The following is a 288,358-nucleotide window of genomic DNA, read 5'->3' on the forward strand; positions in this document are numbered from 1 at the left end:
GTTGTGCTCAGGCTTTCTCTAGTTGCGGCGAGCAGGGGCTACTCTTCGTTGCAGTGTGTAGGCTTCTCATTGCGGTGGCTTCTCTTGTTGTGGAGCACGGGCTCTAGGCACGTGGACTTCAGTAGTTGCAACACGTGGGCTCAGTAGTTGTGGCTCACGGGCTCTAGAGAGCAGGCTCAGTAGTTGTGGTGCACAGGCTTTGTTGTTGGCAGAATGTGGGATCTTCCTGGACCAGGGCTTGAACCTGTGTCTCCTTCATTGGCAGGCAGATTCTTAACCACTGCACCACCATGGAAGCCCTATACTCTTTTTCCTATTCTTTTCCATTATGGTTTGTCACAGGATATTGAATATAGTTCCCTGTGCTATACAATAGGACCTTGTTGTTTATCCAGTCTATATGTAATAGTTTGCCTCTGCTAACCCCAAACTCCCACTCCATCCCTCTCCCACCCTCCCTCCCCCTTGGCAACCACAAGTCTATTCTCTATGTCACACATTACTTTTAATTTTTCTAACAGTAATATTGACTTGTAAAACAGTAAAGGGTCCTGGTTAAAGTGGCTATAAATGATGAATATTGATAGTGACCATTTATTAAACACATACTAATCCTCACTATGGGCCAGGTAGTAATTATGCAATTGGCACACGCATAATCTCAACAGCCCTCAAAGAAGAGTTAAAGAGGTTAGATAAAAAGCAATACAATAAAACTCAGTCCCATATATGACTCACTCCAGATTGTGATTCTAAACCACTGAACTGTGCAGTGTCTCCAAAGTGAAGCCAGAAAACAAAGGGTGACCTCTTTCCTCCTTCCCTTCTCCAAAAATACTATTTACAATCCTCTCACAAGGCAAGAGAAGATAGGAGCTTGATACAGTCATATTTTATCCTACAGTGACTTTGAGTGAAGAGTAATGAAACTTACTTCAGCCCCTGGCAAAATGCTTGCACATACCAAGCATATTGCTTGTTGTCTTTTGATCTTATCTGATAGATAGTTAGATGGATAGATAAATAAATACACACATATATTACAAATTATGTATAACATATAAAGTATATATGAAAAAGTATACAAAAAATTTCTATAATGAACATTACATAAACATTTATGGAGAAGATACAAAAATGTTTTCAATGGAGGAAATTATATTTATTAAGGGAACCCTGCCAAGGACATTCATGTTCTATCAATAGTTGAAAGGTCTATATTTTGATTTCATTTTATAAATGAGTCACCTGAGGATAAAGTTTGTGGCACAAGGTCACATGGATATTAAAGCTAATCATCTAAACTAAAGCACCCTCTCAAATTCTCAAATTGTCAACTTTCTTACCGTAATAACCTCACCATTTCCGGCTGATTTCCAACAGCTGTTTCTGTTATTGTTCTCGATGTTGTTTTCATTTCCTGCTCCCCTTTTTCGTAGGGATATTTTCAGAATAAATCTGCCTTTCAGCCAACATCAATTTGTCCTACTTTAATTCTCACCAAATGATGTAATATAAGGTTGACTCTATTGTAGTAGTTGCCAAATTTTGCTGACATTGAAATCATCTAGGAATCTGGAAAGACACACTCATATTGTATGCCTATCCACAGACATTCTGATTTAACTAGTATGGTTTGCCGTTGGGGAATCTGGGCATTTTAAAGCAGTGGTCCCCAACCTTTTTGTCACCAGGGACAGGTCTCGTGGAAGACAATTTTTCCACGGACAGGGGTGTGGGTGGGGGGATGGTTCAGGCAGTAATGCGAGTGATGGGGAGCGATGGGGAGCGACGGGGAGCGATGGGGAGCGACAGGGAGCGGCAGATGAAGCTTCGTTTGCTTGCCCACCTCTCACTTCCTGCTTTGTGGCCCGGTTCCTAACAGGCTGTGGACTGGTCCCAGTCCATGGCCCGGGGATTGGGGACCCCTGTTTTAAAGCTCCCCAATGTAATTGGTGCAGCCGCTATGGAAAACAGTATGGAGCTTCCTCAAATAACTAAAAATAGAGTTGCCATATGATCCAGCAATCCCACTCCTGGGCATATATTCGGACAAAACTATAATTCGAAAAGATACATGCACCCCAATGCTCATAGCAGCACTATTTACGATAGTTTAAGACATGGAAGCAACCTAAATCTCTATCAAAAGATGAATGGATAAAGAAGCTATGTTACATATATACAATGGGGTATTACTCAGCCATAAAAAAGAATGAAATGAAATAATGCCATTTGCAGCAACATGAATGGACCTAGAGATTATCATACTAAGTGAAGTAAGTCAAAAAGAGAAAGACAAATATCATACGGTATCTAAAATATGACACAAATGAACATATCTATGAAACAGAAGCAGACTCACGACATAGAGAACAGATTCGTGGTTGCCAAGAGGGAGGAGGGTGGAGGAGGGATGGATTGGGAGTTTGGGATTAGCAGATGCAAACTATTATATTTAGAATGGGTAAACAACAAGGTCCTCCTGTATAGCACAGGGAATTACATTCAATATCCTGTAGTAAACCGTAACAGAAAGGAAAAAAAATGGCATAGGGAATTTTCACTATATATTGTAAAGCAAACAAAGTTTACAAAATAATATGTTAAAAATATTCAGCTTAATCCTAAAAAATAAAGCTCCCCAGGTGATTATAATGTGCAGCAAAATTTGAGAACCTTGTTCTTTGAGTTATTTTAGTCTTCTCGGGCTGAATCGCCAAAACTCCCAGCTAATGCCATTGAGCTATATTACTCGCTCTCCCTGTGTATTCCAGTCATCTGTGGACCTCCAGGAACCTCCCCTTATTCCTTGAAGATATTAGTAGTGGTCACTCCAAAACAATTACTGCCATAATTTTTGGTGGTTTCCATACCCAGGTAGACCATCCTTCCACTATCTTGTCCTTTCAGATTCTTGCCTCCTTCCTTGAACTCTGGTTGTCCTTAACACTGCCTAAGTCACCTCTGGCACAATCATACCCTCCTTATGCTTTACTGATGATTGCATCATTCACCAAGCTCAATTTCAAACCACCACACTCTACCTTTCAGCGTTTGAGACAATACATCACTCCTTCCATCTTCAACCATCTCCTCCACTCGGCTTCCAGAACTCCCCATTCTTTTGGTTCCCTTCCTACCTTTCCAGTTGCACCTTCTCAGTATCATTATTGCTTCCTCATCACCATCTTACACATGAAATTTTGGAATCCTTGGATTTCTACACTATTTTTCTTTCTCTTCATACACATTCCCAGGTCATCTCAATCAGTCTCATGGTTTATAATCTCTGTGGCAAAATGATTTGCAAAGATTTTGTCTCCAGCTTGGGCTACTTCCCTGAACTCATCTCAGATATCTCACTGCTGATTCAACACAATCACTTGGATGCTCACAGCTGGATGCTAATAGCCATCTCAGAATTTGTGTTTTCAAAAACAAACTCTTGGGGCTTCCCTGGTGGCGCAGTGGTTGAGAGTCCGACTACCGATGCATGGGACATGGATTTGTGCCCCGGTCCGGGAAGATCCCACATGCCGTGCAGCAGCTGGGCCTGTGAGCCATGGCCACTGAGCCTGCGCGTCCCGAGCCTGTGCTCCGCAACAGGAGAGGCCGCGACAGTGAGAGGCCCGCGTACCACAAAAAACAAAACAAAACAAAAAAAACTCTTGGCAGCTGTGGGTGTATGTCCATGAGGCCCACCTTGCTGCACCTGGACTCAGAAGGGGAAGGGACAGAAGAAGTGGATGCATTGGGCTAAAATAAAAGAGAAAAAGGATGAGCTAGAGATGCAAGTAAAGTGTCTCAATACTGACTAGAAACCATGGAGTGAGATATGAGTTAATTGTCAGCCTCTGCTCTAGGAATTGCTTCTGATATCTTTACCTATTCAAAGCGTTTTTTCCCTCTTTTTTTTTTTTCTGGTAAATCTCTATTCTTGATTTACTAAACTAAAAATAAAAGCGATGAAAAGATAATCAACCAATCAATCAATCTTGATTCCTTCCAACACCACCTACTCTTCCTCTAGTCCCGTCTCAGTAACTTGCATCTTATTTCTTTTGGTTGCTTGGAACGAAAACCTTAGAGTCATTCTTGGCTATCTTTTTCTCCCATGCATCACATACAGTCCATCAGCGAGTTCTGTGGGCTACTCTTTTAATCTGTATTTTAAATCCAAATGCTTATTACTTTCCTCTATCACCCCCAGCCTGGTCTAAGCTGCCATGGAGTGCTGCCATTAGCCTCCTAACTGAGCTTACTGCTCCCACCACTTTCCCCTTCCAGTTTAGTCTCCTCCCGTGTATGGAGGTCTCCTTTAAAAATAGAAGACACATCATGTCACTCCTCAGCGCTGCATCACCTAGTGATTCAGTCTCACTTAGAATCATGCTGGGTGAGCTAAGATATGGCACAAATGAACTTATCTATGCAACAGAGGCAGACTTGCAGATATGGAGAGCGGACTTGTGGTTACCAGCGGGGAGTAGGGGTTGGAGGACGGATGGACTGGGAGTTTGGGATTAGCAGATGCAAACGTGATATATAGGATGGATGGACAACAATGTCCTGCTGTATAGCACAGGGAACTATATTCTTTATCCTGTGATGGGCCATGGTGGAAAAGAATATGAAGAAGAATATGTATATATATGTGTGTGTATGGCTGACTCACTTTGCTGTACAGCAGAAATTGATACAACATTGTGAATCAACTATACTTCAATAAAATTTTTAAAAATGAAAAAATACAAAAGCAAGGTCACTCTAGGGATGGACAGGCCCTCTATTATCTGCCCCTTTGTGATCTCTGACACCCCTCTTATCACTCTCCCCCTCCCCCAATACACTCCAGCCTCCCTGGCCTCCTTGCTGTTCCTCAGATGTGACAAGTACTCTCTCACTTCGCTTCACTTCCCCTTCTCTTTCTCTGGATTCTTTTCTCTCAAACCTGCAGGGCTTTCTTCCTCACTGTCCTCAGGTCTACTCAGATGTTACCTCCTCGGAAAACACTTCCATGATTATTCTACATGAAAATGTACCCTGCCTTTTTAAAATCACTTATGGCCACCAACACATGACACCAGAAGTCAACCAATTCTTCTGTAAGAGCCAGCTTGTAAATACTTTAGGCTTTGGGGACCAAAGTTCTCACGTCTGCCATAACTACTTAACTTTGTTATTGTGGTGGAAAAGCAGCCATAGATCATATGCAAAGGAATGGGCATTGCTGTGTTGCAATGAAACGATAATTACACAAATAGGCGGTGGGCCAAATTTGGTCTATGAGCCATAACTTGTCAACACCTGCCTTATATAGTACCTGTTTCTTACCTACACTCACCTTGTAGAATGTAAACTCTTTGTTGGCAAGACTTCTCCATTTAATATTTTAAAATAAATATTGAATGTTGCATAAATCTACTTTTTTTTGTAATTGTTGCATCTCTTTCTGTGCTATTCTGCCATAGGTTGATCAGTACCAAAGGACAATATTTTCATCATTCAAGAAGTAACTGTGTATGTTTGGGCAGAAATTTTCACAGTTTCTATCATGGAAATGTACTGTTAAAAAAAGAAAAATCCAGTTAGTGTTCATTGGTAGATTTTTTTTTTTAAACATCTTCACTGGAGTAAAATTGCTTTACAATGTTGTGTTAGTTTCTGCTGTGTAACAAGGTGAATCAGCTATATGTATACATATATCCCCTCCCTCTTGCGCCTCCCTCCCACCCTCCCTATCCCACCCCTCTAGGTGGTCACAAAGCAATTGGTAGATTTTGTAATGAAAATATAAAATCAATTCTTTGCATGTTCTGTGGTTAAGCACACTATTATTGTTTGGCATCTTTGAACTGCATTTTCTTAAAAAACAAAAATTGAATTGAATCTGAATCAAATCAGATAAAGACTTAATCTATGTTTAAGGTTTTAAAATAATGTAAAATTATAATTAAATATTTGCAATAGAATCTTTTCTTCTGAGAAAAGTTTTCCCTCTAAGGAAAATGGTCATTATTTTCAGTTTCACAAACCACAGAAGACATACAACCTCAGACTGTCAAATATACATTGTGCCTGGAAATCCACTTCAATCCTTATGTAGATGTTTCCAATGGAAGATTGCTCCAAATACCATCAGAATCCCACTGCCATGAAATACCAAGTTTTTAATTCAAAAACAGTAAAAGCTTATGATTCTCAGCAATCCATCCTACTGGCTTGTTTCTGTGGTAACTGTTTGATGGTCAGGATTGCTTCCAAAGTTATGTTCAGACTAAAGTATCAGTGTCTATAATTTACTCAAGTTGAATTTTTCACTAACATAAAATTTTTCAATTTTGCACCTTGTCCTGAAACAAAAGCAAAATGTTTCCTTCCTCCAGTTATTTAATCTTATCTCCTATGTGTTCCTAAATAATGTCTTAAAAGCATCCTCCTGGTGTTCCTGACAGAAGCTGTTATGAGAAAATGTCAAGATTTCTTATTTTCCTAATTGTCATAGAAAATGTGAGAAATTTTCAGGCTATGAGTTCCCGAAACACAAAATGCTTCTGCACTTAATACTTTCCCAGTATCCGCAGCTATCAGTTAGATATTTTTGATTTGCTACTAGATCATTATTCTGATAAGAACATAAAATAAGAATTAAGAAAAAGTATCCTTTTTGACAATAAGCTGTCTTTGCTTCAAAATTGTTGCTCAAAAGTGAAATAAATAAATACACAGAAGTATCCAAACTAATTGAATTGCTTTCTCATCTCAAGATCTTGTCCCCTACAGTCAGTTTTGGAAGGTAAGGCAACTCCTCTGGCACTGACTCTGAGCCTTAAAATTTTCTATCTAGGCCTTGAATTATCACCTTATACTTTTCTAAAAACAGAAGTCCACTCACTCAGTTTATAATACATATTTCTAAAGGAAAATAAACACATTTCATTCAGATGTTTGTGAAAGCAAACACAGACACTGTCATCCAAAGAGCAGAATTTATGGGAAAAAAAAAGAGAAAAGATGGTCCTGGGATCATTCAAATCCCAAAGGAAGAGAAAGACACATATCACTTAGCAAAAATTCCCACCAGATACAAGGACACATGTATTTGAGACAACGAAAAGCTGAATGGAACCCAAAAACAATAGACAGATAAGGAGGTTTAGATGAGTGAAAACTATTTTTTGTTGTTTATATTACAGTGTTACAACTAGATCCTGGGGTAATATTCCAGTGATAAATTTTTAAACCTTATTCAAATATGAAAGTTGTTTAAGATATTTACTTTAATATTTTAGTAAATGTTGGCTTAATGGGGGCCACCAATGTGTTAAAAAGTCTCAGGATTAAAATATTTGCTGGAGGTTTTCTTGTTGTTTTGGGGGGGGTTTTGCTTGAGATTTATTGATGCGAAAAAACTCATGTAAGTATTCTAAGGAAAGATAGCAGATGAATAAAATAGGGGCTGGGAGAGCTACTTTGGAAAGACTCTTGTTAAAGTGTTCTTTGTAAATGTAAGTCACCACCAGTTAGACAACCAACTTCTTGCACCCTTGGACTAGGGTACAGCCTGGCAGTCCAGCAGGCGAGGAGTGTTAGTCTAGCTGGAAAGAAAGAACATACCGAATGCTATAAACATTTTGTTGGTGCATCTCAAATAAACTTAAAGCTTAGTGCAATTCTATGCAAAATTCTAAACAAATATTTTTAACTTGGCAAATAATTCTAAACTTCTGTAAAGCTGAAATGGGCCAAAAAAAAAAAATGACTTTTTGTAAAGAACAAAATAGTAACATGAGGAATTTATCTTAGCAAGTGTTAAAATTTACTATAAAGCTATACAATCAAAACTGTGGAGCTAGAACAAGGATGGACAGATCAGTGAAATACAATAGAGAGCCCAAGAATACACATAGTTATATAAAAAATTGGTGTATGATATACGTGTGATGAGTAAGAAAATATGTGATCAGTAAAACAAAAATGCAATAAATAAGAAAACGTAGGACAAGTAGGAAAAAAGATTATTCAATAAATGATTCTGGAAAATTGATCAATGATTTGAGAGAAAAAAACAAATAATTCTAAGTGCATTATAAAGTTAAATAATAAAAATCCAAAGCATAAAAATCAAAGTTAGGAGAAAATGTAAATAAATATTTTTAATGCTTTATATGGAAAAGCTCACAAAGAAAAAATTATTAAATTCAGTTATTGACAAGTATCAATACTATCAAAAATGTACAAGTATGGATTCAGGCAATGACCTTAATATATAATGGGCTCTTATGAAACTGACAGCAACACATCACACACCAAATTAAGTTGGAGAAGAATCACAAATGGGCAGTTTACAAAAGAAAGAATTTAAATGTCTATTAAATATAGGAAATCGATATTCTCTCTAATAAGCAAATAATGTAATTAAAAATAATAAGAAAACCTTTGCCTATAAAAATTTTTAAATATGTATGTATACTCAGTGACAATACCCAGAGCTGCAAAAATGGAGTGAAAGAGCACTGGTAAGTTGTTGGAATTATAAGTTGGTAAATATTTTCTGAAAGAAGGATACACAGATAAAATATTTTTTAAAATAAAATCAAAACTGAAATAAATGTCCAGCAAAAGGTAAATGGTTAAATAAACAATGGTTAGCAAGACTGTGCATTTGAATAATATTTCATAACAGAATATTCATGATGGGTTATTAAAAAAACAAGTATCAAAATCATATATAATATGATCCCAATTTGTTAACACACATTTTCACAGAAAAAAAACAGAAAAATAGATAAATATATTACTTACAATTTTTTGATCATTTCAGATTTGCCTTATTATCTTGATATTTCCTAGAATACCCCAAAGGGGTATGTATTGTTATTTTTAGAAATTATTATGTAAAGTAACATGTGTTTGCAGCCACTGGGTATCTGTCTGAAATTTAGGTGAATTATATGAGATGGTCCCTGTCCTTAAGGTGCTTACAGTTTCACTCCACACAAGCTCATTCATAAAAGAAAATTCAAGTATATATGACAGGGTATGTTCAAATATCAAAATAGGAGAAATTCAGAGGCCTTTTGGATTTCAGTGGGCATGGAAGGGTGTCAGGGCTGGGTCTTAAAGGAAGATAATAATTTGTCGAATGAGAAAAGATAGGTGATAAAGACTTGAGAAGGGACAGTCAGTACAGGATGTGACTTTTCTAAGGGACAATGTTAGGACATGCCTGACAATACACCGTACTTCGTATTCTCTATCTTTTCCACAGTCATTTAAAAGTTGTAAGGTATCTGGAAAACTAACGTAAATATACTACTAACATATCAAATACAGCATTTGAAAACTTTCATTTTTTAACAGAGATTCTAGAGTAGCCTGTCTTTTTTGAGAAAGAGGAAAAACTCACGTTAAAAATTGACAATAACAGAAAGAGGAAGACAAATACCGTATGATATCACTTATATGTGGAATCTAAAATATGGCACAAATGAACTTATCTACAGAGACAGAAGACAGACTCACAGACATAGAGAACAGACTTGTGGTTATCAATGGGGGAGTGGGAAGGGATGGATTAGGAGTTTGGGGTTAGCAGATGCAAACTGGTGTATATAAAATGGATAAACAGCAAGGTCTTACTGTATAGCACAGGGAACTATATTCAATATCCTGTGACAAACCATCATGGAAAAGAATATAAAAAAGAATTTAAAAAACAACAAATGAAATATTTAAATGTACGAGCGTTCTTAAATTTTTTTCACAATTACAGATAGGCAACAAGTTAGGCATTGTGACTCCGTCTAAATTCCTTAGAGACACATGGAGCTATCCATTACTAACAAGTGGCTGTGGTGAGCAAGACTCGTATATGTGCCGTGTAGGAAAGAGAGAACTTTCCCATGACCTAAAGAGACTCTGCAAAGTGACCACAGATAGTTTATACCAGAAAAGTTGGAAAAATTATATGAAGTCCTGTGAAAAATCTTAGCTTGGAAAAAAAATAAGAGGGAACAAATAAATAAGAGGTCACCAGCAACCTCCAAATTAAAGGAGGTCTCTCTGAATCCGCCTCTCTGAGATTTTAACATATGGACTTTCTAAATCACAAAGGTCTGGAGAGACGAGGACCAAAGTGAGTTCCAAATCCCTGAGTTTTATTATCCCATTGTTACACACTAGGGAGATGTATGGAAACGTCTTCCATACATGTTTTGACTGTGGTAAAATGACTCGTTCTCACTAGACCTTTTTATAAAGAAGAGATGCATTATGCCAGGAAGAGTGCTGAGTAAATGGTGGGTGACCAGAACTCTAGCTGTCCTGATATTTATCACAGGGAAATGCCGTCGAATACTTGACCTCACAGGGTTTTCACTTTCAGAACCTGCAGTTTGAAGACAGTGTTCGAAACTAGAATAACGCAACCAGTCCTAAGCAGGCTGTGAAGATCTTGTTCAGTAGTATAGGTCAGAATGTTCAAAAATAGGAGATTCCAGTTGAATTCATAAAAATCTGGATAGTGGGAAATACCCTAAAGACCACCAGGAAAAGCCTAATGGTCTCTGGGGTCATAGAAACCTCCTGGCCTGCCCCCTTTATTTTATAATAACAATACCAGCCTTGGATCGAATGCAATCTAAGGTCATGCTTGAGGTAAAGAGTAGTTTATTTATAAGGTAAATAATAATTTGAGGTAAATGATATCTCTATGAGATATATAATATTTTACAGATGAAAAAACTTGAGGCATAAGAGAAACTAAAAGTCGCTCGTCAGAGATGAGACATCTATGTGTCAGAGCTGGGAGCCTTGTCCCGAGCCGGAGCCTTGCTCTTAGGAGACTGTGCCCCGCCTCCTCCTATCAGAAAGAGCTGGGACCCAGCTGGGGCAAAGAACAGGTAAGCACTTTCAAAATAAGTGCTGGAAAAATCTATCCAATGTCATAAAAATAAAGAATAAGTACACTGAATTGCCCCTCAGAAAGTATGGAAACTGAGACATAACCAAGTAACAACTTACTAGAAAAATCCACATTTTGAAATTACTTTAGAATTCCATGGAGATGTTTCGTGTAATTCAAGATACAACCTCAAGATATCAATGTTTATTTCTTTTATGCTAAATGTTGGTGTGGAAACAATGCCACAATTTTCATCACTCCCTGTTGATGAAAAAACAATTTAAAAAATGTTTTGCATACAGGAAGATTTTAAGAGGTTGTGATTGAGAGCATACTCTGCAGTGAGCTGGGCTGAGTTGAATCTTGGTCTCAAGACTTACTGTCTATTACAAGTTATCTTAGTCATTGCTGTGTCCTGAATGCCTAGAAAAAGGACTGACACCTAATAAACTGGTAATAAAGATTTATTGAAGTTTTAGCATTTAATTCATTTTTTCCAGAAAATGGGAACTTGGTCTCTCTCTCTCTCTCTCTGTGTCTCTCGCTCTCTCTGTCTCTCTCTCTCTGTCTCTCTCTCACAGACACACACACACACACACACACACACACACACACACACACACACACAATCAAGACTTTCTTTTAAGTATAGTGCAGCATACAATTTCTGTTCTTTTCTTTCTCTTTCTTGGTCATTTTTGAGAATAACCGCTTCTCCTGGAACAGTGGTATTTGTAGAACAGCATTAAAACTATGTTGTGAATATTTTAACCATAGATTCAATGGGCACAAATGAGAAATTCATATTTTGAAGTCTAAAGTAGCTGCTTTGTCTACTTTGATCACATTAAATGAAACACATATTTCACTCCTGTCTGATTAAAAGATCTTTAACTAACATTTATTTTTCTGAGTAAAAGCAAAAGAAGTTGAGGGACTATTTGGATGACATCTCAGACTACCTAAGAAACTCACAGTCCCTTAGCCAAGCTCTAATATTGCTCCTCTGAGAACTTGCAGCAATCAATAAAAATTTTAAAATCATACAAAGAAACTAAATATTTCAAAGTATCCATAACCACCAAAATGAATAACTAATATAATGCCCGAGTGGTATGGAAGACAGGAAATGGAGAACAAAGTGGAAAGTTCTATTTAGTGGAACATACATTACCCTTAAGTCGTTTGACTGCTTATTTAAATTTGCATTTTCTTTTGATTGTAATTCCAACTGTAATTAGACTCGTCAATTCGCCTTAGACAACAAGACTGAGACTTTGCTTCTATCCTCACTTTATTACTAACGAGCTGAACAATTTAGCACAAATAATTTGACCTTTCTCAACCTTACTTTCTTCATATTTAACTAAGACAGTTGGGATAGAAAATTCTTAAAGGCCTTTTTAGTTCTAAAACACTGAGTTTTCAGGCTAATGACAAAAATGAGATCTAGAAGATGAACTGTGTTATAAATACTCATTCAATGTTTTGTTTATTCAATAATGACTGTCAATATGTACTGAGCCAAGCACTTTTCTACACCTCATGTGTATAAACACTTTTAATCCTTCCAGCACCCCCATGAGATAAGCACTGTTATTATTCCAATTTTATAAATGAAAAAAGAAAAGCACAGTGATCACAATGCTAGTTAGTGGTCAGGCAATGTAGCTGGGATTCAAACCCAGGCCATCTGGCTCAGACCCCATGTGTTGAAGCACTCTGCAATTCTGCTAGAGCAAATTTCAAAACACTCATCCTGACCCGGGGAGGGGGGAAGGCCCCACCCCTGGCCATCCCAGCAGTTGGTAAGGCTTCCATTAATGCAGAATATCATGTCTTCTGAGAAAAGTTGTTCTTGGTAGAGAAAAGTAGTTTGAAGGTTAAACTTGGTTTTTCCCCCAGAGAGTATGTACATATCTCTAGCCCCTCCTACCTTTTAAATATTTTTCTCTATTTTTTAAATTACATAGTCTGATTGCTGGGATTGAAAAGTAATGCTGAGATAACAATAATTTGTTGTGTCAAGACGTGTAGAAATGAGCGTCACATAATTACCTCAATACTATAAAGACACCTTTAGGAGATGCATTTGAAAATATGAGTATTGGGTTTCTCAGAATGTAATTGCTATTTGTTCTGGCCAAGGCTATTATAAAATATGGAATAGATGAAGGAGAAAAATTGTGCAAACAGTAACTTGTGTATGCCTGTAAGTGTTGTATGATTGTGTACATGTGCATGTTTATAAATATGAATCACTAAAGATAGCAGAAGTCAGCTAAAGTTACAGCCTATTATTAGTAAGTCCTAAAGAAAAAATAGATAAGTAAGATTTTAGGTATATATGTATGTTGGTAAACTTGTATGTACTTACTAAGGCAGGTTCATAAGGTCTAATTAAGACTAAGTCAAAAATATATGTTGAACTTACAAGGTTAATAAACTCATTCTATTTGGGAATAAAACTTAATATAAAGATAAGGTAACTCATACTGAATATTGGTGCAGTCCTAAATAAATAGGCCAGTAGAACAGTACAGTAAGATCTCACATATACAAACGAATTATGAGACAATGTGATTGCATATCAGAGGAGAAAGTGTAGACTTTCAATAAATGACATAAGGACAATAAATTTGTGTCATTACTAGTCAGATAACCAAAGGATAGACAAAATTACTTTGTAAAAGAAGAACAAAGTTAGAGGACTAAACCACCTGACCTCAAGACTTACTTAAAGCTACAATAATCAAGAGCGTGTTGTATTGGTGTCGAGATAGACAAATAAATCAATGGAACAAAATGGAGTTCAGAAATAGATGCAAACACACCTATGGTCAATTGATTTATAACAAAGATGCAAAGGCATTTAATGGAGAAAGGACAAAGGGTCTTTTCAACAAAGGGTGCAGGAACAATAGGATTTCCATATGTAAAAAAAGGATGAACTTCCATCCATAATTTTGCATCAGAAACAAAAATTAACTCAAAATGGATAATAGACCTAAATTTAAAACCTACTTAAAACTATAAATCTTCTAGAAAAAAAATTGTAGCACAGAACATTTGTGACCTTGGGTTAGGCTACAATTTATTAGCTATGACACCAAATGCACAGTACATAAGACAAAATGACACACTGGACTTCATCAAAATTAAAAATGCCTATACTTTGAAAGAGTCTCTTAACAGAATGAAAAGACAAGCCATGGACTAAGAGAAAATAGTTGCAAATCACATAAAATACTTGTATCCAGACATTTACAATTCTCAAAACTCGATAATAAGAATATAAATATCCCAATTAAAAATGTGAACAGAAATTTGAACAGACACTTTATGAAATAAGATATACAGATGACACATTGAAGGATGCTCAACATTACTGTCCATTAGGGATGTGGAGATTAGAGACATGTAGCGATACCAATACACATCTATTAAAATATTTAAAAAATCTTAAAACTATGTCAAGTGTTGGCAAAGTTGTGGAGCAACTGGAACTCTCATATACTACTGCTGTGAATGTAAAGTGACATAACCATTTAGGAAAAGAGTTTAGCATTTTTTTTTAAGTTAAACACATATCTATCATATGATCAAGGCATTCCACTCCTAGGTATTTATCCAAGAGAAATAAAAGCATATATCCAAACAAAAATGTATACACAAATGTTCATAGCATCTTTATATGTAATAGCTAAAAACAGAAACAACTCAAAAGTGCATCAACCGTTGAATGAATGAATAAATTGTAGTAAATACATACAATTGAATATTACTCTGCCAAAGAAAGGAATGAACTTGTTATACACCATAACATAGATAAATCTCAAAATAATTATGCTAGGGGCTTCCCTGGTGGCGCAGTGATTGAGAGTCCACCTGCCAATGCAGGGGACGCGGGCTTGTGCCCCAGTCTGGGAAGATCCCACATGCCATAGAGCGGTTGGGTCATGAGCCATGGCCACGAGCCATGGCCACTGAGCCTGCGTGTCCAGAGCCTGTGCTCCGCAACGGGAGAGGCCACAAGAGTGAGAAATACGCATACTGCAAAAAATAATAATTATTATTATTATGCTAAATGACACAAGCTAAACATGAAAGAGTATATGGTGTGTGGTTCCATCTTTATAAAAGCCTAGAAAATACAAACTGATCTACACTGACAGAAAGCAGTTTGGTGTTTGCCTAGGAATAGGGGAGGCTGGGATGGGATGGGAGGGGTAGAATAAAAAAGGGCATAAGGGAATTTAAGGGAGTTCTAAGTATGTTTATTATCTTGATCTTGTTTATGATTTCCCACTTGTGCATATGTTAAAACTTATCAAATTGTATTCTGTGTTAGTTTTCTATTGCTGCATAACAAATTATCGCAAACTTAGTGGCTTAAAACAACATAAATTTATTATACCACTATTTCCATGGGTCAGGAGTCCTTGTCAAATTATGGGTTACCTGGGTCAGGATCTCATCAGGTTGAAATCAAGTTGTCAGCCATGGCTGTTATCTCACTGGAAAATCGAGGTCTCAGAATTCAGTGCTTTGTGGTTGCAGGATTAAGATCCCTGTTTTCCTAGATGTCAACCAGGGATTCTCTTAACTCCTAGAAGCTGAGGGTTCTAGTCATATGGCCCTTTCACAACATAGAAGCTTACTTCTTCAAAGAAATCAGGAGAATCTCCCTCCAGTCTTTCCTGATGTTTTCTTCCATAACATAACCTAATCACAGAGTTATGATCTCATGGTTTTCACAGGTCCAACCCAAACTCGAGGGAGGGTATCCTAGTCAGCTAGGCTGCCATAACTAAATGTCATGGATAGGATGGCTTAAACCACAGAAATTTATCTTCTCATAGTTCCAGAGGCTGGGAAGTCCAAGATCAAGGCTGATTTGGTTCCTGGTGAGCTTTCTTCCTGGCTTGCTGATAGCTTTTTCACTATGTCCTCACTTAGCCTTCCTTCTCTCTCTCTCTCTCTCTCTCTCTCTCTCTCTCTCTCTCTCTCTGTCTGTGTGTGTGTCTCTCTGTCTCTCTTCCTTTTCTTATAAGGCCACTAACCCCATCATGAGTGGCCCATCCTTATGACCTAATTGAATCTTAATTACTCCCAAAGGCCCCATCTCCAATTTAGGGGTTAAAACTTCAACATATGAATTTTGTGGGGACATGTTCAGGCCATAATGGAGGCGATTATATAGGGTGTGTACAACAAAAGGTGGAAATCTTGAAGCCATCAGAGAGGGCTGCCTACCACCTGTACTTTAAACATGTGCAGTTTATTTTATGTTAACAGAAAACATCAACATAAAAAAAGAGGAAATGATAAAAGGGAAAGAAATTAGATTATTGTCAGACTTTTTGAAGTAATTTTTTATGTTAAAAAATAGAGTAATATTTTAGATACTGAAAGAAAGATTATGTGAGCCATTGATTTTATATCCAATAAAACTCATTTTTAAATATAAAGGGCACAGGAAAATTCAGGAAATGTTGTTTCTATTTTCTTCATTAGGAATCTACTACAGAATGTACTTTAGACAACCAAAATGAGTAGAGAATTATCAACATGAGAACAGATGATGAATATTAAACATACAGTTACTTGTAGAACTGACACTAAATGAGGAATAAAGGAAGACAGTAAAATATATAATGTCTTTATTTTTAAGCAAAGCAGTGAAATTATAAAAGTTGGGTTTAATGTACAGAACATATTCAAAAAATAGTTTTAAAGTCCTCAGAAATTTTTAATTGTGGTGGTTTTAGCACGATTATTTTAAGACTATCCTGTTTGTAACATGGGATAAAGTAATAGAGCGATTATGGGAAATTCTAATTATACTCTCTCCTGTATTCATGAGAACTGGGATTCTTGATGTGGAAGAAAGTGGTTACAGTTAAGTAAAAACAAACATAACCCACACTTATACGGTCAATCAATTTATGATAAAGGGGCCAAGAATATGCAATGGGGAAAAATACTCTCTTCAATAAATGGTGTTGGGAAAACTGGACATCCACATGCAAAACAATGAAAGTAGATCACTATCTTACACCATACACAAAAATCAACTAAAATGGATTAAAGACTTGAACATAAGACCTGTAATCATAAGACTCCTAGAAGAAAATGTGGTGGGTAAGCTCTTTGACATAGGTCTTGGCAATAATTTTTTCAATCTGATTTTGATACCAAAAACAAAGGTAACAAAAGAACAAATAGACAAATGGCACTACATGAAGCTAAAAAGCTTCTGCACAGCAAAAAAACCCGTCAACATGAAAGTGAACCTACAGAATGGGAGAAAATATTTGCAAATCACATATCTGACAAGGGGTTAATATCTAAAACATCAAAAGAACTCATACAACTCTATAGAAAAATTTAAAAACTAATTCAAAAATGAGCAGAGGATCTGAATAGACATTTTCCCAAAGAAGACATACAGATGGACAAATGTACATGAAAGTATGCTCAAAATCACCACTTGTCAGGGAAATGCAAAAAAGCAATGATAAATCACCTCGCAACTGTTATTAAAAAAGACAAGAAATAACCAGTGTTGGCGAAGATGTGGAGAAAAGGGAGCAAATCCTTGCACACTGTTGGTGGGAATGTAAGGTACAGCCACTATGGAAAAGAGTATGGAGCTTCCTCAAAAAATTAAAAATAAAAACTATATATGATCCAGCAATTACACTTTTGGGTATGTATTGGAAGGAAATGGAAACACTAACTTGAAAAGATATCTGCATTCCCATGTTCACTGCAGCATAATTTACAATAGCCAAGACATGGAGACAACCTAAGTGTCTATCTTTGAATGAATGGATTTTTTTTTTAAGTGTGGTGTATACATACAATGTAATGTTACTCAGCCATATAAAAAGAAGGAAATCCTTCCATTTGCAACAATATGATTTGAACTTGAGGACATTATGCTAAGTGAAATAAATCAGAGAAAGACAAACACTGCATGATGTCACTTACATTGGAATTTAAAAAACAAAACCAAATAAAAAAAGAAAAAAAAAACCTCAACTCAGATACTGAAAACAGATTGGTGGTTGCCAGAGAAGGGGTGTGGTGGGTGTGTGAAATGTGTGAAGATGGTCAAAAGGTACAAACTTCCAGTTATAAAATAAATAAGTCCTGGGGATGTAATATACAGGATGGTATTATTAACTAGTTAATAATATTGTAGTGTATATTTGAAAGTTGATAAGAGAGTAAATCTTAAAAGTCTTCATCACAAGAAGAAAAATTTTTGGTAACTATTTATGAAAAAAGATGCTCCCTAGACTTATTACAGCGATCATTTCACGGTATATACAAATATTGAATCATTACATTTTATACCTGAAACTCATATAATATTATGTCAATTATATCTCCATAAAAATACATTTAAAAGGTAAATATAAATAAATCCATTGTGTCAGTTAGTGTATGGGCTAAGCTGCTATAACAAGAAGATCCCCAAATGCAAAGTCCTAAACAAGAGAGAAGGTTATTTCTTTTTCATGGTAATAGTGGAGGTAGGGAGTCAAAGGCTATTGCAGTAGTTCTGCCACCCCCAAGCATCTGGTTTCTGTTTCTAGGTCTAAGGACATTGCTCCAATTTTCCTAACCTCCTAGCCTGGAGGAAAGGAAAGGACCAGAGGAGGGCATGTACATTTTTTTAAAGGCATGGTCTGGAATAGGATTTCTCAACCTTGACACTGTTGACATTTGGGACCAGATAATTCTTTGTTGGGGGCAAGGGGCTGTTTCATGCATTGTAGTATATTTAGTAGCATCCCTGGCCTCTACCCACTAGATGCCAGTAGTACCCCCAAGTTCTGACAACCAGAAATTTCTAAAGGGAGGGGAGAGGCAAAAATCACTCCCATTGAAGAGCCACTGATCTAGAAAAAGCACACATTACTTCTTATGTTTTCCTATTGCCTAGAACTTAGCTATATGGTCATAACGAGCTGGGCAGCCATACCTATCTAAAACTTGGGGGTTCTATTATTTAAAAAAGAGAGAGAGAGAGAGAAAATGAATGTTTGGGTATGACTAGTAGTCTTTGCATCCATTTCAGGCATGTGGACTGCCAAATTTCTGAAGTTCCACCTCAAGTCTGAGATACCTGCCCAGAATACACAATGAGGCTGGCTGTGGAGGGGAGGGAACAAAGGTGGTTAACAGGAGGAACTTCTAGGGTCCTTGACAAGAACTCAAAATATATATATAATGTATGGTTTAAAGAAAAAAGAGAAAGCTGGTTACAGATCTGAGGGAATCTAGGAAGAGGGGAAAATCCCAGTTTCCCACCAATAGCCCAACACTTGGAGTGAAGAATTAGATCAGTTTCATACAAGAATTTGTAAAAAACTCAAACTGCAGCAAAGCTGGCCTGGCTTCTCTTTGAGCCTCCAGGAACAAAAAAGAAACAAAAACAGAAACAGCACACCCTCACACCCCCTAACACTAGAATTTTAATTGGAAATATATTGATATGATCTTACAAGCTATTATATGTGTGTGTGCATGCACACATGTGTATATGCATATATCTGTGTATATGCATATGTGTATATACACTCATATACAAAGATTTCCTCCCTTTTCCACTCCTTTCCACAAGGGGTCTTCTGGCTACATGGTCCTGTCAAGACAATCACAAGAGTCAATTGTACATAATTCCTTGTGAAGGACAGTTATTCAGGTCCCTTTCCACTAAGCTCAGTTATCTCCTCATATGAAGTGAAAATTAGGCTCTACATCCCTCAGTGATCACACAGTCTTGGTTTCACATCTCCTGTAAGGAAATTCTTGGGGGAAAAAGCATCTATATATCTCCTTAAAACAGTATTTCTCAAGCTTGAGGCAGTCTAAATCTAAATTTAGACAGAATAGAATTCTAACTTTGCAAAGACAGAATTCAGCCAATACATACAATTTCTATTACTAAAGAAAATGCTTAACGCCTCAATCTGAAAAGTACTGCATTTTGGATCCCTCACTGGATTTCAGAGCTTCTCTAAGAGTAAAGGTAGGTGATCGATCATCCTTTACCTGCATGGAGAAGAGCTGCCACAAAGGCAAATTCCTGCATCATCCCTGGGAGATGAACAAGAATCACTACTCCCCAAATAGAAAGTTTTCCTACCACCATGTTGAGGTCCAGAAGCTATCGAACACTCAACATTTTAGAATAAGGCAACAAAGTCTTCTATCGAACAAATACAGTTTGGTCTCATAGGTTTGCCAAAATGCCATGTGGTTTTTTATTTCCTAATACCTCAAATGTCCCCAAGCAAATTTTTAAACACACAAGTTATTCCTTCAAAATGCCAAGATTCCATGGGAACATTATACTCTGTTTTAAAAATAAAGTTTAAGGCTATTTGAAAATAAAGTATTAATCAGTCAATGCTGAGTAGCCAGATTCACAGCACACAGAAATATGTGATATGGTTTGAAGCTCTTCAGTGGAGACAAATATTAGAGACCCCTTGAAGACATAGGCTTTTAGAAAACCTTCTATATTAAAGCATGCTCTTAAGTCTCTTTGTCCTTTTAACAGAACAGAACATTTCAAAGCACTGAATTACCTTATTTAGTCATCACTAAATTGTTCCAATTGTAACCAAGCAAGATACTATGGGGCATTCATGGACAGACCCCTCCCCCCATGTCCTCTGCCTGCCTCTTGTTTGTAGAAAAGCTGTAGTCTTTCAGCCCTCCCTTGAGTCACAAAAACCTGGCTCAAGAATTAATGATTAAAAGGAGGTGAACATGTAATGACAAAAAAAAGAGTTGGGACAGGAGAACTAGTAACAATTTAAACAGTAAATCAGCCATATGGCAGTCACAGAATCTTTAGTTCCTCCCTGAAATACATAGATAACAGTATCTGGTGCACATTTCTGAGTTGTTTTACAGATACTAAAGCCTCCACCAAGTGGAAGAAGTTGACTACATGATGACCATGGACACATAGTCCCAGACCTACTGGAGTCTGAGAATTAATAATGTTAACCCTTGTGACACTGTCCAGTTACCTCACCATCAACAAGTCAAAGAATTGTGCATGAGCTGATCACATACCCTGCAACTCCCCTCCTTCTCCTTGCCTTTAAAAATGCTACCTTGAAACCTATCAGAGAGAGTTCGGGCTTTATGAGCATTAGCTGCCCCTTACTCCTTGTATGGTACCTGCAATAAATGCTGCACTTTCTTTCACCACAACCTGGTGTCAGTAGATTGGCTTTACTACTTCCAGCCCGTGGACCCAAGTTTGGTTGGGTAATGACGAAATTATTCCATTGAGTATCATTGTTTTTTGTTCAAGGGAAAAAAATATAATTTCTTTAGTCCTGTCTGATTCTCCTTTTCCCTCCTCCTGCTTCACAAATTCAGGCCATTTCTGGCACTCATGGAGGTATTTCAAAATGCTGCGATAAGCATAAGAACTACATGCAGCTGTCCAATTTTCCCAGCACCACTTATTGAAGAGCCTGTCTTTTCTCCATTGTATATTCTTATCTCCTTTGTCAAAGATAAGGAGACCATATGTGTGTGGGTTTATTTCTGGGCTTTCTATTCTGTTCCATTGATCTATATTTCTGTTTTTGTGCCAGTACCATACTGTCTTGATTACTGTAGCTTTGTAGTATAGTCTGAAGTCAGGGAGCCTGATTCCTCCAGCTACATGTAAAAGAATGAAATTAAAACACTTCCTAGCATGATACACAAAAATAAACTCAAAATAGATTAAAGACTGAAATGTAAGGCCAGACACTGTAAAACTCTTAGAGGAAAACATAGGCAGAACACTCTATGGCATAAATCACAGCAAGATCCTTTTTGACCCACCTCCTAGATTAATGAAGAAAACCAAAAATGAACAAATGAGACCTACTGAAACATAAAATCTTTTGCACAGCAAAGGAAACCATAAACAAGAAGAAAAGACAACCCTCAGAATGAGAGAAAATATTTGCAAATGAAGCAACTGACAAAGGATTAATCTCCAAAATATACAAGCAGCTCATGAGCTTAATATCAAAAAAAAAAAACCCAATCCAAAAATGGGAGAAGACTTAAATAGACATTTCTCCAAAGAAAACATACAGATGGCCAACAAACACATGAAAAGATGCTCAACATTGCTAATCATTAGAGAACTGAAAATCAAAACCACAATAAGGTATCACCTCACACTGGTCAGAATGGCCATCATTAAAAAATCTAGAAACAATAAATGCTGGAGAGAGTGTGGAGAAAAGGGAACCTTCCTGCACTGTTGGTGGGAATGTAAATTGATAGAGCCACTATGGAAAACAGTATGGAGAGTCCTTAAAAAACTAAAAATAAAACTACCATATGACCCAGCAATTTCACTACTGGGCATATACCCAGAAAAAAACATAATTCAAAAAGAGTCATGAGGGCTTCCCTGGTGACGCAGTGGTTGAGAATACACCTGCTGAGGCAGGGGACACGGGTTTGTGCCCCGGTCTGGGAAGATCCCACATGCCACAGAGTGGATAGGCCCGTGAGCCACGGCCGCTGAGTCTGTGCATCCAGAGCCTATGCTCCACAACGGGAGAGGCCACAACAGTGAAAGGCCCGCGTACCGCAAAAAAAAAAAAAAAAAAGTCATGGGGACTGAGTTCTGAGGAGAGCTGCTATTTCACTTCCACTCTGAAGTCATGTGGCTGACAGCGTTTTGGTGCTCTACCCGGATGTCAGGCCTGTGCCTCTGAGGTGGGAGAGCTGAGTTCAGGACACTGGTCCACCAGAGATCTCCTGGCTCCACGTAATATCAAATGGCAAAACCTCTCCCAGAGATCTCCATCTCAATGCTGAGACCCAGCTCCACTAAACGACCAGCAAGCTACAGTGCTGGACACCCTATGCCAAACAACTAGCAAGACAAGAACACAAACCTACCCATTAGCAGAGAAGCTGCCTAAAATCATAATAAGGTCACAGACAACCCAGAACACACCACCAGACACAGTCTTGCCCCCCAGAAAGACAAGATCCAGGCTCATCCACCAGAACACAGGCACGAGTCCCATCAACCAGGAAGCCTACACAACACACTGAACCTACCTTAGCCACTGGGGGCAGACACCAAAAGAAACCAGGAACTGCGAACCTGCAGCCTACAAAAAGGAGACCCCAAACACAGTAAGTTAAGCAAAATAAGAAGACAGAAAAACACACAGCAGATGGAGGAGCAAGGTAAAAACCCACCAGACCAAACAAATGAAGAGGAAATAGGCAGGCTACCTGAAAAAGAATTCAGAGTAATGATAGTAAAGATGATCCAAAATCTTGGAAATTGAACGGAGAAAATACAAGAAATGTTTAACAAGGACCTAGGAGAACTAAAGAGCAAACAAACAATGATGAACAACACAATAAATGAAATTTAAAATTCCCTAGAAGGAATCAATAGCAGAATAACTGAGTCAGAAGAATGGATAAGTGACCTGGAAGATAAAATAGTGGAATTAACTACCACAGAGCAGAATAAAGAAAAAAGAATGAAAAGAATTGAGGGCAGTCATAGAGAACTCTGGGACAACATTAAATGCACCAACATTCGAATTATAAGGGTCCCAGAAGAAAAAGAGAAAGAGACTGAGAATATATTTGAAGAGACTATAGATGAAAACTTCCCTAACGTGGGAAAGGAAATAGTCAGGCAAGTCCAGGAAGCTCAGAGAGTCCCATAAGGATAAATCCAAGGAGAAACATGCCAAGACACATATTAATCAAACTATCAAAAATTAAACACAGGGGTTCCCTGGTGGCGCAGTGGTTAAGAAACTGCCTGCCAGTGCAAGGGACACTTCCCTGGCTCGGGAAGATCCCACATGCCGAGGAGCAACTAAGCCTGTGTGCCACAACTACTGAGCCTGTGGTCTAGAGCCCACAAGCCACAACTACTGAGCCCACGTGCCACAACAACTGAAGCCTGTGTGCCTAGAGCCCATGCTCCACAACAAGAGAAACCACAAAAATGAGAAGCCCGCACGCCAAAACAAAGAGTAGCCCCCACTCGCCGCAACTAGAGAAAGCCCATACGCAGCAAAAAAAGACCCAACAAGCCAAAAATAAATAAATTTTAAAAATAATTAAATACAAAGAAAAAATATTCAAAGCAGCAAGGGAAAACAACAAATAACATACAAGGGAATCCCCATAAGTTTAACAGCTGATCTTTCAGCAGAAACTCTGCAAGCCAGAAGGGAGTGGCAGGACATATTTAAAGTGATGAAAGGGAAAAACCTACAACCAAGATTACTCTACCCAGCAAGGGTCTCATTCAGATTAAACGGAGAAATTAAAAACTTTACAGACAAGCAAAAGCTAAGGGAATTCAGTTCCACCAAACCAGCTTTACAACAAATGCTAAAGGAACTTCTCTAGGCAGGAAAAAGAAGAGGAGGAAAAGACCTACAATAACAAACCCAAAACAATTAAGAAAATGGTAATAGGAACATACATATAGATAATTACCTTAGCTCCCACCAAAAGACATAGATTGGCTGAATGGATGCAAAAACAAGACCCGCATATATGCTGTCTATGAGAGACCCATTCCAGACCTAGGGACACATACAGACTGAAAGTAAGAGGATGGAAAAAGATATTCTATGAAAGTGGAAATCAAAAGAAAGCTGGAATAGCAATTCTCATATCAGACAAAATAGACTTTAAAATAAAGACTATTACAAGAGACAAAGAAGGACATTACATAATGATCAAGGGATCAATCCAAGAAGAAGATATAACAATTGTAATTATTTATGCACCCAACATAGGAGCACTTCAGTACATAAGGCAAGTGCTAACAGCCATAAAAGGGGAAATTGACAGTAACACAATCATAGTAGGGGACTTTAACACCCCACTTTCACCAATGGACGGATCATCCAAAATGAAAATAAAGAAACACAAGCTTTAAATGATACATTATACAAGATGGACTTAATTGATATTTATAGGACATTCCATCCAAAAACAACAGAATACACATTCTTCTCAAGTGCTCGTGGACCATTCTCCAGGATAGATCATATTTGTGTCACAAATCAAGCCTTAGTAAATTTAAGAAAATTGAAATCATATCAAGTATCTTTTCCGAACACAATGCTATGAGACTAGATATCAATTACACGAAAAAACCTGTAAAAAATACAAACACATGGAGGCTAAACAATACAATACTTAATAACCAAGAGATCACTGAAGAAATCAAAGAGGAAATCAAAAATTACCTAGAAATAAATGACAATGAAAACACAATGACCCAAACCCTATGGGATGCAGCAAAAGCAGTTCTAAGAGGGAAGTTTATAGCATACAATCCTACCTCAACAAACAAGAAATACCTCAAGTAAACAACCTAACCTTACACCTAAAGCAATTAGAGAAAGAGGAACAAAAAAAACCCCAAAGTTAGCAGAAGGAAAGAAATCATAAACATCAGATCAGAAATAAATGAAAAAGAAATGAAAGAAATAGTAGCAAAGGTTAATAAAACTAAAAGCTGGTTCTTTGAGAAGATAAACAAAATTGATAAACGATTAGCCAGACTCATCAAGAAAAAAAGAGAGAAGACTCAAATTAATAGAATTAGAAATGAAAAAGGAGAGGTAACAACTGACACTGCAGAAATACAAAGGATCATGAGAAATTTCTACAAGCAATTATAGGCCAATAAAATGGACAACCTGGAAGAAATGGACAAATGCTTAGAAAAGCATAACTTTCTGAGACTAAATCAGGAAGAAATAGAAAATATAAACAGACAAATCACAAGTACTGAAATTGAGACTATGATTAAAAATCTTCCAACAAAAAAAAGCCCAGGACCAGATGGCTTCACAGCGAATTCTATCAAACATTTAGAGAAGAGTTAACACCTATCCTTCTCAAACTCTTCCAAAACATATCAGAGGGAGGAATACTCTCAAAGTCATTCTACAAGGCCACCATCACCCTGATATCAAAACCAGGCAAAGATGTCACAAAGAAAGAAAACTACAGGCCAATATCACAGATGAATATAGATGCAAAAATCCTCAACAAAATACCAGCAAAGAGAACCAAACAGCACATTAAAAGGATCATACACCATGATCAGTGGGGTTTATCCCAGGAATGCAAGGATTCTTCAATATATGCAAATCCATCGATGTGATACACCATATTAACAAACTGAAGGATAAAAACCATATTATAATATCAATAGATGCAGAAAAAGCTTTCAACAATATTCAACACCCATTTATGATAAAAACTCTCCAGAAAAGAGGCATAGAAGGAACTTACCTCAACATAATAAAGGCCATACATGACAAACCCACAGCAAACATTGTTCTCAATGGTGAAAAATTGAAACCATTTCCAGTAAGATCAGGAACAAGACAAGGTTGTCCACTCTCACCACTATTATTCAACATAGTTTTGGAAGTTTTAATCACAGCAATCAAAGAAGAAAAAGAAATAAAAGGAATCCAAATTGGAAAAGAAGAAGTAAAGCTGTCACTCTTTGCGAATGACATTATACTATACATAGAGAATCCTAAAGATGCTACCAGAAAACTACTAGAGCTAATCAATGAATTAGGTAAAGTAGCTAGATACAAAACTAATGCACACAAATCTCTTGCATTCCTATACACTAATGATGAAAAATCTGAAAGAGAAATTAAAGAAACACTCCCATTTACCATGGCAACAAAAAGAATAAAATACCCAGGAATAAACCTACCTAAGGAGACAAAAGACCTGTATGCAGAAAATTATAAGACACTGATGAAAGAAATTAAAGATGATACAAACAGATGGAGAGATATACCATGTTCTTGGATTGGAAGAATCAACATTGTGAAAATGACTATACTACCCAAAGCAATCTACAGATTCAGTGGAGTGCCTATCAAACTACCGATGGCATTTTTCACAGAACTAGAACAAAAAACTTCACAATTTGTATGGAAACACAAAAGACCCCACACGGTCAAAGCAATCTTGAGAAAGAAAAACAAAGCTGGAGGAATCAGGCTCCCTGACTTCAGACTATACTACAAAGCTATAGTAATCAAGACACTATGGTATTGGCACAAAAACAGAAATATAGATCAATGGAACAGGATAGAAAGCCCAGAGATAAACCCACACATATATGGTCACCTTATTTTTGATAAAGGAGGCAAAAATATACAATGGAGAAAACATAGCCTCTTCAATAAGTGGTGCTGGGATAACTGGACAGCTACATGTAAAAGGATGAAAGTAGAACACTCCCAACACCATATACAAAAATAAACTCAAAATAGATTAAAGACCTAAATGTAAGGCCAGACATTGTAAAACTCTTAGGAAAACATAGGCAGAACACTCTATGACATAAATCACAGCAAGATCCTTTTTAACCCACCTCTTAGAGAAATAGAAATAAAAACAAAAATAAACAAATGAGACCTAATGAAACTTAAAAGCGTTTGCACAGCAAAGGAAACCATAAACAAGATGAAAAGATAGCCCTCAGGATGAGAGAAAATATTTGCAAGTGAAGCAACTGACAAAGAATTAATCTCCAAAATTTACAAGCAGGTCATGCAGCTCAATATCAAAAAAACAAACAACCCAATCCAAAAACAGGCAGAAGACCTAAATAGACATTTATCCAAATAAGATATACAGATTGCCAACAAACACATGAAAGGATGCTCAACATCATTAATCATTAGAGAAATGCAAATCAAAACTACAATGAGGTATCACCTCACACAGGTCAGAATGGCCATCATCAAAAAATCTACAAACAATAAATGCTGGAGAGGGTGTGGAGAAAAGGGAACCCTCTTGCACTATTGGTGGGAATGTAACTTGATACAGCTACTATGGGGAACAGTATGGAGATTCCTTAAAAAACTAAAAATAGAACTACCATACGACCCAGCAATCCCACTCCTGGGCATATACCCTGAGAAAACCATAATTCAAAAAGAGTCATGTACCACAATGTTCATTGCAGCTCTATTTACAATAGCCAGGACATGGAAGCAACCTAAGTGTCCATCGACAGATGAATGGATAAAGAAGATGTGGCACATATATACAATGGAATATTACTCAGCCATAAAAAGAAATGAAATTGAGTTATTTGTAGTGACGTGGATGGACCTAGAGTCTGTCATACAGAGTGAAGTAAGTCAAAAAGAGAAAAACAGATACCGTATGCTAACACATATATATGGAATCTAGGAAATTGGTACTGATGAACCTAGTGGTAGGGTAGAGAACGGACTTGAGGACAAGGTGGGTGGGGATGGGGAGATGGGAAGTTGGGAAGAAGTGAGAGAGTGGCACGGACATATATACACTGCCAAATGTGAAATAGATAGCTAGTGGGAAGCAGCCGCATAGCACAGGGAGATCAGATGGGTGCTTTGTGACCACCTACAGGAGTGGGATAGGGAGGGTGGGAGGGAGACACAAGAGGGAGGGGATATGGGGATATATGTATATGTATAGCTGATTCACTTTGTTATACAGCAGAAACTAACACAACATTGTAAAGCAATTATACTCCAATGAAGATGTATATTTAAAAAAATAACTAAAAATTCTTTTCCCCAGTAGATGCCATTAGGAAAATTCCAAACCAAAGGGAGACAGGGAAGTGAATGTTTATAGAGTGCGACCAGTGTGGAAGATAGAGCTTTGCTCCTTTGTGAATTAAGTTAGAATCAGCCTACTTTTCTCCTCGGCATAGGTTGAGAAAGAGAGAAAGTGAACTCCCCTTTGTTTGAATATCGCCTGCATGGCCGCACTTCCTAGGCTGTGTCTCAGTGAATCCCCATGTGGGCATCATTATCCCGATTTTATATACGAGGATAGAAACATGCTCACATCTGTGTATCTGGCATGCGAAAGTGCACAAATCTCACCCAGACCTATGGATTGTAATTGTAGAGATAATTGTATCTGACTGATAAAACTTGTGTTCCCTGGTCTGTAGCCACATCCTCGGTAGCAGAAGAAGCCCTGAAAATTACCCTTCTCTGCTGCAGCTAAAATCAGATCAACTCATCACTCCAAGCTATTGAAAATGGTCCAGGTAAACCTCATAATCTAAAAATACAATGGACTAAAAACCCCACCGATTTCTAGCTCTTTTTCCATATCTCTTGAATTTTAGTGTGAATGTTTGGTTTAAAAATACCTCATCAAGCCAAGTTTAAAGAAGAATGTCCAAGCAGCCTTTTGGTTCAACACAATTATAGGGTGTTTTTGTTCAATCTTTAGAAGGTTTTCATAGATATTTTTAAGAAATGGGAAAAAAACCAAGTTACACACAAAAAGTTTGCTTCCCAAGATGAAACATTGACTTTGAATCCAGGATAGTTGAACAAGAAAATTATTCTTGGAGGAAATATCTGGGAAAGAAAATATGCCATATTAAGGCAAACTGAGTAAGGAAGGTGATGATTAACTGCAATAGAGACCAGGGTCATGGCAGGTCCCACTTCACCTTTGGATAACTTCACTCCCTCATCCTTAAGGGAGTCGAACCTAGGATGACAAGGATTGCTTATGACAGGTAATTCTTTTTTTTTTTTCTTCACATCTTTATTGGAGTATAATTGCTTTACAATATTGTGTTAGTTTCTGCTGTATAACAAAGTGAATCAGCTATACGTATCCATATATCCCCATATCCCCTCCCTCTTGCGTCTCCCTCCTACCCTCCCTATCCCACCCCTCTAGGTCATCACAAAGCATCGAGGTGATCTCCCTGTGCTAAGTAGCCGCTTCCCACTAGCTATCTATTTTACATTTGGTAGTGTATATATGTCCAGGTCACTCTCTCACTACATCCCATCTTACCCTTCTCCCGCTGTGTCCTCAAGTCCGTTCTTTACGTCTGCGTCTTTATTTCTGCCCTGCCACTAGGTTCATCAGTACCGTTTTTTTTAGATTCCATATATATGAATTAGCATGCGGTATTTGTTTTTCTCTTTCTGTCTTACTTCACTCCACAGGTGATTCTTGAAGTCACATATATGCAACCACAAACCCAAAAGAGACTTCCCCCACGCCCAATACGTGGTTTTACATACACTTTCATGCATAGAATCCAAGATAATCTTTTATTGTTTATTAAAGGCATTTCTTACTTAAGGGCATTCCAACTCCCACATAAGGTCTCCTTATTCCCTGCGCTTGCCTCAATGCACATTTTTCCACACTTTTTTTTTTTGCACCGGGAAACTGACTCTAGCATGCTGACTTGTCATAGGAAACCCAGTGGGAATTTTTAGCCATCAGTTTTAACTGAGAGCCATTGATTCCTTCGTAGAATAATATCAAGCAGGAGAACAGTAACAAAGTTCCCCGGGGGGGCGGGGGGAGGGAGTGGGTCGAAATGGATGGATGGGTTATTACTGCCATCTGGTGGCAAGGATGCAAAACTACAGGCAATACATTGGCGAGTTCAGAATGACCCGTTCATTTGGGAAATGCATTGTTTTACAAACTGTTAAGAAAATGTTTAATTCCAAGATGATTACCAGATGTTTTGTTTCACTTACTTGATCCAGACCAGTTGGAATTTCAACTGTTCTAACTCACTTTTTTTCTCAATATCCAGGAACATAAAGGTGTTGTGAGTTTTCTGGCCTCAAGACCACAGAAAAGATTTAATGATCGTTGCATCCATTTCACCTTCCTGTGGAACTCAGCCTCCAAAGCTTTTAATCTAAAACCGAAAGTTGATAGACATTCTATTAAGGGGGTGCAGCTTTCAAAGGGGGACACCTCATCATTTGTTTGCATCTATCAGGTTCTTATGGTATGTTTCCTAGGCAGTTGTCAACATGATAAAATCAGGTAAAATTCAGGATACCATTGCTTCAACAGGGCACATTTGTAAAGTGTCTGATTATGACTGTGCAGAGGAATTCCACTCCTACGATATCTAGATGTCCTTTTATGCCAAAGCCTCTATCATACGCTAAGCAATATCATCCCCAACTACACATCATGTAATTTCTGTACAGGAAACCAAGCCTTCTTTCACTGCACACTTGCACAATTTGTTTGTTTCTGCCTTCAAGTCTTCACACTTTCTTTTTCTTTCCACCTCTATTTCCTTCCACACTCTCCTAGACAACTACCTGGGTCTTGGCCAAACTTCAAAATGGATCAAAGATCAAAAATGCTTCAAGGATTATGTGCATGTAGTTCTGATCACTACAATTATCATTGGGGAGGTTGCTTGCTATGGGTTAGGCACTCTTTTAAACATGTTATAAATATATTATTTAAAAATTGTCAGAGAAACTTGAGGAATTACTATCCCTATTTAAGAGTTGACGAATCTTGGCTCAGAGCACTCAAGAACTGACCCACACCTACGTAGGGGGTGGGTTAGAGAAAGAGTAGAGAAACCAGGCTTGGAAGCAAAGCTCAGTCTAGTTTAGAGATTAAACTCATGCCTTCCCTCATAATCACACTATCAGCTCTTCAGCATGCATACACGTGCACACACACAGAGTTTGGTATAACTGCTACAATATACATTCGCATATAATACTAACAGTACATATATATTCTCATTATCACTTGCCTGTGCAATTGCATCCATTTAGCCCCACAGAGTGGGAATGATTTGAAATTAGAAATAATACCTGACGTTTCCTTTTAGCAGCTCTAGAGAGGCCGCATTAGCAAGTCATATGGTCTTTCGATTCAGAGCGTGGATTCTGAAGTCAGACTACATTCTACCACCATCTGTACCATCTGGATGGGATTGAAAACGTGCTTTCAGGGAACTCTACTCAATACTCTGTAATGGCCTATATGGGGAAAGAATCTAAAAAAGAGTGGATATATGTATATGTGTAACTGATTCACTTCACTGTACACCAGAAACTAACACAACATTGTAAACCAACTATACTCCAATAAAATTTTTTTTTAAAAAAAGAAAAAGGTGCTTGACATCAAACACTCGGTTTGGTAACTTTGAAATGTTCATAAGGCTTTTTGAAAATTAGATGAGATAATCCAGGAAAAGAGTTTAACTAACATCATGTGTGTTACATATCTCTCATGTATGAAGGGTGAGTTTTTATTTTTGCCCCTTCTACGCACTGGCTATTCCATTCATATGGTTGATTAACTGTTTTTAGTGATACAGCCAGGCTTTCACAACAGAAAATGAAAAGAGCTCTTATACAATATTGGATGACTCGAATGGTAACGCTAGAATAACAAGACAAGGCTCCTTGTACGGGCTGTAAATACTGTAAGGTCTGGATAGAGCATCTTTAGATATTGGAAAAAGCAGAGGGTACCAGACTCCTGAATTATCTAGCCTGGCAATGGCCTTATGGAAAGTTCTAAATGTGAAAATGGTAGCTTTGTCAGTTTTCTCCTAGAGGCATTCCAAAGACTGTCATCCTCCCTGTTCATCTCCAGTAAAACATAGTAACTAACACAGCTCCTCTAAGTTTTGCCTTTTTCTAGGACTTTTCCCTAACATACAAACAGAAAAAGGAATTGCAGCACAAAAATGGTTAAACTACGTAAATCCCAGAAATTATATTTGAAATAAACTTTATACTTTCTGCTTTCTAGTTTTGTAAGGGAAGTAAAATAGTAATCACTGGGAGAGAATTTTTATATTCCTGGGAAAATAATTTAAAGTGTTATTTTTAAGGAGAAGAGTAATCATCTCTCATCCTAGAAAATGAGAAGAATTTTTTCAAATTACTGTTTAAAGGGTGGTAGTTTTATAAAAGTTGTATGTAGTGGCGTGTGTGTGTGAACATGTATATATCATGTATTTATATTCTAAGTTGATATCATTTCTTAAACCACTGTCCCACTGCCATGGGCACTAATGCCTTAAGAATCCCCATTTCTGTCATGATCATCAAGTGTTACACACCTCATGGACTATCCATTAAGATTAGGAAAGAAGTACAAAATCCTTTAGCCTTTATCCAGCAAACCTACTTCTAAGAGTCAATCCCAACCATACACTAGCAAGATCAAAAAATACATTTGCTCAAGATTATTCATTGCAAAAACAAAGAGAACAAGCAAAAAGAGAAAGAAAGGGACTTCCTTGGTTGCCCAGTGGTTAAGAATCTGCCTTCCAACGCAGGGGACTCGGGTTCAATCCCTGGTGGGGGAACTAAGATCCCACGTGCCGTGGGGCCACTAAGTCCTCATGCCGCAACTACTGAGCTTGCCAGCCACAACTAGAGAGAAAAGCTGGCGCGCTGCAAGGAAGAGCCCTCGTGCTGCAACTAAGACTGGACACAGCCAAAAATATAAATATAAAAATAAATAAATAAATAGAAAGAAAGAAAAAAGATTATTCATTGCAGCATTATTTACCATATCAAAAGACTAAAAACAACTCAGATGCCCATCAAAATGGGACTAGTTAGTTAAATAATATATCTATGCAATCAAGTACTCTGCAGAGTTTAAAAAAGGATGAGAACTCTCTCCGTGCTCCATGCATTTCTGTGGATTATGAGGGATATTTTATTAAGTAAGAACAATCAAAGTAGAGAAAAACTTTTATAGTATCCTGCTATTTATCAAAAAACAGGAGCTATTGTGTTTATTTACACACATACATATTTTTAAATTTTTTTTATTGACGTATAGTTGATTGACAATGTTGTGTTAGTTTCAGGTGTACAGTAAAGTGATTCAGTTATACATATATATGTATGTATTCTTCTTCAGATTCTTTTCCTTATAGGTTATTACAAAATATTGAATATAGTTCCCTGTGCTGTACAGTAGGCCCTTGTTGGTTAGCTATTTTATATATAATAGTGCATATATATTACACACTTCTATATATACACATATAAAATATCAATAGGACAAATCAAAGAAATTTTTAAATACTTACCAGTAGGCTAAGAGGGAATATAGAGTGGAAGAAAAGAGATAGAAGCTAGTCTTCTTTAAATATAGCTTGTTTTATAAATTTGAGTTGGAAACCATGTGAATTTTTAAATTTGAATATGTTATCATACGTAAAAAGTTTCTATATTAGTTATGTACAAGTAACTCTCAGTCATCTTTCTGCACATCCTTAATGGCATATGGTCTAAGGACAAAAAAAAAAAAAACCTTTAAAAAAACACTTTGTGGGGGCTTCCCTGGTGGCGCAGTGGTTGAGAGTCCGCCTGACGATGCAGGGGACACGGGTTCGTGCCCCGGTCCGGGAAGATCCCACATACTGCGGAGCGGCTGGGCCCGTGAGTCATGGCCGCTGAGCCTGCGCGTCCGGAGCCTGTGCTCCGCAACGGGAGAGGCCACAACAGTGAGAGGCCTGCGTACTGCAAAAACAAACAAACAAAAAAACACTTTGTTTCAGTAATTTGTATTGTTGGTGATAGTGATGCTATTGTCATTCTGGTACTGTTGAGTGAGTCACGTAGGATAAAGTAAATGAATAAGTATGTCTGTATCACTGACAAACAGTAATTTTAGCGTGAAAGAGGGAACATACAATGGTAAGGTTAAAGAAATGAAATTGAAGTCTGTATTCTTGAGTATTAATTGAAAATATCAGTGTGAACTCACGAGGAATTTTATCTTTAAAAAAAAAAAAAAGGATTTGAAGGATTGCCTAACTCTGCCCTCTGAAAAGATCTAGAAATAATGACTAGCCCAGTAGTAAGAGTACCCTGAGTGCCTAAATTGTGGTCTCTAAATATTTTTTATTTTCCACTTAGATGGAACCCGGGCTTCTTGAAGAAATGGCTGATTCCAGATCTGGAGCAAGAAATTTACAGGATAAACTTGAACTTTCTTGTTGGGTCAAAAAGCAAGAAACACTGACCAGATCATTTCCAAAGGACTCATGGTTCAACCCGAAAAGATTCCCACCATCCCAAAGTTAGACAATTAGAACACCAATAAGAGTAATAAATGCAATCACATAAAATATGTATAGCCCATGGCTTGTAATAATTTCAAGCAAGCAAAGAAGCAAACTCATTGGCCATCCTTGGAAAATGATAGGGAACATAGTCATTTTGAAAACTAGTAAATAACAGGAAAGAATCAAACTTTATCCTGCTTTTTCTATATAAATTATACTTCAGAGTAATTCAGTGGTTAATGAGGCTAGAGTTCTCTATATAGAAATACTCCAGCTAATAAAAAAGGAAATTGTAGAATAGTAATATTCTAATGCATATTGCTCTTTTGCAAACTCTAATGAGTTAATAGATTTAGACAATGATCGTTAACAACTTCAAAAATCACAAAAAGAGAATCAACTAGGCAATAGGTGCCTCTTGATATAAGTTCACTATCAACTATTCTTGCCCAAAAAATTAAACCTAACTTGATTCATCAAGACTCAATCTAACTACCATTTTACTGAAATTACAGAAACATATATAATAATACCACAGATGCAGTCGACAGAACCCAGTTTCTTCAACAAATAAATGACAAATGGGAAAAATAAAATGATGGAGAGAGGCCCTCTGGACTAAAAGAGATTTGAGAGACAGATTAGCCAATTGCAGTTCATGAGTCTTATTTAGAACCTGATTTAAACAAAAACGAACTTGGAATAAATTGAGACAATGGGGAAAATTTGAACACTGACAGGATACTTCATGATATTAAGGAATAATTGTTAATATTTTTGTTGTGACAACGGTACTGTGGTTATGCTCAAAAGAGTTCCTATCTTTCAGTGATACAGAAATATTTATAAATAAAACTGTGTCTGGATGTTGCTATAAAATGATCTGGTGTATCAGGGGAGGTAAGTAGGGGCATAAAGAGAAAGCATTTGAGCTTGAATTGGTAATTGTTTGAAACAAGCAATGAGTATATGGGAGATAGTTACACAGTTCTCTCTAGTTTTGTATATACTTGAAATTGTCCGTAATAGAAAGTAAAAATAAAAACTGGATTCTTACCATTAGCCAACAAGGACTTGCATAACCTGATCCATGCCCACCTCTCCAATCCCCTCTCGCTCATTTTGTGTCAGCGACTCCGACCTTATTTCTTTTCTGTGACTACATCCAGCTCTTTGTCTAGAGAGAATGGAGAAGTATTTGAAAAGATAACAACAGCAAATTTCCCCCAAATTACGAAAGACATTAAACATACACACAAGAAACTAAAGGAAGCAATAAGTTTATATCTACTTGTCCTTTTTCTACTAATTCTAGTATTCTTAGCCGGTTAACAGACTTTCTATTCTATGGATATCTTGCACCCCAAGGCCATCCTAAATCCACCATTGACCACCTAGGTGGGTTTCAACTGAGAAGATCTCCTCGGTTCCATCCTTACTGATATCTGCATCCTCTGAATGACCCAGATACCAATATTAACAAGCCTCGGGGTTGAGGTTTACAGCGATTATAGATTCCATACATGCCTTTAAAGCCAAGGTGTACCAGGAGGGAGGAAGAAGAATAGCTCTTTCTCATTTAATTTGATGCAGGAATGAAAAGGGAATAGAGTGCTATCAACACAGTTTTTGAGGTCTTCTGAAAGCACTGTCTTCCCTGACAGTTTTTAGGGCAAGGAAACTGATCTAAGGTAGATTGAAGGAGGAGGCTGGCTTCAGAAACAGGGACTAAACAGTGGGAGATCTGAGATAAATCAGGACAAAGGACTAGAAAATGGGGTTGGAGAAGAAAGCAACTGCAAATGTGGGATGTTGTTTGTCCCCGAGGATGTCTTTAGAATGACACAAAACAAATTCTGCTTTCGTGTTTAGGGCCAGTTGTAGAAATCTGGTCAACAAATAAACAGGAGAAGACAAAGGGCATATTGCAGCAGGAAGATGGATGAATGCAGATGGTTATGTAATTTCGCAGCAGCTCCACACCCCTTGGCAAGAGGTGATGGTTCCAAACCCCAAGAATAGCTCCCCATGTGATCTCAGACTAACTGGGAACGAGGATGTACCTGGCATGGCAAGGGGAGAGCTCGCCCAGAAAAGTGATGAGTGAGAAAATCATTTTCCCTGATAGACTTAGGCCAGCAACCTCAGAGAGAAGAGATTCGACGATTCAGAAGCCAACGATGGCCACCACTGTGCTGTTTTTAAAGAGGCAGGAGGCTGTTAACACCATATGCCATTCATCTCATTTATCCCCCAAATGGCCTTCTTTGAACATACGCTGTTTGCCAAGCCCTGAGCTAGACCTGGGGAATGCAACGCTGAGCAAAGCAGGCCTGGTGTCTGAAGGTAGATTGAGTATCACGTCCTTGTGTATCAGGAAGTCAGTGGTCCAGGGACATTCAGTGAGAAGCCAGGCAAAGGGCTTTCCTAGGCTCACCTCTCTTGGCTTCTTTTGCCAATAATCCTTCCCGTCAAACCCCCGTGAGCTCCATTTTAAAGTTGACAGAGTCCGTAAGAGATTAGTACATGGAACAAAGGATAGGAGATAAAGACCTCCAGAGGCCAGAACTCTTTGCAGAATTTTTGATGCACAGCAATGAAAAAAACAAAATCCTCAAAAATTTAGTTGTCTACAAAGGACAAAATAGCTCAATAAAACTACACCCACTTCACCATCACTACTGTAGGCACTTTGTATAGACAAGTCAAGGTTGGCCTTGTCTGTTTCTATTTTGTCTGGTGTAGAAGATAATTCATATTATGACAAATGGCAGCATCTAAGAAGAATTGAATGAAGTCTGTTTTATTCCATACATAGAAATTAATGCATCTAAAGTAAGTTGGCTGGGCTTCCCTGGTGGCGCAATGGTTGAGAGTCTGCCTGCCGATGCAGGGGACACGGGTTCGTGCCCCGGTCCGGGAAGATCCCACATGCCGTGGAGCGGCTAGGCCCGTGAGCCATGGCCGCTGAGCCTGCGTGTCCGGAGCCTGTGCTCCGCAACGGGAGAGGCCACAACAGTGAGAGGCCCGCGTACCGCAAAAAAAAATAAAAATCAGAAAATAAAGTAAGTTGGCTTATAAAAACTGAAAAATTTTGGTCTGTGCAAAACTGGCATCAAAATTAAAGGAACTTAGGGGCTTCTCTGGTGGTGCAGTGGATAAGAATCCCTGCTCGCAATGCAGGGGGCCCGGGTTCGATCCCTGGTCAGGGAAGTGGATCCCACATGTATGCTGCAACTAAGAGTTCACATGCCACAACTAAGGAGCCCGCCTGCCGCAACTAAGACCTGGTGTAACCAAATGAATAAATAAATATTTTAAAAGATGAAAGGAACTTAGACAAAATGGCCCCACTTAACAGAAAAGGAACATATACAGTTGCCATAAAATGATCAGATTAGGAATATTATATCAGAACAGTTATAAAACTCATCTTTTTCAAATTCATGAGTAATTAAAATACTAAAATAAATAGAAAAGAGACTTAAAATATCATTCTAATTCTTCTGTTATAAAACCACTTTCTTGTATAAGGTAACTATTTTAATTCCTTTTTGAATAGGTAACAAATGTGTTTGGTTAAAAAACAGTAAACAGTAAGAAAGGGGGTCTCCTTTCCGCTCCTTGTCACCTAGGTCTCACTCCCAGAGGAAACCACTGGAACCAGCTGCTTGAGTGTCCTTGGGAAATAAGCAGTGCACGGACAGGTATCGGACAGGTAGCGCTGGTATCAGCGTATGTATTCATATTCCTGCTCTATTGGCTGTTTAAGGTCAACCCCTGTTCTGATTGGTCAGTCAGCATCCCCCTGAGTACAAACATGTGCAGTACGTGTATAACCTTGTTCTACAAATGTAACACACTCTTGTATCAATTGCTCTGTTTATTTAATTTATGTGTGATTAAATGAACATATATGCATTTATGTGCACATATGTGTATATAATGCCTTCATATACAGAGTTATTGATACCTTGTCCTTTCAATGTATTAGCTCTAATCTTCAGAATGTTCTAATTTATAGATGAGTAAACCGAAGTTTAGAAAGATTACGCAATTTACCTAAAACCACAAAATTGGCAAGTGGTAGAGTCCTGGTTGAACCCAGATCTCTCTCAGTCCAAAAACTCTTACAATTTTAAATTCACTAAGAACAATAATAAAGAAAACATAAGTTAACAGAAAAATACAAATTGTCAGCAGTACTGCTGCATTTTCCTGTTCCCTTAGCTTCTAATTATGATTGACTTGATGAGAATGACAGAAAGAGATGACTGAGGTCAGACTGCAATATACAAAATGTTGTGAATTCACGCAGCAGTTCTAGCAATCTTCCACTAGGTGGCAGTATTTTTAAAATATTACTGAAAGCCACAATGACTGCAGCTAATTGCTGCAATGAGATTGGATGTCAAACAAAAGTCTTTAAACTTTGGCCCACACTTGGATTTCCAGTTTTGTTTCGTTTTTTTTTTTTTCGTTGTCCTTGGAAAAGTTCAGGAGCTAAAGCTTTACCATTTCCAGCAAAACTGTCTAATTTGGGGTTCACCCTTCAACTTGCTAATATAGAACTTCAGATTTAATAAATTACAGTAAATTTGTTTAACCTTATTTTGGAAATTCTGTGTAAGGTCCTTGAAATTGTTCCAAATACCAATTCCACCTCTGGAATTTTGTGGGCTATGCTACAGAGTGGTATTTAAATGGCTGTTAATCTTTATCGCGTCTCAAATGTCTGGGCCATGTGTGAAGTACAAGGTCAGGAACTGCTGACATGGCATAGGAATCGGTAGGAACTCTGCCTGGAAATAAGAGTAATATTTCCCTAACAGTTAACGTGTTTTACAAACCACTCCACATTTGCCATTTCTCATCACTTTGCAACGCTGGACCTTCAATCCAGTCTAACAAACCATTTGCCTTCCTGTGTACATCTCTCTTGCTCCCACCTCCATACTTTACACACACTCTCCCTGTTAAAAAAAATTCCTTGCTGGGACTTCCCTGGCAGTCCAGTGGTTAAGACTCCACGCTTCCATTGCCGGGGGCGCGGGTTTGATCCCTGGTGAGGGAACTAAGATCCTGCAAGCCGCATGGCGCGGCCAAAAAAAAAAAAAATTTCTTGCTTCATTCTTTCTCAATCCAGGTACCCACCGAGGGGGGAAAAAAAATGTTGTCTGCCATCAAGCCATGAGGCTCTGTAGCCCCCGCCCCCACTCCGTGCACCCTGAGGGGAATTCATGTTGGAGAAAAGAAGGTTACTGGCCATAGGTAGTTAAGATGCATATCTAAGGAATCATTTCAATGAGCCCAGAATTTTGTCTCTTCCCATACACAGTAAAGCACTAAGATTATTAATTTGAGATTTCTGGGTTTTGCAATTAGCAGTAATCTTTTGAGTCAACTACATGTTTTTGTTTTGTTTTTTCAGCAAAAAACTCCTGTGTATCGTGGCTCTTCTGTTACCTCTTCAGAACAGTTCCTCAGAGCTATAGGAGAGGCTGTCAACCAGGTTATAGCCCTCAGGAAGGTCCCCAAATAAAGCATAACTCACAACTTTTAGGTTGTGCATTTTTCTTCAGTCAACACTACCTTGCTTCAAAAAGTCTCTTCAAGGGGCTTCCCTGGTGGCACAGTAGTTGAGAGTGCAGATGCAGGGGACACGGGTTCGTGCCCTGGTCCGGGAAGATCCCACATGCCGCGGAGCGGCTGGGCCTGTGAGCCATGGCTGCTGAACCTGCGCGTCCAGAGCCTGTGCTCTGCAACGGGAGAGGCCACAACAGTGAGAGGCCTGCATACCGCCAAGTCTCTTCAAAAAACACACTCTAGGGCTTCCCTGGTGGCGCAGTGGTTGAGAGTCCGCCTGCTGATGCAGGGGACGCGGATTCGTGCCCTGGTCCGGGAAGATTCCACATGCCGTGGAGCGGCTGGGCCCGTGAGCCATGGCCGCTGAGCCTGCGCGTCCGGAGCCTGTGCTCCGCAACGGGAGAGGCCACAACAGTGAGAGGCCCGCGTACCGCCAAAAAAAAAAAAAAAAAAAAAAAAAAAAACACACCCTAGGCGTTTTCTTGACTAAGTTTATGTTCCTCTTTTGCATCTCCGCTCAGAACTTATGAAACCAATTTTCCATAATAACTTACATTTTCATATATGTTTATCCTACAATTTTTCAAGTCAACATTTATTCCATATACATTAAAAACTGTTCTGAGGTTTTTATACTTCCAAAGAGTCATCTGTGGCCAATTTGATTTCTCATATTAAATATTTTTAGAATACACATTCCTTCAGAGTTGGGGTTTCTTCCAAAGAGAGGAATTTATGTTTGCAAGGCACTTTGAATCAAATGTCCATAATATTCACATTTTCCTTTTTTCTTCCTTTGCTATTTTTTGTGCAAATTATTACTGCGGTATAATATACATACAGAAACATGTGTAAATCACAGGCATACAGATGATAAGTTCTCAAAGTAAACATACCTACATAGCAAAATTTAAATCTAGAGACTGAACGTTCTCAGAACCCGAAGCCCCATCAAGGCCTGGTGGACAAAACATGTCACCTGCCCATCAGTAAACAGAGAGTGTTGCAGCCATCAAGCTATCAGCCACTGCAGCCATTCCGACCGTGCGCCTCGAGGGGACTCAGGAAGGAGAAAAGCAGGATACTGGCCCTAAATAGTTAAGGTGCACGTCAAAGGAATGACTTCACGGAGCCCAGACTCTTGCATCTTCCTATACATAGAAAAGGGCTAAATTCGTTAACTTGAGATGTCTGATTTTCTTTAATTAACAATAATCTTTTGATGTTTGAGTACCTGGGCTTTTTTGCAAAAACACTTGTATGTCCTGGCTCCTCTCTTACCTCGTTGAAACAGTCCCTCAGAGGTGTCTGAGAGGCTGTCTCCTGGGTTTAAGTCCTCAGTATGTCCACCAAATAAAGCATAATTTTCAACTTTTAAGTTGTGCATTTTTTTTCCAGTCGACAGCATCTTACAGTCACAACTCTCTCTAACCATTATTCTGACTTCTAACATCATAAATTCACATCTAACTTTAAGAAGCATAAATAGTCTGGCACACTGGTAATAGGTGGAAACATAAATATATGTAGAATAAATATAACTAACTAGTGGTTGTACTTCATCTCCATTTATTTATGTTATCCTCACAATAACCCTATGAGTTACGTCCTCCCTTTTTTATAATTTTCAGATAAAGAAACTAAATATTAGAGCAAAAACAGCATTTTCTTAAGGTTTCCCAGCCAGTTAATGGCAAAATTGTGATTCAAAATGTGCTTTTTCCTACTCCAGAGATCCCATTCTTAATCACTGTACTCTACTTTCCACGTATAAGAAAATACATTTCAAAAACAAATATAATCAATGAAATGATCATTTACTCTTGGAGTGTTTCAGAAGAGGAAAGAAAAATAAATTGATAATAAGGTACCTGTCATAAATACAGGCAAGCAGGGAGGGAAAGAAGTTTCTACCAAAGAGAAAGTGTTGATTCATTAAGATAAAGTCCATTATATTCTCCCTTACTTATGGTATCTTTTAAAATTAAACCCATCCGTTGTATTATTTCCTTTCTGTCAGTTTCATTGCAGGATAAGTAGAGTCATGGTAAACCTGAAGTGCTCAGACATGATTAATTAACTGAGTAAAGGGAAAAAAAAGTAAGAATTAATTAATTTAGGAAATGACCATGCTTACTATTTCTCTCCCATAATGCATTTGTATCTCATACACGTTCTTCTTTGTCCTTCCCTCTAGGTGCACCATCACCATGTCAGGCAGAAAAATCCAATCTTCTGTTAGAAAGAGTCAGTAACTATTTTCAAACAAACAAAATGACGTTTTAAAAACATATCATTGAAAGAAACTGAGTGTGATCTAGGCAGGAAAAAATACATTTCTGACCTAATTCATATAGCACAGTTTTCCCCAAGATCATCTGTTTACTCTTAAATACATGCTAACAGGCTGAGTGTGTACAGCGCACATATAACAAGGCATGAAATAGTTACATAGGAAACTCCCAGGCAGCTGGGAAGACTTGTGACCCAGTAAACATGAAAGAGGTGCTCCATGGAACCGTATAGTTCTACACCCTAAACACCTTTAGGTTTAAGAGTTTACATGCATTTGTGTAGTGGCTGCTAGGTACAAACATAGAATAGTCTGTGCCCCCTGGAAGTCCTAATCACCCAATATGGAGCCACCAGAAATTTACTTGGCTGGAGACTTCAGATGAGTGAAGTGGTTTTCACTCATTGACAGTGGGTCTCCCGATGTTTGGGAATTGCTGGAATAAATTTCCCAGAGATCCTTTAACCCTTTCAGAGTTATCTACATTTTAAAAGTTTATAGCTAAAGAAGTATGCATCCACGTTTTAAGTACTGAGAGAGAGAGAGAGAGAGAGAGGGAGAGAGAGAGAGAGAGATAACTTTTTGGAAACTGCTGATAAGATATCTGGATTGCCTCCCTTAGAAAAATGCACATGTGCTTATATAGACAATTTTATATAAAAATTCAAAGCTCCGATGCTTTTACTGAAAGGTTAGGAAGAATTCCATCTATAGATATGATTTTAGGCAGTGTAAAAAGGTAAACTAAAACTTTTCAGGAAATATGGAACTTTAAGAACAGATGACATTCCCTGGTTTAAACACACATGCAGCCTGGGTTTCTGGGTTAAAGAAGATGTGTCTTGAGTTTTCATCGGCTCCCTTGCACTTCATGCTCCAGCAACTCAAAATCTCCGGTCACCCCCCAGCTTACAGTCCCTCTGTCCTCTGCTCATGTCTCAGTGTCTCTGCGCTTGCTTGCCCCTCCTTCTCTCCTCTCTCTTCTTCTCCTCTCCTAAGGTTGAGCTGAAGTTTACTTCTCCTCTCCTAAGGTTGAGCTGAAGTTTAGGAGTGAGTACGAACCTCCATTTTCCAGGAAGGCTTCCCTGATTTGCCTAAACCCTCTGTGCTCACAGGCTAAGCCAGATGCCCCAAGGATCCCCTGCTCGTGAACGCATCATTTCATACCATCCCTAGAATCTAAGCAGTTTGAGTGCAGGAACTGTGAGTGATTTAACTTTGTGTCCTCAGGTCTTAACACAGTGCCTGGAACTTAGAAATATTTCTGAATGAACGAATAAGTGCATATATACAGATGATACATACATTCAGTGTTTGAATCCAGGTGGCTGAAAGTTCAGACTCCTTTGAACCTATTTTCAGAACTTGAAACAATATCACTGCCTTTGAATGGGCTTGATTAAAAGGAGCATGTACTCATTAATAAATAAGCCCATCTTCTCTCTCGAGGTCAACAAAGCAGCTCCTTCTGACGAGTTCCTGAGTAATCAGTGTTTGATAAATAAATTCTTACAGCAAACATTTCCCATTTCCTTTTCTTACACTTTTCATTATTATTGTTTAAATCGATATACATGTGTATGGTATAAAATGTAAAAAGCTACCAAAAGATATACAGTGAAATGTGAATTTCTTCCCAACACAGTCCCAGTTCCTCAATTCCCACCCCCAAAGCAACCACCATTAGCAGTATTCATAGTCTAGGCATATAACAATATTTTTCATTACATTATTGGATGTACATTCAAGAGAAAGAATTTGCTGATGGCCCAAATATTCTCAATCTTGGACAGCCGCTAAAAGGACCAGCATGCTCTGGTCTTTTATCCTTCCTCATAGACAGGCTGTAAGGGTTCCAGGCAAATATATCCAGGTAATAGCTAGAAATATAGGTCTGAGGCTTAGAGAGAGTTCTGAGCAGGAGGTAGAAATCATTAGTAAGAAATTGTTGATACCATTGGGATGATGCAACATCCCAAGAAGCATAGAGGAAGGTGAGAGCCTGGCATCACACCAGAATCAAGGACAGGTCCAATACTGAGGACAGATGCAAGAAGAGCTAATAGCCAGACCCAGGCAGGATCAGATAAGGATTGTCTTAGTTTGAGCTGCTACACCAGAATGCCATAGACTGGGTGGCTAAAGTTTTTTTCTCACAGTTCTGGAGTCTGGGATGTCCAAGGTCAGAGTGCCAGTGGATCCAATGCCTGGCGAGAGCCCACTTTCTGGTTAATACATGGCTGCCACCTTCTCTCTGAGTCCCCACAGAGCAGAAGGGGCAGGGAGCTCTCTGGGGTGTCTCTTATAAGACACAAATCCCATTCATGAGGGGCTCCACACTCAGGCTCATCATTTTTCAATGGCCCTCCTTCCAAATACCATCACACTGGGGATTAAGTTTCAACATGAATTTTGGAGGGACTCAAACATTCAGTCTATAACAGGGATGAATTTATAATGATAGTTTTTGAGACATTAAAGTAAGAGCAAATTTTGTACTCTGGACACTTTAAATTACACTGGGAGGCACTGTCGGATACTGAAAGGTCAGCACTGTAGGATACTGAAAACAGAGGGAGTCAAGAAAGTGGTAATAGCACAGGGAGAGATGCGAACAAATTTTATCCATCAAATATTTATTGAATGGTTACCATGCACCAGGAATGTGGGAATGCAACAACGAACAATACAGGTTTTTGTTCTGTCCTCTTACAGGTTCGTATCTTGGTGCAACTGTAACTCTAAGAGAATGCCCTAAGATAACCTTCCCTCCTCACGCTGGTGGAATATTCAAAGTAGAGACACTAGTCTCAGGTTGCCCTGATACACATAAATCATCCACTTGAGTTTAAGAGGATTTTGAAAGCCTGGTAAACATTCATCACCCAACCTGCTCAGAACCTGTGCCTAGAAAGAGAAGTTAGGACTACAGTAGGGGAGGTATGTTAAAGTACATCAAAGAAAAAGACAAAGATGAAAATGAAGGAGGTCAAGGTAGAGGAGAAAAATAGTAGTAGCAAGAACAGCAAAAGGGTCTGAGGCTTCCATGTTTTCATATAATCTTCATTCATCCAACCATTTAAAAGTAAAAATAAACCATTAAATGATTTTTTACCATATGCCTTACATTGTTTTAGCACTGAAAATGCAGAGATGGAAGATAGGCTTCTAGAAGTTTGCATTCACAGATAAATTAACAGACTCTGAATGTTGGTGAGTCACTGTAGAGCACCACACCTTTTCAGAAAGACTTTCCACAGGCTCAGGTACACCCGTGTTGCGGCCATATGGATATATGTACAAGGTGCAAAGGAAGCAGTAAGAGAGATGCTTCCCCCCTGTTGGGGTTAAGAAAAGATTCCAGGAATTTCAGACGAGGAATTATTAGTTCTCTCTCAGTTGCAGTTTTAGGGCATATCCTGCACATATTTTATCTAATTTGAGCTTCACCAACAAGCCAATGCCATTCTTGTGCCCATTTTACAGATGAGAAGTGTTCAGAAAGATTACATTGCCCACGCACTTTGACATAGCTAACAGTGGGAGAGCCTGGATTCAAGCCCAGAGTGTCTAGCTGAGAATGTACATATGTGATCACCACCCTCCGTGCCTCCTTTATTTGCCTATCACCTTGATCCAAACATTTGGCATGGAACTATAAATGCCTTCTTTCAGGAGTGGGGTAAAGGAGAAAAGATTAGGGAGTCAAAGGTAAGTGTTCAGACTCTTTGGAGGTTTAGAACAGTTTTCCACAAAATGTGTGTTTTGGAAACTTGTATCAGAGTCACATGGGTATTTATGAAATACACAGACTCTTGAACTCTACCCCTTACACACTGAAATGGAATTTTTCTGTATGCGATGTTTGAAAAACATTGGCTTCAAGTGTGACACTGGAATGCTTTAAAAAATCCCACTACTATAATTCCAAAATGATGAATGTGATACAGTTTTAAAGGAAAATTCAAAATCCTCCAAAATCCTTCTAACTATATGATGCCAGGAATGTCAGCCTGGATCTTAACCATTTAAAGCACCTATTTTATTCTGACATAGTAGACAATTGAGAATTTTCCTCAATGCTTGCTTATGAAAAGAGGATCTCAAGCCACAGTAGAGTAAATGATACTGGCAGGACTTGCAAATGTAAACAACTGGAAACTAACCAAAATAGGGGAAACAACAGTTTTTAGACATTGGAAAGCAGGCATGACAAGACCATGATCCTTGGGAAAAAAAAGAAAAAAAAAAAAAGAAAAGAAGAAAAGAAGATGAGCCTTATAGTTGACCTTACTTTCTTCCTGGAAGCATTTTTTGGATCACAGCGTTAGTAGAAGGAGTCCAAGCGGAGCACTAACATCTCACTGGGTTGAAGAGACAGGGATTGGTATTCCAGAAAGTCAAGGTAGCTGGAATAGGTGGGACACATATAAGATATGAAGTCAGCAAAGAACTACTGCCAAGAAATGTAACTGGGTGACTCCCAGAACCCAAATGAGATTTGGTGATGTGCAAATTCTGATCGGCCATTGTGTAGAAATCTTGTTGAAGACCCAGGGTCTCAGTACATACCCTAGAAGTCTAGCACCTTGTTAAGACATGTAAACCAGCCATAGAGTAAAACTACTCTAGAATTGCTCTAACAGAGCTTAAAACAAGCCTCAGTAGGATCAAGTTGATACACAAGTAACTTAAACGCCCTCTAAACAGACTTCAACACCCTTTGTAGAATGCAGCAAAATCTAGAGACTTTAACGTGGTAGCATTCACAATGACAACATCCAGCATCCAACAAAAAATTGCTTGATATGGGAAGAAGCAGGGAAAAACTCAGTCAGTACAAACGGAAAACATAAATGACAAAATGGTTGAACTTTACCCACACATACACACACAGGCACACACTCAAAGACATAAAGGAAAATATGAATATAAATAAAAGGGCAAATGGAAAAGAACCAAATGGACTTTCCAAAGATGAATATATAATTTCTAAAATTTAAAATATACTGGATGGACTTGAAGCAGATTAGAAACTACAGAAGAAAATTTCAGTGAACTGGAAAAAGTAACTATACAACTATCCAAACTGAGGCATAAAGAGAACAAAAAAGCTGACTCGTGGGACTGTATCAAGCAGACTAACACAGATGATTTCATGACCTCCTGGGCTTAATTCTTACCATCACCATAAGTACATTTGGGACCAATTGATTTGACCTCTCTGTGCCCCAAATTCCCCAACTTTCAAACAGGGAGAGTAATAGCACCTGGATTAAAGGGTTTTCATGAGGATTAAACATGCTTATATATGTTAATATAGGTAAGGTAATCACACAGTAATCGATGAATTTTAACAATTTTTATTAAATTCCAAAATAAGAAGAGAAAAAAATTGATCATGAGAAGTTATTCTTAAATGGTGATCTAAGATTAGATCTTAATAAGATCTTAAGATCTTATTAAGTTTTAAGATCTTAATAAGATCTTAATAAGTTTTAACTATTGTTTAATTTTAAGATGTGGAAACAGAAAGGATGCCCAATAAATGGTTAACAGTGATTACTTCTAAGGAGAAGAATTGGGAGATGGGGAAGCTGAGGACCTTTGCTTTCTACTTTGTATATTTTTTCAAATTTTCAATTCTTTTTAAAATCATGGAGTATTTATAGAATAAAGTTAGGAGAATTGAAATGAGATGACCTGATAGTATGTTATCAATTAGCCAGAAATTGGCTAATGTTTTCTTCCACCTCTGGCTTTACTATGATTCCGTTGCCTAAGATTGTCACCCTTCTTCATTAAATACTATTAGACAATTGTCTCAAGGTCAATAGCATCAGTACACTATTGACTATATTGCCAAGATTATATTGGGCCATTCAAAGCACTCAGTATTGCCTCTAACACATAGCAAGTCTCAATAAATACTAGTTCTCTTATGTCGCACTCCCAAATCAGACCCATTTTTTCATTTAATGAACAGCATCAAGATTCTGAATTTTAGAGATTGCTTTTGGTGCACCTGTTTTTCTGGAATCTTTTTTATTTCAGTTGAGTTTTGTTTGTTGTTGTTGTTTTCCTTCTTTTCTTTCTTTTTTTCCCTATCTGCTAAGGTCAGAGAAAACAAAATGAGACAATTTTTTTAAAGACTTTTTAATTTAAAGGCAGATGAGAAAAGTATTTCTTATCCTACTTTTGCTAAAGAAGTACCAATGAGCATTTGGAGTGGAGGGTAAACACAGCTGCAGGGAAATTGCTTTCAGAAACCCATTAAGCTAAACGATTTCAGCCACTAGGGATGGATGAGTGGTAGAAATAAATTCCTTTGTGGTGCACAAGAGCACTGCAGGAAGTTGCATTTTAACCTGCCTTAAATAATCAGTAAGACATAATACCTAACTTAAATACACAGTCTACAGCCCAAATGCCTGAGGCATATGTTCTTTGCAACATTTCTACTGGAAAAGTGAAAGAATATTCATTGAGTCTATCGATGCTGCCTAAAAACCTGGGTAATGCTTGATATATTTTAAAGTATTTATGTTTATTTTCTAGTTAAATTATCTGTGGACATTGCACAAATTGTTCAATATAAATAAATGTATATTTTGTAAAAGCACTCAGATGCATATAAAAACCGGAGAAACCTGAATGAGGTCCATAGTTTAATTTATAGTAGTGTATCAATCTCAATGTCTTGGTTTAAATAATATACAAAGGATAAATAAGATGTTACATTGGAGGAAGCTGAGTGCTGGATACATGGGAACTTTCCAAATGGTTTTGCAACTTTCTGTGAGTCTAAAATAATTTCAAAATAAGAAGGTTTTAAAAATCACCTATACTTTTAATATTTTGGTGTTGAAACAAATAAGGTCAGCATGATTTTAAAATGGACAAAAGAATGTGTCAGTGAGAACCCTGCCTTTGGTCAGTGATTTGTTTTACCTGAAAAATTCCAGGGGAGGGGTTCAAATGCCATCACCTGGCTTTTCTCTTGTCTGCTGTCCCCCAATTCTTATTTCTCTTAGTTGGTTCCAGTTTCAGACAGTCTCTTCTCTTAAGAAGCTCCAGTGCATCGTAGGGGAGGAAGGGATGAGAACAGGACAGAAGACTCTGGGCTGGTTTCACAAGGTGAATAGTTGCTAAGTGGAAAAAAACAAAACAAATTTCCACTGCAGCAGATGAGCAGAGATATGGAAAGTTTAAAAACAAAATAAAACAGAAAACAAACAAAACCCTAAAGAAACCATGTGTTCTGTAAATATTCAAAAGATATATATCTTTACCAATAATCAAAATTACATAAATTTAGAACAAAATTCCATTTTCATCTGACAAACTGGAAAAACTAAAACATTAAGTAAGACATACAGAGGCTGGGAAGCGTAAAAGGGTACAAGCCTTCTAGAAAACAATTTATTCATATCCTTTGGCCCAGTAATTTCACTTTCAGTGATTCTAAGGAAGGAATTAAAAATACAGATAATGACTATGTACAGGGATATTTATGCAATGTTTTTTTATCATAGTGAAAAGCATAATGTCTCAAAATTTGGGGAAAATTGAATAAACATAGTGTTTCTGAATGAATATTTGTAAGCTTCCAAATTTCTTGTAATATTTAAAGTAATATTTTAAAAAAGGAAACAGATATGTATAAATCTATATTTTAAGAATTATCCTCAAATTTTAAAACAGTTTTCTTACTAGCTGTGTGACCTTGGGCAGAATATTAACCTTCTGTGTCTCAGTTTCCTCATCTGTAGAATGCAGATAATTAGAGCGACTTATAGGCTTGAAATGAGGATTAAATGAGTTACTACAAGAAAAATAAATATTGCATGTTGTTAATTCATGTAATTGCATATATTACATGCTTTTTGATGTATTATATGCCTGGCACATAGTATTACTTTTTACAATAAATGAAAGCTTTCTTATTATATAAAACAAATTCTTTGGTGCGTATTGCTTTATAGAACTCTTAGAAAACTTTAGTGAAGTAGATCCCAGGATTTTCCAGTTAAAAATCTCAGTGATAACTCTTTCCACATTACAAATAGACATGCTTTAAAGGACTACATACTCATTCATAGTTTAAATGAGTACAAGGAAAGAAGGGAAAGAGCAGGTAAGCTTCAGAAGAATTCAAGAATTGAGGAAGAAGACGCAATTGCATCCAGACAGTGTGTGAGAGGGAAGGGGCAGGGGGCCATCTATTTTATTATAAGCCTTTTCATTCCATTTAATTCTTTATTTTTATTTGTTAAAAATAAAAAAATAGTATTTTGAAATGTGTAGGGCCAGAACACAGAAAAACTACTCATCTTCTTCAGGGTCTCTAAAATAAGAAAAGAAGTACTAAACTAAGAAAAGAAGCTATAGAAGAAAACCCTTGGCAGCACAAAGAGTAAGAGGCCATGATTCCAGGAATGGGAAATGTCGATGGAGGACTTCACACAGTGAAGACCTTGGCAATGCCCTGAGGGGGTGTAGGATGAACTCTTCCCAGAAAGCATCATCCAGGGAACTCAAGGGCACCTCCTTGTAAGCAGTAGGAGAGTTCTGCTTTCTGACTGGCTCTGCTGGAGCTGGCCAGCCTGAAAGATCACCTTCAGGCAAAAATTGTGAGCTCTAATCTGGTGTATAATTCACTCTGTGTGAATATTTTCTTCTCAATATCACCTTAACTGGAGCAAACTCTTACCAAGGCAAGAGTTACCAGAGGTGCTTTTCAAAGATTTATCCCCTCTCGCAGCAAAGGAGCATTTTTCCATGAGTGGGACATGGTTAGTCAAAGAGTTATCCACTGATATTTTTCAGACACCCAGAGAAAACAACCTCCAAGGACAAGAGAAGTAAAAATGCATGCATGCTCTCTGGTTGGAACCCAGGAGTCTGTTACCAACAACATCACTTCTAAACATCTGTCATTCAGGGACTTCCCTGGTGGCATAGTGGTTAACAATCTGCCTGCCAATGCAGGGGACACAGGTTCGATCCCTGGCCCCGGAAGATCCCACATGCCGTGGAGCCACTAAGCCCGTGCACCACAACCCCTGAAGCCTGCGCACCCTAGAGCCTGCGCTCCACAACTACTGAGCCCACGCGCCGCAACTACTGAAGCCCGTGTGCTCTAGGGCCCGTGTATCACAATTACTGAGCCTGCATACCACAACTACTGAAGCCCGCACACCTAGAGCCCGTGCTCCGCAACAAGAGAAGCCACCGCAATGAGAAGCCCGCGCACCACAACGAAAAGGAACCCCTGCTCACCGCAACTAGAGAAAGCCTGCGTGCAGCAATGAAGACCCAACGCAGGCAAAAATAAATAATAAAAATAAAATTAAACATCTATCATTCAGGTACACTAAGGGGCCCCATGCTTCTTAGGACAAACTACTCCATACCCAACTAGATTCCAACATAGGTCATTTCAAAACTACTTGTATAACTCAGCATACCATTACCTCCCTTTGAAAACGAACAGCTAATATGTACACAGAAAAGGCACTCCGAGTTACAACTATCCAGTGAATGGCTGGACAATTAAACCTTCAATTTTCTTCTTTCCCCAGTGTCATGATGTCTCTCCCTGGCCACATTTGTTTCTTGTAGTTAGAGATACCCACCAACATCGGTTCTTCATTTTATAAGCAAATATAGCTATTATAGTAACAACTTGAGCGACAACCCACCCAGCAGAAACTCAGCTTCAAGGAGCCTGACTATCTGAAACATGCGTAAGAATTTGGAAATAAAGAAAAATGGCAAAAATCATATATATACATATATATGCCTGTGTGTGTGTGTAAAAGAGTCTGAATCCAGGGATGCTTCTTAAATCCTCGCTCATATTGTGCCCCAAGGTTAATAAATATCCAGCTCGGAGAAACACAAGTATCTTGTCAGATACTATGTTACTTGGAGATAAAAAGATGAATAAAGGGCTTCCCTGGTGGCGCAGTGGTTTGGAGTCCGCCTGCCGATGCAGGCGACGCGGGTTCGTGCCCCGGTCTGGGAAGATCCCACATGCCGCGGAGCGGCTGGGCCCGTGAGCCATGGACGCTGAGCCTGCGTGTCCGGAGCCTGTGCTCCGCAACGGGAGAGGCCACAACAGTGAGAGGCCCGCATATCGAAAAAAAAAAAAAAAAAAAAAAAAAAAAATTAAAAAGATGAATAAAATACTCTAAAGGAATTTATAGTTCTAATAAGATTAATCTGGTTTCATGAACACAGAAGAACAAAAGCAGAACAATAGGATTAAAAGAATTCCCGCAGGCAGACGCACAGATAGCGGCAAGACCGAAGCTGTTTCTGGTTCTATTCTTAACTCACAGAGTAACTTGAGGCCAGTCACTCAAACTCTGGGTGTTCATTTGGGTTAGATTACGTCAAAACTCCTATTCCATTCTAAAAGTCTATGCATTTGGTTTTTAAAATAGTTGATAGTCTGACAACAGGAGTGTTGTTTTTTTTTTTTTTTAAGGCACAAGGTGTGAACAAAACAAAACAGAACAGCAGTTTGGGGTGATTTACTATAGAAGCAAAGCACTCTACCCTCAGAAGTAGGCTTTATCATGGCACATAAATCATTCACAAAGGCCCACAGGCAGGAAAAGTCCAGATAAAGCAATTGTGTATTAATGGGCTTTTATATTCTTCATCCTATTATTTTTTATTAACTTGTTTATTATCTATGATCTTGTCCATGCCTGTCATATATTTGTTTCAATAAATATTTTTTGAAAGAAATAATCATATTTTTTGAATCATATATGTTTCAATAAATATTTTTTGAAAGAAATAATCTCTTTTGATGATTTTTGACTCACAGTCAGTTTTGTAACCAGATTTCTGGCAATTTTTAAGCTGTATCTCTAAATGACTGGTTTAGCATTCACTACCTGTAAGGCTTTTTCCATGACACCAAGCAGTTCTTCAATTTTCAGGCCGCAGTGACTGGGTGGCCCACAAATTTAACACAGTTCTCAGACTGTCTACCTGGAGATAGCATCGGATCCCATGGGTTAAGGGCTCAGTCCCACAAGACTAACGCACTTCAGACACCAACCCCCAAGTCCAGGTTGCTACTGTGCTTCTGACTGACTGGCTATAGATCAGAGGTTTCTACAACCCCCTTCTTGGGTGGGATTAATTTGCGAGAGCAGCTCACAGAACTCAGAGAAAACACTTACACATTTTCCAGTTTATTATAAAGGATATTATGAACAATACAGATGAATGGGGGAGGTTTGGAAGGGTCCTGAGCACACGAGCTTCTGTTCTAGTGGAACTGGGGCGTCCCACCCTCCAAGGCATATTTACCAACCCAGAATGATTTCTTAAAGAATGGAATGCTATAGGGTGTAAGGGAGAAAAAACTTTTTCTTCATCCTTTAAGGGTCCCTGGCTGGGTCCGAAAAGCAAACTGACAAAGACAGATTAACAAAAGAAAAGTGTACAAATTTTATTAAACTTTTATATGTATATGGGAGCCCTCACAAAAGAATGAAGCCCTAAAGAAGTGACCAGAGGAGGGAACTTTTATATCTTTTAGACAAAGAAACAATAAATTTGTGAAGAATTTGACAAAACAGGGGGGTTTGGGCTAGGGGTAGTAAATGGTAAAGAAGTAGCTGGAAAGATAAAGGTTAGTTTTAACAAAGTTTGTTTATACAGACTTCCCTTCCTCCTGGTACAGGGAGGGTACATTTCACATGGGAAATTTATCTCCTGCTCTCAGGGAAGACGGGTGAAGTAGGCGGAGGGGAGATCAGAATAAGCTTCCTGCTTCTGCTGTTTCCTCAAACCCCTTCAGCTTAAGATATTCAATATGCCAAGGTACCATATTTTGGGGTAGCATGTCATGAACCCCATCAGGGGAGTATATTGTATGAATCGTATATAAAATTGTCTTTCACACTTCATACTGAAAAAAATAACTCCCCTGGTTATACAATTCTCAAAAATCTTTGCGGCAGGTGGTACGTGCTGTCCTGGCATTCAGAGCTGCAGTTGGAGAACTCAGTTCGATCAATCAGATTAGTAACTGATTGTGGAGGGGATGGAAATGAGGGTGGAGGAAAGAAATATTTTTTCTTCTTTTTTTTTTCCTGTCCCCTCTCCCTCCCAAAGATACACAGCAGCAGGGGTGGCAAGAAAGAAAAACTGCAGAGATATTTAGAAGTCTACAGGAGATGTAGAGTGACTGTTTTGGAAAGATCTAGGGTGGCTTCTACATTTCTTGCTAGAGTGACTTGCTCATCTTGCTTCAAACTTGGATTCAAGATGAATGTAATAATACATTTGAGGTTATCCGCCAAGCCCTTCCTCTCCGTGATCATCATGTTTCAATTTGTAACTAGACTGTGCCTTTGGGGTCATTGAAGTCCCCACTAACTGGCCTCTGTAATTCTGGAGTTTGAGGTTTATCAATTCCTCTAGACACCCCTTTTCTCAGTGGCTGTCCCCCCCCCTTTTTCTTTTTGGCTGTGTTGGGTCTTCTTTGCTCCACGTGGGCTTTCTCTTGCTGTGGTGAGCGGGGGCTACTCTTTGTTGCAGTGCGTGGGCTTCTCATTGCAGTGGCTTCTCTTGTTGCAGAGTACAGGCTGTAGGCGTGCGGGCTTCAGTAGTTGTGGCGCACGGGCTTAGTTGCTTCGGCATGTGGGATCTTCCTGGACCAGGGATCAAACCATGTCCCCTGCATTGGCAGGCGGATTCTTAACCATTGCACCACCAGGGAAGTCCAGTGGCTGTTCTCTTTGAATTTTTATTGTATTTTAGCCAAATCTCTGTTACCACATCACATTGTATTGTAATTGAAAGAGTTTGCCTGCTTGTCTATCTCCTAGGGACCGGGAGCATCTCAATAGGCATAGTGATATATCCATTTGTGTACCTTCCATGCTTGACACTGAGATGAAATTAAGGCATAGGATTGATGGCCATTTACCAAAAATAAATAAATAAATACACTAGCAAAAAAATCCCTTTCAAATACAGGGCGTTTGTGAGATTGCTGTACCTGAAAGCATTTTAATAAAGACACACACAACTGAAGCCGAATCTTTAAGATACCTTCACCTGCTTAGTCATTCATTCATCATTCATTTATTCATTCACTCATTCACCGACACCGTACTGAGGTACGAGGCACTGGGCTGGGTGCTGGAGACACAGAGACGAATGGCAACACGCAGCTTCAGAGTCGCTCAGGGACTAAAAGAGAAACTGCATTTTACTGGTGGCCCCATTATCTGCCCCTGAGACCGTACAGATTGGTAGAGAACTTCAGAAGGCAGGCCCTAGGCCTCACTGGTTTCGCAGGCAACTAGTAGGTAGTTGTTGCATATTTGCTGAGTTAAGGTGGGAAAAACCCTTGCATCAAATAAACGTTATATCGAAGATGACGAGAAATAAACATCTAATTTTATTTTTAGAAAACATCCAGAAGCAGCAGTTTTATTCCAAGAGAACGAACACACACCACCAACATCTCAGCTCAGAACAGTGGTCCCCTGAAGTTGATGTGGAATGCAAAACAGAAATTTACTTCTATTGGGACTAAACTTATCCAAACAAGAGCGTGAGAGTCCGAAAGGGTCAAAGGTGGTCAGGGTTTAGAAATAACGCAGCCTCTGTGTGGAAAAGTCTGTAAGCCGCCATGAGACTGGCTGAGAGGGAGCCCGCCTTAGCCGCCAGAAGGTGACCCTCTCAACGGGGCCGAGGGAGGGCGCGGGCACATTTGAGCCCTTGTCCTTGAAGGGCACTGAGCGAGCCAAGGGGAGGGGTGGGCGGGGCTCGGATTTCCAATCACAATAGAGGAAGCTCAGAGGCGGCCGAGGGGCGGGCCCCGCCTCCTCCTCCCTCCTTGCGGATCCTGCGCTGAAGGAGACGCACGCTGCTGACTTTGTCTTCTCCGTGCGACCCTTACCGCCGTCTCGAGAACTTTCTCTCCCCGGTAGGTTTCTGCTCGGGACCCTGAATCCTGGCTCTCGAGCAGACTGGGTGGGACGTGGAAGGGAATCCTTGTGTAGCAAGACTGGGGGAAGGACCAGGAAGGACATCTGCGCTCCCGGGCCTGTAGCCCTGAGCATCCGGACTCGGGTTGGGGCGGGGGCCGTGCCCTGGGCTGGGGGGCGGGGCGGAGGGGCTGCGACCGAGCCCCGGGCTTTGTCCGCCACGCTTCGGGGCTCGCCACCAGCCCGTGCTCCCTCGGGGGACAGACTTGTTGCATTTGCAGGTAATCCCGGGCCCTGCGTGTCCTTGATGTGTTCATGGCGGCCGCATCACCCGCGGTGCCTGCTGGCGGGAGCCCGGACACGTGCTTGAGGAGCTGGGGGAGGGAGAAGGGGCCAGTTGACCCGTTAGGCTGGCGGATCGTGAGCCTGGGGATTGGCGTCCATTACCACGGGAATGGAGAAGTGCCCGGCTTTTCGGGGTTGAGGGTGAAGGACGATCTTGGCCCTGCCCTCTAGCCTCTCCCAGGCTGCGGCACACGCAGCCCTTCCCGGAGCGATGGGCCGGCTCGTTTCTGGCCTCTTTTCTTGGTGCTTTATTTGCCAGCTTTGGGTGTTGAGCGTGAGGAAGGCCTAGACTTTTTCGCCCTAGAGACCTTGTCCGGGGAGATCCGTAGTTGCTGCCTCCCCTTGTGACCTGCGCTCTGCTCTGCGGGCGACAAGAGGAAGAGGTGGCCCGTGGGTGGCCTGCACAGCCGCTGCAGCTGGGGCCTGCGGGGATAGGAGGAGGGGAAGAGCCGGCGCTTACTAGTGAAGGTATCGCACGGCAAAACTGGGCTCTTTAAAAGGTTAGTCTGGGGGCTTCCCTGGTGGCGCAGTGGTTGAGAGTCCGCCTGCCGATGCAGGGGACGTGGGTTCGTGCCCCGGTCCGGGAGGATCCCACATAACGCGGAGCGGCTGGGCCCGTGAGCCGTGGCCGCTGAGCCTATTTTAAAAAAGAAAGGTTAGTCGGCAAAGTGGAGCTTTGTTGCTGAACTTAAAGCCCGGGTTCATTTCTAATGATTTATATCCACAGAAGGGGCAGGAGGGTGGGAATGTAAAGGACCAAACAGGAGGTAATTTTTACCCTGTTTAGCATTCTTTTCCCTTACAAGCCACCACTCTGGTCTGGAGGCAGTCCTGTGTATAACATAAAACATTTTCTTCTAATTTCTTACAACTCCTGTTAGAACCCCTGTTAAGAGGGGAAAAAACAAAATTAAATTGCTTTTTCTCTAGAAAGATCTGAGAGAAAATCTGTACTTCCTCAAGCTTCTACACTGTCATTTCTGAAATTCCCCAAATAGTTCAAAAGGTCTATCTGGACAACTAATCTGTATTTCTATAGCAGTCTTTCTGGATTTTTGTTTTCTACTGCTTTACTGGATCCTCTGTATACCTAAAGGATCTTAAACAAACCAGCTAGTGAAAATAACATAATAAAGAAAATCTGTGCGTATCTGTTCACCAAGAGAGGCTGCATCCTTCTGATTATGCGTAATATGCAGGACATGTGAATTTCATTGTTAAGGTCATCTATTTGTGGAGACAGTTGTACACCATTGTATATTTCTTTTTTCTCTAGCACCCAGGAGAAAACTGCAAATAGGCTTTGTAAAGGCAAAATAATCTTTGAGTTTAGTCCCTCACGTTTGGGGGAAGACAGTTTTTTGGGAAAAAAATAGCTATAGAATGAAATAGTTGTTAAAGTTATCTCCAAATCAAGTACTTTATTCCAACTTGGAGCCTTACCAACTCTTACTTAACATATACAATTACTAAACTAGGTTTTGTTACTTAGTCCTTTGCAGATGAGAAACAAAAAACGAGAGGGAAACAGGGGTACAGTTTGAAACAGGGACATTGTCCTCTAAGTTAACAGTTTAGCATTAAAAGTAAAAGGCAAACACAAATACTATATAACGGGTTACAATTATAAATGATACTTAATTCTGAAGAAAGGACTTTTTTTATGATCTGTACCCTCTTTGTTTAAGAAAGCAGGTTGATACAATAAATTTTGCCTTTTTTAGTTATCCAGAACACTCAGCTGGTGGCACAGATGAAATTGGTGTTACTGTATAAATGTTTTCTAACAGTTTACATTTTTTTAACTTTTCTTTTTTGGCTTTTTCTTAATGGCTGGAAAGAAACTCACTCAAAGGCTGATATTCTCCTAATGTGACCCCCTGAAAAAAAAATTTAATGAGTACCCACCGTCCAATAAGCTCCCAAGGTGCACTAAAAGGAATTCAGAGTGATATTTTCTGCAGATTTTGCATAAACATTATTCGTGACTATTGTCACTGTATTTAAGCACACATAGTATGTCCAGTACACTGTGACAAATTTTAAGTGAGACTTCAATAGAAGAAGAAAATAGAAGACCCAATTGGTCCCTATCTTCTAAGAGTGACAATAACCACTGGTAGTAGAAATTATATTCATAACTGGCCATTCTTTTAGCCCAAGCTTAAATATGGGTTAATACTGGGCTCTAACTTAAATAGTTACAAATAAATACTTTATAGGGGTCATAGAAACAAATCCACTAATCTAAATATAAATATTATTCATGTTGTTTAGCCAGTAAATGAATGGCCACAAGACAAAATTGTTACAACTTTGTTAAATACTATTAGAAAAGCAAGCACAGGCTGAAGAGACGGACCCAAATTTAACGGGCTTCAAGGAGGTTTTTGTCTTGTTTTTTGTTAATGGGTTAACATGGTTGTTTTTTTTTTTTTAAACATCTTTATTGGAGTATAATTGCTTTACAACATTGTGTTAGTTTCTGTTGTATAACAAAGTGAATCAGCTATATGTATACATATATCCCCATATCGCCTCTCTCTTGCATCTCCCTCCCACCCTTCCTATCCCACCCCTTTAGGTCCTCACAAAGCACCGGAGCTGATCTCCCTGTGCTATGCGGCTGCTTCCCACTAGCTATCTATTTTACATTTGGTAGTGTATATATGTCCATGCCACTCTCTCATTTCGTCCCAGCTTACCCTTCCCCCTTCCTGTGTCCTCAAGTCCATTCTCTACATCTATGTCTTTATTCCTGTCCTGCCCCTAGGTTCTTCAGAATCTGTTTGGGTTTTTTTTTGTTTGTTTTGTTTTTAGATTTCCATATATATATGTTAGCATATGGTATTTGTTTTTCTCTTTCTGACTTAACTTCACTCTGTATGACAGACTCTAGGTCCATCCACCTAACTACAAATAACGCAATTTTGTTTCCTTTTATGGCTAAGTAATATTCCGTTGTATATATGTGCCACATCTTCTTTATCCATTCATCTGTCGATGGACACTTAGGTTGCTTCCATGTCCTGGCTATTGTAAATAGAGCTGCAATGAACATTGTGGTACATGACTCTTCTTGAATTATGGTTTTCTCTGGGTATATGCCCAGGAGTGGGATTGCTGGGTTGTATGCTATTTTTAGTTTCTTAAGGAACCTCCATACTGTTCCCCATAGTGGCTGTATCAAATTACATTCCCACCTACAGTGCAAGAGGGTTCCCTTTTCTCCACACCCTCTCCGGCATTTATTGTTTGTAGATTTTTTGATGATGGCCATTCTGCCTGGTGTGAGGTGATACCTCATTGTAGTTTTGATTTGCATTTCTCTGATGATTAATGATGTTGAGCATCCTTTCATGTGTTTGTTGGCAATCTGTATATCTTCTTTGGGGAAATGTCTGTTTAGGTCTTCTGCCCATTTTTCGATTGGGTTGTTTGGGTTTTTTTTAATATTGACCTGCTTGTAAATTTTGGAGATTAATCCTTTGTCAGTTGCTTCATTTGCAAATCTTTTCTCCCATTCTGAGGGTTGTCTTTTCGTCTTGTTTATGGTTTCCTTTGCTGTGCAAAACCTTTGAAGTTTCATTAGGTGCCATTTGTTTATTTTTGTTTTTATTTCCATTTCTCTAGGAGGTGGGTAAAAAAGGATCTTGCTGTGATTTATGTCATAGAGTGTTCTGCCTATGTTTTCCTCTAAGAGTTTTATAGTGTCTGGCCTTACATTTATGTCTTTAATCCATTTTGAGTTTATTTTTGTGTATGTTGTTACAGAGTGTTCTAATTTCATCCTTTTACATGTGGCTGTCCAGTTTTCCCAGCACCGCTTATTGAAGAGGCTATCTCTTCTCCATTGTATATTCTTGCCTCCTTTATCAAAAATAAGGTGACCATATGTGTGTGGGCTTATCTCTGGGCTTTGTATCCTGTTCCATTGATCTATATTTCTGTTTTTGTTCCAGTACCTTACTGTAGCTTTGTAGTATAGTCTGAAGTCCGGGAGCCTGATTCCTCCAGCTCCGTTTTTCTTTCTCAAGATCGCTTTGGCTATTTGGGGTCTTTTGTGTTTCCATACAAAGTGTGAATTTTTTTTTTTTTTTTCAAAGTGTGAATTTTTTTTGTGCTAGTTCTGTGAAAAATGCCATTGGTAGTTTGATAGGGATTGCATTGAATCTGTAGATTGCTTTGGGTAGTAGAGTCATTTTCACAATGTTGATTCTTCCAATCCAAGAACATGGTATGTCTCTCCATCTGTTTGTATCATCTTTAATTTCTTTCATCAGTGTCTTATAGTTTTCTGCGTACAGGTCTTTTGTCTCCCTAGGTAGGTTTATTCCTAGGTATTTTATTCTTTTTGTTGCAATGGTAAATGGGAGTGTTCCCTTAATTTCTCTTTCAGTTTTTTCATCATCAGTGTATAGGTATGCAAGAAATTTCTGTGCATTAATTTTGTATCTTGCTACTTTCCCAAATTCATTGATTAGCTCTAGTAGTTTTCTTGTAGCATCTTTAGGATTCTCTATGTAGAGTATCATGTCATCTGCAAACAGTGACAGCTTTATTTCTTCTTTTCCGATTTGGATTCCTTTTATTTTGTTTTCTTCTCTGATTGCTATGACTAAAACTTCCAAAACTATGTTGAATAATAGTGGTGAGAGTGGACAACCTTGTCTTGTTCCTGATCTTAGAGGAAATGGTTTCAGTTTTTCACCATTGAGAATGATTTTGGCTGTGGGTTTGTCTTATATGGCCTTTATTATGTTGAGGTAAGTTCTATGCCTAGTTTCTTGAGGGTTTTTTATCATAAATGGGTGTTGAATTTTGTTGAAACCTTTTTCTTCATCTATTGAGATGATCACGTTTTTTCTCCTTCAATTTGTTAATATGGTTGATCACATTGTTTTTTAAAAATATATTCTGTGCTCTAGAATACCATTATGCTCCTTTTAAAATGTATTTTAGTTCAAACTTGCAATAGTAACATTACAAATTCCCACACAGTTTTCTCATGTGGACACATGTATAATATTTTGATTATTTTCTTTCAGGGCACAATGGCAACTCTTAAGGAAAAACTGATCGCACCAGTTGCAGAAGAAGAGGCAACGGTCCCAAACAATAAGATCACTGTAGTGGGTGTTGGACAAGTTGGTATGGCGTGTGCCATTAGCATTCTGGGAAAGGTACGTACTTTCAAGAACACCATACATACTAATGAGAAACTACTGTATAGCACAGGGAACTCTACTCAGTGCTCTGTGATGACCTAAATGGGAAGGAAATCCAAAAAAGAGGGTATATATGTATACGTATAGCTGATGCACTTTGCTGTACAACAGAAACTAACACAACATTGTAAAGCAACTATACTCCAATAAAAATTAATTAAAAAACAAAAACAAAACAACACCATATGTGATAGATAATTTCAGCATGTGTATACAGTCTCTTTAGGTATCTGAGAATTTGATTGTATCTTCAAAAGATAAGTTGTAGGCATCGTGATACTTCACCTTTAAACACATTAGCATGTATTTCCTGAGAGAATGACATTCTTCCTATCTGACACAATAGAGTTACTGTGCTCAGGAAATTTAATACTGATAAAATGCTATTATCTAATATATAGTACCCACATTAAACGTTCTCCAACTATCAAAATCCTGCCTTTTCTCCCCTAATCCAAGATCATATTTTTATATACTTGTCATGTCTCTTTCTTCTTCTTTAATCTGGAACGGAGCCATTCTTTGTCTGTCATGTCATTGATATGTTTGTAGAGTCCCCATCGGTTCTGTAGAATGCCCCTCAATTTATGTTGGTCTGATGTTTCCTTGTAATTGGGTTCAGGTTAGGTTTGGGAGGTGGGGTGGTGGCACGTCCTTCACAATGCATCACAATTTTGTCTCATGACTGGTGGTGCCCAAGAGTCCTCTGGTTGAAGTGGTAACTGTCAGATTTCTCCACTGCAAAGGTCCCTTAACCCTCTATAGTTAATAAATAATCTGCACAGTCGCTTTTTGAGGTCATGGAAAGATCCTGTTACTCCCCTCAGACCCCCACCCAGTCATTTTATTTTGAAATGATTTCAAATTTACAGAAAAATTTGCAAGACTATAAAAAAAAATAAAACTTCCATATTCACTTCTCCCATGTTTACCAATTCTTAACATATTTGTGTGTGTGTGTGTAGGTGTGGGTGCACACACGTGTGCACACACGCACACACACATGTATGGACTTTTTTCTGAACCATTAGAGAATAAATGCAAATGTGCCCTTTCCTTCTGTCTGTCAGAGTACATTTCCTCAAGGTAGGACATTCTCACATAGTTCAATTATCAACATCAGATTTCACACTGACAACATGCTACGAGCACCCTCTATTCCTCCAGATTATATTTTCCCCAGACACCTCCATAGACTTTTAGTTTGCTTCCTGTATTCTTACTTACCTCGTTGAATTGATCCTTGTTCTTTCTGAAGGCTGTCTTAAATGTTTTTTAGGGGAACCCCTCCCCTAAATGCTGCCTGGCCTTCAGTAGAGCACACTGTCCATTTGTATTGTATGTAAAGACTGCTTGAATAACTCCTAGCCAATCGTATTTCTATTTACAAAATTTAACTTCTAAAGCAACAAATGCTGAATCTTCACTGAGGAAAAAGTCATCAAAGAAATCAACTAAAATATGTAGTGCACACCAATGAAAGTTTTATTCTGTGGCATTTTTTTTTGCTAGTTTTCATTGGCTGGGTTGCCCTGATTTAGGAGAGCTGCTTTCCAAATTACAGGGAATTTAAATAATCACAATTTAGTGTTCATCCTTCATACCAGTAAAAATGAAAAGTATTCCAGCTTACCTTTCTTTTAAAATACGTACCATGTTTGAAGTGCTTTGACTAAAATGCTTCATTTTAAACAACAATCTCAAGAAACGGGAACTGTTCATATCCTGTTTCCAGAGGAGGTAGCTGTGGCTTCATTACATTAAGTGGCCTGCCTATTGTCACACAGCTGGTAATGGTAGAGCTGTATTTTGAGCCCAGGACTCTGAACGCTTAACCGTAGTGACTCTGCAGTTTCTTTTCATTCTATGCTAGTATTGGGGCAATTAAAGACGTGTATTTTCATTTTAATTGAAGTATAGTTGATTTACAGTTTGTGTTAGTTTCAAGTGTACAGCAAAGTGATTATTCAGATATATCTTTTTCAGATTCTTTTCCATTATAGGTTATTACAAAGTATTGAGTATAGTTCCCTGTATAATACAGTAGGTCCTTGTTTACCTATTTTATGTATAGTAGTGTGTATATGTAAATCCCAAGCTCCTATTTTATCTCTCCCATCCCCCCAGACATAAATGTATTACTAAAACACTAGCTAAAGATTTTTCATTCCTCCTGCTAATCTCAGAATTTGGATTTTCAGGAAACTATATCTGAGCTGTCATGATTCTATAAGGAGTACCTCACTGATTGTTTTAAGTGTAAATCTAAAATCCTCTTGGGTGAATAATTTAGTTGAGACTCTCCTCTTTGCAGTTATATAATACTTTGGCCCAATTCTAGTGATCAAGAGAACAGACTGGGCCCCTAACACCAGTAGGAATCTTCCCATTGAGCTGCTGTGAAGGAAGGACTGCCTTGTTGAAAGACCATTTTATTACTCAGAAGTGTTTAAATCTTCTTTTAATGGGGAAGAATTAGAGTCAAAGTTGTTATGACTCTTTGGTAAGGATTATAAACCCCACTGGTTCAATAAGAAAGGGAACTAACAGTGCTATTGTGTCAGGTGTCTGCATGTTACCTTATTCCTCTAGAAAAGTTCTAGGGGATATTGTCATCTCTATATTACTATTGGAAAAGGACAAACTCAGAAAGATTAAGCCCCTTGATTAAGACCTCAGAGATCCTAAGTGCCGGATCCAGTCTCTGAGTCTATCACCAGTGTGCTTTGCAGAGGACACACACTGCTTTGGCCCAGAAAGTGAACAAAGCTGGGGCACCAGGGACAGAGGTTGAGAAGGCCCACGCCTTAACCGGGCCCGTGGAGGCAGCTGAGGCTCCCGAGTACAACGTCCACCATCACAAAGACACCGGCATTCTCTGCTTCTCTTGCACACTCTCCCCAGCCTCATTGCCAACATGGAAACCATCGTGAGCTTTTATAAAAATAGCTTCCCTGCTTGGAACTTTCTGATAGTGTAACAGTGCACGTCAGCTACACGCATACATAATACACAATGAGGCGTCAAGGCTCTTTCCCTGCCTGTCTCTCAGAGCAAGGCGGGGTGCACACCTCTGGGGGGCGCCATTCAGAGGGTCAGGAGCGCCTTTCCGGTGCAGTGTGGTGGTGCTGTCTCTGACTTTTCATCTCTTACCTTCTGCCCTCTTTCTTCAAAACACCAAGCTCATGGCTGCTTAAACCCTTTCAGTACTTGATTTCCCTTCCCCTGGAATGACTGCTCTAGACCATCAGAGTTCACTCCCTCCCATCATTCATGTCACGCTTTTGTGGGCGGGCCTTCCCTGACTGTCCAATACCAAGTAAGCGTCCTTCCCTTCCCTTTAACTTCACCCTGCCTTGCCCTGTTTATAGCACTTCCATTATCAGAGTCATCTTAAACTGTATGCTTCACTCCTGTTCCCTTCCTGGTACATTCCATGAGGGCAAGCACTCTGCCAGATTTGTTCATGACTGTATTCCTCATTCGTAGAATAATGCCTGGCACATTCAGTAGTAAATATGTATTAAATAAATGGATATTCCCGCTATTACGAAGAAACTGCACTTACAGCTGGTCAGATTTTGATCATAGCTTTTCCTTTTTCATGGCTTCTTCTGCCACCCCTACCAATCACAAGCTCTGTGTTTTGGCTGCGAAGATCCCATCATGTTGTCAAGGTCATACAGAGGTTCCATGCAGTTATTCCACCCTTAGCCTCTGTGCAGCTGTTTTTGGTTTGAGTGTCTGTTCTTGATTCAGTCAACTGTAGCCACATTCTTGTGGTACAAACCCAGCATAAGGAGTCTCTTAGAAGGAGCAATGTAATTACATACTGCAAAGTAGTTTTTGCCGTGCAAGACTTGGCCTAAAAGTGAGACTTAATTAGAATTTGGTGTCTGTACAAGAATAGACAGGTTAATGTAACAGACTCAAAGCCCAGAAACAGGACCAAAGAGTATTTAATGAAAAGTGGCAATTCCAGAGCAGAAGAAAAACAAATTATTGAATAAATGGTGTTTGTCCATTTAGCTAATTATTTGGGAAAAGTTATACCTTTTCCTCCCACAAAATGTCATGCAAGCTAAACACTTGAATATAAAAATGCAGCCATCAAATATTAAGCCACTGGCAGCAGTAATTTACCAGCTAAGAGGGCCAAGAGGTAGATGATGGCTGTGTCTTGTCCACATGGAGCTTTAGATTAAGAGACAATTTTTGTAGTATGTTAAACAAGGTTCCAGCAGCAATGTTCTTGGCTTCTAACTGATCTCGTTCCTTAATAAGGTACTGCTTTTGCGATGAATCTAACCCTTGATGTATCAAACATTTTGAAGTATATTTGCAGCGTAAGTGGAATATGCGTATGGCTGATACACACTATGTGAATGCAGAAGGAGATTTCTTTAAGCCAAAGTGTCAGTACTTAGTCACACATCTTCTATTTGCCTGCCTCCCACTGGGAGGATATTTAGTCCCAGATGCAGCCAAATTCAGCGCTGCAATTATTTTCTCAAAGTGTTGGATCTCTTCCTGCCTTGCCAGCTGACTATGTACTTCGCAGACAGTTCTCTACCCACAGAAACAAAACACAGGATCTGAGATCCTGTGACATCCTTTTCCACTTAAGCCCCAAATTGTTGTGCCCTGTTGACTTTCACAGCACCCATGTGATGCTCCCAAAATAAGAGTGGCATTCCTGGTGCTCAGGACCTTGACGGGACGGTTACTACATGCTCTTGTATGGTTTTAGGGCTTCCAAAACACAAATGAGGGTTTTGCGTGGTCTCGTCAGAGGCTGCAGAGGAACGAAACCATTTTTAAAGTGTTGAAACATGAGTTGAAGTGAAAATGGGTGAACATTAATGCCAGTCTTTGACATACATGGAAATGAGAAAATATTTGCCAAGTAACCCCCACCCAGCTCATAAAAGGGTCATTTCAGAAGCTTGCAAGCGAATCACTTGCTTGGAACTAAGAACACATTCAGTCACAGGGAGGCTTGAGTCTCAGGGAAACCCTCAGAAGCAGGCCTACTGCGGCTCACTGCTTGAGGCCAGCTGCCGCTGGACGTCTAGAAACGGGACAGTGTTCATTCCTTGGCTCCTGTGGAGAGCGGAACCTGCTTTGTTGGCATCTTAGCCTGGTCAAGTTTTCTTAATGGCTGCCTCACCTCTCTTTGCTTCTCCCTCTGCTGCTCAATGCCTTACTGACCCCTCCAGTTCCACCCTGGATTATTCTATCGTAGCCTTCAAAGTGCTTCCTGAACCCCAGTTACTTAACGCTTTTTTCCCATCAACACCCTTTACCCTTTACCTAGCTGATCTCACTATCCTTCAAAGAGGTATTTGCACTGTTAAGGGTCATATATCATATTAAGCTAATTATTTTGCTAACACCCCGGTTTTTTGCTAAAACCAGTAAAGGCCACGACTCCGGTGATGTTTCAATGGGAAGGATAACTACTTTTTAAGGAGTTTGTAAATTATGAGTTTTCACAAGACAGCCAACTTTAAAAGCTGAAAGGTTATTGAGATGCAATTAGATTGACACCCTCCCCCCTTCATTTTTCTGAGAAGAAAAGGTTGACTTGCTGAAGAATGGACATGATTATTGATTTACGGTTTTTCTTGGGTTGGGTGGCACAGGTGAAGGTTGGAATAGAAAACAAGAGAACTCTGAGACTGGGCAAGTTTGGGTTGGTCATGCATCGAGAACTTACTAGCCCTGGACCCCTGTGTCCATGACTCCTTCCTTTCCCCACCAGGATATTCGAGTTGGTCAGAGCCAACCTGAGGATTCCCAGCTTCAACCAGGGCTTCAAAGCCAGCTCTAAAGTGAACTCAACCTCTTGATGGTTTGAAACTAAATCTGCCCTCTCAAAAACCCCTCCAAACTGGGGGGTGACCTTTGGGATGGACACACTGCCCAAGGCTGTTTCTAGGTCTTTGTCTCTTTTCCACCACCATCCCCCATGAATATGAAAACTTGTGTACCCTGAGGCCACTGTTGAGCCCCGCTGGTTTCATGTCTGCAGATTCTTTTTTTTTTTTTTACATCTTTATTGGGGTATAATTGCTTTACAATGGTGTGTTAGTTTCTGCTTTATAACAAAGTGAATCAGTTACACATGTACATATGTTCCCCTATCTCTTCCCTCTTGCGTCTCCCTCCCCCCCACCCCTCCAGGCGGTCACAAAGCACCGAGCTGATCTCCCTGTGCTATGCTGCTGCTTCCCACTAGCTATCTACCTTATGTTTGGTAGTGTATATATGTCCATGCCTCTCTCTCGCTTTGTCACAGCTTACCCTTCTCCCGTGCCATATCCTCAAGTCCGTTCTGTAGTAGGTCTGTGTCTTTATTCCTGTCTTACCCCTAAAAACAAAAATAAACAAATGGGACCTAATGAAACCTCAAAGCTTTTGCACAGCAAAGGAAACCATAAACAAGACCAAAAGATAACTCTCAGAATGGGAGAAAATATTTGCAAATGAAGCAACTGACAGAGGATTAATCTCCAAAATTTATAAGCAGCTCATGCAGCTCAATAACAAAAAAACAAACAACCCAATCCAAACATGTCTGCAGATTCTTAAAGCAATTTGTTTCATGCTCATCGAATGCCAGTTGGGTACCAGAAGGTGAAATTCTGAAAAATTGGAATCTTAATTATTAATAGTTTGTTATTTAAGACATTTTGTCATGAAATTGTTTAAAGAGCACACCTAACTCCATGGTAAAATTCTTGTCTAGGTTTTTAGACATTGGTTACTTTGCCATTTCAACAGTCTCTGGCTTGTACCGGCAGCTGAGGTATCCTAGAGCGGCTTCCCGTCCTAACAGCTGTTTTTGTGTTTGTAGTCTCTGACTGATGAGCTTGCTCTTGTGGATGTTTTGGAAGATAAACTCAAAGGAGAAATGATGGACCTGCAGCATGGGAGCTTATTCCTTCAGACACCAAAAATTGTGGCAGACAAAGGTAGTCTCATTTCATGCCCAAAGTGATCAAATAATAAATTGATATCCTCACTCCTTTATAGAAGATCTGTTTTCCCATCCTGGTGAATCTAGTGTTGGTAGTTTCTCCTTTCCTTCTGGGTCCAATTCATCCTCAAAAACAAACATAATTGTTACCTCTGTAGTCCCTCTCCCACTGCCTTCCACACATTTGGTACATATAACATTTTAGGAAATTGGATCCTAATGCTTGTTTACACATACCTGAGAACGGGGATGTTTTAAATCTGAAACAAATACTGCACAAGGTAATTTGAGGGCCTTGAAGAAACTAACTAAATTCATATTCTAGCCATCTTTGTCCTGGATTAATGGATTTATGCTGTGACACTGTCACCACAACACAGCTGTGCCTACAGATGTAGAAATGTGGGCCCAAAATAATTCCTAACAATACTACTAATAATAGCTGTTATTCATTGAAGTATTAGCATTTTGGGTATGCTAATGTGAAACTTTGCATATCTCATCTTCACAGCAACCCTATGAGAGATGGATAGTATTACCTCCATTTTATGGAAGAGGAAGCTGATAAAGTATTAGTAACTGAAAAGTCACATAGGGACATGGTTTGAATCATCCATAGCTATTGAGTCTAATGACCACATCAAATCAAAATGTCTATAATTTGGGAAAGGGTGCACTTGCTTGAGGAAAAAATAAAATATTTTCTAGAGAAACTCACTGCTAAAAATGAACAAGCTTCTTGGGCTTCCCTGGTGGCACAGTGGTTGGGAGTCCACCTGCCGATGCGGGGGACACGGGTTTGTGCCCCGGTCCGGGAGGATACCGCGTGCCGCGGAGCGGCTGGGCCCGTGAGCCATGACCGCTGAGCCTGTGTGTCCGGAGCCTGTGCTCCGCAGCGGGAGAGGCCACCACAGTGAGAGGCCCGCGTACCGCAAAAAAAAAATGAATAAGCTTCTTTAAAATATTGAGTGTTAGAAATTAAATTCTAGCCAAGAACACTGGAGTGCCGTCCTTCCCTTCATAGATTGAATTAACATTACAAGTCTGCAGTTACCTTTAAATTGTTTTTTTGTTGGAGGGCTGCCTGTTGAACTTTGGACTTACTGTGTTTATGCTTTGTATTATTACTGACAGTATAATCTTCTCTAAAGCCAATAGCATTTTGCATTTGTTAGCCAGAAACATAATTTAGGGCCATGCTTACTTCCCGGGTCCATTTCCTGAGCCAGTGTTACGGTTGGAATGTTTCCACATCACTCAAGGAGGAAGAAGCCACAGAACATTGGTGTTGCAACTCAACACCTTATACAGAAAATGTAATTCTCACGTACGTTCTGGGAGCTTATGTATAGATTCCTAGAGCATATTATACAACATGTTTTGATGAAGATTTGTATGTAAAGTACTTTTTTCCCTCTCCTTCAAGATTACTCTGTGACCGCCAATTCCAAGATCGTGGTGGTAACTGCAGGAGTTCGCCAGCAAGAGGGAGAAAGTCGTCTGAATCTGGTGCAGAGGAATGTTAATGTCTTCAAGTTTATCATTCCTCAGATCGTCAAGTACAGTCCTGACTGCATCATAATTGTGGTTTCTAACCCAGGTATTACTATAATGCCTTAAGGTTCAGTTCTGTTAAATTCAATATTTTGGATTTTTTTTTTTTAACTTAAAGTCTCTTCTGGCGTCTGCTGGCAGGAACAATTCACGTGTCTTCTGTTTTTGGCCACAAAAGAGTGGTGTTTGCAAAACCAATGACACCGTCCCAGGCCACATGCTTAATAATGTGAGAAGAGTTTTATATAAAGCAATTTCATCTGCTTGTTTTATCTGGCTTTTAAACTTTCCTATCAGGATTATCCTGGGATGCATAATGAAGCGTTTGAATGTGACTCCAATTTGGGTGAAATATTTTAGCATATTTGACCTTCTGTTTTCCAGAAAATACTTTCTAGTCTTCTTATTTATTTCTAAAATTCTTGAAAATTGAGTTGATTGAATTTGAAGAGTTTAAGAAAGCCATTAATTAGTCTAGGTTTAAAGATAGAAATAGACTGTATTGATGGACAAATACATGCTTAACATCAAATGTTGTAACTTGAAAACTTCTGGTTAGAAAGAATTGCATTTTTTCAACCCAAACAGTCAAAATTCACTCTCTGTTTCACACTTCTTTTGCCTACACTTTGCCATCAAGCTTACTATTTACTGGTGAGCACAGCAGATACAGTGATAAAATGGTAAAGCTACTAATTATCTCTGACTCTTCACATTGAGAAAAATTGTGAATAAGAGCCAAGAAAATCCTTATAATTTATGGGGGGTTTGTTGTTGTTTGTTTGCTTGTTTTAGCCGCACCGTGTGGCTGATGGGATCTTGGTCCCAGACCAGGGATTGAACCCCAGCCCTCAGCAATGAAAGCACAGAGTCCTAACCATTGGACCGCCATGGAATTCCCTAATTTATGGGATATTGAGAGCTGGGAGCCAGCAAGACCAGATATTATTTTAGTATTATTCTCTGTAATCCTGGATTAAGAGTTTCCTAAATAGTTCAACCTTGCCTCTAAAACTTCTCATAAATGGAGGGTGGCGGATAGATGTGGAACATGAATGACAAACAGGAGACACAGATGAACTTGTGCCACATCCTGTGCTTAAGGCAGACAGTACTAACTGGTTATACAGCTTTTCCAGGTATAGCTTCAAAGTCTTAACCCTCCAGGGAGTCACTCCTACTGAGTCAAAGTTGCCAAGGAAGAGTTTACAGTATCCAGGCCAAAATGACCTTAAAATATCTCAGCCGGTGTCTATATGTGAGAGTGGAGGTGGAGACTTGCCTTCCTTGTAAGTGCTGTGATCTCCTGTAGCCCAGCAGGTTTTAGCTTTGCAGTCTCTGTGCCACACAAGAATAAAGGCTGTGTCATAGAATTCCTTTCAATAAATAGTAGAAAATGTTAATACCCTGTATTATCACAGCTGTTTTCTGAATAGTATCTTGTTCCCAGGGAAATTTATAGCAGCATGCCTTGGTAGTGTAGTAACTGATAGCTTTTGGTTTCCGATGACAGTTGTTATAATCATGGAATGTTAGCATTGGAAGAAACTTAAGTGATGAACTAACTCAACCCTTTTTCTTTCCATATATAGTAAATTAATCTGCAAGGCTCTTATTATTCTTGTTTCAAGTAATAATGTAAATAAAAACCGCAATATTGCATTTCCCATGTTTTACAATCTCTCTTACTATAAAACTTAAGTTTTTTCCCTGTCTTTCTAACTCCCATTATCTCTCATAATGAAAAGTCAAGTATTTACATCTTTCTGGCCACATCTTATTTGGAGGATGGGGCAGTGTGAAAGGAGTAAACCAGGGAACCCATTAATTGACATAGCAGTTGAAATCAGTTTTGATGTACTTACATGTATTATTTTTTAAATTGTTAGTGGACATTCTCACATATGTTACCTGGAAACTAAGTGGATTACCCAAGCACCGTGTGATTGGAAGTGGGTGTAATCTGGATTCTGCTAGATTTCGCTATCTTATGGCTGAAAAACTTGGCATTCATCCCAGCAGCTGCCACGGATGGATTTTGGGAGAACATGGCGACTCAAGTGGTAAAAAAAAAAGGACAATATTTACTGTGTACTTATGTGGTGTTCTTGCCATTCTGACTGTTTTGTTTGTTTTTACATTATATTTTCACGTACTTCACATTACTAATAAGTAATTGTGGGAGGTTACTTTGATACTGACTAGGTAAATATCTGATTCCTCATCAACTTTTTGCCTGCTAAGTTTAGTATCCACTTATGATTCTTGCCTAAATAAATTATGATGGTTGTCAAACATGATATTCTAATTCCATCATTTCATCTTAAACATTGAATTTTATACATTGAATAGGCTTATGGTGTAAAACTGTCATAATCCAAAACATAATGATAATCTTTGTTTTACTAAATTCAGTTTTGCCCAATATGCAAGGGGCTATTTTCTCCCTAAAAGGTTAAGGTGTAAATTTTCCTTTGAATTTAGTGAGAGTTAGTACTGTGATTTTGGTAGAGTTTACTTTGGTACTGAAAGAATTTGGTCTTAAAATTATTGCATTGGTGCTTTCTTATATGATGATGCTGACTTTTTTTTTTCTGACACATTGTACCACTTCATTCAAGAGTTTCTCATGTCCAACGATTTTCCTGAATTTATATGCTATATAAAGTAGTACAATGTCTGGTGTACAGTAAAAACTCAGTGCTAGTTATCACAGTTGCTAGAAACACAGATCTGGAAGTGACCTTACATGTTGAAGATCCTTTAGCTGGCTAGTGGCATAACTGTAGCTAGAATCATGTCTTCTGATTCCTGTCCAATGTTTTATTTACTCATTACTGTGTCATTTTTTCCAAAACATCTCCCCCCCCATTTCCGTATTGATCCATACTGTGTACATAAAATGAAAGAGAATTAAACTATGCTCACTTAGGCATGATTATGTAGATTTCATAGTCTTCAACAAAAACCAGGAAAATGCTGTAGTTTTCTCAACAGTTACCCTGAATTAGCAAACGTTGTGGACTGAAATATGGTCTTGTTTGGCCATGGGCAGCTTTGCCCTTCACAGTTGGTTCTGGCCTTTACCCCAGGGCTCTGCTCTTATTTTCTGAATCTAAGTGTTTTCCTTCAAAGGTTCCTAAGGAACACATGCTTATTTTTCAAGGTCCGGTTCAAACGCATATTTTTTGTAGCGCTTTCTGACATTTGATTTTCCCCTACATTAAGTAGACCCTTATTTATGTTTTATTACACTTTCTTCATCCCTCCGTAAGAACATATCCCATTGCTTTAGTGTCCTTTACTAACTGTTTCTCCTAGTAAATTCTCAACTTGTCCATGGTACAGAGCATATTTTAATCCATCTTTATATGCCTTTTGGCTGGGCAAGAGGTGTTCAGAATAGGTAACGGGGTGTTTTGGTGCGTCAAAGCCTCCAAAAGATATAGTCAATGATAACACCTTTGTCTGCTCTGCCTTTGGGGGCATTCTTGGAAGGAAATATTTGGTGCAGTTAAGACCAGAGCAATTCATTGTGGTTACATGGAGTTTCTTCCCAGAAATGGACTGAACTTAGAGCATGATAAGAGAAAATTAGATGATACTTGGGTTTTTTCCAAGAATTCTTTTGTTTTTTACTTCACTCTAGGAATAAAGGAGGCTTATATTTGAAAAATACGCAGGCAAAAAGTTAAGAATTCCTCAAACCCAAAGTTTAGACTAGTCCCAAACTAGAATCCCTTAGGAGTTCACAAACCTAGGGAAAGGCAAGAATTTCATAATGTCTGTAAGCTTTACCCAGCAATTCTGTTTGCGCCAAAACGGTTGAAAGTTAAAAGGTCAGATTTGAGGGCAAATGTCAGCCTTTGCAGGGAAGTATATTGGAGTCAGTTGTCACTGGAGCAGTAAGTGGGTAACTTGCAACCGGGGTGAAATCTGAACTAAGAGAAGAAAAGATTTTTTAAAAATAAGGTCAGAGATAGATAAAATGTTTGTGTATTTATTTTTTCCCCTGCAGTGGCTGTGTGGAGTGGGGTGAATGTGGCAGGTGTTTCTCTCCAGGAACTGAATCCAGAAATGGGAACGGACGATGATAGTGAAAATTGGAAGGAAGTGCACAAGATGGTGGTTGAAAGGTACGTAGGAGGGAGCTTGATTTAAGACAATTAGTATCATGTTAGACAAAATTGTGAACGCTTCCCATGGCTGCCTGTTCAGATAAACTTAAAAGTTTTTTGTTTGTTTGTTTTTTGTTCTTGCTTTTTTTCCTGTTTTTCTTTTTTAAATTACTCTTTGTTTTGGGGGGGTGGTTTTTTCTTTTTATTATTTTTTCTTTCTTTCTATTTTTTCTGTTATATTTTTCTTTCTATTTTTTCTTATCTTTTAGATAAACTCAATATATAATAGTAACTGTGCAGCTATTATCTTCTGAAACAGGCAAGACTAACTTATACTGGCCAAATTTGCTATGCTGGTCCCCCTAGGGAAAGCAAATATTTTTCTAGAGAAACTCTATTGTAGAAGTAACAGGAGTGGGACATGGAATTAACAAGTGAGAAAGGCTTTCAAAATACCTACTGTTGACACATAAGTTTGGCTTATTTAGAAAAGTAAACCTAGACACTATTAGTGTCATAATTGCGTTAAATAATACTTACTGATTGATTGCTGATAGTGTTTAAGCTGTGCTGTATTAATCTTTCCACACCCAACCAAGGATGTCCTCCTCTCCCTCTTTGAAACCGCCTTTTGTTACTAACTGTCTTCTCTTTCTATGACCTTCATGTTTATCCTAAAATAAGGTGTCATTTTGGACCAGAGTAAAGAATGTGGGCTTAGATTGAAATTCTAGCACTGACACTAACTAACTGTATAGTCTTGGGAAGCCATTTAACCCTTAAGCTGAATCTCAGTTTCTCCTCTGTAAAGTCATAAGGTATTTAAGTTATTGTAAAAATTGAGTTAAATCACACATACTTATCATTGATAAGCATTCAAGAAACATTAGCTTCTATTTTCAGAGAATTGTTGTTGTAAGACTAACTGATATCTCAAATATGGAATCATTTTGTTTAGTTCAACTTTATTTATTTTATTTTTGGCTGTGTTGGGTCTTCGTTGCTGTGCGCAGGCTTTCTCTGGTTGCGGCGAGCGGGGGCTACTCTTCGTTGCAGTGTGCAGGCTTCTCACTGTGGTGGCTTCTCTTGTTGCGGACCTCGGGCTCTAGGCTCGCGGGCTTCAGTAGCTGTGGCTTGTGGGCTGTAGAACGCAGGCTCAGTAGTTGCGGCACACGGGCTTAGTTGCTCCGCAGCATATGGGATCTTCCTGGACCAGGGCTTGAACCCTTGTCCCCTGCATTGGCAAGTGGATTCTTAACCACTGCGCCACCAGGGAAGTCCAACCCTTTATTTTATAAACGAGAAAACTAGGGCTCACCCAGGTAATATAACTTGCCCGAGTTCTTTTAATCGGTGATAGATTGCATTAAATCCCAATTTTTTAATACCCAGTTAACTCCTCCTAACTAATTCTCAAGTACAAGTGCCTTTGTGGGTTTCAAAGGGTATAATTTGTGCTCAGAAAGTTGCCGGGCAAGGTGTTGCCGATACTTTTCTCTTAAGTTAGTTGGTCATGGTATTTTAGGTGACAATGGTTAGTGGCCTCAAATGGACCTGAAAATCAAAGTATATTTTGTCCTTTGAATGTGAAGGTTCTTTTACTTTCATTGTTCCCTGATTTCATTAATATCTTTGGAAATATTGATGTTAATAAGAAGATTGGTTGGAAAATGTACATTTTACCTCTGTGACTTTATAGTCATTTATACAATAAACTACTTAAATTTGTCAAAGCATTTACATAGCACCTACCATGAAGTTTTAAAATTTTAAACATTTTACATATATATTAACCAATTTAACAAACTTATGAAGTAGATACCATTGTTATCCTTATTTTAGAGAAGCAGACACTGAGACAGGTAGATTAAATAATTTACTCAAGATTACACAGTTAAGAGACAGCAGGAGTCAAACCCAAAGAGTCAATTATCTCTTTTATGAATTTTTTTTTTCCTTAGTGCCTATGAAGTCATCAAGCTAAAAGGATACACCAACTGGGCTATTGGATTAAGTGTGGCTGATCTTATTGAATCTATGTTGAAAAATCTATCCAGGATTCACCCAGTGTCAACAATGGTGAAGGTAAACTGTTATAAAATATTATGATTTCTAGTCGCATATTCTATATGTAGATTCATTTTAAGAAGGATGAGATAATGTCTCAGTCCACAGTTATTTTTTCATCTCAAAGTTTTATGGAAACCTTTCTCCTTTCCAACAGAAGTTTAGGACAATAAGAGCAAAAATTTATACAGATATTGAATGCATTTTTACATTTCTCCCTTGTATGATGTGGCAAATTCAATATTAACTCTGAATCTTATTCAGCATATTCTCAGATGATCATATGAATAAGTTTAATAGTTTCATTTCAAGTTGGTGTATTAAACTATAGATTGGCTTTGATGTATGTAGCATTTGATACCTTAACAAATTTAGTTTAATTCAAAAGCTATGGAACAGTTAAGTAGAAATTGATTATTTTTAAATGAAACTAAAATTGTATTAAAACATTGTCTAAGATAGTGGACTCATTTTCTACAAGTCAACAGCAGGGGTGAAAATGTAAGGGGGGAACTGCAGTAGATTCAAAGAAACTAAGAGGTAAATGTAGAACTGTTGGGGGGATAGAACACAGTGTCAGATGTTTTGGGGGTTTTGTTGTTGTTTGGGGGTTTTTTTTTATACTATGTCAAAAAAAATTAAAAGCAAGTATGGCAAGAATTGGATAATTGCTGAGTCTTAGAGTGCATATATATAGGAGTTTGTTTATTCCCTACACTTTGGTGTATATACAAAAACTTTCGAAGTTAATTTAAAAAAATATTAAACTGACTTGATTAATATACTAAAGTAATTTAATTAATTATGTAGTTAAATTGACCCTCTGAGTAATTGACTTAATACAAACCGGTAAAGTGTTTTGGGAATTGTATGATTTTTTTTCAGCAACTCTTGGGTGTTGCAAGGATCTTGCCTTTGAGTGGCATCCAGCTACTTTCCTGGACCTTGTAGGTTGGCTACTACCTGAAATTCTCTCCTTAACTAAAGAATTTTAAGAAACTTAAAATTTCATGAAAAGAAGCCCAGTGAGAACCACATTTGAATGTGATTTGAATTTGAAGACATAATCAAATTCTATTAAAGTGTATTGAAGCAGAGAGGTATCAGTAAGTTCAATAAAGTACATAAAATTCTAGTTTTATCATAGTGTGTATTTGTATATTCTATGTATAAAATCTAATTAGAAACACAAGTATTAGGGATATATAGGCCTGTAAGTGATAAAAACTAAAGAATGAGTTTATGCTTATCAAATTTCCTGCAGTTCTTCCTGTTCGAACTCAGTACCTGTGATCATTCTTACCTGTGGTTTCATTTCCTCGTCTCATTGCTTTTCTTGTTGTGGCAGGGGATGTATGGCATTGAGAATGAGGTCTTCTTGAGCCTTCCGTGTATCCTGAATGCTCGGGGGTTAACCAGTGTTATCAGCCAGAAGCTGAAGGATGATGAGGTCGCGCAACTCAAGAAAAGTGCAGACACCCTCTGGGACATCCAGAAGGACCTAAAGGACCTGTGACTTGTGGCTGCTAGGCTGTAGAAACTTAAAACTACAGTGTGATTAACCACGAGCCTTTAGTTTTCATCCCTGTACATGGAGCACAGTCTGCTCTTATCTTCCAAAGTATGTGAATCTGGGCTCCCAGAATCAAAGCCCAAGCTTGGTTTAATGCTTGCAAGATGAGTCCTTGAACAAATAAAATTAACTATCGTAGTGTGCTTCTGTCTCTGGAATTCCTTCTTTAATGGTTTCTGAAAGATTTCAGTCTGTTTTTTCAAATAATTCTTCCCCCCCCACATAATAAATTTCCCTAAATTCTGTCATCTACATTCCATCTTCTTCTTTTGCCAAACAGCACTACAATTCTTTGTCACAACATGTACTATGATTTTGTTGTTGTCCTGAGAATGTGGTTACCATTTTTTTTTGAGGACTTTATTTTTTGGGGAGCAGGTTTAGTTTCACGGCCAAATTGAGAGGAAGATACAGAGATTTCCCATAACACTTGCTTCCATACATGCATAGTCTCCCGTTACTGACATCACTCACTGGAGTGGTATGTTTGTTACAGTAAGTGAACCAGCATTGACACGACATCATCCAAAGCCCGTCATCTGCTTTACAGTTCACTGTTGTGTTGTGCATTCTATGGGCTTGTGCATTCTATGGGCCTTACCATTTTAAGGTTACCCCCACTGAAGAAAGAACTAGAACCAATGGATGACATTTACAAGGAAGTCCATTTTATTTCTCTAAAAGGAAGAACCTCTAAAACAGCTTACTAAAGTAGGGATTAACTTTGTTAGAGTGGTTCTATTTGATAATGAAGAAAAATGAAAGTTTGGACTGAATTATCCAGATCCAGACTACTGGGAGACAGCATAATGGGAGGTTAAGAGGGGGACTTATAGCCGACTTACTTTAACAAAGAGTTTCTACTTTACATGTAATATCTGAGGGTCAGTTTTTTAGGTAGTGTTAAAAACATGGACTTTGTTATCACGTAAACCTGGGTTTCATTGATTAACTGCAATTTGGGGCAAGTTACGTACTTAACCACTCCTAAGCCTCAATTTTCTTAACCTATGAAGTAGTGGTAATAATGGTACCTCTTCAATATGGTGTATGAATTAAATGAGAAAATGTAAAACTCAGCACAATGCTTGGTTCTAATAGTAAGCAAGTAGTGCTTACTGTTCTAAGTGATTTACATATATATTAACTCATCTAAGTCATCCTAACTATAAGGAAGTGTTTCTCCACCTTGGCAGTATTATTTGGGGCTGGAATATTCTGTACTGTGGGGACTGCATGGTGCATCATGGGATGTTTGGTAGCATCCCTAACATCTACCCACTAGATGCCTGTCACACCCCTCTCCCCAGTTGTGTCAACCCCAAAATGCGTCCTGGGGAGCAAAATCACCCCTGGTTGAGAATCACTGCTCTAAAGTATTTGAATCCTCACTTTACAGATGAAACTGAAACACAGAGGTCACACAGCTACTAAGTAGCAGATTTGGGGTTCAACCCAAGCATTGTAGCTCCTTAACCTGTGCTCTGAAGCACAGTGTGCTGCTATTGCTGTAAATATTAGTTATCGTTACATTTCTGTATCTTTAGCCTTTATAAAATAATATCAAAATCATTCTCTATGTAATGCTCCAGCATACTATGAGGATATTATTATTGTATTACAGAAAGGCAGACTGAACCAGAGGTCATAAATACGTTTCTCAGGTCACATTTCCAAAATGACTCACTCTTACCTACTGCACAGCACAGAGAACTATACTCAATATTTTGTAATACCCTATAAGGGAAAGAATCTGAAAAAGAATATATATCTGAATCACTGGTGCTATATATTGGGTTGGCCAAAAAGTTCGTTCGGGTTTTTCCATAAGATCTTATGGAAAACCCAAACGAAGTTTTTGGCCAACCCAATACATGAAACTAACAATATTGTAAATCAACTATACTTCAATTTAAAAATATGACAATCTTTTGGGATGATAATCATACATCTAGCTAGATGTAAGGAGAAAGGTTATTTTAATTTATGTCTGTAATTCATTGTTCTAATTTATTTGTGAATACTGAATTTACAACAAGCCAGTGATTTCCAAGCTTGAATTTCATAGACCAGTTTAAAATTTTTTAAACTTTGTCAGGGATAGGGAATGAGTCCTTGTGTGGAAAGAGATAGGGGGCCTCAGCATAGCCTTGCCATCTTTTAATATTGCCAAATAAAGACATGGAGGGGAAAAGAACGTATATTCTTACCATTATACAGAAGAACAGATTTTTTTTTTTTTTTTTTTTTTGCGGTACGCAGCCCTCTCACTGTTGTGGCCTCTCCCGTTGCGGAGCACAGGCTCCGGACGTGCAGGTTCAGCGGCCATGGCTCACGGGCCCAGCCGCTCCGCGGCATGTGGGATCTTCCCGGACCGGGGCACGAACCCGTGTCCCCTGCATCGGCAGGCGGACTCTCAACCACTGCGCCACCAGGGAAGCCCAGAAGAACAGATATTTTAATGCCAAAAGAAGGAGAATACCATAATCTCAAATTTATCATCCGTCCTGGACCAAGAGCAGAAAAGCAAAACCCTTGTCTGGAAGAGCCAAGAGCTGGAAGAAGTCTGGGCTCTTGGTTTTCATGGAGCTGCTCTACCAGCTACACAGACTGCCTACGTTCAAGCTGCTTTTGCCTTAGGAGGAAATAAACGCCTATTGATGTTATTATGGGTATGTGTCTCAGCAGCCCAATTTAGTAACATATTCTGTAAGACTTTATTGGGAAAACCATAAGGCAAAACACCTGTTAGCAAATAACTTTTCATCTAATCAAGGAGACAGACATGAATGATAAATCGCAAAATAAGGTGCTGTGAAATCACCTTAGAAAAAAAACCCTGAGTCTTCACATACTCAGTTGCGGCACTGCAGTTGTCTTTTTGTTCTCTGGGGAAACATGAAAAATGGAACGCTAAGATTCCCTAGGAATAGAGGAGATGACCGGTAACACCTAACTAGTTAATTCATGGGTTCAGGTATTCCATAGATCAGTATCCAAAATACAACACTCATGGACTGTTTGGGACTGACATAGATCGTTTATCCATAAAGCTAATTTTGTCTCATATAATTTTAACATTGGAAATGACCTTGGCTCAAGCTATTCTGCAGAAGAGCCACTAAGTGCTAATCTGATTTACCTAAATGCAACCAAGCTAGTTTATAGAGCTGATCTATTGGTTAGTAGTCCTTCAAATTAGCTAAAACAAAACAAAAAGGAGGGAGGATTTATTGATGCACCTAACTGAAAAGCCTAGAAGTGGAAATGACATTAAGCAAGATTGTATTCAGGAACAAAAAAAATGTTACCAGAATTATCAAGATTTTCTCCAACTCTCTAACTTTTCTCTCCTTAGTATATTTATTTGATTTTCAGGTTCTGTGTGGTGGTAAAACTCCAGTCTCACATCCTCTCATACTCAGGTCTAGTAGAAAACTACCTACTGCTTTCCTAGAAACTCCAGAAAATATCTCATTGCATCCTATGGGCTCTCACTGAGTTAAAGGCATATCCATGGACAATGTAATATGGCAGATACAAGAGAACCGTAAACATCAACCACTTTCCTTTATACTAGAAGAAATTTAAACTTGAAATGGAAAACCTATCTCATTTCACATATCACACTAATGATAAAGGATTTAAAATACCTTGAATAAATTAAAGTAAAATGAAGTAAAATCTTACATGAAGAAAATTACAAAACGACTAATGATAAATCATAATAAAATAATTTTATATATTATGAAATTTACTAACTAAAGCATTTATATACAGAGATATTTTAATTTCTGGGTGGGAAAACAATATCATAAAGATATACATCCTTCCCAATATAAAATTACTTGAATTCCAAGCAGAATCCGAATGAATTGATGCTTTTGTTTTTGACTGTTTTGGTGGTGGTGGATTTATCCAAGTGCAATGGAATCAGATATTTAAAGTATGATAGTAATATGGTCGTAGTTTTATATTTAAATGCTCACTCTAACTGCTGCATGGAAAATGGACTATTTGTGTCTGTGGCAGGAAGGAGAGCTAAGGAAATGTGGGGAGTCTAGTTAGGAGGAGTAAGGAGGCTACGGCAGTTAAAGGGTTACAGCTGAGGGCGACCTGGACCATGGTGGTGGCAGAGGCAGAGGAGAGAAATAGACTCCTTTGAGATATAGTTAAGAGAAAAATAAGTGATAGGACTCAGGGCTTAAACTATGAACATTTCCAGATGCAGAATGAAAAATTTGGAAGTATTACTACGGACCCTGACACAAGATAGTGATTTCTAGTAGGGAGTGACATGAAACAGACAGATTGCTAGGAAGTATTAGGGAAAGCTTCAAGAAACCCCGGACACCTCAAAAAGATTCAGAAATGATGAGAAGGAAGACTTTGCTCTCATGCACATCTAGCTAAAAGCTTTCAGCAGCTCCTTGCAAAGAAGAAACTAGAAGTTAGCATCGGAATTTTCATTTGTATTTTGCTGCATAGATTACACTTAAGTGTTTAAATATTGTTCCTGTTACAAATGGCATAATGTGAATTCAGTCATGCTTACCTAACCCTATGTGTTCATAAAATCCTAAATAATGAAATCCTCCAGAAACTGATATGCATTAAATATCTCAACCAGGAGAATGCTACGTGAATTGCACTTAAGCTTCTGCTATCCAGAGTAAGGAAACTAGGTGAGCAGTATTTCTCATAGAGTTTTATTTTACCAGGTCCAATTTCTGTATGCTGTATTGACTCCAGAGAAGTAATTATTTGCCCCAGAGGAAGTATGGGAAGCCCACCAGGGAAGGCTTAAAGCTACTCTTTTTAAAATAAAGCCAGGGAAGAGAGCAGAGCAAAACAAAATCGCTATTCCAAAAACAAGTTCTGGGTGTCTGAGCAAGACTCCATTTATGCTGCCACTAAAATAATCTCAATGGTCAAGGTTGGATAGGACAGATTCCCTGGCTCACCTAACTACCCAGAGCATTGACTTAGAAGGTAAAATAGGCAATTACCGACAGCCACTCCCCGTGGCAGAAATCACTTTAGTACAACGGCCATACTAATGTCATTTTTTTTTTTTTTTTTTGCGGTACGCGGGCCTCTCACTGCTGTGGCCTCTCCCGTTGCGGAGCACAGGCTCCGGAAGCGCAGGCTCAGCGGCCATGGCTCACGGGCCCAGCCACTCCGCGGCATGTGGGATCTTCCCGGACCAGGGCACGAACCCGTGTCCCCTGCATCGGCAGGCGAACTCCCAACCACTGCGCCACCAGGGAAGCCCAACGAATGTCATTTTATTCAACAAAGAAATAAATATTACTACAGTGACTATTTTCATAACACTGTTTTGGAAGAAAATTAGTTTAACATCACATATGTAACTTGTTCTCCTTGTCATATATTTGTATTTTATAAGTGTCTGCATATATATATAAATATACATATATATATATATTTAGTATAAAATCCCTGTGTAAAAAGATTTGGCCACATTTTACATCCTGATTTTGGTGGAGAATGTCAGAAAAGTAAGCCTGTAACTTGATATTTCTAACCTCCACACCACTGTCCCTTCATCCAAGTAGAGCTCAGAGAAAACAGAGTCTCAGTGGCAACGAGCCAATGGTTTCCTGAGTGGAGACCGGGCAGAGGCGGCTTCGTAGCTCGAGCAGGCCGGCCATGAGTCAACTTCATGCATCCTGATTGCAATCCCTGGAGTCTGAGCCAAAGCAGGATTTGGCAGACACTGTACCAGGGACGTGCATTCACTCTCTTAACTAATCCTTGCAACAACCTCATGAGGTCAGTGCTATCACCCCCATGTCACAGGCTAGTGCGTAGTTCAGTTCTAACTGAGACTAGCCTGACTCCAAAGCCCTTTTCTGAAGCCATTTCACTATGCTACCTCTCCAGCAGTCTGGTAAACACACGGTATCATCAGGCTTTGGCTTCTGCTCTTGGCAGATTTTGTTCTCAACTCCACACACCTTTGCTCTGGACTCTGATTATTTTAACTGATACGTTTTTAAAAAGTGGTCCTATTGATTCTATTGAAGTTTTAATGGGAAAAAGGAGGAGGGGTATACATTGACAAAAGCATCATAAAATTTGATTGAACTTCTCAGAGTGACTTACTCGCTCCCCAGAGAGATATCATCTCTCTGCCTTCTCTCTTCCCCCAAATCCTATTCTTTCAGCTCTTCATCCACAGGGGCTAAAGGTACTCTTTGACACGCAGGCTCAGCGGCCATGGCTCACGGGCCCAGCCGCTCCGCGGCATGTGGGATCTTCCCGGACCGGGGCACGAACACGTGTCCCCTGAATCGGCAGGTGGACTCTCAACCACTGCGCCACCAGGGAAGCCCTAAAGCTACTCTTTTTAAAATAAAGCCAGGGAAGAGAGCACAGCAAAACAAAATCTCTATTCCAAAAACAAGTTCTGGGTGTCTGAACAAGACTCCATTTATGCTGCCACTAAAATAATCTCAATGGTCAAAGTCAAAAATCTTTCTCATTATCATCAATGCCATGGGTGGGAATTGTCAACTTCGATTACAAGGTTAATTTTAGAATAGCTACTTCTTTCTTTGGCCATTTCCCGATCAGCAAATGTGCACAGTAAAAAATTAAATCAGAAGCTTAAGATTCCTGTGTTTTTAGGGAGTCATTTACAGTTAACCTAAATGAGTAAAATAGCCCTGCAGAGACTAAGGTAACTATGGTGACTGTTAGGAAGACAGATTTCTCCAGCTCCAGCTGACTGTTATTGTGAAGGTATGCAAATAGGATCTAGATTTTTCAGGAGAAAATAGAAACCCAAAGTTTTATATGAAATCTCCCTTTTTTGAGAAATCATTGCACCTTTTGTAAATATTAAGCACTATATGTACCAAGTAAAATTCAGGTGACCATATTGTGACCTCTGCTATAAAAGCTGAATTTTCTGGAGCTCTGTTTCTGCACCCTGCACTCCCTCTTCCTGGGATCTTACTACTCCTGTGGCCTCAGTTACCAGCTATGTCCCAGATCTCTCCTCTGAGGTTCTGAATAGGGAGAATATCTAACCTTCTACTGGACATCTGGCTGGTATCTCAAACTCGCCATGTCTAAAATTGAAGTTATTACCTAATCTTTCAAGTAAATCTATTCTTTCACGCAGTGTTTCTGATTTTAGTACACTGCATGACCATCTGCCTAGGTGCCCAAACTAGGTACCAAAACTACTCTTCTCCACACCCAATAAACTTCAAGTTCTCCACTCCCAATCAACTCCAGGTCCTGTGAAGTCTTTTTTTTTTGCCAATTGTATTTATTTATTTTTATTGAAGTATAGTTGATTTGCAATGTTGTGTTAGTTTCTGGTATACAACACAGTGATTCAGTTATATATATATATGTATATATTCTTTCCCAGATTCTTTTCCCCTATATATTATTACAAAATATTAAGTATACAATACAATAGGTCCTTGGTGGTTATCTATTTTATATATAGTAGTATGTATATATTAATCCCAAACTCCCAGTTTATCCCTCCCCCCACTTTCCCCTTTGGTAACGGTAAATTTGTTTTCTATGTCTGTGGGTCTCTTTCTGTTTTGTAAATAAGTTCATTTGTATCTTTTTTTTGTTTTTAGATTCCATATATAAGCCATATCATATGATATTTGTCTCTCTCTCTGGCTTACTTCACTTAGTATGATAATCTCCAGGTTTATCCATGTTGCCGTAAACGGCATTATTTCATTCTTTTTTATGGCTGAGTAATACTCCATTGTATATATGTACCACATCTTCTTTGTCAACTCTTAAACACATCTCACTACCCACTTCTCTCTAATCCCATTGCTATCACTCTAATGCAAATTGCCACCATCTCTTGCATAGATTACATCGGAGTCGCTTTTTTTTTTAAACTGAGGTTGGGTTTTATAGCCAGCATATAAGTGGAAAATCTTGGTCAAAATGTATGTGTCAACCCTCATGCACATTCACAGTGAGATACTCAGACTATGGAAAGACCAATTGTAGGAAATACAGTCCTCTAGTTCCTTCTCATTCTAAGGCATCCTCTCTTCTCACTGAGTAGATCCTCTCAAGCTATTTAAATTTTTCTCTCTTGTTCTAGCTTCTCTTTGTCTAGCAGATATAATTTAATTTTCAGAACTTAAATGTTCATATGATGCATATCCAAAAACTGTAAACACATCATCTTTAGTCTCATCCCTTCTTTCTCATGATTGGGTAATATTCCATTGGACATATGTATACCACATTTTCTTTATCTATTCATCCATCAGTGGATACTAAGGTTGTTTCCACAACTTGGCTATTATAAATAATGCTCCAATGAACATGGAAGTACAGTTATTTTTTCCAGTTAGCATTTCTATTTCCTTCAGATAAATACCCAGAAGTGCAATTGCTGAATCATATGATAGTTTTATTTTTTATTTTTTGGATTGTTTTCCATAGTGACTACATCAATTTAGTGTTCAAAGATTCTCTTTTCTCCACATCCTCACCAACACTGGTTATTTTTTGTCTTTTTGATAATAGCCATTCTAACAGGTGTGATGTGATATCTTTTGGTGGTTTTGATTTGCATTTCCCCGATGATTAGTAATGTTAAATACCTTTTCATGTACCTGTTGGCCACCTGTGTGTCTTCTTTGGAAAAATGTCTATTCCAATCCTCTGCCAATTTTTAAATCAGATTGTTTTGTTTTGTTTTTTTTTGCTATTGAGTTATATGTTTCTTATATATTATCACATATATGATTTGCAAATATTTTCTCCCATTCATAGGTTGCCTTTTTATTTTGTTGATGGTTTCCATTTCTGTGCAGGAGCTCTTTAGTTTGAAGTAGTCCAACTTGTTTATTTTTGCTTTTGCTGCTTTTGCTTTTGTTGTTAAATCCAAAAAAAACGTTGTCAAGACTGATGTCAAGAAGTTTGTTTCCTATGTTTTCTTCTAGGAGTTTTATGGTTTCAGGTCTTATGTTTAATCTTTAATCCATTTTGAGTTAATTTTTGTGTATGATATGAGAGAGTGTTTCATTTCATTCTTTTGCATGTGGTCGTCCAGTTTTCTCAACACAATTCATTAACAAGACTGTCCTATCCCCATTGTATATTCTTGGCTCCTTTGTCATAAATTAATTGACCATATCAGTATGCATGTATTTCTGGGCTCTCTATTCTGTTCCATTGATCTATGTGTCTGTTTTTATGCCAATACCATACGTTTTGATTACTATAGCTTTGTAACATAGTTTGAAATCAAAATGTGTGAGTCCCCTGCTTTGCTCTTTCTCAAGATTTCTTTGGCTGTTTGGGGTCTTTTGTTGTTCCATTCAAATTTTAGGATTGTTTGTTCTATTTCTGTGAAAATGCCATTAGAGTTGTGATAGGGATTACATTGAATCTGTAGAATCCTTTGGATAGTATGGACATTTTAACAATATTAATTCTTCCAATCCATGAACACAGACTATCTTTCCATTTCTTTGTGTCTTCTTCAATTTCTTTCATTAATATCTTACAGTTTTCAGTGTATATGTCTCTTACCTCCTTGGTTAAATTGATTCCTAGTATTTTATTCTTTATATTGATTTTTTCATCCTTTAGCTTTACTGAATTCATTTATTAGTTCTAACAGTTTTTTGGTGGAGTTTTTAGGATTTTCTATATATAATGTCATGTCATCTGAAAATAGTGACAGTTTTACTTCTTCCTTTCTGATTTCCTCTTATTTCTTTTTCTTGGGAGATCATTCTCTATATCTAGTTGTATTAATTCTATCATTACACGTATTTAATTCATCACTCTCAAAGTCCTTCAATTACTTGTTTCATAGTGACTTTCCCTGCTAGAATGTAAACTTCACAAAGTCAAGAATTCTGATCACAGTACCTGACATACTGCATTTAATTCTCCATTTTAATCCTGTTTCTGTAGTCACAACAACCCATGCATAATACACTACAGACAATGGACAAGTGAGAGCATAGAAATGAACTATATAGGGAAAGGCATTCTCTTTACCTTAAGAAGAAAAAGATCAAATGTTAATAACATGTTCATTGCTGCTCTAATAGCATTGAGAAGAAAACCGGAGATTATCTATGGAAGGGATAAAGTCTTACATTCTAGAATTTGTGACTGATAGGCAGGCTTCAAAATCTCAGTTTCCATTCCTCCTCTCTTGCCCTTCTCAATATTCCATTTTTCATAGAGCAAACTGAGAAATCTTTTCAGAGCATAAATAAGATCACATTACTACCCTGCATAAAATCATTCAATGACTTTCCAATGTAACCAGGATAAAATGCAAGTTCTCAACCAGCTTTTCTATGATTTGTTCTCTGCTTTTGTCTCTGACTTTCTCCCCTCCAGACTTCTTATTAGTTGTGCTCTGGGCCCTAAGCACATTGGTCTTTCTGTTCCTGTGTGAGTTAAAGGCATTTCTCTCTTTTCTCCCAGATCTTCAAGTGTTGCCTCTTTTTCATTATTTCTGTCTCAATTCAAATAATACTTCCTCAGAGTCATCTTTCTTGCCCTCCCCAGCTAAAGCACCCATTTCTATCAAGTAGCATTCTCTACCACTGTGTTTTTTCTTCTTCAGAAACTTAGCTGCCCCGGAAATAATATAATTTGTTTATTGGCTTACATGGTTAATGTCTATCTGTTCACACAAGGGCAGCAACTTGTCTACTGATTATTGAAAATCACTTCAGCTCCTATGATAGCAGTACACAGTAGGTGCTCCCTATATATGTTAACAGAATCTTTCTGGATATGCAGGTGCAGGCTAAACAAGCCTTCGAAATCCTAAAGACCTCCAAGAAGATTGCCAAATAGCAAAGCAAATATGTGGTTTTCTAAATGTATCTGGTGACCTCTGCTGGAATATTTACCAAGGAAACCAAATACGAATTTCCATTTTTTTCTTAATTGCCCTCTCACTATTTTTTTGTTATTCTCACAGTTATGGTTTATTACAGGGAAAAGATAGAGATTAAAATCAGCCAAGAAGGGTTTCCCTGGTGGCACAGTGGTTGAGAGTCTGCCTGCTGATGCAGGGGACACGGGTTCGTGCCCCGGTCCAGGAAGATCCCACATGCCGCGGAGCGGCTGGGCTTGTGAGCCATGGCCATTGAGCCTGCACGTCCGGAGCCTGTGCTCTGCAACGGGAGAGGCCACAACAGTGAGAGGCCTGCGTACCGCAAAAAAAAAAAAAAAAAAAAAAAATTCAAGAAAAGTAAGCTTCCTTTTTACTCCTCTTCTCTCCAATAGTAACCACTGCTCTTAGGGGAAGCTTTTAGGTGACCACTATATGTCTTATAAATAAGGCTGGAAGTTATTAAAGAGGTCAGTATAGTGCCAGGCACTGTACTAAGTCCCTTACACAAATGATCTCATCCTCACTTTAGTAAGAATATCAAAACTTAGTTAAGCAATTGGCTTGAGGTTCCATAGCTGATAAGTGGCAGATTGGACTTGCCCTCACAAGTGATGACCTTACAACAAAGCACGTGATACCTGGCACATACTGTGAATGAATAAAGTCTCACAGTGTAATTTGGATAATGCGGACCAGCTATCCTGGGGCTTGTTCAATCCTGGAGGAACCACTCTCAGGGTTGCTGAGACTAGACACTGCAGACTTCAAGCTCTATCACAACCCTGTCACCCTGTTCTCACTTCCTGTCAACATGTCCTTCTGTTTGGTTTTATTGGAATTTTTATTTGCAGGACTCACAGGGCTTATGTCAACACAAGCAAGTCATTTTGTGAAGCAAGAAGTCATTTTCGATCATTTGGGCTCCTATTTTTATTATTCTAGTACTTGAATTTTTTGATTAGCCATTTAACTTTTTTCCCACCACTTGAATGAATGGATAATAAACTATATACTTAAATTTACAAAGATAAGAATCAAATACGTCACTGAATCATGGAAGAGATTTTTAATCTACTTGATTCACATTGATTTATTAATATCAGATAATGAAATATGGTTTTCTCTATCTCGAGTCATTAAAATATGCCTAAGTAGGTAAGGCCCCCTGTACAGAAAATGGCTAAAGACCTTATTAAAGATTCTAACCTTTCTAACTCTAAAATGTTAGAATCTTTCATTAAGTTTTAGTACTAAGAAGTAACAGATAAGATTAGTTACAATAAATAGTAAAAAATTAAAATAGTAAAAGTACTAACAAGTAACAAAGTATTCTATGAGAATTCTGCTCATGTTCTAACGTGAAGGATATTTTGCGTGAATTTCAATTCTGCCGCTATATGGAATAATAATGTAAACGTATCGATTGTAGGCTAAAACTGTAAAGTAAGAGGTTTCAAAACATTCATTTTGTGAATGTCTTTACTCCCTTTAGGAGCAATATAGAGTGTAGCTGTGTGTGTAAATAAATTAGCACATACATGCTTATATACATACAAACACATGGGAAAAAATATATATTTATAGCATTTATTGACAGGCAGATCCTGGTCATATTTCAGAACTTAATGTCTTTTGCAATTTTCTTCCCATATTTAAACACTTTTACATCCATTGAATTATTTTTTATCAATTTGATAATATTTGAGGTAATTATACAAATATGACTAAAATTAATTTCTACAACCTCGTTAAAATGATGGTCTGATGATAATGGGTCAGTCAAAATTACATTCTTTGTATGTTATACTCAAAGACATCCTGGCATTTTCATAGGGAAATTTTTAAGAAAAGTAATTAAGGAAAGGGGAACCAAGATCGATGCCTCTCATCAAAATTAGATTTGTCAATGTAGAATAAAATAAGTAGAAATAATTTTTCTTAGTGATCTAGAAATGGGAATCAAGAGAAAAAATAATACTTACTTAGGAAATCTAAAGAGATTTAGAGCTTAGAAATACATCCCAGTCAATTCTACGTGTAACGTACAACGGTCTGCAAAATTTATAAGGGGAACTGCTACTCCTGGATCACATTGGAAGTGATGAAATAAGTACTGATGACTGTGTGAGTCTAGGAGTTTGGTCAAGAGGACAAGGGCTAAATGTCCGGACTCGCGTCATGATCGGCCTGTGAAGATTCCATTATCCCAGGGGGTGCTTACCTAAGCTCCAAACTGGAGGGTTTTACTTGTGATTGCTCTGGGTTGTTTGGGTAGATATTGATCAGAGATAGTGTCCTCACTGGACCGTCCCAGAAAGACTGTAAAAGGAGCCGAGAATTCTGCCTTCCATTGGAAATTCTCTGGGAAGGCCATGAGATTTCTTTCTGCTGGTTTATTCCTCTGAGAAGCTACCAAAGCCTGTGATCTACTAGCTCTGAACCTCTGAGTCCCCAACGTGCACCGCTCCTAGGATTACAGTTCATTGAAAGAGGGATTCAAAAGTGCCAGAGAACTGAAGGAAGAATGCTCCGAGGCCGATCCCTATCTGTGACATCCCTGGGTGGGCTTCCCCGGTGGGAAGCCGGACTCCCTGTGGAGGATTTACTGCTCTTTGAAGTCGCTTGGGAAGTGACCAATAAAGGTTGGTACTGCCCCTGAGGTGGTTATTTGACAGATTGCTGAAGAATGTAGATTAGGATTTCACAGAATGCTCTCTAGTAAGGATGAATTGCCAGTGAGTGAGGAAAGTATTCAAACCGAGTATGTTTAGATCATGTGTAACCTTGTCTATTTCGACAAGGTTGAAATGAAAGGCAATGAAACCTTAAACTGGTGTATGTGTGGAAGGAAGAGAAAATTGAAAATATTAGTCATGGCCAGAGAATGTGTATTTAAATTAAAATTTGAAATCCGTGTTATGACAAGACAGGAATATAGAGTTAATATTTACCTTTCTGGTCTTATGATTTTTCTCAGCAAAGAAAAGCACACTTTTGTACTTTATTTGAGGAAGAACTGTGCCTGATCAGGACCAATTAGAAACTTTAACCCCACACTCCGTTAGCGATTATATGAAATATTTAACAATATTTCTAATAATTCAAGATTAGCTTGGAATTAAAGTTTTAACTTAGAACCAGTTCAGAAGGCATAATATTGAGCTCCTATTAAGAAGAATGCATGTAATTTTTTCTTCAATACTATATAAACATAGAAATTATAAAATAAGAAAGGAAATCAAATTGCCAAATCTAAAACAATTTCCTAATAAGGTATAGTATCACTTACACTGGATTGGAGATGGCAAGGCAGAGAACTGTGACCTAAATGATTTTTATGATAAAGGTATCTGTAAAATTATTAAAAAACAGTTCCTCGTGGATTGATATTGTCTAGTTTAAAAGTGTCAAGACTATTACCACTAATACTGAAGGAATATTGGTAAAGAAAAAGGAACCGTTCTGAAGGTTGAGTTCTTCAAGGTCATGAAAAACCAGGCCAAAAGATTGATGGGTAAGGCAGTGATAACTTGTGGAATTTAAAGGATCTGAAATGATAACATGTGATGTGATCTATTACATGTTCATCTTTTTGAAATTTATTTTTTTGTTTTTTTTTTATGACATGTTTATTGCAGTAGTCTAAAGGATCTGAATAAACATGAATGTGATACATTACTTCTTCCTTTTAGCTAATCAGAGCCAGCAAAACCTCAAAATCAGAGAAATTGTATTTAGAATCTGATTTTTACCTTATGCTCAAAGCTCTCATGTGTATGCATTCATAAAATTCATAAAATCATAAACTAAAAATTAAAAATGAATTCTTCTTATTTAGAAATGCACGGAATGAATGTCAGAGAACAAATCACAGTCTTCCTCTTTGCAGTTTACTGAGGAAGAAGGGGACAGAAACCTTAATATGGAAGCATGAAGTATTATACCAATAGCTGTTCCTACTGTTCTTTTTCCAGTCCAAGGTTTTTAAATATGCCCAAAGCTCCTGGGAACAGAGCCATCTCTACTACATATAAATCCCAGACTGTGCCTTGAAATAGAGGTTGTTTTCTTCAGAGTAAGCAGGAACTCAAGGATATAGCTTATTGGTGGAAAAAACTGGTGGATACTCTTTTGCACCAAGAATCAGTTCAGAAGACCTCTGTGTGGGTTCTCCTGAGCAGAGCCCCTCTCCTTCCTTCTAGCAAACATTGCTGGGGCATTGTCTCCCGGTGCTGGGCACACACGGGTGAAACTGTCTATCCCACAGATCTTGTATCCTGACTACATGTATACAGCTCTCAGGGCCTAGAACAGTGCCTGGCGCATAGAAAATGCTCAATGGGTTTTTTCTTTTGCATGAAGGAATGAATACATTTATTTTTCAACCTCCAAGTTGCCTTCGATACTTATTTTCTTTCATTTCCCATGCAAGAGGAAGGGAATTTTCTTGTCAAGATGGGACCCACAGAGTGACTTACCCAAATTGATATCATTTCCAACATACCTTTAATATTTATCATGGTCATTTTTTTTTTTCGGTACGCGGGCCTCTCACTGTTGTGGCCTCTCCCGTTGCAGAGCACAGGCTCCGGACGTGCAGGCTCAGCGGCCATGGCTCACGGGCCCAGCCCCTCCGCGGCATGTGGGATCTTCCCAGACCGGGACACGAACCCGTGTCCCCTGCATCGGCAGGCGGACTCTCAACCACTGCACCACCAGGGAAGCCCCCATGGTCATATTTTTAAGAAATTTTTATATAAATGGACAATTATTGTGTCCATCCCTGACAAGACATTGACACTACAGTTTCTTTGAAAAACTTTACTTTGAACTTTTACTTCCCTGCAGTTCATGGCAGTGATAGGAAGCATCTCTGAGATCATGACTCCAACTCCCCCACTTCATAGATGAAAAGGATGCCTACAAGGTATTAAATGATCAAGCAAATGGCAGGGTTGGGACTAGCATTTAGGTCTCCTCCGGGTCCACTTCTCTTTTTTATTACCACACAAGCATTAAAAATTAAAATGTCCAGTTTCTAAGGAAGTGCCCTGTAGGTGAAAGGACACAGGACTTTAGTCAAAAAGGTCAGGGTTTTCTAAGACTTAGAAAAAAATCCCTTAAACTGTCTGAATATCAGTTTATTCATGATAAAATGAATGTAGTATGCTCCAGCCATCTTACAATGTTTTGTGGAAACAACAAAATGTATTCATATCCAAGAAGACAAAAGATTTCTTAGGGGAAAAAGATTCCTAACTGCCAGAATTTTGCCCATGAACAATGGAAATGTGTAAAATATAACAAACAGGAGAGTCATAGTTAAATTATTGGGTGTTAATTCTCAGACCTCAAAATAACCTTTTCTACTTGTTCACATTAACCTTGAAATTTATTGCTCTCATTCAGTAAAGATTCATCAAGTGTCTACTGGGTATCAGACACTGGAAAACAAGGGGCTTAGAATTTGACAATACAGAATTGATTCCCAATCTTCCAGAATTTATGAACTTGTAGGAAGATGGACACTGAACATGCAATTGTAGTCAAATGTAATGAGTGTAAGAGTGAGAACAAGGTGCTCTAGGACTATAAAGGCAGACCTCATTTTACTGTTTCGCTTTCTTGTACTTAGCCAATGTTGCATTTTTCTTACAAATTGAAGGTTTGTGGCACCCCTGCATCAAATTTCGTGTCTCTGTGTCACAGTCTAGTAATCCTCACAATATATCAAATTTTTCATTATTAATGTATTTGTTATGGTGATCAGTGATCTTTGATGTTACTACTGCAAAAAGATTACCACTCACTGAAGGCTCAGATGATGGGCAGTCTTTTTTAGTAATAAGGTATTTTTAAATTAAGGTATGTACATTATTTTTTTTAGACAAATGCTATTGCACGCTTAACAGATTGTGGTATAGTGTAAACATACCTTTTATAGGCACAGGGAAACCAAAAAATTCATGATTCTCTTTATTGCAACACTCTCTCTATTGAGCTGGCCTGGAGCACAGCCTACAATTACCTCTGAGGTCTGCCTGTAATTTATTGGGGATGGGGGAGATTTTTACCTAGTTGGAGGCTTGGGAAGAACCTTTGATGAAAAGACATTTGAGCTGACACCTGAAGGATGAATAGCTGTTGGGTAGAGATGAGGTAGTGATAAAGAGGGGACAGAGTTCTATGCGTGGGAACTGTACATGCCAAGGTGCAGAGGTGAGGAAGTGTACTCTGTTCAATGATCTGAGGGAAGCTCAGAGGCGGAAAAGGAGTGGAGCATGAGAGGAGACAAGAGACACCAGCAAGGGCTGGACTGTGGAGTGTATGGTGAGTTAAGAGCCTTAAGGAGTTACATTTCCAATCCATGAAGGATGGGAAGCCATTGAAGTTCTAGATAATGGAAAGTGTTAAGGAGTCAGATGTGGTTTTTTAAAAATTATTTTTAACTGAGTGAAAAATTATTTAAATTCTATAGTGCTTTACAGTTTGCAACTTTCACACACATGATTTCATATAATCCCATAATAACTTTTCCCCCCACCCCTACATTGCTCCTCCCCCCTTCCATCTCCCCACTGGTAACCACTCATTTGTTCTCTATGTCTTTGTGTCTGCTTCCTTTTGGTTTTATTCACTAATTTGTTGTATCTTTTAGATTCCACACATAAGCGATATCATACAGGATTTGTCTTTCTCTCTCTCACGAATTTCACTTAACATAATGCCTTCCAAGTCCATCCATGTTGCTGCAAATGGCACAATTTCATTCTTTTTTCATGGTTGAGTAGCATTCCATTGTATATATACACCACAAAAAGCACTATTACTCGTTGCGGGACAGGCTAGCAGGAAAGTAACTGTGCCATGGTCTAGGATGGAGAGTTTTGCCCCAATATTGGAGATAAGCTTTACTCTCAACTTCTTTGCTACAATCATTTCTTCTATACAAACTTGCCCAAATCACTGTAGATTGTGGACCAATGACCATGTGGAGGATATTTAGGGTCATTAAAAAGAGTTTAATGAATGTTGTCAAAAATAACGCATGCTAATCTAATAAATGTGAACACTTCTGAAATTTAGTCACCAAATGGATGCTTCCCTCTAAAAGTTGCCTAAAAACAATTTGTTTTAGCACCAAGCCAGTGTCAACTGAAAAAAAGATTGCACAACCTAAAAGTTGAGAACTGTGTTTTATTCAGCAGACTTTCTGAGGACTATAGCCTCTCAGTTCACTCTGAGGGAGTGTTCCAAAGAGGTAAGGCAAGAGCCAGGATGTATAGCAAGTTTTGCTAAAAAAAAAAAAAAAAAAAACAAAAACCTGAACATGTAGTCAGACATCAGAAAGTTACTGCTATGGGCTTCCCTGGTGGTGCAGTGGTTGAGAGTCCGCCTGCTGATGCAGGGGACATGGGTTTGTGTCCCAGTCCGGGAAGATCCCACTATGCCACGGAGTGGCTAGGCCCGTGAGCCATGGCCACTGAGCCTGCGTGTCTGGAGCCTCTGCTCAGCAACGGGAGAGGCCACAACAGTGAGAGGCCCACGTACTGCAAAAAAAAAAAAAAAAAAAAAAAAAGTTTACTGCTAATTACAAAGACAGACATCTCAAGTTAATGACTTTAAGTATTTTCTATGTTTGGAAAGATGCAAGAGACTGGGCTTGCAGAAATCATTGAAATCATTGATTTCAATGATTGAAATATTCCTTTGATATGCTTCTTAACTATCTAGGGCCAGTATCCTGTTTTTCTCCATCCTGAATTCCCCTCAGGGTATACCATCGGGGCAGGTGCGTGGCTGATGACTTCATGCACAAAACATCCTTTGTTTACTGAAATGGCAGGTGACATTCTTTGTCCACACCAGCTTATTGCCAGACATAATATTTCTCCCTGCTCCCTCCTCAAACTGGACACCATAGTTCTGGGTTACATGGTACAAAAGGCACATGGAATAATTCAGAAAACTACAGTCAAAAAGATGTGGTAGAAACTGATTATGATCAAGTCCACTACTGCAATCTGAGGCAGGAGTTCTAAAGGTGGAGACCTTGATGAAAGTGAATTTCCAGGAGTTTGCAAACCTTCCAAAATTGTATGTGAATATTGTGTGCTCATACGTGTACGTGCTTTGTCAGAGAAAAGGACTGAATGATTTCATCAGATTTCCAAAGACTCCTGTGATTGATGTGAGAACCACTGCTCTAAAGTTCCCTTAACCTTGGGTTCCCTTTTATTAACTCAGAATGTTTAGAGCCAAAATAAAAAAGCTATTTCCCCTAAGTGCTGTTTTCCAAATGGCCTTTCTCGAGAGCAGAGTAGAAAGGATTCCACCCTCCCCAAGACTTAAAGATGTGTGATACTGCTCACTTTCTCCCTCTGCCCCTCCCACCACCATTTTCAAAGATTCATCAGTATGTTGTTCAATAGAGTTACAGTCGGCCGTCCGTATCCACGGTTCCACATCTGCGGATTCAACCAACTCTGGATCAAAAATAGTTGAAATAAAACTCCAGAAAGCTCCAAAAAGCAAATCTTGAATTTACCACGTACCAGCAAACTAGTTACACTCCCGTTTACATTGTGTTAGGTGTTATAAGTAACCTAGAGATGATTTAAAGTATATAGGAGGATAGGCATAGGTTATATGCAAATACTGTGCCATTTTATATAAGGGACTTGAGCGTCCTTGGATTTTGGTATCCACAGTGGTGGTTGGGGAGTGGTGTCCCCAAAACCAACCTGCTGTGGGTACCAAGGGACAATTACACTTACAATCCTGCTATCTAAAACTTGTGGGCTCTGGAGTCAGACTGCCTGGATTGTAATCCCAACTCCATCATTACCTTTGTAATATTGGATCCATCTCATAGCCTCTCTGTGTCTCAGTTTCCCCATCTAAAAATAAAGATAATAATAGCATCTTCCTTAATAGTGTTGTGAAAACTAAAAGAAACACCAACTGTAAATCACTTAGAACTGTGCTTAGCATCTATTAACACTCTGTTACCTTATTGTTATCTCTTATAAAGTTTATTCATAAAATGGGGACATTCATTTTCACACTAGCTCTCACTTTGAGCAATTGCATGTTTCTATTTTTAAATGCAGAAGAAGAAAGAGAAAAAAAATACATGGATCAAAGTTACTACAATCATGGGCAACGCTGTAATTAGAGGTTGGGGTTTCTTTGCCTGGTGTGGATATGCAGTGGCCATGTCATGTCAAAAGCATCCTGAACCACACCACATGAAACACACAGTCTCTGTAAGAACCATGCTTATCACACACATACGTTCAAGATGAGTACTGGTCTCTCCACTTCCCTTTCATCCAGATTGCCATGACTAAGCCCTTCCTGTATAAAATATTCAGAGCTGCCGCTGTGGATGTAATCAGGGTGGGGCGTGCTTGTGGGCGTGTTCTTAGTGTATCATCTCCCACTGCCCAGGACTGCGGCTGCTTTGATTTGAACCACAGACCCAGCTGATTTCTAGGCACACGAACATTTGGTGGCCATCATCACCAGTAGCATTTAATCTCTTTCCTACCAAGACCTGCTGCCTCAGAGAATGATGTCTAACTGTGTAATGACTATGCCTGCTTCTGTAACTGTGTCTTGGGACAGGAGGGTCAGATTAGTAGCTATGCACACTGAAATCATAGACTTCTAAATTCTCTGACTTTCAACCATTTAAATATAGTGAAGAGTCTATATATATATATACTTACATTTATATATTATAACATATATCTCCTTTTTATGGCTGGTGCCCACCTTCCATACTGCCTTGGAATTCTGCTTTTAACAATATCAGCAGTGTTGCTAGATAAAAACTTGAGGTTTTAGCTACTTCATTGACATATATGCTATGATAGCTCATCTTTTCTTTCTGATGAAAGGCTTGATACTTTGCCCTCACACTACAGACAGCTTCCATGTTGTTTCAGGAAAGTATAGATCAATAAAAGACAAAGTACATGTTTGAAAGTGAAGGGTAAGTCCAAATTCAATGACCTACACTGTGGTAAAACAATAATTCATTAAAAAGTATGTGTTGGTGAACCTTTGGTTTGTACTCCAGATTTGAAAATAGGAATGACCCTATTTCTCAGCTATCATATTCATCTTTTTTTTTTTTTTTTTTGCGGTACGCGGGCCTCTTACTGTTGTGGCCTCTCCCGTTGCGGAGCACAGGCTCCGGACGCGCAGACCCAGCGGCCATGGCTCACGGGCCCAGCCGCTCCGCGGCATGTGGAATCCTCCTGGACTGGGGCATGAACCCATGTTCCCTGCATCAGCAGGCGGACTCTCAACCACTGCGCCACCAGGGAAGCCCTATCATATTCATCTTTAATGAGCATGCCGAGAGAGGAGTTTCGGGTATAAGGTGTTAAATAGAGTGAAAATTAAGGAAAGTCGTTGGCGTATAAATCTGGGAAGGACAGGGAGGGCCTGAAATGGAGCTTGAACCTGTGAAATAGCAGTAAGAGGACCTCCCCACAGAAAGACTGTACGGGGAGAAGCCTGGGAGGAGGGAAGTTTTATTTACAATCAAGCCTCAACCAATATGGGATGAAATTTTTTAAAATTTTATGTTTTTATTCCTGATAGACTGAAAGAACATAGCCATAGTATTTGTAAACACTCTAAGGCTAGTTGGGGACTGTTTATCTCAAGGTTGAAGTCCTCAAATGGGAAAAAGAAGCAGCAGATTAATTGTGTCTATCTTTGCATTTCAATTCTCAAATCTAACCATGTATTTTTTTTTGAAATAAAAAATTTCTCTTCTCCCTTACATCCTTTAGTAAATAAAAATATGTTTGCATTAACCCGAGTGTATTTTAATTTGCAACACATAATCTAACAAACAAGGATGTTCAAAGGTCCCTGGGCAAGGTACACAGTTGCAAATAAAAGAGAGTTTTCAAGACCTGAAACGTGAATAAGACATTTAATAAGTGTATGCCATCAGAACCCGATAACATAGTCCCCTGGATAATATAAACATGAAGGAAAATAGTCTACAAAGAGGAGGAATTATTTGGAGATTTTCAATTTTTATTGACAGTGGGCTTGAATAAAGCTTATATAAATATATATACCTTTAAATATGCTGCTAAGATGTGACTCCAAGACGTTAGAGAAAAGTTCTTCTTTTTAGTTGCTCTTGTGAACTATTTCTCTAATTTTTTTTTTCCTCAACAAGTGGTTTTGACGGTTCCTAAATTTTTCTGGAATTTGGGGAAATATTTAGGCATCCTTGAGGTTGGCATCAATTTATGTAGACTCAGATTCGTGGTTGAATGGTGAAGTGAATCCTGTCTGTTCTGGTGCAGTCTGAAAGGCTCTGCTTGCAGGTTTGCAGAGCCTCTTTCTGGTCCCACGCGGTCCTCATCTGAGGACACGCTGTCCCCACCTGAGCTGAGATTGATAGTGTCCTTATTATCAGATTCTGCTCAAGTGACAGTTTAAGTTTCTTTTAGGTATGGTCAAAAAGTTTTTTCTTAAAGATCAAGTTTCTAAGGACAATACATTTATGTAGGCTTATATGAAAATTACATGTAATATTTATATGTTGGGAGTTACATTAGCTCTTTTCTTTTATAAATTAATGAACCCGGTTGTATCATGTAATACTATTAACATTTGCCTTTTGTGTCTCACCTCTCAAAAGGCAATTTACCAACGTGTGTATTTTGAGTGATTCAGACTTTTAAAAAAATAGGCAAATGGCAATTCTACCTTTTGGCTCTCAGTTATGACTATCAGTAAGATTTATTATTAAAGGTCTACTTTATTGAAATAAGAAATTTAAGAGATGCAGTAGCTATCAAACCCTACATCCTGAAGAATTGAAATACCTTATGAAAAACCATGATGAAAAATAAGACTTTTTCTTCTTAATATACAAGTAACAAAATTGTCCTTGGAAGTGGGGTTGATGATTGGTGCCAGAATCTGTACTGGCTTGGGAATTTTATACAGGATTTCTTGAGTCGTTCCTTTGCCTGTGGTTCATGGACAAAGTATCGCTCAAGAAAGTGATTCACATTGTTTTCATATTCTCATAAGAGGTGATTGCTTTGAGCTGGCACGGGAAATATCCTGTCCAGTTTACTGAAGTTCTTTTTCCCCTCGGTCCTCTCTATTCCACCCACCTGTTTACTGAAACCCTCCTTTTGAATGCCTAGGACTCTCTGCTCCCAAAATAGAGCCTTGCCTCTGACTGTTCTCTCTGCCTAAAAATTTCTTCCCCATGATATCCACTTGCCTGATTTCCTTACCCTTTTAAGTACTCACTCCAAATATCACCTTTTCAATGAGGCCTAATTTTTTTTTTTTTTTTTTTTTTTTTTTTGCGGTACGCGGGCCTCTCACTGCTGCGGCCTCTCCCGCTGCGGAGCACAAGCTCCGGACGCGCAGGCCCAGCGGCCATGGCTCACGGGCCCAGCCGCTCCGCGGCACGTGGGATCCTCCCGGACCGGGGCACGAACCCGCGTCCCCTGCACCGGCAGGCGGACTCTCAACCACTGCGCCACCAGGGAAGCCCGAGGCCTAATTTTTAATACTGCTGCTCCAACCTGCCCTTCCTCCCCAAGTGATGTACTGTTTTAGCCCCCTTGAACAGGTGAGCTAATTGAGCCTTAGACAGGTTATGTGAGTTAACTAGTTCAATTAAAGTTGGTTACAATTTTTCACCACCATAATTCTTTAATAAATAACCTTATACACACATCTTCTTATTTTTCCCCCAGGACAGTTTTCCAGAGGTAAACATGCTGGGTATAACAGTCTGCATATTTTCCAAGAGTATACATATTTTTTGGCTTTGTGTTTTAATAGTGGTAGCAGCAATGCCAGAGAGGCAAAATGAAATACCATATGAAAACTTGTATTTGTTTCATTGGGTTTGACATGAGGATTGGGCCAAGCATCCCCCCCCCTCAAAATCCATCAGCTTCTCCTTGTCAAAAGGTACTTGCTTGGTCCCTAGAAGGGAAGAGGCTCTTTATCCTGGGAGACTTATAATTTGAGCAGTGGCTGTTACTTGGTCGTATTTTATCCCTTGGACCACGGTTGGAGAAGGGGTGAAATGTGATTACTGCTGCTGAGGGCATGTGTCATGACAATAGCTGTTTGTCTCACCTTTGACACTTCCATGTGGATAGAGGTTTAAGCCAAGTACTGCTTTATTCCAATTGTCTCTTCAGGTTTCCTTGAAATATTTGTACTTCTCTGCTGCTGCCAACCTGTTGCTTTCTGACAAGCACCCAGCATGAAATTGAACAAAATAGTAACTCTTTGATTATGTCCCTTAAAAATTTTCTTTTAGAAAGTTAAATAAACCCTTGCGTTTGATGGATCCCAAATGCTAACTTAAAAATGAGTACTAACCCAATATTATATATCAACTATACTTCAATAAAAAAATGTTGGCTTAAGTAATATAGAAAAAAATGAAGACTCGTGTCCATCCCTTCATCACTTAAAATGAACTACTAACCTGAATGATAATGGGACCTTTTCTTTTTAACAGTTGGTGGCATCTATACTGTGATTCAGACAAAGGCCAAAACAACAGCAGATGAATGGGGAGACAATTACTTTCTGCTTGGTCCATATTTTGAGCATAATATGAAGACTCAGGTGGAACAATGTGAACCTGTAAATGATGCTGTGAGAAGAGCAGTGGACGTGATGAACAAACATGGCTGCCAGGTAAAGGATACTGTCTGACACTTCATTAAGCAAGCCTTAGTAAACTGTTGTGGGAAAACACCACAATGTACACAAACTCACAAGAAAAGGCCACTCATCTTCTTAGGGGAAAGGAGTTGGTTTAGAAAAAGATGATGAACTTGATTTTAAATAGGTTACATTTGAGGTACTTTGTGAAAACCATAATATATCCATCTAGAAGTATACTAGGTTTGGAACTCAGCAGAGACTATAGAATAGAGATGTTTGGGGAAAAGTGATTTGTGTCTAAATTGTAGTTGACAATATGGGTATTGATAGCATTATTCAGTGGAAGATTATAGACTAAGAGCAAAGGTTTTGAGCCAAATCTTGGGCAATGTGAACATGTTAGAATATCTACACAAAAAGAAGTCAGAGACTGCAAAAGTAGAAGTTCAGCTGGTGATTAGAACCAAGGATGTCTAAGTGCTAATCCTCAGAACCTGTGAATAAGTTACCTTATAAAGCAGAAGAACTTTGTAGTTGTGACTATGTTAAGGTTCTTGAGATGGGAAGATTATCCTGGATTATCTGGGTGGGTCCAATGTAATTACAAGGGTCCTTATAAGAAGGAGGCAGTAGGGCTTCCCTGGTGGCGCAGTGGTTGAGAGTCTGCCTGCTGATGCAGGGCACACGGGTTCGTGCCCCGGTCCAGGAAGATCCCACATGCCGCGGAGCAGCTGGGCCCGTGAGCCATGGCCACTGAGCCTGCATGTCCGGAGCCTGTGCTCCGCAACGGGAGAGGCCACAACAGTGAGAGGCCTGCGTACCGAAAAAAAAAAAAAAAAGGAGGCAGTAGAATTAGAATCAGAGATGAGATATGACAATGGAAGCAGAAATTGGAGTGATGAGAGCTTTGAGATGGAGGAAGGAAGGGGCCACAAGCCAAGGAATGCAGGTGGCCTCTAGAAGCTGGGAAAGGCTAAAGAACAGATTCTCCCCTAGGGACTGCAAGTGGAATGCAACTCTGCTGACATGTCGGTTTTAACCCATAAGACCCATTTCAGAGGATTTGCTCCCAAATCTTACAGATAACAGATTTGCATTGTTTTAAACTACTAGGAAGGCAGTAATTTGCTGCCATCACAACAGGAATAGAGATGTCAAGACAAGGAAGGAAAGAGTTTCAAGTATAGAGGAGGGACTGAATCAACAAAGGATTGAACCAGGGTCAGCTTGGTTTAGCAATATTCAGGCCATTTGTGGTCAGCCTGCTAACTACAGCTTCAGGGGAAAAAGGAGGGTTAAATCAGATTGCAGTAGCTTGAGGAATGAATGAGTGGTGAGATGAAGGATACAGAAGTGTGGCTATGAGATTTTTCTGTGAAGAGGAAAGATAATTAAGTTGTTTCAGAGTGACATGGTTTTGAGAGTTGGTATTTTCTTAAATATGAGTGAGCACATTTATATGACAAAAGGAAATATCTAGGGGGAGCAGAGAGAAGCTGAAAGTTCAGAAGGAATGGATGATTGAAGAGACTAAGATCACTGAGGACAGGAGAAGGAACGAGATCCAAATCACTACTAAAAGGATCGTTCTTCACTCCTCACTCAAACCGGAAACAAAGGATGAATGCAAACAGAGATAAGCTGATGAAGAATTCAGGATGGTCTCACTCAGTGTTTCTGATGATCTTAAGAGCTAAAGGTCGTCTTCTGAGAGTCAGGAGGCAAGTGTTAAAATAAGAGAATATGACAAAAAACGTTCAGAAAGTGTTCAAGGAATAGGGAAAAGAATTTCTAGACATTTTTAAGGTACAGTCGTGACTTTTTTGTTGTTGTTTTTTTGCGGTACGCGGGCCTCTCACCGCTGTGGCCTCTCCCGTTGCGGAGCACAGGCTCCGGACGCGCAGGCTCAGCGGCCACGGCTCACGGGCCCAGCCTCTCCTCAGCATGTGGGATCCTCCCGGACCGGGGCAAGCATCCGCATCCCCCGCATCGGCAGGCGGACTCTCAACCACGGCGCCACCAGGGAAGCCCAGTCGTGACGTTTTAATGGCACAAATATACACGACTGTGACTTTCTCCAGCAGCTAGAGTGGAAGTGAAGGAAGTAAATAGTTGGAGATTTGGTGTCGTTTAATTCCAGCATTTGTGCAGCGGGGCCAGGTGGCACAAGTCTTAGCGGTAACTGTATGATTGACTGAATTAATTGTTGTGTTGATGAATTGTTAGGTCTGAAATGGATAGGAAAGGAAGGATGAAAGGAAAAAGATGGGGATGATGCAGGAGAAAATGGGAGGTTCCAGAAACTGGAGGTCTTGAAGGGAGGCATACACTGGGAGAAATATAGTGAGAGAAGTGGAAGTATGGTAGTTGTGGTCAAGGGATACAAAGCTAAGGTTGAACATTTCAGAGGAGGAACAGTTTGGAGTTTGACAAGGGTAAGATTGCCATGAAGTTCTTTGAAGTCAGTAACGTCCAATAGCTATGATGTAAGTGTGTAGGATATAATCCTGGATTTTAAAGTTGCCCAGAATAAGGTAGAAAAGTAACCAAGAGATTTGTCGGACAAGGAAAGTAACATATTTGCATAAGGAAAATTTCACAGGTGTCTTTATATACGAATAAAGAATAAGGTTTTAAAAGTTTCAGTGTAATTTAAAAACTCCTAACTTTCCTTCCTACTCACCCCAGGAATATAGTTTCTGGGGGTGAAAAAATGAGAAGTTCTTACTGAGATGTCCATGTGAGTGGTGATGTCTAGGAGATATATACAAGGTTTAAGGTGCAGAATATTTAGTTTAAAAGGGAACTTGAGGTCCCAGAGGGCACCATGGAAGCATATCACCGTGAGAGTAACATGGAGAATTAGGAGAGTAGGGAAGGTTGCATGTTGTGCTGTTGGGATGAAATGAGTGAGATGTTAGAAGGGGTTCGCATTTGAAGCACTTGCGATAAAAGAGGGAGGTGAAAACCATGGTGGAACTGACTGGTCTCAAGATTCTAAATGGATTTCTGATGTAAGGATGTTTCCATGTCAGGGCTGAGAATGCACTGCACGTCAAGACAAGCTAGCTTACGTTCTCTGTTCAGCACTTCACTGTGTCTTAGCTCACTGTATCATATGTCACATATTAGGCAGCCAGTAGCTACTTGTTAACTGAATACATAAAGCAATGAGTGTCCCAAAGAGAAAACGATTGAAAGGTTGTTTGGGGCTCAGGAAAACTCAATCTGAAAGAGCAATAAATACTGAATTACAGTGGAAGCGACTGACACATAATGAGGGTCTTTCAATGTTGACTGAGGCATGGCTGGGAAAGAGACATCACCATACATTCCTGAGTCCCAGGCAAGGGAATGATGATCAAACGGGCTTTCATGTTCTGTAAAATTCAGCCTTGGGTGGAGTCATAACATCAATGTAAGCAGTGTAGACACATTCAGTTTACTAGAGAGGTCTGGATACCCAAAGAGAGAAGCTCTTAGCTTCTGCCAACTTCAAGAAGGGTTTGAAGTGATTTATGGTATTGCCTTGCATGTAATCTGAGAATAAACATAAAACAAAGAGCATGAGTAAATTACTATAGAAAAATAGAGACCAAAGGGGAAGTTAAAACTTGGATATACAAGTGACTAAATAATTACAATTGGAAAAAATTTGAAATAGCTACTGCATTAAAACATGCACAAGGTAAAACATTTAGGAATAAAAGAATCAATTTGATGAAGGTAATAGAATTAGACCTTGAGCTGCTAGATTAAAGAGAAAATGCATCTTGGGCAATACATTTAGTTACAACCTCTGACAGCAACCACATTGGGAAACACTTGGTGTCACATTTTCCTTGATAGGAGGAATAAGGGAAATTATACACATTTGTCTAGAGAAACAACTTTTTTTCTGGCAGGAAATGTTGTAAGTCCTGTTGCATAAAGGAAAATAAGTGACACGGTAGACATATCCAACTCCAGGTTGTTAAAGACAGAGCAGTTCACCTTATGACTCTATCATAAAAACGTAGACCATAATATTAAATCCTAAAACCATGGGCTCAAGGTCACAGGAGGATAATGAAGGACAGAAGAACAGAGATGACATGAGCTAAATACTTCATTTTAAAATAACCAAATTTAATGAAGTGCAGGAACTTGGAGATTCTAGATGAATGGATGCTGGCCCATTCCCTCTTCGGGCTCAAACATCAGATGCTCTGTTATCACTATGGTTTCCTATACGGCTTGTGTAATCTGCTTTTGAGTTCTAAATACAGTTTATAGCTTCTAAACCCAAATGCATTGTTCTCCCTTGCGTTGCCTAGTATTACTCCATGGCTGTGTGTTCTTTCATGGCAGGTGCACTTTGGAAGGTGGCTGATAGAAGGGAGTCCTTACGTGGTGCTCTTTGACATAAGCTATTCGGCTCGGAACCTGGACGCGTGGAAAGGTGACCTCTGGGAAGCATGCAATGTTGGTATCCCTTATCACGACCAGGAAGCCAACGATATGCTGATATTTGGATCGCTAACTGCCTGGTTCTTGAAAGAGGTACTGTTTACTGTAGAGTCGTACAACAGAGGAGAAGCCCAGTTGCTCTCCACGGCCAGCAACGATCCTCTAAACTTTAAGCCAATTTTGAGATGATGCCATTATTAATTGTCCTAAAACATTTCAAAGGAATCTGAGAAAACATTCAGCCTTCCCGTAACTAAATACCAGCTGTTGGAACAGGGTGATGATAATGCTTATTTGTATTTACCTCATGTCAGGTTCAACTAGAATGATGTGGATAAAACACCCAATTATATTCCCTGTTACCTAGATAATATTCAACATATATGCAAGAAAAAACAGTATACATCATGCACTATGTACTTGATTTCTAGCGTCATGGGAGTAGAAAATGGCCTGAAATCTTTGATTTTGTTTATGTGTGAGTGCTTGTGCGACTTCAGTGGCTCTTAGATCTTTTAATCATTTGCTAAAGGCTGAAGTGGTCTCAGAAGTTGCTAAGGAGTCTACAGCAGTGAAATAGTCCATAGATGTAAAAAAAAAACCCAAAAGCGTTGGAAATCAGTCCTTGTTGAATGAGCCAAGGCTGTACTCAATTCCTGAAAGCATGGCAGTAGGATTTCTTCCTCTTCCTTTCATTACCTCAAGATGATTATGCCTCACTTAAAAATCGGAGAATGAAGAGCATCCCTAGAAAAGTGGGACTGTGGTCCAAGGACAAATCACAGAACTCTATGTTGGAAGTGTGTCCCCCTGACCAGTATAACTTCTTTCTGATGAATTAACTCCAACAGCCATAAAGGGCTGCTTTGCGGTGAAGGGGAAGTGAAGGGGTGGTCCTATTGCTTTGTCTTGGTGACACCGTAGGAGAAGAGTGAGGCTGCTGACAGGATCTGGCCTAATGACAGATAGATGCAGGCTTAGCATCAGTTGCTGAAACCAACTCTTCCTCTGCCAACTGCCCCAGGGCTGAGGCCAGCCTCCACGAGCACCCACACATGCCACACATGCGTGCATGTCAAGCCTTCCAGGTGATTCTGATGTACCCTAGGTATGAGAACCGCTGTCTTAGGTTAACTCTCCAGACTTCCCAATTCTCTGGGCAGGCTCCTTGAACACAGGTGTTTTTCATTATCGATGCTACTCCCCCACTAGGGAAACAGTCATTAAGGGGAGTGGAATGTAAATATTAATTTTTTGTAAGGGTGAAACAAAGTAACATTTTCTATTGAAGTGCAGTTGATTTAAATATTGTGTTAGTTTTAGGTGTACAGCGAAGTGATTCAGTTATATATATATATATATATTTTCCATTATAGGTTATTATAAGATGCTAGTATAGTTCCCTGTGCTACACAGTAAATCCTTATTGTTTATCTATTTTATATATGGTGGTGTGTATCTGTTAATTCCATATTCCTAATTTATCCCTCCTTCCAACCCTTTGGTAACCATAACTTTGTTTTCTATGTCTGTGAGTCTGTTTCTGTTTTGGAAATAAATTCATTTGTATTATTTTCCATATTCCACCTATAAGTGATATCATATAATATTTGTCTTTCTCTCTTTGACTTACTTCACTTAGTATGATATTCTCTAGGTCAATCCATGTTGCTGCAAATGGAAATATTTCATTCTTTTTTATAGCTGAGTATTATTCCATTGTATATGTATACCACATCTTCTTTATCCATTCCTCTGTCGATGGACGTTTAGGTTGCTTCCATTCCTTGGCTACTGTAAATAGTGCTGCAATGAACATTGGGGTGCGTGTATCTTTTCGAATTATGGTTTTCTCTGGATATATGCCCAGGAGTGGGATTGCTGGATCATATGGTAGCTATATTTTTAGTGAAACAAAGTAACTTTTAGGTTAAGAAACTGGTGCCCTGACTAGTGTTAGAATGAGACCTGGAATTAGACCTGGGTCCTCAGCGTGTTATTAAATTTCTATTTGATTCTAAGCAAGTTATTAATCTCTTTCCCTAGTTCCAAATTCTTAAAATAATAGTATATCATTTAAAATGTTTTTGGCTTCAAGGAACAGAAAGTCCAAATGAGACTGACTTAAAACATGAAGTCATTTATTGTTTATTAAATAGACGCTTGTAAGTGGGTGGTCCCAACTAATTCAGCAGCTCAGTGAACCTTCAAGGATAATATTGCTATTATCCATTCATCCATTTAATGAATAGTTATTGAGTGCCTACTGTGCATTTATTCAGGAGTCCCCTCTGTGGATACAAAAATAAATTTGATCCATATTGAAAGAGAGGATTATGCCATAAACATATATGGGCTTTATGAACATGCAGCTAAATTCTATAAAACCGTTATATTTGCTAAATCTGCCTGCTTTGTCTTTAGATCCCTTTAAATTATGCTAAAATTTACAGGCATGATAACGTTCCTTATGCTGTGGGCCACGAGCAAGATCCAACTACACCACCAACTTTTCTAAAAGCTTCTTTTCCGGTGTAGGTGACAGATCATGCCGATGGGAAACACGTCATTGTCCAATTCCATGAATGGCAGGCTGGGACTGGACTGATTCTTTCTCGAGCTCGGAAACTTCCGATTGCTACAGTCTTTACCACTCACGCCACACTGCTTGGGAGGTATCTCTGTGCAGCAAACATCGATTTCTACAACCACCTCGATAAGGTAATTAGTCCTTCCACCTTCCCCCCTCATCACCTTTCTTTCTGATCCTTGAAGCTGAAGGATGGGAAATATTGACCTTCGTCTTTCATCTGTCATCCAGATGGCAGAAATGCCCTTTCAACCAATCAGTATTCATGACAAAGCCTCCCCTGAGTGACTGAGAGCTCATATAGTTTAACTTTGTTCAGAGTGCAGTAGAGTGTAGCAGGGAGGGGCCAGATGACTGTCCACTTTGGAGCAATAGACCCAAGGTCCAAAGGCATCTGGTGGGAGTCAGACACTGAGGATGTGAGGTCGGGCTGCTGTCTACTCTGAAGCTTGGGAAATGCTGTGAGGACTCTGGATCCACACACAGATCTGAGTGGCAGGTGCATGGCAGGGAATCTAGCCATCAACTTGTTCTATGAGCCTTACTTCCTCCATCCTTCAAGTGAGCAAAGGTCAGATTTCTGCTGTGACTCTGCAGTGAGTTATAGGTGGAGCTTTGTGGGGGTCTAGTAAAACAGAGTTATCAAAGACAGGGATGTGGGGCTTCCCTGGTGGCACCATGGTTAAGAATCCACCTGCCAATGCAGGGGACACGGGTTCGCGCCCTGGTCCGGGAAAATCCCACAGGCCGCGGAGCAACTAAGCCCGTGCACCACAACTACTGAGCCTGCGCTCTAGAGCCCGCGAGCCACAACTGCTGAGCCTGCGTGCTACAACTACTGAAGCCCGCTGGCCTAGAGCCCGTGCTCCGCAACAAGAGAAGCCACCGCAATGAGAAGCCCGCACACCGCAACGAAGAGTAGCCCCCGCTTGCCGCAACTAGAGAAAGCCCGTGCGCAGCAACGAAGACCCAGCACAGCCAAAAATAAATTAATTAAAAAAAAATTTCTTAAATGAAAATAAAAGAATAAATGAAACAAAATAAATTCGGAGAGTATTAAGATGAAATTAGTACAAGATAATGAAAAAAAGATGAATGAAAAGATCTACGAGTAAGAAATACATCTCTGAAGAAAAGAAAAAACAGGGATGTGGATCCTTGGTGACTAAACAGTTGGGTTTGCCTATCTTAGAAGACTGCCTTATGCTATGACCCAAAGTCATTCAGTTTTGACTTCTTCTATTTTCCATCAGTTCAATCAGATTAATAAAAGTATGTTTCTCACATCATCCTGTCAGTAATAGTGATCAAGCATTTGAGTAACATAAAGCCAGGAGTTTTGCAGATTTGGTATCTATGTTGCCAATTAAGTCAATTTAGTATTTTAGGGTTCTGTTCCACTATCAGGAACATTAGGAAGTTGGAAAGTTGATTTCTAAAGACTCCCCCAGTTTAAAAAATCTCTAGAATTCTATGAAACAGAATGCATGCTTGTGTGAGTGTGTGTATGTTTGTGTGTGTTTGTAACATATGAATAATACTACTCAGGTAATGAGGGCAGAAAATTATACTATCATCTCAGAGACATTTTGAGCACAGGAAAGTTCTTTCAGACAAACTTTAACATTTGCAAAGCAATGAATGGTCCTAAGGAGAGCTTGCCTATAAAAAGGTCAGCTAAACCTGAAGGTCAATTTGTAAACATTAGATGTATATTTAAAATAAAGTCACCAAGGAATTCAAAAAGTCAGGAGATCAGGGAGATTTCCTAATGGTAGACTAATGAGGGCAAACCAGCGATCTGTGATAAACTCAACCACCATATTTCCTGGAGAAGAGCGGACTTTGATTTTTGTGAAAGAGAAAATATTACAGAGGCATATCAAATATTTCACAGCAGAATACTTAAGAGCATTGGATAAACAATTACTGAAAACAACTAATAATATTCATCAGATTTTATTAATCGTTTTTAAGGAACAAAACTATTATAATATATAGTTATATATTATACTGTATCTGTTCAGTAAAAGGTCAGTGTTTATATCACACTGTTTTCAAATATGAGTATATATCTCCCTAGCTTAACCCCCTCACTTGTTGAAATATGGAAGCTTAGCCAGACCCTAGCCCATCTCTCTAGTAAAAAGTCCTGCTCAGCAGAGTGACTAGTAAATCAATAACAAGTAATTAAGAACTAGGTTTTAAGTTAAAAACTCATAATCATTATTCACAGGAAAGGCCCCCATATCAATTTCTACAGCAGACCTTCCAATGCTCACAGTAGGTTTAGAAATTCAGTGAAACAGCAAAACACCAAATTATATATATGAAAAGTTTTTAAAAGTTCAACATAAGAAATGAGTCATAAATTAGTCTTTGGTACAGGATCCAGTCAGTTTCAGTGAGCTCTGACTCAGGCAAGTAGACGTCGGGGGAAAATGAGAACAAGGATAAAAGCATTTAACTTTGATAAAAGCAGAAAGATTAGAACTATTTTACTCAAAGACATTAACTGAAAACATTTCTGGTTAATAGCCGATTCATAAGGACCTTGATGTTTGTTTATGTTTTGGCTTAAATGTATTAGTTAAAATAGCATTGCAACTATTTTCAGCCAGCCTATGAATTTTCTGAGACTCTCCATGAAAGATGTTTCATTCTTATCGGTCCTGCCATTGGTCAATCGTCTCCTCAATGATAATGACTAGATACCTAATGCTTTAAATAAAAAGGGGATGGGCATTAGTTTTCTTATGTTTAGGCCTCTCTTTTCTTGATAGCAATGGGATTTCCTAGATGGGAAAGTGAGGACAGGGCTGTTTGGGATTAGAAAATGGTGAAGAAAGCCATAGAGAATTGTTTGGTGGATTTTAACTCTTTCCTCTAACCAAGTGTTGAGCTGGTCAAGTTCAATTATAGGGAATCGCAAGGCCTCTGCTATCCTCTCCCTGTATTTTTGCATACTTGGTTTCCTCATTTAGGAATCCTATCTTCTCACCTCTAAATAGTATTCAAATGTTAAGTGCTACCCCTATGTGAAATCTTACTATTCTCTACAATAACAACAACACTACTACTAAATAATAACAATAGCTGAAATTATCAAGCCCTTTCCATATGCCAGACACCTTTCTAAACATTTGATATGTGTTAACTCATTTAATTTCCCCCAAACTTAATGAAATAGGAAACATTTCATTCCAGAGTTATTTTTCTCAAACACAGACTATGTCTTTACCATACCTCTAGCTGAGCCCTTTCAGTGCTTGCCATTGTATTCAGGACAAAGGCTGAATTTCTAGCCTTGTCTTCAGGGACTTCTGGGATCTGGTCCTATTACCAGGATGTTTCTCTATTACGTGTCCTACATTCTACACCCAATGCTATAGTCACATCAGATGTCTTGCTATTTTCTGCACATACAGTTTGACTTTATATATTTGTTCTTTGGGGCAACTAAATTTCTCAGTCCAAAATAACCTTTCCCCAAATTAAACTTTCATGCCTCAGTCCAAATGTCATTTTATTTATCTAATCAACTTAGAAATACAAAGATTAATAAGTCATGTTCCTTGCCCTTGAAAACCGTACATTCTAGAGGTGATATTGACAATATGAACAATTGCATAAATATGACATACTTCTCTCTCTCCTCAGCCAGGATGAATCAGACCCTCTCTGATCCTGCACTTTACTCAGACACTTACTCATTTCTGCCCAACTTTTACCTGCTTTCTCATTCATAAGCTCTTTGAAAGCAACAAAAGTATGTAAATTACTAAACAAATGTAGGCTGAATGAGAGATTTGGTTGAATGAGACCAGCCATACAGAGCTGATCTAAGCATGCCATATAGAGCCTTGATTCAGACATTTTCAGAGAGATGGTTGCAAATATTACAGTCAAGAAAGAATGCTCTAGGTATGTCCCTGTTGCAATCTCTAGAATCATGTAATGAGACTCTTTTAGTACGTTCCTCTACATGGTGCAGTCGTTATTGGGATTGCCATGTTGATTGAGCTGGAATCTACTTGATATAAAAGCAGGCAGGAGCCCAGGTGTGGAGCCAAACTGATTTGGGATAAATTTAGGGCTCTGCTAAGATACTTACTAGGAATGTGACCTTGGGCCAGTTTCTTAACCCCTAAAAGTTTCAATTTCCCCCTACGTAAGATGAAGACAAAAAATGTGTCTCTGGTTTATGAGGATTAAATATGATATCGCTCTTAGAAGGGTCTGATACATAGACTTCAGCTTCTAATAATCTTTATTGCAAAAAGCACCCCACTAATACAATGCCAGAAACTTTATATACTTTTTTGTCTTAAACACTGCTAGTTTCATATGCAGCTATAGAGACATAACATTCAGTAACTAAGCAAAATGGCAAAAGCCCGCAACGGTTGCTAACTGTGTTAAGTAACTGTTGGGAGTTTGGCTTTTTTTTTTAAAGTTAAGATGCCCAGAATAATGGATGATTACACAATCTAACACACCATCTAATTAAAGTAACTGTACACTCCTTGAAGTTTCACGGTGTTGGGAGTTATATAGCATGGAAAAGCATTTGTCTTTTCTCTTTGTCAGGTTTCTTTCCTTTAGTGAATAGGAAGGATAATACTTATCCTTACTTTCAGTATCAAGTTTAATGTCAGCTTTGTTTCATTGCTTATGGAAAAAATACGATAAAGACCTTGGGGAAAGGAATTAGCTCAACATTTATAAAATAAGTAAAAGGATAATGAAAATGCCAAAAAAATCAAGAATTCTCTATGATTATAGCCAAGGGGAAATATCGTTTACATAGGGGGTTAAATGACAGTTTAGAAGCACAGATGAACTAAACAGCACTTTTGGTAAGCATTAAGTAGCTATGGACTTTAGTAATGGGTTTAACAGAAATTTATCATTATTTCTTTTGTGGTCATAAAATTTCACACAGCCTTAAAGAAAAACAATATGAGAAATATGTGATTTTGTTTTGCTTGTGTAGAAGAATCGGTGTAAGCAAATGTGTATGTGCGTGTGTTTTGTTTTGTGTTCACAGTTTAACATAGACAAAGAGGCTGGGGAAAGGCAGATTTATCACCGGTATTGCATGGAGCGTGCCTCAGTCCATTGTGCTCATGTATTCACCACTGTTTCTGAAATAACAGCAATAGAGGCAGAACACATGCTGAAGAGAAAGCCTGGTAATTATTATCCCTGAGTTTGTCACCGACCTATGAGAATTTTGTTTGAAACAAAAATGCGTAAAATAATAATAAGAGGAAAAATTGCATTCACTATTACCACTCAAATCTTTACACATATTTTCAGTAGCTTTGTTGAACACTAAGCTATATCTGGAACATACTAGTGTACAATCTGTGCTTGTCGTATAGTCTATGCTTAAAATGACCTAGTTCTGAACTGGGTTGTCATAATGACTTCCTGTGCGTAAGCAAGCTGAGTTGATTTTTCTATTTTAAGAAAATGAAAGTCCAAAAAATATCAGAAATGTGAGTGATACTACCCTAGTCCTACATCCTAGAACGTCGCCTTATTGGTCCTGTTTAGTAGAAACCTGTTGTTTTACTTCTCCCAAGATTTTCTTGTAAGTTTTTCTGGGAACTATCCCCAGACCCATCCAGAGGTTGCAATGCCAAGAGGCATGTTCCTAAAACATGACACTGTCACCTGACCACAGCTGATTGGTCCAGAGGTAGACATCTGACATAAGCTGGACCAATCAGAATGCTCTCATAAGAAGGAGTCTAAACAAATGAGTCTGTTTGAATGCATTCTTGTATAACAGAAATGTCACCTTGGAAGCTGTTAGCAGTGCCCATTTTCCCATTATGTTGCATGAGATGCAAAGGAAGTTAAACTACAGTGAAGTACAATAAGAAGCAGAAACAGTTTGAGAGAGAGAGAACTCTATACTTTCCACAGTGATTTAGACCATGGTTTAAACTAATTCCTGAGGCCCAGCTAAGTCTTTGCTATGAGACACTCCAGCATCTTATTAATAAATCCCTCCTTATTATACTTAGTGTTAATAGGTTTCTGTTACTTGCAACCAAACAGTCCTAATTAATACATCCTCCTTGCTTGATTGCTGTGGTCTTGTCTCTAGTTGTCTTTCTTTCAGATACCAGTTGAATATCAGAGAAAGCATTTCAAAGCGCTAGATAATTAAAAAAGAAGAATCCAAGTAATTTGAGTAGTGACAGCCTCAAGACCCTATGCTATTCTTTTTTCTTTCCAAGGGTTCTCTTGGATTCACTTGGGTTCTCACTCTCATGTCTCTTACAGGAGTTTGCTACATCAATATGCTCACTTGTTTCTTGGATTCCTTTTTTCCCCTATCTTCAGTATCCTTTTCTGTGCTTACGAAAATGCTTTATTTTTTCCTATTCTAAAATAAAAATTTTTCTTGAAGCCACTACTCTGTCAGATGTCTATACAATCCCATCCTCCCTCCTTTTGTTAAATATTTTAGAAAAATAATCCATAGTTCTTCCACTTACTCACAGCCCCTTCAACTCTAATTTCCAACCTCCAACACTTGGTCTAAAATTGCTTTTTCAAAAGTCACCAAGTTCAGATTTCTGTAATTTTCTTTATGTTCCTTGACATTCTTTAGAAGTTAAAGGTGGCAGATACCTCTATCATCCCTTACTTTTCATGACATTACATATTCTAAGTTTTCTCAAATATGATTCTTTTCTAGTGTCTCTCATAGTTCCTCTTCTATCTTCCATCTTTTAAAAGCAGACATTCTCCGTGATCAGATTCTGGATCCTGCTTTCTCTATATACTATTTTCTTAACTTCCTGTTTTCTTAAGGAGATTGCTGTAGGATAGGGGTGAAAACTGTGGACTTGTTGCCAAACTGCCTGAATTCAGTATCAAAAATGACTTTGTGTTGAATATATGTCACTAGCTGTACGACACTGTGAAAGTTGCTTAAGCTCCTTTTGCCCTAATTGCGTCATGGAGATGATAATACTATCTCTTCTAGAATTGTTGCAATGATTAAATAAGTTACTACACGGGAAGAATGCAGATCAGTGCCTGGTTCATTGTAAAGGTTCAGAAAATGACAACGATTATTATTTTGTGTGGATCAGACTTTTCCCAAGCTCTCATCTCTTCTTCTGCTCACTTCACTTGGAGGTTCTACTAGAACTATGAACCCCATAAGCTGCTCCATTTCTGACTAGTAAAAGAATCACGTGGTGGCTCTGATAGAAATTGTGAGATCCCTGATGCTTTGTGATTCAAGAAGGTCCACAGACTTCCAATGGATTATTAAGCACAAAATTTTTCCCAAGAGCATTCTGAGAAAAAGCATCATATAGCACATCATTACTTTGTATTTTTTCGTTTTCCTTGAAGTCTTCCCCAGTTAAAAGTATAACCACAGCTAAAAGGTGTGGGTGTAGCTCCAGAGCAAGAGGGAAATGGTGGCTGGATCAAAAGCTTATATAGGGCCAGATATTTTTAATAATATTATCATATGCTAATTGGCAAAGCCTTATTTATTACTGCATTATTATATATTTTTTTTTTTTTTGCGGTACTCGGGCCTCTCACTGTTGTGGCCTCTCCCGTTGCGGAGCACAGGCTCCGGACGCGCAGGCTCACGGGCCCAGCTGCTCCGCGGCATGTGGGATCTTCCTGGACTGGGGCACGAACCCGTGTCGCCTGCATCGGCAGGCGGACTCTCAACCACTGCGCCACCAGGGAAGCCCCATTATTATACTTTGACCATAAATTCCATTAAAAGTAACATCTGATGTTGAAAAGATGATTTTTTAAAAATATTGGAGAGAGGGCAACATTATAAATTTACTAATTACAAATATGCAATTGAATACATCTGCTTTGAAACTTGAAAATAATGTACATCAAAATGATTGCCCTCGGGCTTCCCTGGTGGCTCAGTGGTTGAGAGCCACCAATATTCATCCAACAATTAATTATTAAACACTGCTTCAAGCAATAGGAAAGGGTAAGTGGATAAACGCACGTACCTACCTTCATAGAGCTTACATTCTGAAGGGAGGAGACAGGCAATAGACCAGATTATCAAATAAATGCACGATATGTTTGGGTTAATAAATGCCGTGGAGAAAAGTAAATCAGGTAAGGGAATAGGGAGTGGAGGTGGAGGTGGTGGGCATGTTTTGTTTTTGATTTTTTTCTTTATGTAGCATTTCAGAGAAGTCCTCTTTGATTAGGTAAAATTTAAGGGAACAACAGATAAGACTCAAGGCTTCATCTATACAGGAGATGCCTATATACCCAAGAGGGCAAAAAAGGAATGAAATAAGAAGTTACTTTCTTGGACTGTTACAACAATTCTGTGAGCTCTGTGCATAGCCAAGATAAGTTGCTTGCAATCTAATATTTTGCCTGCTCCAAAAACCAAGCAAGATATTTTATTTATTTTTATTCTTTTAATATTTTTTAAAAAATTATACAATTTTTAAAGGTTACTTTCCACTTACAGTTATTACAAAATATTAGCTATATTCCTCATATTGTATAACACATTGTTGAGCCTCTCTTACACCCAAGAGCTTGTACCTCCCAATCATCCACCCCTATATTGCCCTCCCACCTCCCCACTGGTAAACACTAATTTGTTCTCTACATCTGTGAGTCCAAGCAAGAGATTTTAGACTAAAGTAGTTCTGGTTTCCACAATACAGTTGTTCTTCAGTTTCTACAATGTTTTTCATTTACAAAATCCTATTTTTACTCAGTTGCTTTACTACCTAGAGAAAAAATAGAGGATCCAGGGAGCTGGATTAGCTATATGTAATTAAGAATATTAAATTTCTTTTCATTTTCCTTATTTCAAAGGCATCCATGTGGTAAGAGACTTTTTGTCCATCCAAATTCTGAATTTATTCTGTTTTGTTTTGTATTTTTTTTAAAAAAAACAATAAATTCAGAATTTGGGTGAGAAGATATACTTAAAGTGATGAAAGGGAAGAACTTACAACCAAGATTACTCTACCAAGCAAGGATTTCATTCAGATTTGATGGAGAAATCAAAAGCTTTACAGACAAGCAAAAGCTAAGAGAATTCAGCACCACCAAACCAGCTCTACAACAAATGCTAAAGGAACTTCTCTAAGTGGGAAACACAAGAGAAGAAAAGGACCTACAAAAACAAACACAAAACAATTAAGAAAATGTCATAGGAACATACATATTGATAATTACCTTAAACATGAATGGATTAAATGCTTCAACCAAAAGACGTAGACTGGCTGAATGGATACAAAAACAAGATCCATATATATGCTGTCTACAAGAGACCAGTTCAGACCTAGACTGAAAGTGAGGGGATGGAAAAAGATATTCCATGCAAATGGAAATCAAAAGAAACCTGGAGTAGCAATTCTCATATCAGATAAAATAGACTTTAAAATAAAGAATGTTACAAGAGACAAGGAAGGACACTACATAATGATCAAGGGATCAATCCAAGAAGAAGATATAACAATTATAAATATATATGCACCCAACATAGGAGCACCTCAATACATAAGGCAGCTGCTAACAGCTATAAAAGAGGAAATCGACAGTAACACAATAATAGTGGGGGGCTTTAACACCTCACTTTCACCAATGGACAAATCATCCAAACAGAAAATTAATAAGGAAACACAAGCTTTAAATGAAACAATAGACCAGATAGATTTAATTGATATTTATAGGACATTCCATCCAAAAACAGCAGATTACACTTTCTTCTCAAGTGTGAACAGAACATTCTCCAGGATAGATCACATCTTGGGTCACAAATCAAGCCTCAGTAAATTTAAGAAAAACTGAAATCATATCAAGCATCTTTTCTGACCACAATGCTATGAGATTAGAAGTCAATTACAGGGAAAAAAACGTAAAAAACAGAAACACATGGAGGCTAAACAGTACCTTACTCAATAACCAAGAAATCACTGAAGAAATCAAAGAGGAAATCAAAACATACCTAGAGACAAATGACAATGAAAACACAATCATCCAAAACCTACAGGGTGTAGCAAAAGCAGTTCTAAGAGGGAAGTTTATAGGTATACAAGCCTACCTCAAGAAACAAGAAAAATCTCAAATAAACAATCTAACCTTACACCTAAAGGAACTAGAGAAAGAAGAAAAAACAAAACCCAAAGTTATCAGAAGGAAAGAAATCATAAAGATCAGAGCAGAATAAATGAAATAGAAACAAAAAAACAAGAGCAAAGATCAATAAAACAAAAAGCTGGTTCTTTGAGAAGATAAACAAAATTGATAAATCATTAGCCAGATTCATCAAGAAAAAGAGGGAGAGGACTCAAATCAATAAAATTAGAAATGAAAAAGGAGAAGTTACAACAGACACCTCAGAAATACACAGCATCCTAAGAGACTACTACAAGAAACTCTATGCCAATAAATTGGACAACCTGGAAGAAATGGACAAATTCTTAGAAAGGTATAACCTTCCAAGACTGAACCAGGAAGAAATAGAAAATATGAACAGACCAATCACAAGTAATGAAATTGGAACTGTGATTAAAAAATCTTCCAACAAGCAAAAGCCCAAGACCAGATGGCTTCACAGGTGGATTCTATCAAACATTTAGAGAAGAGCTAACACCCACCCTTCTCAAACTCCTGCAAAAAATTGCAGAGGAAGGACCACTCCCAAACCCATTCTATGAGGTCACCATCACCCTGATACCAAAACCAGACAAAGATACTACAAAAAAAGAAAATTACTGACCAACATCACTCGTGAATATAGATGCAAACATCCTCAACAAAATACTAGCAAACAGAATCCAACAAAACATTAAAAGATTCGTACACCATGATCAAGTGGGATTTATCCCAGGGATGGAAGGATTCTTCAATATACGCTAATCAATCAATGTGATATACCATATTAACAAATTGAAGAATAAAAACCATATGATCATCTCAGTAGATGCAGGAAAAGCTTTTGACAAAATTCAACACCCATTTATGATAAAACTCTCCAGAAAGTGGGCATAGAGGGAACCTACCTCAACATAATAAAGGTCATATATGACAAACCCACAGCAAACATCATTCTCAATGGTGAAGAACTGAAAGCATTTCCTCTAAGATCAGGAACAAGACAAGGATGTCCATTCTCTCTACTATTATTCAACCTAGTTTTGGAAGTCCTAGCCACGGCAATCAGAGAAGAAAAAGAAATACAAATTGGAAAAGAAGAAGTAAAACTGTTGCTCTTTGCAGATGTCATGATACTATACATAGAGAATCCTAAAGATGCCACCAGAAAACTACTAGAGCTAATCAATGAATTTGGTAAAGATGCAGGATACAAAATTAATGCACAGAAATCTCTTGCATTCCTATACACTAATGATGAAAAATCTGAAAGAGAAATTAAGGAAACACTACCATTTACCATTGCAAGAAAAAGAATAAAATACCTAGGAATAAACCTACCTAGGGAGAAAAAAGACCTTTATGCAGAAAACTATAAGACACTGATGAAAGAAATTAAAGATGATACCAACAGATGGAGAGATATACTATGATCTTGGATTGGAATAATCAGTATTGTGAAAATGACTATACTACTCAAAGCAATCTACAGATTCAATGCAATCCTATCAAATTACCAAAGGCATTTTTTACAGAAGTAGAACAAAAAATCTTAAAATTTGTATGGAGACACAAAAGACCCTGAATAGCCAAAGCAGTCTTGAAGGAAAAAAATGGAGCTGGAGGAATCAGACTCCCTGGCTTAAGACTATATTACAAAGCTACAGTAATCAAGACAATATGGTACTGGCACAAAACCAGAAATATAGATCAATGGAACAAGATAGAAGGCCCAGAGATAACCCATGCACCTATGGCCAACTAATCTATGACAAAGGATGCAAGGATATACAGTGGAGAAAAGACAGTCTCTTCAATAAGTGGTGCTGGGAAAACTGGATAGCTACATGTAAAAGAATGAAATTGGAACACTCCCTAACACCAAACACAAAAATAAACTCAAAATGGATTAGAGACCTAAATGTAAGACTGGACACTATAAAACTCTTAGAGGAAAATATAGGAAGAACATTCTTTGAAATAAATCACAGCAAGGTCTTTTTTGATCCACCTCCTAGAGTAATGGAAATAAAAACAAAAATAAACAAATGGGACCTAATGAAACTCAAAAGCTTTTGCAAAGCAAAGGAAACTACAAACAAGATGAAAAGACAATCTTCAGAATGGGAGAAAATATTTGCAAACAAATCAACGGACAAAAGATTAATCTCCAAAATATATAAACAGCTCATGCAGCTCAATATTAAAAAAACAAAAACCTAATCCAAAAATGGGCAGAAGACGTAAATAGACTTTTCTCCAAAGAAGACGTACAGATGGCCAAGAAGCACATGAAAAGCTGTTCAACATCACTAATCATTAGAGAAAGGCAAATCAAAACTACAATGAGGTATCACCTCACACCAGTCCAAATGGGCATCATCAGAAAATCTACAAACAACAAATGCTGGAGAGGCTGTGGAGAAAAGGGAACCCTCTTGCACTGTTGGTAGGAATGTAAATTGATACAGCCACTATGGAGAACAGTATGGAGGTTCCTTAAGAAAACGAAAAATAGAATTAGCATATGACCCAGCAATCCCACTACTGGGCATATACCCAGAGAAAACCATAACTCAAAAAGACACATGCACCCCAATGTTCATTGCAGCACTATTTACAATAGCCAGGTCATGGAAGCAACCTAAATGCCCATTGACAGACGAATGGATAAAGGAGATGTGGTACATATATATAATGGAATATTACTCAGCCATAAAAAGGAACGAAATTATGTCATTTGTAGATACGTGGATGGATCCAAAGAGTGTCATGCAGAGTGAAGTAAGTGAGAAAGAGAAAAACAAATATCGTATATTAACGCATATATGTGGAACCTAGAAAAACGGTACAGATGAACCGGTTTGCAGGGCAGAAATAGAGGCACAGATGTAGAGAACAAATGTATGGACACCAAGGGGGGAAAGTGGCGGGGGGGCTGCTGGTGGTGGTGGGATGAATTGGGAGATTGGGATTGAATGTATCCACTGATGTAGATAAAATGGTTGACTAGCAAGACCTGATGTATAAAAAAATAAATAAAAGAAAAAAATTAAATTATGTAAACTTACAATTAAATATTATACTAAAAGCAAAATTAGTACTCAAAAAACATCAATTCCTAGTTATTTTAGTACATTTTACCGTGATCAATACTCTCGTTTATGTCTATTGCATTTGTACAGTGGAAATAGTATGTAATGGTGTTACTTTGTATCTCTTTCCGATTCTGTATTCACATTAGTAGCTTGAAATCAGTCATGGTGGGAGTATTTACGCCATGGAGATGGGCAAATACTACTAATAAAACATCTTTCTCTCTCTCTCTCTCTCTTTTTCCTGGAGTGCTGGATACCACTGCATGTAGGCCTCTATGTGGGAGGTTATTCTTCACTAGAAATACGGATGTTAAAAGACCTCATTGACCTAATTCTTTAGGCTAATAAACTGAGACAATTAATTTCAAGACACATCCTTTTTTTTAAACTTATTTTCTTGAAGTATTGTTGTTAGTTTCTGCTGTATGGCGAAGTTATTCATATATATATATATATATATATATATATATATATATATATATATATATATATATATATATATATCTCTTCTTTTTCACAGTCTTTTCCATTGTGGTGTATTATAGGATATTGAATATAGTTCCTGTGCTTCACAGTAGGACCTTGTTGTTTATCCATTCTGTATATAATAGTTTGCGTCTGCTAATCCCAAACTCCCAATCCATCCTTCCCCCACCCTCCACTCCCTTGGCAACCACAATTCTGTTCTCTATGTCTGTGAGTCTGTTTCTGTTTCGTGGATGAGTTCATTTATGTCATATTTTACATTCTACATATAAGTGATATCACACAATATTTGTCAAGACACATCTTTTATTTTTAATTGTTTGTGAAGCAGTGAGAAAATTCCAGAGGAATTAAAGTCATAATAATGTGGTATTCATATACAGTCTTGCCTTCTCCATCTTTGTGGACAGTACAGCTGCCTGACATAGAGAATAAGGATGTAGACACCGGAGCTAGGCTGCCTTGGCTTTATATCCTACTTCTGTTACTCTGTACTTACGTGACCTTAGCAGATAACCTCTCCACAGTTTCTTCATCTGCAAAATGGGGACAGTGAAAAGAACTTACTTCATATGGTTTAATGAAAATTAAATTAATAGGGTCTACAAAAAAGTCTGGCTCAAAGTAAGCCTGAGATAAATGTTATAGAAAGAGATACATTGTAAGAGGGGTCTGTCCGCTATCCTGATCAGTAGCGAATGTCCAATTACTTAGTAAACAATCATAAGAACAGCAGTTCTTTTTAAATTTTTTTTTCACAACAAATGACCGAGAAGCCTGGGTTGATTTTGTGGAAGCATTTCAAGGGAATAGCCTGTTAACTGTAAAATATCCTTCAAAATGATAGCATACTTATACTTCTAGCTCAAATCTCCACTGCCCAAATCTTCACTGCCATGTGCTAATTTTTTTATTCCTTTTGTTTTAACTGCTACTAAATACAATAACCCATGAATTCAACTCAGTAGGTGGTTTCCACCATATACTCTGAGCAGTGTCTCTCTTTCTTACCACAGACCAATATTCTGGAAAACCAAAAATGTCTCCCTGCCCAAGCAACAGAATCTTCTAGGTAGAAAGACTCAGTTATGTATTAGATCTAAAGGGCTACTTTTCCAATGTTCCATATGGACAGAACACTTCCCACACATTTGACCAAAATAAAATGACAAGAGGTAGTTTAGTGCACAGCACAGTTAAAGCTACAACAGGTGGAAGCAGACCGCACGGACACTACTGGTCCTCCTGACACGTGTGCTCTGGAACAGATTCTATTGACAACGCTGTGCCTCAGTTTCTGCCTCTGAAAATGCAGATAGGCACCCTGGCTTTATTGGTTGTTGCAGGGATTAGATGAGTTACTTGCAAGGTGTTTAGAGCGGTGCCTGGTACACAGCAAGTGATCAATAAATGAAAACTCTAACAATGACTATTTTTGCTATTCGTGTATTTCATAATACCCATCACTCAATGTTATTTCAGTCAGATAGTCCTGATTTTCTATGTCAGCAATTTATTATAAACTTTTATGAATTTTCAATTCTTTGGTAGTCAGAGACTAGAAATGTTAATAGACACCTAACTTGATAGATTTAAAACTACTGTTTTTTTTTTTTTTTTACAATGCTACCCTCTCTCAAAAGAGCTTTTTCATGATGATTTTACTTTGCTTTTCCAGATGTAATTACTCCAAATGGATTGAATGTTAAGAAATTTTCAGCAGTACATGAGTTTCAAAATCTCCATGCCACGTACAAGGCCAGGATCCAAGATTTTGTTCGAGGTCATTTTTATGGGTATGCTTATTTTTCTTCACTGAAATAAAATTAGCGTGTGATGTTAGGGATCTGGGGTATAGAGAAAACAGGGTTACTAAAGTAAATGTTTATCTTTCCTAGTCCCCTTTGTACTTTAACAGAACTCGTGTGTACATTTTGTTGCTGTTGCTTTATTTCATTGGAATCTGTTTTGTTTTGTTTTAGTCATCTGGACTTTGATCTCGAAAAAACGTTGTTCCTCTTCATTGCTGGGAGGTATGAGTTTTCAAACAAAGGAGCTGACATCTTCCTAGAATCCTTATCCAGGCTAAATTTCCTGCTGAGGGTAAGAATGATCTAGAACGCCATACAGTATATTTTTATAGGAGAACTTTATTCTGTGGGAAGTAAAGAACTTTCTGGCTTCTTAAATAGATTTCAAAAGAATATATGATTTTGAAGACTTAAAATGACAGCCTTACTCTAAAAGTGACTTTGGTCTTTCAATTAACATATTAGGATTGCCACACTGTTCGCTTGTGTATTTGTCTATGATATCAGGTATATTTTAAAGAGAGCCACAAACTTATCACATATGTGCTATTTTGTTTTCAAGAATCATAGGAGCAAAATCTTATTAGAAATGCTTCTAAAAGAATATTTTTATGTTAATTTTAACTTTTTCCATTTTTATTGAAATATAGTTGATTACCATGTTTCAGTTATACAGCAAAGTGATTCAGTTATACACATATATAAATATATATATTCTTTTTTTTACATTCTCTTCCATTATAGGTTATATATGTGCTATTTTTTTCTTTCTTTTTTTTTTTTTTTTGCGGTACGCGGGCCTCTCACTGTTGTGGCCTCTCCCGCTGCGGAGCACAGGCTCTGGACGCGCAGGCTCAGCGGCCATGGCTCACGGGCCCAGCCGCTCCGCGGCATGTGGGATCCTCCCGGACTGGGGCACGAACCCGTGTCCCCTGCATCGGCAGGCGGACTCTCAACCACTGCGCCACCAGGGAAGCCCCTATATGTGCTATTTTTAAGATGACCATATAGCATCCCTTTTCCCACCTGTCCCCAAAGAATTTGTAAACAATTGAAAGATAAATATAGAGAAATCAAGTAAACAGAGAACAAAGAGAACAAAACCTCACCTTTTTTAAAACCAATAAAAACTATAATGGAAGATATGGCTTGGGTGTATGGCATCAATAGGCTTCCTAATATTGGACCTTGGTATTAAACTTCTGGGTATTAGACATCCAATCACAGGCAGCTCTGGCTATTGCCATCCTCCCCAACCAGAGCATGTCTTCAGAAGAACATGTGCAACACGGCTGACAGCCAAGCAGTTTTCCTCTGTAGAACGGGGAAGACACTTACAAAATCTATTCCTATCCCAACTCACTTGCCATGCCTCTTCCTTGAGATTGAAAGTCTTGAACTGTGAAACTGGGAGAGGTCCCACCACAAAGAAACATGAAGTAGGGAAAGGAGATTCCCATCCCAGCAAGGTGGAATCATTTTTTGCTCAGGAGGATGGGGCTTTATAGGTTCCAAACTAATCCAGCAATAAAATCTGTGCAAATAGAAGTACCGTGTCATAGCTACTGATGAAAGCTATTGGCTTATATTCAAATCCCATCACATAAAAATATAGAATAAGTAACAGGAAAATAGGGGAGACTAGTGTAGAATTCCAATCTTATTGAGATACTGAGACAACATAAACTTTCCTGAGCTCCGTACTGCTCTCCAGTTCAGTTTTTATTTCTTGGACATAGATTTAGCCTTGCCTTAGAGCAGACATTGTACCAAGTATGCTAAAAGATTTACTAAAACCACATTAATAAAAACCCAAGCCTGTAAAATAGGATTGAAGGTCAGAAAGATTATTCAAGAATAAACTGCAATAATCTTATTTCACAGTATTTCCTGATACGTATCTATTCAACAAGCTTTACAGATGGACTCACAGCTATATCAAATAGGTATTGTGCTTAGAGACATTATTAATCAATTTATCCATACCTTTATTAATTATTCACTTTATTCTTAGATGTCAAGAAAAAGCCAGTTTCTCTTTTTCTAGACATCAAAGACAATTACAGTCTTTGGAGAAATTAAAAGAAGGCATTCTCTTTCCATATAGTACATTTATTCTTTAATGGCACATTGGCTACTTGTGGGATGTTTCCTATTCTATTCTATTCTATTCCTGTAAATGTTCAAATAGGATATCAGGTCCTAGAGGACAGAGACCACAGATTAGATGGTGAAGTGTCCCACATTCAGGAGTGAGTCATTTCAGAATACAAAAGCATTCATCTGTTCACAGTTTTAAGTCTATGCTTTCATTCCCACAGCTGTTTGGCATGTCATTTCCTCCTGAGAAATTCCAGGTCAATGGTATTTATTGGAATAGGAAAAGTAAGCAGATTGTAGAGTCAAAAAAACACCGGTTGACCCCAGTTTTGCCAATAACCTCTGATAGGAGCTCAGACAACATTTTGAAACTCTTGTGCCTCTCTCTTTTTTTTTTTTTAACATCTTTATTGGGGTATAATTGCTTTACAATGGTGTGTTAGTTTCTGCTTTATAACAAAGTGAATCAGTCATACATAAACATATGTTCCCATATGTCTTCCCTCTTGCGTCTCCCTCCCTCCCACCCTCCCTATCCCACCCCTCCAGGCTGTCACAAAGCACCAAGCCAATATCCCTGTGCCATGCGGCTGCTTCCCACTAGCTATCTACCTTACTACGTTTGTTAGTGTGTATATGCCCATGACTCTCTCTCACCCTGTCACAGCCTCTCTTTTGAAATTAATGAGGAGAGTGATAGCTATTGTGCAGGTATTACCAGGCTAGGGTTAAGTTATGCATTTAAAGCACCCAACACAGTGCCCGCCACACCAAAAGTTCTGGGCATATGCTCGTTCCCTTACTTTAGGGCTAAAAAAACCAAAATGCAGCATCATGAGAATGAAGACATTTAACAGAAAATTGTAAATAATCTATTTGTGCAAATCCATGTAAATTAGCTGTAAGAAATAGAATAAACCCAAACGAAATCCTCATTAACTTTCCAACCTGAAATTTTAAAGAATATTAGCTCATATTTATGTTATTTTTTTAACCACAGAAAAGCACAGTGATATCAATAGCAATTGCTCTATATTTTAGATGATCGATGTCATGAAAATATTCTGTGTGGATTTTTAAATTGTTAATTGACAAATCTTGATTGAATGCCATATTTAAATTAAAATTTCTGAAAAAGCCTCAAGACAGTGGGTGTAATTTTTTTGTCAATCATAAATAAGTATTCTTTTTATCTCAAGATATTCAAAGCACTCTTTTTCACAGTTTAAGGTCCATCTGTCACATGGTTTATTTTATCTTTGATAGTTGATCTGTTGTGTTTTCTAATCCTTCATTAGATGCATAAAAGTGACGTCACCGTGGTGGTGTTTTTCATTATGCCTGCCAAGACAAATAATTTCAACGTGGAAACCCTGAAAGGCCAGGCAGTGCGAAAACAGCTATGGTAACCTCACATCTTGTACATGTTCTCAAGCAATAGACCTAAAGGGATTTTTTTAAGTGCATGATTTCTGATCTATTTCCTTAACCTGTTATTTTTCATTAAGATTATTATAGCACACATACTACTTGGTTCTCTTCTCATTGGGCTACTAAATGTTAGATTATGTCATGCCTATAAAACTGTGTTAATATAGAAACATTGGAATGAGCTACCATGGAAGGATAAGGGCTCTATAGCTATTTTTAAAGATGGGTTGAATTTAAAACAAAATTTTATTATGGAAATGCTAAAACATATGTCAAAGTAATGAAATTAGTATAATGCTCCCCTACCTGCCCACAGCCCAGATTCAACAATTATCAGCGTATTCCTGATATTACATCGATGCCTCCATCCACTCCCCTTCCCTTCCCCCCACCCTCTCCTGATTATCATTAAGCAAAAAAATGTTACATTCTCTGCACTGGTCAGGGCGTTCAGCTGCCTCAGCTCTGGAGGTTTTAACTCAGGCTAAACTGGCCAATAGGAAAAGAACAGAAGAGGTGATACAAAAGGGACCTGTAATTTCAAAGTCTGCACTGACAGAACAACAGCACTGTCACGGCAAAGAAAGACTTAAAATGGTGACATTGTTTAAGTTGTGAATCTTTCTGCTCATACAGGGACACTGCACATTCTGTGAAGGAAAAGTTTGGAAAGAAACTGTATGATGCATTATTAAGGTAGGTGCTTGGAACACCGAACACTTCAAACGTTTAGGGCTTCACTATTCACACTTAACCATTTAGACATTGTATTTATTTTGTTCCAACCATAAAGGAATTAATAGCCTTTGAAGATGTTTTACATCATGTGAGCAGATTTTGTTTCATCCTTCGTCTGACAAATATTTGTAAACAGTTTGCACAAATGAGAACATATTTATATATACAGATAGGTTCTAGTTCAATGGAAATCTGATTAAGGGTTAGTATGTCAGTCTGAAGCTGAGGGAAATTTCATGAGGGTTTTTTAAAATTATTTATTTATTTATGTTTGGCTGCATTGGGTCTTCATTGCTGAGTCAGGGCTTTCTCTAGTTGCAGCGAGTGGGGACTACTCTTCTTTGTGGTGCACGGGTTTCTCATTGCGGTGGCTTCTCTTGTTGCGGAGCACGGGCTCTAAGCGTGTGGGCTCAGTAGTTGTGGCTCGTGGGCTCTAGAGCACAGGCTCAGTAGTTGTGGCACACGAACTTAGTTGCTCCGTGGTATGTGGGATCTTCCCGGACCAGGGCTAGAACCTGTGTCCCCTGCATTTGCAGGTGGATTCTTAAACACAGAGCCACCAGGGAAGTCCTTCATGAGATTTTAAGTCAAAATATATACTGACTTCATGTATATTAAATATATATTTACTTATATATTAGATTGACATATACTTATTAATTAACATATTAATTAATGTTAACTAACACATTTACTTAATAAGTAATATATAGTATTTAAATAAATAATAAATAAAATATATAAAATGTATAAGTAAAATAAAATCTAAATAAAATTAAAATGTATTATAAAATAATAATATGTACAAAATATATGGATTTTGTTACAATATGAAGAGAAAGCTGTGTTGTCTCCTGATGCATGGTGGCAGGTGTGCATCATTTCTTGTTACCGGTAAAAATATCAACTTATAGGTGGACAAGTTATGGCCACTGTAGAACACAGTACTTAAGGGTGGGCAAAATACAATGAGAATGTCCTCCTGATCATCAACATGAATGCTTTAAAAATTAATTTCAATTTTCTTTTATGCTAGCAAAGGTGTTCTTTTATCAAACTTCCTCAAACTTTAGGAATTTATGAGCTTCATCAGGAACATTTGTTTACTTAACATTTCTTTTCAAATTGCTTGAAACGGTGTCTAACACATAGGAAGCACTCAATTAGTGCCAGCTGTTTTCATTTTTATTATTAAAACTGTTTTCCCCACAGAGGAGAAATTCCTGACATGAACAATATTTTGGATCGAGACGATCTGACAATTATGAAAAGAGCCATCTTTTCAACTCAGGTAATAAAGGAAAAAGTGCCCATCACTTCCCATAGTTGTTAAAGTCCAGTTAGATCAATATCTTAATGCATTGGAGTGGGCTGATTTGGGAAATTTTTAAACCTGAGAGCTAGAAAAGTCATTCTTAGGTATTTACCTAAATGACACCTTTGTAAGTTCTCTTTCTTCAGTGTATTTTCAGTGCTCCTTCAAAAAAAATCTCATGGAACTTGTCTTTGTATCTATTTAAAAAATTCATTTGGAACCAATATGTCCAATTGAAAAACGATGTATATTGCAATGACACCAAAAATACCTCCTAAAGTTTTCAAAAAGCATAGAATTCGGAGTCACTATAGAGAAAAGGTGAATGTTTCTCAGTCGAGTGGAATTATTATTAAAAAGGAGAGATAAATGTGTTAGGCTTGCACGGGAATCTTGTCAATAACAGCGAGGGATCAGAGGACAGCCCCCTAGTGGGAACCAGCAGAGTAGCTTATCTGGAGTCAAGCTTCCAGGACACTTACTCCAATGAAGTCCCAGGAGCGCTCAAGAATTCTAGGCTTTTCATAGAGTGCCTGCAGGTGAAAAACACAAGTACCATGTGTTCACAGTATGGGAAGGAAGTTCTTTACCCTGTAATCCTCCCCTCAGTGGCATGAAAGACTTTAGTGGCATCTCAGACCAGAAGGCATAAAGGTTAGATATCATGTCGCCAATGACTTATTGTTGAAATTAGTCACACTTGTTAATTCTTTTCACAAACTGACATTTTCTTCTCTCTGTTCCTTCAGCGGCAATCTCTGCCCCCGGTGACGACTCACAACATGATTGATGACTCCACCGATCCCATCCTCAGCACCATTAGAAGGATCGGGCTTTTCAACAGCCGTACAGACAGAGTCAAGGTACAACTAATTGTTTACGTGGAGCACTTCAAAATCATACAGAATAGATTTTTGAGAATTTATTAGAAGCATCCCTTTTTGGTTGTAACGTCTATCAGAAATATTGTAAATATTATTTTGTTTCCTGTCTTGAGCAATTAATGAATGACTATTTTGGTATCATTCTTAAAAAACGAAGACTATTTATGGCTTTGAGCTGTAATTTAGCTTTCATTTTCATTGTACAATACTGTCAGTAAGCATCAGGAAATGGCCTCATTTTTAATGAAACACATATAGTCTAAGAATTGCTTTAATTAATGAATCTCTGAGATTAACATGAACTGCCTTTGTTTCTTCTTGATAAAGTTCAACTTAAAAGCAGAGTTATGAGGAGCTTCCAGTTTCAGAGAATGTGGCTAATGATGGTTTTATGCAGTTTTCTACTGACCGATTCATTCTTTTGACTCTTGGGTTTCTATGATGACGAGGGACAGGGTTGGGTACATGAATAAGACTTGGTTTCTGCCACCGTGGAGTTTAATCTCTGTGATGTTTACTGAGGGCATGTCATGTTCTAGGCATGGTGCTAGACATGGGAGACATGGGTGAACGTGGCAATAGATAATTGCTTATCCTTACTCACTTCCATTCACCAGCATTCAAGATCAAGTTGTCACAAGTTTTACCAATCTTTTCAAAGGGAAAGGTCTCACTGTCCCTTCTTTCTTTCACCTTTAGCAGATCATATGAGTCCCTTCATACTGGCCTTGAATATAGATTTTGACCCATTCTTACTTCTTTTCCTTCAGATTCTAAGTGTTTTTCTGGGACCTTATTTCCTCCCACATTCTGAGAAAATGTGCCCTGTTTACCCTTCTTCATACTGTAGGCTTACTAGCTCCTTCCCTTGCTGTCTACAAATATTTCTTAAATTTTTCCACATGAAAAAACAAACTTTGCCTTAACCCTGCCTCCTCTTGATGTTTCTAATGTTTTTCTACTCTTCTCTGCAAAGTTTCTTGGGAAAATATAGTCTATTCTTAAATGTATTTCTCATCCTGCACTCACTTGTTAATGTAGGTATAAGTGGATATAATGGAGACAAATTAAGAACCTGCTGCAACAGTACAGGTGAGGGATGCTGAGGGCCTCTTCCAAAGGCCTTATCAGAAGTGCTGGAGAGAATGGAATGATGGGAGAAATGGTTGCCTGCAGAACGGACCATACTTCAGTGACCAGTGGACACTGAGAGTGAGAAAGAGGGAGAAGGCAGGGCTTCAGTATGTAACCCACACTTTCTAAAAACTAAGGAAAGCCTTCAAAAGAAGTTGGTTTGAGGGTCATGTCACGAATGGAGTTCAGTTTTTGATAGATTGAGTTATGTGTGAGATATTCAAGTTGAGATGCTTAATATGTACTCAGAAATCATAGGTCTGGGGTTTATAAGGACAGTTGTGAGGGGAGCTATTGGCGTGTGGGCAGTAGTGGAGACCAAGGAATGATGACCCTGCCATGCTAGAAGACCAGGTGGAATGAATGAAGAAAAGTGTTGACCCAAGGGAACCTCAAGAATTAAGAGGGGGGACTTCCCTGGTAGCGCAGTGGTTAAGAATCCACCTGCCAATGCAGGGGACACGAGTTCGATCCCACGTGCTGCGGGGCAACTAAGCCCGTGTGCCACAACCACTGAGCCTGCTCTCTAGAGCCCGTGAGCCACAACTACTGAGCCCGCGAGCCACAACTACTGAAGCCCGTGCACCTAGGGCCCGTGTTCCGCAACAAGAGAAGCCACCGCAATAAGAAGCCCACGCACCACAACGAAGAGAAGCCCCCGCTCGCTGCAACTAGAGAAAGTCCGTGTGCAGCAACGAAGACCCAACACAGCCAAAAATAAATAAAATTAAAAATTAAAGAAAAAAGAGTTAAGAGGGAATTAAAAAAATGAAAGTTCAGGAAAAGAAAGGGAAATAAATACAGATTGATGTTTAAAAAAGTGTGATAACAGTGAGGCAATTTCCTAGGAATGGACGAGTAACTTATTTCCTAAACATATTAAACACTTTCATACTTCTGTGTACTTGCTGATATTACTTTCTCCTGAAATAACCTTGTCTCTGTTATTTTAACAATTCTTTTGGGATCCAACCTAAAAGTCATCTCTTCCTTACACTTTTCCTCAATATACATTTGTCTGCTCCAGACAGAACAATTGTTGCCTTACCTGTATTCTCAAGACACTTTCTATTTTCTGCAATTATAGGAATTACCACATTGAATTCTATATATTTTAATTTATGTGTCCCTTTCGCCAGAGACTGTGGGTTCTTCGAGGCAGTGATCATGTCTCACCTATTTTCTAAGATTTTTTCCTCTGAGAAGCAGACGCGGAGACAGGAGTAGATATGAAAACACTTATTGGCAGAAATGCTTGTGAAGGATAAAGAGGTTGAAAGCAAGAACAGGCAGGGAGGTGCAGCCAGACACAAGGAAGAGAGAGCAAAAAGGAAGGATGAGAGAGGAAGAGCCTTAGATTGCAGCCCAGTTTTTAAAAAGTCTCAGCCTTATTATCTTTTTTTTTTTTTGGCAGAAAGAAAAGTCAACTGTAATTAACAAAACACTAGAATTCATAAAAATTAGCAACTACACAAAAACTGTACGCACATAACCACACTATATATAGTGACTCATAAAGGGGAAAAGCAATGGTCCAAAACCACCTAATATGGCTTGTCAGTTAATGGAAGGAAACACACACACACACACACACACACACACACACACCCCACACACGTGCGTGCTTATGCACCCACAAAAACAGTTTTCAACAGTACACTCAAACTAGAGCTAACACAATTTCACAATTATTATACAGTGCTTCCTTTCTTTTTTTTTAAGATTTTTTTTTGCTGTGGGTCATTTTTAGAGTCTTTATTGAATTTGTTACAATATTGCTTCTGCTTTTTATGTTTTGGTTTTTTGGCCATGAGGCATGTGGGATCGTAGCTCCCCAACCAGGGATTGAACCCGCACCGCCTGCATTGGAAAGCGAAGTCTTAACCACTGGACCGCCAGGGAAGTCCCTACAGTGCTTCCTTTCTTAATACTAAAGATTCTTATTTGGGTGTGTGTGTGTTTTGGTTTACTGTTGACTTATTTTAAGTATCTTAGTGTTCTTACATACATTTTCCTTTATTGAACAACCTTTTCTTTGTGTTTCATCTTCATGTGTCCTTTCTACCTACCAGAAGTTTCAGGTTGGCAGGCAGATGGGTGCCTTACTCTGTGAACAATTCAATGCAACGGTTTTAATAGGGATTTCCATTAATAGGGATAGGGATTCCCCAAGGAAAAGTTGCCCATTAAAGGAATCACCCAGTGGGCAGAAATGGGTTGGCGCTAGTACCCATCCCGGCTGGTCTTACAGGCTAGGAGCCGCCACTGGGATGGATGCACAGGTGAGGCACTTAGGGCCGTCAGTCAAGATCCCCGGGCCAGGATCTCTTGAAGGAAATCCAAGTGGCAAGTTCAGGGCTGCCACACACATCTATAAAGGTATGTGAAGTCCTTTACGACTGTACTCACACTGCCTGGTTTTAAGTCTCTGCCACTTATTCAATGTGTAAGTTTACTTAATCTACCTGTACCTCAGCCTTCTCTGTAAAGTGGTGATCATATAGCCCCACTCATAGAATTGTTGGGAGGATTAAATAAACCATAGGTACCATGTTTAACACAGTCCTTGGCACAGAGTAAATGCATAATAAATGTTAGCTTTTATTAGTACTTGTCCAGTCCCTGGCACATCATACTCCATATATTTTTAGAAGTGTGAACGGAGTTTGATTAGAGTAGAAGACAGGATTGATTTTTACCTGCAGGGTTTGATAAAATGTTTTATAAAAGAGATGATATGTCAGCTACATCTTGATAGATGAGCACAAGTTCATCAGCAAATAACAGAGGGGTGGGCTTATCAGGCCAAAGAAGTAGATGAAAAGGCACAGAAATATAAAAAAGTCCATGACTTATGTAGAATGAATGGAGAAAAAAGTTGGTCTCACATAAATTGTGTTTATGCAGTTAAACTCATGAACATTTTCAGATATTCACTGATTAATGTCATAAAGCAAACACACACAAAAGAAATAAAAGAATAGCCCCTTTCTAACAATATACACTCAAAAGCACTGAGATAGACTTTGGTCGATTCAGAATTAGGTATTTCATTTTATTAATAGCATCCTTTAAAAGCTTGACAGTAATTCAGGGCCTGTGTTAATATAAGTACCTATTTGATCATCTGCGTATTTATATGGCTACAGAGTGGTTCTTAACTCTCCGACTGGATTGACAAGTGTTTTATGTGAATGTGACCATTTGATTCAGGTTTAAACTTGAATTTATCATCCATCCTGCCTCAGTTGCAAGGTATAGTGAGAAAAGTCTAGACGGCAGATTTCAGGTCTGGACCCTGTGCTGCCGTGCTGTGAAAGTAAACTAACTTCCTGGGACCTTACTTCCCTCCCAGGATAAATACAGTCCAACAAGTTTTGTTTATTTGTTTTATCCCCACTGATCCAGGTACTGCTGTGAACCAGGTGCTCTGCTGGGGGGCTTTGCATACAGGATCTCATTTAATCCTCCCTGGGCTGACCTCTGGCATCCTTTCCTCTGCCCTGAGCTTCTGCCGTTGGCTGTTCTAGGACCCAGGGCAGCTGTTTTCTTATTTTACTCGTGCTGTCATTCTCTTTGGCTGGGAACAAAACGAATGAGCCATGATGTTTTCATGTTCCAAAATGGGCTTTTGAGAGTACAAATTTTCCTAAGTTTGGAAATACCAAAGTAGGCACAATGTCTTTTAAATCCCCCTTTGCTGATATATTTACCAACAGAGTACAATGGGCTTCTGACTTGTTGGTTGCCCAGACTCCGTCAACTGTCTATGTCTTTGGTCTCTTTTCCTAGTGCAATATTTTATATGTAATAGGAATTAAAATTATGTTTTGTGGAGGAAAATATTTTATCCATTTTTGCTTTGCCAATTTGTGATTCTTGTGATTGAATAAACCATCATTTGTAAGTACTGGTTTTGGACATTTTTACCATTTTATTCCTTCTTGAGTTTAACATGTCTGCTATTTATGGATCTGCTGAGATATAACCAATGCTTCTAAAGTCTTAGCTTCCTTATTTCTAAAATTAGGACAATGAGAATGTCTACAGTCCCCATCACACAATGTTGCTAAGATTAAATCAGGTAATATGCATGAAAGTGACTTATATAAAGTATTAGACAACTGTTGTTGTCTAATACTTTTGTTGTTGTTGTTAAAAAAAAAAGTTTCTTTTTCCTCTTCCTTTTCCTCTCCCTGTTTCTCTTTCTCCTTCCCAAACAGTTCAGTTCTAAAGCCATTAGGTGGGTCAGTACAAGGTAGGCGTCTACACTGGAAGGGGGGGCATGCTGGGGTAGTCCATAGAAAGGAGTCAGAGCCCAGGCAAGGTGGGGAAGGTCCACGCAGTGGGGAGAGACACTCACAGAAGGTGTCAGAGCCAGAGTGGAGTGAGAGAGAGGCTGTGGAGAGACTAGTTAAGGAGGGGGATTGTCCGAGTCTGTTCCGGCTGCTGTAACAAAATACCACAGACTGGTTGTCTTCTAAACAACAGACATTTATTTCTCACAGTTCTAGGGGCTGGGAAGTCCAAGATCAAGTTGCCAGCCTGGTCATGCTCTGGTGAGGGCCCTCTTCCTGGTTCATAGATGGCAGCTTCTCACTATGTCCTCACATGGTTGAAGGGGCCAGAGAATTTCCTGGAGCCTCTTTCATAAGAGCACTAATCCCATTCATGAGGGCTCCATCCTCATGACCTAAGTACCTCTTGAAGGCCCCACCTCCAAATACCATCCGTCTTTGGGGGTTTATGATTTCAGTATATGAACTTTGGAGGGAACATAACATTCAGATCATATCAGGGATTGACCCAATAAGTATGAAAGATAATGAAACTAAGTATAGACGTGTGTGTGTGTGTGTGTGTGTGTGTGTGTGTGTGTGTTGTATATTGTGTCTCTCTGACTGCTGAGAGGACCTGTAACACCCCAATAACAATGAGCACATCTAACACCCAGGTCTTTATATCATTCTACACTAAAAGGAACCAGGACTCACTGAAGAAATTGTTACTTCTAGGACTGTGGCAGGAAAAGTAAAAGATGAGTCTAGAACTTCTTCTTGTGTCAAAAGAGCAAAGAAATGCTCAAAGAATGATGGAGATCTGTCAAAAGTTTACAGAAACCAGTCTGAAGGGGCTCCCACTGGCCAAATTAGGCACAATTTAAGTATCAAAATAAATAAAGATAGCAATGAATTAGAATCCATTGAATAACACAAGGAACCATGAATCCAATACAAGTTTATTGAGGAATGGGGTATTTATATAGTTTCAAAATAACTCCCCCCCATATACTTACTAATAACAAAGGAGAAACAGAAGAAGATTTTACAGTGGAGAAGCCAAAAAGACATGACTTTAATCAAGAGATCAAAGTAAACATCAGAAGTAATGAATAAAGTGTAAATCCCTTGCCACCTGATGCAATGCAGTGAGAAGAACAGAGTGTCACCTCTGTGCTATATCTACCAAAGATGCATAACTTACTCTAACCATGAGGAAGCATACGACAAGCCCAAACTGAAGATCAAATTTCAAAATAACTAGACTGTAGTCTTCAAAAGTGTTAAGGTCATGAAAGCCCAAGAAAGTCCTCAAACTCTTCCAAACTAAAGGAGACTAGAGAGAAGTGACAACTAAATGTGACATGTGACTGTGAACTGGGTTGTTTGGTTTAAAGGACAGTATTTGAACCACTGGAGAAAGTTGAATGGGATTTAAGGATTAGATGGTAGTGATGTATCAGTGTTAATTTTCTGATTTTGATGCTTATAGTGTGGTTATGTAAGAGACTGTTCTTTTTTTAATTGAAGTATAGTTAATTTACAATGTTGTGTTAGTTTCCTCTGTATAGCAAAGTGATTCAGTTTTATATATATATATATATATATATATATATATTCTTTTTGGATTCTTTTCCATTATAGGTTATTACAAGATATTGAGTCTAGTTCCCTGTGCTATACAGTAGGTCCTTTTTGTTTATCTATTTTCTATATAGTAGTGTGTATATGTTAATCCAAAACTCCTAATTTATCTTTCTTCCCCCCACCACTATCTCCTTTAGTAACCATAAATTTGCTTTCTATGTCTATGAGTCTATTTCTATTTTGTATATAAGGTGATTTGTATCATTTTTTTAGATTCCACACATAAGTGATATCATGTTTGCCTTTATCTGACTTACTTCACTTAATACAATAATCTCTAGGTCCACTCATGTTGCTGCAAATGGCATTATTTCATTCTTTTTTATGGCTGAGTAATATTCCATTATATGTGAGTATGTATGTACATATATATTAATATATATATGGTATGTATATATATATATCTTCTTTATCCATTCACCTGTTGATGAACATTTAGGTTGCTTCCATGTCTTGTCTATTGTAAATAGTGCTGCTATGAACATTGGGGTGCTTTTCAAATTATCTTTTCAAATTAGAGTTTTCTCCAGATATATGCCCAGGAGTGGAATTGCATGATCATATAGTAACTCTATTTTTAGTTTTTTAAGGGAGAATGTTCTTGTTTGTAGAAAATACATGTTAAGTATTTGTAGATGATGGGCATCCAGTCAGCAATTTATACACAAATGGTTCTTGAAAAAATATTAATTCTCTTTACATTGTACTTGCAAATTTTCTGTAAATTTGGGATTTTTTCCAATTATATATATATATACATATATACATGTATTTATATATAATTATATCTATAATTCATATAAAATTAAATTTTAATAGAATTTTAAAAATATATCATTTATACATAAACATATATATAATTCTCCTATTTCCCCACTTTATGAAAGTTCTCACCAAACCAGTTTTCTGTTATCTGTCAGCCTCCCCCCATAGCTAAGTAAGTTATTAAAAATAATTTCTAATAAATTTTTAAAATCAGATTTTAAAGTACTGGGCTAATAATATAATTTATACATTATAATTATATTATAATTTATAATTTTAATAAATAGGAGATATAGAACTCATTCATCTAGGTGACCAGTTAAGTAGCTATTCTATTCACAACTTTCCAAGTATAGCTGGCTGTATCTGGGCTCCACCTTTGCAGAAAATTACAGGCTGTGCATTCCAAGAAAGGACTCATACCAGTGCACGAGAGCCAATTGCTGAATTTTCAGAAATGCTGTAGGCCAGTTTTAAACACAACCAGTGTGTAAAATTAAATTACATAAACTTAAAAAAAATCAATTATGCTAAAAAGAAAGGTAAAGCTCAAAACTCACTGCATCCTAGTTGTTTACTGCATTTTCCTATTAACCTCTTGAGGTTATTTATGACTATTGTACTCACATGGTGGAAATATTCTATAAGGAGGTACTGCTGCTCTTCCCATCTCCAGTTCAGTGACATCACATTGGTGGCTTGCAATTAGCCCTTAGTTCCATTTCACTTGGCTAACTTATGCCTGGGGCATATAAGGGTAGCTCCCCTTTTTTCCTGCTCAAGGTGTGAATAAATTGAGAAACAAGACAAGGGCCAGCAGTCAGAGAACCGAGTAAAATCTTTATTGTCAGTAAAGTCTGGGTTGGAGGAGTTTAGCATGAGAACAAAAATGGATACAATAACTCCCTATCCTCTGATCTAGGCCTGGGAACCTGAGGGAAAGTTAGTACTCAGAATAGATATTTACAGAGAATGGAGAGAGGAGAAAAAAACACCCGGACGTTTTCCTTTTTCTTTTCTCTTATCTCTTTCTTTCCCCAGAATCTAGAACACAAGAATTCTACAGTATTGGAATATTGAAATAACAAAACTGTAGGAGATTTTTTGCTTCAACTTCTTCTTTCTTTTCTCTTTTTTCTCATTAGAATTTTTCTTTTTCAGGTGATTTTGCACCCAGAGTTCCTATCCTCCACCAGCCCCTTGTTACCCATGGATTATGAAGAGTTTGTCCGAGGTTGTCATCTCGGAGTATTTCCATCATACTATGAACCCTGGGGTTATACTCCAGGTATGTGACATGTATAGATTGTGAAGTGTTTTAGATTTTATTAGTATATTATTTTATGCACATGTATGTGATATTCAATATGTCATTTCTAAATGATATGTCATTTAAAACTACAAAACAAAAACCTTAGTAGAAATGGTTGGATCTATCCCAGGGGTCCATTTTATGTTTTGTAGCTCCTGACCTAAGAGCAAGGACATAATACATAATCTTTTATGTAAGTATAGGAGGTTGTGGTTGGGCATATTTTAGGGGGTATCTGAATTGTTGACTCATTGCATTCCAAAGAAAAAGAATGTTTTATAAAGATTATATCTTCACCAGTCTTACCCATTAGTATGAAGGCGAAATTAACGGCAAGGAGGTTAATATGAGAAACAATTTTTGTTTCTAAAATTGTTCTAAAATTTATTTCAGAATTCTTTTTTAAGTGAAAGGATATATGTATCTTTTAATTAGATAACACATTCATATAGTTTTAGACACAAATAGTACAGAGATGAACAGTGAGAAGTCATCTTCACCCAGCTACCTCTCTTGTAGTTCTAAAAATTGTTCTCGGCACAAATTCCACTTTTGTGAAGGCAGTGTCTTCTTTTTTTTTATTTTATAATTGTTTTTATTTTTCTAATGAAATGTTTCACTTAGTGTGCATATATATATAGATGTATATATCCGTATATATGTTTTTTTAACATCTTTATTGGGGTATAATTGCTTTACAATGGTGTGTTAGTTTCTGCTTTATAACAAAGTGAATCAGTTATACATATACATATGTTCCCATATCTCTTCCCTCTTGCGTCTCCCTCAAGGCAGTGTCTTCTTACCTATGAAATGCCCGCATAGTTATCTTAAATTGCTTATAATAGAGTATCTATCTTTTGAGATACACGAAAACAATTCACTTGATGAACTTAAAACTTTGTTATAGGCTCTTATTCCTATTATTTCTAGGAAGTAACATAATTTACGATTGGAAATATTGAGAGCAAAGAAGTACAAAACCAAAGCATGAGTGACCAAGGGAATGTGGGCAGTCATTTATATTAAAAAAGAATATATCTAACTTACAGCAGTCTTTCTGCCAGAATATCATTTTATAGGACAAAGTTAAACTTAACATGAAATGACAGAGGAAATATATTTAGTGTGTTAAGATAAAGGCCAGCAAATGTGTTGTGAAAAATAAGTAGATGGAAAAAAGGATGTGAGAAATATGTACCCTATAGTGAATGAGTCATTCTCTGTTTTATATTAACCAAAGGGGAATTCCCTGGTTGTCCAGTGGTTAGGGCTCCATGCTCTCACTGCCGAGGGCCCAGGTTTGATCCCTGGTTGGGGAACTAAAATCCCACAAGCCTCATGGTGTGGCCAAAATAAATAAATAAATAATAAATTAACCAAAAGAAGTTGGTCCCTCCTTATTTATAGAAACAGCAAAACCTCTGGTGGTATACATTTGGCATTAGCATATTAGATACGTCTCTAACTTTTTTTACATAATTGTTTTATGCTGTACTAACTCTCACTCCAGAAAGTGTTAAAATCTGTGTTTCGTGTTTTGAGAAAACCCAGTGAAGATAAATGCTGACTTCATTAAATTCACTCAGTGAACATATACTGAGCTTACATGGGTCCCTGGCATTTTATTATATGGGTGTCAATGAGTATTTAATAGAAATAAGGATCTGTGAATTTCCATAGAATTGTAGGCAAAATTTTTCTGGGGAGGAGTTCCAGAGTTTTCATCTGATTCTCAAATGGGTCAATAATCCCCGTCCCACCTTCCTCTCCTCTAACGTCTTCCCCCAAATTCGGAAACCACTGTTCTCTAGAGCTAAACCAAGAGGCAATACTTGCAGAACAGGAGTACATGGGTCATGAGGAAATCTCTTTTTATCCACCCATCCCCACTAGCCAACCAAGAGAAATTCCATAATAAAATATAAATTTCATGTTAACAATTCAAACATCCTTCAGTGTGTTAACATGTCTTAAGACACATCTGATATTGTCTAAAAAAAGGGTTTTGACTAAAAGGTGGTAGAGGATTGAAAGAAACCGTGGGTTGGCTGAGCACCCGAGAAAGTGGAAGGGGTTGGTGGCAAGAGAGGTGAAAATGTTGGAGGAGCTGGTTCTTTTCAAAACATATTTACTTACCCCGTAAACTTGCCAAATACTTAGTGACACAAGCTTAGAACAGAGCAAAAAACAAAGCCAGCTGGAATGAGAGAGGCAGTGTAGGGTAGCAGTTTTGAGCAAGGGCTCTGGAGCTGGGCACCTGGCTTCAAATCCCAGCTCTACCACGTTGCCTGGCTTGGTGAAGTTGAGGAAGCTAGTTAATCTCTCTGTGCCTCAATGTCTTCGTGTGTAAGATGGGGATAACGGTAGCCTCACTTCATAGGGTGGTTGAGAAGATTAAATTAGTTCAGGCATGTAAGGAGCTTAGTACCATGCCTGGCATAAAATAAATGTTGCTATTTAGGTGGACTGGGGCTTTTCCTTCTCTGCGTGTGTAAGAGGATGTTGTTGCTGGTTTGAAGCCAAGCCTTTGTCTATTTCCCCTGGCAGCCGAATGCACTGTGATGGGTATCCCCAGTGTGACCACCAACCTCTCTGGCTTTGGCTGTTTCATGGAGGAGCACGTGGCTGATCCCACTGCATATGGTGAGGATGTTCATCATGAACCCAACTGGGGGAGAAGGGACCTCTAACCAAACAAAGCACGGGGTCTTCACAGAGCCCGACTCTAACGCTATCTTGAGGATTAAACTTTTTATACTTCTTGTTTAATTAAAAGTAGATTTCATTAATGATCCATAGAAAAGATTAGAATGATATTAATATTGAACATATTACTCAAACGACAAACTACAAAAGGAGTGCTAAACTTGGACAAACATTGCCTTTTCACCTTTTTATTTTTCTGGACTGATTCGGTCCTCTATTACCTAGAAGTGACAAGCACAATAACCATGGCTTTAGAGTACAGGTATCGATCAGCATAATTATTTTATAAGTTCCATGCCAAGTCATCAAAATTCACATATAAGATGGCAGATGGTATCACCGTCTATATGTCCAGGCTGCCTAGCAGCAAGAAAAGTTAGAATGGGCTGGGTGCTCTGCCTGGACGTTGCCGATTCTCTGGTCTTTTAGAATTGCATTGTCACTGTTGTCTTTCCTTGGCTGACAGCTCTGGTCCTCACCCGTGGCTGCACGGTGGGGACACTGGGGAAACCTAAAAAGCACTGAGGCCCAGGTCTCACCCCGGGGATTCTGGTCAGTGAGCAGCGCCAAGGATGATCACTGATCCGAGGTATCCCTGTACTGCCAGATTTTCTTTAGCAAGATGTGTTTTGTTGGCTGTGTGTTGGTGACAGTTTTGAGCCATTGGAAGGAAATCACAGGAGAAATACAGTCTCAGAAGGGAAAAGATAAAGCAGAGGCAGTAGGGGAGTCAGGGAGTGGATAATCACGCAGTTCGCGATAGACCCTAAGGAACAGTAGAAGTGCTTTAAGGTTAGCCTTATCTTGACTTGTGTTCTGGCTTTTGTGTGCCTCAGGTATTTACATCGTTGACAGGCGATTCCGCTCACTGGATGATTCTTGCAATCAGCTGACTCAGTTTCTCTATGGATTTTGCAAACAGTCACGCCGCCAGAGGATTATTCAGAGGAACCGAACCGAGAGGCTTTCAGACCTTCTGGATTGGAGATACTTAGGCAGAGTAAGTACGTTTATGATAACACACAGAGGACCCCTTTAAAAATCCCACTGGACGATAAAAGAATTGATTCGAGGTGTAATCTGCAAGGTCAAGTCTGTATCATCGTTAAGATCTCAGTGATGTTTTCACGTACTTAATATGAATACCTTTGAGCTTCATGTGAATTCGCAAAGTCCCAACCCCAATTTTTCATATTTAGTTTGAGACCAGAACAGCCAGTCTAGCAGCATCTAGCCATGATCTTACTAATTATTCCATCACCTGGGCTTAACTTGATGCTTTACAGGTTTCATGAAGATGAGGAAATCAAGAGAAAAGTCCCTAGTTTGTTACACTCTAAGAGATAATATGATCACATTCCTCAACTACAGTGGGGAGTGGAAATAATCTTGTTTCTCAAAATGACAGGTACAGGAAATACCTCCTTTCAATCCTGCCGTTAGTTTATAAATACTCAGACGTTCATATGTCTTAGCAGTGGATGATTTAATAAAAACTAAATTGACTTTGCCTTCACATAATGTATCTGCTTAGATACTGCTCAACTCTGGCTGACAAATGACAGATACGGCCATCAGCTGAGTATCTACACACACTAATGCCAGTAGTCACGCTCATTGCCACCCAGGAAGATTAATTTTGCTGTCTTCATTTTATAATGAAAGCAGGATGATAAGCCCCTTAGAAGCTATGTTTCTTACGTAATGTCGGAAGCAGGATTTAAAACCAGTGTGTCTGATTATTCAGGGCCCGTTTTTTTTCTCCGTGCCACACTGCTTCTCTATAGAGTAAAACCAGTGTTTTCAGTCGCCTTAGTGCTCAATTCAGAGTTCAGTAAAGCCAGTATGTCCTTCCCCTCCAATTTTTGATAGTATTTCTTTACTTATTCCCTGAAAAATGATAAAGCTATAAACTGTCATATTTTTTTCTGATTCTTAAATTTAGGATGAATAAAATCTGCCACTTTAAAAAATATATATTTATAAGTAGGAGAAAAAGATTTTATATAACAACTTGGTTATTGAGATATAAATATATAAATATACATCTTTTTTAACCCATGGGTTGGTTTTCTATCATAGTATTACCAGCATGCCAGACATCTGACATTAAGCAGAGCTTTTCCAGATAAATTCCACACGGAAACCACATCACCACCAATGGTAAATATTTTATGTATTGTTTATTTGTTTTGAAAGCTAAATGTCTTACATATGGTAAGTCCTAACAATACCTTTTATTTTGAAGTAGCTAAATTCACAAACTACTGTACTTTTTCATAGTGTTGCTACAAAGCAAATAGAGAAACTGACAAATCAGACCAGCTCTAAGCCCTCAGTTCAGAGTTAGCTTATATACACAGGCTGAGCAGTCAGCCAATTCATGTCACTGGAGAAGCACTTTCATATGAAACCTCTCCTTGCCCGAGTGCCTAAAACCTCTGTTAGACATCCATTCTTTTGAGAGTTGTCAAAAAATAAACTGGCCTGCTCTCATTGGAAGTGAATTTGCTATCCAAGGAGATGTTGAAATGTAGGGTGACGACTTGGCAAGGGTAATAGTGAATTCGAACACCACAGGAGAAATTGGACTAGATGAACATTTATGCATGGAAATTCAGCAGTGCCCACCAGGGAGTCTTCCTCTAATATTCCCTTAGACATTTATATTCTTGAGGCTAGAGCAGATTACTTGTCATCACATTCACTTAGAAGGAAACACAGCTTGAAGTAGGGCAGTATCAGGCATTTCTCTTCAGTGGAATTAGTCCTTACAGGAGTCTACACAGCGGTCCAAGAGCTAAACTTCTCTGTTCCCGACCCACCAGGTGAAAATTTAGGTGTAAAAGATGAAACCCATATCATTTACTATGAGATCCATTTTAGCTTAGCAGTTCCACACCCCACAGGACCCAACATCTCATGTAAATCCTCACAGATAAGCTTCTATGGTCTCCACAAGGAATGTGAGCAATTACAAGAGTCATCAAATTCAAGGATTTCCAAATACTAGAGACCTTCATCAAGTATATATAGATCCTCCAAAAGCAGATGTAATTTTCCAATCAGGAGTCACTTTCACTATAAACAGTTTTGCCTAATACCTTATATTCCACCTCTATTTGGTGTCTGGGGACCAGATCTAGAAGGTTAACCCAAGGGAAAATTTGCTCATAGAGAAAGTGAAAGAGTTTTGTAAATCCCTCAGTATACAAATTCCACTTCCCATGTCCATGATTGTAACAGAGTGACTTGCTTAGCTTATTTAGAGGTGTTCACTGCTCTTGATGATAATTCAGCTATATTCATTCATTTATTCAACTAATTCAAATAATAAGTATTGAGCTTCTATGCTTCCTAAGTGTAGGACTCAGCTCTTTTTTTTTTTTTTTTTGGTATTGCTTTCAGGTAAAGTATCTGAGCCTTGAAATGAGCGTATGTGTATGACATAATAATGTCTAAAAATAGTTGAAATCCAGAGCGATAAGTGCTGTAACAATTTTACACATTTGTCTTCCTGATTGATGAAGCGTCTGCACTCCTAGAGAGCAGGGATATTTTTCATCTTTGTTTCCTCCTGCCCCATAGGTGGTGCTTAGTATGTGTTTATCAAATGAGTTATCTCAGAGCATCTTAGGTAGAAGGGCAATTGATTAAAACCTAGTGATGTTTGCTCATTAGCTGAAATAAAAGGAACGGGTGAAATTTTAAGGTCAGTGAAGTGGCCTGACTTCCAGGAACCTTTCTAGTGGGTGTTGTCCATGGAATATCCAGGCTGCTCATGTTCTGGAATTGGATTGAGCAAATCTGAAGGATGACATAGACACTGATAATCTCAACAGTGTATCATGGCAGTTGATATTAAAGGCTCTGGGACGATCACAGCCCTGGAACCACTCTTTGCTCTACCACTTACATGCCGTTTGACCTTGGGCAAATCATTGGCCTCTTGGACCCTCAATTTTCTTCTGTCAGCAGAAAGAACAAATTGGTCAGAGATTAAATAAGATCACATGGGGCTTCCCTGGTGGCGCAGTGGTTGAGAGTCCGCCTGCCGATGCAGGGGACACGGGTTCGTGCCCCGGTCTGGGAGGATCCCACATGCCGCGGAGCGGCTAGTCCCGTGAGCCATGGCTGCTGAGCCTGCGCGTCCGGAGCCTGTGCTCTGCAACAGGAGAGGCCACAACAGTGAGAGGCCCGCGTACCGCAAAAAATATAAAAATTAAAAAAAAAAAAAATAAGGTCGTATGTATATAGCCCCTGGCACATTTCAGTGCTTGATAAAAGAAAGCTATTTATTTAAGGAGTTTCTCTTGAGCGTGGTTGGACCAGAATCAAGATAAATCAAAGTTAATAGCCCCTGAACAGACCAAAAAATCCAACTGTGTTTTTTATTAAATGCACATGCCAAGTGTGTACATCATTGAAAAATCAAAAAGCCATTCTAATGTTTTGTGTCTTATTTTTGTCTTTGGCAGACAGAAGGGTTTAAATATCCCAGGCCTTCCTCAGTACCACCTTCTCCTTCAGGATCTCAGGTCTCTAGTCCTCAGAGCAGCGATGTGGAGGATGAGAATGAGGATGAAAGATACGATGAGGAAGAGGAGGCTGAAAGGGATCGGTTAAATATCAAGTCGCCATTGTCTCTGAATCACGTTCCTCGCGGGAAGAAGAAGCTGCACGGTGAATACAAGAACTGAATTCCACTCTGGTCGAACAGGCTAATTCAGTGAGAACATAGTAAGAACGATTATTGAAAGAAATGAAAATGTCACATGGTTCATTCTCTTCTTCTCAGTATAACAATGGGATTTATTCTCTGCCTAAAAAGTGGAGGAGATTAAGTGAATGGCAATTTTGTAATTTATAATAAAATCCAACTCCTCCTACCCCTGTCAGTTCAGGCTCTAGGAAGAGTGTTAATTAAAGGAGGAAGACTGGAAGTGTTTTTTAAATGGTTATTTTAAGCAATAAGAATTTTCATTTCCTAATGCTGATTTTTTAGTTATCATCACCATGATCCTTGGCTTAGTGTTTTTTTTTTTGTTTGTTTGTTTTTTGCGGTACGCGGGCCTTTCACTGTTGTGGGCTCTCCCGTTGCGGAGCAACAGGCTCCGGGCGCGCAGGCCCAGCGGCCATGGCTCAAGGGCACAGCCGCTCCGCGGCATGTGGTATCCTCCCGGGCCGGGGCACGAACCCGTGTCCCCTGCATCGGCAGGCGGATTCTCAACCACTGCGCCACCAGGGAAGCCCAAGTTTTTTTTTTTTTAAATGAAAGAATAGTTCTTTGATTAGAAATGAGTACCAATGGTATAGGACACATGGAAATGACTGATTTGCAAACACCTGGCTTCGAGTGGCATGTGTAAGAATCAGTTTCTACCCTGCACTTGGTCCTCTGTTCAGACAGCTGCTGCCACCTGACTCCAAGCCCTTGCTCCAGTCACTTAGTTGTCCTTTCCCCAAGACTGACAAAGCCTGGTGTCTAGTTGCTCTTTCCCCAATATTGACAAAGCTCGGGGAGGAACTACCAATAGGATTGTTAGGTGACTGTGTGTCTAGTACAGCACCTCATACACAGTAGTTGCATAAATGAATGGTCTTACTGGGAGAAACATAGATACAAAAAATTGATGCTCTTAAAGTATGTATAAAAAAAGAAAAAATAATAAATAATGTATGTATCCATAAATTGGAGGACAGGAAATATGGAAAATTGTGTGTGCCTGACCAGCTGACAGCAAGACTTTTTTTATGCATTGTACCACCCTTCCTTCCATGGTAAGGGCTAGAGTGAACAGAGCTGGCTTTACATATACAGATGGGAATATAAAATATGACAAGTGCTATACTAGTAGCTTTCCTGGACACAAGGAGGTCTCAGAAGAGGGATTGGTTAAGTGTACTTGAGGAGATTGAAAGCGACTTCCTAGAATGATCCTAAATTTCTGTGAAGTAATGTGGGAGATACAACTGCCCACCTCACATTGTGGTTGTAAGGATAAAATCAAATTAGACGTGAACATTTCCTTAAGGGATTTATAGTCCAGTAGGAGGAGACCAACAGGTTACATTCCCAACTCCTCTTTCTCCTGAGGTCAAGGTAAAATAATGTAACTCAGGGTTGGTAGGATATAGACTTTTATTTCTCATCAGCAGGTAAAGAAGAAATGCTAGTTGGAGGCTGATTTTAACCCTTCACCTTCTCTCCTTGCTTAGGATCACTATGGTGGGGGAGAGGAGTCATCCACTGGGGAAAACCAGGGGAATAGAGAGTAATTGAGAGCCCACCCTGGAGGCCACGTAGCCACAGGGGAAGAAGGCTATAGAGGCAAAGAGGGGAAGAGCAACTGGAACGGGGTGAAAGTGGCTGCAAGTCCTATCTGGAGGTGGGGTATTCTAGTACATGGACGTGCACAGGAGGCATATATTTTCCAATTTTAAAAGACAAGCCATACAACGTGAAAAGTTTTGAGCACTGATCACTTATTCATTTCAGTTTTGAACAAGATAGAAACAAAGAGAATTGCAAAGACACCCCCGGAGAGATAGAAAGTTACAGCAAACCGGGCATATGCAACTACTGGGTTAATGTGCACATCTGTACGGCAGAACAATGTTCAGGAAATTCAAGTACTTGTAATATTGTAGTTGATATTATAACAGCCGTTGGTCATTTAGACAGCTTTTACAAACTCTGTTTTAGTGGGAAATACTTGAGATTGTTCTAGTTGTAGAAGAATTACTTTGTAAGATAGACTTTGAATGTATTCTGGGACTAGACATAGTATTTAAGTAGTCCATATGTACAAGTCTATGTCAGGTGAGTACATAATTCTCAATAAACTGGACATATACACTGTCTAGAAAATCCACTTTAAAATCAAACAATAATTAATGACAGGCACCTATTATAATGCCACATAGATTTTTTTTTATTGCTAGCCTATTATTTTTTTGGCAGACATCAAAGTTACATTAACTTGAATACAGTTTCATTATTCAATTATGAAATGAGATACAGACAAATCTTATAAGCAGGGTTTTGATTACTTAACACAGTAAAATTGTAATTCCAAGTTACAGAGACATTCACATAATGATATTCTTTAGCTACTGACTAATAGCTATATACTGATGACAATAAGAATGGACAATACTTTCTACTTGTGACATTTATCAATAACAACTCTCAAGTAATTAAGTCAAAAATAATGAACATGGTGGTCGTATTGTAGTTCCAAATAAATATACTATATGCTTGCTGTAGGTATGTGTGTATTTTATTTTTCAGATAGTACTGAACCCTAGTTGAGTTAAAAAATGAATAAATTAGGCATATTACCATGCACTTTGTATCAGGGTGCCTTTATGTTATGTTTTTATGTCAAATAAAGCCTAGCGTTCTAGTCAATTAGAGTAAGTAGTGTTTGAGTCTGTTTAGCCATGGAAAATGGGTTACCTCTAAAAAACTGGTTTGTTTCTTTTGTACAAGAGCAGTGTGTGTTTCCATCTGCTTATTTCCCAGTAACTTTTAGATCCTTGTTTCTAAACTGAATTTGGGGAGATCCCCAGAGAGCACAAGGGGGAGCTTCCAGCTGTAGAACCTTCCACTGGCTCCAGTCTCACCAAGGGTCCCCTCTCTCAGCAACCACACTGCAGTGTCTGATCACAGGGCTTCTTCCCAGTCATCCCTTCCCTCTTCCCTTCCTGACAACTTACCTCTCCTGGATACTAAAAGAATCACACTCTACTCTTTCCCATCTTGCCATACTTCCCTGCCTCACCCTCCTTGGAGGTGAGAAAAGGGGGAAAAGGAGAGGAGATTCTCTGCTGAGTGATAAGACAGTGCAAGTGGGTAACAGAATGAAAAAAAGCAACTAAGAATGATTAGATCAAGATGGGTATTTGTTGTCACAAAACGAAAGAACACTCTAAAGAGTCTTCAACCTAATAATTATAAATGGGCTAAAAAATTCAAGAGTAAGACACAAGGCGATCTAAACAGGACCTGAAGCAACGGAAGAAAGCAACGATGTTCTCACTAAGAACTCAACATCACTTTAGCTTCTGAAAGAATAAAACTGGCTGCACATGTTCCTAAGATTACAAATGAAGATAAAAAGGGTCCACAGGCTTTATTCACATGGTTCATGTTTTCAACAAGAACAGAACTATAATTGAATGGAATCTGGTATATTTTCACCAGTTTAGCAGACTATCTTCTAGGAATCTGGTTTGATCAAAGTTTTCTTCTCCAGCTGTAAGGATAAAAAAATACATAACATAAACACGTACCCTGTGTTTTATAAGAAGAAAATATAAGATGAAGAGAACCTCAGGAGATAAACATTTGCCCCCCTACATTATGTCAACTCAGGCACTCTGCTATGGAAACCAACTCCAAATTGGATTTTGATTGATTTTATTTCAAAAATTTCCCCCTCAGCTTGGTATGCATTGAGGAATTCACATCTGACATGTGAATCTCTACAGGGAATTTAACTATTACATGGTGTGTTTGGTAGAAATCTGAAAAGGCCACATGTCTTGCTCTAAATATGCCTCATGTCTAAAATACCCACCAGTAGAACCATTCACTTGCATCAAGGTACTGTTTCTGTATTTCCTGTTAAAATGCATTTTAGCTGGGAAAGATGACAGAGGAACACATTTGCACATATTCTCTTACAAGTTGAACTAGATGTCTGGGGTGGAAGTAAGACAAAAAGAAGGGACACTTGTTAGCTGGGCAGGACTGCACAACTTCAGAGCAGGAAGAATCACCTCTGGGGTGGGGACAGCGGACTGAGATGACAGCAGATTCCTGGGACTAAAAATGGGTTGAAGGGCTGAAACTGAGGATGCGGAAGGGAGAGGAAGCTGCCAGAGGCAAAATTCCGTTCCTCATTTTATGTAAGGTCATCTCTAGAGAAAACCACTTTCCCCTAGTTAGTTACAATATGGTTGGAATATCTGAGTTATAGTTTAACCTGAACTGGTAGCAAATTTCAAAATACTGCAGATTATCAGCTACTCTATTGTTTTCAAAAATTTTTATTTTTCTATTTTTAAAAATTTTTATTGGAGTATAGTTGATTTACAGTGTTGTGTTAGTTTCTACTGTACAGCAAAGTGAATCAGTTATACATATACAAATATCCACTCTTTTTAGATTCTTTTCACATATAGGTCATTTCAGAGTATTGAGTAGAGTTCCCTGTGCTATACAGTAGCTCCTTATTAGTTATCTATTTTAAATATACTAGTATGTATTTAAAGGAAAGGAAAAAAATAAAAAAGAAAGGAATCATCCCTGTATATCCTCCATTAAGGTAACAATCCACTACTTAAAATAATAATCCACTACATAAAATAAGTCCAAATAATACCTAGGGACTTCAGAATAAAAATATTAAAGGTGACTAGTGATTAATCTATCATATGGGAATCCAAAACTTTCCCATCCATTTAGACTAATAAAATTTTGTTTCCCCATTTCATCATCAGAGACAAGCCACTTCGGAAACTTCAATAATTAAAAACTTGAATTTATTCTCCAACAAAGACTTGAAATGGAGACCTACAGTCACATTCTTCTGTAAAGTTTCTAATGAAGATCCCTCTCCTCCTCTTTTAAAATTAGCTCTACCTTCTCCATTCCAGCTCACTTTCCTTTCTGGCTCTGCACATCCTCCCAGCAATTAAATCTCAGACTTCACTAACAATCCATCTCCAACCTCACTGTCCTCCTACTGACTTCAAAAATCAGTAAGAGGGACTTCCCTGGCATTCCAGTGGTTAAGACTCTACCCTTCCACTGCAGGGGGCATGGGTTCCATCCCTGGTCAGGAAGCTAAGATCCCGCATGCCTCGCTGCGCAGCTGGAAAAAAAAAAATCAGAGTGCCAAATGCTGAATTTGGAAAAGACCACCTTGGATGCAGCATCTTCTACCCATGATTCAACTCTTTCTCACCTTTTCATCACAAGAATTCTGAAAGCCATGCCAGTAAGCATCCACTTAATCTCTTAACTCTGTAGTTTACCTTCTTTTCCTAAATTCCCTTGAAACAAGGTTTCAGACGGGCAAGGCAGCAGCAAATCATACCACTGGGCAGGGGCTGAGGAGAAGACTTGTGAACCGTGATTTAATGACCCTTCCTACCCAACACAATCTTCCTTCTCCTTTGATTTCTGTACTCTTCCTAAGCATTCTGCTACATTTGATGCTTCTCGTCACTCCTTTCTTGAAACTTTCCATCCTCGACTTCTTAGATTCTCTGTTATTCTGGCTCTCCTCCTACCTTTCTGCCTGCTCCTTTTGAAGTCCCTTCACTGATATGATTTTCCCCCTTTCCCTTGATCTCTGGGTATTCTCCAGGGCAAATCCTTTATTCTCTGCCCTTTTCCCACTACATCTGAGGCCTAGGAGAGAGTTCCATTTTCATGTTTCCAACCTTTATTAACTGGCTCTGAATTTCCAGTTGCTCCCAAACCTGACATCATCAGAATAATGTGAGTGAACTTCTTAAGGATACAGATTCTGGGACCTCACTCAAGTAGTATGGAATCAGACTCTCTGGACCTAAGGCCAAGAAATCTGTATTTTCAGCAAGTTCTACAGAGAACTCTGATGGAACCAGTCCACATATGGAGAGCAGAGAACCAGTGACCTATACACCTTTATCCACTGGAAAGGCTCCATCACCTCAAACTGAACCTTAATTATATCCACAGGCATTTTCATTTGTCAGTATCACCATTTTAAACTCACAAAAACACTTTAAAAATGTGCTTAACTCTGGATTCTCTCTTTCGTTTTAAAATTTTATTGAAGTATAGTTGATCTTACAATGTTGTGTTAATTTCTTCTGTACAGCAAAGTGACTCAGTTATACATATATTTTTTTCATAGCCTTTTCCATTATGATTTATTACACGGTATTAAATATAGTTCCCTGTGCTCTACACGAGGACCTTGATTTTTATCTGCTCTTCCTTCCGGTATGCCTCAGGGTTGAGCCTCCATTCCCACTGACCTCATCACTCCACTCCTGAATGACTGCCTTAGTTTCTCACTGACATCATCACTCTGGCCTTTTCTCTTCAACACCATCCATCTGAGAGGTGGCAGGGCATAGCTGAAAGAGCTACAGCATCCCACAGCCCTGAGTTAAACTCCGCATATCACTTCCTGCTGTGTAAACTCCCCATATCACTTCCACTCTATGTGGACCTTAGGAAAGTATATACAGCTCAGGAAGTGTCAGTTTTCTGGGCTATAAAGATTAGCATTAATATCTGACACGCAGTAGATGTTCCCATATTGTAGCTATTGTAACTGCTCTTATGGTTACCCTATAAGCAAGAACCAGTTTCATCTTCCTTCATCATGTCCTCCTTCTGGTAAAAATCCATGGACCATCTGATTGATTCTCAGATAAAGAATAAGTTACCCCCTGTTCTTTTATCCTAGTACTAGTATGTACCTGATGTGATAGTGGGCAAGCTACTCAGTCTTTCTGTGCTTCTATTTCCTCGTCTGTAAAGTGTAGATAATGACAGTGGGTAATCCTAGGAGGTAATTCATTTGTTATGGACTAATGAATTATTAATAAATGTATTAATCCATATCAAGTGCTTGGAACAGTGCCTGACCCACTGCATTATAGTAAAACCCTCAATAATTATTAGCTAGAGGGAGTAGTAACAGTAGTTGTAGTCATAGATATACTATGGCCATGACTCTCACAGTCTACTGTCCTACTGACTGTTCACACCCTGCCTGTTCACTGCAAAGGCCATTCTCATTCTTGCTTTTGTTTAATCCATTTTCTTCTCTACCTGTCACAGTGCCTGGCACCTAGCAGGCATAAATGCAGATTTGCTGAATTCAGTATTATAATCCCCTCCACCCAACCAAGTCAGCCGCGGACTTTCTCTGATTTCAGAAGACCTCTCTAGGGCTTCCCTGGTGGCGCAGTGATTGAGAGTCCGCCTGCCAATGCAGGCGACACGGGTTCGTGCCCCGGTCTGGGAAGATCCCACATGCCGCGGAGGGGCTGGGCCCGTGAGCCATGGCCGCTGAGCCTGCGCGTCCGGAGCCTGTGCTCCGCAATGGGAGAGGCCACAACAGTTAGAGGCCCGCGTACCGCAAAAAAAAAAACCTCTTTATCCCACTCTCTTCCATTTGCTTCTCATAGGTTTTTTTGTTTTTTGTTTTTTGTTTTTTCACAACAAAGCCATAAACTAGAAGCCAGAAAGAGCCCCCTGCTCTCTTCCCCTCCCTGATGGGGCCCGTCCAATAACAGGCAGGGAGCACACAGGCTTTCTCCGCTAGGACAAGTTTCAGAGCCCAAGGCCAGCAGCCTATGCTTTGACCACTAGACGACTCACTGTATTTTGTTAAATACATTTTAACATTTAAATTATGTCATAAATATGGCATCATTACAATTTTTGAGAGGGAAAAATCTAGATCTGTTGATATGCTTTGATGACCTCTATTGTTAATGCTAATAGAAAGTACGTACTTTGTTTCATTTGGCTCTTAGAGCAACCTGCCCATGGATGTCATTATCTCATTTTACCCGTAATGACACTAAGGCTCAGGGTCACCCAGCTAGTAAAGCAACAAGGCCAAGATTTGAACCCAGTCCTGTTATACTCCACAGCCCTGGCTAATGTGCAACAAGATGCCTTAATGCAATTAGTGGTTTTAATGCTACATGGACAGAGAGCCTCTATTTGAAGAACACACCTAATCCTGGTATGGAAGAAGCTATATAGTATAATGCAAATCACACAGGCTTAGAATCAGAACTAGCCCAGTCTCTTAGGGTGAACCATAAGAAACTGCTGTGTTTGTAAGTAAAAAATCAGTGATTTTCAGCTATTTCATTTGGTTCAAACTTTAATAGCGAGTAACTGGATTTGCGATTATTTAAACCTCTTTTGGCCTCAGTTTTTTCAAATATAAAATAATGAAGTTGGACTTTCTGGAGTTCTAACAGAAATAAAAGCTCCAATAGGCTATGGATTATGGAATTAACATGAAATCCCCCAGTCTCATCAAGGAAATGTTTTTACATTCTTGGGAAACACTTTAATGAGCAGCATGCTAGTATTAAAATAATAAACATCTCTGTGAATTTCTGGTGGTGTGGGCAACCGTTAATTATTTTTAAAAATCTGAATAAATAAAAGCAACTTCATTGTACTCAACACAGAATGCCCAAAGCACTCAAAGCTTCCCTGTCCTGCAGTTAAAAGAGGTCACTATAATTATACCTTCTTGCAGTTTCTGCAAGGAAGCCAATAGCACAGCTGCTGCCTCTGGAAGAGTTAGTAGTTGGGGATTTGGGCTTCGTCTTTCTGGAGAAACGAACAAATAAATACAGATTCTATTAGCATTTAAATATTCATATAGATAAATCCTATTCCAGTATGCTATAATACTAGAAAATCTCTGTGAAATACCTCTGTGATCCCTCAGCAAAGAGCCCCTTACACAGAATGATTTTTACAAGTTGAAACATTTCACACTTCCCTTAGGCATTGCTTACAACTGGTTATGTTGTGTATTACAGGGAATGGAAGAAAATTTAAACTATATACTACAGAGAATTTCATGAAAGCAAGGAGGATTAAGATAAAGAACTCATGAGAAATTTCCCCCTCAGAGCTTAAAATGGGATGTCTGGGCTGAAAGGTTTAGATGGGACCCTGCCTGGAGCCTGGACTATCTTCTCTCTTGTTCCTTCCAAAGCAGTTTGAGAAAATAATCTACCTTCTTGGCCACATGTTAAGTCAATTATTTGACTGAAGGAGAATCTGCAAAATATTCAAAACTATTTCAAATCTAAGCTGACAGAAGACAAATGGTCCTGATTCAACACAAACCATGATTTTTAATTTGGGAGCTGCTGAAGTGGGAAAACAAAACTTACCCTCCTACGGTAAAAAAAAAAAAAAAAAAAGGTTAATTACACTGCAGGCTTGAAGAAGGTAAACAAAAATTTGATAAGCACCTATGTGCTTAACACAGTGTTTGGTATTTTTCAAAATGAGTCTACTTGGTATTTTTAACAATCTTGAACATTTATCAAAATGAATGGTATTTTTTTTTTTTTTTGGTATTTTTATTTTTAAATCCAATGGCATGGAAAGGTTTATCATGAAACGTCTCTGGCTCCATCCTTAAAGGCTCCCACTTCTTCACTATTTCTGGTTTTGAACCTTTTGATAGTTCTTTTTAGTAATATAATACAGCTGTTTGAAGTTTTTAGGCAAATCACTATTTTAATAATGATGATGATGATGATACCAACATCGGCAACAACAACAGCGTTTAAGAGAAATCTTGTAAAGATCATTCCCTAAACGGGAGGCCCATTTCTCGGACGGGGTAGGCGCACAGCTCTCATATCCATCCTGACGCCCGGGAGCGGAACCCCGGCCCCCGCCGCCCACCTCCATACTGGCGGGGCCTTGCGATCCCCAGCTCCGCCGCTGCCAGCGCGCGCGCGCGGGCGGGGCCGGCTCTCCCCCGGGAAGGCCCAGGGGCCAGTCTTGGAGGCGGAGCGCGCCCCTCCGGTCCTGCGCGGTCCTCTGTAGCCCGCGGCTCCCTCACCCCCGCGCACTCACCGGGCGGCGGCCGGTCGGCGAGGTCCTTCCTCCGGCTCTGGTCGGAGATGAAGCGGCGCCCCTCTGCCAAGGCGAGACACGGGCTCAGCGCCCACCCGGCCCGATCGATCGGGGTTCCGGGGCCGGGAGCGGGCGGGGCCCGGTGCGCGCGGAACTGCCCGGGTTGGGGCGCCGGCGCGGATGAGGGAAAAGTCCGCACGCCCCCCGCCCCCGGGCCCCCGAGTGAGCTTCGGAGGGGGCGGCGATCTCGCTCACCTGCTAGGGTGGGGCGGTGTGTCCCCGGAAATCCCAGTCTCCCTTTGGGCAAGAGCCAGCAACCCTCCGGTTTAGGGTGGAGGATTTCTGATAATCTACCCCCGCCCCCCAACCTTTCTCCTTGATTAACTGAGACCAGGATGACCTCGATTATTTATGGGAACAAACTCGATAGGATTCTCTCCCCACAGCTCTACATCTATCCCACCGATTCATGCACCCCTACGGATCTCCCTCTATTGCTGTCGGAAGAGCAAAGTATTTGGAACGTACGTGCACCCTTCAGGTAGAGCATAGCTTGCGGAGTCCAATTCCTTCTCTCAAAGAGTCTCTATAACCCGGGGAGAAGAGGAAAGCAGTTAGTAAGGCGTTGCTGCCCAGCCCACTATTAGGGAAAAAAAGAAGGGAGGGGAGGGAAAGAAAGAAAGGGAAGGGAAGGAAGGAGGGAGAAGATATTAGGAAAAGAGGGGAAGAAATTGAGAGAAAGAGAGAGGGAGGAAGGAAGGAAGGCAGGCAGGCAGGCACACAGCACGCGGAGTCCCAATTTTTGCGTTTGATTACCTGCGGAGCACTGTTCGAATTTCCCATGAAAGAAAACACCAGGAAAAGAGTCAAGGTTGTTACCACCAGACTTGTGAATCCCTGTATGAAAAGATCAAAGAAGTCGTTTCTGTGCCTCTATAGGATCTTCTGCTTCCTTCCCTGGCGCCTGGACAATTACAAATCCCTTACTTTTTGCTATGTTCTGTTTTAGCGCTCAGAGGGTGGGGCAGAAGGGGGTTCCCCAGTTTATCGTCTAGTTAATCCACAAAGAGTTCCTTTTTAAAAACAATTTATTAGAAACATATTATTTTTATTATTTAACCCAAATGAGGATTTGGGTGAATTAGTGAAACTTTTTCTTTGTAAAATCAAATGATTCTGATATTTTAAAGGCATAACGTTTAACTATCCTTTAGCCTCTGAAACACTTATTAAACATAAAAGAGGTAAAAAGCTATACAGCTTTTTTATAAAATAGCTAAAAAAACTCAGGTATATAAAACTTTTACTTACCTTCATGTTCTACACCTTTCCAGAAGCTGCAATAACTATAACTTAACCTCTGAGTTTTCTAATTTTGTTCTGAAGGTGGGGCTTTTAAATCTTAGGGTCAAGGATCCCTCCTGATTTTGCATAGAGCTAGTGTCCACAGGGACTTCCTGTCAGTCTTCAAGATTGAGAGGATCTGATGACTCCTCCAGGGAGATTCAGTTGCAGGAAGCAGAGGAATGATTGATGGGTGAATATCATTTACCGTCCACATCAGCCAGGAGATAGTCTGAAAATATCAGCATCATGACCTTTGATTTTCCTATTAGCTTCCCAAGGCAGTATTATTATTATTATTGAAAATGATTAATAACCCCAGGCAGAATCAAAAGTAAATGAACAAAGTAAGAAAACTTGTCTTGGGTAACTAACTAGCTATCAAGCTAACACCGGTGAGTAAAGATGAATCATTTGGGTAGAAATGAAAAGGTTAGGGAATCTCAATGGATTTTGACATCAGTCATTCACTTAATTATCCATTCAATTATTTAACAAATATTTATGGAATGCCTACTATGTAACAGACATCCTTCCTTTTAGTTCAAGGGACACAGCCATGTATTAAAAAGACAAGTCTCTGCTTTGATCATGCTTATCTTCTAGTCAGGGGGGAAACACTCCAAACCGGTAAATAAGGTAATTACAGAATTTTAAAATGCTTTATAAAGGAAAAGTAAGCAAAATGATGTGATAAGGTAAGTGGTGGGCTACTTTAGGGAAGGTAAGAATAAAAGGGGGTCTGGAAAGATAAGGTGGAGTCAGACATGGGATAAACTGGGGTGGGAATCAGTATTGCTGACATTCTCAGGCAGAAGAAAAATACAAAATCTTGGGATGGCAAGTAGCTTGGCTTGTTTGAAGAACAGGAAGGAGACCAATGGAGCCAAAGCTGTGTGGGTGTCAGGGGAGGACACTGTAAATTGAGGTTGGAGAGTAAGAAATGGCAACTTGGTTGTAAGCAAAAGATGATGATGCTTAGACTAGGGGAGTCCTTGCAAGGAATGGAGAGCTGTAATGAATTTGGGAGGCAGAAAACATGGACTTGTGGATAAACCGTATATGAGAGTTTAAGAAAAATAAATCAAGGATGACTCTTAGAGTTTTGGTTTAATCAATGGGTGAATGATGAAACTCTTTATTGAAATTGGAGAGACTTCATAAAGCAGCAGTTAAGAGAGGGAAATAAAGAGTTGCCTTTGGACACATTAAAATTAAAATGTATATTAGACATCCAAGGAGAAATGTGAAGTAGGCATTTGCAGATGTAAACTCTAGAGCTCAGCAAACAGGTCACCAGCCTATAGATTTTTTTTCTAAAGGCAGGAATTATCAGATTTAAGAATCTTGAGAATTTTAAGGCAGGAAAAAATTGGGATTGAAAAAATACTTAGGGAGTGAACGGAGTTAAAGAGAGGAAGAGATAGAGTTCTGAGAACTAACCTACAGAGATTGAGCAGAGGGAAAGTCAGCAAAGGAAGCTGAACTGAAGCAGTCGGAAAGAAAGAAATTCCAGGAGAACGAGGCCATGGGAGCTGGGAGACTATCCAATAACATTGAAAGGTTAAACTGATGTGAGCTAAGAAGTGTCTGCTGGATTTGAGAATATGATGGCTTTTGAGGACAGAAGCTAGACTGGGATGGGTTGAATAGGATATGAGGAAATAAGGACAAGTGTGGACAACCTTTTTGAGAAATTTCACCAAAAGGGGGAAAGGAAAATGAACTTTTAAAAAAGATATGTGAGTATGGTGGAAGCGGGCTATTTTTTTTTTTTTTTTTTTAGCCTTGCAGCAAATCTGAATCCTTTCAATTTTAGGGAACTTTGGAAATTCCCTAAACTATAAATTATGATTCTTGGTGGGAGGCAGCATCTTCCTTGTATTGTAGAAGCTGAAAATGCTAGACACTCTTTACCAGCCTCCCTATCGGGTAGAGTGTGGGCATGAGGCAGGCTTCACCAATCAGACGTACCCACTCGTCCGGAGCTGGGGAGGGAAGAAAGTGGGGAGTAGGAGAAATACTTTCTAGTGCAGCACTGGTTGCAGGATGCTTGAGTTTGTGGGGGCAATCCTGGCTACAATGCTAGTGACAGACACCAGCATCCAGTGCTAGAGGAATAGTGATACTAACCGCACTGTCCTTTTAATAAAGTCCTCTTTTGCTTAAATCAACCAGGTCTGTTGGTTTCTTTTGATGACCATTTGCAGAACATGTGTGCTGATGGGGATGATCAGCAGAGAAGGAGAAATTGATGATGTGGAAAGAGAACTGCAAAAAAGGGAATTTGTGGAAGGCAAGAAAAATAGGACCCAAATTTGTCAATATCCAGTTGAAACAGTTCTATACACAGGCAGACAGTGAACAAGGACCAGAGTGGCCACCATATGCTAAAGTACCACGGATGAGAGAGATGGTCACTTTCTTCGGAATGTTAGAGCAGTGCTCCGCAGGTATTAATGCGCTTTTGAATCACCTGGGAATCTTGTTAAAATGCACATTCTGATTCATTATAGCTGGGGTGGGACCTGAGAGTCTGCATTTGTACTAAACTCCCAAGTGATGCTAATGAATGCTAGTCTACTAATCCTTGGACATTTTGAGTAGTAAAGCTTACAGGATATAAAAAGTGATAAAAAAAAAACTAACGCTTAGAGTCTACATGGCTGGGAGAATGGTTAACAATAGAAACATCAGGGATAATGGAGAGGAACTAGATGAGTTTAGTTTGGGACTTAAGTTTGAGGGGTGATGCTATCTACCAGTAAATACTTGTCTAAGAGAGACTGGGGTTTGGGCATTTGATGTTTGGAATTGTCGATCATGTGCGGCCAAGAAACTGAGATCTGGTTAGTAAATGAGAATGAAATATAGAAAGTAGTTTGTAGGTAGAAACTTGAGGAATATTTACTCCTTTTAAAGAATAAGTACAGGAAGAGGGAGCCAGAACCATGAATGTAGTGTTTTCCACTGTTTTAGGAGAGGAGGAAGATAAAAACTAAGGACTAAAAGGTTTTCACCATATCTAAAGAAAATCAATATTCCTTTAAATATTACGTTTTAGGAGTTTAGAATTTAATTTCAAAGGATTGTAACAACTTCCAAAAAAAAAAAAAGCCACAGAAGAAAGATTATGCATGTGTTTATATTTTAAAACAATTCATAAGTGAAACCCAGTTATTAGGTTAGCCCTAACAAACAACTAAAATGTCTTTTCCCCCTCTCCATACCGAAAACACACAAAGGTTTTAGAAAGAGGGACGGGAAAATAAATTGCCAAACAGTGATTTGCATTTACAATCTTAAGGAAAATACAATGAACGTGATTTGTCTGTAACAGTTTCGCTAATGAATTCACAAACAGATTATTTACGTCAAAGCTGCCATTTTCAGCATAATATGCACAAGTGAGCAGAATGGCTTTGACGTATTATCAATATTGTAGTCTTATCAAAAGTAACATGCCAGAATGTGTTTGTTCTAAAAGGGCATTGACTCCCAATCAAATGTTTTTGTTAAATTCACAATATTTTAAGATTTTTACAGGTCTAAACCTAGAGATTGGCTAAGAAAAGTTACTTATTTGAGAAAAAAAGCTGTTGCATAAAACCAGTAAATTTTATTCTGCTGATATGATGACCCGGCAGTGGGTACTGTACAAATTGGATCCAAAACCTTTTTTAAAGGCATATTTAATGGAGATCATTTTGCCTGCATCACTGATGTTATCTGGATTCTTCTAGTTGACTGGAGCATGCCCAAACCCCATTTAAAAAATACTGTCACAGTTTAAACTGCATTCTTACAAGGTCAGTGATTATTGTGTTCACACAGAAAACAGCTATCTTTTTAAAAAATTATTTTTAAACTTTATTTATACATTTTTAAATCGAAGTATAGTTGATTTACAATGTTGTGTTAGTTTCAGGTACACAGCAAAGTATTTCAGTTATATATATACATAAAACATTTTTTCAGATTCTTTTCCATTATATGTTATTTCAAGATATTGACTATAGTTCCCTGTGCTATACAGTAGGTCTTTGTTGTTTATCTATTTTATACATAGTAGTATGTATCTGTTAATCCAAAATTCCTAATTTACCTACCCGCCCCTTCTGCTTTGGTAACCGTAAGTTTGTTTTCGATGTCTGTGAGTCTATTTCTGTTTTAAGTTTGTTTCTATCAGTTTTTTAGAAATCACACATAAGTGCTATCACATGATGTTCGTCCTTCTCAAACAGCTCCTATCTTGGGTAAGAGTACCTGGACAATATGACTATTGAGATACTCAAGTATCCAAATTACTCTCTGATAACAGAATAGAGGGTTTTGGTACAGGATGATGAGGTCATTGGGTTCAAGTCCTACTTTGGCTTTATTCTCTGAAGGCCAGTCAGCCCCATAGGCCAGTTGTCTCACAAAGGGGTGGAAGAAGTAATTTCCCCAAAGGGCTACCAGTTTTAGGAGGAGATTTAGGGACACTGAGAAGGCCTGCTATCCAAAATAAAGCTCTCCACTCATTGGCCAGTGTCTTTACTGTCCTTTACTTAAGGCTTTGAACTTTAAGAATGTCTTTTCGCAAACCATGTAAATACCACAAAACAATTGGCAGGTTCTAGGAGAGGACAGGAAGGGCCAGCTGTTTTGGCCTGGTCAGTCAAACAGAGGTGACCTTTTAATAGGTCTTAGAGTTGGTAAAGGTAAGACCATGAAAATGTGTCAGTCGATGAAGGATCTGGGGACGCCATTTCTATGTCCAACCTCCTATATGGATACAAGTAGCAGAAGAGCAGAAGTTGGAAGCTTTCAGCCCAGAGGACAATGTTAGAAAGATGTGCTGGATACTGTATTTAAAAACAGATTCACCAGACAATAGTCAAGACTTACAGTTTAATGATTGGATTCAACAAATACTTATTGGGTACCTTAACTGGTAGATTTGGCCAGTGGTTTTCAGCCTTACTAAAGTATAAGATCAAAACGTTGCAGACGTTAAGTGATTTTATTTAAGTCACAAATACTGAAGTATTATATATTCCTTCCATGTAGAGAAAAAAACATTAAGCATTTCTCCACTAATTTCTAAATTCACTGCTCACTTTTTTACCTGAAGTCTATTTCTATTTATGATTACATTTAAACAGTTTGGATATGGAAGATGTGACCATTATGTAAAAAAGAAAACTGCATATAAAGCTAATTTAAAAAACACGAGGTTATGACCCAGCAATCCCACTACTGGGCATATACCCTGAGAAAACCATAATCCAAAGAGTCATGTACCACATGTTCATTGCAGGACATGGAAGCAACCTAAGTGTCCATCGACAGATGAATGGATAAAGATTTGGCACATATATACAATGGAATATTACTCAGCCATACAAAGAAACGAAATTGAGTCATCTGTAGTGAGATGGATGGACTTAGAGACTGTCAAACAGAGTGAAGTAAGTCAGAAAGAGAAAAACAAATACCATATGCTAACACATATATATATAGAATCTGAAAAAAAAAATGGTTCTGAAGAACCTAGGGGCAGGACAGGAATAAAGATGCAGACATAGAGAATGGGCTTGAGGACAAGGGGAGGGGGAAGGGTAAGCTGGGGCAAAGTGAGAGAGTGGCATGGACATATATACATTACTAAATGTAAAATAGATAGCTAGTGGGAAGCAGCCGCATAGCACAGGGAGATCAGCTCGGTACTTTGTGACCACCTAGAGGGGTGGGATAGGGAGGGTGGGAGGGAGATGCAAGAGGGAGGGGATATGGGGATGTATGTATATGTATAGTTGATTCACTTTGTTATAAAGCAGAAGCTAACACACCATTGTAAAGCAATTATACTCCAATAAAGATGTTAAAACAAAACACGAGATGGGTTATTTTGCAATGCTAAAGTTTTAGAATTTCTTAATAAAAATACATCTGACCATTGTTATGGATTGAATGTGTTCCCTCCAAATTCACATGTTGAAACCCTAACCCCCAACATCATGGTATTTGAGAGTGGGCCTTTGGGAGGTAATTAGGTTTAGATGAGGTTATCAAGATGGGGCTCCTCATTAAGGGATTCGTGTCCTTATTAGGAGAGAGATGAGAACTTGTTCCTTCTCTTTTTCTCTGCCATGTGAGGACACAGTGAGAAGGCAGCTGTCTGCAAGCCAGGAAGAGGGCCCTCTCCAGGAACTGAATCTGCCAGCACCTTCATTTTGGACTTCCCAGGATGCAGAACCGTGAGAAATAAACACCTGTTGTGTAAGCCAGTCTATGGAATTTTGTTATAGCAGCCCAAGTTGAGACAACCACCAGTTAATAGAAAAGTACCCTTTTATTGAGAAGTAAGACAAGTGTATTTACAATATTCAACTGTTAGATCATATAATCTGTGAGACTTTTAAAAGCAGCAGTATTCCAGGAATTACAATTTATAAGGGGAAAAGGAAAACATTCCAAATAGGTTTCTGTTTACAGAAAATACATTTGAACAATGCCAGAAACACTTAAGGCTAAGTAGTATTAGACCTTCTCCTCCGTCTTTATAGCAATAATCAGAGAATGTTTTTTGTCACAAAGACAGAAGGCTAATTTTGGAAAGGAAGAAACAATATGATGTACAGTCCTTTCTGTCAGAAGACAAGTATGTTTAAAAGTAGAGCCTCATCAATGGTTCTGAATAAGAAACATACAATGCTGCCAAGCAGTCCCAAACTCACATCTGAGATAAACTGTGGACTCATTTAAAGCTGAAAACTGCTCCAAGCCTCTGACTCTTACTAAGGACTGGGAGATTATCACATCCTTTACACATGTCTAATAATGCTTTCTGAAATAAGATTGCTGAAAAAGAGATCTCTGTTACAGTGCAAAGAATATTTTGATAGAAATTCATGTCTACAAAGGAGCTAAATAATACAGATGTTCCATACATTAACAGATACTGTTCTTGCTTTAAAAAGGTAGAATTATCTAGCCACTGTAAATAATATGGGTCAGTCAAAAATATGTATAACAGAGTCCTACAGGGCAACTTGTATAAGTCAATCCCCAAAATATGTATATATTTGACACTCTCCAAGTGAGGATATTACTTTTTTGAAGAACATTAGACACAACACTAGGTTTCTTATTATTCCATGAACTATTGAGGTAGGAGTCTCATTTTGTCAATGTCATCTGTTTTCACAGATCATAAGTCAAATGCCAGTACCAAAAAGACAGTAATCCACAAGGCTGAACCATTAGACTATCTACCAAGTCCTTCCTTCTTTCGATGAGCAAGGTTGGAACTTCTCTGTGCATCAAGAGATTTAACTAAAAATAACATAGGCTGTAATATATTTCGTAGACACATTTGTCAATAAAAATCACAAATTTCAATTATGATTTTATACATTAAAAAGCTTTGCAATTGTTAAAAAAAAGAGTAAATAGTATAATCATTAGTGGTAAAACAAATAGTACCATGACTCTTGAAATGTCTTCCTACATCTATCAAAAGGGTGCCACCTTGGAAAACTACTAATGAAGAAACAACTACTGTTTCCTACTGCCTGTCAAGCAGCAACAGTAGAAAAGACAACACATCATTTTTGTAGTGTCATGTTTTTCACAACTATAGCCAGTTTAATTACAGCAAAATAATTTAGTATGTGAACTCAGATATTCTCTCCATGAACTCAAATGAAGAGTGATCATATGAAACACACATTATGCATATTGATTTTTGTTATGAAAAAAGCTGAAAAGAAGGGAAAACTTGGCTTATGTAAATAGCCCTTAAAAAACAGCTGTAAGTTTAACCTTTTAACACAGTACATCTTAAAGTAAATATTACCAGTAGTAATTTTATGAAAAGCAAAATAATAAATCACCGCTAAATTGTAAAAAATAAAAGAAAAAGAAAAACTGGATCACAACATGGAAATATCCATTTGGGCTGCATCATGTAGTATCTTAAATAACAAACTATTCAATGAAATGAGCTAGGTAACAGACTCCTACATCACCAAGAATGCTTTTTTTGTTAAATGCTTACATGTCATGAAAGATACAGATGCTCACGTGAGAGTCCCAAGAAGTATGAGGACTTCCAGAATGTGTTCCTGAAAGAAAAAGTGCTGAGTCAGCTATAACTTAGAAACTACAAGCTAGTAAAGAATGACCTTTGCATATTCCCACAAAGAATATCTAGTTCAGATTTTCATCTGGCTTTAAAATATTAAGATTCAGAAGAACCACAAAAGTTTTATTTTAACCATACGTTTACCAAAAAAAAAAAAAGAAAAAGAAAAAAAGTGATTCATACATCAACACTGGGTTTTCCTGGTTTTAATATATCACGATGACATAATCCAATCTAACTCATGCACCACTTTCAGAGACACAGTGCAACTGGAAATATTTTCGCTGCTGCAGAGGACATTACAGTTCTAAAAAGCAAATGCCGATGGGTGTGCTTGCATCTTCAAAATAAAAAGAAAAGAAACAGGCACTACAGTTCTCTAAGGATGGCTGTGTTTCACACATTGTGGAAAAACAGTAAAAATCCCCTTCAAGGTTTCAATATGCATTGTAACATAGATTTCATCTCCTTCGGTTTGCTTGCTGACTTCTTAGATGACTTGGTTAGAAGTCTGTTTTCACTGCTTCTTTGTTAACTGCTGTTGCTACTCTGTAGGCTATACGTTTTAAACTTCTGTAAGGAACATTACAAGCTATTTCATGTAATTTAATTTTGTGCTGAATATTCTTCAAAGGATTTTATAAATAATACAATATTTTAAATGAGTCTTCAATTCACTTGTTGTTATACCATATTGTTGCTTTCTCCGACTTTATCTACAAACTGCAAGAAGAAAAACAGATAATTAAATGAAAGCCTAGGGCACTATAAAATATTACATCAACACTTCAAATGTTGATTAAAAAACCCAGCTTTATAAGATTTGTGGAAATTTAAGGTATGACTGACAACGATTAATCCAGTACTACTCACCACCATCTTCTGACACATAAATGTATATAAAAAAAATTTTTTTTCTATAAGTTGTTTCTGCATGACATGTTACACATATGACTTTAAGGGTGCAATACAAGAAACACAATGCAATTAATAAAAAATTGGATAAGATGAAGCTAACGCTGCTAGCTCAACAAAAAAAAGTAAAAAAATAAAAAGCTGAAATGTCAGCCATTCATGCATTAATGAACCCAATAAGGTATTTCAACTGACCATTATTGTGGATCTCTTCTGGGCCTATGTAGTCTTTGAACAAACAGATTTAGCTCCATTAAGTTCAATAATTAACAACAGCTACTGACTAAAAATACTTTAAATGTGTATTCTGGACTTCAGACTGAAAGTGGCAATGACATTAAAAAGAGACTTAATGATGCAAGCATAAATCGATAATTATGGAACATAAGTTTTAACACACATTAATGTAAGTGGTTATTTACTTTGGTTACTCCACCCCAAATATAAAGCAACTGGGCTTTCTTCAGCATTCCAGATGGTGATGCAAACAGATGTTGAAACAAAGTAATTAGTGAAGATATTAAAAGTTACATAACCCAAGTGACTATATAACACTACCAAAATCTAGCAATCATCTAACCCTTTCTTTCATTTCATTATTCACATTTTTACTTAAGCATTTATTATAATGAAGTAATAATAATAGGAAACACAATTTATAATATTGGATGTCCATTTATGCAAATACTGAAGAATCCTTAAATTAAGGACATGATTAATGATTACAGCTCTATAACTAGTAGTTTTAGTACATTCAAAAGACATTCTAGGTATAAACAACATTGACTACTGTATGAGTTTGGGGATTAATGCAAATGAATCAGGATATACCCCTACAAGCCTAGGTTCTAGCATTTTATATAATCGCAAATAGATCAATTGGCACACTGAAACTAAAAGTTGCTCTCAAAGCACTCATGGATTCATTAGAATTTTACGGTAAATTTAGGTGGAGAGAAAGCACAACATTGTCTCTCCAAAGGTAACTTCAAAAAATGTCTAGGTTATCTGGGCTGCAAGGTTCTGATTTGAGGATGGAAATGAGATTAGGCTTATAGTGGTACCTATTTTTAGTGGGTAAGCCAACCTTTAGCTCTTTGAGAATTCAATAAATGCTATGAACTACCTCTCTAGAAGCATCTACAAAAGTCTGCAAACAACTTTAAGAAGTTGACTGCCCGCCCTGGAGAAACAGATTTGACAAGACTGTTCTAACCGTGGACAGAGCTAGGAACGGAATTTTATCATCTGACTCCCAGTATCACAGTGCTTTATTTAATTGTCTTAAAGCACTCCATTTGGTGATACAGTCTAAGAGAGAAAACATTTGTAAGAAATAATGGTGTCCTTTTATATTATCGCTTCTAAAATTAGAGATCATATAAAAGTTAATTGAAAAGTGCCTTGAACTCTCAAAGAGAAAGGCAGCATAGCACATCAATCCAAGTTACATGAACAAAGAGAGAACAACATTAAAAATGGATACAGTGAAACCAAATTTCAGGTTCTATAGGTTTAGCAATGATTATTTTCTCTGGTATTCATGGTAACCACGATCTATGCGATGCAACCACTCATATCATAATAAAAAACTTATCAATCATGTATCAATTCCTCAAATTTCTACAAAGAGCATCAGACAGCATTTATCTTTAAAATTTTTATTTTATTTAAAAAACTTTTAAAAATTATTGAAGTATAGTTGATTTACAATGTTGTATTAATTTCTGCTATACAGCAAAGTGATTCAGTTATATGTGTGTGTGTATACACACACACACACACACATTCTTTTTTATATTCTTTTTCATTATGGTTTATCACCTGATATTGAATATAATTCCCTGTGCTATACAGTAGGACATTGTTGTTTACTCATTCTATATATAATAGTTTGCATCTGCTAACCCCAAACTCCCAAGCTGTCCCTCTCCCCAGATAACATTTATTTTAATGGTTTAAAAAACATATTGTTAAATATATGATTACTTACTGATCTAATTCCAGGTAAATTCAAGAGTGATCCAAGGACTGGCACTCTTCTAATAAATCCAACAACCACAGGAAAGAAGCCCCTGCGAGAGGCGAAGAAAGTTCTTAGAATGAACACATTCTCTATTACCAAAATGAACAGTTAGCCATGTAAAAAGAAAGGATCCTGTTAAAGTTTTGAATGTTTTAAGAGACTTCAAAATTCAGTTATTCCTTACCTCTCCCTGGATTTGATCCCTTCCTTAATTGTGCTCATAACATTCTGTTTATATAGATATAAACATCTATAATGGCATGACTATTACATCCTACTGGTACCTTTACAGTCTATTTCCCATATTAGAAATGAGAGATTCTCTAAAGCAGATTTGGCACTTAATAATGTTTGTTTCCTGTGGGCAATATGGTGCTTGGCAGATAGAAGACAAATGATACACCTTTCTTGAATAAATAATTAAACCAACTTACTTGAAAGTATTTTCGCACACTGCATACTATTATTTACTGGGTAAGTGGCATTTGTAAAATATTAACTGATCAAAACCTCCCATAATGTATTTGGTCCAAAATTTTCTAATATCTACATGCATTAAAGAAAGTGTCATCCAGTGACAGTAACTGTACAGCATCAGGTCTACATATTAAAATGCTGGATCTATCTATCTATCTATCTATCTATCTATCTATCTATCACTGTCTGGTTGATGCAAATACCAAACATAAACAGAGTGCCGTAAAATGCCAACAAAATAAATTTTATTGCATTGAAAATACTTTATAAAATAATTTATACCCTGACATAAGCAATCATCTGCATCTGATAAACACATCTGGGTTTCTGTAATAATTATATGACATTATGGTTTACCTAAAGAGAAACAATAAAATAAAATGGTTGCCTTACCTGAACAAGAGAAAGAATCCATAAATTTCGAAAATCATGCCTATCAAAGGCCAACCAATCAGGACTACAAATACACCACCCAGGAAAAATCCTGTAGCTTTCATTTTATGTTTTTGGAAGAAGAATCTGAATGTTCTTTCTAAACCAATTACAAAAGCCAAGCCAGCCACAAACAAAACCTAGAAGAGGAGGAAAACGTAACACAGAAAAAGCAGTTAAATGCACTGCATGTGTTTGAAGGGGTCAGGTCAAAGCTAAATATGATAAAAAAAGTCATGTGGCTTTTAATGTGAGCAACTGGCCAGAGAAAACTACAATGCACACCAAGAGGCAGAACCACGTTAAAGCTGTAGTTGTATCCCACTCTGTTCAGTCCTCTTCTATCTTGATTAGATGAAGAAAAGAGAAACAAAGAAAGATTAGGTGTCACCCAGCAGCATCTGCTTCTGTAGTGGTTTCCCCAGCTTTAGCTAGATGGCGATGGCTTAGTCAAGCAGATGAGCGGCAAGGCAAGAGAGGGAAGGTGCCCGTAAATATGTCAACCGAAGGTACTCCTGGTTCTGAAAACTTGATCAGGGGTGATAGGAGTTCCTATGGATGGGAGAAAACCTGACATGGCCCAGTTGGTAGTAGAAGAAACCACGCAAAGCCAGCAAGAAGATCCTAGTTTTATTAATTCCGGAAATCTGGGAGCAGCAGAAATGAAATACAGCCATGCATTCTCAAATATACTTATAGTTTGTATGTTTTCAGACAATGGACAAGAGATGGTGATTGACTAAAAGCCTGCGTTTTCCCAGGTTTTATTCCCAAATACTTGCCTTTCTTCATAACCATTCTTCAGCGAAAAATATTTCACAAAAGTATTTATTAAGCCTAATGGTTAAGCTTCACATTCTGAGATACCAATGCTGTTTATATTATTGTTTATTAAAACATTAATTTTGAACAATTGTTACCCTTTATATTTTCCAATGTCCAATTAAAAGCCCAATGTTAACATACACTTCAAAAATATTTTATCGTTATTCAGTGAGTTTATTGCCCTCTTAGAAGGGTTATTATTTATTTCTAGAACTCTTGCACAGCCTTCACACATGGACAACAGAGTACACATTCCAAATAAACAATATACACACTTTTCTTAGCAGGTCAATTATTAATATAGATATATTTTTTAAAGGTTTAAGTGGTTTTTAAAAATCTGTTCATTTTATGCTATTTAAGCAAATGTTAAATCTCAGATGTGTAAAGTCAAAACATTAACAAATTTACCAAGACATGGGGCTATCAAGTCATCTATTTTGAACTATTTGAGGCAGTCTTGATTTAATCTATTGTAAATCACATAGCAAACACTTAACAGAGCAGTTATGGAATTAGAAAACTTCATTAAGCATTTATCTTTTATTTAAACAGAAAGCTGACAGGTTCCACCCCTGATGAAATCAGAGGATGTAACAGGAGTCTTCACATGAGCAACAGTGAATTATTTCCCCCCGATTTCATAGCAGGCAATAATTCGTTAGTAGTTAAAACTTCCTTATGAATTTAGTTAAAATAGATATTGAAAAACTCACATTTCCAATAGCCAGTAGTGCTTTGTCAAAAAAGAGAATCATTCCAAAGAACAGGAAAAACACTCCAAATCCTGTTAATCCCATTCCAATTTCTGCAATATAAGTTATATGGTTAAGGGTACAGCAAAAGTAAAGTTACATTAAGATCCTCATAAACTAAGCAAGAAAAAATTTTCAGTTTTTCTTTTGACTGATATAAGGAAATAGGACCCCAACATTGCAGGTTGACATAACGACATTCGTTAAGATCCAGAACAAATTAAATTAACAACAGAAAATTACTCCCAAAATTTAAAATATGAATGGGAATTTCTAATCCTTATATGAGAGAGAGCATTTCTCACAAACATATTCATAATAGAGAAAGACAAATCAGGAATCTAAACCTTTGGTTTTATTATTTTTTCCCTCCCAAGAGCCCTTCCGGCATCAGACGTAAGTATGTGGGTTCACTTTTGTCTCCTCTTCTCCTTTCATATTCCATGACTAGTATTTGAATGCACAATATCTGCAGTTCCTTCTTTCCCTTCTGAAAACGAATTCCTTCCTTAACCCACTGGAAATGCTATGGGAGGTCAGCACAGACTGCTTCTCACAATGACAACAGGAGACATTTTGAGTCAAGAAGCCGTCTCCTCCAAAGTTAATTTTCAGACTTTTAACTTCTTCATGGCTTATTATGGATTTATCTTCTACAAGTCTCTCTCAACTATGCATCCATTCACATATTTAGTCTAAGAGTCCTAAAATAACCTCTCTAACATTTCAAAGAACATTGTTTTACCTAATATTAATATTCTGGGTTTTTACTTTTTCATTCAAAAACAAAGAATTGTTGATCAACTCCTAAATGCCAGCAACTGTTCTAGGTACTGAGTATAGAGTGATGGACAAAGTATAAGCTTTTACGTCTATGGTTACTCTTTATACAAAACTAATATTTTATTGCCTTTACACTCCCTAGACTTATCTTTATGTCTGAAGAGTCTTAACTTTCTAAGATTACAGTTGTACTATTCTGTTAACGTTACAAAGCACAATCCACGAAATTAGTTCCTTGATCATTTCAGTTTTGATTTCAGGAAACAGTCACCAATCCTTATTTTACCTAGCAGCACTATCTGCATAAAATAATAAATCAGACCGAAACTGCCACATTTTGGGAAACACAATTTTAAATACACAATAGTGATTTCTGATCTGTTACTTAACTTTTTTGCCTCGGCTCCAGAGAGCTAAAATCTAAGTCACAGCTACTTAAAAATTTAAGCCATGTAATATGTTACGATGAGTTGAAAATTTACATCCTATGCCTTTTTCGACATCCTTCACCTCAATTTACAGTTAACTCTTGCCTCCCATTCCAGCTGCCTTGTTCTCCGAAAGTTAGTCTAAAAGAATTCGGGTCCCTGTCTATAAATACACTGGTAAGTGTATTCCACGGACACAAATTCTCATGAAAATTGGAGGCTCATACCTTCATGCTTAAATGCTTTAGGAGAATTTAACCAAGTAACTGTTCAGGTGTCAGACATAATTTCCTACAGGAAAATATGGACAAAACAGCAAGGACAATTCCATTAAATAACTATTTAGTAGTTAGGATTTAGTCACTGGCAGCTGAGTTATTTAAATACAACTCATTTCTATCTTTTCACAAATTGTCCTAATGATTATGTACACATTTTGAGATGTTTGTTCATCAGAAAGGAAACTATATGGCAATATGCCTACTATGTATTGAGAATTTACCATGAATTGCCCATTACGAGGTGCTTTACGTATCTTACAGAACTTAATCCTCCCCATACTACTGCAAGGTAGGCATCATTACATTATTCTAGAAATTTTTTTTTGCCAGGTTAAATATGTTTGATTAAATGAAATTCAAGGGCACTGGAGTAGGCTGGACTTCTGGGAGAAGCATCTTTAGGTTTAATATAATTAGTTTGTTACTAATATAACTAAGGAGATGTCAGTATGAAATTGACTGCAGTGAAAAAGGACAATGTCTGTACATGGTTTTACATTTAATGAGATGTTTATACAAATATGTCATAATTCCTTTAGCAAAACTGGGGTGTTAAAAAGTAGCACCAGCCCCATGTTTCATGTGGGCAACTGAAGACTCAGATTAATAATTCACCCTTGATCACAGAATCAGCAAATGTGCGTGTGGAGGGGGACAGGTGCAGGGAGGGACGGGGGTGTGGTGTGGAGTCCGTCTAGAATTCAAATCCAGTCTTCAGGCTCCACATCTTACAACTATAACAGGGGAAACCAAAACATTCCCACTACTTTATCCAGTGTCGTACAGAAAGAGAGGGTTGCCTATAACATTTTTGCCAAAACGGACACTAGCATGTTATTGCCCAACAGTCCCTGATCTGAATGGGTCAAAAGTCTCAAACTGACCTCGCTGTGTTATTTTCTCCCCTCCAGAATTCCATTCTTGCCTATGCCTATGTATTCACAAGCCCTCTGGTTATTAAAGCCCTACTTGGAGCTGCTCTCTCACCACCACAATCATACACAGTAAAATAAACATCTTCCTCTGTGCACTATCAAACCTTCATTCCCGCTCGTGTGCGCACGCACACACACACGTGCACACATGTGTGTTTTTAAAGCATAATCTGATAAAAGCAGTCTAATAAAACAAATGTATCTAAAATCAAAAGCTTATTGTAGAAATTTGATAAGGAGAGCTGTTATTAATCCAATGACAATCACTGTTAGCATTTTGATATCTTATTTAAGACATTTTAAGGCAGCATTGTCTTTCTTACTATGCCCATTCCTTTCAAAAAGTAAAAATATCACAATAAAGAACTCAATTGAACACCATGGTAGAATTTCAGGCAATGTGACATAATGAAGTAAAGATTTAGAGGCAGCATAGGAACTGCCCCACTCCAGCCCCCTCAATAAATCTTGTGGGGTTTTTGGGGGGTGGGGTGAGGTAGGGGGTGCTAATATAGAATTCCTTAAAACAATTATGAATTGCTATTTACTATGATCAGTACTTGGTCTGGTACTTCTCTTCCAGAATCAGGATCCCAGAATAATTCTGGCAAGTCACTTGAATGATGGCTGATTCCTACAGTTAAACACACACACAAACACCATTTGAAATCCAAAGAGCTTTTGGTTCACTAATCATTTTGTGTTCTGATTCACTGTCTTATCTAAAACACTTGGCAAATGCGCAGCAAAGAGTATAATTTCATCCTCCTCATCAATTTAATGAAGTGAGGAGAATGCTTCTTATTCTGCCCACATTCTAACCCAACCCCCTTGTTTTGGTTTTTGGAAAGATGTAAATCAGGCACTTGTCCCTATAAGACTTCAGTAGAAAAGAATCTCTACACACAGGATAAGCAGTTCATATATTTACCTATGTAATAATCACAGACTAAGATAGGAAAGTTAGATAGGAAAAGTATGTAGAGATTAAGTACTTCCTCTGAGTAATTAGTAGTATTAGAAATAAATCCTAGCAATTTATGTATACAATTCTGCTAAATTCTGGGTTTCAACTGAGAGCAACAGAGCACTGCATCATAAAGAAAATAGGCTCTGAATATTCTACACAGTCTCTCAAAAAACAATCAATGCACAATTCTAAAGGATAAATATCTACTGTTGAAACTCTTTTTGCTATGGAACAATTTCATCATTCTAAGATAGATTTCAAATAAGCTTTATAGCAAGTCTTCTTAGATGCTAGTAGGGTACCGTGAAAAGAACAAAGGTTTTTGAGCCAGCAGACTTGGGATCAAGTCTTGTTTCTGTCACTTTCCTCATGATTATACACTGAATTTCTTTTGAGCCTCCTTTAATTTATAAGAGACATACTCCTCTTTGCTCTACAGGGCTCTTATAAGAATTAAGGATAACGATTTATATAAAAGCCCACGGTAAACTGAAATAAGATGCTTTTATACAATTATATACAATGGCTACTTTTATTATAACAGTAAACCAAAACATCCCACAAAAACCAAACAAAAACCCCAAACAAAAAAGGACTATACTTATATTTTCTCTGATCAGAACAGGCAGACCAAAATGGGCATCCAAGGTACAGACCCAGTCCAATTTGAGGAAGGGAGGGAGCCTGACTGGGGTGGCAGTGTGTGCAGGAGTTATTAGCAGCTCGGTGAAGTTCAAGTTAGCCATGACTTGAATCCAAACCTTACGACTCCACTTTAAAACAGGGCATTTTTAAAGGAAGTTCTATTTTTATTTCAACAGACTGTTTAGTTCTTAAAATCTTTAAAATTCAAGTAAGTTATTTAAAAAAAGAAAAACAAAGGCGTGGCAGATAAAACAAAGTGAGATAAAAAGTCTATCACGACCATCAAAAGATAGGAAGCACTGGAAGAAATGTAAATACAAAATTATTAAGATTGACAAAAAGGGATAGAAAAGTGGAAATTTTATATTGATAGAAAAAGAAAACAGACAGCAATGTTAATCTTAGAGATAAGATAGGCCTAGAGAACTCTGTGGCAGGCAGAAAGATGCTAAAATAATAAAACATGCCACCAAAGCACAATATACAATATTAACGAAAGAAATCGTTTAACTGAACACAGAGTTTACTATTGGGGAGACAGTAGCCGGTAGAAAAGTGAAGTTGTTTCAAGGGACTTTTAAAAGGTTGCTTCCAGTAGTGGCAAAAGGCAAATACTCAAAATATTTAAGCGTAAGCACATTTTCAAAAACAGCCTATCATAGATAACATTTAAAACTCGGCCTCCCAAACAACCAGCAGTAACTTGTAGAGGACCCCAAGCATGTCACGTGCAGAAATGTCCCCAAGAGTGGGCTGCGGGCACAGCGCATCAAACTTTCTCTCGTGGCCACCCGCGGGAACAAAGCGCCCATCTCCCCGGGAGTGAGAGCTGCGCTACCGCGGTGCAAGACAGACGCTCGGCGAAAGCTCCCCCTCCCCAGCTAGGGCGTCTCCCCAGACCCCACCGACTCTCCCCCCAGGCCAGGTCCACCACCGCGAGTCTAGCCCTCGTTTCCTCCAGGCAGCCCTCCAGACGCCCACAGCCCTAGCTCTGTCTCGAAGGCCGCCGCCCCCATTCCGGAGCTTCATTCATTGACCCGGGAGGGCGGAGGGGCGGGCAGGCGAGACCCAGCCCAAGGAAGGGGTGTCCGGGGCTCGAGGCGGGGCCTCGGAGCAGGTACTTACTCTGTGTGTCCGTTAAGGAGATCATGGCTGCAGGGGTGAGGGCGGCGTCGATAGCACCTCGGAGCTGCCAGGGTGTGAAGCAAAGTCAAGAGAACGAAGCCGGGAAACAACCCAGGCGAAAGCCGCCACGTCTTCCGGAAACACGCAGCCGCCCACACCCCAATTCAAAGCCGTTCCCCATTGGCTAAGCCTGCTCCCAACATCAACCAATCACCTGTGGCTTTGTTCAGTGACGCACATGGTGGCCACACCCCTCGACCAATAAGAGAAGGGTATTACTTGCAATTGGTTGAAAGGACCGACCCGGAAGGGTGGATGCTCCTGGCTGGAAAGAAAGGAGAGCCTGGTGGCGGGAAGTTTTCGTTGGAGCGCGTCTGAAAGCGGTGAGTAGCGCACCTGAGGCAGGGGCGTTTTGGGGTCGGAGACCGAGGAGGGGAGGATGTCCCTTAACCCCCTGGGGAGACGTTCTGGGGTAACTCCCGTTACCGCTTTGAAACAGCTAATATTCCTTTTCCTGGCTGATGGGGAGGCCGGCTCATTTCCTTCCACCAATACATTGGGGAGAAACAGGGGCCCTCGCCCTTCTAATGGAACTCTCTATCATCGCTCAGCTCTAATGGAACTCGGTCCTTTAGGGGCACGTTCCACTGCCGACCGGTCTTTTTTTATCACCAGCCTTTTCCGTGCAGGAGGCTTGGGTACCACAGCCTGTTTATTTGCAACCACTGTTTACTGGGAAACGCCACTGGGAACGCCTAAGCGTAAGGGAGGGTATTATTAAATTGCTGTTGCGTCTAAACGCAGGGGGCGAGGAGTTGGAGGATGTGTGTGTGTGATTTAGCCTCTGGTACTTGGTGTCAAGCATGCATGACTGCCTGAGACCCTGTAAAATATTTCCTGAGGATGCTTGCAAAAGTTCAGATATAGCAAGTAAAACCACTGAATCATGGAAGTAGTAATTAGTAAAAGTTCATGTGTACACACCAAAAAGACAGTTTGCCAACCGGGAGCACTCAAATCGAAACATGGAATTAGGCTCAGGGCTATATTGTTATAAAGCAGCTTGTTTAGTAAGGACTGTTTATTCTTCACACTGATTGGTTATAATATTAACATTTTCTTAAAGGATAGGGAATTGATTAGTGGTTACCTCCTAGCAACCTTGGGAAACAGTTGGAGTTTTGCTTCTGATTTCCAGAGGCAGAAACAAAAAAATGCCCCAGGTCAAGTTAGTCTTTCAAAATAAGCTAAATTAAGTTTTGTTTGTATGTCTGTGCTGGTTTTGTCTGCCCAGGAAATTTTCAAGACTGGTCTCCGTTTGTTTTGGATTTTAACAGTGCCTAGGTATACTTCTGACACACATGCTATAGATAGCTCATTAATTTTTGAACATATTTTATGTTCAGATAGCTTTTGCTATTAAATCACATCCTTTGGGAAAGGAGTTTATGAGCAGTTTTTTAACAGTATAATCAAAGGAGTCGTTTAAAATAGTGGGGCAAAATGGTTGTAGATTACATCGTTTCATAAGTATAGAAAAACCCTCTGCTTTCAATCTCAGCAAACCTGAGCCTGCACTATATGCAAGGCACTGTGCTAGGCTATGTGGATACAGATGTGAAGGGACTCAATCCCTACCCCCCTGGAGAACCTTACAGTCTAGAGAAGGAGAATTATATTTCCACAAAATGGTGAAGACATATTCATATCGATCAAGAATTAGAAGTCCTTGGTTTACTCCCCTTCTTCAGTATCTTTTAGTGGTGTGGCCCTTCCAAACTTCTTAGCAAGGTAAAGAAGACCCTACTTATTTTTCCAGCCTAGTGGTGACTACAGAATTCTACATGAGGAAGGGCATAAGGTCAGCAGTTTGAGTAAGGGTAGGGTGATGCTGAAGCTTTGGAGAACATTCTAAGTTAGTTTTGGAAAATATTGGTTTTCCATATCAGAGTTGGGGGAGGTGTTCCTGGAGATTATGGACAATCTAAATAAAGTTCCTACCCTCCAACCTGACCTCCTTCCACTTGCTCGTGTGTACTCTTAAGTTTTAGTCATTCAGAAATATTTTGAGTTCCTTAATACAAACCAGGCTTTTTCCCCACTTCTGACCTTTTCATGTTCTCTCCCTCTGAAATCTCACCCCTCTGTAGAATACCAATTCCTCTTTTAAGATTGAGTCTAAATTGTAACCCTTTAAAGCAAATATTCAGTAAAATGTTAAATTATTAATTTGAATATTATGTTGATGGATTTTGCTTCACCTGGGATATTTGAATCTATCCAACTTGTTATTTGTAAAATAGCTTCCACCATCCCAATTTTAGAGACAGGGAAAGGGGCTGAGATGAACAAGTTGTTTAGGTTTGCTAAGATCACACAGTAATTTAGTGGTAAAGCTGTTTAACCTCAAAGCTTTGCTCTTTTTTTGTGACATCGCTTTGTGTCTGGTGGATATTTGTTCAGTGTTCTTGACGTCATACTTGTTATTATATGTTTATGTGACTTTGGACACTTCTCTGAAATCTAGAGAATTTTCCATAAAAATGTAGAGTGGGAAGAAGCATGTAGTCCTTATTGAAAGGTCACTGCAGTATATAGTTTACTTTCTAACATTTTTTGTGCTTAGTAATGACATTATCATTGAGCATTATCAACAGTACTGTTTTTAAAAAGTTGTTGCTCTGATTTTTCTTTCACTTTTAGAAAGAAACTTGGCTCTCCAATTCAACTTTAGAATGGCATCCATTTCAGGTTAGTGGAGATGATTACATTTTGTAGTTCATTCTCTTCTCTTTCTAATTGCATGTTTTTCTCTGTACCTTCCCCTCAATTTTGCTGTGAACCTTAAACTGCTCTAAAAAGGCTTAATAGAAATTAATAAAAAATAAATTTTAAAAATACTTGTTTTAAAAATTTTGATTATAGAAGTGATGTTTTTTCAGATTTTTTTTCATTGTGGGAAAATGTACTTAATGAAATTTACCATTTTAACTGCTTGTTAGCATACAGTTCAGTGGCATTACGTGCATGGCATTACGTGCATTTGCACTGTTGTGCAGTCATCACCATTATCCACCTCCAGAACTTTTTCATCCCTCCAAACTGAAACTCGGTACCAGTTAAACCCAGTCCTCCCTTCCCTGCAGCCCCCGGTAACACTATTCTGCTTTCTGTCTCTGTGAATTTGACCATTCTAGGTACCTAATTTAAGTGGAATCATACAATATATGTCCTTTTGTGTCTGGCTTATTTCACTTAAGCATGTCTTTGAGGTTCATCTGTTTTGTAACATGTATCTTTTTAAGGCTGAATCATAGTCCATTGTATGTATATACCACCTTCTCTTTATCCATTTGTCTGTCAGTGGACATTGGGTTATTTCACTTTTTGGCTTTTGTGAATAATGCTGGTACAAACATTGTGTACAAGTATCCATTTGAGCCCCTGCTTCCAGTTTTGGGGGTATATACCTACAAGTGGAATTGCTGGTTAACATGGTGTTTCTATGTTTAATTATTTTAGGAACTACTGTACTGTTTTCCATCGTGACTATCCCATTTTACGTTCCCAAAAAGCAATACATAAGAGTTCCAAGGAATGATATGTTTCTTGATAGCATTTGGGAACTTATCAAGTAGACAATATAAATCATTTATAATCTCACTAGTCAGGTTAATACTGTAACAGTTAGATGTATTGTTTTTCAACAAAATTTTTAACGTTTTGTACATAATGTTTGGTAATGTGATTTTTAAAAACAATGTAGATACAGAGTATAGACATATTGTTAAGTAAATTCTATGTTGTAAATATTCTATTTTTAATACTGTTCTGTATTTTATTGTTTTGAAGTGACATTAAACAATTAACACTTTTGGTGTTGGTGTTGAACTTTCAGTCTGTCTCCATTTTTAAAATGTAAAAAAGGTTGCATTGAACATCTTTGAATCAAAAGCTTTGTGTGCGTCTCTGATTATTTCCTTAAGATAAGTTCCTGTAAGTGGAGCTATTTGAAACGTTTTTAAAGTATAAAAGAAAAACTTCCATTTGACCTTTTCCAGGCAGCTACTTTTGGTATTTTGGTATATTTCCATCCATTGCTTGTTTTTATAAACTTGGCTAGATTCTGTTGTGCTTATTAGTGAGGTCTTGCTGACTATTCAGTAAAGAAGTGGATGGCAGGAGTGAGGAACTTATTCTATGGTATTTTCCTGTCCTTTGTAGGATATAGTGAATATGGCCTTTGCTACATACTAGCACTAACAGTGGGGTAAAAAGATTAGGTTCTTTTCAAACTTTAAAGAAATGGTTTCCCTAAGTATGGCATCCTCCCATCCACCCCTAAAAACTACAATTTATTTAAATATAAATATGAAAAAAATAGTGACATAGATTTTGGCTTTGTCTCATGACTCATTCTCACAGCTTAAGGGTTAATAATAAATAGTAACAATTTAAGTTATATTAAATGCTAATCCAAATGTTCTTTACTAAGAGACAAAGGTGAGGGTTTCAGAGATGTTACGGAACCTTGCCTCAGTTGGGTATAGTTATTTTTGGAATGCATAAATGAGTTATTCTACTTAACAAGACTTTAAGCTTTCTCAGTAGGCTATGCTTTTAAAATAACTGAGTAATGACATAGATAAATTTTATTTAAGAGGAGATGCTTACTTTGAATCATTGCCTTTACAATATTGTGCCCCTTTCAAATAACCCACCTCTTCTATTGTTCTACCCACTTGTCGAACTATATTTGAAATGCCTCTGAAGTTGCCTTCAGGCAGTTTATTGATTTGGATTTGAAGGCTTCCCTTGTGGCAAATCACTTTCCTTTCGTTGTTGATTTCAGTATGGGATATTGCTAGAAAATGTGCTGTTTCTGAAGACTGATACCACCCTTGCATCAGCTGTAAGCTTAGGAACTCTGGAGTGTGATCCCTGCTCAATACTATGTGCTCCTGAGATATATTATAGTAATAAGCCCTCTTTGTTACGGATTATTGAAATCTTTCACTTTTCAATCTCATCTCCAATAATACAAGTCATGTGTTGTCCGTGCTGGCAATAGAGGTGACATAATTTTGAACAAAAACATTAAAAGACCCTGATTTATTACAACTAGCTCTATTCTCTTATACTCTTAGTCAATCAGGACTTTATCTAAGGTACGATGATACTGACTTTGTAGCGTAATTTGACATTAACATCTCTGTTATGTAGGATTTGATCAGGAAGCAGAGCCACTATGAGAGATAGAAGGGACTAACTGTAGGGATTCTACTTGGTGTGAATATGGGAAGTGGTTAAGCTCTTTCTTTCTGTCTGTTGCCTGCGTGTCTGGAGCTGGGCCCAAAGTTGGAGGAGCCAGCAGTTAGGAAGAGAAGATGCATATGCAGTGGGGAATGCCCAAACAAACTGCTCCCCACGAAGATGAATCTTACCGGAACCTAGATCAGTCTCTTATTGCCTCAAAGCCTCCAGTGTAGGTGATGCAGGACCTGTCAAAATGCTCACGTCCTTCCCCGTGGAGTTGCATATGACCTGGCTGAGTGTTCAGAGAAGCCAAGGGAGGAGAACCAACAGGATCTAGAGGAGCTGCAGGCCCTGCTGTCTCCCTAAGGATATCTAGCAGCAGCTGGAATCATGGACCCAGTTGCTGCCCCATGCCAGTGAGGTCACCAGGCCTGACCTTGCACTGACCTTCTTAAATATGGAAAATATGGCGACGGCTTCACTTCCACCTTCTAAATCTCTGGCTCCCCAACATGATACAGCTGTCCCTGGTCCAACCAAATATACACTGATCCTCTCCTCCGAAGAGGACAGGAATTCTTTTTCTTCATCTTTGCGTGACGCTCATTCCTCTTCTTGCTGAATCACATCCTTCTTGATAATCTTCTAACTTAAATCCTGAGATACGAGGTTAGAGACTATTAACACTTTTTATTTTAGAATTTAGGGGAACGCGAGCAGGAACATCAATCAAGCCATCCACCCATCCATCAACCGACCAACCAACCAACCAGCAACAAGAAAAACCCAAATTTGGCTTATATAGGAATGTCAAAATAAGGGAGAAATGCTTATAGCTATTGCAGTTCTTGGTTCTCACCTGATCGTGTGGTCATAGCTATATTTTATAACTGCCTTTTCAACTTCTCGTTCCATATCCTTTTGTTCTCAGCAAGCACCTCACCTGGTCATGGGGCCTTGCCTGGTGGGATATGCCTTAGCAGTTTGCTTGTAATGAGTTTTTGTAGTTTTCCATTAACTCTAATCAGAGGACATGGGAATACCAAAAGACAGCCTAGAGGATCCCCTCCATTCCAGACACACTTCTTTCCTCTGCAGTGTCATAGCAATCCAGTTCCCTTGAATGGTCAGGATCACTCCCCCCAGCCAGTCCAGTAACCCCCTTCTTTGCCTGTTGATTTCCTGTCGTGAGGAATGCAAACTGGCCAAGTGGTAGTCAACTCCAGTTAAATGGAACCGTTGCTTTTCCTCCTGGTAGAAGAGTTCTTCCTCGCTAACTGAGACCTCTAGACCAGCAGAGTCCAAAGTTTCAGGGATGGGAAGCAAACATTTCACTAGTGGCAGTGGGAAGAGTACTATTCACTGTTTGGATAGGTAAGCACACTTATCTGCCTTCCACTTGGTCTTTCCTACCATAATAGTCCTTACTCTTGGATCAGGAGACCTACGTGTGAACTCAGCCAGTTGCTGAATATACCTGTTCTAATTATGCCTGCTGGAACTGGGGAAGTAACCACAGAGTAGGTTGGAGGACCTCCTAACCCACTGTATGATGCACCCAAGCAAAACTGCATTGATCATTGGCTTTGCTTGTCCAGTCCCTACTCTGACTGGTGGATCACCGTGGCATTTTAGTTCTCCAGGAATTATCAGTTTAGAGTTGATGTCTGGTAATTTCTGAGAAGTTATTTTCCTTTTCCCAGTACACAATTACCTTGATAAGTTTCTGTGGAGAAGGATAGTGGAAAGATTTACCACATAAATTTTTAGCTGTGTTAGGAGGGTCCTTTTTCAAAGGGCCCCAACTTCCACTTTATACAAGGGACTCTAGGTCTATAAACTGGCCATTTCTGGGAACTGGTTGAAGGACTATGTCTCCGTTGCGGTGATTCAAATCAGGCTTGTGTTTACCAGAATCAGGCCTTTGTATTCTGCCTGTACAGATCAAGTCGTCTATTTCCATTTCAGACATCATGATCAGCTAGCTGCTGCCGAAGATCTCTGTGGGTCAGACTGTTCTACTCTATTGCCGGGTATGGCAGCCACATCTACGTTTCCTCTGGTCGTGAACTGAATTCCCAGCATTTAGCCCCCATGTCTTAGAATCCATCATTCTCGTTGATTCAGGTAGTCTAGTTCAAAGGCAGCACTTCCCATGGTCATTCCTGGCTTACAGAGAACAGCCACTCCAGCCCTCCCAACTTTCTGATATTCATCTTTGGGACTAGCTAAGTAAATTATTAGAGCCACTCCTGGCCACTATATTTAGCACACTAAATCTAGAATTAATTTCTTTCTTTTTTTTTTTTTTTTTAAATTTTGTTGTTGGACTATGTCCTGTCTTTTTTTTTTTTTTTTTGTGGTACGCGGGCCTCTCACTGCCGTGGCCTCTCCCATTGCGGAGCACAGGCTCCGGACGCGCAGGCCCAGCGGCCATGGCTCACGGGCCCAGCCGCTCCGCGGCACGTGGGATCCTCCCGGACCAGGGCACGAACCCGTGTCCCCTGCACCGGCAGGCGGACTCTCAACCACTGCGCCACCAGGGAAGCCCTGTCCTGTCTTTTTAAAAAATAAATCTATTTATTTATTTTTGGCTGCGTTGGGTCTTCATTGCTGCCTGGGCTTTCTCTAGTTGTGGCGAGCAGGGTCTACTCTTCATTGTGGTACGCGGGCTTCTCATTGCTGTGGCTTCTAGCTCTAGTCGTGCGGGCTTCAGTAATTGTGGCACACGGGCTCAGTAGTTGTGGCTTGCGGGCTCTAGAGCACAGGCTCAGTAGTTGTGTAGCATGGGCTTAGTTGCTCTGTGGCCTGTGGGATCTTCCCGGACCAGGTCTCGAACCTGTGTACTCTGCATTGGAAGGCGGATTCTTAACCACAGCACCAACAGGGAAGTCCCTAAATCCAGAATTTCTTATTGAGTCCACACCAGTAAATTTGGCTTCATTCAATATTGTATGCTGTCCACCTTGATTTAGTAGCCTTAGGACCTGTTCCCACGTATACTCTCTAGTTTCTGGTGATGGATATTGGCAAATGCAACTCTTTTGGTGTGTGTCATATTTTCTCACAGTTCACATTTTTATACCTCATCCTCTGGGGCCTCGTGGGTCTTGTAGCACTGGAAGGTGGTGGGGGCAGATCCTTCGAGTGATTAACGTGCTCTTGCAGGGCATCTACCTCAGGAAAGACCGTAACAGGCAGGAGGTGGCTGTTTCAGAAAGGGGGGGGGGCAAAAAAGACTTGGCAGAATTAGTGGCTCAAGGTCCCCTGCTTCATTGGAATCTGCCCATATGTTCCCATCCCGATTTCAGGGTCTCACTCCTTCCAAATCAATGTCCTAACTTTAACAGAAGAGTCCCTGCGAGGTTGGGAATTCAGTTTGTATCATAATGCAGCCACCTGCAGAATTTAAACTTGTTTGTATTCAGTAATCTCTGGAGATAAGGGTTTTGTTTAGGACAGTCATAGAAACTTTGAGGTCCCTTTATGGACACCCTGCATTTCTCTCATCAAGTGCTCCAGCATACTCGCAAGCAACCAACCGACCCCATTATTCTTACAAAAATGTTCTGTGACAGCAAACACTTGGTCACCCAGAGCATTGCCTTCTCTAGGTACTTAATTACTGGTATCTATAGATGATAATTTAACTTTGTCTACTGCATGCTGTGGAATACCATTATCGCTTCTACTACTGCAAAGAGGGGTCATTAATACCCTTAAATCTAATCAGATCAGAGACTCAATTCCAGGTGGCCCAGAAGCGATTCAGAGAACCCATTAAGGTTCTGTTCCTCTGGGACAACATTTGGCATTGGTCAGGTTCCATCAGAGAAGCTGAATCATTATGAGTGATATAAGGGATTTATGCCAGGGATTAGTCTCTACGTGATCATGGGAACTGGTGAAGAAGTCCGTTGCTGGTCTGGAAGTCACAAGAGCCAGCAGCAGGGTCAGGAGGATGGATGTGGCATGTGGGAGGATAAGGAAGAGCTGAAATGCACTAGGACCAAGTAGAACCTGTGTGTCATTGGGACTCATGTGATGTGTCACTGTCCCCAAGGCTCTGACCTCCAGGACGCTGGTGCCCTGCGGAAGAGCTGGTGCACTTGCCGCAGAAAGTTGCATTTGAACCCAGCCAAGGATTCAAAGAAGCTGAAGAAGCTGTGGGTAAACCTGCCCCTGCTTCTGCCCCCTGTCAGCAAGGTGAGCCAGCGGATCAGCGACAGACAACGGGAGTGAGCTGCAGCAACACCTGACCTTATGCCAGCCTCCTGACTGTAAACCTGGCTGCTGTTTCATTCCTACAGATTTCCCTGGTGGCCAGCCCTAACCAAGAATCGTGCAGGCAGTTGGTAGAATACAAAGCCACCGGAGCATCCTATTTTAAATCATAACTCTAAGATTTCATCTCATGAAAGGGCATTAAGACTGGACACTGACTGGGAATTCCCTGGCAGTCTGGTGGTTAGGACTCTGTGCTTTCACTGCTGAGGGCCAGGGTTCAATCCCTAGTCAGGGAAATAAGATCCCACGAGCCATGCAGCATGGCCAAGAAAAAAAACAAACAAAAAAAACAAAACAAAAACTGGACACTGATTAATGCAGGCAGATGTTTTAGAAAACACCAATCTATAAAATTTTTCTAGCTTCCACTGATGTGATATCAAAAGAAATCTCACTTTGACTTTAATATTTGGACTGATTAGAGTCATGTTAAGGCTTCTTTATAAGTTAGCATGCTGGCCTTGTAATGCCAATTCCAGTAGCATGCTTGATTTCTCTCTTTACTGTTACATCATTGTATTTATAATCACCGACTCCTTACAATGTCACAGTATGAACCCAAATATGAATGTTTTTGTAAAATGATAGCTAAGTAGTTAGGGTATGACTTTTAAATAATTTCCTCTTGCTTCAAAGTCTGGTCACTTTACTGAAATGATTTAGGAGATGGTTGGACCACTGCCCTACAACATAATAAAAAAAATTATTATTGATGAAATGCTTAACTGTGTGCCAGGTACTGTGTTAAGAACTTTCAATATGCTATCTCATTTAATTTGTTATAGCAGTTCTATGAAAGCTAGGTATTAATATTATCCCCATTTTACAGATAGGGAAATTGAGGCTCAGTTAAGTATAAGGTACTTAGCCTGAGGTCTCTCAGCCAGTAAGAGGAAGACCTAAGATTTAACTCGGGTCTGTGTGGCTCCAAAACACATGCTCTTAACCACTCTGCTATATTACGATCAGTATATAATTTTGATGGTGAGGAATACGTAAAAATCAATAATAAGGAAACCTAAAGTTGTGATTAACTCTGTCTGGTCATTATATCTTTTTTCCTCCCTCGTAGCTCTAAGTGAGGAACTGGATTCTATAACCAGTGAGCTACATGTGGTAGACATTCAAATTCAAGAACTTCTGGAAAGGCAACAGGAGCTTATTCAGAAAAAAAATGTCCTAACAAAGAGACTAAAGCAGTGTTTAGAGAATTCTGATGCTGGCGAGAGCAGCGAATGTGATTCGTCACCTGCCTCTTGGAATAAAGAAGGTTTGCTCTTTTTTTTTTGTTTTTCTTTTTATCTTTGCCAGTTTTGTTTCTTCTCAGTTCTATGAACTGGAATTAAATCATTGTGCCTGGGTCAGTGCTTTCTAGTAGCTTAAGAGTTGAAACTAGCCATTCCTTAAGTGGCAGGGGAACTTGGAAGCAGACCATTCTTTACCCATGTTCTTTTTAAATGAAGCCTTTATTATTCACAATGTATTATTTTGTCCAAATATGGTTTTAGCAACATTAATCGGTGCTTAGAAAAATAAGATATTTATTTAACTCAGTTTTCTAGGTTTTAACTAGAAAAAATTAAACAATTGAGAAAAAAATTCAAACTCGTTGAAGGGCAGTGCATTCTCCTGCCCTAGTGAACAAACCTTTCTTGATTCAGGGTCTTGCCAAGCATCTTGTTTATCATTAATCGTGGAAAACTATAACTCTTGAAAGAATTGAATGCTTTTGTGGGCCTTTTTTTCCAGTGTTCATTTTTAAACAAGATATTTACACCAAAAATTTCAGGTAATCGTTAACTTTGTTCATGATAGTTGAGTTTTCTATGATGCTATGAATTTCCTGATGGACATGCAGACTGTTTTTCAAATACCTGACCAAACACCTTTCTCCTCTGTAAGTTATTTATCACCGGCAAATGTCATTTTTTTTCTGATGTACTTTTTCTTATGATATATCATTAAGTATGATTTTGCTTAGCATCGTGAATTAAACAGATCTCAAAATTATTATTATAAAAGTTAAATTGTCCATAGTATTAAAAGTCTTATATATTGATCTGATTCTTCTCTATTATAAAAACAGCCATTCACATTTGTGTCTCATTCATAATACTGAATAGTTCTAATCTATCTGGTTTGTTTTTCTCTTTCTAGATTTTCCATGGTCTGGTAAAGTTAAAGATGTTCTGCAAAATGTCTTTAAACTGCAGAAGTTCAGGTCACTTCAGCTGGAAACGATTAATGTAACAATGTCTGGAAAGGAGGTATTTCTCGTTATGCCTACAGGTGGGGGAAAGAGCTTATGCTACCAGTTACCAGCGTTATGTTCAGATGGTGGGTATTAATCAACATTAATTTAACGTGAAGAAACATTATTTCTCTGAATATATCTTTAAGTCTTTAAAAAAAATGTCTAGCCCTATATTTGCCAAAATCAAGTGCATTTTTGTTTGATTTATCTCTCCACTAATACACATTTAAAGGATTCACCTAGAGAGGGAATGTTAAAGACTGAGAGTAGGGCTTCCCTGGTGGCACAGTGGTTGAGAGTCCGCCTGCTGATGCAGGGGACACGGGTTCGTGCCCCGGTCCAGGAAGATCCCACATGCCGCGGAGCGGCTGGGCCCGTGAGCTATGGCCTCTGAGCCTGTGTGTCCGGAGCCTGTGCTCCACAACGGGAGAGGGCACAACAGTGAGAGGCCCGCGTACCGCAAAAAAAAAAAAAAAAAAGACTGAGAGTAATTCATTCTTTTATCTGGTTCCTGAAACATCATTAAAGAACATGTTGTAGGAGAAAAAGCCCTAGAAAAGGAGTCAGTAGGCCTGGAGTCGAGCCCCAGGTCTTTGTGGAGTGTCTGCTGTGGTGTTAGGCCCTGGAGATACTGGAGTCAGCAGATGTACGTGGTCCTCGTTTTCACAGAGCTCAGTGGCCAGCAGTGCTTCCTCAAACTTTAACGTGCATAAAAATCAGCTGGTAATCTGATCAACATGCAGATTCTAGTTTAGTGTGAGTCCCAAGAGCTTGCATTTCTGACAGGCTCTCAGATGACACTGATGCTGCTGTTTGGGGACTACCAGGGGTATAGAGCAGGGTCAGCAGACTTTTCCTCGAAGAACCAGTCAGTAAATGGGAGAGGCTCTGCGGTCCGTGAGGTCTGTGCCGACTGCTCAGCTGCCAGTGTAGCAGGAAAGCAGCCACAGACGATAGGTAAAGGGATGGCTGTGGCTGTTTTCCAGGAAAACCTTATTTACAAAAACAAGCAACCGGCCCTTAGTTTGTTGACCCCTGGTCTAGAGAATACAGCTTAATTGCAAGCAATAGCTTTAAGGGTTTTGTGATAAAGGTTTTAATAGGGAATTAAGTCAGTGCAAAGATCTGGTCTAGGGGCTGTTAGGGAAGGCCTGAGGAAGTGGCTTTTTTTTATTTTAATATTTTTTTAATTGAAGTATAGTTGATTTACAGTGTTGTGTTTCAGGTGTACAGCAAAGTGATTCAATTATACATATATATGTATATATATTTTTTCAGATTCCTTTCCCTTATAGGTTACTACAAAATATTCAGTAGAGTCTCCTCTGCTCTACAGCAGGTCCCTGTTGGTTATCTGTTTTATATATAGTAGTGTGTATATGTTAATCCCAAACTCCTAATTTATCCCTCCCTTACCCTTTCCCCTTTGGTAACTATAAGTTTGTTTTCTGTGTCTATGGGTCTGTTTCTGTTTTGTAAATAAGTTCATTTGTATCTCTTTTTTTTTTTTTTTAAGATTCCACATATAAGTGATATATGATATTTGTCTTTCTCTGTCTGGCTAACTTCACTTAGTATGATAATCTCTAGGTCCATCCATGTTGCTGCAAATGGCATTATTTCATTCTTTTTTATGGCCGAGTAATATTCCATAGTGTGTTTTTGTGTGTGTGTGTGTGTGTGTGTGTGCGCACCTAAAAGTGAGAGAACATGCATGGTGTGGGGTATTCAATAACCTGGAATCATTTTAGTGTGGCAGGCAGTGAAGGCCAAGACATGTGGAAAGAATCTTTAAAGATATTTTTAAAACTTTTCCTTAGATGAGTGGAAAGCTATTGAAGGGTCTTAAACAGGTAAGAGACTTGTCAGATTTGTGGTTTAGAAGGATAATTCCAGCAGATGGAGGAATTCCAGAAATATTTAGGAGGTAGGTTCAGTAGGACTTGGTATTCATTGGATACAGGACTAGGAGAAGAGATAGTCTAGCTGCCCAGATTTGAGGCTGGGACAGATGGTGAAGTTGTTCACTGAAACAGGGTACATTGGAGAAAGAACTTATTTGGGAATGGAGAGGGAAGGTGATGAATTTAATGTGGGGCCTGTTGAATTTATGATGCCTGCAAGATATCCAGGTAGTATTGTCCTCTGAGTAGGAGGATGTTTGAGTGGAAAGCTTGGGTTCGAGAGACCTGAGGTTGCTGGGTTGGAGGCTGTTAGTATGCAGATGGCTATTGAAGTGAATTATATCATCCAGAACAGCGTGAGAAGAGAAGGGCGCCCAGAACAGAAACCAGAACACCAAGAGTTTAGGGACAGACAGAGACAGAGGGCCTTACAGAGAAGCAAAGTGTAGGAGGGTAGTCAGGAGAGTATGGGGTTATCAGAAGCCTGGAGGAGGGAGTATTTCAAGCAGGGAGTAGTTAATAGTGATGACTGTTGGCAAAAGGTCAAATAAAATAAGGACATGGAAGTTCCAGTGGACTTAGTGACAAGGGACTCAAATATGACCTTGGCTAGAGCAGCTTCAGTAAAATGGTTGGGTGGAAACCAAAGAGCAATTGTTTGGGAGTGAGTAGGAGTGAGGAAGTGGAACCAGTGAAAGGGACACTCCTGGGAAAGAATTGCTATGCAGGGAAAAAGACAGGGGGCCCTGAATTAGGTGTTCAGGGTTTCTTCAAATTTGAGAGAGACTTGACCATGTTTAAATGTAATGAGGGACTTCCCTGGTGGTCCAGTGGTTAAGACTCCGCACTTCCACTGCAGGGGGCACGGGTTTGATCATCGGTCGGGGAACTAAGATCCTACATGCCATATAGGGTGGCCAAAAAATAAAGTAAGATAAAATAAGATAAGATGATAAGATAAAATAAAATACTAATGAGAAGGTGCCAGTAATGAGGGAGAAAGTGAAAATACAGGAGAGAGGACTAACTGAGAGGATAAAATCCTTGATAAGGTCGTAACCTTGAGTATATTTTTTAAACTGGTCTGCTTTCTGCCCTAGGTTCTTTTTAGGAACAAACTACAGAAACGTAAGAACTTAGGATTTTAACAATGTAGAATAGCTTTTGTAGCTGCTGCAAACAATTTCAGTTCTCAGAGAAAGGGGATATATTACGATAACTTGTCAGTCAATAAAACCGTTCACTGATTTCTGATCCGACTAAATTAATCTGGTGCAGTAAGTGAATGGATACTTATGTAACTATCATTCTAGATGATACAAGTTGCTATGTTTTCTTTGGAAAGCTAACTGGATAGTATTTGACTTGATTTATATCATTTTACTGAGATTACCAATACCAAATGTTAAAAATGATAGTAAATTCCAAATGATAACATCTATCTATATTTCTGTAAGACTGATAGGGTGAGAGATGTCTGTTTATCTTATATCTGCTTATTTGGCTTATTGTTTATTCGTATCTACCTCCTTTATTAATGAGGGTAAGAAATAGCTGGTATATTGCTAAGGCTGCATTGAAAATCAGTCTGAATTGATGGGCAGGGCCGGAAGTTACAGTAAAGAAGGTAAACTCATTCTGGTGGTGATATAAAATTTAAAGTAGATTTCTTTCTCTTTTAGGTTTTACACTCGTGATTTGCCCATTGATCTCCCTTATGGAAGACCAATTAATGGTTTTGAAACAATTAGAAATTTCAGCTACCATGTTAAATGCTTCTAGTTCTAAGGTATGCGTGTGTGGCTTTTATTGTATTTTATTTTTAATTTACACTCTTCATTGAAATAGGAACCTTAGGTTCAATTGAGTTGCTTATAAAATTAAAAAACTGATAACTGTTTACATTGGAGTCGAAAATTACTGCTCATAGGTCAGTTCTAGCCCACTGCCTATTGTGTGCGGTCCGTGAATTAAGATTAGTTTTTATATTTTTAATTGGTTAAAAAAAATCAAAAGAAGAATAGTATGTTGTGAAGTGTGAAAGTTACATGAAATTCAGATTTCAGTGGCCATAAATAATGTTCTGTTGGAACAGAATCACGCTGGTTCTTTTATGTGTAATCTGTGACTGTTTTCCTGCTGTAACAGCAGAGTTGAGTAGCTGTGATATGGACCACAACACCTAATATTTTCTATCTGGCACTTTACAGGAAATATTTGCTGTTTTATAGTGTCCATTCTAAAATAGTGAGCAAGAATTTCTTATTATGCAATATAATTAAATAGAAAAAATGAATTAGTAACAAGGTACCCAACCCCTGTGGAATTTCTTCTGTTTGGGAATGGACCTTTATCTGTAGAATAAAGCATTTCCAAGGTGTTTGTTTTTTAAAAAGCACATTATTGAAAATTTTAAAAACATACAAAAGTAGAGAGAATAGTATAAAAACTGCCATGTATCGTTAAGTACCTTTAACAGTTATCAGTATATGACCAATTTTTTTCGTCTGTATATCCCCAATTTCCCCTCCTGCCCACCCTTGGTTTATTTATTTGAGATAAGTCCCAGACATCATATCATTTCAATCGTAGCTTCTTCTTCAGTGTGTATGTCTAACATTTTAAAAAGGTAACTGCATTGCCATTATCACATCTAAAAAATTTAGTATTAGTTCTTTAAAACCACCATTTAAAAAGATTCAGATTTCTGTCTCATCAAATGTTGTTATTTTTTTTAATCATGGTCCAGATAAGGTTCATGCATTATGTTGTATTGGTTGATATATCCATAGGTTTCCCTTATTTCTTGTTTGTTTCCCACGCAAATTATTGTTTAGGTTGTTTTTTTTGTTTGTTTTTTTGTCCTATACTTTCCTATATTTTGTCTCTTCCTGACTGTATTCTTGTGATGTTGTTTCACTTGTTGCTTTTAGTTAGATCTAAAAGCTTGACTGTATTTGGGCTTTCTTTTCTTTTCTTTCTTTGGCAAGAGTATACTTTCCCCTGGTATCATTCAGGAGGTATATAAAACCCAGTTATATTTTTGTGACATTAGCTTGATCAGTGGGTTCAGCTTATGTCTGCCTGCTCTATAATTATCAAGTTCTCTATCACCTTTTCATCTAATGGTTTTTAGCAGCCACCGATGATTATTGCCTATCCTAGAGCATTATTTAATTAGGGGGTTACAAGATGGTGATTTCTAATTCTCACTTTTTCTTATATTAGCTAGACTTTTTCTGTAAAAAAGAACGTTTTCCTTATTAACTCTTTGCAGATTGAAAGTTCTTCCCCTTTCTTTACCAATTTTCAGAAAGAGTTGGTTTTCCAGCATTCTCCGAAGGTGGTCAATAAGTTCTTTTTTTTTTTTTCCCCAAGTATCATTGTAAATTTACGGATTTTTAACATGTTTGATGTCTTTTGATCCATAGTTATTATTCTTTTTTTATGGTGAAATAGTCCCATCTTTGAGTAGTGAGAGTCTTATCTAAGGTGGCTCCTAAATGTAGCTCATAGCTTTTGAGTCTTTGCTTTCTTTTATAAGATATTCTGTGCTCATTTTGTATATTTCCTCCCAGCCCTAAAGTCAGCTATGTCTTCGGGAAGCCCTGGTTCTCCTAGTCTTTCCCATATAATTTTGTTTTATTTAAACTCTTGTGTCATTATAACTGCTTTCTCATTCACCAAAATGAATCTGTGGAGAACACTGCCTTCTCATATTGCACTTCTTTAAAACTGAAAAAGAGAGTAATAATAATGGAAAGTACAGTTGACCTTTAAACAACGTGAGGGTTGGGGGCCCCTAACTGTACACACAGTCAGAAATCTGTGGGTGACTTATAGTCAGCTCTCCTCATTTCAGGGATTCAACCAACTGCAGATCGCAGTACTGTAGTATTTACTATTGAAAAAAATCTGCATATAAATGGACCCATGCAATTCAAATTTGAGTTGTTCCAGGGTCCACTGTAGTTAGAAAGGTGTGATAATTACAAGTTCAGGCCATGTCACTACTGCTTGAAGAGTTGCTGAGGAAATAGCCTTATGTTTGCTCCTCTAATATTTCTGGGACATTTAGGACCAGCTGAAATATTTAATACACTTTGGCCATTTCTTAACAAAACTAGGAATATCTCGAGTTAACAAACTGCTTTTCTGGGATGATTGAAAGTATTTTGACTTTCTATCACATTCACCACTTCTTTTGGTCCTAATTAGGTTAGAGGGAGAAAATACAACATCCACTGTTCTAAATATTATAGAAAATAACAACAACATTAAGAACCTAATAGCTGTTAGTTCTTAAGATTTATTCTTATTACATATGTCAGCGGTCCCTGACCTTTTTGGCACCAGGGACCAGTTTTTTGGAAGACAGTTTTTCCACGGATGGGGGTTGGGGGTGGTGGTGGTTTCAGGATGACTCAAGTGCATTACATTTATTGTGCACTTTATTTCTATTATTATTACATTGTAATATATAATGAACTAATTATACAGCTCACCATAGTGCTGACAGGAGGTGAGCTCAGGCAGTGATGTGAGCGACGGGGAGCGGCTGTAAATACAGGTGAAGCTTTGCTCACTCGCCGCTCATCTGCTGTGCAGCCCGGTTCCTAACAGGCCACGGACAGGCAGTGTTCTGTGGCCCGGGGGTTGGGGACCCCGATATATATAATATATAAATATATGTATTTCATATTATAAAAATTTAATGAATAAGATACTTCATAAAACCTAAATAGATTATGAGTAGATTTGATAACATCATTAAAATAGCTAGTTCACACATGCATGAAATGATTTCAAATATAATGTTAAAAATTAATAAAACCCACCTTTATCACCATACCTATCGCATGGAGCTTACATTTTGGCATTTATTGTGAAAAATTTAGCATTATGCCTTTATGGAGTAAATGCTTATTGGAGTGTCTTCACATTCATTTTTTTGTTCTCTTTTTTGTCAAATGAGATTATTCTTTTATCAGCAGTCTGGATGTAAGTAAGTAACTGAAATGCTGTTTGCACAGCTGCCATGAAGTTTAGTACTGGGACATTACTTTGATTTTAATGAAGTAAACATCTGTTGCTAAAAAAGCCCCAAGGCTGTTGCTTCTGAGTAATGAATGTCTTCATTTACCACTGAGTATTGCAGTCTGCTAGCTTAGCTCTGCTATCATTGTGTCTGTGTTTCCTTTCAACAGGAGCATGTGAAATGGGTTCATGCTGAAATGGTAAATAAAAACTCCAAGCTAAAGCTAATTTATGTGACTCCAGAGAAAATTGCAAAAAGCAAAATGTTTATGTCAAGACTAGAAAAAGCCTATGAAGCAAGGAGATTTACCCGAATTGCTGTAGACGAAGTTCATTGCTGTAGTCAATGGGGACATGATTTCAGACCTGGTATGTATGTTGTATCTAGAAAACCCCTTGATGCTAGGGACTCTTTTCTTACTCAGCTTTACATGATGGAAATCCCTGCTTCCATTAAAATTATCTTCTTAGGTAGTTATTACTCATTTTTTCTTGCCTTAATATAAGGGGAGTCAAGAGGCAGAATCTTTGATCTCTTTACCCCTCACCCCCATGGTAGTGTTTATTAGTCTAATTGCCTTTATCTTTTGAAATGTGTGCTTATTAGCAAATATTATACCTTGCCATCTTTAGCCATAAAGGCTTACTGACCTCCAGATTCTCCTTCACATCTGTTGAGGAATTTGCATCTGCTTCAGATTTGTCTCTTTTAGTCATCATTCTGGGTGTCTTTAGCACCCACTTCAGGATCTACACCCAACTAACTCCTCAGTGTTAATAGTTCTATGGTATATTTTCGTAACTTTATTCTTTGCTTCTCCAACAGAATCCTACAGTCATAGCCTGAATCAGATTACTCAGACATGTTCTGTGCAAAAAAATCTGAAAATTAATTAAATTGTTTGGGTTTTTTTGCTATTGAGTTGTATGAGCTCTTTATATATTTTGTATATTAACTAACCTCTTATCAGGTATATGATTTGCAAATATTTTCTCCCATTCCATAGGTTGCCTTTCATTATGTTAATGGTTTCCTTTACTATACAGAAGCTTTTTAATTTGAGGCAACCCCACTTGTTTTTTTGTGTGTGAGTTTTTTTGCTTTTGTTGCTATTGCTTTTGGCCTCAGATTCAAAAAATCGTTGCCAAGACTGATGTCAAGGAGCTTATCTCATATGTTTTCATCTAGGAGTTTTATGGTTCCAGATATTACGTTTGAGTCTTTAATTCATCTTGAGTTGACTTTTGTATGTGGTGTAAGATAAGGGTCCACTTTTATTCTTTTGCATGTGGCTGTCCAGTGTTCCCAACACCATTTATTGAAGAAACCATCATTTCCCCATTATATGTTCTTGGCTCCTTTGTAGTAACTTTATTGACTGTATATGCGTGGGTTTATTTCTGGGCTCTCTATTCTGTCCCGTTACTTTAGCTATAGCTTTTATTTGTATGTTCTTATACTTTTATTACTGTAGCTTTGAAACATAGTTTGAAATCAGGAAGCGTAATACCTCTGGCTTTGTTCTTTCTCAGGATTGCTTTGGCTATTTGGGGTCTTTGTGGTCCATACAAACTTTAGGGTGGTTTTTCCTATTTCTGTGAAAAACACCATTGGACTTTTGATAGGAATTGCACTGAATCTGTAGATTGCGCTGGGTCATTTGGACATTTAAACAATATTAATTTTTCCAGTTCATGAGCACAGAGTATCTTTCCATTTGTTGTGTCTTCTTCAGTTTCATTCATCAGTGTCTTTTAGTTTTCAGTGTATAGATATTTCACCTTCTTGGTTAAATTTATTCCTGGGGATTTTATTCTTTTTTGATCTAGTTTAATTTCTCTTTCTGATAGTTGTTATTAGTGTATAGAAACACAACTGATTTTTGGATTTTGATTTTGTATCCTGCAACTTCGCTGAATTTGTTTATAAGTTCTACAGGTTCTTGGTGGAGTCTTTAGGGTTTTCTATGTATAATATTATGTCATCAGCAAATAGTGAGTTTTACTTCTTTCATTCTGATTTGGATGCCTTCTATTTTGTTTTCTTAACCTAATTATTGACTAGGACTTCCAATCTATGTTGAATAAAAGTGGTGAGAAGGAGGCATCCTTGTCTTGTTCCTGACCTTAGAGGAATAGTTTTCAGCTTTTCACCATTGAGTATGATGTTAGCTGTGGGCTTGTCACATATGGCCTTTATTATGGTGAGATTTGTCCCCTCTAAACCTACTTTGTTGAGAGTTTTTATCATGAATGCATGTTGAATTTTGCTTTTTCTGCATCTACTGAGATGAGCATGTGATTTTTAGCTTTCATTTTGTTACTGTGGTATATATCACATTGATTGATTTGCAGATATTGAACCATCCTTGCAATCCTGGAATAAATCTCACTTCATCATGGTGTATGATCCTTTTAATGTATTGCTGAATTTAGTTTGTTAATATTTTGTTGAGGATTTTTGTATCTATGTTTGTCATGGATATTGGCCCATAACTTTTCTTGTAGTGTTCTTTCCTGGTTTTGGTATCAGGATAATGCTAGCCTCGTAGAATGAGTTTGGAAGTGTTCCCTTCTCTTCTATGTTTTATAAGAGTTTGAGAAAGACTAGTGTTAATTCTTCTTTAAATTTTTGGTAGAATTCACCAGTGTAGCCATCTGGTCCTGGACTTTTGTTTGTTGGGAGGTTTTTGATTACTGATTCAATCTCCTTACTAGTGGTTTTTCTGTTCAGATTTTCTATTTCTTAATGATTTAGTTTTGATAGGTTTTAGTAGGAATTTATCTGTTTCTTCTGAGTTGTCGAATTTGTTGGTATATAATTGTTTACAATAGTGTCTTATAATTGTATTTTCATAGTATCAGTTGTTATGTCTCCTTTTTCATTTCTGATTTTATTTATATGAGTCTTCTCTCTTTTTTCTTGTTGAGTATGGCTAACAAGTTGGTCTATTTTATCTTTTCAAAAAACCAGCGCTTAGTTTCATTGATCTTTTCTATTGTCTTTTTAGTCTGTATTTCTTTTATTCCCATTCTGATCTTTGTTATTTTCTTCCTTCTGCTAACGTTGGGCCTAGTTTGTTCTTCCTATTTTAGTTCCTTGAGGTGTAAAGCTAGGTTGTTTATTTGAGAACTTTCTTGTTTCTTAATGTAGATGTTTTTTGCTATGAACTTCCCTCTTAGAACTGCTCTTGCTGCTTCTTTTAAGTTTTGGTATGTTGTATTTCCACTTTCACTTGTCTCAAGACATTGTAAAATTTCTCTTTTTTCATGTGTATCTCAACTAGCGTGACTACAACTAAATGCCTCCCAAAAGGCCTGTTCTTTTTCCTTCTATCTTGTAACTGGGAATCACTATTTGCCCTGTTGCTGTGCGCAATCAAAAACTTTTTTTTTTCCTTGATCAAAAACTTTTGATTTGCTTCCCTTCTCCATGTCTTTCCCTCTTCCTCCCCATTCTCCCAAGCAATTTCCCCTTCAATCTTCCCTATCTTAGAAAATCACTTAATAACCACTCACACATTTACTCAAGCCAAAGTTTTAGCAAATCTGTTTAGTCAGGGTCTAGTCAGAAGACAAAAGCCATACCAGTTATTTGAACACAGAGAATTTACATTACATTATGTAAAGAATTGTTAACTAAGTAAAAAGTGATTATAAGCAGCTAACTGAAAAAAGGAAAAGAAAACTAATGTATCATGGAGGTAAAAGCTAGAAGAAGCAACTACCATCCCTAGGGCTGGGGGAACAGGAAGGAAAGGTTGGGATTGACGCGATTTAGAAACCTAGAGGAGGGGCCTTGTGGAGCTGATGCTCAGACCTATGGGAGGCCCAGCTCCCTGGTGCTGGTGTCTGTGGAGGCAGAGATAGGGTGGACCTGTGATGAAGTCAGTTCTGCAAAGCTTAGAAAACTGCCAGCTGTACTCAGCTGCTGCTAAGTGATGGATAAACCTTGCTGGGGCGACATTCCCGAGAACACCAGCAAACACACACGAGGCAAACTGGAAGGAGCAGCACTCTTCTTCCTCCCCCAGCCTTGTACTTTGTGCTTCCAGGGCCAGCTGGCAAAGCAGAGATTCCCCACTCCAGCGCCACAAAGCGGAGTCTAGAAGGGTGGAGTTGGAGCTGAGAACGAGTAACTTCATGGTGGCACATTGTCCCTGACTTATCCTACCTCTGCCGATCCGGTCCACCACCAAGTCCTGTCGCCTCCACCTCTAAGTTGAATCTCAAGCTTGTCCACTTCTCTTTGTCTGTACTGCTATTTCTTAAGTCCAGCTGGGCTCCTTTCCACCAGTCTACTACACTAGCTCCCTAGCTGGTCTCTGTTCCAGTCTTACCCTTTTACAGTTCATCCTTCGCCCAGCAACCAAATCAAATCATGTTACTTCCCTCCCTAAACTACCCAGCAGATTCTCTTTGTACTTAGAATAAAATCTACATTCTTAACTGGGGTCCCTAAGACCATATGTGATCTGTCCCCCGTTTGTCTCTGCCCCATTTCCCCTCACATGTTATACTCCAGCTACAATAAGGTTATCATGATGACCACTTACCATGCCCTGATAATCAGATACTTATTGGTTTACTCCTTGTATTGTCTGATTTCTTTGCTTGAATTGTAGTTCCGTTTGCATAGCACCTTTGCCCTGTTCTCACTTTATCTCTGGTGCCTAGGTCTCTAGGTGCTTGGCACATAGTTAAAAGTGTTCAACATATGCCAGGTGATGAATGGATGAACCTTGGACTCTTCCCCCACCCTCCCCCCACCATATCCCAATAGCCACTAGGACCTATGGGGTTGCAGTTCATGTATTTCAGTCTTTTCTTTCTGATTTATCCTCAGTGTCATGCCTTATTTCATATTCACTGTTTTTAGTTTTCCAGTCTGTCATTGCCACCTTTTAACTTGTCTCCCTTTCTTCAGCCTTTTGCTTTACTCCAGCCCATCCTTCACACTTCCACCAAAAGACGATTCCTGAAACATAGACTGTGTCCTTTATCTGCTTGAAAAATCACACGACTCCTCATTTCCTATAGGGCAAAGTTCTAGCTCCTTAGAATCAACCAACTGTTCAGTTCATAGTTTTACTTGAACCTTCCTTTTTTTTTTTTTTTTTTGCGGTACACGAGCCTCGAACCCACGTCCCCTGCATCGGCAGGCGGACTCTCAACCACTGTGCCACCAGGGAAGCCCCTTGAACCTGCCTTTTTATGCTCTTTGGAGTAACAGTATCAGTCAGGGTTTGGGTAGGGAAGCCGAGCTCTTATGAATGTTAAGGGATAAGGGATTTATTTTAGGAAGCAGACCTTGCGCAATTGTGGGAGGAGCTGGGGAAGGAAGGTCTGGAGGGGGAGAGTTGGAGGGTCAGAGAAAAGTCACTGACTAGTCCTGGAGCACTGGTGTGGGAGGACCAACCAGAGCTTGTAGGGAAATCTGCAACTGGCATGGCCATTGCCAGAGGGGCTGCAAGGGGGAGCTTAGTGAAGTCTCTGGTTAGTTTCCTCTGAGTAACCGTCACCTCCGTGGGTCTGCTGCCAGGCATCTAGGGGGCCGGCGTTGATCAGCGAAGCCTACAGCTGGGAAGAAGAGCTGAAGGAGGAATGGGGAAGAACTGGGACAGGCTGGCATTTGTCCACCATCCTATCCGCCGGGAAGGCCCTTCAGAGTGTAGCAGCTGCTTCTCTCCTGCCTCCCAGGCCTTATACAGGTTCCTCTTCTGGTCCAGCTGTAACTTGGAACCATCCAGGGAATAGAATAGAGTTCCCAGCCGACTGGGGTTGACAGTAGGTCCATCTAGCACAGCACCCTGTGGTCTAGCCCCTCTGAACTGCTTGTTGATACCTGAACCTGCCGAGTGGTTTCATGCCAGTGTGTTTGCCGCATGTGTGCATGCTGCTTCCTCTGCCTGCTGTCTTCTTCTTCCCTTCCTCCCGAACTTCTGCTGGATTCTTCCAGACCCAACTCAGATCTTACCTCCCTTGAAGCTTTCACAACTTCCCAAGCAGTTACTTTCTGTTCCGTTTTCATACGAGTCCTCTACCTTAGCATTGAGCCATCTCTCCCACATTTCTTTTTCACTTTTCTCCAGATAGTTTAAGTCCTTAAGGGTGTACTCATAGACAACTTCTCTAGTGACTTAGATGTGTCTAATAAATATGAGGCCAGAACGGCTTTCCTGAAGTGGGTTATATAAAAACCAATGCCCTCACCAAGCGTCTTCTGTTCTGAGTTTGCCACTCTTGGATGATGCCTGTGGTAGATGGGTTTCGACTGATGGCCTTTTTATCTCTCGTCAGTTGCCATAGATTCAAACACTATGGCTCCTCCCACTCTGCCTCTCGCATCCACTGTTCAGCAGGTATAGACCAGTGCTCAGCTGATTGGAAATGTTGTGGTATTCCCTGTCGAACACACCTATGGCCAAGAAGTGTTTCTGAAGAACCAGTCAAAAGTAGAGTAAAGCCCGTCTTATCACCAAGGCTAGGCAGCAACCACAGCTTAGATATAGATGGCTGTGGAAGTAAAATTGCAGTCATCTTGATGATCTGCAGCATGTTAGAAGATGTAATTTACCCTTAAAGGATAGCAAGAGGGCTACTTTGTTTTTTGGGTTTTTTTTCCAGATTATAAGGCCCTTGGTATTTTGAAGCGGCAGTTCCCCAATGCATCGCTAATTGGGCTGACTGCAACTGCGACCAGCCATGTTTTGAAGGATGCTCAGAAAATACTGTGTGTTGAAAAGTGTTTTACTTTTACAGCTTCTTTTAATCGGCCAAATCTCTATTATGAGGTATGTAACTTTTATGTCAATTTATTTTTTATTTATTTATTTATTTTGTGGTACGCTTCGGACGCGCAGGCTCAGCGGCCATGGCTCACGGGCCCAGCCGCTCCGCGGCATGTGGGATCTTCCCGGACCGGGGCACGAACCCACATCCCCTGCATCGGCAGGCGGACTCTCAATCACTGCGCCACCACGGAAGCCCTATGTCGATTTATTTTGTGAAGGATTTCAGAAGGTTACTTTTTCATTATGTCTATTTACGTCACAGTTAATTGTTTAAAAGTTTAAAAAAAATCAAGTGAGTATAAGCAGACTTATTAAAGAATGCTTTCTTCGTATATCTCCTGTGCTATTTAATTCTTTGCTTGGTTAAGTAGAAAACACTGCCTCATTAAATTTGCGTACACGCTTTCTTATGCAAGGATGGAGAGAAAGCATGTATTGATACTAAGGACCCTAATGACATCTCTATAGAAATTATGAAATAATGCAAAAATTAATATACCATTAAATATTTGCTAATACTCCCTATTTAGATTTTATTTGATATACAACCTTGAAAGGTAAATAACCTCACAGCTGTTTTTACTTTCCAGTCCTTTTAAGGATAGACTTAATATTTTTCTGAGCTCTTACTGACTAGTTGTTTCTGCCATGGTTTATGTTTTTACAAAAGTAGCATCAGAAAATTTTAAAAGTCTCTGTCTTTACAAGTTATTCACTGCTTCTGTGCCTCCTCATCTCTGGTAAATTCAAAAATAAGGATCAAGAAGCATCTGGGAGGTGATAGGGTCAGATGGGCGAGTGAAAGAGTAATAGAAAAAAACACCATGCCCAAGAAAGAGCGGCGCCTTGAAAGTTGTAAGTAAACGACCACATGAATGGTACACATTAATTTACTTTTTAATAAGTTAACTTTTTTTTTAGGTTCGGCAGAAGCCTTCAAACACTGAAGATTTTATTGAGGATATTGTAAAGCTCATTAATGGAAGATACAAGGGGCAATCAGGTAATATAGACACAAACCAAGTTTGAAGACTGAGAGAGAACTTTCCAAAAGTAGCACGTTATTTACACTAATACACTGAGAAAAAGATTAGCACCAGAAATAGTAATGCATGGCAGAAGAACTTGAAAATATCATGATAAAATTAATTTGCTTGGTGATCTTAGAAATCAGGTGTGGCATTTGCTAATTACACAGATTATAAGAGTCATAAAACTGATTTATTTTTGCTTATTTACACTTAATTGCGTTAAAGAGTGGACCTAATGACATAATGTTAATTATCAACAGCACATATTTAGTAAGTATCCACTGTGTATAAGATTGAAGGTTAACCAGTGATTTTCTAAAGGGATGTAAACTATAGTTCCTTATAGTAAAGGACACATTAAAGAAATAAACAGTACATCCTGAATGAGCTAAGTATAGATGGAGTTGAGAGTGTGTATAACATGTGTTCCAGGATTAATGTAGAGACAAGTGTTACTAAAGCAAAGAGTTGGTATTAAAGTAGCACTTCAAAACTGTTCTGTGGATTTTCAGGAGATATTAATAGGGGCCATGGGTAAAAGGAGTTCCAGGGTCAAATAAGTTTGAGAAAGGCTGCAGCTGTTTATTCCTCCTGCAGAGTCACAGGGTGTATCAGCACCTTAGAAATTCCGACCAGCCCTGCAAACAAAGAGACACATGTGTTTGTCTAACTTTGTTAACCTTCCCAAACTTATTTGCACATGAAACTCTTTTCTCATAGCATGCTTGTTAACATCTTGTGGAGCTGTGGGGCATCAGTTTGAGAAAGACTATGTAGTGGGAGATAAAAGTTGGAGAGAGAACTGAGATAATGGGAACCCAAACTGGTGGCTCCAGGCTTGTTACTGCTCTGGAGCAAGTTGGTGATCAGACCTTGAATTACACTGAAAGATCAGTATGTGTTCAGGGCCTTGGAATTTTTCATAATTCTTATTTTCCCCCATGCATTGTAATTATCAGCCTCTTCAGTGTGAGTTAAAAATTTTCTAGGAATGTACTATATATATCTAATCATTTCTTTTACTACAGGAATAATATATTGCTTTTCTCAGAAAGACTCTGAGCAAGTTACAGTTAGTTTACAGAAACTGGGGATTCCTGCAGGGGCATACCATGCCAATATGGAACCAGAAGATAAGACCAAGGTTCATAGAAGATGGTCAGCTAATGAAATTCAGGTTAAGTAACAGATCTTCAATAGAAGCCTAATTCACCTTTGAATGTATTTTAACTTGACTTAATATGTAAAATGTTAACACATTTTAGGTAGTAGTGGCAACAGTTGCATTTGGTATGGGAATTGATAAACCAGATGTGAGGTTTGTTATTCATCATTCAATGAGTAAATCCATGGAAAATTATTACCAAGAGAGTGGACGTGCAGGTACGTGTAACTCACATCCAGAAATAATTTTTTTTAATGCTTATTTATTTGGCTGCGTCAGGTCTTAGTTGCAGTGTGTGGGCTCTTTCATGGTGCGCAGGCTTCTCTCTAGTTGTGGCACATGGTCTCCAGAGTGCGCAGGCTCAGTAACTGCAGCTCGTGGGCTTAGTTGCCCCACAGCATATGGGATCTTAGTTACCTGACCAGGGATTGAACCCGCATCCCCTGCAATGGAAGGCGGATTCTTAACCACTGGACCACCAGGGAAGTCCCCTAGAAATAATTTTTAAAGAGCTTTAAAAACACTATAAATGATGTTTAATAATACTGTATTTTTAATCTTCTTTATTGGCTAGTATTTTTATAACAAACAATGAAATCTTTTTTGTAGTTTTGTATTTGCCTATGGAGAAATTTTATTTATGTTGTATTGGAGTGTCATGAATTATTTCTTCTCATATTTGCTAAAATAATTTGATGTCCATCTTTGCCTCCTGAGTTTTTAATTAGTGGTTTCAAGTCTATAATTTAAATAACTGGATTACTTATGGACACATTTGTAAGCTAGTAAGGCTGATTATTGATAGATCTCTTTAGTCATTTTTTTAAAAATTTGACGGCAGCTGTTACAAATTAACTTTCACAGCTTTGTCTGAAATTTCTAGATATATATTTAGACTACAAAATATTGCCAGCAAATTTTATGTATTATTTTTGCATGTTTGACTTTTTTAAAGTAATTATGCAATCTCAAGGTTCTTCCCACTGCAGGTCGAGATGACATGAAAGCAGACTGTATTTTGTATTATGGCTTTGGAGATATATTCAGGATAAGTTCAATGGTGGTGATGGAGAATGTGGGACAACAGAAGCTCTATGAGATGGTGTCATACTGCCAAAACATAAGCAAGTAAGCACGCACCTCTTTGTCACTTTTGTCAATTAAAGACAAGCACAGTATGAAAGCACATGACATTACTTTGAGTCCTTACTCAAGTGAGTAAATACATTAGTGAAACATCAAGTGCAAACCAGTAAAAGCAGATGTCTGAAGGGTGGGAACCAGTACATGAACCTGCAGGATGCCTGAATCTAAGAAAATATATTCTCAGATATAGAGAACAAAGTAGTGGTTACCAGTGGGGAGAGTCGGGGAGGAGCAGTATAGGGGTGGGGGTGTGGGAGGTACTGCAACATGGGGAATATAGCTAATATTTTTTAATAACTGTAAATGGAAAGTAACCTTTAAAAGTTGTATAAAAGTAAAAAAATAAATAAATAGTATCTTAAGTCTAAAAAAAAGAAAAAAGTCATTCTCTGTTTGGGAAGGATAGCTGTGAACTTTTTTCTAAGTGTCTGGTAGAATTCTCCTGTGAAACCATCTAGTCCTGGTCCTTTGTTTCTTGGGAGTTTTAAAATTACTGATTCAATTTCATTACTGGTAATTGGTCTGTTCATATTTTTTATTTCTTCCTCCTTCAGTCTTGGGAGATTGTACATTTCTAGGAATTTGTCCATTTCATCTAGGTTGTTCATTGGCAAATAGTTGTTCATAGTAGTCTCTTTGATCTTTTGTATTTCTGTAATATTGGTTGTAACTTCTTTTTCATTTCTGATCTTACTGATTTGGGCTCTCTTTTTTTCTTGATGAGTCTGGCTAAAAGTTTATCAATCCTGTTTATCTTTTCACTATACTTAAATAATTAAAAATTATTACTAATAAATGCCAACCATCATCTGTGCCTTCAGCAAATTGAAGTAGTAATTCAGACTACTGATCACAGCTCACCATAACAATAGAATAATATTGGAAAAGTTTGAAACATTGCGAGTGTTATGAAATTGTGACACAGAGACATGAAGTGAGCAAATGCTGTTAGAAAAATGGTGCCAATGGACTTGCTCAATGCAGGGTTGCCACAAACCTTCAGTTTGTAAAAAACACAGTATCTGCAGAGCACAGTAAAGCAAATTGCAGTAAAACAAGGTATGCCGGTAGTTGTGAAATACTGAATCTCAGACAATTTTTTAAAAGCAATGTCTATTAACAACATATGGAAAATATTATTATACGTGGTGGGCAGAATAATGGTCACCCGAAGGTGTCCACATCTGAATCCCTGGAATCTGTGAGTGTGCTACTTTACATGGCAAAAGGGAATTAAGGTTGCAGTCAGCTGATCTTAAAATAGGGAGATAATCCTGAATTATTTAGGTGGACCCGCTATAATCACAAGGGTTCTTAAATGTGGAAGGAGGCATAAGATCTCAGAGTGATGTGAAGACTTAACCCACTGTTGTTGGCTTTGAAGATAGAGGAAAGGGGGCCATGAGCCCAGGAATGCAGGCAGTCTTTAGAGTCTGGAAAGGGCAAGGAAACAGATTCTCCCCAAGAGCCTCCAGGAGAAATCCAACCCTGCTGACACCTTGATTTTAATCCAGTGAGACCCATGTCAGCCTTCTAACCTACAAAAATGTAAGATAATAAGTTTGTGTTCTTTTAAGCCACCAAGTTTGTGGTTATATTATGGCAGCAATAGGAAATTAATACAGTATATAACTCTGTATTTTAAAATAGGGATTCTTAAAACTGTTAATTATTTGATAATTTGTATCTCTGATGTTTGCAGCTGTCGCCGTGTGTTGATAGCGCAACATTTTGATGAAGTATGGAGCCCAGAAACATGCAACAAAATGTGTGATAATTGCTGTAAAGAGATTTGTGAGTTGTTTCTTAAATCCTTATACGCTAATATTTATATGCAGGAATACACGAGGGCAATATTAGACACCCAAAATGGATTTAAAAGAATAAGCAAGGTGTGAATAGAATTTCCCAGATTCAAGAGTGACCACACAAAGTTTTGAAACAGAGGCAAAATTAAAAGCCATATGTGTATGCATTTATTTTATGTTGCTACACTGAGGACGTGTTAAATTTTTAAGAAATGAAGGGAAAGGTTTAAAAGCCTTCTGAATAGAAATACTATTTTAAGTAGGAGAACGCTAACCTCTTGTGATAATCTCGGATGCTTTATAGTTACTGATTGGAAAGAGAAATATAGTGTAAAATAGAGACTACAGCGTATCATTTTTGATCCAGATAATGGCTAACCACTCATAAGACACTAATTTAGCAGTGTGTTGGTGCTGTCTTTTCACTTTTTAAAATCCTGTATGTGTATTATTGGAAGAGCTGGACTAACCCGTTCCTCGTTGAGTTCTGATGCCTTGATCAGTGAAGGTCACAATTTTAACTCTGCAGCCAGAGAAAATTGTTTGTGTTTATTAGATTATTTTATACTGCCCAAATTAACAAAAGCCTGATACATAGATCGGAGTTAGTATCAGTAATTGGGAGTAACTGTCCACGACATTCTTGTCATGAAACTAGAGTCCCTAGGAAGCCATACCGGTTGTCAGAATATTCTTAATGAACACGCATCAGGTAACATGAAGAACAGACTGACTCGCCTGTGAACATCACTAAGTATTTGTCATAATCATGTTTGGCCGACACTCTTTGGTTCCTAGAGCATACCCAAAGGCCTTCTGATAACCAGATTATTTTCTTTACATCACTTAAATCTCAGTGTCTTACAGAGACTGTAGCTTAATCTAGTGATAAGAGACTTGAGCAGTAGTCCTAGCTCAGAACATAGAAACAAATCAGTGTTTAGGGTGGCTCGCACTGGGTGAAGACTTATTTTTTAAACTAGTCTAACCACTTAGGACGGCCTATCCTTGCCCTAATTTTGAAATCCCATTCACCTGTAACCATGCCTCTTTCATTACAGCATCTGAAAGAAAGAACATAACAGCATACTGCAGGGATCTAATCAAGATCCTGAAGCAGGCAGAGGAACTGAAAGAAAAGCTCACTCCACTGAAACTGATCGACTCTTGGATGGGAAAGGGTGCAGCGAAATTGAGAGTAGCAGGTGTTGCTCCACCCGCGCTTCCTCGTGAAGACCTGGAGAAAATTATTGCGCACTTTCTTATACGGCAGTATCTCAAGTATATACAAACCCACTTCTTGCCCTTTCATGTTGTCTTTATGATTCTCATTTTTATAACTGCAGCAGAACAAATGGTTTTGTGGTTGTTTCATAAGAACTTTTAAACGCTATGCAAAATTTACCTAGTAAACAAATTCAAACTTTGATTACTGTATGTCAAAAAAGCACAAAACTAAAATACTTTCTATAAAGATAAACTACATTTTTATACTAAAAAGTTTTATATTTCATATCATGTTACTTAAAATTATTGCACTTATTTTTTTTTTATAAATTTCAGTTTGTTGTCTGCAATTTGTCAAAACCTGATCATTGGCCTTTATCTTCTGCAGAGAAGACTACAGTTTTACAGCTTATGCGACCATCTCATATCTGAAAATAGGACCTAAAGCTAATCTTCTGAACAATGAGGAACATGTTATTACAATGCAAGTAAAGAAGCCCATGCAGAGCTGTTTCAGGGTAGTTATTAATTTTTAGTTTTTATATATTTGAAAAAGACATTAAAGCCTATGGGATGCTTTTCTTTAACTAGTACTCTCCTGGGTCCAGTGGAGCATAAGAAGAGATTAAGTCAGTTTTCTTCCTGGAATCTGGGTATAGAAGAGAGAAAACCTACTTTTGTGTTCTGTAGAGGTATTGAGTAGAAGAATATAGACTAGGGGTTTCCAACCTTTTGGGATGTGAAGACTCCATTTAATGTCTGATGTTATGAGGCACCCTGCCCTTGCTTGTGGTCACTGTTGGCTGAGAAGTCTGCCTGTGCAGCAGAGGTTGAAAAGCACTGTCACAAACTAACTGCTCTCAAGCCTGCAAAAGCACACCCGGCACCAGTGTGTCTAAGGACATGTCAGGTGTTCTTTACGGTCTTGACAGCACAGCCCCTTCTATTTAAGATGGGGCGCATACTAGAAGAAATTGGAAGATAAAAAACAAGACCACTGGACACTTAATTAAAGAGGTGATACAGAAGGACTATTGAGATTATTAATCTCCCGAGAAAATGGAATAGCTGAATTTTTAACCAGTGTTTGTCTTGCTGTTGTTTTGTAGGCTGAATCACCTCAAAGTTGTCATTCCGAAGGAGCTGATAAAAAGAGGGGAGAAAAATCTCCAAGTAACTTCCAGAAGAAGTCGGAGAACATGCTTCAGCAACCTGATTGTAAGATTACAGGGGCTAAGAAAAGAAAAATTGATAATGCATGAGTTGAGTGCTTCTAAATCTTCTAAGAAAAAGTTTATGCATGTATACACCATTAGTTTTGTAGTTAATCAAAAGTTTAATTTTAAGACAATTTCATTAATATTTTATTCATATGGAGCTATATTTTCAGAATTTATTTAAGTATTGAAGACTTGAGAATTTGAGACCTTTTGAAATTTTGAGATCATGAACTGTATAAATTTACAGTACGAAACAAGGGAAAAATAAATCATTTTAATGTAAAACCCTTTAAATGTAAAATACTTAATAAGTTCATATAACTATCTTAAGCTCTTTATGCCTTGCCATAACTAGTTGTATTTTTTCTTTTGACACAACTGTCTTTTGATAACAATGTTATTATACTGAATATTTTACTAAATAAAAAAGGAATAAGGTATCCATACAAATAATATTAGCAAGTATGCTACGCCTCTATTTAAGTAAAATAAAACTATAAGCTGCTTGAAACCACAGCCCTACTTTGACATTTCACAGAGAATGGCTCTGGTATATTAACCAGACCACACTGTTGACTAAGTAGATAACAACGTAGTTAAATTTGCTCCAAATCTAAATCACAAATGCATGTGTCTAAGTTTAAAAACACAGAAATGAATACTTAAGACTTAAGTGGTCAGTTCTGTGTTAGGAAAAAAATATATCTATAAATAAATGATTTGAACTGATTTCATCTTTAGAATTTTATTTATTTTTAAAATCTTCGTATTTCTGTATTTTTAACTTCAGATGGTCATCTTTAAATCAGTGCAGTCAATTTACTTTATTGGCATGTGACTTTTTTGTCTTATTTGGAACTCGATGTAGCTCTTGAAATGCCCTTTTTAGTCAAAATAATCTTCTATATCAATATTTGGATCTAGTAGATCTTCTCCATATGCTGAAAGATTCATCTGGTTTAAAATTAAGTTTTCAAATGTTTCTTCTAAATCAGTTTCACCAATTAAGACCGCTCCCATCATTCGCCCATTCTGCAGGACGGCTTTGATGTACTCTTGTCCTTTGGTACACCTCAGTATTAATTCATGGTCTAAACCTAAGCCCTGTGCATTGTATTTTCCCAGCAATACAACCTATATAGAGAAAGACAAAACAGTTATTTTAATGACTATGAAAAAGAAACATAATATGCAGTTATTTGTGTTTTCCTAGAATGGCAAATCTAGTCACGAAAATTTACAGCTAAAAGTGCCATTCGGAGGAGCCCAAAGAAAACACTTGCATGGCATGCATTTACTCTACAGATGACACTACCATACAACCTGTATGAACATTAAAAATACCTAGCGAATATACAAATATGTAGGAGGTAGACTACATTAGCCGTGAGTCACAATTTAAAGATTTAGTAAGAAGCTGAATTTGATCTTTCATGGGCAAATTGTTTAGTCTCCCTGAACCGTATGTATATATTTGTACGTGTTTCTCCTTATCGGTAAATTAGGAGGAAAAATCCTGCCTCAGAGTGATGTAAAGAGGATTAAATAAGATAATATGTAGGGGGAAGTACCTGCTCATTCTTGAGTATGAACAGCTGTTAGTTCTCTTCAAAAAGGAGGAGTGAATTGCAACTAAAACTCAGAAATGCACCAACAGGGAACAAATCTGGAGGAGATTTCCCCCCCAACCCCCAGAACTATAAAATAATATAGTGAGAAGGTAGGTAATGATTATCAGATGATTAGTGATTAAGCCCAGCAATAATAACCAGGTATAAATTTGCAAGAAATGAGGAAATTTGTCATTTTTTGTAAAGTGATTAAAGCCATATAAGTTTATTCATGTGAGAAAATCAGATGATCATAATTAGTTACAAAACTAACAAGCAGGGGCTTCCCTGGTGGTGCAGTGGCTGAGAGTCCGCCTGCCGATGCAGGGGACACGGGTTCGTGCCCCGGTCCGGGAGGATCCCACATGCCGCAGAGCGGCTAGGCCTGTGAGCCATGGCCGCTGAGCCTGTGCTCCGCAATGGGAGAGGCCGCAACAGTGAGAGGGCCGCGTACCGCAAAAAAAAAAACACAAAAAACTAACGAGCAGAAAAGGCACTAATCTGCTTATCTATCTTACCTTGTAGTTAAAAAATTTTGTTACATGAGCGAAAAGTTCAAAGCTGAAATCCATGTCAGTAGACTCGCCTGCACTAGCTGCGGCCATGCACTTTGCTGCATACCATCCCATCTGTCTAGCCTGGGTCCACAGCCTCATCTGAAATAAAAAAAAAGGTTATGCAATTTAACTTTTTATTATCATCATTTGAAAAATGTTATCACCTTAACCTAGTAAAATTCCTTAAAGGGGTTCAATGCTTGACAGTCCTTGAGAACAGTTAGATCTTGCTAGTTAGGTAATTGATTGAATCATCTTTGCCACAGAAGCAATCAGCAGTCCACACTAACCAACTGATTCTGGTGTTGGTCATTCTTATACCTCATGTGTGGTAACGAATGTCTTTTTGTATGCAAAAAATAATAACCATACTCATGGATATGAGCTTTAAGCATTTCTCGTAGAAGTGATAGTTTTTTTTAAAAAAATTCAGTCTCCTCTCTAAACAAGGTTGGGTCTGATGAAGTAAGAGGCAGCTTACGGTAAGGGAGCAGAGTAAACTGAGCACAGTAACAACTAGAGAACGGCCAACAGAAGTGGCCTGCGATATTACACTGCTGCACTGTTACCTAATGTATTCTAGCCTCTGAGTCCCTTTAGTTTGTGTCTCAGACTATATAAAACAAATGAATTAGTGTACTTACTGCTTCTGCAAATTAAGAGATGAAGTTTTATTAGATTCACTCAAAGTAAGAAACCCCTGTTTATTTTTGGACCTTCCTGTATCAGAGTATGAGGCACATGAAGGATATAATAATATACATATTCCCTAGATTCAACCCTTAGAGGGCTGAGATGTTAAAAAAAAAAAAAAAAAAATCCCATGAACTCCAATTCCGAATTGAGTTTGGGACAGATATGCCGTAAAAACAACACTGGATGTCATTGTAGAGAAAACTAAAAAACAAGCTAGTTTGAAGCATTTTAGAATTATGGCTGAAATCACTGTCTTGTTGATGCTATCTCTGATGTATGTTAAAACATACTAAATAACAAAGCTGCTGCTTAGAATACATCTGGTTCTCCCACTACTTCACACTCCACAGTTACTTCACACTCCACAGTTAATCTGAATAAACATGCCTACCTGTGGAGCTGGTCTTTCACCAAGATAAGCGTTGACTGGTTCTTTCATCTGTTAACATCTACCTCTGTCTCTACTCCTACTAAAACAACCCCACCTCTGGCCGCTGAGTATCTTCCTCCAGCACTTCTGCTCCACCATTACAAGGCAGGCAACACTGTCGGGGCAGGAAGAGGTCTAGATCCAGTTAGAAGGGGTTGTTAGGCTGAGGAATTCTGCTTACTATGGGAACAGTCTTTCAGTAATAATTCCCACAGGAATAAGGTCATCAGAAACAGAATGTACGGTTTATAATCTCAGTTTGCTACTTTTTCATCCAAAGCTGTGCTGTCCCAAATCATAGTCACTAGCCATATGACTATTTAATTAAAAGTAAAATTAAAATTCAGTTCCTCAGTCACATTAGCCACATTTCAAATGCTTAGTACACACATCGCTAGTGGCTACCTGACTGGACACTGCCGAAATATAGAGTATTTCTGTCATCACAGAAAGTTCCACTGGACACCGCTGATAAGCATCTGAGCATGAAAAACAAAGTAACAATCATAATTCTTTTTAAATTAAAAGACATCCCAGTCTATTCCATCACTATATAATCACTTACCAAAAGGGAAAAATTCTAGTGTTCTTTTTGTTTGTTGTTTTTGTGACAAAAAAACTCTATGATAGCTTCCCACTTAAAGTAGAAAAGTTGGAAAACCAGAAAGCTGGATATGCAGGTAGCAGTTCCTTTATTTTCAGATGGAATCTATGATAAAAACCTGTGACCACCTATGCCAGCTTACCTGCTGCCAGACTGGGCTGGGCTGCCAGGAGGCCGTGCAGATGTCACCTGCAGCATAGATGTCAGGAAGGGACGTGTGCATGTGATCATCCACCTTCAGGCCACCGTCTTTTGCTACATCAAACTAAACAATGTTCCTCATAAGCATATGAGGTAAGAAAAAGAAGCGTGACTTTTTCATTCCAAAGTAAAAGAGCAAGTCAAATTCTACACATTGATATGCTGATCTTTAATGAGAAAAGTTGGCTAAACTGCCAAGTTTAGACAACTAAGCTGAATTTCCAGGCACTCAAATTCCTACTAAGACGAACCCATGAAATTCTTAGAACTTCAAATTCTTAAAATTCTTAGAACATCAAAAATTGCCAATAACCATATGATGACCCCACCCATAGTTACAAAAATATTCCTTAGTTTTTGTAAACTTCAGATGCTAAAAAGCAAAAAATACAAGCTGGCTTCTCTAAAAGAATCACTTTTAAGAATTCATAGGAGGTATCAGTTTCTTAACCAACGTTTAGATAAATTGTGCATTATGTCCCCTTAATAATGACACTTAGGCTGGAATTTTAACTGCTTAAGGACTTGAAGCAGTAAAAAAAAATATTGCAAATCAAGACATGAATATAAACTAAACTGTTTTCAGTCATCTTAAATTACAGTTCTGTGCCAAAACAATGAACAATTATTCATGCTTGAGAATTAGAGATATTCATAAACAATACTTTAAAAGTGTTCACAGTGGGACAAAATTTTTCACCTTACATTGTTGCCACAGAGAAAAGGTTCTGTATTTGGTGTAACTCCTGTAGCACTGACAATGAAATCGCAGCCATATATCTTTTCATTGGTCAATTCCACATATACAGGCCATATCTCTTAAAATAAAAAAAAAAATTATTCTCAAGTGTAATCACCACCGTCTATAACATTATGTGAATACAATGACTAGAAGAAAGAAAGAAAGAAAGAAAAAGGCAGGAGATGACTTTAAAACAACACCTCTTAATATTTATAGGTACATCTGCTAAAACAATTTTTAATGTCATCAGTGCCATCTTCTTATTTTGGGTATAATCGCAAAACTATGGCAGGCATTCTAAACATTTTTTCCTTCAAATTTAGACATAGAAATTCTAACAAAGTAAATTTAAATTGATAATACTTTATAAATTATTCCTTTAAAAATCTTTATTAATAGATTATACTCCATTGAGAGTTTAGTCTAACTAGGTTACTCACTTTTCAATGTTTTCCCTTATTATTCACATTCAAACTCTAACACTCTCTTTTCCTATGAAAAAATTCAAAGAATTCAGAGGAGTGGGATATCCCATACAGTAGGTTTGGGTGAGTGTATTTCTGAGTAATTCTCACAGGAGTGTAGAATAGGAATTTTAAGAGATCTGTGCCTTAGTTTCAAATTTATAGATCTCATTCTGTTTGATTTTGAGGGTGTCACTTCACCTTTGCGAGTATCAAATTTTTTTTAGTTTTTATGTTTTGTCTTGATTCACAAGATATTCTGATTAACTCATCGCGTTATGATGGTCAAAACATAATGAGCCCTACGTAAGATGTTACGCTTTCTACAATTTATTAGAAAATGTAAAGAGTAGGTAGTGAAAACAAAATGATTTATGTTATTAAATTATGGTTTTATTTTTACTTTTCACATTTAAGTTTTATATGGAAATATGAAGCTGTTTTCTAAATATAATAAAGCAATATTAAGTTGTCTTCTTTTAAAATAAGTGTTTATTTTTTTCTTATTTCATCACTTACCTTTGTCAGCTATAACTAACTGATTATGATGGTCTCGTGGAAAAGTCAAGGACTTTTTCTTAGAAATTCTAAATTCTTCCTGAAGATAGATTTTCTTTACTTCACACATAGTTTCAATGTGAATTTTATGAGAAAACTAAAATAAAAGAAGTACTGGTCACTATAATACTTCTAGAAAGAATGATCTGGGTTACTGACAATGAAGAAAAATTTATAATACACTTATAAAAACATACAGAAAAAATAATTCTTGTAGTATAGAAGAAAACACACTGAATGCCCACAAGCATGGCTCTCAGTTTCTGTTGGAAAGAAATAAGCAGAAACTCAGTCAGTACTTAAAGAGATCTAGTAGTTGAATTGGCAGGTAGCACCAAGGGCATACTTTTTACTATGAGCTTCCCTGATAATTACACGTATATTTCTTTTAAATTACAACTGTTACAGACTAAAAAAAAAAGTTGATATATCCCAGATATTATATTCCAGAATCTTAGTAAAATGCCAGTTAGGTAGGAGATACTCAATAAATGTTCACTGAACTAAACTGAAGTTCCCAGGTTAAGAATACCATTAATCTTAGGACCTGAAGGTGCAGGAATAAATTACTTTGTGTAATTTCCATCACAAAAATTAGATACACTGTGAAGCCAGCCCCCTTCCAACCTACTGAAGGCTGAAAACGTATCATACACAGTAATAAGGACTGCATGTTTCTTGCAATATTTAAATATCATAGCCTTTTAACAGCTATTAAAAAACTAAAATATCTAGTAAATAAAATGAGTAAAAGCAAGTCATCTGCTTATGCAATTAGGATATTAAATGTGTATTTTATTTAGAATCTATCTAATAACCTTTAAAATATTATACTACATCTAAAGTGACCTTTGAGAAAAGATTAATTTAAAATAGGACAGGTGTATTCACTAACGTCTCTGTATGGAGATCTCTGTCTCTGGAGAGTTCAATGGGGCCAAGTGGCACTGAAGCCCTTTCCTAGAACCATGGATTTTAAGGAAAGTGACCTAGCAATTCTTTGACTATAGGCTTATAACCAGTCTTTAACAAACAGTTCAAGAATTTAAAATTGCATTTAGATACGTTTAAACAGTATATGAAAACATACCTCTTTTGTTCCTTTAAGATCCAACCCTTCATGCCAATCAGGTCCCAAGGCACTGCCTGTATTACCAGCATTAGCTTTGGTTTGTGCTTCCTTTTTCCTTCCTGAAGGGATAAACTCAATTCAAAATCCAAATGATATAAAAACTGCCAGGCAGAGAATTACGTTTTTGTTCAGAAGTTTTTAGGCAATGTAATAATTTTCACACATACATTCATACAGCAGGACTAAACTTATCTATATTAATCATTTTAATCATAATTTTAATATTTTGTGATGTAGAGCTATAAAATGGGTAATCTTTCAATCGAGTTGTGTATAAACACTCAGAAGTGTTTTATGGATGTTATATACACTGGTTAATATGAAAGGTAAGAAAATTAGACATCAAATTTTGAAAATTTTGTCAATTTTTAGTACCCCCAAAACTTACAAAATTCTTGCTCAATTTTATAAGCCAAAAGTTTTAAAAAATAAAAAAGCTCTTTTAAACTAAAAAAAACTGCATTTGTTTTTAAACTCACTGCGTTTTTAATAAAATTACCTTAGGTTTTGTCCAACTGGAGCATCTGTCCGCAAAGATGCAGATGGGCTGGTTTACTTAATTTACTTTAAATTGCCAGTTTTAGTTATACATATTTTTCATATAAAATACATCATACACATATATACACATATATAAATATATTTATCTTATAAATATTTTATACATATATATAAATAAAATCTTAAATATCACATAAGGAAATAGAAATAAATATCTATATTCCTATCCCCAAATAAAATATTTTTGCTAAATTTTCTTATAGCCTTTTTCTATATGGTTAAAAAAATAAAGTTTCATCCGTGAATGAATGAGCTAGATGCTATATTTACCTTCAGTTGTATATCTTGTTCTTTTTTGTGCAATTTTAGCCTCTGGTTTTTCAGCAATGAGCTTTGAAGTCAAGAATTCAGCTGCTCCTGCATCGAAGAAAGTATTCCCAATAGCTTTATCTTTAATGGCCCAAATTACTTCACAGCCTTCAATTTCATACCTAAAGGAATATGAAAGTTAGTTGGAAGAAAAACTCTTTGTATCTACAAGTAACAGTTATCTCTTAAGGCAAATGTAAATAAACTATTTTAAGGCAAACTGAGAAAGAATGATTATAAAGAGGAATGTAACACTTTTTCAGGATAATACGTGCTAAGTAGAATAAATAATACAAGAAATGTAACCAGTTTACTGAAAAAATGTGACAAATATATGTACTGAATATCAGGTAAAATTTCATTACAATGAACATCACTTCAAAGTGTTCAATTTCTACAGGATAGTTATATGAATGTCTGCCAGGGTTCCCAGGAGTGAGCAGTGCCTTGCTTATTACCTAGTTATAGAGTAATCAGTAATGAACGGATAGATGTTATAGATGTTATATAGCTACAATATTGAGAACAGTTGACTTCTTTGCTAACAAATATTTTATGTATTCAAAGCACATTATGGAAGGACACAGAAAAAGGAGCAAATGAGAGATAGAAACTAAAATCTTAACTTTGTTATAACAGAATAATTACCCTGCAGTGAATTCCCTTCACCTCAGAAATTTCCAAGCCATCTAGCCAAAGAAAGATCCAGTTCACAGAAAAATGAAGGATCTTAGAGGAAGAAAGGAATGGCCAAGGAAGCCACCTTCCATTACCGTTCAGGAGGTAGCCAGAGCTCCTGAGCACCTGCAGTTTTATCTCTAGGTTTGGACACGGAGAATGTAATTTTCTTAATATTCATTCCACAAGGTCCCTGAAGTTCATTATAATTTATCTATTACTACTTGTTTTGGTACAAATGAATTGGGACAATCCTGGACACACAGTATATATGGTCATCCTAACTACACTAGGATTTTATTTGAAATTACAATGGTAATAAGAGTGTATTAGTGTTATTAATTTTTAACATTGATTTATGGTAAAAAGTACTACCATCTTTATATCTCAGACTGATGTAAGTTAGGTTATATGACTTTTTGAGGCTGATCAATAAGCAGGTGATAAAAGAAAGAAGGTTTAGTACATCTGACTTCAGATCACCTGATGTTCATGCTTTCTGGCATATGGTAAAGGAGTTCCTTGCTTTCTCCAATGGGCCTTTATTTTTCCTCCTCTCCTATGCCAGCAAAGAGTATTTATAGTTACTAAATGTCAGATTATCTGGAGAACATTTTATCTTAACACTGCTCAGGTCATACAGCATTGCTGATGAGCAGAAAGCAGAATACACACACATTTGGTGATAAATTTTATGTCAATTTACATATAGGCACACAGTTACCACGAAATGATTTCCTTAATTTTTATAAACTAGAAATTTCTGTAATTACCATTTTTTTTGTATTTTAAAGTAGTACAGCAACATAACACAAAACAGAATAGCTTAAAACACTGATGCTAGACCAGCGAGCCATATTTACTCTAAGTAGTCACCACAAGTGACTCCTGGGTGTGCCGTACCTCACGAGACACCCTCTAATCCTCTTACCCTATGAACTTGTCCTCAGAAAGATGCGTAAGCATGAAGGTATCATCACCCATAGGGGAAATACTGCTTTCATTTTTAAAACCACTTTTAAAAAACAGAAGTATTAAATTTTGTGAAATTATGAAACACTATGTTTGAAAAAGAAAGGATTAACCTACATTTGGAAAGAAGAGATAATAACTGAAATAAAAGTATACTGAAGAAATCAACATTAGCCTCAGTGGGACACGGGGGCTATTAAAAAGCAGAAAGAGTCTGGATATGTCATTTTTCATCAAGAGAAGACAAAGTCCTAATCATTCAGTAAACCTAAACCGAGAGAATAACACTATATGGGAGCTTTCTTAAACTACCAGAGTTTACTGAATATAAAATTATGTGTTTTATATCCAAGTATGTGGTCTTTAATCTCCGACCTAAAGAAAGTGAGGAATAGGATTAAATGTTGTGAAACTCTGAACATTTTTGAATGAGAAAGCTTTTCAATGTGAATAATAGTAATAATAATAATAATAGTATTAAGTTATACTTTTGGTGATAACTGATGGAGAAAATCTGTCATGTGTACATAAGGATTTGAAGCCCCTCTTACAATAAATCTATGCCTCCCTCCTCTTGGCCCAGTTTGGTCTTGACTCCCTAGTTTTTTCTCTGCATTTTTCCATACAATGCCTCAAACTTCATTATTAAAACAATGACTGCCACACCTAGTACTCAGGCAATCCAACAACTCTTACAGGTTTCCACTGGGATTCATCATCCTCTAAAAAGGAGGGGCAAAAACCTAGTCTCAGAGTTGGAATGAATGAAAGTGAGAAAAGACAGGGCTTTGGCAGATTGCTTATTTTGATATAAATTTGTCCTCTTTGTAGTCAGACCCAACTTTCTGGCCTGAAAAATATCTAGACTATTCCATGTCAGCCATCTGCTGAAAGATAAAATCACAAAGAAAGTGAATCAATGCTCTGTAGACCACAGCAGGTCCTCAATGTTTTCCAAACTTGAAGTATCATCTTAAGATGACAGTATTTCACATTAAGGTGTTCACAATCCCCAACTTCCAAAAACCAAGAGCTAGGAGTACCACATACCCTGAAACAGAACTCACAAACACTTTGCGTTTCATCGGCCAGACAGGTACCATACATGAGTGAAGCAGGATGGGTATAAGCAATAAAAAGTCGCGGGGACTATCACCAGAAACCTCTAAAGGTGTACACGTTTTCAATTGTTTTTCAGTACAGTACGTGCTTATAAGAACACATGTATGGGTCAAATCTAGACAGTCATCAGTGTCAGACCCTTTGAGACCTAAAGCATTCCCGAAATTCCTATGTTTTATAAGGTCAATTTTGCAACTATGAATTCCATGAAAGCTAAAAAAATAAAGTGGATTTTCCCCCTTGAAAATGTATGAAAAACAATTATATTTATCTTTGATTTTAGGATAACAAGATGTCTTCTAGTCTGTCAATTAATCACATGAATCACAGAGCAATTCTTACATAATATTCAAATACAGGTACTTACACTAATTCAAGTGCAATACCACCATTTCCTATGATCATTATTCTCTTAGCTTTTGTAAGCTGTTTCTGAAATTCCTGTATCAAAAAGAAAATGAAAAGAGTGTTTTGTAATAGTGGGTAATGCCTGAAGCAACAGGCTTCACTGATAATAAACCTCACTTTCCCACTCTGCCAGGATACACCATCCCAATTAATATAATAAATGCTCCCTCCATGTTTCACCCCAAACTGCCTTTATAGCAAGGCCTCTTCCTGACTTTCCTTGCCTTTTATGTCACTACATTCAGAATTGCAGCAAGAGCCTGTCTTTAGTTTACCACATTCCCAACTACTTGACCAAATCAATTACCAACATGACATTGATCTAGACCCTGGAAACAGGATTCTTCCTTTCCTTCTAGTCCCTCAATTGACACTTTCCTTGCAGTTACTCAGCACTTGGAACTTGCAGGAACGAGAAGCACAGCAGCACAGTGGTTAAGGGCACAGATCTAGAGTCCCTGGCTCTAGCAGTTACTAACCAGGTGACCTTGGGCAAACTGCTTAACCTCTCTGCACCTCAGGTTCCCCAACTATAAATGGAAATAAGAGGTGAGTATATCTCAAGGTCTCTATAAGTATTAAGATGATAGAGATAAAGCTGTTGGGAGTAGGAAGCACAAAATGTCTAATATTTATTTTAAAATGTTATTACGTTATAAGACAGCAAATTGATGCCTCCACCTCCCATCCCTCCCTCCCTCCCCCCAAAAAAGATCACAATGAACTTGGAGAGAAAAAAAAATACCAGGAGTCATTCTTATGGTACTTTCTAAAGTAGAGAATAGTCCCATTGCTTCAAGATGACATTTGAATAGCTAAATTCCACCTCCTACTATGTCAGGTCACCATTTCTATTAATGGACCCCAAAACTTATTGTAATGTACAATACATAACCACTGAATTGACTTCTTTAAATTTTACAAGAAAAAACCTGAAGTTAATTCTACTTTGTCCTTCACTGAACACAGTAGGTAATTAAAGACCTGTAAAGAGCAGTGGACAGGGAGATGAATGTCCTGAGTTTAGATTATACTTCTGATAATAACTACTTTAGTATAGCTAAATTTCTTAGTCTCTCCATCTCAGCTGCCTCTGTAGAGTGGGAGTAATGACTGTCACACAGGATTATCATGAGGATTCAGTGAATTCATATGTGTAGAGGGCCTCGCTGTAACACAGTTATGAATTCAATCTTTGATAATATGAACTTAAAATGTTTACAAGAACATAATCCAGTTCTTCTAATATTGTCTAAATTCCTAATTATTTAAGAAGAAAATACTACCAGTTTTCAAGACTATAAAATCTTACTATGTAAATGTACAATTACCACTTCATGGGACAGAACAACAACAATGAGCTTGAGGTAAGACAATAGTATTGTGACTAGAAAACAAGAAGGTTTTTGGCAGTAAGGGTCAATGAACCCTGAAATAAATTACCAAAAGAAGTTGTACAAGGTTCTGAAGATAGAATTTCACCTTACTGGGATAGTTTATCACTGTTCTTGAGCAGAACAACAAACAAGTGTCTTTTTCAGTTCTAGGATTCTGTCATGATTCTGTATGACAAAGATCTTCTGAATACTAACTAATTTCTTTGCTGAGAAGTAAATTTTGGACATGCTTTATCTTTTGAGAAAAAGATCATTACGTCATTTAGGATGCAAATCACATACTCCCGATCAGAGTAAAATAATGAATGTGTATGCAATGTAAGTTGTAACCTTCAGCATAGACATTACTTCTGGGATATCACATAATGGAAAGAACATGAATTAAAAAACAAGATAAATTATCCACTAAAACTAAACTCAAATTGGCAGTAATAAAACATTATAACTACGTTCTGGTTTATGAGTCATGAAACCTTTCTTCTGCTGCTACAGTTTAGGAATTGACATTATAAGTGGAACACTTTGATTCAAATGTAGAAAAAGTCTAAGAAACCTTCATGTTTCTTCCCCATGACCCAATGTCAAAATGTTACCTGAGCACTGTCTGTATCACGGATTCCTAACACATAAGGATTTCCTTCACATATCAACTTTGGTTTAGCTCCAGCACACAAACAGAGCTTCTTATAAATATGCTGATTGCCATCTTCAGTTAAAATGCACTGTAAAACCATAGAGCAACAAAGAGGAGAGGGGGAACATTTATACACAGGTACAACTGCACTTTAAACATTCAATAAGACAAAAGCAAAAAATATATGAAGGTTGCCTCTTGGTGGCTCTCTGGTGGCCCTCAATACTTTGTTACAGCAATGACAAAGCTAACTAAGCATGAGAATGCATTCTCTAATCCAGTGATTCCTAATCACTTTAGAAGCATGAACCATTTAAAAAATCTGATGAAAATTAGTCCTTCTCCCATGGGAAAAAAAGGTACCCACAAAATTTTGGATAAAACCAAGGGAATCTCATGTTTGGAAAGGTATGTTGACCTTAGATTAGAAATTTAGAAAATTTCAAATTGAGCATTCTGATGAACATTTCCTTGATGAACATTCTGCTCTCAATGAGAAGATACTATAAGAAGATCTAGTGATTCTAATCATATCAGACCTTAATGTCTGTTATGGGTACAGGGGAGTAGTGAATGGTAGAAGAGGTCACAATACATCTTCTTAATCTGAAAAATCAGAAGTGCTAAAAAACAGTATTTATATTCTTAAGTACAAATAATCACTTTACCAGCAAACTTCATGCTGTTTGGGGATTATGTTTTCATATAAGTGAAAAACATGTTAACCTTAAATCCTAGCATGTACTGGCTTTAAAGTAAATTTATATTAATTTTGAATTAATGAATTTAGATGAATCTAAAAATACATATCAGAGATCCATTGTTTTTGTTCCTTAATATTGAATGAATATCTACACAAAAGTAGAAGCATTTAGAAAGCAGGTATACATAAGCATGTGCTACTATGAGAGACGTCAGACTTTGCTGGAATGGTTTCGAAGGTTAACCTTGTGCCATGTGTCTGATTTATAAAACTTGCCAAATAGCATTTACATACCCACTGAAATATTTGTTACCCATTCTAACTCTTCAGCTACATAACAAATACATAAAACCAATAAACCAACACAGTATAATCATACAGAAATGTTACACAAGTCTTCCTTTAGATAATTTGGTTAGAATTTTAACTAATAGAAGTTAGTTATAGGCACTGACCAAATTTAAAAAATTATTTGCATTTAGCTACTATAAAAGAAACACAAAAACTTTTCATTGGCTACTGTTAAATTTTTGGAAGTAGAGACGAAGGTAAAACACATCGTTTCTAATTCACTAAAGAATACAAAGGATGGATGACAGAATGCAGACATGTATGTTATGTAGGACACTTTTCAAATGAAACGTGTGGCACTCTGATTCACTCAAATGCCCTAATATATAAGTTCCCTCACAATTCATTAGTATACTTTTGAGCCTACCTCAGTGAGCAGATTCACTGACATGGGTGTTTCATGGAACAAGTACTACCACTACAAGTATTAGGAAATAACTGCGGTGTTTGGATTCAGATTTGCAATATTTTTCTCATAAAACTCAGTACTTTTTCTTACTTTTTTTTTTCCTGTCAAGTTATTTGTTTCAAATGTGACATGTATGCTTTCTCCCTAAGGGAAAACTCAAATGTTAGCTGCTTTAGAGAAACAACTACAAACCCTACTTCCTATCTTGCCTAAAGCTCATCTGAAGGTACTGTTAATCATGTGACACTGAGACTTCCTGACATCTGAGACTGAGGTACTGCCTTTCCTGAGACTGTCTTCGTTTGGGCCTTATATCATTTTGGACTATTACAAGCACCTTCTAATTTGGTTGTTGGCTACTGGCCACCTGCTCTATCCCAGTTCATCCTTGACACTGCTGTCAGATCCATCTTCCTAAAAGAGTATTTTAGCACTCCTGGCTCCACTTAGAATCTCTTTACTATTTTTTCCACTGATTATAAAATAAACTCAATATTAACATGACATAAAAAGCTCTTCACAATCTTATTTACTTATTTCTCTGGGCTAGTCGGCCAATCTCCTTTACTTATCCACACCCCAACCCCTTTGACAGTCTCACTCTTCCACATGCCCCTTTCCTTTCTCTGGGTCTCTGAACCCATAACGTAATCTCTTCTTCCTGGAATGTCCTTTTCCACCTGGAGAACTCAATTCACCCATCTTTAAAACATAGCTCAAATATTACTCAATCTGGGAGTCTTTCTGAATACCTACCATCAGAGCTTTGATAATATTTCAACAACTGTTTTCTTCTATGGGCATACATTAAACGTACGCATGGCTGTACTCCCTATGACACTGAGAGCTACCGGGAGTAGGTTCCTGCTATCACTGCTACTGTATCCCAGTACTTATTAACACAGTGCCCAAAACACAGTGAACACTATATAAATGTTAATGCTAATTTAAAATGTAAAACCTAAAATGCCAGGCTAAGCTAATTATATGACCCAATAAACTCACAAAAAGTGTAAGTTTTTGTAATACTAATAGAAATCAATGTCACTGAAATTTATAAGCTAGAGACTTGGGAGGTGGTGGAACAGGTGGGGGTCAAAGGAAGGCAGGCAAAACCTCACCAAGATTTAACAATGGCAAATGTCATTAAGAAAAAACCCCTCTTACATGTTCTTTGCTGTTCAGTTGCTTTACTCCAGATTCTATAATCTTAATGTTGGGAAAGCGATTTCCTAACATGGTACTTGGTTGTTCTTCAACATCAAATTCTTCCAACACTTTAGAAACCTGTATTAGATAAAAGAAATAAAAATGTATACTTAAAAATTTTTTTCCTTTCAAGAATTAAAAAAAAAAACTTTCATTTCTTTTTATACACTATTTATTTCATATTCATAAAACAAGAAAGTCTGCCAACTGCACTATATACAGTGAAAAGAGGGCCAGACTCTTGCATTTTAAGACCTAAATTCAAATACTAGTCCTACCACTCTTGGGCAACTCAGAAAGTCACTGAGCCTCAGCTTCCTGGCCTGGAAAATTAGGGCTAACACTACTTACTTCTGTATAGTGTAATCAAACAGCTTATCTATTTCTTTATCCTTGTAGCTCTCTCTCTCCATTTACTAGCTAACCTTATTGTGATCTAGTCTTTGGACTCTTCTTTCCTCTTCTCCAAAGTCATCAGCATCCTCTTGGACTTACCTTCCATCCTATCCCACTAGGACTCCACTGTGGATCATTTACTTCAAATGATGTGCCATGGATCTGGGGAAGGATTTTCCCCAAATCCTTCCTTGCTCTCTTATCCTTAACCATTAATTACCCTGAAAACGCCCAAGCACAGACCAAATTACTTGCTTTCTCTAGTCCTATACCCAGTCTGCTATAGAAGTACCACACACCTTTCAGACTGGTATTTGGCCTTAAACACTGCATGGAAGTGCTACTGCATGGCTATAGCAGTTCTCAAACATTTTAGTCTCAAGACCCCTTCACACCCTTACCAATGATTGAGGACCCCGATGAGCTTTTGTTTTTTTGAGTTACACTTAGCAATATTTGCTGCATTAGCAATTAAAACTGAGAAATTTAAGTATTTCTTAATTCACTTAAAAGTAACAACAATAAAAACATGTTACACTGATATAACATACCTTTAATGAAAAATATTTTTTTCTAAAACAAAACAAATTAAGTGAGAATAACAGCCCTGTTTTACATTTTTGCAAATTTCTTTAATATCTGGCTTAACAGAAGATAGCTGCATATCTGCTTCTGCATTCAAACTGCTTCTACCTTTAAACCACTGCAACGTTGTTTTGGTTGAAGTATCAACACATGAAGAGAGTTCAGTCTCGCACAGATATGCAGCCCTTTCAGATAATTGTACATTCTTCTTGATGCCACACTAAAACTCAACAAGTGATGGTTTCTTAAAGATAGATGAAATGTAGAATTTGAAACCATATCAAGAACTTTTCATACTGTGACTGTGAAATCCATTAGTTTATCCTGCACTTTGAGTGGATCTTGGAACATCACACATCAGTCGTTTGGACAATACTGGTTCATTAAGTTAACAGAGATCTTCCAAATACTGACACATTTCATATCAATAAATATAAAAAACCACATTCATTATTATCAACAATTTCATGAGAAAAGTCTAAGTACTATAAGGCTCACAGTGAAGAATGAGTTTTCCAAAAATCTAATTTTTGCTTGAAAGCTCTCGTTTTGTCATAATGGCAACAAGTACCATCAGTTGTTTTCTTAAAGTGACAGGCTCACTTCATTCATTTTCCAAACATGAATAGCCAGTTTGTCAGCTGTTCTTTCAAGTAAAATTGATGTTCCATGAAAACAGTAGCTAGTTCATCTTCAACTCAGCAATTGCACAACTGCTTTTCCTTGAGACAACGTTGTACTCGTTGTATGCCGAAGAGCTTTATGCATACATCGCATTGCATCATACAGAATATTAAAAAGATGTGTACTCGGGAGTCAAGATTTAATAGAACTAACATGTTTTTTTACTGGCTTTTATTTTTTTCACTAACTGTGTGGCAGTGAAGAACAAAATGGCTACCACTGTAAGTAGCCACCACTGCTTTTATACCATCAGTGCAAATGTCAACATAGTGAGAAGAGCAATAACATCTTAGTAACATATTCCATTCCGTCAGTGACTTTTTCAAACTTTCACCATTCTAATATTCCCTGAACTTACTCTATCCTCTTTATTCTCAGTAAATCACCTTACTTCTAGGCATGAAGAGACCACTAAGAACTCTGACTACTTCTTTCCCACTATCTAGACATTTCTTTGCTAGTGTCCACCCTTCCCTGACCTATTCCCACTATTTCAGAGTCAATTCATTGCTCTGCGCTCCATATCCCATCGCCTCTCACCTTCTCAGGACTCCTTCCTTGTTATATATTCCTTGCTCTCCTTCATCTTCAGGCTTCCCCACTGGTTTCTTTTTTTTTTTTTTGTGGTACGTGGGCCTCTCACTGTGTGGCCTCTCCCGTTGTGGAGCACAGGTTCTGGACGCCCAGGCTCAGCGGCCATGGCTCACAGGCCCAGCCGCTCCGTGGCATGTGGGATCCTCCCGGACCGGGGCACGAACCCGTGTCCCCTGCATCGGCAGGTGGACTCTCAACCACTGTGCCACCAGGGAAGCCCACCCACTGGTTTCTTAATCTCAACAGGTGAACAGGCTCAAGTGTTTCCCACCGTAAAAGAATAAAACTCAACTTAACGCTAGACCTTATGTCCTCTTTTTGCTGCCACTCTATCTTTTCTACCTTTGCAGCCAAATTTTTCAAGAGAGAAAAGTTTATGCTAACCGTCACTTTAGAATTTCCTCCCATTAATTTCTCAAAACAGTATAAACTGTCTCAAAGTCACCAATGATTTATACTAGAAATAGCTACTTTAGAGCCATCATCTTACCTGACCATTCCCCAGGATCTGACACAACTGACCACTCCTCTTCGTTGAAACTTTTGCCTTCCTGGCTTTAGGGTTACTGCTCTTTCACAGTTTTCCTCTTAGATCTAAGCCTAAGAAGAAGGATGGCCATTTTTAAGTTCTCCTTTCTCTCTGACCTCCGCTTAGTGTTCCAAGGACACCACCACTGGGCCCATCTTCTTCTCCCGGCATGTGTCCTTCCTGAGAAAGTGCAAGCCAGGCCTGTAGCTTCAACTGACACTGAGACAATGGTGAATACTAAATTACCGTCTCCAGCCCAGTCTTTTCACTTGCTCTAAATGCTCCAGCAGTTTGGCATATCTAAATTTAGATAAAGTGCAATTTCGCATCATGGCACACAAGCCCGTCACCATCTGGCCCCTGCCTACTGGTTCAGACTCACACTCCACACGCCAGCAGTGAACTGGTCCCTGTTGGGGCATGTTTCATAGCTACACATTTTCATGACCTTGGCACATGCCTACCTCCACTCGCTCTCTTACAAACACTGGAAAACTTCTTTCAAGTCTCAGTTTCAATGCAACTTCCAATGTAAAGGCTTCCTTGATTCGCAAAGGCAGGCTTTGGCACTCCTTTACAATGTTTTCTATGTATAAAAATAAATATGCATGTATTGGAATATTACCTCAGTTTTTTTGCCTCTATCAGGATAATGATCATATTGTATGACAACTATTTCTTGCATATCTGTTGTCCCAGTAGAAAGTGATCATTCTGAGAAATTGACCATGAGGGCCCTACAGCCAAAGTGCCTGGTTTCAAAACCTGACTTTATGCACCTCAGAAAGTTACTTAACCTCACTGTGGCCCATTTACCTCACCTGTAACATGGGGATAATATAACGACCTACTTCACAGGGCTAAGAATTAAATACATTAATATATTTAAAACATTTAGAAGTATAGCATAATAAGTACTCCATAAATGTGAATTATTATTATTATTAATCCTTTTTCTCCTTTAAAAATTACACAAGTCATGAATATGTGCTCTTTTTAACACTAAACAAATAAACAATACATAATAAAGATTAAATATTAAAATCCTTCTTTACCGCTCTTCAAATCTCACTTTCCCCTTACCCCAGGGATAACCACTAATGACTTTTTGACGTATGTTCTATACTTTTAATCTCTATAGCCTGGGTGCCTAGCACACTGGTTGGTAAATAATCTAGATGCTCAATAAATGATAACAAGAATGCAATTTCTGACTTCTAAACACTAAGAATAACTGACATTTGCAATATTTATTTTAATTCACTTTCACATAGATTAGTACATCTTAAGCTCACAATCTTGTTAAGCAAGGAAGATATTATCCTAATGATGCAACTCAGGTACAGAGATTTGCCAAGGTTACATAGCCAGTAAATAAGAGTTAGGCCTAGAACCCAAGTTCTTTTCCTTCTATTGTACAACACTTAAAAAAAAAAAAGATTGGCAAAAACTAAACTCAGGTCTTACAACTCTGGGATCATTACACCAAATTAAGTCTTCTGTAAAGACATTAGAAGACTCAGCTATACATCTCTCTATCATGTATGTACTCTTAGCCGTAATTGAATATATACTTTTTTCTTTTAGAAATTAAGAGCCATAATTTGTTCTCTGGTTCTCCCAATCCCATAGTTCTTTTGGCTGTACCAAAGGTTCTAAGATATCTTACATATCTCTAGGCAGGTTATAAAGAGCAACATATGGCACTAAATTAACCTTGGTCTTAGGGGCTTATGTAAATCTTAGGGGTTTATATATGAGAATGGGGTAGGTTAACTGTATATTGATCTCTTCCCTGGGAGACAATATATAAAGAACTTTTATAAAACATACTTCAAAATTGGAAAGGTGTGTTTGTGGGAGATGGGTAAGGAGAAGGTTGCTTTTCCTCTTTAACATCAAGTCTCTAACCTTTACATGAATAAATAATAAATCTTAGACAAAAGGCTGAAAGGAAAAAAAGATACAATCTATTATCAGAGTATTATAAGGGAAAACTTCTAATGAATCAAAGACTATGTTAATAGTCTTCATTGCAGTGTGGGAAGAAAAGATTTATGTTTTTCATCTTTTTATTCACTTATTTTTTGCATAGGCATTATAATATTCACAATTGTAGCACTGTAGTACATGTATATAATTTATAAATATAATATTAAAATACGAGCTCAAAAGTTTTTAACAGGTGAGGTACCGGATCAGAAATGTTTGGAGACCACTTTTCTTTGATACTATGACCCAAACGTTCTCAGACTCCTATTATAATGTTATAAAGTGTGTAAAATAAACTCACAAACTACAAACTGTTCTGAGATGCTTATGACACATCTGAAACATTAATTATCTGCAAGTGTAAACTTGGCTCAAAAGCACTTTTCTTCTGACTCGTAAACACACAAACATATATACACACACATTTACAATAAAGATACACAAGTATATTTGCATAAAGATACACATGTATATGTGTGTAACATCTTTCCTCAAAAGATAAATTTTCTGAAAAGTAATTCTGAGTGGGACAGAAAAGATGGGAGAGAAGAAGAGAAAACTAGAAATTCAGTACCATTCCAGGTGCTTTTGGTATTCAACCTGAACAATTTTAAACTTTGTGCTATGATTTTAAAATGAGTATCAAAAGAACATTTGTCATTTTAAACAATTAAAATACTACAATTACACTAACTGCTATTTGAGTGATTGTATTTTTTAAAGAGTAATACTAAGAAAGTTATATAAAGGTTCTTACCTGCTTGAAATTTGTAACTGCTTTAATAACAGGAGAAGCTGTGATCAGGAGAATATCTTCTGATGGAAAGTGAATTGCCAACTTATTAAAAAAACAAGTAGGAAAAATATGATAAATAACTAAGCATTAGTACATATGGCATGGTGGGGTGAGACAGGGATAATGCAATTTTAATAATGTTATTAACTTAGGAAACTAAAAACTCACTGTTCTTCCTCTAAAGGTCTTGGTCATATTTATGGGGTAGTGGTGAGTAATGTCCCCCTCTCATATTGTTAAAATGAAAAATACATTTACACTAAACTCAACAATTATCATGCAGAGGATGAGAAAAAACTATCTTCTTAATTAACAGTTAAACCAACTTCTATTTATTATAAAATAATAATTTCAATTGCCTTTAGTAGAATGAAATTAAGCAAAGCTTCAATAAAACATTTAAAAGCTTAGCACCTTTCCCAAGTACTTCTATAATATTTGACAATATTATCACTCTCTCCATCTTGCTTTCCTCTGTATATTCTGTAATTTATTTCCCCACTTTCTGTTTCCACTATTATGCTACTAAAATCACCTTGAAGTTAGCCTTCCAGTTTCATATTAACCAGCTTCCCCTGCTCCAAACACATTGTAACTAATCATCTTTCAAAATTTTTCATTTGATCATATTACTACACTGCTCAAAATCATTTGAGTACTTATATAAGTCTTTGTTAAATTCTTAGCACGATTTATAAAATCCTTTATGATCAGGTCTCTACCGCTTTCTGGCTTCATCTCTGGTCATCTTCCCCAAGCAGCAAAGCTTAAACCATACGCTTTAAGCTTTGCTGCTTCCAGATGGTGCCACGCTTTTCCACCTGAGATTACACTGTTGCCTCCCTTTGGAAAGTCTGTCTTTTCTTGTCTACTTGGTAAACTTTTTACTCATTCCTCTATATAGGCATAACTCAGAGATATTGTGGGTTCGGTTCCAGACCACTGCAATAAAATGAATATCTCGATGAAGTGAGTTGCATGAAACTTTTGGTTTTCAAGTGCATATAAAAGTTATGTTTAGGGACTTCCCTGGTGGTGCAGTGGTTAAGAATCCGCCTGCCAATGCAGTGGACACGGGTTGGCCTGGTCCGGGAAGATCCCACATGCCATGGAGCAACTAAGCGCATACAACAGAACTACTGAGTCTGCGCTCTAGAGCCTGTGAGCCACAACTACTGAGCCCACGTGCCTAGAGCCCATGCTCCGCAGCAAAGACAAGCCACTGCAATGAGAAGACCACGCACTGCAACAAAGAGTGGCCCCTGCTCGCCGCAACTAGAGAAAGCCCGCACGCAGCAACGAAGACCCAACGCAGCCAAAAATAAATAAATAAAAGTTATGTTCACACTACAGTTGCCAATATTAAGTGTGCAAAAAAAAAGTGTTCTTAAAAAATGTAATGCCTTAATTAAAAAATACTTTACTGCTAAAAAATGCTAACCATCCTCTGAACCTTCAGCGAGTGCTAATCTTTTTGCAATAGTAACATCAAAGATCATTGAGCACAGATCACCATAACAAATAGAATAATAATTTAAGAGCTTGAAATACTGCGAGAATTATCAAAATAGGACACAGAGACACGAAGTGAACAAATGCTGTTGGAAAAATGGTGCCAATAAGGCTTGCTAGAGAGAGTTGCCGCAAACCTTCAATATGTAAACAATGCAATATATTCAAAGTACAATAAATTGAAGGGCAATAAAATGAGGTATGCCTGTACTAAGACAAAAGGACAACTCCCTTAATAAAGGATACTTTTTTCCTAATCCACTCCTTACCAACTCCACAGGTACCCCTAAGGTAGTGAACACATCGATGAAATGACTTACTCACTTACTTTTACTTATTTATTTATTTACATGACTCACTAGGCTGTGAGTCTCTAAAAAGGAGGTACCATACTCTGTTTGTATTAGTCTGATCAGCCCTTAGTACAGTGCCTGGATTATAGGTGTTTACTCAGAGAATAAATGAAAACTACACATCCAAAGATTAAAAGTTAAGTGATGTCATAAGAATATTACATCTGTTTACTGTTTACCAACAGAATAATGCAGTCCCTTTTGGAATACATGTACATGTATATACGTGGTCTGATTATTCACTATAAATCAGAAAAGCATATCCTCACTGCATTTAATCCCTTGCCGGTTGTTTTTAAAAATATTACTAGATATGATAGCTCTTCTATCTTGGGAGTCCAAAGTATAGGAAACTTACGTAAGGGTTTCTTTACCATTCAGTTACGATGCACTAAGGACTTGGGCAGCCGTGCGGAAGCGGGATTCAATCAGCTAATTAAGAAAGGGGGCTGAATTTTCCGACCAAGGACTTATTAGTCGTAACCCCCCCCCCCTCCTCCCCATCGGCTTTGACATTACTAGGACCAGAGCCGGGTTCAGTCCGCTTTGCGTTTCCCCTAATAACTTGCTCGCCATCGCTCCTGCCTGAGGCGGAAGCGAAGCCTGCGAGGTACTAAGCACATCACCTGGGGCCACGACACAGTCTCTAATATCTGGGAGCAAGAAGGAGTGAGAGGGGTAAAAGGAAGCGGCTAAAGAGCGACCTGGAAAAAAACCAGGAAAGGCTGGCGGGGAAGGAGCCTCAAGCGCCACCGCCTCCGGGATGGAGGAGAGGCGGAGCCGCCTGCGCGCCCCCTTACCTGCTCCGCACAGGTGACACCCGCGATGCCACCCCCGACCACCACGAACTTCCCCGCAGTCGGGGTCGAGCACGCCGCCTCCATGCTCTCGAACTTCCAGCGGTTTTAGGACTACAGTGCGGAAGCCGGAAAAGTTTACAGGCCGGGAGAGGGAGTGGCGCGGGGAGGCCCCTTTCGGCGCCTGCCCCTGAGAATCCGAGCTACGGGTGCCCGGGAACTCACACTTAGTCTCTTCGCGCTTCTCCGAGCTAAGGGTACCCGGGAGCTCATAATTAGTCTCTTCGCGTATCGGCCGGGGCTACGTTTCCTAAAGCGCAGAGGCGGCTTGGCAATTCCGGGGTTTTGCGTTACTATCGCCACAGCTGAATGTAGTTTTTCCACGAAAATTTGATAAAGATAAGACAAAAACCAAAGTAAAGTAGATGGGTTGTCAAAAGAGGCTTGGCAGGTTGTCTAAAAACAGACCAGTGTTCTCACGGGGCAGACCGTTCTTAGAATAAATGAAGCTCTCACTGTTCGTTCCTGCGGGAAATTAAACACAGCCTCAGCTCTTACACTGTTCCTGGTAGAAGGAACGTAATCCTTCCCTACCCTTAACCTAGCAAGGTAAGATTTTATATTTTGGAAGCACATTCTTCATAGACACATTAGTCAAGACAAAAGCAATACTACTATTGTTTTCTAAGAAGTTATTTCCATTTACAATTTTGACCTCAGCAAAAAGTTCCCATAGTATATAGACTTGCCATTTTGTCAAAATAAAAGAGTGTTCTTCCCCAATTTTCAGTAAATAGCAGCATGTGTAAAGACTGAATTAAATATTACCAATCTAATTTTTTAAAACTATATTTACCATATTCGTATTATTACAGTATTCACCATTTAATTGTTTTACTATTTACTATTACCTTTGCTGTCTCATATAATATTTCCCCTGGGGGTTGTATTATAAAATTAAGAAGATACTATTTCTCTAAATGGCTCACTCAAAAACTGGCAGTTATCAATCCCCCTTTAATTCTTTAAAACTCTGGAAATAACCAGCCTATATAAACGAGAAAACCTAACACATCTAATTACAGATATTTACTGATAGCTCTAATAATTATTGAGTTTTGATTTACTAAGTTAAATAGTAGGCGCTTTAATAAATGATTCTAAGTCCAATTACTCTCTCAGGCAAGCAAGCAAAGCATTTCTAGCAAGAGGAAATTGGACTTTAAACCCATATAGATCTAGTCTTGTTTACTTCTCCTGCTTCTTTTTTTTCACACGATCTCCCTCATCTCACTGTGCTCTAGCTAGGTTGAACCACACTTGCAGCTTCCAGGATATGGCATATTCTTTAGTTTCTGAGCATTTGCACATAACTCTTTCTGTAATGCTCTTTCTCAGTGATTTTCCCTAGCTAAATCCTCACTGACCTTTGGTTTAACTAGCCATCACTTCCCCTAAGAAGCTTTATCTAATGTCCTCCAGACTGAGCTGGGTACCTCTTGACTTAAAACACTTTATTTTACCTATTGCAGGTCTGATTCCCCCTCGCCACACCCCAATCATAAACTCCTTCATCTCAGGGATTACTTGTCTCTCTTTGAATCTTCAATTATTCGTGAGTGTCCATGTAAATGTGCTGAATGAATTAGTAAGTGGGTGGAGCATGAGACTTCCCTGAAGTCCCTTAAAAATGTAGTAGATCCTCTGGTATATTATGACAGCTATTTCCTCTTTGTGGAGGGCAAAGAGAAGAACAGACTGGAACTCAAGTTCCCAGAGGAAATGGAAAGAGACCAGATGTAGATGAGAGGGGGGGTGGCCCTGGGAAAGGAAGCGAAGCAGGGGGAGGCTCCTCTCTCAAAGGAGAAGGAATGGTGGCTCTACATTTCTCCTTTTGAAAGGTGGCCTATGTCAGGGAAGGATAGTGATAAGTCCTAGCTGCCTCCTTCACTGGCTTGAATATTTAACTTTTAGAGATTCTAATGGTTAAGGAAGAGCACTAAGAAAGAGCTAGCAATGCATCCCACTTTATAGTGTTGATTGATTTAGATAAAAATGCACTCTGGGTGTGGAATGGGTTAAATTAAGATAAGATAAGTTAAATTAAGATAAGTTAAGATATAGGTACCTTTGGAACATGGATTCCTCAGGGAGGACAGGAATGGGTAGGGGTTGGAGAAGAGATGACTTCAGAGAAAGCTGGTCTAGAAATGAGGGAGGCTTCATGCCGAGGGGTAGGAGAGCAGCAGAGAAGCCAGAACGTCAGCTCCCTTTTAACTCTTTCTGGGATGCTTAGGAGTGAGCAGTACACCAACTTAGTGGTTGTTTTGGAGGAGTGAAAGAAAGACCAGTTTATCGCTAGATATTCTGGTGTCCGCTTAGAGGTCGAAAAGAATAGTGGGCCCTGGAGTAGACCAGGACAACTTCACAGAGGAGGTAGGGTTTATACCGAACCTCAAAGGCCCAGAAGCATTTGGATAGGTTGAAAGGAACGATCTGGCAACCCAAGTGGGAAATATCTCGAGTACCAAAAGGTTCATGGCTGAAGTGAGCATGGGAAATATAGGAGATGGTAAAAAGAAAGGGAAAAACAGTGGTTGGGGAGTCCAGGATTCATCTGGAAAAACTGAAGGAGATAAAACACTCTTTATCTCACTTCTACTTCCTTAACTTTTCTTAAAGGTCATCTCTAACTTATAAAGTATTAAGTAAAAACCTAGATTCCCATTCTTCACCATGCTGATTCCAAAAAAATGTCTAAAATAAGAGGGTTTAGATTAATTTATTGAGCTGACTCATTGAAAACTGGGAAAGGACAATGAAATTTCATGCAATAGTTAATGATTAACAGCTTTTGAGTCAGATGACCTAGGATCAAATATGGCTCTAGCATTTTCTTAATCATGGGATCTTTAGTGAGTTACTTCTCCACCTGAGCCTTAGTTTCCTTGTTGGCAAAGTGGGTGTAAGATCTACTTTGTAGCAGGTGTGGAGAAAAGGGAAGCCTCCTACACTGTTGGTGGGAATGTAAGTTGGTACAGCCACTATGGAGAACAGTATGGAGGTTCCTCAGAAAACTAAAAATAGAATTATCATATGATCCAGCAATCCCACTCCTAGGCATATACCTGGACAAAACTAAATTCAAAAGATACATGCACCCCTATGTTCATAGCAGCACTATTCACAGTAGCCAAGACATGGAAACAACCTAAATGTCCATTGATAGATGAATGGATAAAGAAGATGTGGCACATATATACAAAGGACTATTACTCAGCCATAAGAAAGAACAAAATAATGCCATTTGCAGCAACATGGATGGACCTAGAGATTATCACACTAAGTGAAGTAAGTCAGAAAGAGAAAGACAAATACCACATGATATCACTTATATGTGGAATCTAAAATATGGCACAGATGAACCTGTGTACAAAGTAGAAACAGACTCACAGCCATAGAGAATAGACTTGTGTAGCCAAGGGGGAGGGGAGGATGGAGAGGGATGGACTTGGAATTTGGGGTTGGTAGATGCAAACTATTACATTTTGAATGGATAAACAACAAGGTCCTACTGTATAGCACAGGGAACTATATCCAGTCTTCTGGGGTAAACCATAATGGAAAAGAATATTAAAAAGAGAATGTATATATGTATAAAATTGAGTCACTTTGCTGTACAGCAGAGATTGGAACAATATTGTAAATCAACTATACTTTAATTAAAAAAATAGATAAAAGATCTACTTTGTAGAGTTGTTTTGAGGTACAGATGGGATAACATATTTAAACTTTCTAGCACAGTAGGATCAATGGTTAAGTTGTCTGCCCTTAGGAGGTTGAACAGTCTATATCTCTGCTCAAAAGATTTTATTGACATTCTTAACTTCAATGAGATTAAAATGCTTTTAACTTTCAAATGTCTATCTCTCATATCATTACACTGAATCTTCAAACCTGAAATTTCTAAAACCTCCTGGATATCTGCTCAAGGTTACCCCAGTGTCCTCAAATTCAGCATGAATCTAAACTGGATTCATCTTCTTCTCAGGATCTTTTCTTTGTTTTTGTTTTATTGAAAAAGCTGAACTTTCTAGGGAACAAGCAAAGTCTTCTTTCCCACCACTTTTCCTGTGAACATATTTTTCTTATCCTCTAAATTAAATCCTTGTCTGGCCTCAGAGTTTTTCTGATCATTCTTGGGTGATTAAAAAGTCCAGTGCTGGGCTTCTCTGGTGGCGTAGTGGTTGAGAGTCCGCCTGCCGATGCAGGGGACACGGGTTCGTGCCCTGGTCCGGGAAGACCCCACATGCCGCGGAGCGGCTGGGCTCGTGAGCCATGGCCGCTGAGCCTGCGCGTCCGGAGCCTGTGCTCCTCAACGGGAGAGGCCGCAGCGGTGAGAGGCCCGCGTACCGCAAAAAAAAAAAAAAAAAAAAAGTCCAGTGCTGCTTATTATCAAAACTCCAGACTCATCGAGTTAAAGTTTCACCTAACTGCAGGCAGTCAAGGTTGGTTTTTTTTGCTTTCTTGTCCCAGCTCTTCTCCCATCTAATAGCTGATGTTTTAAGCTGCTTTAAAATTGGAAGGTGGGCAAAGAGTAAGGGGAAGAAAGATCTTACCTCACTGTACAACCACGAATCAGTGGTGTGCTAGAACCACTGTCCTGTGAGAGCTGATTGTTAAAATTTCAGGAATTGTATAAATTGATTGTTAACGCAACCATTGTTAAATATTAAATTATATAAACATATAATTAACTAAACTATTAAAATAAAGGTAATAAATACTCAAAGCTCATCATTTCCTAATTATTTTACCATTATCTACTCTTGAGGTTATTCACATCTATTTTATCCATATGGTGAAAATATCATACAATGTTGTACTACTGCACATTTCTTCCCAATGCCTCATTCAGTGATGTCACGCTGATTGCTTGAAATTGGTCATGGTGGGTGTATTTACACCACGGAAAACTGCAAAGGATGCAAATCAGGGATTGTTCTGTTGTATTGCCTAGACTTCAGAAAGTGATGGAGAAAGTATTAATAATGCAATTAAATGAAAATTGTGTTGTGTGTTATTTTTGTGGCACATTGTGAATAGCGCAAAAAATCGAGGAAGTATTATTTCAGCGTTCAAAAGCAACTATCCAATTCGGCAAAGACATTACAGTTGTCATAGATAAACAAGTGAAGTTTGACCTATGTCTTTGTTGTTCATTTTCATCTTACCAGTTACCTTAGATGGAAATATCAACAAACATTCAAATTACACTCATTAGTCAATTGGTATTATAGTTTGACTTGGGAACAAGAATTCTGCAAAATCTATGAAAGTGTTAGAGAATCAGTTGGCTATATGGAATTTACAGTAGAGAGTATTGCATATTTATTATTATTATTAAAATTTAAAATAAGTGCTATACATCTTTATATCAGTAAAATTTGCTTTATATATATGTACTTTTTCAGATACATATTTATATGTGTGCGTGTATTTTTTTTCCAGAGAGCCAGTTGTTAAAAATTTACCAGCACACTCCTGGCCATTGATGCCCTGCTGGTGTGACTGATAAATGCTGATTCTTGGACAATGAGAACAGACTGGTGGTTGTCAAGGAGAAGGGGGCTGGAGGAGGGATGGATTGGGAGTTTGGGGTTAGCAGAAGCAAACTATTACATATAGCATGGATAAACAACAAGTTCCTACTGTATAGCACAGGGAACTATATACAATATCCTATGATAAACCGTAATGGAAAAGAATATTAAAAAAAGAATGTATATATATGTATAACTGAATCACTTTGCTGTACAGCAGTAATTAACACAACATTGTAAATCAACTCTACTTCAATAAAACAAAATGAAACAAAATGCTGATTCTTTCACTTTTCGAATGGGCATGCAGAGTCCCCTCATCACTGGGGATCTTTCACCTGCAGTTTCTGGGTCAGCCCTTCTCCAGACTCAGTCCCTCTTGAGATGACATAGGGTTCACAGTGGGCCCTTGGCAAACTCACTTATCCTTTTTTTTCCCCAGCAAACCCTGAAATTGCACACTAACACACCATAGCATCTCTCTTCTCTCTGCCGTCAGACCACGTAGGTAGCCACACCTCCATGCCTTCAGCTGAATGCAGTGCCATTTCCTGTGTCCTCCAGACTCCAGGGGATACCTGTAGAGCTCTCCAAATAGAAGTCTTCCTCACTTATGCTAGGCACAGGGACTGGAGGGTGAGGTGAATCCCCTTCCTTTCTCCTTAACTGTGTGCACTGTGAATGCATTGGGGCTAGTGGGGGTAAGGGCAGAGGTTGTTTCCTACAGCATACCTACAACCCTCTGCAAAAGAATTCTTATTATAGCCTTCTTCTAGTCATCAGAGCATTCTTTACGTTCTCGTATATAGCCTCAAGGAATATGATGGACTAATGCCGGCAATTTTTTCCTTTTAGCAGGTCCCTACTTTATAATCCTTAACATGGTCTAGTACCTTAAAGGCATTGGGATGCTTGGTACCTATTATATTGTCCTTAGCTTTGGGAGCTGAATTAGCACCAACCTCCCCCCCCCCAATCACATTTAACTCCATGAGACACTGTTTTTGTTCTATAAATATCAGAGTCATGCCATTTAGAAAACTGGAGGCATTTCTTACACTCTACCCCCTGGCCCCCAAATTCTATATACCAAGTCCTACCGGCTCAGAAATGTTTCTGCTTCCTCATTTCAGTTTTGATTGTGACTGCTCTGTCTTAGGCCTTCTTCTCCCACTGTTAGAACAGGCTCCTCATGGGTCTTTCTTCCTCCATTCTCTGCTTCTAATTTATCTTCCATGCTGCCATACGTGATACCTTACTAAAAGGGAGATGTGGTTGCTCTCCCTTCCCACCTTTTTTTCTTCTGGAACTTTTCCAGTTCCCTGAACACATCAAGATTTTCTTTTCTCTATTCCAGGTTGCCTTGTCCCACTTATAGAATCTGTGAGTCTGTGAATGGCAGGCTCAGATGCCACCTTCCCCACTATTCTCAGGCAGAAATAATATCTATAGTAGTTTATTACATTTAACAGTGTTTATCATGTTAGAGCTGAGTGTGCCCCTATTGGGCTCCTCTTTGAGGAAAGCGTATCTTTTTCTTTTTCTTTATTTCTTTTCTTTTCTTTTTTGGCTGCACAGCATGTGGCATCTTTGTTCCCCGACTCCCAACCAGGGATCGAACCCATGTCCCCTGCAGTGGAAGCACAGAGTCCTAACCACTGGACCACCAGGGATGTCCTGAACGTGTACGATTTTTCTTGCCTGTGCCTCTAATCCCAGCACTTAGCATAGTGACTTAAGCAGCATATATTCAATAACCGTTTCTGGAGGTGTCAGACTTAGCACTGTAGGCCTGATCTTACAAAGACTGAGTTCTCATAGAATGGTTAGATCCACCACTGTGGATTCTAACCTCACAGTGGATCACCGTTGTGAGGTATGAATTCGCCTTATGAAATATTCCTGTTCTTTCTTAAATAGTTTGCTGTGATATTTCTAGATCAAGTGTTCTGGGTAGTTAGGTGTTATGGTCACCCCATGGTATCAGGATGGAACCTCTGCTCAAAATTCGGTTTGGATGTCAAGATTTGATGATCACACACACGTATATACAAACCATGAGTAAATGGAAAGGTTTATTACTCACATAATGAGGTTTCCTGAACTTTCTGGAGAGAGCTGGGCAGGCTCTCAAGCTGATCGTTCCTTGAGAGGCAAGGAAAGGAGGCCAACTTTGCTTTTATTACAGTTAGGGGATTGGGCCTGGATGAAGATTCGGCACAAGTGGGCCAGGTTTTGCTGTGGTTTAACTTTCTTGCCAGTGCCAAAGGTGGGCACACCCAATTCCCTCAGCTTGCCCCTCTGTGGAGCAGAAGGGGAAAGGGTGAGGCTTGAAAGCAGCCAAACGCTGCAGGTGGAGTCAGGTCCTTTATTACAATAGCCGGCCTTCCTCTTTTGGTTTCCAGCTCTATGCGATAGGTTTATAAAATTTCCAAGCTTCATACTTCAATTTCAATTTCAATCCTTATCACCAGAAGACACTCTTATTAAATTATAAGCCCACAAGACAATTCCAGAGTCAAATGTAAATTCTTTTTTATCATCCACATCTCTTTTGTACTATAGAAAATTGGGAATTCTGTTTAGCCTTTCAAACTTTTTGAGTCACAATTAAAACTTCTAAAAGATGCCCTTTATAGTGTGAAAGGTTATTATAACACAACTTGCATGTCCTTTTCCATATACTCTAAATAGCAAATATTAGGTTTCAGCCTTATAGGTTTCATGCTATTTTTGAATAAAATATTTCTGCTTAAGTTCCATAGCATTTGTTAATCTCTATGCTTTCCACGTATAAAATTACTGTGACAGCACTTGAAGGAATTATTATTTAATTATTTTTATGATTAATTATTTTCCATTTTAGTATGTAAGGCAACATTTTAATATCAGCCACATTGAAGATAGAGAAATTCTGATTGTTTTCTCAAAAATAAATAAAATACTTTCCACAGCCAATTATTATTTTAAGGGAATAGAAACAAACAACACTGCATTTATACTTGTTTATTGAAATCACTAATATTTCTCATAAAATAAATGAAGGTATAAAGAAGGTAAAGCATATTTTTCCCTCCAAATGAGAAAAAGTGTTCAATTATGCTATCAAATGAATGTGGCTAATTTACTTCAGTCGATATTAAATACTGAAACTAGAAATTAGGTTGTACCTCAGTGAATTTTATCTGTTTTGAAAAGAAATAAACCTCTGTTGTTTAAATAATACTGCAAATACTGCATTATCCATTCACTACATTAACCCAAGACAGATTTATATGAAGTTAAAGTAAATTTCTCCAGTCTTGAACTTATTTTTAGGTTTATATGAAACTTTAGAATTTTAGCTGTCAAAATGATCTTTAATACAATTCATACGTAGTTAGCAACAATGATTCACATTGAACGTGCTTGCCCAAACACATCAAGCTATAAGTGGAAAGAAATTCTCATCAGAAGACTTGGGAGATACAAGTTAACCAATGTTTGATTTGATTCAGGCCAGGTCGCTTATTGTATGAATGACATTTTGAAGAACAGTTGTATAAAAAAATGTTGTATAACACCAAAAAATCTTGTTCTTATTGTGGCTGTGAAAGGTAGTCATGGAGGGAAAAAATTTTTCTCAGGAAGATGCAGCATTTGTTTAAGAGACGTATCAGTTGGCTGTGCTATGATCCATTTTTGTTATCTTTGAAGTAATCTAAAGTTTTATCAGTTATAGAATAGTTACAGCATCTGGTGTTTGTAGAGAATCGGACGCCCATTTATTCCCTCTTTTCTTTGACTCTAGCCATCTGCCCCAGGAACCTACACTATCCTTTTCTGTATTTATCAATGCTTCCATTGAAAAGGAATGCTAAAGTCAATTATCAGATGACCATGACTCATGGAATCATAAGGTAACTACCTTCCTCACATTCAAAGATAGTTTAGAAATGTGTCAAAACATTTTACAAACCTAATAGTTTTGCAAAACACCAATAACTCTTCTAACAATATTCCTATTTTCCTTTTACATCTCTCAGTCCTTTTCCTCTCTTTCCTGTGATGATCCATTTTCTTTCGCCTGACCCTACAAGCACTGTTTCTGAAAGCTCCATCCTCCATGAAGTTCTCTTTCCTTTCTATATTGCCTTTATCAGCACATCTCTTCCTGGTTGCCTTTGGAATATACATTCTTCCCTTCTTCCTTACTAATAGAAACCCAATTTTGTTTGAATTGCCAATATGCTACCTAAAAATATTTGTCCTTCCAGACTCTTTTGCAGCTGAGATGGCCACATGATACTGAGTAAGTGGGAGTCATCCAAAGATTTGGGGAAAACCTTTGTTCTCCTGATACAGGTCCTACTAGTTTCTCCTTTTCCCTTCCTCCTTCTTCCTGTGTGGAAGGTGGATGTGAGATTAGGGATAGAGCAGCCATCTTGTAACCACAAGATCAAAACTATGAAGATGGGTCTTCCCTGGTGGCGCAGTGGTTGGGGGTCCGCCTGTCGATGCAGGGGACGTGAGTGCGTGCCCCGGTCCGGGAGGATCCCACGTGCCGCGGAGCGGCTGGGCCCATGAGCCATGGCCGCTGAGCCTGCGCGTCCGGAGCCTGTGCTCCGCAACGGGAGAGGCCACAACAGTGAGAGGCCCGCGTACCACACACACACACACACACACACAAAAAGTATGAAGATGAAGATATATTTGCTAATTATATGGAAGGAAGAGATGGAAATATCCTTCTCTTAATGCTTTATTGAGCCACTTTTTAAACTCTGGCTTGCCTACCTCCAGGCCTCTTGTTACTTGAGACAAATAAATTTCTATATGTTTAAGCCACTACTGTTTTTCTCTGCTTATCGCTGAATATAATCCTCACCTAGCCCCCATTTATTTAATTACTTTAGGACAGAAACATTTGATTCACTCCAATTACATCCTATCTTTAAAGCCATATTTATTCCTATTACTCATCTCTGATTTCTCTTCAATGTGCTATTTGAAAGTATACAAAACTGAAGGCACCATTCTGAATCATTTGCAAAGCCAAATAAATGGCTTTTAGTTCAAAGGGGTTCACTGATTTATTGTGACATTTCTCACTGTGATCTATCTCCAACATTTTGCTGTAAGCATGGTGTGATTTATAATTTGGGGACCTTGCTGACAGTTTGACTTCCATACTCCATTCCTGACCACACTGGTGTCAATTCGTGTTAATCACTCCTGCAAATCCAGTCTAATTAATCTTTTTGTAAAGTTACTTTGTGAGAGGGCATGACATATTTCATCAGACATAGATTTTGATTTGTTACCCTTTCTACACTGAGGCTGATTAGCAGTGAGCAGGAAGCAGACCACTGCTCATGGCCATCTGATAATATATATTACCTGTGTGTCTACTCTTAGATCTATACCTGCATATTTCTATCTATGCCTAGATCTGATTGGGGTATCAAATAGCTATATAAATGTAACTGTTTCCAAGACAGTGACTTTGTTTTCTTCCCAATTATCATGGATTCAATTTAATGATTTAACATGGTCAATTCCTAAATCTGAATATATTTCTTCAGTTTCATAAATTTGTATTAACCGAAATTAGTCAAATATGCTTGATAAGCATGTTTTACTTTTATAATGAAAAATATAATCAAATGACTTAAGAGAAGTACATTTAGGTTATGCAAATGCAAATCAGTATGACCATTCTAGCGTCATTCGCAAGTTTTTGTTACATTTATTCATTCAGCAAATATTTACTGAGTACCTGCTATGTGTCAGACATTGTTCCAGGCACTTGGGATATATCAGTGAATAAAACAGACAAAAATTTCTGCCCCACCAGGAAAACACAGTTAATAAAATAAATTTTAAAAATGAATAAATAAATAAATGGGACTGTATGTTAAAAAGCACTAACTGTATGGAAAACAATTAGAACAAGGAAAGTGAGATCAATAATATGTGCTGTTTACAGCGTTAATTAAGATCCATAGGTAGGTTTCACTGAAAAGATGATATTTGAGCTAAGACACGAAGGAGGTGAGAGAGTTAGGTGCATGGCTGAGAGAAGAGCATCTAGACAACGGGGCAGGGACAAGGTGGCAGGCAATAAATGGGAAGGCCCTAAAACAAGAACACGTAGGGTAAAACCTAGTTCTTTCTTTCTGTGTTTCTCTCCTGTGTGTCCCCTTTACTTTCACACTTCTGCCACACTCACACAGAGTACCTCACTTCTAACACTTCTGGTCACCAAATATGTGGCATTTTCCCCCCCACACTCAGCAATTCTCTGTGACATCAGCTGGGAGCCCTACAATTTCACTGAAATCTAACACTACTTGCCTGGAGAGAGCATCAGATCTCCCAGGCTCAGGGCTCAGTCCCACAAGACTCTCCCTCCCTACTTCAGCTGCCAATCACAACTAGTAGATCCCCAGGTCACCCACAACTTCTGTCCATTTGGCTACAAATCGGAGGTTCCCACAACCTCTCTTGAGGACTGAGTAATTTTCTAGAATGTGTCATAGAACTCAGGGACTTCCTTACTCTTACTGGTACATTAAAGAATATGATAAAAGCCACAGATGAACAGCCGGAACAAGAGATGCATAGGGTGAGGTCTGCGAGGGTCGCCAAGTATAGGAGCTTCTGTCCCCATGGAGTTGGCGTGTCACTCTTCTGGTGTGGTATGTTCCCCAACCTGGAAGCTCTTGGGATTTTTATGGAGGGTTCCTCAGGTAGGCATGATCAATTATTAAGTCCATTTCCAGCCCATCTCCCCACTCTGGAGGATGAGAGGTAGGGCTGAAAATTCTGAGCTTCTCAACATGGCTTGGTATTTCCCATGACCAGTCCCTGTCCAGGAGCCACCCAAGAACCCTCCCAGAGTTGCCTCAATAGAACAAAAGAGGCTCCTGGTGTTCTGAACACTTAGGAATTTGCAAGGGTTTCAGGAGCTCTGTGCCATGAACCAGGGGCAGGACCAATGTATATTTTTTATTGTCTCACAAACCCACATGCTCATCAAAGGGAAAGTAGATGACTACTTGACTGTGGTACATTCACCCAATGGAGTTTTATGTAGCAATAAAAACAAATTAACTTTGATGACATAGTATGCAACAAAATGGAAGAATCATAGCAATAAGTGAAAACATTGAGTCCTCTCAAATTACTTACAGCCTGAAGCTCTCTTTACAAAGTTTAAAACAATTAAACACCTACATGCATGTACGAAAGCACACACACACTCTCTTTAGAATTATACATAATTCTAAATTATATAAAAATGGAAGAAGGTAACGATCGGCAAAAGATTCACAACGAGCACAAGACTCAGGTGGACGGTTACCTTGGACTGGATGAGACAGGAGGTGGGTTGGTGGGGGAAACCACATGGTTAGATGTAGTTTATTTCAAGGTTCTAGGTTTTACAAATAAGAGCTTACCATGCATGAACAATGTTGAGACCAAGTTGTGAAGCAGGGAGTATGATTAATCTAATTCTGTGTTTCAGAGGTCCATAAAATCAAATTTTTTTCCAAATGAAGGATTTCCTAAAAGTGTCGTTTTCTACATTTTAAAAATAGAGAGCAGAAAACAATTATGAGGGACCATGCCTGACTTATCAGTGTTCATGGCCAGGAAAGAACTTGTGCAACGGTGTGAAAAGAACACACACAATGTGTTTGATGTTCAGAGAGACATAAACTGAATGTACAGAATCTGAGGGAAGCTTCTGTACCGTACAACTCAGAGACATAACTGTGATCTCAAAGGTTGTTTTCAGAGGCAAGGATGGTGGTGGGTCACTAGCCACACATGAATCCATTCCAGTACTTCACACTGCTATCTGTTTAGTTGCAGGTCCCAATTTTCACCAGAACTTCTGCTGACACTACCCCAAACTGGCACGACTACTACCGGAAGCATTGTCCTATACCAGGGGTCAGCAAACTTTCTTCTGCAGAGGGCTAAATAGTAAATATTTTAGGCTCTGCTGGCTACAACTGTTCAGGCTTGCCATTGTACTTATGAAAGCAGCCATAGATAATATTTAAGTGATTGAGTACGGCCGTGTTCAAATAAAATAAATTACAAAAACAGGTGGCAGGCCACATTTGGCCGGCATGCATAGTTTGTTGAACCCCTGTTCTATACTATCCATCCAATGACGAGTCTCTTTATCTTATAGTAGAGGGATATCCCTACAGCATGCTTACCAGCATGGTAAGATGGTATTTAGGCCAGACCTTAGGGTTTAATGAGTTATCTCCCAACAGTCGCCACATCTTCCAACGTGAGAAGAAACAGAACTCTGTGGTCCACACTACAGAAATCTTTACAGTGGACTTATTATCAAATAACACTATCTCCATTGTTGCAAATTTGGGATGAGGATTTGAGGGAAAGCAAACTCTACTTTTCAGAGTTGAAAGGAGGCTTCTCAGTTTTCTCTGGGGAGTGGGACTTATCAATGCTATCAGAACCCAAGGTGCCTTTCTGGGGGTGATCTACAAATTCTGTATACATATTCTTTGCCAGTGTATTTATACATTTGAAGCTGTTTGAAAACAAAAGTAAGCTGTCTTCTACCAGCCATTCAGACACTGTTTTAGGATAGCTCTGTGGATCTTTGAGGCTCTTTGGACGTATTATTTTTTCATCCTACTTTTTAGAGTGCATAGCAAGCTCACTTTTTGCAGTGACGCAGCTCTGTCTTAACTGCAAAAAAGAAAACAAGTCCCACAATAAAAGGGTAGCCAAAACATCTTCATTGCCTGCTTTCCTAATTCATCTGCCCACCTAGAGATTTTATTTGGCCACTTACGGGACCAATGTCTTCAACATGATAGCGACCACACTGGACTTTCACCCACAGAGGAAGGACCGGTGACTCGCTTCGTGAACAATTTAGTGAATTGTTCTAGTGTTCTTCTCTAGTGGGTTCCCCAGCAAAGTGCTGAGGAGGCCAGGGAGACCGCGCGCCCCCTCCCACAACAGTGAGAGGCCCGTGTACCGAAAATAAATAAATAAATAAATAAATAAATAACGTTGCAGAGAATTGCGTGTTCTTTTTCCTTCTTTTGTTGCAATATGTATAAACTATCTCCTAGAATGTTCAAAGCCTTGGAGAACTACACTTCTGAAAAAAATACTAAAAGTTTATGTATCTTCACTTTTCTCAAAAGAAAACATAATCCCATTGCTAATGTCCCAAGACACCCCTTTCCCCTGCCTGAACCACACCCTTACCCTCACCCCCGGCCCACCTGCCATCTCTACTCCTCCATCTTCTGGCAGGATCATCTAAAGGTTTTATGGAACAGTTTCCCAAGGTAATTTCTGGAGGCTATAAAAGCCATGAAGAGAAGCAAACAGAGGGATGGGGTTTCGAGAGTGTCCAGAGGCCTCTGTTTGGAGGGATTGTCTGGGAAAGCCCTTGAAGAAATAAGGCTTGAGCTTAAATTCAGAGATTAAGATGAGCAACTGTGTAAAGATGTAAGACAGAGCCCCCCAGGCACTCCAGAACAGCAAGTACAGAAGCCCTAGGGTGGAAGACAGCAAGCAGGGTGCATTGGAAGACTGGCAAGGAGACCGAGGTAGTGGGAGCGGGGTGAGCTCTGACCACGGAGGAAAGACGTGGGGGGGAGGGGGCCGGAGCACTGAGCAGAGACAGGCCTCACCCAGTGCTGTCTGTGCAGCCAGGAGATAGGACTGTCTCCTGTCGGAAGTGGGAAGCCATCGGAGGATGTGAGCAGAGAAATGACTCGATCAGATCTGTGTCTCTAAAAGATCGATTTGTCCACAGCCTAGAGAAAGGGCTAGGCACAGGAAGCAAGAGCGGAGCCAGACGGCTATTGTGACAGTCCAGGCCCGAGACCTGCCCGAGACCTTCAATGTCTTGGATAAGGGCGCTGATAGCAGCCATGGAGGGGTCTACACATTCCAAACATTCAGGATGTTTGGAAGACAACCTGAAGGATTCCCTGATGGAGGTGTTGTAGGGAAATGTTTAGAAAATTCTGTGACAGCTCCCTGTCAAGGGCCCCCAGTAGCTAGGGCTTTATCTATTTATTTATCAGGACTATTTTCTCCAGGACCTTAACTATTCTGGTAAGTTTTTAAGCAAAGTAACTTTCCGCTAACTTAGATGGTCTTGCCCAACATACTCAAAAATAACTGTGATTGTACAACAAATGGACTTAAATAACAATAGAGAAAGGGTTTTCAAAACACTAATAATTGCCCCTTGGTCATAAACATAGTCTTCTTTTGCTTGTCTCTATCAGCCACTTTTTTTAAAATTAAGAAACAACATCGGGCTTCCCTGGTGGCACAGTGGTTGGGAGTCCGCCTGCCGATGCAGGGGACGCGGGTTCGTGCCCCGGTCCGGGAGGATCCCACGTGCCGTTGAGCGGCTGGGCCCATGGGCCATGGCCGCTGAGCCTGCGCGTCCGGAGCCTGTGCTCCGCGACGGGAGAGGTCACAACAGTTAGAGGCCCGCGTACCGCAAAAAAAAAAAAAAAAAGAAACAACATCTCTTTTTTGAGTATCTACCCAAGGTCATTACCCCTCCTCAGCAGTGGTGAAACAGAGTCCTTGGCGCTGTTGCCATCACCCTGGCTCGGCTCCCAATACTGAATGTGATTTCCTTTTTTTTTGCGGTACGCGGGCTTCTCACTGTTGTGGCCTCTCCCGTTGCGGAGCACAGGCTCCGGACGCGCAGGCTCAGCGGCCATGGCTCACGGGCCCAGCCGCTCCGCAGCATGTGGGATCTTCCCGGACCGGGGCACGAACCCGTGTCCCCTGCATCGGCAGGCGGACTCTCAACCACTGCCCCACCAGGGAAGTCCCTGCAACGTTATTTAATGCTCTTTCCCACCTGTTTACTAACTTAATGTCACCTCTTGAGAGGCAGTGGAGTGCTGGGTTCTGAAGCCTGGCTGCTGGGTTTAAATCCCTGCTCTTCTGTCTCCCAGCCGTCTGATCTGGAGGACATTAAAGCCTGCCTGTGCCCCAGCGACCTGACGAATTTGTTGACAGGATTAAATGAGTTAATACACTTCGGAGAATGGCCTGTAGCACATAACGGACAGTAAGTAAATGTTAACTATCATTATTACCAGACAGTAGAAAACAACCCTGCCTCTTGGGGCTTCTTAAGAGAAATGAAAGGTTGGAATTTCCATTTCCACTGTGGATGAGGTGGCGGGAGGGATCAGAGCACTTCCTGCCCCACTGCCTCCCACTTTTGAAGCAGTTCCCAGATTTTGTCCATAGAGCTGCAGGATGGGCAAATATTTTTGTGTCCATCCTTTCCTCAGGATACTTACACACTTGAAAACAAGGACAGAAATCTCACCTTTGGAGGCGGAAGAGCAGTACAAGTAATATCTGAGAATTACTAAATATTATTTGGGTAGGAAAACATTTTCTAACTGAATTGGTTGCTAAGTATTCACATACACACACACTATACACAATTTACACTTTTAAAAATATACTTATTAAATAGGCCTAGTAAAGGGAAGAGTTCCTCTTAATCTTATTATGTTGACTTGGTTATTTTCTTCTTTCCTTTAATCAGAGCTAACAAAGTAGAAATTTAAACTACTTTGCTTATTTTTATATCCTTCGTACCTAGAATAGTATTCAGCCTAGAATAGGCACTCAACAAATATTTGTTGGAAGAAAGAACTATAATCTCAGCAATTCTTTGCGGTCAGTGCTATAATTATCCCATAGCACAGATGAAAAGACTGAGGCTAATGAACATGTCCAAGATCACAACTCATCAATGCTGGAGCTGGGTCCAGCTGGTGCTTTTAAGCATCCCAAAGCATTTGTATTATGTCTCCCTGTTTTAACATATCGATCCGAACTATGTTCTGCCCTTCATCTCAAATTCCACCTGAATATGACCACCTCAGCACCTGACACAGTCCCTAATATTTCACTCATCCAATTCAGCTAGCAAGTTACTGATAGAATCATTGGTAAATGTTGGTTTTCTCACATCAGTCTACTGTTGAAAAATGTTGGTAGCACCCTGTAGAAATGAATGTTCCTGTCTACAGCAATTCTGTGCTTCCAAGTTTATTCCTGTTTTGATATCATCTTTTCTTATGTCTTCCAGTCACACAGGAAACTGAACTCATGCTCAATGTATTAACACCTTACTTTACTGAATGAGTAAACCAGTAAGTAATTCTTTGATTTACAAAAGACTTGCTAAAGCCAAAAGCAAAAACTGAGAAAACTGAGGGTCAGCTAGCTAAGTAACATGAACTCATTAACTGAGTTCTCCTGTGGTCTCTGAACATGATATTTTAGTCAGAGCCCTGGCCACATAAGGGTTAACTGTTAAGAAAAAGGAAAACAAGAGAGTAAGGAGGAGCCTCTGGTTCCAACTGACTAATCTTTTCTCTAACCTGTTTTATGCAACCCTTAGAACCAAAGAAACTTTACCGAAGGATTAAAACTTATGTAAAACAGAGATCCTTTTATTTCCAACTCTGATTCTCTGGAGAGCAAGAAGCTCCAGCTCAAATGTGTGCAGAGCTTTATTTATATTGGTTACTCAATACGTAATTTTAAAAAATCTGATGATCTTACACTATAGAGGCAGCAATGAATGAAGATGATGGTGAATGCTAAGGTAAAAGGAGTTCATTTATTTGGGTTGTTGTGGGTTGCAATTCAGTCACTTCTGCTTGGAAAACATATAAGGTAGGCTTAGTATTGGGAAATATAAGACTCCTTGGGTTTTCTAATTACCTTGTTTATAATTTCCTGATAGTGACAATTCTATTTAATGCAGGACCGTGTAATAGTAACACTATTGCTTGTTCACAGGTAAGCATGTGGAAATATACTTTGATTTCTTTCTAATATGTAGTTACCAGTGGTTTGGAATATTTGAAGTGAGTCTAAATGATCCAGACAATGTTTCCTTCCTGCTTTTTCCAAGGTCTGAAAATTCCGCCTTTGTTTATCCAGTTCCTCCAAGTCCATCCTTCAAGTTTTGATCAAGCCGCATGTTCTCCATATACCTCTCTCCCTCCCCTGAAGTCCTAGAGCATTAGAGGTCTATACCACACACACACACACACACACACACACACACACACACACACACACACTTCATTGGCATTTTCTTTCAAAATTCAAAAATGAGAAATTTATTTTTTTTTAAGCCAAATAACACAAAAGTGTAAAAAGACAAAATCAACTTGGTGCATATCCTTTTACAGTTCTTTCTATGCTCATGTAAAAATTATACAGAATGTATATAATTGTATGTATTTATATACATATGCTCCCCACTACTCTTATTCACATGAATAGGATCATCATTATACACATAACTTGACTTGTTGCTGTATTCATTTAAACTGTGTACTCTAGATATTCCTCTCGGTCAGCACATGTATCTCAATCCTTCTTGGCCTATTTTTTCTTAGAAATATGTCTATTTTTATAGAATAGATTTCCCAAAGTGAAATCACAGAAACAATACGTACTGCAATTCACAACCCTACCATTTCTCTACCCCATTCCATTGAATGTTAAAATCTTTAAAATTTTGCAAATTTATTATATTAAAAAAAATGAAGGTTTTGTGTTGTTTTGAATCGCATTTCCTTGTCTACTAGTGAGACTTAGCATCTTTTACAGAAGCTTTCTATAAATTTTTTTGTCTATTTGCATTTCTTCTTTTATGAACCTCAGCTCATACCCATGTTTGTCTTTTCTTATCAATCTGTAGAAGTTCTTTTTTTACATCAAAGATATAACCCCCTGCTTCTTATATATATTTCAAACATTTCCTCCATCTTTCTCTCTCTCTCTCCCTCTTTTAAACCTTATTTATGGTATTTTTTTGCCTTTGTACCTTTGTGTAATTTGTATTTTGATGAAGTCAGTTTTGCAGTTTTTTTCCATTATAGTTTCTTAGGTTTTTTTTTTTGTATTTCTGAAGAAGTTTTTCTCAATCCTAACATTTTTCTCCTTTTTAAAAAAAATGTTTTTTACATTAAAATCTTTGATCTATTGCTTTTTAAATTTTAAACATGATATTTAGACAGGGCTGGCACTCTATTTTCTTTTCCAATAGAGAGTAAATTATGATATCAATAGAGAGTAATTTATGATATCAATAAAGAGTAAATAGAGAGTAAATTATGATATCAATATCATTTGTTAAATAAACTCTATTTTTCTTGAAAAACTATTATTAGAGTACATATCAAATATTACATTTTCATTTTTACTGGCTCTAGTAATGGACTCAGTTTTGTACCCGTGACCTGTTTGCCTGTTTTTTTGGCCCATGATGCACTGCTTTAATCAGACTAGTGTTAGCATCTCCTGAAGCAGGTGCCTACCATCCTTTCCAATTTCAGGGCAGGGCGGGGGCCGTCTTTCTCTCAACCTCAAGCCTAGAGAGCATGGCTTTAAGAGTTTGCTCCGAGTGCTTTATATTTGTCCTCTGCAGTTTGGAGGACACAGGGGACTGGTGTCGGACTCCTGCTTAAGAAGTTTAAAAGGCAAAAGGCTGTGAGCGGATCCGCCTGCCAGGAGGTGGAAAGAAGAGAGGGCTACGTTGAAAAAGGACCCAGTCAATGGTGGGTCAACCAGAGCTAGTCTACGGCTGGCTTAGATCTGGACTGATTGGATTATATGGGGCGTTGATGAGACCTCAGTAGAAAGAGGCTAAACTTGTAGGCTGCACATCAAAATTTGAAGGAGAAGTTGTGCCTGACTAGTCAGGGGACATGCATTTACCCTGCCAAGAACACTGCAGATGAGAGATGGTGAATGGAGGGTGGAATCCCCCAAGACCTGCGATAGTGTCCAAGAGAGAGTCAGTTTTAAATATCCGTCCTGGCCAAAAGGAGGCAAGGATGACATTTCTGGTCTCATTAACTCCTCCCATACAAGTTTCAACTCTGCAGGAGACAGAAGCAGCCTTGTTCTACTGTGGGGGAAGAGATGGGTGTGTGGGCGTGGGGAGAAGACGGCAGAAGCGGATAGAAAACAGAAACAACCTGGACCTTTCTCCCAACCGCAGCATTTGAACAGGTTATAGTGGAAGGAAAGAAGCCTGAATTTAAGTGAAGTTCCAAGTGAACAAGATAGTAATCCGGAACTGAGACTTTTTATGGGAATGAACATGACAAGAGGGCTTTAATTTTTTTTCTTTTGAAAGTTAACAGAAAGTAGCATGACCTGTCTCAGATTCCACTTAGTGTCAGGAAGAGAACTGGCCCAGTGAAATGAAATTTGATAGGCAATGGAGGGGAGAAGACTAAGGTTATTTTCTGCTATCACCATGTAAATCCCATGTGTTCAAGGCTCTTGCAGTTGCAATCTGTTTCTAATATAAATATTGTTTGGGAGCACAACAGTGGCTTACTTCAGTTTTAAAGTCTTTTTTCAATAACACCTCCTTTTGAGAAAACGATGGCCTTCTCTTTGGAAAGACTCCAGGATACTGTTGCTAGCTTTTCTACTTAAATATTTTCTACAGATACTTCGTATTTGCCTTTTAACCTGTTTAGCTTTAGAGGCACGTCATCAATTCCATAGGATGAAAATTGGTAAGGACGGTCAAAGCACAGGAGTCAGATTTGGGTCACTCTATAACAGGAGATTTTTTTAGTAGAATTTATTATCGAAAATAGGGATGATCATAATTTCAGACATGTGTATAGCATTTTAAATCTTCCAAATAGCCATTTTTTCCCTTATTAATCAGGAAATAAATAGGATTACATGTCCCGTATTTGAAATGAAGAGAGTAGAAATTGTCTTAGGAACTACTTACTACAGATACTTAGAGGCAGGATGAGGACAAAATGAAACTCAAGCTTGAGGACTTGAGTTGTTCAGTTACTTTGTAAGCAACAGAGGCAGCAGGAGCTCCCAATTACTGAAACTTACAGTATGTCAGGCTCTCAGACTGACACTTTACATCAATTATCTCATTGTTAATTATATGCCAGGTGGAAGTCTAATCTTTTTAGGGCCCAGCGAGAGATTTACATTATCTCCTCTTTAGTTGGTTCTAGGAAGCCTAAGGAGATTTACCTAGATGGTCCCTTGGCGGTTTCTGAAGCTTCAGAGATATTTAGGTCACTTGGATTTCAATGTTAGAATTAATTCAGATGTGGCAGTAGCAGCTTGGGTGTTTCAAATTGTCATCCAAATATACAGTGTCAATGACAGTGCAGGAATAGTATGGGAGAATGGAGACTGGATTCTACATTGGCTTGGTTCACCAACATTTTTGTCTTACAAATTAGAAATTTTTTGATAGTAATAATCTGTAGTTTCATCTATTTTATGATAATATAGTGATTGAGTGAGACAGTGTATTTTTATTTGCATTCTAAAGTGGAGAAACAACATATGAAACAGGACTATGAAAACCCATAGGAGGCACTTTGTTTTGAAAAAAGTCCACTTTCTTCCTTTTATCTCTGTGTAGGTGAGATTTTGTGTTTCTTCATTGACTAGTGACACTTACGTCATTTCTGGTTCATAAGTTCCTGTTCTTTATGCTGTAAATCTTGTTGTTAAAACCCATGCTAGGGCTTCCCTGGTGGCGCAGTGGTTGAGAGTCCACCTGCCGATGCAGGGGACACGGGTTCGTGCCCCGGTCTGGGAAGATCCCACATGCCGCGGAGTGGCTGGGCCCGTGAGCCATGGCCGCTGAGCCTGCGCGTCCGGAGCCTGTGCCCCGCAACGGGAGAGGCCACAACAGTGAGAGGCCCGCGTACCGCAAACAAACAAACAAACAAACAAAAAACCCATGCTAGATGAGGCCAGTTGGTAGGACTACCTATATGAATTCCGATGTTTATTCAGAATAAGTAAATTCAGAAATGTCAGAAATATACACTTGAGTATATCTTTGAATCTGCTATTCTATCTTTTGTCATATTTACATGGCAGAATAAGTTGTTTATATATGTAAGGAAGAGGGCAGAGGGTAAACTCTATTTGAAGGGTCTGTTTTCCAGTTGGGACTCTGATCATTTGCTAGATTGGATCTTAGCCTGGTAATGTCTCACTGTATCTGGAAATTATGGTCACATTTGTGGATTTTCTAAGGTTAAATTAAGTTTTAAATATATATTCCTAGAAAAGGCTAGAAGGAAATGTGTGTAGGTGGCAACAATACCTAAGCTTTTCTGGGGCAAATTTCCAGATGAAAGTGTATAGTAAAATATAACTATTGATTATAACTATTTTTTATACAGGTAAACATTATCTCCGAATGCCTTCCTGTATTATAGATGGGAAAACAATTTACCTCAGATTACTGGTCACAGAGACCAAACTCATTTCTCGTGGTAAAGCAGTGCATTATCCATTTCAGGTGATTTAGCTCCTAAATTCAAAAATACCAAAAGGACAACATATACTAGAGATATATGAGATTTAAAAGATTTTAAAGAGCCTCAGCACCTCATGTCTTAAGATAACCACATATAAGCGTATGTTAGATTGTTGTATTATGGTGTTTACAATGATAAAGTACAAAAGGGCCTCTTCTACGTGTGAATACACTCTAGAAGACCAATCCTACACTTGCAGATTTTAACAGTTGTAGCTATTAGACTTTCCTAAACGTCTTGACCTGGGTTTACTTTTTTCTTGTCTTTTACTCAGAAGTCTTAGAATCAAGGTGAGGCCAAATGTGAAGCAGTGAAGTAGTATAATTTTTTTTAATGCCTCATGCTTTGGTCATGCCATATCCTAGAATTTAATTAATAATAATCACAGCTAATATTTGCTAAATGTGGTAGAGACAGGTATAATTATATTCTAAGTGCTTTTCATGAACTATATCTATCCTCATATCTCTGCCAAGAATGAGGGAATTGAGGCTAAAAGAAGTTAAGAGATGTATACAGTGTTTCGAAAAAGAGCCGTGATCCTAGCAAAGGTTGGTCAGCCTGATTCCCAAAACCCTGCCCTTCCTACTATACCAGTGGCCTTACCATAGTAGTTTTCAGTGTCCTGTTGACTTTTTGCTCTTCAACATCACAACAGGGAATTTTTTAAAAGCTTAATTTTACTTTACTATTATGACATTTGAACACATTTAAACAATCTCTCCTGGTACAGACAGATACTAATCCTAAACTCAAATTCAAATAAAGCTCCAGAAACTGAGTTTGAATTTCTAGGAACTCAAAGGAGAAATTATTTGGTTCTGTTTCAGAGCCTCTTTTATTTTCCGTGTCCTTTTCTGCAGCAGGGGTTCTGGAACAAGAGAGTTCCTGAGGATCCAATAGTGTCTGAGGAAGCCTGAGGATGTTTCAGAGAAACAAATGGTTTCCACTTGTCTTGTTCTTTTCTCTGTTTTGTCCTGCTAGCATTCTCTACCTTGTCGACCCAGGTTAACATTTAAGATTTTTATAACCAAAGTAGAATTGGTTCTTTAAATCCTACTCAGGCCTAACTGTTTGCAGGCAAATGGTTGCAAATGTATGTAGGTCCCAAAGCCCAAACACAGAAATTGTAAGCTAATCAAGACTCCTTTATGCCTTTTCCCGCCCTTCTTCCTTCTCTTTTTTCTTTTCCTTACAGCTGACCTTGCCTCTTCCCTCATCATTTTTCATGTCTGCAGCTTCCTATCCCGTTCTCCTAGGCCTTTGTTCTCAGCTAGCTGTTAAGTAACTTCTTCTAGGGTAATAGTGATAGTGATAAGGATTTCCCTGTCAAGAGAGATTTATTTGTCTTTTAATGAGGGACCCTTGAAGTAAAAAGTTTTCAAAATGCAAAAGAATAAATTTCAAATTGTAGAAAGTTTGGGAGGTTAATTTGGGATAGGAGTTCTGCTCCAGACTGGTTCCTTGTTCAAATAATTCATAGTTTGAAAGTGGAAGTATGTATTCAATAAAGGAAGTGAATAAAGGAAGTGAAACCAGAATACACTTTTGTTACAGTTGTAGCTGGGACCACAGCCTCCTAGCCTTCATGTAAGCTCACACTAATTATTTCATCATTTCAGTTACATAGACCCCATGTTCACATGTTTATAGGATAATCAGGGCATTATGCCTATGAAGATGAAGAAGAGTCTTCTTCATCTAAAAATCTCCAAATTTTAATTAAGTTAAAACAGTCGTGATAGTTTTTTCTTTGTTAATGCAAGTATGGTTGATTTACAATATTGTGTTAGTTTCAGGTGTATGGCAAAGTGATTCAGTTTTATATATATATTTATTATATAGTTACATATATATATTTTTTTCAGATTATCTTCCATTATAGGTGATTACAACATATTGAATATATTTCCCTGTACTCTACCATAAATCCTTGGTGCTTAAGAAGAGATTTTTAAAAATTTAAGTCTACATTTTTTTAAAATTAATTAATTTAATTTATTTTTATTTTTGGCTGCGTTGTGTCTTCATTGCTGCATGCGGGCTTTCTCTAGTTGCGGCGAGCAGGGGCTACTCTTCGTCGTGGTGCGCAGGTTTCTCACTGCGGTGGCTTCTCTTGTTGCAGAGCATGGGCTCTAGGCACACGGGCTTCAATAGTTGTGACGTGCAGGCTCAGTAGTTGTGACTTGCAGGCTTAGTTGCTCCGTGGCATGTGGGATCTTCCCGGACCAGGGATCAAACCGTGTCCCCTGCATTGGCAGGCAGGTTCTTAACCACTGCGCCACCAGGGAAGCCCTACAATTTTTTGATAAACTTAATTTTCCTTTTTATAATGCCTGTCCATGATTTCAATTTAAAAAATATTGAATTTATTAATATAGAGTTTGTTATATAGGTGGTAACATTTCCAGCTACTTAAATTCTATCCTTTTAGAAATTTTAGAATTTTCTCTCACTCATAATCTACTTGCAGCACAGGTAAACTCTACCAGATGTGCTGTTTCTATATTGTCTGCTATTTCCTTTTTAGGATTTGTGTGCCACTTCTTACTGATCATAACTGTTGTTCTAAATAACAAGGAATGTTCCCACAGGGAAGAAAGAGGATGGATTTCTAGAAACTGCATCTCATATGGTTCTGTCAAATTTTCGTAATTCTAGATGCAATTGTGCAGAACAAGTGTCTTGTATCATTGGTCATTGGAGCAGGAAAGGTAACCAGTGATACAAATCCTATTTAGGATTTGGGTAGATTATTCTCATTATCCTATTTCTGTTTTTGTTTCTTTGAACCTTTCCCTACATCATTTTGCGCCCACTTTTATTACCCACCTTTATCTCCCCCCCCCCCGCTTTTTAAATCCTTCTGGTTTGCTATTAATAACAAAAGTACCCACTGTGAAACCGTATCATTCTTTTGTTTGTGTGCAGTTATCATGGCTATAATAGTTACCACTGACTGAACCCCAAAACTGTGCCACATACTTTGCATATTTCATTCCTAGTCTTTAATAAAACCCTGCAATTATCATTTTTGTTTTACAAAGGGAGTGTAAGAAGTCACACTCTATCAACTTCATCACTGTGTGATATCAGAACTTTATATTAAAGTTTACTCATTCATTTGCTTGTTCATTATTCAAGGAACACACTCATTCAACCAGTATTTATTGAGTATGTGTTATGTGCAAGGACTGGATTTAAATATTGTGCGGATTACAGGAGTAACTCACATACCCTTGTCCTAGATTTCAGGCTAGATGAGGAAATAATACCTGTGCATACATAACCAAAATACAAGGTAAATCTGTAAACTTCTTCAAGGTATGCTCTAACCCCCAGCCACTAAAATAGTATTGAATACCAATGTGAGCTCAATGGATATTTGTTGAGTGACTGAGTGAATGTTTCAATAAACTGATATCAGCAGAGTAATACAGATAAAAGTCTATGTAAATTCAGAGGAGAAGCTCCTTGGAGACTGTGGCATTTGAACGAACCTGGGTGTAGACTCCCAGAGGGTGAGGGGAGAATATCGAAAGGTGAGCAAATTCTGTGAGCGAGGGTGTGGAGGTGGGCAAGTGTGAGGTGTGAAATGTAATCTGAAGTTCCGTGGGAAGGACCTTCATGGACTGGTTACAGGATTTGGGCTTATTCACTTGGCAGAATTTTCATTTAACCATAAAAGAAAATTTTCCAAGATGTATATAGAGCAAAGAAATGAGTCTCAATAGAAAAGTCAATATGTTAAGAGGTTGGAATTAACAGATACACACTACCATATACAAAATAGATAACCAACAAGGACCTACTGTATAGCACAGGGAACTCTACTCAATATTTTATAATAACCTGTAAGAGAAAAAAATCTGAAAAAGAATATATATATATATATATATATATACAAAATTGAATGCCCGAGCGCCACAACTACTGAGCCTGTGCTCTAGAGCCCGGGTGCCACAACTACTGAAACCCGTGTGCCTAGAGCCCGTGCTCCGCAACAAGAGAAGCTGCAGAAATGAGAAGCCCGTGCACCACAACGAAGAGCAGCCCCCGCTCGTCGCAACTAGAGAAAGCCTGCACGCAGCAACGAAGACTCAATGCAGCCAAAAAAAAAAAGAATCACTGTGCTGTACACCTGAAACTAACACGACATTACAGATCAACTGTAGTTCAATTAAAAAAAAAAGGAAAAGTCAATATGAAAACCTCAGCTGGATTTGGGAGAGGGGATAAAGGTAAGCTACAAGTGATCTTTCAGTATTGGAAATTTTTAATAAGGGTATTAGACTTTTCAAACTTTCTTTCACTTGAAACAAAATACACAATAAAGTAAGACAAAGCTATCTGATACTGGGTAAAGACTGTTATCCTCAAAAGCAAAAGCAAAAAGTTCTTTGTATTCTGAACACATATTTCTTGCACCATTATTCTTTTGCCTGACCTGTTTGTCCAGTTCTCAGACAAACTGCTTTGGCAGAGTACTATACAAAATAAGCCACAGTGGAAGTAGGGAAAAATGTTTTTTTGTTTGGACATGAAGTAGAGAAATTGCCTGGGCTTTGGAGTCTGATAAACCTCGGTTCCAGTCTTGGAATGACCCTTATTAACTGTGTGATCTTAGACAAGTCAGCTCATTTTCTTTTACAGATACTATCCTTTATTTTGACAGATATGGCTTGTTAGGAGAAGGCAAAGAAATCCCTGTCATTCTTTTTTTAAAAATATCTATTTATAATATTTATTTATTTGGCTGTGCTGGGTCCTAACTGCGGCACGCAGGATCTTCGTTGCAGCATGCGGGGTCTTCGTTTTGGCACGTGGGCTCTAGTTCCCTGACCAGGGATCGAACCCAGGCCCCCTGCATTGGGAGCATGGAGTCTTAGCCACTGGACCACCAGGGAAGTCCCTGTCATTCTTATCTATTCTTACAGAATGAAGTTTTTGTATCAGCCTATTTTTTATTCCTTAGTTTCTATCAGCAAATTGTATAATGATACCTGCCTGATGGAGTTTTGTGACGATGAACAATACAATATATATAAAGCGCATGTAGATGGTACTTAGAAAATAATGACTTTTCCCCCACACTAATTCTGTCCTGATTTCTTGTTTTCCTCACAGTGTTGTGAAAGGAAGATAAGAGGTTTTACAGATGCCTTGGACTGGGGGAAGTGGTATAACATAGTGGCTAAAAGTTCTGGTACCACCATCACCCCCAAATTAGCATGTAAACTCCAAGAGGTTGGGGGATTTTGTCTGTCTGATTTACTGAGGCATCCCCAGCACTTTACAGAGTGTCTGCCATATATCAGGTGCTAAGCGAACATATGGAATGGTGAATAATTGGGTTAATATCTTGGCTTCACCATGGGACTTGGTTTGTATTTGGTACAAACCGAGGCAGAAGAAGGTGAAGCGATTTGCCCAAGGTCAAACAGCCTCAGTTTCTTCATCTGTAAGATAGAGAATAATAATAGTATTTTTATTGAGCTATACTTGGCATATAACATTAAACTGGTTTCAAGTTTCACAACATAACGATTCGATACATGTATATATTAAGAAAGATGACCACCATAAGTCTAGTTGACATCCATCACCATACATGGTTACAAATTATTTACTTGTGATGAGAACTTTTAAAGTCTACTCTCTTATCAACTTTCAAATATACAGTACATTATTATTACCTATAGTTAATTACATCCCCAAGGCTTACTTTATAATTGGAAATAACAGTATTCATTTCACAGGGTTTTATGAGGAGTAAATACATGTGAATGAGTTTAAAATAGTATCTGACACAGAGTGAGCCTGCCATAAATGAAGCTGTAAATGGGGAGGCAGTGGGGCTTAGCAATTAATGGGTACCAATTAAATCATACCAAGTACAAGCTGAGATAGATAAACAGATAGGGACATTCAGAGGTAGGGTAGAGTCTCTGTTATTAAAAAAGCATATTAACTGCTCCCTCAAGCACCTTTCTGACCTCTACAGTGGGCAGGTACTGCCCCCTTACAAAGTGTGATCCAATGCCACATCAGAGGGAGAAAGTGGAAGCTTCCTCTACAAGCAAAAAGGAAGGAAACAGCGTTTATTGCAGGGCAGATTTGCAGCCAAAGTCTTAGCTGTTTTCATCCCTGACACGATCTCATTTCATCCTCACTGCCTATCTCTGAGTTATTTATTATTCTTGTCATGTCACACATGAGGAGACAGAGGTTCAGAGTAGTCACCCAAGTCGATGTGACTCCGGGCTACACAGTCCTCCTACCACATGGCACTAATGAGGATACACCTTCATTAGCTGTCCCATACTTCCCCCGAGGGGCTTTGCTGTGGAACAAATGCAAATCTCCCATCTTTGGCTGCATGGTGAACAGCAGCAAAATGGTGGTTCCCTCCTCTGAGAAAGAGAAGGATTTTCTACCCATGTCCCAGGAGAAATGTATATATCTTATCTTTTCTAAGACATAAAAAAGACTTTGGATCAATAACAATACATCAAAACTCAAATCTCTGGTCCATACTGTTGTTCATTTTTTTTCACTTCATAAGCATTTCTACACTGTCATCATGAATAAGTAGGAGGATTGAAATTATCAGAGATGTTATTGACACCACCTATACAATGAAGAATTTGATTGCAATTTTTAAAGAAGCTACCATGTTTTACTTCAACCCAGCACAGGTGTATTTCATGTCATTAGTAGATGCACAGAAGTAGAATGGGCCTTGGGAGCACGATGAAATTTTCCACTAGATTTTGTTACTCAGTGATTTCTTTAGCAGCCAAAAAAAAAAAAACAAAAAAAAAGTCACTGTATTATAAAGGATTCCTCCCTAGGTATAACAAGAAAAACATTAGCTGCTATATGCTATATGACTAGCTGTCACAGCATAATTTAATTTTCTAAGAAATTACTGAGAGTTGTCCTAATTCCAGACAATATAAAGTGTGACAATTTTTATAACATTAAGGATACTAATTGCAAGCCAAATGATATAGCTATTTTAACTTAGTCACATGTAGCCTCACAGAAAAACAACTGGCTGTTAATATGTAAACTCTAAGCTCCTGTTTGGCTCCTAAAATGATAAACCTACTCAGCACGAATACTTAAGCCATCTCTCTCCTGACTGCCCAGAACTCTCAAGTTTGATTGTCATGTCTGAGCGTCATAGATAAATTTCTAATGTGTTCTGTGTCTTTATTTCTTCTGTTGGAAATTCCACAGAACTCTGACTCACTGTGTTCTTCGATATCTTAATGTGCACTATTATTAATGTCTCAAAGCAGAGACTTTTTAGTTGGTGGAAATGTTGTCCAAATAATGTAGGTTAAAGAGCAGCATGGAGATGAATGGCCAATGCATATTACTATGTTTACACAAAAATGATCAAAATTTTAAAATTTCCAAAGTTTCAGCAATAGGCAGAGATTTGAATTTTGTTTATGAAATTTGTTCATGAATGAAATGTATGTTATAAATCAATAAATAATAAGGGGGAAGGAACATATGCTAGCATATGTAATTTTTCAAATGAAAGAGCACTTTTCTTTCAATAAATTGAGAAACATTTGCTCCTGTCCCACTCCACCAGAAAAACCATTTTAATGGAATTTACTCAATCTTACTTGTTATGAAAATTTAGAATTTTTATTTTAATTATTATTTAATGGAATTTAATATTTAATTGTGTAACACTATGTTTAGTTTATTTGGAGGTGGAATTCATTTCCCAAAGGGTTTAGTAATTCAAATCAAGAAAACCATAATTAATATGTTCTGGTATGATGAAGATACATTCCATAGCCATTTATCCATTATTTTTAGTTACATGGTAAAACACCCCTGGGATAAAATGATAGTACTTGCTTCTTCCATAAGCTGTATGATATGTTTAGAAAGCACAATTGTGTAATCCAGGGGTCCCCAAACCCCCCAACCCGGGCCACACAGCAGAAAGTGAGCGGCAGGCCAGCGAGCAAAGCTTTATCTGCCGCTCCCCATTGCTCTGCATCACTCACATTACCGCCTGAACCATTCCACCCACCGACTCCCTGGAAAAATTGTCTTCCACGAAACCGGTCCCTGGTGCCAAAAAGGTTGGGGATGGCTGGCTGAATCCATTGTCAACCAAAAGATGCTGGTGGTAAATAAATATCAAGTTATTTTCAGAAGATAAGAGCAGTTAAGCTCTATGCCAGCACAATATCAAGGACAGAAGATGGAAAATGCCCAAGTAGCCTAACATTCTCCAGAATGTGTAGATAGGCTTAATCTTCTTGATTGTGAAGTAGGAAATTTGTGAAATGGAGAATGACTAAGTTTCGGTCTCTGCCCTTAGTTAGGAATCTAGCAATGCTGAAGAGAAATGTTCAGTCACCCAAATAATACAGCAATAATATAACATTATAATAGAGTATTTTAATATGAATAAAATAGTAATAATATGATACTTTAATATCAGATTTCTTTTGAATCTAAAAGATATCTTCAAAGTGTGGTTAGAGCTCAGTGGGTGGAGAAATCATATTCAGTAGGGCAATGATGAAAGATTCTTGACTTTGTCATTGAAAGATTTCAAAAGGCTGCCCCGGGGGGCATTCGTTCAATTTGGAGGGAATGGAGGGAAGAGTCAGAGCCTGGAAAACAAGAGAAAATGTGATGATATCAGTTAAACAGAAACAACTAAAAAAAGAGTTTGGGAGAGTGTATGTATAAGAAATGAAATGATGTGGGGTAACCCTGGAAAAGAGGGTAGGGGTTACTTTACAGAGGGACTTGAATGATAGGCTAAAAAAATTGATGTATTTTTGTAGATAATAACAAGTCTTTGAAAATTTTTGCATAGAACAACTGATATAATAAGAAATGTGCATTTGGAAACTTATTCTGGTATCAACGTATAGAATGGCAGTAAATATTGGAGGTGGAAAACTATTTCAGCAGCCTGTTGCAGAGATCCTGGCTTGCACAAAGAAAGCTGGAGCTACGTTACTGGCAATGGGGGAAGAAAGAAGAGACATATCCTAGTAGCAAGGACGTAGAGTACACATGTCCTGGTAACTAATTGGAATGTGGGGAGCAAGGAATTTGAGCGATCGGTGATAATTTCAAGATATCAAGGCTGAATTACTGTGGAAGAATGGTTACACTGCTATTAGATATAATAGAGTCAGGAGGAGAAGTACGTTCATTAGGTAGGATGAAAGTTTGACTTTGGTTATTTTGTTTTGGCATGCTGTAGATAAAAAGTCACAAAAGTTTATTTCTTGGTCATACTCCATGTCCAAGACAGGTCAGTAGGAGAGTTCTTTTCCATGAAGTCACTCAGGGCCCCAGCCAGAGGGACGCCTCACCAGCAACGGCTGCAGCAGAGTAGAGAAAGATTGAAATTTTTCACATAGGTTTTTTAACCTATTGTGTCAACCTAGATGTGACACACATCATTTCTGCTAATATTTCATTGGCCAGAATGAGCCACATAGCACCGCCTGAATGCAAGGGTCTGAGAACTATACTCCCTTGTATGCTTGGGAAGGAGAGGATGTCGTTGAGCACTAATAATGTCTACTACAGATGCACTGAGTGTAAGGAAGATGGATTTTTCCATAGTTTTGGGTAGTGTGTATGTGAAAGGGAAAAAAATGGGTAGAAAAAGAATACTTTCTCCTACATTATATAAAAAGCTCTCCCTGCACTCAGCCAAAGGAGCTTTAGACTCACAGGCTTTTCTACTGTTAACCAAAAGGTGTTATTTCATCTCAGCATAATATTACCAGGTAATGATATTCAGGCTTCAGAAAAGTAAGAGGCTTATTGCAGAATGTCCTCTCACAATGCTTAAAGAGAATTTCTAGAAGTACTAAATGCAGTATTAATAAATAAATTCTTTGTTATGACTCTGTATTGCAACATGATCGATATAAGAAGCATTTTTATTTCTAAATCTTCAATAAAATATAATTTGTAGCATGGACATAAGTATTTGGAAGTTTACTCAAGAGTACTTATGATTTCATGCACCACAGGCACAATGAGAAGAGTTGGGATAAACTTAGTCACCAAAACTTACTGTTTATATTTGTAGTTACATCAATAAAGAAAAACTAATCATTATTTTCACAAGCTATTTAATTATGAGGAGCCAGGGGATGTATTTGGTACATAAGGCATTCACAACCTTTATATATTTAGACTCCTACTGGCCTACGAATACCAACTAAGGAAATAATGCTGAATTTGTTCAAATGTTTCACCTTGATAATAAATGTAATGAGTAAACTTCAGAATAACATCTACTCTTAATGTCTATTGTATCAATGTAATAACCTCTTTCCTTCTCAAAAGTCTCCTGGTTGGAATAAGTGACATAGTAACCCTAACTCTATCCAACTCCTTAGCACTAGAGGTCGTTAGGTTACTATACATTAATTCTTCTTGTTTTATATCTGGGAATTGTGTACTGCTGTATACAATGTCCTTGAATATCATATGCGCTCATTAAGATCTCATTAATGCTTGAAAGATAGATTGGGGAGTTGATATAGATGTGAGATGCAATAAGGTGTTACTTAATGTAGACGACTGTGGGAAAATTTTTAAATAAGTGAATTTAAGAGATTGTAATTTAATTGTACCTTACTCACTTTAAAATGTGCTCATATCCATTTTGAAAGAGGCTAACAATTGAACATCACAAATAGGAATTTATGTACTCATTTATTTCAGTACGCAATTCATGACATAAAATCACTCTAAATAACATCTTCTGTCTCTATATACTCCAAAAAACCCCAACAAACAAACAAAACAACAACAAAGTCTATAATCTGGTGATCTAAGGCATACTTCATAAGGGGAAATTTTAATTTAGCAATCAAGTCAATGAGTCGGATTCTCACTAAGATTGAGATGCTTCCTTTTTCTATTTTCTTTTTAAAATAAAAGCTGAGTGCCTTTAGAAATGCATAATGCAGCATGATAGCAGTTTATATGAGTTAATGCTACTTCCCAAAGTATGAAACTCAGAGTCACGGAAAAGCAGATACCACATAAGAATCTGACTTAAAGCAAAACATTTCACTTCGTGTTCAGTACTTCAGCTTCCTTCCAAACAAAGGGCATCAAAAACAGAACCTCTGCCAGAAATGTCCAGTTAATTAAACTATGAAAATAAGTTGCCATGGAGTACATAATTTCCAGAAGTCTATAGTCTTTTAAATGAATACATAGTTAATAGGAACATAAATTGCTTTTTCAGTACCCTGTATAAGAATATGACTAAGACTTGCTGAAAGCCACTTAGAATAAAGGGCACGTACATTTAATAAAATCTCACTGATGATAACTCCCAATGAAACCCTCAGGGACATTGCTTTTTAAATTTTTAAGTTACATCTTAGTACCAGCAAGTACAACAAAAAACAGAATTAAAAAAAAAAAAAAAAAACAGAATTAAACAAAAATATTTTGACTGAATCAGGAGAAGGTTTTAATTTATTGTTTTAAGCAGCACTTTATCTCATTTCAGAAATCTAATGCAAAAAGGAATTGCTTAACAAGTGTACTTACAATTGCTGGTTTTCTAATGTTTATAATCAGAACTTTACTATTACTTGTTTACAATTTATCAAGTTTCCAGGAACCATTTTCTCCTTTGTTCTCAAACTCAGGTCATAAAGATACAGGCCAAAGTAATGACTTTTTAAAATGTTTTAAAAATAAAAATCTACAGCCAAAATATTTCATTTTTAAAGGCTGTCTTTTTATTATGGGATCTTAATTTGTATCAAATTTAAAACAATTCTTAACATGGCAATTTGTATGTCCTGGCAACAAACATGGGACACAGACATTCATATATTCACTCCAGAAATGAAGAAGCACTGTTAAAGTCTACAGCAAATCACTAGAGTATTTATACAATAAGAACTGTGAGGTGCACTGACCTCTAAAGGGAGTAAGTAATTCAGTGGTTCTCTCTTTAAAATCTCAACTGTTTTCCTCTTGCTGTACGTATTGGATCCCACCTTGGTAGGTGAGAAAATGGCGCCAAGGTTGTTGCTGGACCAAACTAAAAAATTTTCCAGGCATTGAGTTGCACAAGTGGCGGTGTAGCATTTCCACTTTTCCATTTGATGACTGGTGACATCGAACAAATATGAAAAGTTAGAGACTTGGAGTCAGGATTGGGTACAGCTATTATGTATGTGACACCAAATATCTCATATTGATGAAACATAGAGGAGACATCTTCACATTAATAATTCAATATTTTGATTTGCAAATATCTGGATGATTGACAGAGCTTTTGGACACCTTGAAGATGCAGTTTGGAAATCATATAGCAAACCCTCCACTATAGTCAGTATTGAATTTCCCAGTGTGATCCTTTCTTTGGAAATTCAGAATATATTCAAGATAGTAATAATAATGTCTTTGTCTTATATGCTTTTAAATACTGACTAATCTATTTCCCAATTTAAAAAAGGACTTAGAAAGTAAAATATATATGTAACCTGGAATATGTAGACTTAAATATACATTCATTTCCTGCATCTTTCCAATAAGAATTAAGTAGTGTTAGTTAATTTTTGTTGGGTTTCCTGGGATCATTGAATTAGTAGTGTTAAGAGAAATGTCAGATATTATAAAGTCTCAAGGGAATCAATTTTATCACCTGTTCAGGCACTTTGACCTTTATAGTGTGGGAATTCTATTACTATTAGCCTAAATAAATGGAGATTACCATGTTCCTGCCACCTACTAGGTTCCTATGCATTCAACAATTTTAATGATAGAATTGGTTTAAATGTTAAAACAGAAAGGCTTTTTATGTCAATGGTATTAATATTCATCATATTCTTTCAGCCACCTGGAACAACTGCATAATAATATTATGGATAAGTCAGAAATTATAACTGTGAATAATTTGTTTGAATTTTAACTACTCTTTCTAGTTACAGAGTTTACATCAACTCTCTCTCTCTCTCTCTCTCTCTCTCTCTCTCTCTCTATATATATATATATATATATTTTTTTTTTTTTTTTTTTTTTTTTTTGCGGTACGCGGGCCTTTCACTGTTGTGGCCTCTCCCGTTGCGGAGCACAGGCTCCAGACGCGCAGGCTCAGCGGCCATGGCTCGCGGGCCCAGCCGCTCCGCGGCATGTGGGATCTTCCCGCACTGGGGCACGAACCCGCGTCCCCTGCATTGGCAGGCGGACTCTCAACCACTGCACCACCAGGGAAGCCCAACTCTGTATTTTTATACCATCTTTTGTTTTAATGTGTTCTCATAACAGTACTGGAAATAGACACAACTTTAACATTGCTTTTTGCTGGTTGTTAGGAGCACTAGGGAAATATTTTAGTTCTCAGCTCCACAGAAACCAAAATATTGGTTAACCTTACGTTAAGTGTAGAGCGGAAGAGAGATACATGTATGAGGCTAAAAACTCAATATCCAGAAGCCAGTGGATATACATAATTTGAGGCAAAATTGCAATGGTTTTGATCTCAGTGTGTTTATTTTGTATGGAGAGTACTTCATTAATAGTTTGTATAGAGATAGCCTAAGAGTAAATATTTTAAAAATGCAAGTGAAACTTTATGTTTTTACTCTCAGATCTTCTCCCACACAGAAAATTTTTCTTTCAGCATTAAATGAACTGGTATCTGTTGCATGTGAGTGTATGTTGACAAACCAATTATTCAGGCAAAGGAAACCAACTTTGGGGCTGAATTACCTGGTTTGTATATCAGTCTTATTCATATTATCTCTTTAATTATTTCTTTTGCATGTATAGTACACATGGCCAATGTGCATGTCCAAAGAATGATTTAATGCTTTAAAGGATTGAACCAGTAACTCATACACTGAACATTCAATTCTAAAAGATGGTAAACTTTTCCTGAAAAACAGCGGTAATTGGAATTTGACCTAAACACTTCAAACTGATAAATTTAAAGCAATAAAGGAAATATGGATCAAATTGAGAAGGTTCAAAGGGATTTCTGGAGACTTCCCTGGTGGTGCAGTGGTTAAGAATCTGCCTTCCAATTCAGGGGACATGGGTTCAAGCCCTGGTCAGGGAAGATCCCACATGCCGCGGAGCAACTAAGGCCATGCACCGCAACTACTGAGCCCGCACGCTGCAACTACTGAAACCCACGTGCCTAGAGCCCATGTTCCACAACAAGAGAGGCCACTGCAATGAGAAGCCCGCCCACTGCAACAAAGAGTAGCCCCGGCTCGCCGCAACTAGAGAAAGCCCGTGCGCAGCGATGAAGAACCAACACAGCCAAAAATAAATAAATAAATAAATATAAAAAGTGAATCTATTTTTTTTAAAAAGGGATTTCTGTTCCAGGATATGTTTGGCAAATGCCTGGAGCAAAGTGTGAAATACTACTCTATGTGTTAAATGTCTGATAATTGATACGTCTGATAATTGGTCTCAAAGTCTGTAATAGGATTTAAAATTATTCTAAATAAAATATTACCTTCTTTGAGTTAGCTAAGAGGGCCATCATTCTACTGTAAAGAAAAACTAAGAGCTTTTATGTTTGTTGGTTTCATAATTGTGAACCTGCTTTCCCCAACAGGACTTTTCGTGTAAATATGGTAGTCAGGATATATAAGATTCCACCCAAAACTATCATTAAGATGGAAAAAGTTGGCTGAAATGGTTAGTGAAAAGCACCATACTCCTATTTTCATGTGTTTTTTCCTCATTGACTACCAGGCAGACCCGGCCTGCCAGCCAACCCACCAGCTAGTAACAAATACTAGTTTAAAACTACTGACCACTTACACACATGCACACACACATGGAACTTCTTGGCTTTAAGAGAGTTTAAACAGTGATGTTGACTATAGGCCAAACGTTAACTCTTAAATTGTCTCTCTTTAAAAACATCTCAGTGTCAAGAGTTTTTATTTTTTGGCTGCACTGCGTGGCTTGCAGGATCTCAGTTCCCCCACCAGGGATTGAGACCTGGCCATGGCAGTGAAAGCCTGGAATCCTAACCAGTAGGCCACCAGGGAACTCCCTCAAGAGGTTTTAAATGGATTCCTTATCCCAGGTCTTAATAGTTATAGCTCCTGTAGGGAGCTCCTAGTAACTCCAGAATGAAACCCATGTAATTATACTTTTGGTGGCCCTCTGATTATCTCCAGGCAGATAGTTACTACTGAGTCTTAAAAAGTTGGTAGGGATCCTTTCGTCTCACTCATGAGTGTAAAGTAACATAACTATGTTTTGATATGGTTTGTAAAGCCTGTTACCTTTTAATCCCATACCATACGTGTATAAAAGTTGAAAAAGATCTCGAGTGAGATGATTGACTTTGTGAAAAAAATGACATTGAGTAATAAATCTTCATCAGCTTTATTTTTTTAAAGGTGTTTAAAATTTGAGATGTTTCCTACATACGCTTTCTCAGCTTTTTTTGAGCCTTATAGAATATTACATGGTTGAACATCTCAAGATATAAAATTCTTCCTCCCCTTTAAAAAAAAAATAACCACACCATACTGATTCCAGGAAATTCAGTTTCCTGAAAAAAACTGATGAATGGTTTATAAGTATTTTTAATAATAATTTAAAGTAAGAGATTGTACAACTAGCATGAATATATAATTTGTTAATAAATAATGTTACATACTATTCTATTTCTGAGCAAAGTTCACCTCATAATAAACGAATATCCTTAAAAACATACTGGGTAAAAATACTTAGCAAATGAGTATATCTAATGAAAGAGAAGATCAAGATATAGACAGAAATACTAGGTAATATTGCTAATTTTCCTGTCATCATTCAATTGTTCTGCTAGTATACCAGAAACTTCATGGCAGTTTTAAAGTTATTTTTATCCAGAAGAAAACCAATTGAAAATTACAGTCAGTTCTGAGAAGAACATCCTGTAAACTAGATAAGCCCTGAAATGAAAAGAAAAAATCTTCCGATGATTCTTATTATTTATTATACTTAGGTGCTTTAGAAATCTTTCCATATCGCCAAACACCTCCATCTCAACAAAAAACACCTGGAAGGAAAATAGAAAAGATGCAGATAATTCTATGAGAAGAGTTCTAATACGACTTAAGGAAAAGTCTTTTCAAAAGTAACCTTATTCTCCTTGGTCTTTAAGAGAGTATAAATTCAGTTCTACAAAACTATATGGAATCAAAACCAATTTAGGCACAAATGAATTCTCATTATATTATTTATGACATATGCATGAATTTGAACTTAAGGATCTTTTAAATAAATGGAGAATCACAGTTTTAAAGGCTTTTCATTTGAAAGTTATAAATACTGCAAACGTTTTCACCCTACATAGGTTTTAGACCTCCTTAACATTACCATTCAAATGAAATGACACCTTTCAAAATAAACTTTTTGAAAAAATCCTGATGCACATGCTACCTATTGAAAACATTTTCGGAGGTATTAATTTACATTTAGAGCATCTTGGAAGTAGTCTCATGAAAAATAATATTTTAATTATAATTCTGTTTCATTAACAACAGTTAACAATATAGAAAGAATCCCCCTAAGAACAAATGGCTTTTTAACTAGAGCTTCTAAATTTAACTTCTTAGCAAATTTAATTTGCCTCTTTATTATTTCTATATATTTAAATTTCCAGAAAGAGATGTAAAAGTTTTGGATATTGCCAGAGCTGAGAAAAAAAAAAAATATATATATATATAAACATACAGTAAAATTCCACCTCATATAACATATATGCTTTAAATTTCTCTAGTTTGTTTGAGAATCTGGTTAGTATAGCAGAAGTTACTACCTTTTGGGTTTTCTTGCTTCATGTTTTGGCTTTGCTCCTCTAAGTTCCAGCAGCATATTTCTGACAAAACTGGAACTATCCGTTCCTGTCTGTCAGAAGTTTCATCAGAGAGATTTATCAGACTGACATTATTCTTTAAAGAACACAGAATTTAAGGAACAGTTAAACAACTTAATGTACTATTCTTTTTTTTCTCTATTTTGTATTTACTTTTTAAAATAATTAATTATTTTTTTAACATCTTTATTGGAGTATAATCGCTTTACAATGGTGTGTTAGTTTCTGCTGTATAACTTTTATTGATGTAGTCCCTTAACAATTATCAAATATTTTCAAAATTTTCTTTTACCCAATTTCCTTCTTGAAACAATCTGGGAAATTAATATTATAAAACATTATCGCTTTAGCCCTTCTTTGAAATAAACCATATATTTAATCCCAAATTTGTTCTAATGCTAAATAAATAATAGTAGCCCAGCAACAAAAAATTCCTTACCTTTTAATGTCTCAGTGTCAGCAATATCAGAAAATACCTTTGTTAACAAGGAAGCTTCATGAAAAACACCAGGCTTGCATCCACTGGAGCATTTACTCCCCGACTTGCTAATCAGTAATCCAGCTCTTATGTACCCTTCACACCTTTCCCAGCTCTGACATCAGGCAGTTCAGAGAGACTCTGCCATTAATTTCCATCCCTATAGATAGAAAGTACCTCATAGACAGCAGAAGCAGATGGGTCATTATTACATTAACACATCAGTGAATGTTAACGTAGTAGATACAGAGTATCTTGGTGGAATTAATGGTGTGTCACACACAGCAGAAACTTGAATTTGCCATCTTTGTAAAGTACCAGAGTGGATTTTCATGGATTAAAGAGACGTTTGTAGTAAGGAATGGTAAAAAGAAGTGATTAAGAATATCAACAATATGTTTATATGCAAAGAATGAAGACAGGGACATTGAAGTGTCTACCTAAATTCAAATACTGCTAGGGGCTTAAATCCATGAACATTCAGTAGCAGATTGAGATATAAGGGCAAATTACATTAAAAAAAATATACAGAAGACAATTGAAAGCCATTTATAATGAAGTGGGAAGAGGAGGATTAAAGGCATAAAAATAATTTTCAACCCGTAAATTCATTTGTCAGCATTTAAATAGAGAAACAACTGTAGCCAAGCAGTTTTTTCACTGACTTTTTCTATTATTACATAGAAACATCACAATTATTTTGAAGGAAAAGATTTAATTTATTTTTCCAAATTGTTCTTTTTTTCCTGAATTTCTAAGTCATATTTAATATTCTAAGTTATGACAACTTAAGATCATATATAGCAGATAAAACAAATTCTAACTGTCAGTGAAAATGTGTATATCTGTATAATCTAGAAAAGGTGGAAGTTCTCCAAGTAAAATTTTAAGTTCTCTGACTTCATATATTTCTTTAAAACTGAGTAATATAGTTTGAGGGTGTTTAGTAGAGATTTTAGGAGGAAAAAAACTGTTTTCCAATCCTAGTTTTAATTAACAATGATTCTGAAATTTTAGTATTTCTGTGGAAATTACTGATATTCCAAAGGGAAATATAAAATCACATGTTTTTGAAGAATAATGATTTCCCGTAAGAATTAATGTATTTAACAAAGTATATATAATGATATAGAAATAATACAGAGACCCAGAGATGTTAAATAATATGTCCTATGTCACATGTTTAGTTTGAGTTGGATCCTGGACCAGAACTCAGTTTTCTGATCCATGGTCTGGTTTTCATTTAGACCAAAATGCCTGATTTTAACCTACATATTTATTTATTTTCCTAATTGTTTTCCCTCTGAGATGTTAAAGATGACAAACATACATTCAAATATTAATTCTTTCACCACCTGGAAAATAAATGTTATAAGGAAAATAATCTTCTACCTAAGAAAGGAACAGGTGGACCTGATATTTTTAAGGACTACCAAATGCCAGGCACAGTTATTTAACTGATATGTGAGACCTCACTTCATCTGCACACCTCTAAGGTGGGTATCGTTTGCCCCAATTGATAAATGATGAAACTGAGATTCAGAGAATATAAATTACTTGCTTAAGGTTGCACAGTTACCCAAGGACAAAGTGAAATTCAGATTCTCATCTGTCTGTCCCACGACATATATTGCTTTGTTATAAAGGATCTCTATTCCTATAGACTGAATTACCAATTGCTTCTTGTAAATTCTGTATTTTATTACAACTCTTTGAATGATTTTGTTATAGCTAGACATGGCCTTATGTTGGTCTTGTATAACGTTTGGGTAAGGTCAACATCGACCCCAATCTCAAACAATTTTAGGTCTTACTTGCTTCCTATAGCAATGAAAGTCATCATGGTGGTGGTGATTTAGATCATCTTTATGAGGCAACTCCATTATCAGATCCTAAGCTCCTCCCTACAGGCAAACATCACTATCGCTCATTTTTATATTGCCTCTAGCCTTGCTAGTCAAAAGCGTGAATAAGGTGCTGGTAACTTTGACATCACGCAGGAGCACTTCAGAAACACCGAATCTCAGGCCCCATCCCACATCTTCTGAATCAGAATGTGCATTTAAAGACAGATCTCCTAAAAAAAATAAATAAATAAAATTTAAAAAAAAACAGATCTCCTCAGTGGTTATATGTACACTTTTGAGGAAAAACTGTCCTATTGTATATTCCATTCACTGATTGATTCAGTCAGGAGTGATTAAGGACTTACTCTGTGACAGGGGATATTCTAGGTACTAGAGATACAACAGTGAACAAAGCAAAGTTCCTGGTCTCATGCAGCTTAGAGCCTGTGGAGGAAACAAAGATAAGCAAGTGAATAAGTAAATACGCAATTACAAATGGTACCTACTGTGGAGAGAACTGACATGGTGGTGAGAGAAAGAAAAAAATGGCAGCACTTAACTTGAATCCTAAAGCATGAGAGAAAACCAAGGAAAGAGTGCTGGGGAAATGTTCGAGGCCAGAGAAGCAGCATGTGCAAATGCAAGTGGAGGAACAAGAAAGTGGTAGAAAGACGATGCTGGAGACAGAAGCAGGAGCCTGAAGATACAGGAGCTCAGAGGCTGAGCTGACTTTGGATTTCTTCAGAGGACAATCCGGAGCTATTGAAGGGGTCCGAGCAGGGGTGTGACTTGTACTCAGCATCTTTAAAACATCAGCCTGACTGCTGTGTGTGGAATAGATCAGAAGGTGGCAAGAGTGAAAACAGGACATCTGTTGGGAGACTAAGCAGTATTCCAGATGAGAGATGATGAAGCCTTGGACTTCAGAAGACTTAGAGAAGTAAACGGGTTCAAATCCTATTTGCGGTCATGACATGATGCGGAAAGGATTAGGTATGGGGAATAAATGAGAGGGAATTGAGGATACAGGTGAGGATATAATACATAATATGAATGGATGGTCTATGTATAAAATTTTTAAAAAGTAAAAGATTTTTAAAATGTCTTTAAAAAAATAATTTCTAGTTTGACCAAATGTGTGTTTTCACAATTTAAAACACCCAAACGGTATTACAATCAAAACAGCAGTCCTCTGCCTACCTCTGAATTTTGAGCAGGGGGAAGCCCAATTGGTGGGCCCATGGGTGGTCTCATACCAGGTGGGGAAGCCATAAGGCCTGGAGCTGGGGTTGCTGGACCAACAGGTGTGGGTGGAGTCCCCTGCCTTGGTGAGTCCTGAGCTGGGGCTCCAGCAGTGCTGGCAGTAGCAGCCACTGCAGCAGCAGCTACAGTGCCTCTTCCCTGGAGTCATTACCTGTTGGGATGGCCTCCCAACCCCTCGGACAGGACCTGCTAATCCAGCAGGAGCCTGGGGAATTGGAACACTAGCTGGTACACTTCAGTCAGCTGCCTTGCCAACCCCAGGACCTCTTGTAGTTCCAGCAAGTGGTACCCAAGCAATGTCAGTATATTTGGGGGTGTACCCTCCACAGTCACAGAAACCAAGTTCTCTATGTGGCAACCCCAGACCCCAAACCTGCTTTTCTTCATGCTCTGGCTGCTTTGGATTCTTTAACCTGATCTCCTTGATCTCATTCCTGTCACAGAGGATCAAGTTCATATGTTCGTCAAAAGCCTTAAAGATGCCAATGAAGATTTGGTCATCTTGCAAGATACATCTCAATCTACAGTTAATGCACTGCAGCATCTTGCTGCTCTTTCCACAGTCATGGTTTCCATTCCACCAGATCTAATGTCCCCTGGAATGTTTCAGGATCCTTGAGACCTAAGGGAAGGCTACAGTTAGAGGTATGACGCAGGTTCTCCTACAAACAAGGCAAGCTGGGGCAGAATCTTCAAAGACTAGATAAAGCATTTTTTTTTTTTTTTGCTTCAATCAGCTACCTGGCTATTCCAATACAGCTTTACCCACCTCTTGGTGTCTCAGCTAAGAATGTCGATGTCAATTTTGCCTTAAAATCTACCACGGGTACTTGCTGCTGCTGAGATCTCTGCGGGCACAGTGGACACTCTTGATCGCTTGGTGAGGTTGTCCTTCTACGTGTGACTTGAACTTCCACCTCTGGTATGTGCCTGTTCTGTGGTCCGTTTCAGGTGTGAGCAGTCCCTGGTCTGCTCCATTGCACCGCTGGCTGTTCTTCAAAACAGAGCATTAGGCAACACTGGCCGCTCCACTCTGCTCCTCCAAAAGTCTTTTGAGGATTAGATTTATTAGTTTAATCTTATGTATTTTTTTCTCACTGGTTTTCCGTATCTTTAGTTTTTTGAACGTCTTAGAAATATCCTAAACTTGATAGACTAACTTTTCTATTTAAAAATCAACTTTGGGGCTTCCCTGGTGGTGCAGTGGTTGAGAGTCCGCCTGCCAATACATGGGACACAGGTTCGATCCAGGAAGATCTCACATGCCGCGGAGCGGCTGGGCCCGTGAGCCATGGCCACTGGGCCTGCGCGTCTGGAGTCTGTACTCCGTGGCCGGAGAGGCCGCGGCAGTGGGAGGCCTGTGTACCGCAAAAAAAAAAAAAAAATCAACTTTGACAATCATATTTTTTTTTAATTTTCAAGATACCTTGCCTTTTGAATAGCACCTCGGTTTTGTTTCATTGATGTAAAATCCATTCTTATCTACGAGGATACTATTTAGAGCTTTCTCTCTCTCTCTCTCTCTTTTTAAAATTCTTGTTGCTTTGTGGTCTATATTTCCTTCAGTTCCTTTTTGTTTACCTTTGAATGTTTCTTTTGGTCTCTGTATTTCTTGTTGGAGCTTTCTTTAAGTATCTGATGATCCTTAGCTATCCCTTTATTTATTTTTATATTGTTGTTTTACATCTTTATTTAGGTACTATAGAAATAAAATAAACTGCACATATGTAAAGTGGACAATTTGATTGGTTTTCACAAATTTATACACCCCTGAAACCATCACTGCAAACCATCGCCACAACCAGATGTACAGATGTTTCCATCTTCCAAAAAGTTGTCTTGTGCACTTTTGCAGTTTATCCCTTGTTCCACTCCTTCATTCTCCTCTATTCCTTTACCCCCTCACTGGGCAACCACTGATGTGCTTTTTGTTCTTGTATATTTGTTTGCATTTTCTAGAAGTTTCTATGAATGGAATAGTACAGAATGTACTCTTTGCCTGGCTTTTTTTTTTTTTTCCACTCGGCATAATGAATTTGAGGTTTATCTGCCTTCTCTATCAATAATTTTCCTTCTTTCCTTCTACAGGCAGAAGACAGGCAGTAGCTGTCTTCTGCCTGTAACTTTTCTCTCTCATTCTCTTTGTCTTTGTGGATTCATATTCTTTTTATCTCTTTGCTATCATTTTAAGATTGGCGTGATTAAATGAAGTCTAACATTGCATGCTGATTCCTTCAAGAAGTATTCCACAGCTTGGGAAGATATTTAGAATTCTTTCCTAACAAGCTTTACTTTTTATTTTTTTACATTAAAAAATATTGTTCATTCCCTGTTTATAGGCTTCAAACTTAACAATTAATTTTTGATTATAAAAATTTAAAAAGGAATAAAAAATTGAAAGATATGAACTAGTGACAAATAAAACAAAAAATACAAAATTGTTAATATATACAGTATTTACATATGAAAATAGAACACAGTAACAGTTTTTGTGTTAGAGTTCCAGGTTATGACTGATTTTTCTCTAAGCATTTTTTATGTTGCTACATAGTTTTAAAACTATCTCGTTAATGGATTGCCAAACATACTGTGAAGATGGTATCAGTGTTCTAAACATTCTTAGAAATGTGTTTTAAATCCGTGTTACATGGTGCCAAATAAGAAGATATGAAGATATAAGTAAGATTATTTTCTACGCAAAAAGCTACAAATTAGGGCCTTCCCTGGTGACGCAGTGGTTGAGAGTCCGCCTGCTGATGCAGGGCACATGGGTTCGTGCCCCGGTCCGGGAAGATCCCACATGCCGCGGAGCGGCTGGGCCCGTGAGCCATGGCCGCTGAGCCTGCGCGTCCAGAGCCTGTGCTCTGCAACGGGAGAGGCCACAACAGTGAGAGGGCCGCGTACCGCAAAAAAAAGAAAAAAAAAGCTACAAATTAGCAAGCTGGGTGATTTTCTGACACACACTCTCTCACCTCTTTGTACCACAGAATCACTTTGCTGGAAAGTAATTTAGAATTGCCATTGTTTTCACACCACACGTAGTCATTCTTTCCTGCCATCCTTTAAAATGCAGCATAGGAATTTTTAAGTCCCTAAAGTGAAAAATGACTTTTCCAATATTCCCTTCACATGTCCTACCAGATTCAAAAGGCATGAATAGTATATTTGTTTGTTTGTTTAATTTATTTTTTATTTTTATCAAAGTATACTGACAATTTTATGTTAGTTTCAGGTTTACAACATAGTGATTTGATATTTTTATAGACTATAGTAGGGTATGTTCCATGTGCACCTGAAAAGAATGCAAATTCTGCTGTTTTTGGATGGAAAGTTGTATGAATATCTATTAAATCCATTTGGCCTAATGTGTCATTTAAGGGTACTGTCTCCTTATTGATTTTATGTTTGGATGATCTATCCGTTGATGTAAGTGGGGTATTAAAGTCCCTTACTATTATTGTATTACTGTCAATTTCTCTGTTAATATTTACTTTATAAATTTAGGTGCTCCTATATTAGGTGCATATATGTTTATGACTGTTATATCCTCTTTTGGATTGACCCCTTTATCATTATATAATGTCTTTCTCTGCTTTATTTTTTTAATAGACTTTGTTTTAAACTCTAAGTAGTCTGATATAAGTATTGCTACCCCAGCTTTCTTCTGATTTCCATCTGCCTGTAATATATCTTTCCATCCCCTCACTTTCACTCTGTGTGTGTCTTTAGTTCTGAAATGAGTCTCTTGTAGACAGAATATAGATGGGTTGTGTTTTCTTAATCCGATCAGCCACCCTATGACTTTTGATTGGAGCATTTAATCCATTGACATTTAAAGTGATTATTGATAGGTATGTACTTATTGCCTTTTTGTGAGTTGTTTTCTGGTTGTTTTTGTAGTTCTTCTCTCCTCTTCTTTTTTTAGTCGCTTCCCTTGTGGTTTGATGATTTTCTTGAGTTATGTTTGGATTCCTTTCTCTCTCCCTTTTTATTTCTATTGTAGGTTTTTGATTTGCAGTTACCATGAATTTCATATATGTCAACATTTAACTATATCTACTTGTTTTAAGTTGATAGTCATTTAAATTCAAACACATTCTAAAAGATATATTTTTTGCTTCCCCTTCCCCCCACATTTTGTGTTTTTGATGCCGTATTTTACATCTTCTATGTCTGTCTCTTAACTGTTTGTTGTAGTGATAGTTGAGTTTACAATTTTTGTCTTTTAACCTCTGTTCTAGCTCATTTAAGTGGTTGATCCACTGCCCTTACTATACCTTTGCTGTTACCAGTGAGATTTTTTCTCTTCCTATATTTTCTTATTTGTTATAACATTTTCTTTTTCACTTAAAGAAAACCCTTTAACATTTCTTGTAAGAACCATTTAGTGGTCATAAACTCTTTTAGCAGAAAGCTTGTCTGGAGAACTATCCCTTTTTCAATTTCAAATCTGAATGGTAACCTTGCTGGGTAGAGTATCTTAGGTTGTAGGTTTTTTCTTTTCAGCACTTTCAATACATCATGCCACTCCCTTCTGGCCTTCAAAGTTTCTCCTGAAAAATCAGCTGACATCCTTCTGGGGATTCCCTTGTATGTGACTCTTTGTTTATCTCTTACTGCCTTTAAAATTCTCTTTACCTTTGACTTTTACCATTTTAATACATGTTTGTGTGGGTCTCTTTAGGTTCATCTTGTTTGGGACTCTGCTTCCCAGACCTGGGTATCTGTTTTCCTCTTCAGGTTCAGGATGTTTTCAGCCATAATTTCATCAAACCCATTTTCTGCCCTCTTTTCTCTCTCTTCTACTTCCAAGACCCCTCTAGTGCAAATGTTAGTATGCTTGATGTTCCAGAGGTCTCTTGAACTATTCTCATTTTTAAAAAATTTTGTTTTTCTTTTTACTGTTCTGATTGGATTTCCACTATTGTCTCTGCCAGATCACTTATGCATTCTTCTGTATCACCTAGTCTGCTGTTAATTTCTTCTAGTTTATTTTTCATTTCAGTTATTGTATCCTTCAACTCTAACTGGTTCTTTTTTTATATCTTCCAGTTCTTTGTTGAAGTTCTCATTGTGTTCTTCTATTCTTTTCCCAAGTTCAGTTAGCATTATTATTATTGCTTTGAACTCTTTATCAGGTAAATTATTTATCTCCGTGTTATATGGGGTTTTTTTCCCATTTTTTTTCTTGTTCATTCATTGGAAACATATTCCTCTGTCTTCTCATATTTCTTTGTCTCTATGAAATTAGGTGAAACTGTTACCTATCCTGGTCTTGAAGGTGTGTCCTTGTGTGGGAGAGTCCTTATGCAGTCTATCTGTGCCCAGTGGCTTTGGTGGGAGAGATGGATCTGAAGTGAGCATAGGCTGTGACTTCTCCTGAGCTGTGCTGACAGCCACCACATTGGTGGGAAGTAAGGTTGAAGTCAGAGGGGCTAGAGCTGAAGGCAGGTGCAAGCCAGGGCTTCACCTAGGTTCAGTGCTGGTCACTGCCCTATTGTGGGTGGGTCCAGGGCCTTGAGGCACTGAGGCTGCACATCTTAGCTGGCTCCGGGTCTCTGCCTTGCTCAGAGGCAGGGTCAGGGCCCAGGGAATTTGAGCCACACTTCTGCCCTGGCTATAGGCAGCGCTGGCCCTGAGCTGGCTCTGTTTCTTCCCTGGTGTGTGCACACGCATTGTAATGGTGATCTTTGCCCTAATGGGAGAAGTGCTGGAGCAGAACAGGCCAGAGCAGGAGTTCAGGGCAGGCTGGAGTACACACGGGGCCGTTCTGGCAGGCTGGTCAAAGCCCCTGGCAGTTTTCAATCTGATGTCTCTGTGCTGGGGCTGAGAGCAAGCAAGTTTGTTATGCACTCTTCAAGAGGATGGAGGTCTTGACCAAATCTCTTCTCTTCCCTTCCTATCGAACTCCATGTGGTTTATTCCTTACAGCCTTGGTTGTAAAAGAGCTGTTCTTCAGGTGGTTCTCAGCAAGAGTTGCTCTGTAAGTAGTTGTAGCTTTAATATGTTCATGGGGGGATAGGAGCTCAGGGTCTTCCTACTCTGTCATCTTGATCTTGCCCCCTCATGAGTAGTATTTTGAAAAGAGACAGGAGCTAACCCCATTCCTGCTGAAGTTTAGGGGAGTATGAACAATGCCTTCTCACTCAGAGCTTTGTTTTATTTTTATGCTTTTGTGGTGAGTTCCGTGTTTAATGGCTTGAAACTTTATATTTTATAAGTGTCTCAAGAAACTATCTTAATGAATGCTTGGACCAAATTTTGGTAATATTAAGCAGTATAGAATAAATGTTATTATTAATATAACAGAACTAATCCCAAACATATCTATTATATTAAGAAATACATGGGCTTACCTTACTTACTAAAAGGATATTTCAGATAACCCACAAAAGAAATCCCAACTGTATGCTCTGTATAAAAGACATACTTTCCGTCCTGTTTTAATAGTTTGAAAAATGATGCATTTTTAAGGACTTCTAAGATCCTGTTAATTCAGACATATGGATTAGCAGCTTTTGAAAGGCCTGATGTTCCCCCAAAATCAAAACAAAATAAGCACACAAACAAATGAACAGCAATCTCTGAGTTAGAAGAGACTGTCAGGAGAATTTAATTTACTCTCCTTTAATGCTTGAATTATTCATTCAGTAATATTTGGAGCATCTATTGGGTACTAAACTCTTAAGTATAGTCTAGTTTGGAATTTGGGCAACTAAATAAACACTAGCAATGATGTTTTCAACCTGCTGGAAAAAATACCACAACTGACTTAAACATCAGAAATTTATTGTCTCATTGTTCTGGAGGCTGGAAGTCTGAGATCAAGATGTTGACAGGATTGGTTCCTTCTGAGGGCTATGCTATATCTTTCCCCACCTTCTCGTAGTTTGCTGGCAAATCTTTGGTGTTCCTTGGCTTGTAGAAGCATCACTCTTATCACAGTCTTCATTTCCATTTGAATTCTCTGTGTGTATGTCTCTGTTTCCAAATTTCCTTTTTTTCTTTTTTTTTTTTTTTATTAAGACACCAGTTGTATTGGGTTAGGGAACCAAACTACTCCAGTATGACATTGTCTTCACTAATTACAACTCCAGTGACCCCATTTCCAAATATGGTTACATTCTGAGGTAGTATTAGAACTTCAACTTATAAATTTGGAGGGAGGGGAAACAATTCAACCCATAACAATTGTTTTCTAGAAATTCTGCAAAAATGTTTGTTTGTTTGTTTTAAATTCTCTCCTCTAACTCAATGGTTTTCTTTCTTTCTTTGTTTAGTCTTTCTCAGTGGAGGAGTTTCTTTTATTGTTTTCTGGTATTTTCTGTGTTATTTATATTTTAGACTTTATTAAATTTTTTTGTGATCTAATATATGGTTAATTTTAGTAAAGCTTCCATAAGCACTTGGAAAAAGCTGTATTTTCTAATTCAGGTACAAAATTCAATATATATCCATATTACCTCCTTTATTGAAAACATTATTTAAGTCTTCTGAATCCTTTCTTATGCTTTTCATTTTGCTATGCCTTGGACTGGGGGGAGAAATAAGTTGCTATTATTTATTTCTCTCCCTGAATGTCTCTGCCTATCTATCTTTGCATATCCTGAATTTCCTGCTTTATGAAATTGCCGTACTCCCACTGGGTGCATAGAAATACATAGCACATCTTCACTGTGTATTGTTCTTTTTAGTACCTTTAACATGCTTTTTGCTCTGAATTTTAATGCCTTTTGCTCTGAATTTTACCTTGTCAGATATTATGATCATGACTTCTGCTATTTCTTTTTTTTTATCTTTTCTTTTTTGGATATCATTGCCCATTCTTTTAGTCTTTCTGAATAACTTTGTATTTAGTGTGTCTTTTATACACAGCATAAAGTGGGGATTTGTTTTGTGAGTTATCTGAAAAAAAACTTTCTTTTAATAAGTAAGTTAAGTTCATGTATTTCTTGATATAATAGATATGTTTGGTCTTAGTTTTGTCATATTAATAATGACATTTATTCTATAGTGCTTAATTTATCAGACTTTGATCCAAGCATTTTATATATATTATTTAATCCTTACACAAACCCTCATTTTTAAATATATGATGAAACTCAGGTACAGAGAGACTAGTAACACACCCAAGGCTACAGAGGGAGTTAGTGGTAGAGCTGGGATTCAAATTTAATCTAGTTCCTGAATCTTGTCTTTTATTGACTGTATTATATAGCTTCTTTATTTTGTACTTTTTATGCTAACTCTGGGTAATTAATTTCTTAAGATTGATTTTTCAATTCACAAATTATCTCTTTCATCTGTATCTGATATGTTGATACCCATTCTGTGTGTTTTTAATATCAAAGATTAAGTTGTTTTAGTTTTAAATACTTCTTGGTCATTTTTAATAGTCATTTTAGGTTGATTTGAAAACAGTGCATTTGTTGTGTTTTTAATCATTTCATAGATGGTCAGTCAATATTGTTTATCTGATTATCTCAATGTATTTTCCTTGGAAATTTGGTCTGTGTTTTGTTTCTGATGACTCTCAGTGGCAGTGGCTTAATTTGTGTTTATAAGATCATATGTTCTTTTTTTTAAAATTCTTTTTTGTAAATTAATTTATTTATTTTTGGCTGCATTGGGTCTTCATTGCTGCACACAGGCTTTCTCTAGCTGCAGTGAGCGGGGGCTACTCTTGTTGCGGTGCGCGGGCTTCTCATTGCTTCTCATTGTTTTGGAGCATGGTCTCTAGGTGCACAGGCTTCAGTAGTTGCGGCACGTGGGCTCAGTAGTTGTGGTGCATGGGCTTAGTTGCTCCACAGCTTGTGGGATCTTCCTGGACCAGGGCTCAAACCTATGTCCCCAGCATTGGCAGGTGGATTCTTAACCACTGCGCCACCAGGGAAGTCCAAGATCATATGTTCTTCAACTAAATCTGTGGGAATCCTGAGGGCCCACATTGGGGATGTTCCCTTAGAGAGGATATGG

At 38.3% G+C, this 288,358-nt stretch overlaps 6 protein-coding genes and 2 pseudogenes across 11 annotated transcripts; 3 read left to right on the forward strand and 5 right to left on the reverse strand.

Moving 5' to 3' along the window:
• Positions 1-56,673: 56,673 nt before the first annotated feature.
• Positions 56,674-78,720, forward strand: LDHB (lactate dehydrogenase B). The gene is made up of 8 exons (NM_001280635.1): positions 56,674-56,710; positions 62,105-62,239; positions 69,144-69,261; positions 70,693-70,866; positions 72,710-72,883; positions 74,839-74,956; positions 76,900-77,023; positions 78,354-78,720. The coding sequence occupies exons 2-8, from the start codon at positions 62,111-62,113 to the stop codon at positions 78,519-78,521; spliced, it is 1,005 nt and encodes a 334-aa protein (NP_001267564.1). The 5' UTR covers positions 56,674-56,710; positions 62,105-62,110; the 3' UTR covers positions 78,522-78,720.
• Positions 78,721-92,002: 13,282 nt separating this feature from the next.
• Positions 92,003-148,768, forward strand: GYS2 (glycogen synthase 2). Its single transcript, XM_019936565.3, has 16 exons — positions 92,003-92,120; positions 103,022-103,203; positions 107,524-107,715; positions 110,161-110,343; positions 115,263-115,407; positions 125,621-125,738; positions 125,925-126,045; positions 129,152-129,258; positions 129,921-129,980; positions 131,235-131,313; positions 132,087-132,200; positions 141,209-141,335; positions 143,910-144,005; positions 144,905-145,068; positions 146,151-146,231; positions 148,547-148,768. Exons 1-16 carry the CDS (start codon positions 92,003-92,005, stop codon positions 148,766-148,768), a joined length of 2,109 nt encoding a protein of 702 aa, XP_019792124.1.
• Positions 148,769-152,192: 3,424 nt separating this feature from the next.
• On the reverse strand, positions 152,193-168,231 carry SPX (spexin hormone). Its single transcript, XM_033867000.2, has 7 exons — positions 168,104-168,231; positions 160,027-160,291; positions 159,532-159,612; positions 159,244-159,301; positions 158,716-158,778; positions 157,360-157,443; positions 152,193-152,329 (listed from the first exon to the last, which is right to left on the reverse strand). Exons 2-7 carry the CDS (start codon positions 160,030-160,032, stop codon positions 152,271-152,273), a joined length of 351 nt encoding a protein of 116 aa, XP_033722891.1. The 5' UTR covers positions 160,033-160,291; positions 168,104-168,231; the 3' UTR covers positions 152,193-152,270.
• On the reverse strand, positions 158,716-178,944 carry GOLT1B (golgi transport 1B). Of its 4 annotated transcripts, XR_012324507.1 has the most exons (7): positions 178,788-178,944; positions 173,582-173,673; positions 172,002-172,180; positions 171,099-171,180; positions 168,104-168,170; positions 159,244-159,301; positions 158,716-158,778 (listed from the first exon to the last, which is right to left on the reverse strand). XR_012324507.1 is itself a non-coding variant. In XM_073788977.1 (5 exons), exons 1-5 carry the CDS (start codon positions 178,810-178,812, stop codon positions 168,126-168,128), a joined length of 423 nt encoding a protein of 140 aa, XP_073645078.1. In that variant the 5' UTR covers positions 178,813-178,944; the 3' UTR covers positions 166,378-168,125. The 4 variants fall into 4 exon arrangements, 2 of the variants coding, with proteins under 2 accessions (XP_073645078.1, XP_004328909.1); XR_002176621.3 differs by lacking the exons at positions 158,716-158,778; positions 159,244-159,301 and adding an exon at positions 168,374-168,913 and having other exon boundaries at positions 166,378-168,170; XM_073788977.1 differs by lacking the exons at positions 158,716-158,778; positions 159,244-159,301 and having other exon boundaries at positions 166,378-168,170.
• Positions 178,945-179,060: 116 nt separating this feature from the next.
• On the forward strand, positions 179,061-212,645 carry RECQL (RecQ like helicase). The gene is made up of 15 exons (XM_019936594.3): positions 179,061-179,170; positions 181,491-181,538; positions 189,403-189,600; positions 190,488-190,667; positions 194,171-194,277; positions 197,696-197,894; positions 204,153-204,319; positions 205,241-205,322; positions 206,379-206,527; positions 206,616-206,733; positions 207,505-207,643; positions 209,364-209,455; positions 210,531-210,750; positions 211,085-211,214; positions 211,806-212,645. Exons 2-15 carry the CDS (start codon positions 181,523-181,525, stop codon positions 211,956-211,958), a joined length of 1,950 nt encoding a protein of 649 aa, XP_019792153.1. The 5' UTR covers positions 179,061-179,170; positions 181,491-181,522; the 3' UTR covers positions 211,959-212,645.
• PYROXD1 (pyridine nucleotide-disulphide oxidoreductase domain 1) lies at positions 212,298-236,063 on the reverse strand. 3 transcript variants are annotated; one of them, XM_019936609.3, is made up of 13 exons: positions 235,905-236,063; positions 233,201-233,281; positions 232,285-232,362; positions 227,622-227,741; positions 224,951-225,079; positions 222,920-222,993; positions 219,742-219,902; positions 218,869-218,969; positions 217,740-217,875; positions 216,720-216,832; positions 215,956-216,078; positions 214,045-214,182; positions 212,298-213,050 (listed from the first exon to the last, which is right to left on the reverse strand). In XM_019936609.3, exons 1-13 carry the CDS (start codon positions 235,986-235,988, stop codon positions 212,802-212,804), a joined length of 1,587 nt encoding a protein of 528 aa, XP_019792168.2. In that variant the 5' UTR covers positions 235,989-236,063; the 3' UTR covers positions 212,298-212,801. The 3 variants fall into 3 exon arrangements, with proteins under 3 accessions (XP_019792168.2, XP_019792175.1, XP_019792183.1); XM_019936616.2 differs by lacking the exon at positions 232,285-232,362; XM_019936624.3 differs by lacking the exons at positions 232,285-232,362; positions 235,905-236,063 and adding an exon at positions 230,916-231,037.
• Positions 236,064-279,295: 43,232 nt separating this feature from the next.
• LOC117307503 (small nuclear ribonucleoprotein-associated protein N pseudogene) lies at positions 279,296-279,935 on the reverse strand (annotated as a pseudogene).
• A 208-nt stretch (positions 279,936-280,143) lies between these two features.
• Positions 280,144-280,360, reverse strand: LOC101316426 (SNRPN upstream reading frame protein-like; annotated as a pseudogene).
• Positions 280,361-288,358: the final 7,998 nt, after the last annotated feature.

This window comes from Tursiops truncatus, chromosome 11 (assembly GCF_011762595.2).
Source record: "Tursiops truncatus isolate mTurTru1 chromosome 11, mTurTru1.mat.Y, whole genome shotgun sequence".
In the NCBI taxonomy this organism is placed as follows: Eukaryota; Metazoa; Chordata; class Mammalia; order Artiodactyla; family Delphinidae; genus Tursiops; species Tursiops truncatus.

Bases quoted from the DNA above. Each gene is read 5' to 3' on its own strand.
- GYS2 (XM_019936565.3), top strand. From the start codon at position 92,003: ATGCTCCGAGGCCGATCCCTATCTGTGACATCCCTGGGTGGGCTTCCC. The intron at 92,121-103,021 runs GTTGGTACTGCC...TCTTTTTAACAG, and splicing joins TTGGGAAGTGACCAATAAAG to TTGGTGGCATCTATACTGTG. The intron at 125,739-125,924 runs GTATGCTTATTT...GTTTTGTTTTAG, and splicing joins GTTCGAGGTCATTTTTATGG to TCATCTGGACTTTGATCTCG.
- GOLT1B (XM_073788977.1), bottom strand. From the start codon at position 178,812: ATGATCTCCTTAACGGACACACAGA. The intron at 172,181-173,581 runs GTGAGTTTTTCA...CTCCTCTTCTAG, and splicing joins CACTACTGGCTATTGGAAAT to GTTTTGTTTGTGGCTGGCTT. The intron at 168,171-171,098 runs GTAAGTAATCAT...TTTTTCTTTCAG, and splicing joins ATTTACCTGGAATTAGATCA to GAACACATTCTGGAAGTCCT.
- SPX (XM_033867000.2), bottom strand. The intron at 157,444-158,715 runs GTGAGTGCGCGG...TCGTTTCTCCAG, and splicing joins CGCCGACCGGCCGCCGCCCG to AAAGACGAAGCCCAAATCCC. The intron at 152,330-157,359 runs GTATAATTATAG...TTATCCTTACAG, and splicing joins CTTGCAGAAACTGCAAGAAG to CTGGAGAAGAAAACTTTGAT.
- PYROXD1 (XM_019936609.3), bottom strand. From the start codon at position 235,988: ATGGAGGCGGCGTGCTCGACCCCGACTGCGGGGAAGTTCGTGGTGGTC. The intron at 219,903-222,919 runs GTAAGTACCTGT...ATATTCCTTTAG, and splicing joins GGTATTGCACTTGAATTAGT to GTATGAAATTGAAGGCTGTG. The intron at 218,970-219,741 runs GTAAATATAGCA...TTATCCCTTCAG, and splicing joins AACAAGATATACAACTGAAG to GAAGGAAAAAGGAAGCACAA.
- LDHB (NM_001280635.1), top strand. From the start codon at position 62,111: ATGGCAACTCTTAAGGAAAAACTGATCGCACCAGTTGCAGAAGAAGAG. The intron at 62,240-69,143 runs GTACGTACTTTC...TTGTGTTTGTAG, and splicing joins CCATTAGCATTCTGGGAAAG to TCTCTGACTGATGAGCTTGC. The intron at 72,884-74,838 runs GTAAAAAAAAAA...TTTCCCCTGCAG, and splicing joins AGAACATGGCGACTCAAGTG to TGGCTGTGTGGAGTGGGGTG.
- RECQL (XM_019936594.3), top strand. The intron at 205,323-206,378 runs GTAATATAGACA...CTTTTACTACAG, and splicing joins AAGATACAAGGGGCAATCAG to GAATAATATATTGCTTTTCT. The intron at 209,456-210,530 runs GTGAGTTGTTTC...CTTTCATTACAG, and splicing joins TAATTGCTGTAAAGAGATTT to CATCTGAAAGAAAGAACATA.